General features: G+C 36.7%; 2 protein-coding genes across 13 annotated transcripts; one reads left to right on the forward strand and one right to left on the reverse strand.

Moving 5' to 3' along the window:
- Nucleotides 1-50,820: 50,820 nt before the first annotated feature.
- PAM (peptidylglycine alpha-amidating monooxygenase) lies at nucleotides 50,821-202,906 on the forward strand. Of its 11 annotated transcripts, none has more exons than XM_065874292.1 (25): nucleotides 50,972-51,060; nucleotides 52,016-52,136; nucleotides 88,542-88,599; nucleotides 100,469-100,556; nucleotides 112,278-112,363; nucleotides 113,865-113,948; nucleotides 137,535-137,583; nucleotides 138,934-139,001; nucleotides 140,076-140,156; nucleotides 140,431-140,507; nucleotides 140,826-140,929; nucleotides 147,098-147,282; nucleotides 148,355-148,420; nucleotides 160,686-161,006; nucleotides 168,962-169,091; nucleotides 179,608-179,724; nucleotides 181,428-181,500; nucleotides 182,563-182,773; nucleotides 183,207-183,407; nucleotides 185,383-185,498; nucleotides 190,202-190,301; nucleotides 192,379-192,432; nucleotides 198,268-198,471; nucleotides 201,367-201,423; nucleotides 202,077-202,252. In XM_065874292.1, exons 1-25 carry the CDS (start codon nucleotides 50,972-50,974, stop codon nucleotides 202,250-202,252), a joined length of 2,916 nt encoding a protein of 971 aa, XP_065730364.1. The 11 variants fall into 11 exon arrangements, with proteins under 11 accessions (XP_065730366.1, XP_065730364.1, XP_065730365.1 ...); XM_065874293.1 differs by having other exon boundaries at nucleotides 201,370-201,423; XM_065874294.1 differs by lacking the exon at nucleotides 201,367-201,423 and having other exon boundaries at nucleotides 50,821-51,060; nucleotides 202,077-202,906.
- Nucleotides 202,907-235,607: 32,701 nt separating this feature from the next.
- On the reverse strand, nucleotides 235,608-254,574 carry GIN1 (gypsy retrotransposon integrase 1). Of its 2 annotated transcripts, none has more exons than XM_065875281.1 (7): nucleotides 254,436-254,574; nucleotides 252,611-252,738; nucleotides 250,696-251,001; nucleotides 243,798-243,989; nucleotides 243,529-243,705; nucleotides 242,775-243,060; nucleotides 235,608-235,882 (listed from the first exon to the last, which is right to left on the reverse strand). In XM_065875281.1, exons 1-7 carry the CDS (start codon nucleotides 254,572-254,574, stop codon nucleotides 235,608-235,610), a joined length of 1,503 nt encoding a protein of 500 aa, XP_065731353.1. The 2 variants fall into 2 exon arrangements, with proteins under 2 accessions (XP_065731353.1, XP_065731352.1); XM_065875280.1 differs by having other exon boundaries at nucleotides 252,611-252,804.
- Nucleotides 254,575-272,004: the final 17,430 nt, after the last annotated feature.

Below are 272,004 nucleotides of genomic sequence, written 5' to 3' on the forward strand. Positions count from 1 at the left end.
CCTACCTAGGGAGACGAAAGACCTGTATGCAGAAAACTATAAGACACTGATGAAAGAAATTAAAGATGATACCAACTGATGGAGAGATATACCATGTTCTTGGATTGGAAGAATCAATATTGTGAAAATGACTATACTACCCAAAGCAATCTACAGGTTCAATGCAATCCCTATCAAATTACTAATGGCATTTTTTTTACAGAACTAGGACAAACAATCTTAAAATTTGTATGGAGACATAAAAGACCCTGAATAGCCAAAACAGTGTTGAAGGTAAAAAATGGAGCTGGAGGAATCAGGTTCCCTGACTTCAGACTATACTACAAAGCTACAGTAATGAAGACAATATGGTACTGGCAGAAAAACAGAAATATATATCAATGGAACAGGATAGAAAGCACAGAGATAAGTCCACGCACCTATGGTCAACTAGTCTATGACAAAGGAGGCAAGGATATACAATGGAGAGAAGACAGTCTCTTCAATAAATGGTGCTGGGAAACCTGGACAGCTACATGTAGAAGAATGAAATTAGAACACTCCCTAACAGCATACACAAAAATAAACTCTGTCACATTCTAAAGTTTTATCACCAAAGGAGGGAATTTTAAGAGTATCACAGGTTGTTATAGATGAGAATAAAATAACAATGTTTCTTTAGCAACACTTTAGTTGAAATAGAGTCACAAATTGCTGTAAAGTCTTACTAAACTTTAAGGAAGAAAAGTTACAAGATAATTTTTTAAAAAATATTTTTAAAGACAAAGTAGGGATTAGTGATATATTATACCCCACATTAAAAAAAATTAAATCAGAGTTTAAAATATTTTTTCTCCTTAATAGGTTTCATTTTAAGTATCTGACTTTCATGTGTGGGAAATAATTAGACATGAAAGACTGAGCAACTAGACGGTTCAGGCTTTCTTGCATCTGTGACTTGATTCCTGGAAGGAACATTGGAGCAGGTGTCAAACTACGGTCAGGGTGAGCAATTAAAATCAAGTAATCTTAGGGCATACTTGACTAAGAATTATAGTTTAGATCATTTCTTTCCTGTGGGCATTTTTTCCAAAAATGGGTATGAAGAAAGAAATGGAAAATGACCCAGAATGGAACTCTAAACTCTGGTGGTTCTGAGTTTAAGTTTACTATAAACCCTTACATCCCATGCTTATTAACTTTTAATAGACCTATTCTCATGTATATTTTATAAAGCAGAGTCTGACCTTGTGATAATCCAGCCACAGAAACGGATTAACTGTATCTCAAATAGACTCTTACCATGAAGAATATATCGGTTCTGCCCCCTTCTCTATTAAGGAGAAATACACTTAAACTTTCATTATTTTACCTTTTTTGTGTGTTTCTAGTTTACTAAGCATTATGTTAATTTTACTTAATACTTTTATTGTGGTGAGGAGCACTGGAAATGGAAACATTTAAAATGACATTTGATTAAAAACCCCACAAAACTAGCAGATGGCTTAGGGAAGCAGCACTAAGGATGCTACTTGATCCTTAATTCAAGACCATACCTGATGCTGTATCTGGAAGAAGAGCTATGCCAGGAACAATGCTGTTGAGTTAAAGACTATGTTATTCATAAATATTTAGGAAAATAAGAAGCAAGTGTTCATGAGCATAGTATATGAAACCAAATAGATATTCCATAGGAGGCGGGTTCTGCACACATCTCTAAATCTGTAGTATTTATTCATGTAACATTTTAATAAACCTATGGAAAACAGAATTTTATAATGAATCCAGTCAAAACTTTATAGCTCTGTTGCTTTATTTTATTCACCCTCTGTACAAATGGATGTTTTTATTTGTAATAGTCACTGAAATAAATAGTCATGTATTTATTTATTATTATTATTTTTTGCGGTACGCCGGCCTTTCACCGTTGCGGCCTCTCCCGTTGCGGAGCACAGGCTCCGGACGCACAGGACCAGCAGCCATGGCTTACGGGCCCAGCCACTCTGCGGCATGTGGGATCTTCCCAGACCGGGGCACGAACCCGTGTCCCCTGCATCGGCAGGCAGACTCTCAACCACTGCGCCACCAGGGAAGCCCAATAGTCATGTATTTAAACTCCCTCACACCAAATATAGAATCCCCAAGTTTTCGTCTTTAAATATTTTCCCAACACTTACAATATTAAAAAGCTTAGTATGATTAATTGGTACCATGTATAACTGTGATAGCTGGCATCTAGTTACTTTTCCTGTTATTCTTTTTATTCTTTTACTATAACAATTCTGTGAAAATTTTTATGCTTCCTATTTAATACATGCTAATTTTTTTTTTTTCCCAGTGAAGGAAAGAATGAGGGTTCAAAGCAATGTTAAATACAGGTGACAGTGTTTCCTAATTAGTTTTATGAGAGCAGAAATAAATCACTTAAAAATTCATGAGCTCTTTTCACCTTTTTTTTTTTTTTATGAAATGTAAACTTTCTGGAATAAGGATTCTCTCTAAACAAACATTTTTGTGTTATAACCCATGTAGTTAGCATATTGTTGCTAGATCTAAAAACCCATGTCCAGATGCCTAATTAGACTTCCAGAGACCCTGCAGGATGCTGAATGGTCAGGAAATAGGAAATCATCCACTACTGATATAGGTCCCAATTTGAGGACAGACCTGTGAGGGTATCTTAAGATGCAAGAGACTTGGCAGCTGGAGAGCAAGTGCCTTTTCTACCTGAGCATCGGTGCTCAGTGTCAGCCCTGTAGGCTCCCAGCCTGTAACATGTCAGCCTCTTGTGTAAGTTAACAGAAAGAGAAAGAATCTAATTTAAACCATTTTCAAGTATACGCATTAAATGGCTAATAGTTTTGTTTTCAAAATCAAACATTTCCTTACTGAACTCCTTAGAAGAAATTTTGGGTAGTGGATCTCCCTAGGTACCGTTGGTTTCGGATTCTCTAATAAAGTTATCTTTCCTTCAATATTGCAAGTTTTAGATGTACGCTTTGGGTGGGAAATTAAATATTATCCAAATCAAATATATTATTAATAGTTCAGGAGAACAGACTCAGAAGAGAATCAACAGCAGTCTTCATAAGAACCTGACCATTTACTGTTTGCCTGTGTATGAGATCACATGTCGAATACCAGATTTTAATGTCAGCATTCTGTGCTGGAAAGACCATTTAATGTTTATTTATGAGGCACTGGCCTGGAGTTCAAGCTCCAGGAGAACAGGCTGTGTGAACTTGGCCAAGTCATGGAACCTCTTTGAGTCTCAATTTCACCACAGGTGATAAGAGTACATATGAGAATAATACTACTTTCTAGCATTACAGTATTATGAGACATATATGAGATTGTTTATGCAAGTTATTTGTGCATCGTAAAACCTGGGTTTGAATTCTGACTCTACCACTTTCTGGCATTGAAGTTTTGCATAAATTACCTAATCCAATAAAGCCTTATTTTCCACAACTTAAAACAAGGATAAGTATACAATGTTTGCAAATTGATTGTTACAGAGTAAGCTCAAAAAATGTTAGTTGCTGTTATCACTATTATTTTTACTAAATCTCTGTGAATGTATTTATTATAATTTATATAATGACATAAAATTTTGTTTAAAGTTATTTAAAGTCTATCCCAATAGGTATGTATTTTTACTTGAAAACTTGGTACTGCACACTTTCCTGTAAATTAGAATAACTTTTAAGCTAAGTTTGTATGTAGAATGAGAAATTTTCTTCCTAAACAAATAATGTCCCTCTATAGGTATTGTTTTAGGTTTCTGATATAAGAGACTAAGAAGGAATAGATGTCCAGGATTCTCTCATTGTTTATAGTTTACCATAATTAATAATTAAATTGTTTTGTTAGTGGATTTGGTATAAAACAAGAGGAGCTTATATGATTCTATAAATGTAAGTTTTTATTATTTTTTTTAATTTTGAGAGGAAAAAAAACCTTTGAGGGCACTATGCCCTCTATGCTATATGCCCTCTCTAGAGAACATATTTGAGATGCACCAGCGATTGCCTACCACTTACAATCCATTTAAAGAGTCAACCTCAAGCCTTTTCCCTGAGGTAATGGGATTAGCATTCTGTTGGGACTGCAATCTTTAAGGATACAAATTTGTTTCTAAATGTTCTAGCTAGTAATCCTATGCTCCTTGACAGGTTTTACACTGTAACTGACACTCTTGGAATGGAAAACACAGACCTCAGACCTCTTTCCCTCTGCTGGATTAGGAAATTCAAGGACTTTAACAGAAAGTATTCTGTCTTGACATACTTAAAATTAGTTTCTCCTCATCTTTTTTCTTTGATGTTGGTATTGAAGGAATGTGATGAGTAACCTGAATTTAAGAAGACAGTGACATATAGATGCTTTTCTAAGCCAGTCATGAAAAATTTTCCTTTTAATGTCCCTAATTTTTACTACTTTTAAAAGAAAAGTATGCTAAGAAATATTTTCAGTTTAAGTATATCACTTGATAATTTAAAATGTTCTGAGGCAGTTTGGTTGGAATTCATAACAAAAGGAATAAAAGTCAAGAACCATTCTATTCTTCTCTTTTCTATCCTCTTTCAACAAGCCAGCTGTTAATACCTGGGATAATAATATAAGTATGTTGAGACATTATGATCCTTGGAAAATAAAAGAAGTTAAAATATTAGTAAACTTGTTTTATGACACATTCCTGATCATATTCTATAATTCTTTTTCCCTTTTATTTTAAATTATATCTTAATATGAATAATGAACATTTTAAATAAATATTATTACTTTTAGAAAATGTCTATAAATTTGAAATATCCCAAGTTTGTTTTCATGAAGCATACTTTTCTATAGCTAAGATTCCAGTGGAATATAAAATATAAATTACAGTATCTTTTGAAGGTCACTATGAATTTAATGTAAAAACCACTCAGACTACACTGAATAATTTAGATTTAAAAAACGAAGTTTATTGTGTAGTAAAACTTTACATCATACTAATTTTAATTTTTTCTTTTGAAACTGTTCTCAATTTTTTTCTAAAATGTTCTATTTATTTCCCTTACTTCTTGGATGTATTTTATTGACTCTACATTTACCTTGTCTTGATGGCATCTGGTCATGACTTTGAATATCGGTTGTGTCTGTGCTGTAGAAACCACGGAGTACAACCTGGGGAACACTGACTTCAGTATCAGCTGTGATTTACTACCTGCTCTCTGACTACCTAGTGTAAATTACTTAGCCTCTCTGAGCTTCGGTTTTCTCATCGTTAAATGGGGCTAGAGATACCTGTCTTAGCGTGGTGATGAGGGTTACATGAGATTGAATCGTGTCTAACAATGTCTGGCATATGGAAAGTGCTCAGTAAATTTTGTTCGCTAGTTCATGGTAAATGGAAACGGAAATGCAAATGGTTGGGTTTGGAGCTGAATACATGCTGACTTCAGCTGTGGCCTTGATTGTTGGTCATTTCTTTGTTTGCTTTTTATTTAAAAGAAAAAAAAAGTGAATGAAGCTATGTAATCTCCAATGTAGATACAGCCCTCAACCTAGGCTTAAAATATAAATATATGACTAAATCAACTGCATTTACAAATGAGGAGTTCATACCTCACAGAGTTATTTTAAAGACTCAATGATATATAACAGTTCAAAGACCTTAGCACATGCTAAGCACTCAGTAATGGTAAGTTATTAAGTAATGTGAAGATGAGATCCTTGTTATAGAGCTTGGGTACTCCAAATTTAGCTAAGAGTCATATGTACAAAACATTTTCCTGGTACTCCAATTTAGGCTGATGTTTCTGTATTTCATGAAAAAAAACCCAAAAAACTAATCTTTAAATGGTTATACTTAATATGTAAAGTAGCTAAATTTTGGACATATATTTCAGAATATATTCATATAAACAGCTGCCCCCTTTTGGATCTTTAATATGTAGTCTTTAAATTAAAGTGCCCAAAATTAGCAGATAGGGGTTTTTTGTTTTTAGAAAATTGTACTTGTGAGAAATAATTCTGAATAGACCTTATCTTTTATTCAAATGTATACAGACTGTTCATGTACGTATTACCTTTAGAAATCTCAGAACCTGGAAAGGATTGATTAGTCCCTCTTTCTGGGCTCTGGAATTATACTAGGTCAATATTAAACTAATCTAACAATATACATAAATTTCTTTCAATCTATTAGGTAAATATTTCTATCTGTAACCAGGGCTTAGATCTAGCTGGCATGCACTGGTGTGACTGTCATAGTTGTGTGGCTGGCATTCATTCTTTTTTTAAAAAAAATTTTAATTAATTAATGTATTTATTTTTGGCTGCACTGGGTCTTTGTTGCTGCGTGCGGGCTTTCTCTAGTTGTGGCGAGTGGAGGCTACTCTTTGTTGCGGTGTGTGGGCTTCTCATTGCAGTGGCTTGTCTTGTTGTGGAGCACGGGCTCTAGGCGCCCAAGCTTCAGTAGTTGTGGCTAGTGGGCTCAGTAGTTGTGGCTCACGGACTCTAGAACACAGGCTCAGTAGTTGTGGCACACAGGCTTAGTTGCTCCGCGGCATGTGGGATCTTCCTGGACCAGGGCTCGAACCCGTGTTCCCTGCATTGGCAGGCAGATTCTTAATCACTGCGCCACCAGGGAAGCCCAGAGTAATATAATCTTATATATTCTTTCTTTGTCTTTTACTACAGGAAGGTTGAAGTCATTAGAGTGAGATAGTTTTTAGCAATTGGCTAGACCTTTCTGTTGAAGAACTGCAGTATCTGCTGGCTTGTGGCTTAATTTGTCACTGTACTGAACCTCAGTACTTTATACAAGGTGTGGTACGTCAGCATCAGCACTGAAATGTGTTTTTGGGCCACCGTTATTATGCTTTATTGACTTTTTCTGGGTATTTTTAGATACAGACTCATAACTACTTGTCTCTTCTTCTCTGTTACTCCCCTATTACCTGAAATTCCTCTGAATTGAAGATACCCTAGAAAGTCCTGATCATTAAGCTTGAATGGTAGAGGTCTTTACAGGAGATTTGATAATACTAGAAATCAGATTCACATCATAAGGAGCATTTAAATCATCTTAGTTAACATTCTAACTGGTTATTTGACACCATCAAATACCTAGGTTGCCAAGAATGTGGCCCGTGTCTATTTCCCCTGTTATGTTGTCTGTATTACTGAATGGTATACTTCTTCTGTTAATTAAGAATATTACAGTACATGTCAAATTAAGCATTTTTGCTTTGAAAAAGATGTGGGTGTGTGGTTAAAGGAGTCTCACAGATTTAGTAGGAACAGTGCTTTTAACAGATGTTAGATCTCTGACTCTGGCTTTTTGGATATCTGAGCGTCTTAGGGTTGCACAGTAACTCAGAAGCCAACTCTCTTGATTTATAGTTCAGAATACAAAGTTCACAGCAGTTAACTTACTAGCCCAGGGATGGATAAGTTTCAACTTCCATGTCAGCTCTGGGATTTGGGCTGTTGGAAGACATAGGTTTGATATTCTTCAATTAGATCAAGGTCACATAACTAGTTTGAAGTAGAGTCTGGACTAGAACCCAGTTCTTTTGGCTTCTAATCTTGTTTTCATTTCTCCTAGTCATTTTATTATAAACCTCATGAAAACCTTTATTTTGAATACATTTTTATAACCTGTAATCCATCATGTAGGCATGAAAAGTTAAGATTCTGACATTTTTATTATATGCAAAGAAAGTGAAAATTATCTTGTTAAAAATATCATGCTTATTATTCAGTTTTGAAAATGCAGAAATAGGACTTACCTGGTGGCGCAGTGGTTGAGAGTCTTCCTGCTGATGCAGGGGACACGGGTTCGTGCCCCAGTCTGGGAAGATCCCACATGCCGCAGAGCAGCTGGGCCCGTGAGCCATGGCCGCTGAGCCTGCGCGTCCAGAGCCTGTGCTCCGCAACGGGAGAGGCCACAACAGTGAGAGGCCTGCATACCGCAAACAAAAATAAAAAAGGAAATGCAGAAATAATGTGAGAAAGAAAAATGTAGTTTCATATGCACATCTTTTTTAAGCATGACTCTTCATTACTAAGCTCTTTTTTACAAAGTGTGCCATCAGCTTTTTAAATGATTAAATGTTTGGGAAATTAGCTTGAATTATTTATAAGTACAGGCATACCTCAAAGATACTGCAGATTCAGTTCCAGACCACCACAGTAAAGTGAATATCGCAATCAATGAAGTCACACGAATTTTTTTGTTTCCTAGTGCATACAAAAGATATGTTTATACTTTACTGCAGTCTGTTAAGTGTGTAATAGCATTATGTCTAAAAAATGTACATAATTAAAAAATACTATATTGCTAAAATATGCTAACCATCATCTGATTCGTCAGTGAGTCGTAATATTTTTGCAATAGTAAGTTAAAGATCACTGATCATAGATCATCATAACAAATATAATAATTAATAATGAAAAAGTTTGAGATATTGCAAGAATTATTGAAATGTGGCACAGAGACATGAAGTAAGCAAATGCTGTTGGAAAAATGGTGCTGATAGACTTGCTGGATGCAGGGTTGCCACAGACTTTCAATTTGTAAAAAATTATTCTCTAATCACAATAAAACAAGGTATGCCTATAATTGCCCAAACATGCACATATATGTGTGGAGTAGAAATATATTTAATAACAGCTAAGAGTAATTGTTTGTATTGTGATGTAATGAATAATTCAACTGTATTTCATACCATTTTTAAGCCCTGTGGATGTAGTTTGTGTTATTTCCCTGGATAACATTGTTGGCACACAGTAAATATCTAACAATAATAACTCTTTTCCCATACAGTATTTACTTTAACTAGAAAAAACTGCTGTGCTCATGTTGTACAATTTTTAAAGTTTGTTAAGATGCTAAATGAATTTCTTGGCATTCTGTTATGGTATTATCATTTTTTAATTAGAACTCTCTCTCTCTCTCTCTCCCTGTCATACACACTTCACCTTCCTCCAGCCATTTGCCTTTCCTGTGACATGCTCTATGTTTTCATCTTATCACCTTAGTAACCAGAGGTACCAGAGTCCTACATTCCATTGAAACCCAGGCTTTAAAGATGGTCTCAGGCTGTTCCCTCTACTTCTTTTGTGGTTCTTTGTAGCTTGAAAAATTGGAAAATGATCAAATTTAGCCACGACCACAACTTTCCAAACTTTTCTGCGTCCTGGCATTTCAGTTCTACTTTGTGTCCATCACTGTGTTAATTATTTGGGGGATACACAGTAATTCCTTTCTAACAAGAATACTAAAATATTATTGGAGCTAGCATCCTGTCAATGCAGGCCCAACACTAACCCATGCTCACACCTAGGACAAGGCCAAGCTAGTCCAGTGTATTTTCAGGGGCTTGCATGTTCTCTTTTTTCCAAATATTATCCCCATTTTCTTTTATTCTTATATACTGCCCTTTATTCTGTAATTAGATACCAGCTTCCTTGCAAGAACTGGTTGCAGCAATAAGTCATGGGAAGCTCATTCACATGAAAGTGTATAAACTACACAGCTGGGCACATAACCAACTCTAGACAAACAGGAGACAGAACAGGTAAGGAACTAGGAACATAGGCTTTGAGTCAATCCTGAGATTAAGCCTTTTCTTTGAGACATTATGTCTCTGAACAAGTTAAAGTTACATAACTTCACTTAGACCACTGTTTCCTCATCTGTAAAATGAAAGTAATACTGTCTCATCAACTGTATTATTAGAAAGATTAAAAGAAAAGTCTATGAAAAAATTGAGCAACTTGCTTCGTTTTTAGTCAATACCTGAAAATGTCAATTAGTGTGACAACAAAATAGCAATCAATGCATTGGACTATAGAAGAAGGAGAGACGGTGAATAAAGGAGAAGCTGAGGACTCTAAAGGCAAATTTTGTAGGGATCATATCTTTTCCAGAAGTCCTGTTTACCTGCTATTGGTTGGGGGAATGTAGAGGCCCCACTCGTTATATCCTGCCAGTGCCTACAGCTTTGCTTCCCATTATTTATAAACATTTTAGCTTGTTTTTCTTTGATGATATTATAAATAGGGATTCATCCTTGTCAAATTAAGTATTTATTAATTGAGGATTTCTACCCTCAAGGAGCTCTTGTGTAGAAATAATATGGACATACAAGAAATAAAGTACAAAAGCTTGTTTTATAAAGATCATCTACAGGATATTGGGAGAGGGAATGAACGCATTCTCGGGATCAAACATCGTATGAATGACAGCTCTACTTTTCTGTTTTGATGTGGCCATTGCAATAAAATGGCATAAAAGTATGTTTGACACCAGGATTCAATAAGCTTAATCCTGAAACAGCTACTGTAAAAATCATAATTTTGCCAGATCTTGTTTGCAAGATTTTGATTTCCTAGAAGAAATTAGTTTTTTGTTTTAAGTATTTGATTCATTTGCCATCAGTACTTGAAAGGCAGCTAGAGGCTTGGCTTCTTCACATTCTGATGAGTGGAGCTCAGAACTACCAAGGTGGCATCCTACTCCTGTCCCCCAGAGACCCACGTTTTCTGGCAACAGATCCTACATTGAGCTATTTGTGATTGTCCAATAAGCTGTTATAATAGAATGGCCAAAATACAAACTTTATTTTTATGTGTTTATGTGTTTGTGGGACCAAAACGCAGAGGTACTGGTATCTCCTACTTGTTTTAGTGACAATTCTGATTCTATGTAGAGGAGAATCAAAGGCATATATAATTAATTTAATTATTGAATGTGTTCGACATTAAATGGTTCCCATTTTCGTTTTTGAAAATTTTAGTCAAAGATGGACTTGAAATATGTTCTTTCATTTTACATTGAGTATTTGGTTAAATGAAAGATTTTATGAATATGTTGGAACTCTTCTGAGTTTAATCAGTTTATTGATTCACTAGGCATGATTTGGTGTTTTTCCTTTGTGATGATTTTTAAAAAGAGAAAAATCTCATTTTCTTTCTGCATTATTTGTATAATATTTTCCCCTTCTTTTTGGAACATTTGGCTTGAACCTGAGTTTAATAAAGTTTGCTATAATATTGTAGTAGTTTACAGGTGGCTCACATATATTTATGATGTGAAAGTTGCGTATCTGTTAATTTAACAAATATTTACTGATGTCCTGCTATGTCCTGAGCTATCTATTGGAGGTATAATGGTGAACAAAATATACAAAAATCCCTGCTCGCATAGAGCTTATAGTCAGAGATTAAACACTGTTACTAAAATACTGTAATGAGTCTAAGTATTTTGGAGTAGTAAAGGGAGGTGGGGGAGGCTAGGAGCACAGGGAGGTTGCAATTTAAAATGTGGAGGTCGGTGAAGACCTCACAGAGAAGGTGACAATTGAACAGAGACTGAAGGTGATCAAGAGAGGAAACCATTTGGCAACAAGGAGCGAGAATATTCTAGGCAGAGGAAACAGCAAGTACGGAGACCCTGAAGTGGGAACGTGCTGTGTAAAGAACAGCAAGGGGCCAGTGTGGGGTAAGGACCTAAGAGGCTGGTTTTGTAGGGCCTTGCATGCCCGTGAAAGGACTCTCGCTTTTTTTACTCTGACCCAAATGAGAAGCTGCAGGAGGTGTTAGGCAGGGGAGTGACATGGACTACTTTAGCTTCAAAGGCTTCCTATGATTGCTGTGTATTGAGAACAGATTATAAGGTGGCAAGGGCAGAAGCAGGGAGATGAGTTAGGAGGCAATTACAATAACCCAGGCATGAGAAGATAGTATCTATCTACTTCCTGTGCATTTACTGCTGTGTGTATCGTATACAGACACTGGTGCAAGGGACCATTTGGGTTTATTTTTCAGTCTGTTTTTTTTCCCCTGTGGTTCAAATCTTCCATAGAAGGGAAAGAGAGAAATCAATGACTTCACTTTTTTTTTTTAGCCATTACTGGTAGTAATATGAATCTTGCATGTATATGGCATTTTACAGTTTTCAAGCCATTCTTATATGTATTGCCACATCTAGCCCTCACAATGGCCTGTTTAGTGGGTGACAGTTCCCAGGTTTATAAGACATGTCAGGGTCACACAGCTGGCCCCTTCTCTTCGGTGGTGTGCATATTGGCTTCAGTAAAAACATACAAACTAAGCAGTGACCAATAATCATCTCTTCCCGGAGAATGGGACTTGGGTACAGTTAAAGAAATTTACTCAGCTGCCAATTCACTAAAGAGTAATGAGCATTGTTGTGGTCTCTGTCTTTGGTGGTCGCTGGGTTGTCAAGCTAAAAAAGCTTGATTGTTATTGGAATTGAATCTGTAAATTGTTCAAAGGGGATTCTTTATAAACAAGAGCATTCCTAATTTTTTCCTTTTAATTTCATCTTATCTCTTTATAGGATTCACATATCTAAAGATGGAATAGAAAAAAAGTGTACCAAAACTGGAAGAATCCCCCAAATGTTGAGAGAATTATAATACCAAAAGATATTTAATTTTTGCTGATCAGTAACACTAGGTACAGTGTTTCCTTGTATATGTCAAAATATTTCAGCAAAGATGGTTTCCTTTTATGGAATTTAAATAATGAGGCTCGTGACATTTTACTTTTAACCTGCAAGATGCATTGAATACAATTAACATATTCAAGTTAAGTCAGGGAAAGTAGCATAAATAACTTCTGGGTGATTTAATTTAAATTTATAATATATTTTAAGTGTTTCAGAGAAGATGAGAGGTTGTAGAAATTCCTGTATATTATAGTAGTTGAGAAAGCAGAGTGTGTATTTTGTATTCAGAAATATATCATGTAACAGCTGTTGCAAAATTTGAATGAAAAAGAAAAACTGAATGGGCAAATACACGTTTGTAGTCAAAAGGAATAATATACATATATCACTTGAATTGTGCTCTTGAATTTCCATTTGTCTAAGAGATTGAATTTTTGAATATAACAGCAGTAAACGCAAAAAAGGCAGATTAATATAGTGATGTTTGTGAAAAAAATTTAAGTGCTCGGGATAGGAATTTAAACTTGTGGTTCACACAATAGTATTCCATTACTTTCTAACAGATATGATTATTGAACAGATTAATAGTTTATGTTGAAAAACCTACTTATTTGAATGAGCTCTCAATTATAATATTCCCCATTAAGGATGTATTTTTTTCACTTTTCAGTTGAAATAGCAATATATGTAAAATGCAATTGATGTTCTGGCTTTCAATCTGACAAACTTTTGCAATATGTAGAATATGTGGCAGGCCTGGTGGCTTCAGTGTTTTTTTTTGAAGTTTTTGGTAGGGAATGTTTTCTGGGGCAGCTGAAGGGATTGGTGCATGGGGAACATTTGAGACAGTGGTTTATTGTTATTATTCTCTTTTCCTGTCCATTTTTTATGTGGACCACTCTTTGTGTCCTCCTGTATCCTTTTCCTTTCTCTTTTCTTGCTGATTTAATTCCTCCAGTTTATTATCAAGTGCCTACTGTATGCCAGGCATTATTCTAGGGGCTAGAAATACACCTCCCTGCTCTCTGGAAACTTACTGTCTTGTGAGGAAGGTGAACAATGAACAACTTAAACAAGGGATAATGTTCCCTGTGAATAGGCCAAGGCAGGGAGTAGTGACAGAGCAGTGTGATACTGTACTGGGTGGGGAGGGAAGGCCACTCACCCCACAGGGAAGCTGAATCCTGAATGATAAGAAAGAGCAAGCTGTTTTTTCCTTCTTGTGCCCTTGTTGCCTTCACTCTAGCCCACAGACTCATAATAGCCTGGCTGCATTCACAGCTTTCCACGTACCTAGAGTTGAAGCCAATGGCACGCCATACCTCTTCTCCCTCTCCAGGGATATGCGGGAGATACAGATGGACTGTCCTTCCTTTATAGGCCTTCACTTTCTTACTCCCTGTAAGAATTCACTAATTATTATGTATTTTAGAAGGTTTTCCTCCTCTTCCACCAGGCCCTTGCTTCATCCCCCAGCACCACACAACATGTTGAATTTGCTTCTATAAATATTATAGGCCTTCTCACATTGCCTTGCAGTAATTTGTCTTCCATTCCTTTCCAAAATGCCATCCCCATTTGCCCCATTAAAAGCCAGGTAAGCATCATTTCTTTTCTTTTTTTTTTTTTAATTATTTCTTTCTTTATTTGGTTGCGCTGGGTCTTAGTTGTGGCAGTGGGCTCCTTAGCTGTGGCTTGAGGGCTCCTTAGTTGTGACCAAACTCTTAGTTGCAGCATGCATGTGAGATCTAGTTCCCTGACCAGGGATTAAACCCGGACCCCCTGCATTGGGAGCACGGGGTCTTAACCAATGTGTCACCAGGGAAGTCCCCAGGTAAGCATCATTTCTATTCATCTTTATTTTTCCAGAGGCTAACACAGTGTCTGAAACAAGTAACTTTCAGAAAGTATTGTATTTTTAAACCAAATTAATAAATTGTTTAATCTTATACTGCTTGCCCTTATGATAACTTCAACCCACATATATACTTCTCTCCTTTCTAATATCTAAGTGATTAAATGAAAACATAAAATGTAAGGGGTTAATTCAAGTAACTTAATGTATTCTTGTCAGTTAAGTAAAATGTAAACAGTACCTTAATAACTAGTTTACTCTCTTTTGCTATTTATATTTTTCTCAACTGAAGAGAGCAGGACACTGAACCACATTTAGAGTTTATCAGAAGAAACATTAGAGACACGTAGAAAACAGCATAATTATATATGCACTTTTAGACTGCAAAGTGAAATTAGACAAGTCGTTTGAAGGTCTGCGTGATTCATTATAATGCAATCAATTATGTGGCTTACCTTAAATTATAATGTAACGCTGAGAAAAATGCCATGACCTAAAGAAATATTTTATGTGGATGATGTCATCATGCATTTACAGGAATCAGTATAGATATTTATAACTTTTCATGGAAAAATTTTAAAACATTTTAAAGCAACATTTAAAAAGAAAATGCCATTTTGAATATTTAGTTGCCTTGTTTGCCCACTTCTAATATGGAAAGCAATTAATCACAGTGAGTTCATTCTTACAGTTTTAAAACAGTTTGCAGTCTTTTTTCATTAGTTAAAAAAAAGTACAGGAGTATCATCAGTTTACAGATTAGCAGTCATTGCCTTTAAGCAACATGGCATTTTCCCACTACTTCTGGTAAAGTCTTTTTATGTCTGTATGTGATTTCACCGTTTTTAGTCATACCAGTCTTAAAAGGCTGGCCATTATGTTCTTTGGACATGAATTACTCCCCCAAAGGGGGAAGAATAAACAACACAAATGCTTAAGTTTGTTTTTTTGTGAAAATAGCTACATTTAAAGACCATTTTTATATTGTTCTTTCTAAAATGTCAATTACTAGATACTAAAAAAGTTAAATTCAGCTGAATGTAATAGAGAAAAGAGAAAAATATATGAATATGATTTAATAATTTCCTAATTTCTGTTTTCTTCATATGTGGCAGAGAAACTTACTTAAATTCCTAAGATTTGGGTTGAATAATAATTCTTATTATTTAAAAGAGAAAAACATAGCATCATTGTAATTGTACTCCCAAGGTAAATGTCTGGTTTTCTTTTGCTTTTATTTTATTGTGACTTCAAAGGGAGTGGTTGTTTCATAATGAGTTTCTGTCCATGATCAGTAAATAATAAGAAGAAAATAGTAAGGAGAGGGCAGAATTGCAGCCTCTGCTTCCTATTCTAATCCATTAGTGATAACACATATATCATGAATGTCCTTAATTCTTGATTAAAAATCTTGATTAAGATGGAAGAGTTTCTGGTTTTTTACCTTTAAATATTCTTTAATATGGAAAGTTGACAGTGATGGATTGACTAGCATGTAATAAATACAGAATCAGAGGTCTGGAATAATCCTTGAAATATCACTTTTTATTGTGATATATATCATACATACAGACGCATAGAGCATAGACAGTTTAAAGAATAGCTACAAACTCCTATGGAACCACCACCCAGGTCAAGAAACAGAACATTGCTAGTATCCCCGAAGTCCTCTCCATGTGAAATTTCATTCACTTTCTATCAAGACTAGCTCCAGTTGTTTTTCAGTTTATACTCAAGGATTCCATGTAGAATCATTGTTTCCCCCCCCACACTTTCAGATATTTATTATTGGAAAGAGTTAAACTCCATAGAAAGCCTGAAGAGGCAAGAGGTATTTCCATTCCTGGTTCTTTTGAAATGCATTTAGTGGCTGAAAGTAAAAGTGGATCAGTTAGATAATTGTGTCAGTTGATGCATTTGGTGGATAAGCTGCAGAGAGCATCCTTCTTTCCATCTTTAAAATGCAGAGGCTTAACGTGAAAAGTTAAAGAGGTTTGAGTGGATGGGGTTGAGAAGAGAGTCTTGGATTGAGACCAATTATATCCATCTTTCATGATGATATCACAAATCCAGTAGAACTACAATCAGTAGTTGAAATAGCAGGGTAGAAGACAGCTACTAGAAGGCAATTTTCAATTAATAAGACATCAGACAAATGATGTAACAGTAATATAATCAGGTTTTTCAGAAGGAAAAAATGTCCACTGCCATTCTTGACTAGATACTAGATTTTTAAATATACAGCTCAGTTGCTCTGCCCATAAAACATGTTGCTTTTCTTCATTTTGACAGATACTACATTGTATTCAAACTTATTTCTTATTCCGCTTTCTTACATTGAGCCATTTGTTTGGTTTTCTTTTACTATATTTTGAATTATTACTCACTGAGCAGATACTTTATTACTGTAAAAGGAATTATAAACATCATCAAAATGGTGCTAGGGATGAAAGAGCAGATGGGTGCTGGGTTTTGCAGTTTTGTTTTTTTTTTTAATTATTCCCCTGGGAGAGCTGTTGGCAAAGTATACAATCGGTAATTAGATTATGGGAACAGAAAGAAAAAAGGAAGGAAAAAAAGTAAATTAGACACATGCAAGTCTATATATATTTTTCTAAAAAGAGAAAAAAAAACATTGCCTTTAAATATATGTATTTATTAAAATTATAGGGTAATAAGTACTTCTCCTGTAAGATTTAATATTATACCTCTTCTACTTCGTTCTTTGTTTTCATTCCCCTTGACCTCCTTGATCACTTCTGTGGCTCTGTTGCAGATCTGTTTAATAATCATTGCTACCAGGATAAAGCTGTCATCAGCCAGAGGTGACAATTCACAAAGAGAGATGTTTTGGCATTCCAAGACACAGAGGACATTAAATATGGTGTAAGACAAAACATGTCTTCTTTATTTTGACCTATAAAACATAGATGCTATTGTGAAAAATATCGCTTCACAAAAATATCTTCAGCCAGTAACTCTGGATGATATCCATCTTCAAGGTTTGCACTGTATTTTATTACTGTATTTTTTTTGCCTACTCCTCTTTACATTTTGAAAAGAAAACCAAGTGGATTCACTCTACTATATATCAATTTGAAACAACTTGTCTGGCTTCAGAGGCATCTCTGAGTGGAGTACTTCGTTTTCTTGTTAGGGTATATTCTTTAACATGTTAAAGGGTCATGGGTTTTGTCATCACTACCTGGGGCGAAGAACAAAAGCTAATCAATATACTTCCCTAGTTCTCTCCCTGGATGTCTTACAACCCCATCTGTTTGTTTCTTGTTTCTCCTTTACTTTTCCTGGGTGAGGTCTTCTGTAGTTAAATTCTCTCACATCTCATACACAATCCATTAGGATATCCTGTCTCTACCTTCAAAATATATCCAGGTTTCAACCACTTGTTATCTCACCCACCCTGATTGGACCACCGGGATTACAGCAGAAAACAACAATATCATATAATTTCCTTGTCTACGCAGGAAGGGTATAAACCCTTTCCCTTCCCTTCCCCCAGGTCCATTCTCAAGAAAGAAGCCAAAGTGATCTTTTTAAAATAGAAACCCAATCACGCCATTCTTCCCAGACTCTGCAGTGACTCTCCATTTGACTCAGGGAACAAACCAAAGTCCCTACAGTGAGTGACCTACAAGTATCTACAATCCATTCTCCATTACCTGCCCAATCTGCTCCCCCTTCCTGGTTCAACCGCATTCGCTTCCTTGTAGCTGCTTAGCTCCAGCTCTTTTACCTACCTGGAGATGTCTGCAGATACCCACTGTGCTCATTCCCTAACTACCTATGAGTCTTAGTCAAATGTCCCCCTTACAGGCTTGCAACTTACCCCACACCTCACCCAGCTGTCCATCTCTCCATTACTCTTCTTCCCTTTTTCTTTTTTCCATGATGATTATCACCTTTTAACATACTATGTTATTGACTTAGGTATGTTTATTGTCCATTTTCCTGCTGGAATATAAGCTTCATGAGGGCCAGGATCTTTATGTATTTTGCCAATGATATATTTTAAACCCCTATAAATTATTTATTGAACAAATGAATATTTATAAAATAAATGATTGGTGTACTCCCCACTTCTTATTACTTTTCTCCCTTCCAGAATCTCACAGCCACCCTTATCTGTAACTAGACAAATGAATCTACTTTCTTAGATGTAGCATCCTAAACCAAATACTAAAACTGAAACTTAAAAAGGAAGGTGAATCTCGAATATAAGTATCTTTTAACTATTTTAAGTGATCATAACAGCCTCGTTTCTGTCTGTCAGAAACATCCACAAACACTTCATCAACTCTTTTGTCTCCAAAAAGGAATTGCTAAAGGACAAGAGACATTTTTGATCTAGAGTTAATGTCCTTCTTGATTTTTGTGCAACTGTAATTAATACAGATTTCCTTTAATTTATAGATGGGAGTGAGGAATGAGAATCTCCAGAATAAATGCAGAATAGTATAAGAAAATTGATCATAATCCTCTTGTCTTAGTCCAGTTGGGCTGCTGTAACAGAATACCATTGATTGTATGGCTTATAAACAAATATGTGTTTCTCACAGTTCTGAAGGCAAGTAGTCCAAGATCAAGGTTCCAGTAGATTTGGTGAGAACCTACTTGTTGATTCATAGATGACCATCTTCACATTCATCCTCACATGGAGGAAGGAGTGAGGGAGCTCTCTAGTGCCTCCTTTATTAGAACACTAATCTCATTCATGAGGGCTCTGCTCTCAAGACCTAATTGTCTACCCGAGATCCCACCTCCAAATACCATCACATTGGGGATTAGGATTTAAACATATGAATTTTGGGGGGACATATACTTTCTGTCTATAGTACCTTTCTATTTCATAGATTTGGAAGTCAAACAGCAGGATTAAAGGATGAAAGTTTTTAGCAGAGAGTTTGGCATTAAATAACCACAAAAATATGGAAAAAATTGGTTTATGGCAGTATTTTTAAGGAAACAACTCTACATATTATGGCATAGTTGAGAAGTGTTATTATTTGGGTCGATATATTAGAAGATTTTATGTGAACTTGCATGATAACATTTGAAGACAGTAAGGATTCTAAATGAAAGAGTAAAGATCTCATAAATTAATGAAAAAATATAGAACAGAAAAGGTAGTGGACGTATATGTTGGTATTCATGGGGGTCTTGAACCAATCCCCCGTGGATTCTGGGGAATGACTGTATATTCTTTGTTTGTATTCAGAAGTGTTGATATTGATGGATAAAACAAAGTATAGAGAAAATAATTGTCTATTTTGCTGGAAATTTTTGACATAAAATGAAAATGTATTGACTTGGACATAGCGAATCTTTATAACAATGAAAACTTAAAAAGAAATTTCTGTATAAGAGTAGTTTAATACATTGGGTTCCACAGTCTTTGATCTTCCTGGGCAGCAGTAGTGCTATTTAATTTGGGATTGGGGTCAGCGGCGTATAACAAAATATGTGAAATATCTTGAATAAGATAGAACTTAATTGCTATCACAAATGAAAGAATTTTGGAGATAAGGTGGTATGGCTTTTCCTTATATTCATCAAGGACCCAGACTCCTTCTGGCTCAGCATCCTTTTATCTTTACAGTATAACCCCTGTCCTTTTGGTCCAGTACAGCTGTTGAGCCTCCAGTCAGCACATGCCCCTTTTAACCAGCAAAAGTGAAGAAGGGGCAGAAATGGGGCACACAACCAAACTTTGCCACATGGCTTTACCCATCTGCAGTTGAGGCTGGGCCGTGTTGTCCTTTAATTGAGCAGCATTATGACCAACTAAAAATTAGATTCTTGTGATGAAGGTGGTAGGGGGGAAGGGATATTATAAGGCTAGTGGTTTTCGTTACAGGAGCACATTTTCACTTATTAAACTAGTTTAATTGTTGGAAAGTTAGAAGAAACATATTCTTTACTTGATTTTACCTTGTCCCTTTCAGTATAGGAATAGTGTCTGTCATTGAGCTGTTTTTTTTTTTAAGACAATTTTGTCATTGTGAATAGTAAACAAACTAGGATAGAAATAAGAAATAACACACAATAAGCTTCATTAAAATTCAGTTATTTAGAGTGAAATTACCTAATTCTTTCGGGCAACTCATGCTAACAAATTGTACTCAGCATAATTACTGGGTTTATACGAACTCTTTTTCCCAGATTAAATGGTTTCAATTTGCACTTATTATGACAGTTGTCCTCTGCACTTGGAGTAATAACATACTGTTTATTTATATATTCTAGGGCCCAGAAGCAAGGCTTGCTTTTTCTACTCTTTCCATCTGCTCACCCTCAAACTCCTACAAACACACACACACACACACACAGTGTTGTTTCTCCATGTTGTAGCATAAGAATCATTATTTCCTCTTTTCTTTTTTTTAATCAGAACTAAGTACTTATCAGAACATGCACAGTCCATGGTTCTTCTGTCCTTTGAAGACTGTGTCAGTTTTGTTGTGTGTACGTAAAAACTTAAAGTGCTTTAAAGGTTAAAAGAGAATTTTAATGCTTAAAGTAAGTTTAGAGAATGTTCTCAACCATTTCTCTTAATCTGCTTTTCATAACTTTACTAAGGAGTGTAAATGAACAGTTGCAAAAATATAGAGCATGTCCTAAAAGTATTTATAAATTTGCTCATAATCAGAAACTCACTAGGACTGTTTTTTTGAACTTGAAAATATAGATTTATTAATTTGTCTTGAAAAATAAGCAGAAATAATAGTATCTAACAAAATATTGACAAATAAGACAAGGAGAACTTGAACTGTCAGATATCTAAAGTTAAAATCTGACAATAAAAATGATAGTTAAGTCAATGAAAAAGAATAAACATCTGGAAAATATGCTTAAATTTATATAGGTACATAGCATGTGTCAAGACTGTCTAGATAATATTTCATTCATTCATACCCCAAATTGGGTAATTATTTGTGAAAAATAAAACTTGACTCCTATTGCATGCAATACACAAAAATATATTCCTGATGGATTAAAAAATTACTGACAAAAATTAAGTCATGATTCAACTAACCTCAGGGTGGGGGAAGGACTTAAAAATGGGAGAAAAACACAGAGGGTAAAATATTGATCATTTAATTTCACAAAATACAACCTAAATTTATGTATATTCACATATATGTAAATGCATTGAAAGGGACTAAAGAACACATGTAAATTTGTTAAAAGAAGTTACTTTATTTAAGTAAATGGGATTGATGTGGAGTGTTGTGTGATGTGGTCTGCCACAATTTACTCCAAGTATTGCTATGTTATTTTAAGGCAACAACAACAATGTAATGATTTAATCATTATTTATTAAATCAAAACAATTACAAATGTGAGAAAAAGCAAACAATTAATGCACAGGCTTATTGAATGACTTTTATGAGTCAGACTCTGAGCCAGACATAATTTCTCCATTGGATATGCATAGTGATACTAGGTTTTAGGTGGTTCTAGTTTCTAGAACTGTGGTTTCTTATATTTGATATGTACAATTAGTGTGATGACTTGATTTTTTTCCCTTTGCAAAGTTACTGTTAAGTTAGGGTGCATCTCAAAATGAATGGTCCAAGCAAATGGGCATTCAAAAGCAATAAAATAAAAATAAAAACCTAAACCTCACACCTTATACAAAAATTAACTCAAAATGTATCACAGAGTTAAATGTAAGACATAAAACTCGAAAACTTAGCAAAAAATGAGAAAATCTTCAGAACTAGGCAAAAAGTTCTTAGACTTGACATTAAAATCTCAATCCATAAAAGGAAAAATTGATAAATTGGACCTCATCAAATCTAAAAACTTTGCTCCACGAAACTCCCTGTGAAGAAGATGTAAAGACATGCTACATACTGGAAGAAAATATCTGCAAACCACATTATCTGACGAGCTCTCAAATTCACAAAAGCTCACAAAATTGTGGTTAAAACAAGCAATCCAATTAGAGAATGGAAAAAAGACATGAATGGACATTTCACTGAAAAGATAGATGGCAAATAGGCACATGAAAAGATGCTCAACATCACTACCCACTTGGGAAATGCAAATTAAAAGCACAATGAGAAAATACTACATACCTATCACACTGGCTAAAATTAAAAATTAGTGATAACCTCAAATATTGGTAGGGATGTGGAGAACTGGATCACTCTTACATTGCTAGTGGGAATGTAAAGTGGTATAGTCACTTTGGGAAAGAGTAGGACATTTTCACAAAATTATCATGTGACCCTGTTATTACATTCTTGAGCATTTATCCCAGAGAAATAGAAATTTATGTTCACACAAAAACCTGTACATGCTTACTCATAGCAGCATTATTTGTAGAAGCCTAAAACTGGAAACAATGTAAATGTCCTGCGAAAGGTGAACAGTTATACAAACTGTAGTACATCTATACTATGAAATAAGACTCAGCAGTACAAAAGAATGAACTGTTGTTACATGAAACACCTTGGATGGATCCCAAGGGCATTATGCTAAGTGAAAAGCCAGTCTAGAAGATTACCCACTATAAGATCCTGCTTTTATAACATGCTTGAAATGACAAACTTATAAGAGAGGGAGAACATATTTCCTTGTTGTACTATTGTATTAGAGTTTTGCAAGATGTTACCATCAGGGGAAACTGGGTGAAGGGTATATAGGAACTCTGTATAAGTGAGTCTACAGTGATCTTAAAAAAAAAAAGGAACAATAGCGAACAAAAACCTAGTGGTTTTTTCTCAACTAAGTGAAAAGGGACAAAAGACTCAACAGTGTGTTTAGGTAACTTGCCCAGAGTCCCACAGCCTATGAGTAGCAGAGCTTAGATTTGAACTCAGATCTCTCTGACTTTCAGACTTGTCTGTATTTGCACAGCACTTGCCATCTTCCTAGAAAGTCCCACTCAAGGTAAATGGCAGTAATTTTTACATGCAGGCTTTGGAAGCCACTTCTCCAGACTAGCAAAGAAAATTGAGATCCGATCTTAGGTTCTAGTCAAACTCTTCTCAACTGTGTTTTCCAAAAATATCTAGCAGTGCCTCTCATCATCACAAGACCACCTGGAGATTTTGATAAAATGCAGATTCTAATTCAGTCTTAGATGGGGCCCGAGACTGCCTGTTTCTAATAAGCTCCCAGGTGATGCTAAAGCTGTGATCCGTGGACCACTCACTGAGCAGCAAGGATGAAAGGGACTTCTAACATAGCTGTTTGTAACTAAAAGAATACCTTACAACAAACAGCATTTCAGATGTGGTTAGGATCCTGCACTCCAACAGCAAATGGAATGAGAGAGAAAGGGATCCATTGTTGGAGTGTAGCTTAAGCCTGGCAATCTCATCCATAAGTGAAGACAGTTGACAGGCATTTTGAGTGGAAAGAGAAAAACTAGAGTCAAAGTATAAAAAGTTAAATTGGTGCTTTGCAGTCAGTTGCAATTATAACAGCTGTTTGTCGTGCATGCGATGTCTACTTTCTTCATTCATGTGTAAGAGAAATTACTGATAAGGTAGGAAGTTTATTGTGACCACAGCCTACACTGTCATCAGGCCTGACAGCTCCATTTCCATCCATTTAAGTATTTGGGGATTTGATTTGTCCTGTTATCTAAACTAATTAAGATCAGAACATTCACAGCTTCCATTTATTCAGGGGTATGCAGGTTTCCCTTTTGTATTTCTGAATAGAACAAAAACATTGTGCCAGAGAGGTTCAGATGCCCTTCTTTCAAAGTCATCCTTAAATTATTAATGCTTTTATCAGGCTTTATGAAAGGTGCCATGTTTCCTGAAGTAACTAAAGCTTGATATGGCTTTATATTATGATGGGAAATTAATAAATGAGTATGCGAACTGGGGAAATGAAGTGTGAAATTGTGTGGTATTTCACAGTGTGAGCTTCTTTTGTGATCTGTATTATATCATGTTCTGGGTCACATTTTCTGGTGGGTTTGCTCGTGGGTCAACAAGCCCTTAGGCTGTCATTGCTTCTTTAAAACATCAGGCATGAAAAGTGGAATGATGTACAACTCTGCCATTGGCCAAGCTGCAAAGCTCTCATTTCACAGGGTGTTGTGCTGACTTGCTTCTTAGGACCAAGTTGTTGCTGTTTTTGTTTTTTTCTTCCCTTAGAATAGTCTCTGATGGTGGAACTAATGACACACAAATCTCTCCTTGAGAAGCTCACTTTCTCACTGGCCTCCTGCCTCCAGTCTTGCCCCTGGCCTCCTGCCTCCAGTCTTGCCCCCAGCCTCCTGCATTCAGCCTCCACATCACAGCCAGAATGATCTCCTACAATACACCTCTGATCCCATCAGCTACAGGATAAAGGCTAAATACCTTGGCATGGATTACAGGTCCTTTGTGCATTGGCTCCTGCCTTTCTCTTCAGCCTCATTCCTGCCCCTCCCCCTTCCAGTGTTCCTGGCTGTATTGTAGTCCTTAGAACTCAACTTGCTTTCTCCTTCCTCAAGATTGACCTATAAGCTGTTTCCTCTAGTTGGGATGCTTTCTCTCCATTGGCCACCTGGTGAACACCTGATATTTAGCTCAGATGTCACTCCTTCCATGAAGCTGCCTGTCTTAGTCAAAGCTGTTTGGTTTCAGGGCATAGGAACCCACTCAAATTATCGCAAATAAAAACGTTTATATAAACGACAGAGCATTGGACATTCCCAAATAGGTCAGTAAATATAGCTAGGACTTTGGGGATAGAAGAGGACAGTCAGGAGCCAAGGTCGCTCATGTGGTGATGCTTGGTTTCTATCACTTCTCTCTGTGTCTGCTCCGTTCTTTTCATTTGCAAAGTGATGTTTTAGCTTCTCTACCCTTTTGTCATTTCAGCTTGTTCCTGGCTTTGCTTGGACTTACCCTATGTCAGTTTGGCTCTAATTCTATGTGAATTTCAACTCAGCTATCTTGTCATTTTCCCAATTTCAAACTCCTGGGGAGAGAGATTTGGATTGGCACCGTTAAGTCAAGTGGCCAATTAGCTATGGGTGGGGAGTGGGGTCCCACATTAACATGGGGCACATCTTTCAAGGGTGAAAGGTTGTGTTTGGTTTTGTTGCTCTGATTCCATCACTCAGAGGTAGACGATCCTTTTTCTCCCAAGTCCCACTTTACTGAGCTCCTAAACACAGTTTTACTTAACCTTCACTCAAAGGGTATAAGGTTCTCAGATTTTAGGGCACAGCATCTCACTTCATATTAGGAAACCCTTCTCCAAATTCTAGGGTTGTTTTCCCTCTCAGGGTTTCCTTGCCAAATAAGAAGAGCAAGTTCACTTTTTGGAATGGGCATGCTCTCACTGGGATTATTATAAAATCTTTTTTTTTCCTTTTTGGTTGGTGCAAGGTGCTCAATTCTTTGTTTATTTGGGGGAAACTTGCAATAAAATTTAAAAGCAAATTGGATTTTTTACCCCTTGTGCTATGAAAATTTATCTACTTGAGTGAGCTAAAGATAGTAAAATTACATTTAGGTTAATATCATTCAACTCTCTAAACTACTTCCTAAGACTATTCCAGTGAGAGTGCTTTAGATGATAAGGGGAAAAATTTTTCTAGGAAAACTTATTTAAGTGGAAATCCTAAAGAAACTCAAAGCTGAAATTGGTCAGAGAATTACAGAGCTCTTTTCTTTAAATACATACCACATCCTGTAAATTCTCTCGTGATGCCCTATTTTGAGAATTTATCTTAGAGAATACCGGTTCTGTAACAGGGAGAATAAGAATATGGTGAAGATTTTATTGATTAGTACCAATGAAAAATACTATTTTTGAGGGGCCTATTACAAATAGCCTGCATGATCCTCCTGACAGACCTCTTGCTTCATGCTGGGATTTGCAGAATATATAGAGGATTTCCTGCTGGATGTATCAAAAGAAAGCTATACCCGAAGAGAAGAAGAACTGGGTAAATGTTTTTGAATCATCATCTATCTTTCTCTCTCCACATAACCTTCTTTTTTTCTCCGTCTTTTGTTTCTTTTAGCCAGGAGCCATAGAACTTGATTTTTCTTTACTTTTCCCATCTATAAGAGGAGGGTATTGAGATCTGTTATGCTTGCTTCTTATGATTATTTTGGGGGATCACGTGAATGTACTTTATAAACTGTTGCGTTTTAGAAAGATGAGACACTTTTGGGGCCTCGTATGTACAATGAAGGGAACAAAGATGCCAAACACATGGGTCCTGCCCTAAAAGGGTTAACCCTTAGCTTGGGAGTCAGACAAATCCAGGCTTCTTTCTGGAACATTCTGAGTCAAAAGATTTGGAATAGGGCCTGCTACTATTTTAAGCACCCCCCCGCCCCAGGTTATTATTGGGCAAGTTTGGGAAATACTGACAAAAGATTTTACTCTCATTTTCTTCATTCATGAAGTGAAATGGGAGATAAAACAAAATGCCTAGCCAGTAGATCATGACAAGGTATGAATAAGGTACCCACATGGTGCTTGGAACTCGATGGGTAATTAATAAATGGTAGTTCTCCTTCCTTTCAATAAAATAAAGAAGAAATTGACCAGACCCCTAAGGGAAGTGCAAATAAAGTGTCCTGGTGATTCAGAGCAGTAGGAACAAGAGCTTTCGTTTGGGAAAGGGAGGAGAGGAGTCCCCTCTGCTGGCCTATCACTATGAGAAGTGGTGCATGTGGTGGGTTTAGTGGGCAGACTCTGGCATTTTATAGAACTTGGTCCTATAAAATGTGGTTTCAAATCCTGGCTTTTCTTTTAATAGCTAAGTAACCTGGGACATGTCAGTTAACCATATATGCATCAGTTTTCTCATTTCGATAATAAGGATAATAATAAAGCCTAAGTGATAGGATGTTGTCAGGCAATAAAGCAGTCATCCATCCACCCATCCATTCATTCAACAAATATTTCTGAGCACCTGCTCTCTGTTTGACATTGTTCTGGATGTTAGGGATATAGCAGTGAAAAAGGAAGAAGCAGAACATCACCACATGGTCCGTGCTCAAGAAATGAGAGCCATTATTATGCTGTAATAAAAAGTCTTCCAGTCCTGTTGTCTGATTTATATGTTATGACCATGGCAGAGATATACATTTCTAGAGCTTTAACTGTTTGCCTGGAGCCACAGAATCAAAATCATGGATCTTAGCTGGAAGGGACCCCAGGGCCCTTAGGAGATATCGTTGATGTTGCCCATTGTATATACATTTGGTAGCTGTTGATGCACAGTGAATGTGTGCCACTGTTTACTTTTCTAGAAATGGTGATTGACTGATGAGTGTCTGATCCAAGCACATGCTTTTATTAAATCCCTCTTGTAAGCCAGGGCTTATGTTTTGAAGTACTTGGTGGTGGTTAGACTTGTAGTCGTGGACCATGGAACATAACAAATTTAACAGGTCCACATTATGTGCATAGATATGTTTTGAAGGCAGGGCATTGATAATGAAGGTGAAGGTGAGGGGAGAAGTAAGGATATACCATCTTCATTATCATCAGGCAGGTAATTGAATTAGTCAATCGCAGTTGGCCAGCAACCAGTTAATTACTATCAAGACTAACATATAAGTAGATTATTGTACTGACCATTTTGTTCCTAGTCTATAGCTTATTTGTTTTGCCAAGGACCCTTTTTGTACAGATGGCACTGGCAATACGTCAAAGGATTTTGACAAAGTACCAGAAAGCCAGTTACTCTTGTTGAACTGTCGTGATCACAGAAATAGTCAAGAAAACCAGGCCTAGTAATAACTAGCAGCAGGAACCTTAAGATGGTAGGAAGAGAGAGGCCATTATTACATTTTAGAGGCATTTTTCTTGAGCACAAATGTGTGATGTCTTCACCAACTCCCAAAGCTGAGAATTAGCACTGTATACCTTTGTGAAAATTAGTGCTACTTGTGTAGTTCATTGATGGTGTAGATGCTACACTAAAGACATTTAGCACTTTTATGCATAATAATTCTTTTTGCTTCTATTTTCAGTCATTTAGTTTCAGAAACAGTTTTCTTCACCTTAAAATAGTTTTGGTTTTGAATAGAAATTTGAACACATTTTTATCAAATGAAAGTCATTAATGAACATATTATTTTCCAGAAAAAAAATTATTGGATTCAGAGTAGACATATATAAATTGGCTTCTAGTTAACAAGTCCTTTGTCAATTGTCTGCATCTTCTATGTTTATCAACTATCATAACTTATATTTGGATATACGTTGATTTATTTTTAATATTTTTAGATGGTTAGGTAATTATCCAAGTTTACCTTATTATCACTCAACTAATAGAAGAGTTTTCTGCCTTCTGGGAACAAACATATTGCATGGAAAATGAGCAAAGTTGTGCAAAACAAATAGTGGGTTTTTTTTGTAATTGTGCAAGGTGGGACACCCCTGACATTTCATGTTCCTTTTAGGCCGTATGAAGCTTCTGCTCTTGCCAAGGAGATGGTTGTAAAGGCCGTATGCATCCTTGAACATACTGTGGTCTGGACTAAGGAGGGGTCAGGGAGAACTGAAGTGCACTTACCGTGTGCTCAGGAGGCCTTCTCTTGTCATATTGCTCTGTTTCATTCGCACTAACATTGAAAGATTTTAGTGTTTCATTGTTGGAAGGGGATGGGTGTGGGGACAGAGGACTGTGACTGGAACACTGTCCGGCTATATCTTGTTTCCCTTATACATCAAAACCCCACCTGTGCCCTCATGGTAGCCTCTGAGCCTTTTATTCTCATCCTGATACCACATTTAGAAACAAGATACAGAATCCTAGATGAGTACAAATGAAATGGTTCTTCAGTACATACACCCTGTGTTGTAGACCAGTGTAGATGTGGTTGGCACAAGAAAATGAAGACCCAGGGAAGGAAGATCAAGGAGGGAGAGGTATCTGGGAATAGTAGTTATACTTTGGTCCCAAATGGCCTTGAGGAGATCCTTTTGGTTTGGGGATCTGGTCACTAGAATGGATCATTATACATCAAATTTAAGATGATGGTCAGACTTCTGCAAAACCTGGAATGCTCTGCCTGTTGCAGAGTGATCAAAACTCCTAGGCCATCCTTTTTTAAATTGATCTTCACCCAACCTGCAATAGAAAATACGTATTCCAGGGCCTTCACCAAAGTTACTGAATTGGAATCTAAATGTGTCCACTAAATGTGGACCCTGGAATCTGCATTTTAAGGTCTGGATGATTCTAGAATTTGAACAACATTGTGTTATGGGGTTGCAGGAATTAAACTCAGATTTCGGAAGACCCAAAGTGACCTAAATCCCGAAGACTTTCTGCTGGAAACAGCTTCCTGACTTTGCCTCTGACCTGACCCATCTAGACCTGAGCAGATAGGCTTCAGTAAGAACAATGACTTGGAGAGCAGAGTTTCTTAACCTGAAGAACTTTAAAATCATATGTTCCTTGTACCGTTCCCATCAGTTTTTGACTGAGTGGGTCTGGACTCAAGCATTGATATAAGATCTATAGTCAGAGGATTCTTGGGCTAAGCAAGCTTTTGATTTTGCTTACCTAGTCTAATTTTGCTTCAAAAACAGCCTCCAAGATATTCCTATCTCCTAGTTTGCTTTTTGACCTTTTAAAAGTGCTGGAGTAGCTCAGCGGGTGGACACAGACCAGATTTTGACACTGCAAGATTGATGCTAGAGTATATTGGTCTTTTTAGAGCAGTTTCTCTCCGTATGATTGATCCTCATGGGAGTAAGTTTTTAAAAGTAAAATATGCAGAGCTCTTTCATGGTTGTTGTCTTCCTTTGTCCTCCCAGAATCCCTTTGAGGTAAAGAGGACAAGAATAGGTTTTGTTGTTCTCCTTTAAATGCTTGTAATCAGAGTGAGTGGTGGAAAATTCTGTGTCAGAGCAAACTTGGACATGATACATAGACTTGAATTAGCTTGCTTCAAGAGCAAATTCAAGAATGTTTCTTGACCACTAGTGAATCCACAGTTATAGGATTCTCAGGTCTACTGCTATTACTAAACCTAAAGGGATTTGAAAAATCTATCTCTTTCTTCCTCTCAATTAAATTATAGTTTCATCAAAATACAGTCTAATTGTATTCTACGTAACAGGGGCTACTCTTCATTGCGGTGCATGGGCTTCTCATTGCGGTGGCTTCTCTGGTTGTGGAACACGGGCTCTAGGCACACGGGCTTCAATAGTTGTGGCGCACGGGCTTAGTTGCTCCAAGGCATGTGGGATCTTCCTGGACTAGGGATCGAACCCATGTCCCCTGCATTGGCAGGTGGATTCTTAACCACTGTGCCACCAGGGAAGTACCCCCCACTGCAATTCTGAACAAATGGTTAAAGCACACATATTTAAAATCCTTAAATATTCTTACAATTTCAATGGAATTAGATAAGCAAAAAAACTGAAAGTGTATGGAAATGTTTTGCCAAAGAGTAAGTGCTTTTTGTTTGTTTATGCCTCATTAATTGAAAGCATTGTTTTATTGTGAAAAATCCAGTTACACCTTTATACTTAGGTTGATGAAATTAAGTAGAAACTAGCCCTTTTCCATTGAAGGAGACAGTGTATATGCCAAGGTCAGGGAGCAGTGGAGGTTTAGTGATATTTTAGTTATGAAAACTGCCTTGAAATACCAACAACAAAAATAAGTGATGCTGCGTTTTACCACTGTCTTACTATTTAGAGTTAAATATTTAGTTATTTTCCTGAGAGAGAGGAGTATTGAATACATTATTTGAAACTTTTATTGATTGTTAAAGTGTTTATTCCTGCTTTCTGCTTTCTTTTGGCATATGACATAGAAAGAAAGAAAAGTGCCAAATTATGGATGTTTTGGTGCCTTTCAGTTGAATTTTAAAAATTCTACCTCATCTAGTACTATTTTTGTCCTATAACTACTGTTTGAGTCCTTAAACACAGTGTCATACCTAGAAATATTGAAGCTGAGTCATAAATTTCAGGTTGAATAGTCTGAAAATGGCTATCAGATAATGTAACTATAATAAAAAATGAAAAACTATCCATTGATTCCACAGTACAAACTTCAGAGAGTAAGAGTCAACATCATCTTATTCACTTGTACAGATGGACAGAGTCCAGAAGAGCAAGCAGTGATTCTGGTGTTTTGCGTATCCTGGGTGCTTGTCAGAACACGGGGTGGGAAAAGGACTCGTTGCAGGAGAGGTTTCTACCTTTCATGAAAGCAGCCTTGGTGAAAGTCTGTGAGGCACCAGTCCCTCACTGCTCCCAGTATAGATCCTCTGCCAACACACTGCCCTTAGTCGCCCCTTACCTGGAGTTCCTGCCGCAAGATCAAATTCAAATCTCAGCTGCTTCATGGAGCCTTTTGAAATCATCCTAACCCTCAGGGATCTTCCCTTCTCTCAACGAGTGTTGCTTATTATTTCTGACACACAGCATTCAGTGTATACTTCCCTGGTTATTAGTTTTCCCTTTAAATATGTTATTCATGGATGGTTCAGTGGTGTATTTCTTGTCTCTCATCCAGAAGGCCAACAAAATGCTTTTCTTAGAAAGACGTCAACGAAAGTCTTAGAAAGACTCCTTAGAAAGGAGTCATCGTAACACTGGACTGATAGGCAGGAGACATGTTACCCCTGGTTCTGCTCTGAATTTGGAGAAGGAACTTTGAGCAGAGCATTTAACCTACCTTTGTTTCTTTCCTCAGCTATTAAATGAGGAAATTGGACTAGATAATCTCCAGATAATCCACTTTAAAATTGTATTTCTGGGACTTCAGGTTCAATGTGGCAGATTGGGTACATGATTTTGTCTCTTGACCTCCTCTAAAAAGGATGTTAAAAGAATTTTAAAAGTTATAAACTTGCAAATATAAAGGAAAGATTCCACAGCGAATAAGAGATTAATATCTCTTTGGAAAGCGGAAAGTAGAGCACTGATAACAGACTTAGTACAGCAGGAGCTGTTTCATATAAGTGCCCTAGAGAGGAAAGACCCATGAGAATCAAGCTGTTTGGCTTCAAAAACCACATGAAAGCTTCAAGCCTTGGTGATACCAGTGCCATGCAAAGTAGGGATGCTGTGTGGCGCTAAAATCGGCGAATAATGTGGGAGTCTCCTCTGGCCCCCTCTCCCTGCCCTGCTCCCTGAACGTTAGCAGCATACTTCACCCTTTCAGAATATGGGTGACTCTTCTCTAGAGAATTGAAAACCCCCAGGTGGATGGGGGACTTAGGGAAATGTCTAACTTGAAAGAGAGAATTAAAAAAAAAAGAAAGAAAAAAAGGAACTCAGCTGGAACAAACAGTGTAGAAAGGAAGAGAAAATAGAAAAGGTTGAAACTAGAAAGTAGAAAAAGTTCTTTAAAATAACCCAGATTATTGAAGAAAAGAAATTATCAAAGAAATATTTAAGAATATTTATCAACATAGTAGTTCATAAGTCTTTAGATTAAAATGACCTAGCAAGTTGAATGAGCAGTGCCCAGGAGAATGAATGAGAAAAGACTTATATTAGGGAACATCAGTAAAAATTCAGAACAGAAAGCTAAAGAGAAATATTTTAAAGCTTCCAGACTGGGGAGGTATTGAGAGAGATTAGTAATAAAGTCTGAAAAATCAGAATGGTACCTGAATTCTCAACAACAGGATTATAAGAAAGAAGATAGAGGAGTAATACCTTTTAAATTCTTAGGAGTGATTTTCATCTTGTAAATCTATATTCAGCCAAACACAATGAAGGATGATGCTAAAATAAAGATATTCCACGCATGGTTCAGGAACCATGCTCTAGTTCCTGAACTCCATAAAAATAAAAAGGTATACAAGAAAGTTAACAATCATAAGACAGTTACTTGGTTCAGTGGGAAACAGTGTTTATATAGCTTTAACAATTTAAATATTAATTTTACTAAAAATTGTGGCGTGTCTTTTGGAATGCTGGTGGGATTGGAAGGGGGGCTGTAAGAGACTTAGTCCTCATCTTCGAAAGTAGGAAGCCAATAGATAATGAATAGATCTGTGAATTGGTCAATGAGAACATCAACACATTTGGAAAAATGAAGGTAAATACCAGAATAGTCTGCTAAAAGAGTGCCAAAGTGTTATATGTGATGAGTAGGACTTGTGGTAGTTGGGCAAAGACTGCTGTTTTCATTGTAGGATCTTAGTACTATTTGACTTTTAACTATGTGTACATACTACAGTACTTTGATTTAAAAATTCTTTTTAAAAAGTTTATTTTCTTTTTCTAAAACTTTATGTATATCCAAATTTGGTATGTATAGTTCTTCTTAAACTTTACTGTGAGACCCTGGAGAACTGTGTGATGTATTTCTTTGCATCCCTTGCTCCCATGCATTCGCTTAATATTTATTGAATATGTCATGTTGGAACAGGTAGGATGATGCTCCACTCTCACTGGATTTAAAGAAAAAGGAGCTTTTTTTTCTAAGTGGCGATGAATATGAGGCTTCCACAAACATAATGCCTTGGGTAGGTGTAGGCATGGGAGTGTATATTGAAATATACAACCTTTTTTCTCTGTAACTCGTATAAACTTCATAACCCTCCATCCCGCTGAGTAGCTGGGAAGTAATTGAATTTGCCCATTAGAGTTATCTAGTTCTTCTGCTTTAACATTGTCTTTTCATGTACATCTTTGGACAGTTTCTAAATTCAAGTCCCTGTGAGGGGGACTGTTCCTTCTTTTGCCTTCTGCCTTCCTCAGGGAGTGTTTGGATTCAGGCTGATGGAAGTAGTCTCTCTGAACATCACCAGTCACTGAGTAGAAGACACACGGGTAACATAGAAAGAAACAGGAAAACTGAGTGTGGTTAACTAGCAATGGCTTTTGAAACGTCAGCTTGGATTGACACAATTCACTTCTGTCCCCCTTTCATTGGTTAGAAGAAGTCACATGGCCATTGAGTGCACAGTACTCCTGTGCCACCCAGCTGCGGGCAACTGAGGTATGTCTCTGTTACAGCAGATACGGTGCCCTACACAAATCATACGCTTGGGAAATTTTGATAGGAAGAATAGAGAAAAAAATGTACGGGTAGAAAGAAAAGCAGGAGTAACCATTGACTACCATTAAGTCTCAGATTCAAATAAATTAATTTGTGGGGAAAATGTGAGGGGACAGGCAACTCAAAATATCGGGTTTCATTTGGGGGAAAGCAAAAAGCAGAATAATGTACTGATTGGATTGGTGTGGAGCAATAGGAATGTAGGATTGAGAGAAACTGAAACTGTATGTGTGGGGAGAATTCTGCTCAGTAATCAGATGCCCTCTCCAATTAGTTTAGGAAATACTGTTTTATGTGCATAAAAGTGTGATTGCTTCTTCTTAGACTTTTTCTATAATTTTATTAATGTTGACTTTCTCATTAGGAGAAAAATTCAGGTTTCAGAAGTGAGTAAAATGCTTAGGTTGTGTGCATATGTATTTTGATTATGTATTGGAACACATTGCATAATTAAACTAAAATATTTTAATGATATCTCATTTGCTGTATACCTTGGAGGAAAATTGTAACTCAATAAAGAATTTCCCCTCTAGTGTGTTGTGTTTTTACATAACAAAGGCTGCCTTAATGAACCTTTACCTCATTATAATGTAATACTGATAGTGATTTAAATATCAAAATGAAAGGGAAATTTTATCACAGTTTTATTCTTTTTGGCAAATTAATACTGCTTAATCCATTTATTTTTCTGATTTGAAAATTAGCATTTGGTTAAGATAAAACTTACTGATAAAAGATGTTGACCTCTTTGGTAGCAAGAAAATTTTTGATATTTTATAAAAAGAGAAGGAGATAATTACAAAGTTTCAGGAGCAAGAAATAAAGTAGGCCATCTTAAAATGTTAATTCAGCTAAATCGGAATGAAATGGTTAATAGTATTTTTTTAAATATCTTAAAACAAATCTGTGGCCTACTTAGAACAAAGACAGCATATGTTAGTGCTATATTATTATTTATGGAAGAAGTTTTACCTTATTTTTTTAACCTTAACTTAATTGATCAAATAATTTAAAGCATATTTTTCTATTATGTTTGAATAACTCCACTCATATTTAACAATATAATTCTTTCATCTCTGCCATTCAACTTATCTTTTCTTTAGTCATTGATGAAGAAATCATGAAATAGAATACAATTTCCACCATGCCAAAAGAGCAGTAATCAGTACAGTATTTTGCTAGATGTAAGCCAGGGTGACCAATCTAGAAGCTGCCTTCCCAGTTGGTATCCATCCCTGAATCAATGAAGCAGTCATCTGCCGGCCACTATGATAGTGGAAATCACCAGCCGGTCAAGCATGGGCCATTAATTTTGAATGCACTGATAGAGACATAAATTTCCCTGAAAATCATATTGAAAGATAAAATGGCCAGCTTCTTTTAAGGATATTCTGATATTCTGTTATAGGAACCACTGATTATTTTATAGTTTTATTTTGTTAAAGGAATTTTAAAAGGTTTGATGTTGACCTTGATGTATTTTTAAGTAACAATAAATAATCACTACTAAATCTACACCTTTTGTACTTTTATGAATAGTATATTTAAAGACTTAAGGTCCTATTTTTCTGTTTGGTTTCTATTTTTACCAAATCTTTAGGAATATGTCATTTCAAAAGAGGTAACAGTCTTTTGGTGGAATTACTGGACTGAAAGTACATTGTTTGCTTTATCACTAGAATTTTACACATTGCCATGAGTTACTTGTATAATGATCCAGGTTTTGGTATCTGCATGACTTCTTCACTGTTTGAGAGATTTAGTCTTATGATAATAGAAATTCATCATAATGGGAAGCAAAACTTTTAAAAAGTAAAATTAATGCATATATACTGACTTTAAAAATTCCATTTCAAAAACTAAAAAAAATGATTTTCAAAAGAATCATCTTCCAATAAGATAATTCACATAATTCCTCTATTTAGGAATAAATATTAAATTCAGTAGAATCAAGTAAAGAGTAGCAAAACTGATTACTCATTTAACAGTTAGTATTTGTGTAGTACTTAGTAGTCATAGAGCACATTTCATCTTTAAAATGCTTTAGCAACAATAAGGTACATTTCTTGTCAATACTCCTATAAAGACATAGGCAAGTATTACTAATAAGAATCCGTTTGTCTTATTTAAATCCCAAGCACCTAGTTGGGTCTACCATTTTATATTTGTTTGTTCTAAGAAAATGTCTAACTGCTTTTGGAATATGAATGTGTGTTATTTACCTCCACTGCTAATTTCTTTGGGCTGTTAGTTCTACAAATCTGCCTCTATATAGTTTCCTTAAGTCGTGCAACACAAACTTGAGCCATGACATAAAATACCTGTCAGTGCTGGTACCCAGTAAATATTTCGTAATAATCTTGACGTAACAGTGGTAATTCCCTTGAAACATAAATTGTTATTCCCGATTAGTGGCACATATTTCAAATGATATAGGTTAAGATTTTAGTTCTATTTTTGCTGAATGACAGAATTACTGTTTTTTTGTTTTTTATTGTATGTTTTTAACATCTTTATTGGAGCATAATTGCTTTATATTGTTTTGTTAGTTTCTGCTGTATAACAGAGTGAATCAGCTATACATATACGTATATCCCCATATCCCCTCCCTCTTGCATCTCCCTCCCACCGTCCCTATCCCACCCCTCTAGGTGGTCATAAAGCACCAAGCTGGTCTCCCTGTGCTATGCAGTTGCTTCCCACTAGCTATCAGTTTAATCTTTGGTTGTGTATATATGTCCATGCCACTCTCTCACTTTGTCCCAGCTTACCCTTCCTCCCAACCCCGTGTCCTCAATTCCATTCTTTATGGCTGCGTCTTTATTCCTGTCCTGCCCCTAGATTCTTCAGAAACATTTTTCTTTTTCTTTTCAGATTCCATATATATGTGTTAGCATACGGTATTTGTTTTTTTCTTTCTGACTTACTTCACTCTGTATGACAGACTCTAGGTCCATTCACCTCACTACAAATGACTCAATTTCATTCCTTTTTATGGTGGAGTAATATTTCATTGTATATATGTGCCACATCTTCTTTATCCATTCATCTGTCGATGGACATTTAGGTTGTTTCCATGACCTGGCTATTGTAAATAGTGCTGCAATGAACATTGTGGTACATTACTCTTTTTGAATTATGGTTTTCTCAGGGTATATGCCCAGTAGTGGGATTGCTGGGTCATGTGGTAGTTCTATTTTTAGCTTTTTAAGGAACCTCCAAACTGTTCTCCATAGTGGCTGTATCAATTTACATTCCCACCAACACTGCAAGAGGGTTCCCTTTTCTCCACACCCTCTCCAGCATTTATTGTTTGTAGACTTTTTGATGATGGCCATTCTGACCAGTGTGAGGTGATACCTCGTTGTAGTTCTGATTTGCATTTCTCTAATGATGAGTGATGTCGAGCATCCTTTCTTGTGTTTGTTGACAATCTGTATATATTCTTTGGAGAAATGTATATTTAGGTCTTCTGGCCATTTTTGGATTGGGTTGTTTGCTTTTTTGATATTGAGCTGCATGAGCTGCTTGTATATTTGGGAGATTAATCCTTTGTCAGTTGCTTCATTTGCAAATATTTTCTCCCATTCTGAGGGTTGTCTTTTCATCTTGTTTATAGTTTCCTTTGCTGTGCAAATGCTTTTCAGTTTCATTAGATCTCATCTGTTTATTTTTGTTTTTATTTCCCTTTCTCTAGGAGGTTGGTCAAAAAGGATCTTGCTGTGATTTATGTCATAGAGGGTTCTGCCTATGTTTTCTTCTAAGAGTTTGATTGTGTCTGGCCTTACTTTAGGTCTTTAATCCATTTTGAGTTTATTTGTGTGTATGGTGTTAGGGAGTGTTCTAATTTCATTCTTTTACATGGAGCTGTCCAGTTTTCCCAGCACCACTTATTGAAGAGACTGTCTTTTCTCCATTGTATATCCTTGCCTCCTTTGACATAGATTAGTTGACCATAGGTGGCGAGGGTTTATCTCTGGGCTTTCTGTCCTGTTCCGTTGATCTATATTTCCGTTTTTGTGCCAGTATCATACTGTCTTGATTACTGTAGCTTTGTAGCATAGTCTAAAGTCCGGGAGCCTGATTCTTCCAGCTCCATTTTGCTTTCTCAAGGTTGCTTTGGTTATTAGGGGTCTTTTGTGTTTCCATACAAATTGTGAATTTTTTTGTTCTAGTTCTGTGAAAAATGCCATTTGGTAGTTTGATAGGGATTGCGTTGAATCTGTAGATTGCTTTGGGTAGTATAGTCATTTTCACAATGTGGATTCTTCTAATCCAAGAACATGGTATATCTCTTCATCTGTTGGTATCATCTTTAATTTCTTTCATCAGTGTCTTATAGTTTTCTGCATACAGGTCTTTTGTCTCCTTAGGTAGGTTTGTTCCTAGGTATTTTATTCTTTTTATTGCGATGGTAAATGGGAGTGTTTCCTTAATTTCTCTTTCAGATTTTTCATCATTAGTGTATAGGAACGCAAGAGATTTCTGTGCATTAATTTTGTGTCCCACTACTCTACCAAATTCATTGATTATTTCTAGTAGTTTTCTGGTGGCATCTTTAGAATTCTCTACGTATAATATCATGTCATCTGCAAACAGTGACAGTTTTACTTCTTTTCCGATTTGGATTCCTTTTTTTTCTTTTTCTTCTTGATTGCTGTGGCTAAAAGTTCCAAAACTATGTTGAATAAGAGTGGTGAGAGTGGGCAACCTTGTCTTGTTCCTGATCTTAGTGGAAATGGTTTCAGTTTTTCACCATTGAGAATGATGTTGGCTGTGGGTTTGTCATATATAGTCTTTATTATGTTGAGGTAAGTTCCCTCTATGCCTACTTTCTGGAGGGATTTTATCATAAATGGGTGTTGAATTTTGTCAAAAGCTTTTTCTACATCTATTGAGGTTATCATATGGTTTTTATCCTTCAATTTGTTAATATGGTGTATCACATTGTTTGATTTGTGTATATTGAAGAATCCTTGCATTCCTTGGATAAACTCCACTTGATCATGGTGTATGATCCGTTTAATGTGCTGTTGGGTTCTGTTGCTAGTATTCTGTTGAGGATTTTCGCATCTATGTTCATCAGTGATATTGGCCTGTAGTTTTCTTTTTCTGTGACGTCTTTGTCTGGTTTTGGTATCGGGGTGATGGTGGCCTCATAGAATGAGTTTGGGAGTGTTCCTATCTCTGCTATATTTTGGAAGAGTTTGAGAAGGATGGGTGTTAGCTCTTCTCTAAATGTTGATAGAAGTCGCCTGTGAAGCCATCTATTCCTGGGCTTTTGTTTGTTGGAAGATTTTTAATCACAGTTTCAATTTCAGTGCTTGTGATTGGTCTGTTTATATTTTCTATTTCTTCCTGGTTCAGTCTTGGAAGGTTGTGCTTTTATAAGAATTTGTCCATTTTTTTCCAGGTTGTCCATTTTATTGACATATAGTTGCTTGTAGTAATCTCTCATTATCCTTTGTATCATGTATAGAATGACTATTTTTGCTCTTACTTTTAATGTTAGAAAGAGTGTTTAAGTTGGTGGGTTTCAATGCTTTTTTTCCCCCTAACTCTTCACTGATAATTGTTATTAAAAATTCAACTTTTTTTAATGATAAAACTCAAGGTTAGGTTATATAACTTCAGTAATGGAGATAGAAGGTGAGCAAGATCTACTGGGCATGCTTGGGCCTCACTTCCTTGGAGTGATGTGACGGGGACGGCATCCAGTGTGTTCTCTCACACCCAGAGGAGCATGGCCCTCATCTTTTTTTCAGCCCTTATTTCATTTCCATGGTGTAGTGCACATCACTGTGGGAAACCTTGTAAAGAAGATTAAAAACTGGGGAAGGGAAAGCCAGTCTGTAAGCACCTTGTTAAAATAAACCACTTCTTCCTAAGCTCAAGACAGCAAGAAACAGTTTAATAACTATGAAATAAATTCACCACCTGTTTGTGCAGCAGTATCAAAGACTTCTAGCAAACATAAGAATGCTTTGATCCTTTTCAGCTAGAAGAAAATTATGAAGCTGTGAATTGATAGTTCATGGGGAGTTTGGGGACACTGATCAAAGAAAACTGTTATTATTTTAGATGAGAAGTTAAAATATTTGAATATAAGCTACTCAGTACATCGTACTTCTTTCAGTGCTAAATTGCATATTTAAAAATTCAAATAGTCTTGTTATGATTAAGCTGTATTTTATTATAGCTTGTATACCCCAAAATAAAAAACATTAAAATGTTTTTAAGCAACTGTGTTTCTTTTGTTAATGGCTTTCAAATTATATAGTTGAGATGGATTGAGGGGGCAGTGTATAGTGTATATTTTATAGAAGCCCTCTAGGTTACTGTAAACTCAGTTGAACAGAATTATATAAATGAGAGAATGTTTTAACATTCTTTCACGATCTTTAGGAAAATTTCCCATAAGTTTTTCAATTATACAATAATATTATATGATTGTAGATTCCACTTTAAGTACTATAATTATACAGCTGAGAGGCTTAAAGACAAGGATACCAAAACTTTTATTATAGCAAGGGGTATGTTTATGGGCATTTTACTATAAGTATTTGAACATTTGAAATGGAAAACATAAGAATCACTTGAAAATTTGATTGTGCTATGGGAGAAAATGCTTCTATGTGAACAACACACGACACAAAAGATAAAGTTCAGTGTAATTTTGGAGTGAAAATCTAGACATTTCCTGTAGATTTTACTTATCAAGAAAGAGGATATTTATTTTGTAACTGCGTGTTCTGGATCTGAGCCACGTTCATGTGTAGTTAATAACTCCTGCCTCTGAAGTCATAGGGAGGCATTTAACAAAATATGTATTGAAATACTTCGGGAATAACTCTGCCTGAGGATGTGGAAGTATAAACAGGAAAAAAAATCCCTACAAAAGAGGACCTCTCATTAAAAAGTATGTTGATTAGTTGCAAGAAAGAAGGAAAGGCAGATCCCCGCCTTCTGACCACATCCATCCAAGCCCAGTGCCTGGCACTGAATATTTGGTCTTAAATATGGCACCCTACCATCCTTCATTCAATAACAACTTCCTCTTGAAAATAGCAGAAAATAATAATGCACAGACCCACAAAGGAAGCATTACAAAGGTAATGGAAAGATCTTTCAGTACTTAAGTCAGCCAGTGATTCATACTTTATTAAAAAAACAAACAGACTTTTGAAATTTAGTCAAGTCTGGGATATTAGTTTCAAACCAGTTCCTCAAAAACTTCACTGAAGAGGAAGAAGAGAGTTTATTAATTTTTGAATTGGCATATTATGGAGATAGCCTTTAAGTTCAGGCCCTCATCTCGAACTTACTCCGTAAGTTAGGACAGAAATCCCCACCTTGCTAAATGACTGCAGGACCAGGCTCATGGCCTGCGCCCCCAACTCAACAAGAATATTTAAAGGAGAAGGCAGCTATAGCTGCAGAAGTGTTTTGTGCTCTACTTATGAAACTGAATTCTTTGTCACGTTTATAAATTTAAAAAAAGATACTGGTAGGCAAATGAGTCCCATGCAAAGGAGCCGTTCTGCCTCTCTGACATCATCAGTAACGGTTAATGCTCTCCTGTGCAGTGCACAAGTCTCTTGAGAACTTCCAGTGCATCCTTAGTACAAAAGGACGTGTGCTGATTGGAACACAGGGATCTGTTTTATCTTACATTAAAGTATGCTAGCACTGAATTTAGATTCATGTGTTATGAAGTAACATTTGATTTAGTCAAACTTGAGAAACGTAATTAAGAATAATGTCTCTTGTTTTTTCCCCCACAGAAATATTTACAGGACTGAACAATTTGATGACTAATGGACATATTTAAAGGCCATCTGGTACGGATCATGGCAACCAAAAAAATAAATAAGTAAAATTTGTTACCGTTGGCAAGTTCTTATTGCAGTAGAATCATATGCTGAATGGTACCCCTGAGGTTGTTTAACCTTATATATTCTAATAGGTACCTAGCCAATTTTGACTTACAAGGGAAGAATACTTCAAATTGACTATCTGTTAGAAGAGATGAATCCCAAACAAACCCACGTGCAGAAAATGCCATTCAATTTCATGTGCCTTGCTAAAAGAGAGACTTAAAAAACAAAGAAAGGAAGAAAAGGAAAGGAAAGGAAAGAAGAGAAAAGGAAAGAAAAGAATTAGCAACTTAGTATATCTGAGTGTGGCAAACGCTATGCTATGTGTAGGGTGAAGTTTACCTTCTTACATAAAGAAAGGGTGCACCTCTGGGGTCACAACACAAATGACTTTAGGATGTAGCTAGTAATGTTAATGAGAAAAACTGGCCAGATGTAAAAAATGACAACAAAACAATTGGACAGACAAAACTGCACCTCCGTGTTGAGTGTCAGTTAAAACAAGTACCCTTGGCCTCAGGATCTGGGAATACATAGGGAGTAGAGGGGACTAATTGTTCCCATGTGGAGATATGGGTCCAGTGATGCCAGATTTTTTACAACTCTTCAAGAGACACTTTTTATGTGAAATCTTTTCATTTTGAAATGTTTACTCAGAATTCAAATTCAAGGGAAGAGTTAGGAAAAATTCTTGCAAGCCAAACAAAATCTACTTTGGGGACTAGATTTAGACCCTTGTCATAGATCTTCAATTTGTTCTTTCTGAGTTAGCTAAATGAGTTATGTTTGTAAGGTTGTAGAGGAAGTGTTAATGCTTCCTAATATAGGAATGAAAAAAGAGACTAGGTTACATTTATTGCTGAGCAGGTGAGGGCTTTAACTGTGACATCAGATTGCCTGCGTTTATATTTTGGCTGTGTTCCGTGGGCAAGTTACCAATACTCTGTGTGTCCAGTTTTCACTTCAGTAAAGTGGGAATGATAATGGTACAAATTTCATAGAGTTGCTGTAAGGATACAGATGAGCTAATCTATATATAGTGCTTGTTGGTACAGTGCCTGGCATATAGTAATTGCTCGATAACACTGGCTGTTGTTACTTCACAACAAAATGATATTCAGAGGATTTGCTTTTTGTTGAACTTGAAGAAAACATCCCCTAAGAATGTAGAGAGTTTGTTTTATGTTGAAGAATATGCATAGAGAGGATAGATTCTGGAGGCTGCAAGCCAGGATTTAAATCTCTACTGTTGTATAACCAGAGCAAGTTAATTAATTTTCCTAAGCTTTAGATCTGTTATCTATAAAATGGGAATAATAACTGGTACTTAAAAGTCATAAGAATTCAGTGAGATAATAATGCATAAGGTCAACATCTGGCTTATAAGTCAATAAATGTTACTTGCTGTTATGAATATTCTTTTCCCATTCTTTAGAAGTTCCATATTTGCGAGCACTTTATTCATTTATTTATTTATTTTTAATGTGGAATCTTTTCTAAATTTTATTTATTTTTTTGGTTGCGTTGGGTCTTTGTTGCTGCGCGTGGGCTTTCTCTAGTTGTGGCGAGCAGGGGCTACTCTTCATTGCAGTGTGTGGGCTTCTCATTGCCGTGGTTTCTCTTGTTGCAGAGCACAGGCTCTAGGTGCGTGGGCTTCAGTAGTTGCGGCACGTGGGATCAGTAGTTGTGGCGAGCAGGCTCTAGAGCGCAGGCTCAGTAGTTGTGGCGCACGGGCTTAGTTGCTCCTTGGCATGTGGGATCTTCCCGGACCAGGGCTCGAACCCGTGTCCCCTGCAGTGGCAGGCTGCGTCACCAGGGAATTCTCTATAGATTGATTTTTAAAAGTGCTTGCAGGGACTTCCCTGGTGGCACAATGGTTGAGAATCCGTTGAGAATCTCAACCATTGTGCCACCAGGGAAGTCCCTGCAAGCACTTTTAAAAATCAATCTATAGAGAATTCCCTGGTGACGCAGCCTGCCACTGCAGGGGACACGGGTTCGAGCCCTGGTCCGGGAAGATCCCACATGCCATGGAGCAACTAAGCCCGTGCGCCACAACTACTGAGCCTGTGCTCTAGAGCCCACGAGCCACAACTACTGAAGCCCTCATGCAGCAACGAACACCCGACACAGCCAAAAAAATAAATTTATAAAATAACCAAAAAAGTCCATTTATATCTCATTATATGTATTTAAAGGAATTATATCACCTAAAAAAATTGAAGTATAATTGATTTACAATGATTCAGGTGTAATTATATCATTTTATTTAAATTAAGCTTTATCTTAATGAACCATGTTACAACAGTGGTTTTCAACAAGGGCGATTTTTGATTTGACCTTCTAGAAGATATTTGGCAATGTATGGAGACATTTTTGGTTGTCACACTGCAGGGAGTGCAACTGGAATCTAGTGGGTAGAGTTCACAGATGCCACTAGACATCTTGTAAGGAACAAGACAGTCCTCTGCAACAGAGAATTGTTCAGCTCAAAATGTTGCTAGTGCTGAGTTTGAGGAACTCTGCATTACAGCTATAACTACCATAAAATTTAGTTTGTAAAGTTCTTGCCAAGGAAAAGAAGGAGAGTTAGTTATATTTCAAAACACAACCTAAACTCAGATAGAAATTAACACATAAATTGAAATCTGTGGAGTCACATTCAGTATTTTAAATATAAATATGTATGTGTATAAATATCCCTATTTTCTTCTGGCTACAAAAGTAATATAAGCTTGTGAAAGTTAAAAGACTGCAAAAGCATATAAATGGACAGTGAACATCACCCCCTCGGTTTTTTTTTTTTTCAACCTATTCCCATTGAAGACCATCGGAAATCTAATTGAGTTATATTACTTCAGAATTTTAAATACATGTGTATACTGTTCTATAATTTGATTTTTTAAAGTTAATGCCTTTCTTTTCTCTTCCTGAAAAATTCAGTCCTAGAGCTGTTATGTGGGGCAGAGTAAGGTAGGCGTTCAGGACGGGTGGCCTGGCATGGGATGTCATGGCCCAAGCAGGGTGAGGAGGGCATCCATGTGTGTAGGCAGCCCAGTGTAAGGTGTCCGCAAAGGCCAAGTGGAATGAAAAACACAAAAAGCAAGGCCTGGTGGAGGGTTTTGAGCCCAGATGAGAGGGCGCACAGAAAGCAAGGAAGTGCTCAAAGGATGATGGGACATGTCAAAAGGACACAAAAGCTAGCTTAAAGGAGTCACAACTGAGATAATTTGAGCATCAAAGTAAGTGAAGTAAATAAAATTAGTAACAGATTAAAACCCACTGAATAAAATAAGAAACTTTGCGACCATTATGATATAATAAATAAATGAATAAAATGAAAGTTTGATGAGAAATGTAATATTTATAAGTCAATGAATAACCTCTCCACCAAAAAATATTAATTAAAAAGGGGAAAATGGTAACTTTACTATGGAAAAGCCTGGAAGATGTCACCTTAATTATATGATCAAAGTTAACATCATCAGTAGTGGGACAAATCAAAATTACAAGCCACCTAATAGGATGCTGTGGTAGCCAGCTTCTCATCTCCTAGCATTCATGCCCTGGGGTAGTCTTCATCCATGCTGAGTTTGGCCAACTTGTGTAATGGATAGCATATTATAGAAGTGATGGTATGTGACTTCTGATGCTTAGTCCCCAAAAATATTGCTTACTTTGGGAGAAGCCAGCTGCCATGTTGTAAAGACACTCAAGCAGCCCTAGAGAGAGGGCCACATAGTGAGGAGATGTTGTTTTTGCCGACAGCCAGCACTAACTTGCCAGCCTTGTGAGTTAGCCATCTTGCAAGCAAATTCTCCAGCCCCAGTCAAGCCTTCAGATGACTGCAGCCGTTGCCAACATCTTGCTTGAAATCTCATGAGAGAATCACCCAGCTAAGCTACTTCTTTACCCGATACACAGAAACTGTGCAAGAGAATGTTTATTGTTTTCAACTATTAAGTTTTGGAGTAATTTGATATGCAGCTATGGGCAACTAATATAGATGCAGTGAAAAGAACACAGCGTCACTTCTGTGATATTCCTGGCAGAGATGCACAACCTGAATCTAGTCCTAATAAGCAGAAAACAAACACGAATTGAGAGGCGTTCTGCAAAATAACTGGCCTGCAATCTTCAATAGAGTCAAGGGCATAAAATTTAAAGACAGAAACTGTCCTGGAGTGAAGGAGACTAAGTAGAGACTTGACAACTTTACATGCAATTGTCCATTCTGAACTTGATTCTTGTGCCATAAGGGATACCATTGGTACAGCTGGCAAAGTTTGGAGACTGAGGATTAGATGATAGTAATGTGTCAATGTGAATATTTTTATTACCCACAGGATTCAGACAAAACTAAAGGCTTTTGTTCTGAATGCTCACATAGCAAGCCAAAGCGAAAGTTCAAACAAATATCATGTGGTTATATAGTAGATATACTTTAGGAATTACACACTAAAGGATTCAGGGGTGATGAGACATCAGGTCAGCAATTGGTTACTCTCAAATGGTTAAAGAAAAAAAAGTTTTTTGTACTGTACTTGCAGCATTTCTACAAGTTTGAGATTGTTTAAACATTTTTTAAAATTATGTAAAAAGAAAACAATGTGTCATGGAATATGGCCTCGCCTATAAAAATAGATCCACCTGTCCTTTTTTTTTTTTTTTTTGCGGTACGCGGGCCTCTCACTGTTGTGGCCTCTCCCGTTGCGGAGCACAGGCTCTGGAGGTGCAGGCTCAGCGGCCATGGCTCACGGGCCCAGCCGCTCCGCAGCATGTGGGATCTTCCCTGACCGGGACACGAACCTGTGTCCCCTGCATCGGCAGGTGGACTCTCAACCACTGTGCCACCAGGGAAGCCCCACCTGTCCTTTTTTAAGGGATGTATGGTACCACACCCCAAATTTTACCAATCTCTTATTGATGGCATTTAAATTGATTCCAGTTCCTTGCTATTATAAACATCCAGTTATCTGTTATTATAAACAATGTTAGTAAATATCCTCATAAACATGTTTGTGCCCTTGTTCTATTTTTGCCCAAGAATAAATTCCTAGAGTTGAATTTCTAAGTGAATGGATATGCATCCTTTAATCAGTTTAATCATAAGTCATTGTAGGAAGCCACATAAAATCTCCTTGAAAGAAAATGAAATCAATAATTTGGTCATTATTTTCATTTGTTTTTTTCCCCCACTAGAAAGTAATCTCTATGAGTGGAAACTTTATCTGCCTTGATTATCACCATTCCCAACATTAAGATAGTCCTAGGCATTCAGTAAATATTTGTTGCAGCAACAGTAATAGCAAATATTTATTATGTGTCTGGTGTTGTTCTAAGGGTATGAATTCATTTATTCCTTCTAACAGGCCTATGAGATAGGTGGTAGGATTATTTCCATTTTGCAGATGAGGAAGTTGAGGCAAAGAGAGGCTAAATACTTGCCCAGTTTCACAGGGCTAGTCAGCGGTGGAGCCAGGAGTCCAGGAAGTTTTCCTTCAGTTTACAAGCTGTCAGCCTCAGTGTTATAATGGTTCTTTCTTGTTGATAAATGAATCAGTAAGTGAATGGCCAATATATTTATTTGATTCTTTGATCAATTAAAAGTTTAAACTATCTTTTTGGGTTTTTTTCTTTTTTCAAATAAAAATGGAAAAGAATGGACTGCTCACTTTGTAAAAGCCAAATGAGTTTTATGGTCCTCTGTACTAGGCTCCTGGAATTAATATTTGTACAGGTATAAACTATACATCATTCTTACTAAGAATTTATTTATAATGTGTAAACAGAATATTTGCTTTGTATTACAAATAAAATAGTAAATCTGGGTCTGCAGCTTGAGTCTAGGAGGCAGAACCTTTATTACTCATTTTTCAAACATCCTCTGCTCCCCATTTGGGCTCCTGTGCCCTGCACTTGGAATACACACTCTCCGTCTCTCACAGCGGAAACCCAACCACACTCAGGCTCTTGCTCAGAACCACCTCTTCCAGTGAAGACTGCTTTACCTTTCTCTTTTTTCTTACCCTCCTCTTGAAGATTGAAATGATCTTTCCTTCCTCAAAATTCCCTGAGTCCCTTTTATAGTACTCTCACAGGAATAGTACATTCTAAACTTACCTTATATTGTGAGAAGATGAGGATCTCCCTTAATAGACTACATTCTCTTTTACTTTTATTCATTTTATAAAATTCCAACATATAATATTTTGTACAAAATATGAAATTAAGTATGTTTTTTGAATTATCTCAAGGAAATCTATGTTGAATTTTTTTATCCTAAACAAGAATACTAAGATTTGAATATTATATATACACACACATACATACACACACACATATATTCCACAATTATCAGTCATTGTAAAATAACAAATGAAATGATTAGACATGATTTTTTTCATATTATGATTTGTATTTTGTCTTTAGTTTACAAGGCATCAAGAACCAAAAAGCATAATTAGCTTTCATTTCTGTAAGACCTTTTGTTCTGTTCATGGCTGCAAGTAGCAACTTTGCTTTTACCCACAACTTCAGTTCCCTTTTCTTTTAGTGGGCGGTTCAGGGACATCAAAGGTAATAAAATCAATCAGAGGGATAAGTGGAATTTTTTTCAAAGACTAGTACTTAAGGATGTGTTCCTTTTAGAGAATTTTAATACTAAATTTGTTTTTAAGTGTTTGTGTAATAGCAAATCTCCCTGTCAACTAGAAGAAGGACTGTCCTTGAATCCTGTTCTGCATGAAATAATAAAATATAATCCCTTCTTCACATATATTTAAAGAAAAAGAAGAACTTCAGGGAATGTTAAGCCTTGTCATTTTACAGGATTAGATTTTGTTGTAAACAAAAGCAATAGCATAGCCTTCAGGCCAGTTGTTTCTCTTCCCCCATAAGTTCTTTCCTTTACCCACAGGATTCAGACAAAACTAAAGGCTTTTGTTCTGAAAGCTCACATAGCAAGCCAAAGAGAAAGTTCAAACAAATATCATCAGTCTTTTAAAAATGTCATTGCTTGTGTAAATTAACTGGTTCTTGGTTGCTGGTGAGCCTCAAGTACCCTTGGATAGGTTGGATATTCAATCATGTTTTATTTATATTTGGTGTAAGGTATGTTTCTTCTAGAAAGCAATGACCATGAACTCCTCTGACTTAAAGTTTAGGTCATCCTTTTTTGTTTGTTTTAGCTTAGTGTTTGTTTGATTTTTTGTTTGTTTTGTTTTGTTTAGATTAGCTACAGTATCTTGTGATTTCCAGAGGATGATTTAGAGGCTAACTTATTATTGTAGAGCACTTCTAATGATCTTACTGATTTTTGCTTCTAACTGTTATTCATCTAGCCAATGGATTTATTTGTGATTCACCAAATCATGTTTATAATTACTGATTAAAATAGAACTTTAAGACATCTTTTCCTTTGAATGTATTTTTATATTGTGAATGATACATTTTAAAATAATACCTTGCTAAAATGTACATACTTGATACATAGTCTGAAATATATTCAGAACAAGAGTAAAGTCTAAACACAAATATTTTAAAATTTAGCCTAGTTGAGTCCTCTTGACAAAATGTTGAGATGTTGCATTAGTTCCGTATGGCCTGTCATTTATATTAATGTAAAGGTTTTGATCATATCCTTTGTATATAAAATTCATGTGGGAGCCAGCTGAGATTCTCCTTACTGCTTCTAATTGTATTGCATTGTAAGTCTCCAAACCTTATTCAGGAAAGAATATCTTTTGGGAGGCATGCCTTATAAGTAAGGAATTATTACTTTGTATATTAGATGCAGGATTTTTTAGTAGGTGCTTACATTTCATATATTGTGTTAGCTATAGATTTTTGATTTGTTTTAAAGTAATTCTGAGAACTTCAGCAATTACTTCTGTGGTGATCATTCTTGGCAGAGGGTATCTTTCTTCTTGGATCTATAGCTCTGTGATGCATATATGTAAACATGCCTTTGTTCTCAAAGTCTTTTTCTTTCTGATTACTGTTGTATCCAAGTGCTTTGTCTGTGCCTTAGTTTCTTTTTTTCCTTTTCTTGTGCCTTAGCCTATCATTTTTGTGAGTATCTTTGTTTACATTCAGCAGAGGTATTAAGTGCATTTTTGATAATAGAAGGGAGTGACATAGGAAGTAAGGAGAAGAAATCCGGATGCCTGGGGTGGTTGTGAGGTAAAAGGGGGAAAGAAGTAGAAGAGAAAAGGAGAGAGTGGGTGTGAGGGAGGAGGAAAGAGGAAAAGGCAGAACAGGGGCTATGGGGGTTTTTGAAATCTTGGGGGCTGGTCTTGGGGGAGGGAGATCAACAGACCAGCATTTTCACCAGGCTTGGGCTCAAGCTTGTGAAACTACTAATGTATTGAAGAACCTCAGCTGGGATTTGCTGAGCACAAATGCTGTAACGTGTTAGTCATCCATTATCTGCTTCTATTTTTGCAGGTTCTGAATGATGACTGACGCGGGTTTGTGTGATATCCCTCACAGTCCCTGTCATCCCCGAGTGATAAGGAACACTCACGTCTAGCCCCAGCACCAGGGCAGAAAGCAGCTCTGAAGGGAGGAGAGCTTCCGCTTGCGGACCTGACAAAAGTACCGCCTTCCCACGGGGTTCTGCCTGCGGCTCTTGATCCAGACACCTCGCAGCTCTCGCAGGCAGATGGTGTGTGGCCGTCGCCGAACGCCCGCCGCTCCCCGGCCATGAAGTAGCGGCTGCTGGCGGCGCCGCTGCCCGACCGCCGGCCCCAGCCCAGCGCTGCGCTGCCGGGTCCTCCCGGCGGGGCCGGAGCGGCGTGGCCATGGCTGGCTTTCGTAGCCTGCTAGTTCTCCTCCTTGTTTTTCAAAGCAGCTGTTTGGGTTTCAGAAGCCCACTTTCTGTCTTTAAGAGGTGGGTGTTTGTTTTTGTTTTTAAAGAGGCGAAATGTTTGGATGGTTTCTGTGCATGCTCCTGAAAAATGTAATCACTTAGGAACCGGAGTGTTGGAGAAATATACATGGTTGATTAACTTTGCTGAAATCACTTGGAATTTTAGCACAATAACTTCTTGTAAAAGTCCCCCTTGCAGAAAAAGCCCACTGTTTTGTAGCCAAGCTGCACTGGCTTTCAAAACTCCACTTAGAAGTTGTGATTTCCAATACTAATCACTCCCTCTTGGGGACATATTTCAGAAACTACAATATAGTCGTTTAGACTTGAATGCCTTCTTGTTTATAACAGCCCGAAGAATAAAATATAAAGGTAGGTAACTGGTGGGGAGAAGCAGATCATGGACTGTAATAGCTCACGAGAAAACATTGAGCTGTATACACACTCCTCATAATTACTATGTTAAATATTTATGCACCTGTACATTTGTAATTCACATCACAGTCTTCCCCCCACCCCCATAAAACTCCACCTCATAGCAATATTACTGTTGGTTTTTTGTTGCTGACTAGTAATACTGGACATTCATAAAATAGTCACTTACTGGCTTGTAGTTAATATTTCTGCCATTAGAGGATTGACAGGCCTGTGATAATTATAATTTATTTATACTATACTTTCATTAACTAGAAACAAATGTATATTTGACAAATTTTTATTGAATTAAGTTTTAAATGTAGGCTGCTAGGTTGCTTTGATTATATTTTGCTCTCAAGTTGGGTATATATTGCTCTTGAACTATACAATGCAGTTCTGAGAATATTATAGAATGTTATGTGGTTATTACATCTTTTCATTGGGTCTAAATCAACAATCTTTAAAGTCATAGAATTCCTTTTTTTTTCCCTTTCTCACGTCCGGATGAGCATAAGATACCATTATGTTCAAGGATATTGAAATTGTCTTCTTTTTTCAGGTTTAAAGAAACTACCAGATCATTTTCTAATGAATGTCTTGGTACCACCAGACCAGTAATTCCTGTTGATTCATCAGATTTTGCATTGGATATTCGCATGCCTGGGGTTACTCCCAAACAGGTGAGAGGAATTCTTATTTCATTATTCACATGTTCTGTATACATTCTATAATTAAAGCAAAGAAACTGCATTTACAGCAGTAGTAACATGTTTGAAAAGTAGGCATTTGCTTTCAAGACTCCTCAAATAGGGCTAGAATAATTGAATATTATAAAGAGAAGTAAATTTTTTAAGGTAAGTCTTTCAGTTAAATTTCTTTCTAAAAAGTTTATCCGTATTATTTGTGTTTTGAAATGTAACCTTGAAAATTTGTTTTGAAATTCTCAGTGGAGTAATAGCCTTCGAAATGCAGCATGTAAGTGTATATTAAAATATGAAAAATTATTCTAATAAAGGGAAATGATATTGAGCAGCTGCATCTAAGAGATTAGGTTGTTTAAATACCCTTCTATCCCAGCCACAAGTTGAGAAATAAAAGCATGTGTTTACTGCCAAGAATTCGAAAAATAAAACATTCCACACTTATAAAAGTTAAAAAAAAAAACTGTTCATGCAGGTGGTTGATTGTGAGTTTTCTTTAGAGTGATTTGCTTGTCATGAGAGATATATTTTGAAGTAGTAGCAGAATTCATACCACCGTGACTTACACAGCATTTTGAGTAGAACTGGGTTGTTGCTAGGGCTTTCCCTATTTTAGGTATACAGGAGAAGCTCAAACCCACTGCTGTCATGTGAGCAAGGTGTTTCATTAAGCATAAAAAGGCCAGAATTAATTATGCTTTTCAGCCAGGCAGTGCAGAGATTTATGTGCGTCATTAAAAGATAGTCTTCCTCTTTTGAAGGGCTGCAGAGACAGGGGAAGACCTAGATGTTGTAGAGCTGCAGTGGCTGATGACTCATTGTTGCAGATAGCATTCTATTTTTCTTTTCTTTCTTCTATTTTAAAGTACTGAGAAAATAAAGGTATTCTAGGTATTGGGGAGAATACTTTTGAAATTGACATTTGGAAGCTCTAAGAAAATACACGTGGTCTTTTTGAAGGACTAAGGATTGACATGCATTTATTTGAATACAATACCCGTGTATGGTCTAAGTATCTATAAATAACTACTGTTGTCAAATTGGCCCTCACCTCCTCACCCCTGCCCATCCACAAATGACCAGGCAAATTACTTTTCTGTGTGTTTAGTTATTAGTGTCCTGGCCTTTAATTTTATAAGGTCTTTATTTAGTACTTAGTAAAAAGAGATATAATGAGATTGGGAATAGGAGAGAACAGTGATAGTTGCTCACTTATGAAATGTGATTCTTCTTTCTCTTCTCACTTTTAAAAGTGATTTTTCCGTATATTTGTTTAAAGTGGCGTTATATTACTTTTTAAAAATATTCATGGGACTTCCCTGGTGGTGCAGCGGACCTGGGCTTGATCCCTGGTCAGGGAACTAGATCCCACATGCATGCCGCAACTAAGAGTTTGCATGCCACAACTAGGGAGCCCGCCTGTTGCAACTAAGACCTGGCACAACCAAATAAATAAATATTTTTTAAAAATTCACTAATTAGTCTTTAAGCACTTTTCTCCTACAAGAATATCATTTTCTCAAATAATCTTTTGCTGTAGTTTGTTATTATTGTGTTTCTTCTTCTCATTATTTTACAGTAAAAACATTTAAATTATTTAATAATAATAGGTAACTGTGTTGGGGTGAACATTCTCAGAAAGAGTCCTAAAGGAATTGATTATAAAAGAATAAAAAGGAACTCTATTTTCGTAAAGTAAAATGTGTTAACTCACTTTTTTGTAATCTTATAATTAGAAAAATAACTCTGTGGAAAAAATAATGTATATTAACAAGTAAATTACAGCTTGTTATTTTGCACTAGTTGCGTTCAGCTTTGCCTCGTGCAGTGGACATTTGCTGGTTGCCTTCCCAGAATACAGTTCCTCGTTGCTGCTCCTCTGAAACCATGTGGTTCCTGGAGCTGTCTACCCAGGATCCAGAGGTGGAGTACATAGAGTAGGATTAGCAAATCACTGCATTCCACTTCTCCTTCCACAATGACTGGTTGAGAAGAAGGTGTGTGACCTAGACCAGTCCGATCAAATCTTTTGCTGGGAACGCATGTTTTTGTTGCATGTGAGCAAAGGGCATGTAGTCCTAGGGTCTGCTGAGTTCGTGAGAGGAGCCATGTCTAGAACAAAACTAATACCATAGACGGCAATGCAAAGACTGAAAGAACAGAAGTTCTTGCTGACATTGCTACTTAGGCAGTTTTCCTTTATGTTAGCCTTTCTTGTTTCAACCAGACTAAGTTGGGTTTTCTCTGACTTGTAACTGAAGCTGCCTAACTGGGTAAGAGATTCCCTTGTTCTTTCTGGTCAGCTCAGAACTGGTTGTTGAATGTTTCTTCCACTTTCCCTACCACTTTCTATTGACCACATGCCACGAGTATTTACTGACTTGATCAGGCTGACATATAGGTCATATACCTAATAAACCTTCATGAGAAGTGGTAATTATACTCCTGTTGAGTGTACCCAGGAAGAGATGGATACAGAAACCCCAGAAACCCTTTCCTCCTAAACTCTGTTCTTAGTGAGGAAGATCCAGAACTGTGATAGTGTGAATACTTTTGGTGGAGAAAGTATTCTTTTCTTAAAATGCAGATGAAACTAAGTTTAATACAGATCCTTAAGAGAAAAGGAGCTAAGAAGGCAAGGAAAGAAAGAAAGAACAACTATTAGAGGACAAAAATAAACGATGGAAGGGAATAAGAACAGTTGGCCAAAAAACATGGAGAAACTGATAAAGAACAACAACAAAAAAAAAAAAAAAAGGAAAAAGAAATCAAGAATAACTATAATATGAAGACCAGAACATTTAAAAAATCATATAAGAAAATATCATATAAGGAAAGCATAGAAACAAGGAAGGGCCTTGAGAAGTTAAAATGTATTTTTTTTGATGGCAGAAGATCAAGAAGAACAACAAAGGTTAAGGAAAGAAGGAACTGAGGACCCAGAACTTGAGTTGTTAATTGAGGCAGACCAAGTTGGTTAAAGAGATATATTCACTCAACAGATTTTTTTTTTCATAAAGTAAATCTTAAGTTTCGGCAATAACGAATGATGCATCAATGAATCTGATTTAAGTGTTTTCCTCGGGGAACTTGAGTTTGTTAGGTAGGCTTGGATAGCGAAACAAGCAGATGTAGAGTAGAGGTGGAAAGAACCTTAGCTATAATTCAGATAGTACAACTAATTTTGTTGATGGAATACAGATCTAGATTGGTGTCTTACCAAAGAATATCCAATCATGTCAGACCTCTGAGATGCAGTCCATTCAGCCATACCCTAGACTTCAAAGCAGCCTTTTTAAAAATTGCTCCCATTAAACCAGCTTCGGAGAGTCTAGGGAAAGTAGTTTATTATCTATTGCAATGTCAATTTTATATTCAAAGTGAGCTCACTCTTTGTCTTCTGACTTGAAATTTCAAAAAATAATTTCCATCCTCTTTAATAAATTTCTTGTTAATCAGTGTTTTTCAGGCTTTGGGAAGATTAGGGAGAAGAGTAAGCAGCTTTTAAGTAGCCTAGAATAGAGGTAAAGTTAGTAGAATCTGGTGTCTGATGGCACTGGCTTCAAATCCAGAGCCTTGAAGTGGTGATATTTTGAGACTTTTTCTTTTAACACTTTTTCTTCCTCATTTGATTTTCTTTCTAACCAAGGGCCCCTGTGCGTTTTTGCTGTCACCAGCTGTCATCTCAACAAACAAAATAATTTGATAAGCTGCCAGCTCATGGTCATTGTAAGGTGCTATCATCAATTTGATGTGTTAACTATCCCATGGGGGTTTGATTATAAAATAAAATAAATAAGACATAATTACAGTGAGTTGACATAAAGTGTATTGTCTCAATAGCAGCCAAATCTAGTGGGCTAGAATGTAGGTTTTGGAACCAGGCTGACAGCATTTTTGTCCCAGCTCTTGTAGTGTCAACTCAGGAATTTTCTTAACTAGCTGGTCCTGCTCCTTTATCTGTAGACAGAATACTAATAGTACGTACCGGGCTTACCTGGTGGCGCAGTGGTTGAGAGTCCGCCTGCCGATGCAGGGGACGCGGGTTCGTGCCCCGGTCCGGGAGGATCCCGCGTGCCGCGGAGCGACTGGGCCCGTGAGCCATGGCCGCTGAGCCTATGCGTCCGGAGCCTGTGCTCCGCAACGGGAGAGGCCACAGCGGTGAGAGGCCCGTGTACCGCAAAAAAATAAAAAATAAAAAATAATAGTACGTACCCAGGGTTCTTCTGAGGACTGAGCAAGGTAATACCAGTGGCATTGTTCAGTTGCCCTGTATGTGCTAAGTTCTTACAAAATATGAATTCATTGTTATTTTGTGTGTTGAGGGAAATGTGAAAGAGCCTTAAGATGAGAAGGAAATTGCCAGCTCTTTACTTCCAGTAATTACTTCATGGAGAAGGTAAGACATCATAATAAGGAGAGGAAAGGTGGCCAATGAAGAAAAATAGGAAGTATGAACTGGGGTAAAAGAAACCTGGGGAAAGTAAGCAAGGAAGTAAATCTTTCAGTGTGCTTATTCTTAAGTAATTTCCATTAAAAATAGCCCTTATGATCAGAGAATGAACACTGAGAATGGATGTATGTTCTTCTCAAAGTTCTTATATATCTTTTATGCCTAGAAAAGAAGTTATCAAAAGGAATTTCATAAGTATGAAACCTTAATTTTTTTCTATATTTATTTGAAATCAGCCTAGATTTCCTCACTTTGCTGAGAACTTTGTACCTTGACCTTATTAAAAAATTACTCTTATCTAGTTCAAACCCTTTCAAATCCTGTGTTTACATAGCATTTTATTTAATTGTTATTTGTGCCACATAGGTCCTCTGCAGTCTTGGTTTAAGGATTCACAAATGTAAACTAATTTGTAAAAAATATAATTTTACAAAAATTAAATATTTTCTCTTTAACCTAATAACTTGAAACCATGTAATAATTGAATTTCTTTCCATTAGGATGTGTTAGGCTGCCATTTTCTTCCCTTATTTTGGGAGTGATTTGAGAACTATGAAGGAATACACTGTTTCCTTTCTGAACCTCTTGCAAATTATGGTCTCATTCTTTATCTCTTGAAGAGTCACAGATCATGCTTTAAAATCAGAAAGTGGTCTTCCTCTGTGTTCCTAAGCACAAATATCTATCACCAGGAATGAAAGAAAATAGAACAATTCTGAGTTTAAAGATCAGACAACCCAGAGCAACAAGTTGAAAAACTTGAAATTAGAGCCTTATCACTTATTTTAAAATAATGGTGAAAGAATGTAGTTGTTGAAATAAAACCAGAATGAACAAAATACTCCCTACAAAATTTTCTCAAGAGCTTCCCTCGATGTTTCCCTTTGCTTTTTTCTCCCCAATGAAGAACCATTAGAAAATGTTTACTAATATATTTTAACTTTTTCATTTTCTAACAGAAGAAGGGAGAAAGTTCGCTTACCTCCACAAGGCATGTACAACCACATAATGAGAACCCAGCTTTCACAGTCTTTTCTTACTGCACTAGTTTAAGAAATCAGTTTTAAAACATCAAGCTATTATCATAACATCACTTATAAACCCCATTTCCTCAGGATATATGCTTATCAAAGAGGTAATACACAAGGTAAATGCAGAATTGCGGTGGTGCTTTCATTTTATGTTCAGAATGCTGATTAAACCTTTTCATGTAAAGTCACTTAGTTATACAGAAGTTTGCCTTATGGCTGATTTGGGGGATATTGTAACATGTTAAAAAAAAATATATATATATATATATATATATATTTTTTTAAGAATCAATTCTATTTATTTTTGGTTGCGTTGGGTCTTCGTTGCTGCACATGGGCTTTCTGTAGTTGTGGCAAGCGGGGGCTACTCTTTGCTGTGGTGTGTGGGCTTCTCACTGCGGTGGCCTCTTCTGTTGTGGAGCACGGGCTCCAGGCACGCGGGCCTCAGCAGTTGCGGCACGCAGGCTCAGCAGTTGTGGCTCACGGGCTCTATAGAGCACAAGCTCAGTAGTTGTGGCGCACGGGCTTAGTTGCTCTGCAGCATGTGGGATCTTCCCGGACCAAGGATCGAACCCTTGTCCCCTGCACTGGCAGGCAGACTCCCAGCCACTGTGCCACCAGGGAAGTCCCAAATCTATATATTTTTAATTCAATCATTATGGGGAAAAAAAAAGTGTCCCTAGTTAGTGTTTAAAATTCAGGACAAAATTAGAAAGGAGCCCAGAAAAGTGAGGCTTTACTGGAATAATTTTCAGTTCTTCGGGGTTTGTAATTTACTTGTCTCAGCTCTAGTTATTAGTATGTAATAATATTTGCATTTTAAAAAAATAAAAACTCTTTTTTCTTTTGGACACAAAAATTAAAGGAAGGGAGACACCCCACACTTCCATTTCTCCTCACAGGCCAGCTTGACTTTCCGCTTAAGCCTCATTGCACAAAAGGAGAAAATTAACCTCAGCCTTCTGGGCATCAGCCGTAGGTTATCTGTTATACTCATTGTAGAGAATGGATCCGAGCTCTTCCTAAAGCAGCTGGGTGATTGCTGGGAAATGCCAGGGGCTATCTGCACCTGACTCCAGAGCTTGAACTTGCAACCCCCATGGATTCCCTGACCACCTCTGTGTGATTAGCAATCAGTTCCTTCTTACCTTCTCTAGTCCTCTGGCCTGTCTGCCCCTACACCTCTTCTGATTCAATCTGTACACTTGAACAAACATGGCTAATGGGATTTGACTGTGAGAAACTGTCTGGAAAATATTAAGAATTGTGAGGCCAAGAGTGTGAAAGACAGAAGTGGTGGCTCCAGTAGCAAGTCCTGCACCAGTGCGTTTCTGTTGCAGGAAAAAATAGACTATGAGTGAAAACTGGTTCCATTAAGTCATTGTCTTAAAATGAACATGACTTATGGCTTTTAGTGTTTCTTTTTCCTCTGTTCTTATTTTTTTCTCCCTTTATGAAAAAATAGAAAGAGGATGGTGATCTTGTTATTGAAGAAGGGAAATCAAGAAATATCCAAATTCTGGAATAGTATTTGCTTTTTATTTAGGAAGACTTAGGCAAAGTGTATAAAATTCCAAGATTTGGAAAAAGAGCAACAAAGGAGATTAAAATGCTATACCCTTTCCCCTCCCCAAACTGAGGACGTAATATTATCTATTTTACCAATGGAGAAGCTAATAGCAAAGAGAATTTTGTGATTATTAGAAAGGACGGTTACCAGGCCCTTTTTTGTTTACTTAGCTGCGTCACATTAAATTGTTTTTTCCACTTTCTCTTTTGAATGTTCAGGATTGGTATCATTTAGGATGCTACATGTCAAATTCTTAAGTTGTATTTATTTGTATAATTCACCCCTTGTTTTAACAGCAAGGCTCAACTAGACAAATAAATAGAATACAAAAATGTTAAATGGATCTTGTAAATGGCAAATTAAAGTTTCATGTAGCTCATTGCTAATTGTTAAGTTTAAATTATGATGCTTCACCTTTATTTTTACTAAAACCTATTTAATGTCCACTTAGGGAACACATGGTTGAACTATTAACAATGTTTGCCACTGTGAGAATAATCTAAACATGTCATATATCTGAGTTCAGAGCTGCAAATATACATTGACCATTTTTTCTTTCTTTATTAAAAATGAGAAATAAAAAGGAGACTTTTATTTTCAATTAATGTTTGATATTTTTGAATTAACATGATACCTAAAGAGGATATTAGAAAAAGTAACTACAGTGTAAGAGACCCCCTTATGATCACCTGTTTTCTCAATAAGATTTAGAGTCCTTTTTGTTTTCTTTTTTTCTGGTAAATTTTTTAAAGGAGAAAACATTTATTCAGCGCTCATTATGTCACGCTACTGTACTAGGCACTTTACAAGCACTGGCTTATTAATTCTCATAAAAACTTTGTGTTCAAGGTACTATCATTCCAATTTTTTTATATGAGAAATTGAAACTAAGGGAGATTAAATAAGCTATAAATCCATAGCCAAATAGCCAGTAAATTGAAGAACAAGGATTTAAATACAGATTTATTTGAATCTGAGATGCATGCTTATTTCATAATTCTGTGCTGCCAATCTATTAATGGCTTATGTGTTTCCCAGAAAATGTTACTATTATAGACATTTTTTTTTATTACACATATATTGTAAAATAAAAGCTTCCTTTAGTTAAAAAGACAAAATATAAATTACTGGCTCCATCCTAAATTGTTCAATAACTTTTTTTTTTTTTTTTTTTTGCGGTACGCTGGCCTCTCACTGTTGTGGCCTCTCCCGTTGCGGAGCACAGGCTCCAGACACGCAGGTTCAGCGGCCATGGCTCACGGGCCCAGTCGCTCCGTGGCATGTGGGATCCTCCCGGACCGGGGCACGAACCCGTGTCCCCTGCATCGGCAGGCGGACTCCCAACCACTGCACCACCAGGGAAGCCCCCAAGAGTTCTCATTTGAAATATTGTATTTCATACTTCTCCATCTCGGTAAATGACAATTCCTGTGTTATAGTTTCTCTGGGCCAAATAGACTGGCGTCTTTCTTGGTTCTTCTTTCTCACACCCCATAAACGATATGCCAGAAAATCTTATTGGTTCTACCTTCCATATATATCCAGAATCCAGCCCTTTGTCACCACACCCATCTTTCCCACTCTGGCCCATGCACCATCATCTTTTCTGGATTATTACAATAGCTCTCCCAACTGATCCGCCTTGCACTCTTATATCCCTAGAGTCTGTGCTCTATACTGCAGCCACAGGGATCCTGTTAAAACAGAAATCAGATCACATCACCCTTCTACGAATACCCTTTAAGAACTTTTCGTACCCCTCACGTTTAAAACCAAAGACTTTATAGCGACCTCCAAAGTTCTTCATTTTTCCTGCAATCTTTTTCTACTCCTTTGTCTCTCATCCCTTATTCCTGTTATAAGTCATTATGGGGAAAAGACAAATCAGAACTCTAGTTCTGCAACTTGCTGGCTGCAAGATCTTAGGCAAGATATTTAACCCTTAATGAGCTTCAGTTTCCTCATCTGTAAAATGGGGATAATAATAGTTCTTACCTGATAGGATTGTAGTTAAGGGAGTTAATATGTGTAAAGCCCAATATCACTCAGGAAATAATTAGTTATTATTATTTTTGCCCTAAAGTACATTACAATGGATGAGTTAAGGCATGTTATCAAGTAACTAATGCAAGGCACCAAGGTATTATAAATACCTTAGAATAGTTGAAATAAAGAATTAGAAAGGATCAAGTTGAGCATGAAGAGGGTGATTGCAACAATACTTTGGTCAGGACCACAATCATAATTTTCTAAAGCACATTATACAAGCAGATTAGACTCTGCATTTCTCTCTTTCTTCATTAGGAAAATCTTTGTGGAGGCAGTAGGATTTGAAGAATGTAGTTCACGGATAGAGAGAGAGATTTGGAAACAAACATTTCGAATCCCTATAAAGGGGCTTCCCTGGTGGTCCAATGGTTAAGACTTTGCCTTCCAAAGCAGGGAGTGTGGGTTTGATCCGTGCTCGGGAGCTGAGATCCCACATGCCTCGCAGCCAAAAAAACAACATAAAATAGAAGCAATATAGAATCCCTATAAAGGGCACCATTCTAGAAATAGTGCTGTAAACAGATGACATAATCAGAACCTCAACTTTTATCATTTTGTCTTTAAAAGAATCTAGTAGGCACAGTTTACTAAGAGAACAGTTATATACCTTTAGGCACCAAAACCATCACTGTGAAACATGTAAAACAAAAATTTAGGGTGAAGTTGGTTATAATACAATTATAGACGGATATTTGGTATATCAAATAGACTCCAAAAAGGAAATGTGTAAAGAACTTGAATATTTCAGTCAACAGAATAATTTAATATTTTTAACATACAGTAAATGTAATTTAATATATATGTAGACATAAAATTTTACATTTTAGAAAGAGAATATACATTTTTGAATGTATATAAAATATTTTTAAAAAATCACTTGGCTAGACATTAAGAAACTTCAGTTTACTACAATAATTAGAGTTTTATAGCTCTTACCCTCTGATGATAATCCAATAAAACTAGAAATAGACTTTTAAGAGATGCCATGGAAAACTTTCTACTTAGAAATTAAGGACAATTCTTCTATACAACCCATGAAACAAGGAGAAAAATAAAAACTGAAATTATAAATTATCTAGAGAGTAACGGCAAGGCAAATACTTTATAACAAAACCCATGAGACCCAGCTAAAGCAGTACTCAGAGAAAAACTGATAGCCTTAAATTCTTTTATAATGAAAAAGTAGAATGAAAGTAAAATTATATAGATAATTCAACTTAAAAATGAGGAAGATAGGGCTTCCCTGGTGGCGCAGCGGTTGAGAGTCTGCCTGCCGATGCAGAGGACACAGGTTCGTGCCCCGGTCCGGGAAGATACCACATGCCGCAGAACGGCTGGGCCCGTGAGCCATGGCCGCTGAGCCTGCGCGTCCGGAGCCTGTGCTCCACAACGGGAGAGGCCACAACAGTGAGAGGCCCGCGTACCGCAAAAAAAAAAAAAAAAGAAAAAATGAGGAAGATAGCAATCAAATCAGTGAAAAGGAAGAATTAATAAAGATAAAAGCTGAAATTTATAAAATAGGTCAAATAATATAAACGAAATAAGAAATCATTTCTTTGAATATCCATTAAAATGGATAAGCTCATGGCAAGCCTAACTAAAGATTAAAAAGTGAAAAAATTATGCATTATCATTAGAAAGTGTAAAGAAAACATTTTAGATACTATTATGTGCACCTCTGTTGGTAAATTTTTTTAACAATAAATTTATTTATTTATTCATTTTTGGCTGCATTGGGTCTTTGTTGCTGTGTGCGGGCTTTCTCTAGTTGCAGTGAGCAGGGGCTACTCTTCGTTGCGGGGCACGGGCATCTCATTGCGGTGGCTTCTCTTGTTGTGCAGCCCGGGCTCTAGGTGTGCAGGCTTCAGTAGTTGTGGCTCATGGGCTTAGTTGCTATGCGGCATGTGGGATCTTCCCAGACCAGTGATCGAACCTGTGTCCCCTGCATTGGCAGGTGGATTCTTAACCACTGCGCCACCAGGGAGGTCCCATCTGTTGGTAACTTTAATAATCTTGAGGAAATAGTGATTTTCTAGAAAATAATTAGCTATCCAAATTGACCTAAAAAGGTCCTTAAAAAACTGAACAGGCCACTAACTATAGAAGAAACTAGAAAGGTAAAAGGATTACATACACACACACACACACACACACACACACACACACACACACACACACAAACTTTTAAAGATAAGAGTTGTTTAACTAAGAGTAGACTGAGAATGAGTAAAAAAACATATATGACAGAAAAAAGGCTAATATGCCAAATATAAAAAGAGGTCACACAGACTACTAGGAAGACAAGCAACCTAAAAGAAAAGCAAATGAAGGGGGCTTCCCTGGTGGCACAGTGGTTGAGAGTCCGCCTGCCGCTGCAGGGGACGCGAGTTTGTGCCCCAGTCCGGGAGGATCCCGCATGCCGTGGAGCGGCTGGGCCCGTGAGCCATGGCCGCTGAGCCTGCGCGTCCTGAGCGTGTGCTCTGTGACGGGAGAGGCCACAGCAGTGAGAGGCCTGCGTAACACACACACACAAAAAAATGCAAATGAAGGATATTAATGTTAAATTAATAGAATGTAAAAAAGTTCAACCCTGTTAATAATCATAAAAATTAAAACTAAAGAAAAAAGATATATTTTTTTAACCCATTAACATGGCAAAAAATATTAAAAAGAGCTATAATAGAGCTTTTAAGGATGAAAAGACATGGGCAGGCTCATACATTGTTGTTGGAGGATACATTGTCACAAGCTTTTTAATAAAGTTATCTGGAATTATCTTTTAAAGTAAAAATATTCATTTCTTTAAAATTATGGGAGATCATTCTATAAAATATTATGCAATGAGTGAAAAACTAAGATAGGTCTGTGTACCTTGCCTTAGAAGTATTGTTGTGTATTAAGTGAGAGAAGCAAACTGCAGTCATGTGCAGAGTGTGACCCCATCTTAATAAAAATAAATAATAACAAAATTTCTATATATGTGTGTCTGTTTGGATATACATTTTTGTACAAGCATGGAGGAAGTTGGAAAGAGGCACTTTAAGCTGTAAATGCTGGTTCCCTTGGAGAGGCAGCAATGAAGGAGGATGACAACAGACTTTTAGTATATATCCAAGTTGTTTTATCATTAAAAAAAATCATCTATTATTTTATAATTGTTAAAAATTAACAAAGAAAGAAACAATATCACTAACAAAAAGAATACCAACAAAGAGGATCTTCTACCTTCCTAATATAAACCCCTAATGTTCTAGAAATCTCTAGAGGGTTTTTCCACACAATGCCTCTAATTGATAAATTTTTAATTCCTATTCCTCTGCTTTGCAACAGTGCTATTAGGAGAGCCTGGTTAATGAAAGAATTTAGGAAATTTTGTACACATTTAGAAACAAATAAAGCCAGATTTATAGGGGGGTCATTCTTCTATTATAGTCGGTCTTGAAGGTGTTTGTGGAAGGCAACCATGCATATCCTTCCACACTGGCAACAAAAGTGATTCTCTTTGCACTTATTAGCCACCAGAAAAATCTTCTTTGTTTCACTTATTTCTGGATTTATGTAGTCTGAATTAATATTTCAATAACCCTATTTAAGAGGAGCATTTGGAGCCACTCCACATGAATGTTGCATTCTTTAAGCAAAAGTGCAGAACACACTCTTTCCAGGCACCGATTACCTTTCACAGATAATGTAATCTACTCAATCTTGTATAAAGGGACAAATCTGATGTACACACTAAAGGCATGGCTCTGTCTTAGCATGCAAAAGTCACCCCATCCAACAAACCTTAGAACATTTTTGAAGAGGAAAGTATATAAATATAGGGAGTACATTGCCGCTATACACCGTGTCATCCTCCCACCTCAGCTAATCCAGTATTAAATGAAAACATTTACCATGGCAACATCGATTTATAAAGGGCAAATGATGTTTCTGCGAGATTAGAATATTTCCTTTCATAGATCTCAGAGGTGCGCACAGTTAACACTTTAACACCCTTATTTAGTAATTTTATATAAGACTGAAAAAGCTAACGCTCTGTAATAGATTATTTTTAAATGTTTTAATTTGGAAATAGAATCCAAAACAGAACAACAAACTCTTAACAGAAGCGACATCAAATTAAATACAGGCAGAAAAATACCACTAAAATATTTCAGTCTTCACTATTTGTGGAAATAAAAAATTTTCATTTTGTGGTAAGCTGTACTGAACTATGGTTAAATCATTTGCTTCCAGCTGAGTGATCATTTTGCTGTGAAGATGCAGATTCTCTGTTTACTATTTCTACAATTGATGGTTTTAGTTATAATATTTAGCTTTCCTATTTTGGACATGTTAAAATGTTAACTTCATCTCCTTAATGTATTTTTCATAAACGCTAAGGTAGTATTCACAGATATTTTACTGTTGTGGTTTCATCTACTTGCCTCAGACTTTGTATTTATTTATTTATTTATCTATGGCTGCCTTGGGTCTATGTTGCTGCGCGGGGGCTTTCTCTAGTTGCGGAGAGCAGGGGCTACTCTTCTTGGCGGTGCACGGGCAGCTCATTGCAGTGGCTTCTCTTGTTGCAGAGCACAGGCTCTAGGCGCGCGGGCTTCAGTAGTTGTGGCACGTGGGCTCAGTAGTTCTGGCTCGTGGGCTCTAGAGCACAGGCTCAATAGTTGTGGTGCACAGCCTTAGTTGCTCCATGGCATGTGGGATATTTGCGGACCGGGGATCGAACCCGTGTCCCCTGCATTGGCAGGCAGATTCTTAACCACTGTGCCACCAGGGAAGACCCTTGCCTCAGACTTTGAGGGTAGACACAGTAGATGTAAGAAAGAAGATAGATTGGTAGTCTGGGTAAATGCAGGTATTAAAGAGGTGACTGTAGTGAGGTCAAACAAGTTTAGAAGTTAACAAATAGTCTCTGTATGGTTTTTCTGCGGTCCTAACTGCTCCATAATACAAAATGGAGAAAACTGTGCTCAAGGGTGAGGAAATTAAGTTCCTGCCCTGAATAGCTCAGAGTTGAGAGTAAAAAATTTATCTTGCTCGACGTGAATTCTTTGACTCTGCCAGAGGTATATACTGTTCAATCTTCTGCCTAGAGTTTATTTAATCAGCACAGTAAGCTTGGGTCTAGAAGCCCACAGCTCTTAGGCATAAGGAGACTTTAGTCCTTCAGTCAATTGTGGCAGGAGTCAGTTGAAATAAATAAGGTATTTCATACAGTTACTACCCACAATATTCCCTTTTCACTTTGGTTTGTGATGACCTGAAAACCTTCTACAATAGCCAAAGAGATTTGAAGTGCCACTGAAGCAAATAAAAGCCAAATCTAGCATTCTTTTAATGCTTCCAAGTCTGCTGCTATTGGAAGACTCCAAGTTTATTGTAAGACTGTATGTCATTTATTTCCCCACATTCCTTCTTTCCACAACATGTATTCCCCAAGATAAAAAAATGTCAGTTGTCCAAAAAAAGGCTGACAGATATATGAGTCCAAGATCATTTCTTTGCATTTTTAAAATAAAACCTCTAAAACCTATTTTTGGTGGCTAAGAACTTTATAGAGAATAGAGATTTGCAAACCTGTGAATCACTATGTTATGAAGGAGGACATTAAATTAAGAGTGATCTTAAAAAAAAAAAAGAATGATCTCGAATCTTTATTGTAGTCAGTTCAGAAACTCATTGACTGAGAATGAATTTTTACTTATAAGTATATTCAGACCTACTAGTGAAATCCAAAAATATTATTGCATATATATTAGTATTAGTACAGTTAATTCAGGGATATATAAAAATTTTATAGTAATTTTGCTCAAATATTGAAATATAAACAAGATTGAAATGATTTTTCCAACTCTTCATTTTCTAAATATCAGTCTGCCAGACCATTTTATAAAATGGTTTTAAACATAATAAAATGTTTTATAAAATAATCTTATGTCACCATTGTAACACCAGTGTACACCAATCACCATAACATACCTAACCTATTGTGTAATGCAGTGAATAAGATAGCCTTGTTAGCCAGCCATTATTTACAGTATTACTTTTGTGGGCCTGGGGTGAAGCCTGAATTCCATCTGAGTATTAATCATTACAGGAACAAATCTCCATTTCATGCCTCGTCATTTAAACATCATCTCCACTTCTGTCATTCTTGAGATATACTGTCAAGTTCCTTAAGAGGAAAGACTGGTCTGTTTTGTTCATTATTCTGTTCCCTGGGCCTAAAAACAGTGCTGTGTCCAACAAAGATTAATTGAATAAATTCTTTTTAGAAGGAACGGGTATTATCTTCATATCAAGAATACTTCTGGGACTTCCCTGGTGGTGCAGTGGTTAAGACCCACTCCTCCCAATGCAGGGAGCCTGGGTTTGATCCCTGGTCAGGAAACTAGATCCCACATGCCTGATGCAACTAAGAGTTTGCATGCCACAACTAAAGAGCCCACCTGCTGCAACTAAGACGCGGAGCAACTGAATAAATAAATATTTTTTTAAAAAATGAATGTTTCCTGCCCCTCGTCAATAGTCCCAAGCGTGCGCGTGCCCTCACACACACAGTGCACACATATACACCAGTGACTGTAGTATTTTTGTGTCTCCACATTGATCACAACTTAGGAGTCCCCTGCTGCCGTGCTCTTCATACAGAATAAATATTCTGAAGTTCAATGTTTTTATTTTAACTGCTACCTAACTTTTTCCTCTTGCATGATATTTTCATTTCTATTGGCATATTTAAGATATAATTTACGTAAAAATAAAAATTCACGAATTTTTAGTATACAATTTGATGAATGCTGGCAAATAATATGCAGTTGTGTAACTGCCACCAAGACATGATAAAGAACATTTCCATCACCCCAAAACGTTCCCTCGTGCCCCTTCGTTCTCCCTACTCCCATGCTTTTTCCCATCCCCGTCCCTTATCCCCTGGCAACTGCTGGTCTTTCCGTCACTAGTTTAGCCTTTTATAGATTTACATATAGATGTAATCACAACAGTATACAGTCTTTGGTGTCTGGCTTCTTTCACTTAACATGATGCTTTTGAAATTCATCCATGACATTGTGTTTATCAGTAGTTTGTTCATTTTTATTGCAAGTCTTAGCTGTGGGAGAGTCTGGACTCTAACTCAGGCAAGACTGGCTCCAGACCCTGTGCTTTGAAACCGTTATGTGATGCTGTTTTTCATTCCATATAATTTTCTTAATCGTCTCTGATAATGCTGTCCTCCAGCTCAGAAATCTTCAGCAACTCCTTATTCTGACCAAATACATTTCCTGGTCCATATTCTGGTTTCTAAATTCTCTGCCCTATGGTCCCCATCTATGCCACTTTACTTTTTATTCCCTGCATTGCTTTTTCCTGAATTCCCCATTTTCTACCACACTTAGCCTGTTTATTATTCCTACAGGTAGATACCTTTGAACCCCCTGATGTTATTCTTTCTGCTTATTATAATTTCTTTACCCTGCATCTTCACCTATTGAAATCATACCCCATTAAGTTACAGAATCTGTGTTCCTTTCCCCATGAACCTAACTGATTTCCTCAGAGCGATCTGATCTAGTGCCATAATAATTTACACCACTCTTATAAACCTATTGTATTGTCACTTACAGTGATTCATTCTCATGTTTTAAATCTCTCCTGTTAAAACGTCTCTGAAACCAGTGACTGCATCTTATTCATCTTTGTGCATATTTTTGTCAGTTTATGCTCATGCTGAGCAAACAAACATCATAATCTATATTTAAAAGAAGCCAGCTCATACCTGTCCTTCAGACAAGATATTGTTTTCACAATATTTTATCTCATGTCTTGCACATGGAAGGTACCCAGTGAATATTTGTTGATTAATAGATCTTCCTGGAGTCTATGCCTAGCTACTTCCTCTGCTCTTGGGGACATGTGGGAAAGCAAGTTGGGTGATGACCCATATGATATAATAAAGGTTGTCTGTCTAGTTAAGGCTATATTCCCAATTCCTCACCTAATAAATATTTGTTAAGAATTGGTTGTGTCCTTTGGTCAAGGCACAGAGCACACTGGCAAATATGGATTGATTAAATAGCTCATCTCCTTGCTTAAAATGGTTGGAACCACATTAGATTGTTTTACCTCCTTAATGGTCTGTATTCTAGGTATCTACAATCCTTTTTATTTCTTCCTTTGAGATGTCTTCCAGATTTGTGCCTTTTCCGCTCTGTCCCAGTGACTGGTTTTCTTCATTCCCTGTGCGGCCTCTTCTTCCTGTCCAGAGTCTTTGCCCTTTCCTGTCCTTGCTGTGCTTGCTCTTCCCTCCCTGTGTGCCCTGGGTAATGCCTTCCCAGCTTTCAAATGTCAACCTAAGCATCATTCTCTCAGAGAACCTATCCCTGACCATCTCGCATTCCCCCATCTTTCCTACTCCACTCCCCACTCCCACCTTTCAGAGAGCTGTCATAGCTCTCATAGCACCTCATGCCTCTTTTCCAGAATATCTTTCACAACTGCAATTTTACATTTGCTTATGTCATTACTCCATTCATACCTTTATTTCCTCATCAGACTGCAGACTGTGTGAGAGCAGGAAACACACCTGTCTTTGCTCACCATTGTGTCCTCCCTGTCTAGTCCAGGGTCAGCTAATAGTAGACTCAGTATACATTTGTGGGATAGATAGACTATGGGACATATGGCTGGGTAAATGTGTGGATTTCCACTGCTACTCTCCTGTTATAGACTTAACCCAATTTGATAGCAGCATCTTCTGGTTTGGTTCCACACTCCACTGCCTTCTCCCTCCCATTGTATCCTCATTGCTCATCCTCAGTTCCAGCAAAGCGTTCTTCCTAAAAGACTGCACTCATAGTTTCATGCACCACATCTCAGTCACTCACAGTGACCAACATCACATATAAACAGATCAAATCTAAATACCCCTCATTACCCAAGCTCTTTTATTATCTGGCTTAATTCAAATTTATCCAACTTCCTTTCTTAGAACTCCCTAAAATGTTACCTTTGTGCCTGTTTGTCCATTCAACTCCTTATCTCTCCTCCTACCACACTTACTCCCATTTCTGGGTTTTGTTCAGACTAATTTTTCAGCTCAGGTCTTCTTATTACCTTTGTTTGTCTGAAGTCTTCCCCTTTGTAGAGACTCAGCTTCTCTGTTCAGGGCCTCTCAGATGCTAAGAGAAGCCTCAGTCACTTCCTTTTGTTTTTGAGCTTCCACTTGATCATTTTTTTTAAATATTAAGAAGTGCCAAAGCAGGAAGATAAAAGCAGGTATGGATACTACATGCTGGTTGTCCTCCATTGGCCTCTCCCGATGTACTTTCCACTCCAGCCTACTCCAGGCTCCAGGAGACTGATCTTTATGGGTGCCCTTGCTCTCTAGCTTCTAGTTGACTTTAGTCATTGGGAGGAACTGGCAGAAGGCTGGAAAGCAGCAGAATGAGATCAGGTTATTTATTTCCTTTGTTTCTTCTCTGTTGAGCAGCAAGTTGACAGTGATTTGGGTTCTCTCCCTATGTCATAGCTCCTGTCATCTATGGCTGTAACAATCTCTGGGTTTGATAACTCTTTCTCTTCTTGATTCATATCTTTGAGTGGTAACAGCTTGCTACTTTATAAATCCCTAGGGTGTTTCAACATCCCTTACATGCTTCTCTTAACCTAGCCAACAGCTATGTCCTTGGTTCTTTGGTTAAATGCTCCTCAATTGCTGCCTTTGTTTGTTCCTTCTGTTTCCTAAGGGAATCTTGACATTTTAAATATTAAGCACAGCAAATTAATGCTTACGTTTTAGAAATGATGCAGTGCCATATATATTGTCATTCACAATAAAAGTACAGGATTTGTAAATTATTTTAAATCTGTGCATTACAAGTGGTGAAATCTGGACACAAGTTAGAAGGTGTAAGATGTGTCGTCTTTTTTCAGTCCTGTCTGTATTTCTCACTTTCTGCTTAAACTTGTTAGGAGAAAAGACGCTCTGAATATTAGGCCCAGCCAAGTGGCCCTCTTCCCCTGAATCCTGACTGGAACCAGGTCCTATCTGGAACCAGGTCATCCGTTTGGATCTCTCCCTTCTCTGAACTCCTATCACTCTCCCAGCCCTTAACGCAAAGCTTAACTCTTCACTGTTTCCTAGTGGTAGGCTTTGTTTCCGTTATTAGATTCTAAAGTTTCTGAAGGAAGAGGACTTTTCCTATCTAATCTTATGTCCCAGGAGCAAAATATATATAGAATCAATGTATGTTTGTTGTTCTGTTTGTTGGCTGTTACATTAATTGGTTGGTAGGTTGGTATCAAAGATTCTTGTGAACAAACTGTATTTTTTTAGTTTTAAACATTTTAATGGAAGACTTCTAATATACACAAAATTGAAGAGCTTGTATAATGAGCCCCCATGTACCCATCAATGATTATCAACATTCATGTTTTATCTATATTCCTCTACTTGATTCCTCCCCAACACACACACACTGAATTATTTTGAGGTGTCTACCAGACATCATTTCATAGTACTTTGTTATATATTTTCAAAAGGTAAGCACTTTATTTTTAAATATAACCACAATCACCATTATTACCATTATATCATCAACTATCTAGCAGTGTCAAATTTCTCTGATTGTTATATTTTAAAATGTTGGTTCATTTGCATCAGGATCCAGATGTAGTCCACATGGTAAATCTTACTGATATGTCTCTTTTAAGAATCTTGATCCCTAACACCATACACAAAAATAAACTCAAAATGAATTAGAGAACTAAATGTAAGACTGGACAATATAAAACTCTGAGAGGAAAACATCGGAAGAACACTCTTTGACATAAATCACAGCAAGATCTTTTTCGATCCACCTCCTAGAGTAATGGAAATAAAAACAAAAATAAACAAATGAGACCTAATGAAACTTAAAAGCTTTGCAAAGCAAAGGAAACTACAAACAAGATGAAAAGACAGCCCTCAGAATGGGAGAAAATATTTGCAAACAAATCAATGGACAAAGGATTAATCTCCAAAATATATAAACAGCTCATACAGCTCAATATTAAAGAAACAAACAACCCAGTCCAAAAATGGGCAGAAGACCTAAATAGACATTTCTTCAAAGAAGACATACAGATGGCCAAGAAGCACATGAAAAGCTGCTCAGCATCCCTAATTATTAGAGAAATGCAAATCAAAATTACAATGAGGTATCACCTCATACCAGTTAGAATGGGCATCATCAGAAAATCTACAAACAATAAATGGTGGAGAGGGTGTGGAGAAAAGGGAACCCTCTTGCACTGTTGGTGGGAATGTAAATTGATACAGCCACTATGGATAACAGTATGGAGGTTCCTTAAAAAACTAAAAATAGAATTACCATATCACCCAGCAATCCCACTCCTGGGCATATACTCAGAGAAAACCATAATTCAAAAAGACACATACACCCCAACATTCATTGCAGCTCTATTTACAATAGCCAGGTCATGGAAGCAACCTAAATGTCCATCGACAGACGAATGGATAAAGAAGATGTGGTACATATATACAATGGAATATTACTCAGCCATAAAAAGGAATGAAATTGAGTCATTTGTTGAGACATGGATGGATCTAGAGACTGTCATACAGAGTGAAGTAAGTCAGAAAGAGAAAAACAAATACCGTATATTAACGCATAAATGTGGAACTTAGAAAAATGTTACAGATGAACTGGTTTGCAGGGCAGAAATTGAGACACAGATGTAGGGAACAAACGTATGGACACCAAGGGGGGAAAGTGACGGGTGGTGGTGGTGTGATGAATTGGGAGATTAGGATTGACATATATACTCTAATATGTGTAAAATGGCTAACTAATAAGAACCTGCTGTATAAAAAAATAAATAAAATTCAAAAATACAAAAAAAAAAAAAACTTGAGATTCCCTTTGTCTCTGTTTTTTTCCTTTGTGATATTTGTCCTAAAGAGTTTTCTGCATTCTAGGATTTGCTGATTGCATCATTAGAATATCATTTAACATGTTGCTCTGACCTTTGTTTGCCTGTAGTGGAACATCTACAGGCTTGATCAGATTAGGTTAGGGTTTTTGGCAAGAATATTTCAAAGGTGATGTTATATAGTACGAACAGGAAACACCTATAGTGTGATTATCTTTCTTCTTATGATGTTAATCTTATTACGTTAGGAATTGTGAGATTGATTAATCCATTATAAAGTTTCCTATCAACTTTTCATCTATTGGTTTAAGCAGCCATGGATATTTATCATTGTCTAGTTTCATTAAAAGTTGTATATCATGGATATTCTAATTCTGTCATTCCTCCTGAATTTGTCAGTGGAAATATTTCTATAAAAAGAAGGATTCCCCCATAAACTATTTGATCACTCTTAAATTCAGTTTATATTGTTTGTACAGTTTATATTCTATAAACTGCTGGATATAAAAGGTTGAGTTTTCCTTTAACACCACCTAAGGGCCACTGACTATACAAACCTAATTATATAATGATGATCATTTAGGATTATTTAGTTTTATTGTACTTATCGTGCTGCATGTTTGTGTGTGTGTGTGTGTGTGTGTGTGTGTGTGTGTGAGTGTGTGTGTGAGTCTGAGAAAATTTAAGAAAATAAAGCTGATTTTAATTGTAAAGCATTGAATTTACTTTTTCATTTAGTGTTAGGAAGTTTCCAAGCTGACTTAAAGAAGGATACACTGAAGTGCTGTGTTTATGTTTATAATGTAAAATGAACTGATGACCAGTAAAAACATATTTGGAAAATGAACATTTGCAGTTTCTACAGCTATTTGGTTCATTATAATAATAGCTCCATTAACTTTATGACAAGTATTCACCCTTGGGAGTTTCGGTACAAAGAGAAGTCAACCTTTGTAGCATAATTCCTTTTCTTGAATTATTAATATTGTCTTTTAATGGAAGTTGGAAAATTACAGTGGGATAAATTTGGTTTGATAGCCTTTCAGAAAAGCATATATAAAATCCTTAAAGGAAAAAATGACTCAATGCTCTGGAGCTATTTTTGTAGGAATAGGTCTTTTATGAAAGGTTCTTAGTCATGTAGCATAACAAAATTCAATGAACTAATTCAACCAACATTCACTGCATACCCAGTGCTAATGCCGACTGGTCTTTGGGAATACAAACAAGAATAAGTCAGGGTTTCAGCCCTTAAAACATAGTCCAGTAGCAGGAGACAGACTAGCGAACAAGGAGCTTTGTTGTAATTGCCTAATGTTCAAACAGAGATGTTTATGAAGTGAAAAGGAAAAGCAAAGAACATTCCAAAGAATATTTTTATATTTGATCTTATAGTTCCTCTTAGAAGTTCAAGTCAAAGGATGCAAATCTGTTGTAATGTTTTCTTTGTGAGTTGGAAGTCTAAGGAAAATGAATAGGTAATGGAATTGCTGTGAGGGAGGTGGACAGAAGCAGAATGACTTCCCCCTTGATCGTTATATTTAAATATATGACTTCATCCTTAAACGTAAGTATCCTAGGCCTGTTATACCTGTTATTTTGAAGAAAAAAGTTTGGTTTTTAGAAGGCACAGTTGCCTTTATTTAATTTAGAATTGAATTGGCTTTCTATATCTTATTTCCCTCAAGATTGTCAGGCTTGCTGAACTGGGAATTGGCATTTTAGCCATTCTTGATCCCTATGTCTAAGTGTATTGTAGCATCTAATTAAGAGATGCAGCAGAAAATGTCTAACTGAAAATATAGAATTGACATAGTTATTTTATTAGAGAGGAAGACAAGGTTCCAAAAATTCTGAACACTGAAGATTAATACATGGAGATGGACCAAGTTGCCCAAAGATTATTGACCTCTGGTTAAATTTAGAATTATGAAGTTTTTATTTTTGCTTTCAAAAATGTGCTTGTCAGGACATACTGGTTGCCTACCCCACATACATCTCCTCCCTTTCTTTCTTGCTAACAGAACCCCACTTTTGATCCAGCATTGGCCTTCCCTTGCCCAGAAAATGTCCCTTGCTAGTGATTGGTTTAGAGATGGGCATGTGACACAGTTCTGGCCATTTATATGTGAAGGGAATTCTGTTGGAGGTGAAGCGCTTCTGGGAAAGTTTTGCTTTTGAAAAGGAACTTAAGGAAGAGACTCTCCCACTGCTGGCCTTCAGGAATTGCTTTGTGAGAATATGATACTGGAAGCTGCTGCAACCATCTTGTGATCATGAAGAAAGAATTCTACAGATAAAAGGCAATATATTGAATATGACAAGGCTGGAATATGGAAAGAACCTAGGTCCTCGATGATGTTGAATTTCTGGATGAAATAACCATTCTTGCATCTGTCCTACTTCTGGACTTCTCATTACGTGAAAGCCTCATCTCTGTTAGCTTAAGCCATTTTGAGTTGGTCTTCTGTAATTTGCAGATTTATTCTTAGTGATGATTAACATTTTCTTAGGCCTCCTGCATATGACTGAGATGGCATATATTTGATTTACTGTGGTCTTTGTGATATGTCCTGATGACTGTATGCTCAATCCACTCTAAGGAAAAAAGGGTTTCCTCCTAACTATGCATTTCCATATTGCTTTCTTAAAAATCTTTGTACCAATTTTAAGTGCCACCAGCAATAAAATAAAAAATTAATCATCTTTCAGATCGAAAATTCTGCTAATAGGTGCCAGGAGTACATAAAAATATTTGAGCTTTACAAGATTATTTGCATATTTTACATCTTTTCTTCTACAGGAAACCTATCAGTCAGTGGTATACTTTGCTAATGCCAGTTATCCATGCATAACAAAAAGTAAAAATACAAGTAATACATTAATTTATAAATTGTTCTTTGCTTACGTATGTAGCAGAGTCACAATTCACACACTATTCTTCAAGTATGCAAAGAAAATAGGACTTTAATTTTTAAAACCGATCTAACTTAACCTTCTTAAACCCCTGACCCTCTGGGTAGCAAGGGGAGAAAGCCTTAAAAGTATCTATTGAAGGAATCCCACTCTCTTTGGGTTCAAGACAATCAGCTCAGCTTTTGATTAAGCTGTTTCCCCACCTACTCCCTTTTTTATTCATCAGGATAATATCTGGGTGTACACAAAGGGGTGATCTATGAATGGCCTTGGACAGTGGAAGAGATCCCAAATGAATGGGGCCTATGGACTTTGTTCCCTTTATTGGTGTCAACTCTGGCACCTCATCTGTGACTATGAAATTAATTTCCCCTTGGCCAGAGACTTTCATTAATTTCCACCTCCTTCCTTTAAGGGTATTCCACTATGTCATGTTTTCTCCCTTTCTTAGCTAGCATTAGCCCTGCCTCCTTTCTTGGGGCCATGATAACAGAATGGCTGTTAGGGAACCAAGTGTGATTTATTTGGAAGAGGAGTGTGAATACAACAGTTTAATATTTTCAAAATATTAGTCTCCTTACAAATATGTAACGCCTGAAAGCCAGAAGCCTTGCCCAGAACTTGTAGCATTTATACAGTTATGCTAAAGTCTGTTGGATTGTTACTAAAAGTTGCTTATTTTAATATTGTAATATTTGCTCTTTTCTAACTATGTGAAAAGTATGTACTTTTATAGCACATCACCTCATTAGTTCTTAATACATTGTAAGAAATTAAATCAGTTTGTGCTAAAAGGGTACCTCAGGCATTCAGATTCTTGGGTTTGTGTTGACACCACTAGTCTATAGAACGCAAGTAGTTTCCTAGATTGGGAATCGGCAGGCCGTAACAGGTTCACTGCGTGGTGGCAGTATACTCTGTTGTAGCTTATATAATACCAGTATTTCTTCAAATACTTTTTCCTTATATTGTTTTATTTTGAATATTTGGAATTTTAGAAACTGACTTATTGGCCCATCTTTTTTCATCAGCCTTCTAAATCCGTGTTTTTTCTATTGGTGTTCTTCTCTCCTATTTCCCAAGTCACCCTGTGCTCTGTGACCGTCACTGAAGGAGCTGGTGGGGGAAGTCTGTGGTGACTCTGCTGTATACTGTTGCTGCAGGCATTCCTTTACTGGGAGGCAGTGTAGAGGTCAGCTCTAGAGGGGCTGTGAGTAACTCGGATAGTGAGTGTGGCTGGAGCTATGAGAAGGCTTGGGTCGTGAGGCCAGAGTCTCCACAGTCACAGTCCTTATAGGAGGAGTGGCAGGGAAGAACTGGGCTCCTTAAATAAATCAGGAATATTAGCACACAAGAAAGTCGATGCCTAGATGTTAGTGTTTACAATGCCATCCCCAGTAGAACAGTGTTAACATGTGGATTTTGATTAGTGACATTGTCAGCTGCTCCCTCCTTGAAACATTCTCTTCTTTAGGCTTCTATGATGTAACACTTTTGTGTTTTTTTTCCTGTAAACTCCCTGGCTGCTCTCTCTTTGGCTGACTACTTCACAACTCTGGGCTTTCTCTTTTCTGTTTTACTCTCTACTCTCACAAAGCAGCCTCTTCCATACCCACTGCCCAACTTTCATGTCACATGAATTTATATCTCTTGGCCAACCTTTCCTTCAAACTCTGTTTGACCCAGCTGCTCATTTGATATTTACATGTAGGTTTTTCAAAGGCTTCTTAAACTTAATATGTCCAATGACAAATTCATCATCTTCAAATCTGGTCCTCTTGTGTTTTATATCTCAATGAATTCTACCACAAATATATTCAGCTATGCAAACCAGGAATCTAGGAATCATCCTTGGCACTGCTGCCTTACCTTCTATTCAAATCCACTCCCAAGTCATGTCTATTTTATCTTTTAAATGTCTCCGGAATCTGTCCTCTTTTCTCCTTCTCTACCACCATCACTCATTTTCAAGCTACTATCATCACTTTTCTGAACAACTATGTGACTTTTTATTGGCCTTGTCTAATTAATTCTAGCCTTCATGTCAGTTTCCTACAAAAAGTTTTCATTGGCTTTCTGTTGTTCTCAAGAAAAACAAAATAAAACAACCAAAGTCCTTAACATGGACTATAAGTGAAGTCCTTCATTGTGTACCACATCTACTTTGCCAGTCTAATTTAAAACCTGTTCCCCCTTTCTGTATGTACTGGTCTTTTTCTCAATCACACCTAGCTCTTTCCAATTACAGGGCCTTTGAAAATGCTATTTCCTATGCCTAAAACAATTGCCAACTCCCTTCACTGAAGAACATTTCCTTTGAATTACTGGCTCTTGTGGTAACCTGTACTTCTACCATGTATCATTTAAAACAGAAAATATTTAATACTTATTTATGTGATTATTTGTTATGCTAGAAGCCTCTAACTCTGTGAGGACTGAGACCATGTGTACTTCTGCTCACAGTTTTATGAGTTTAGCACAGTGTCTGGTTCCTGGGAGTTGCTTAACATATATGTTTCTTGGATGCATGAGTAGATGGATGGAAGAATGGATTTCTACATAGGCATTAAAAGAGATTTAAAGGTAGGCAAGTATTAATGGGATAACTATGGCAAGATATATGACAACAGGCCCAGAAAGAACAGAAATTGTGTATACCACTTTGGTATCGGATGGTTCATTTTAAACTTTAAGAGAATAGAATACAACTCAATCAGTAAATGAGCTGACAGACCCATTCAAGTCTAAAGCTTCTCTTCCACAATGCTGTTTTGTCCCCAAATCAAATGTAGCCAGTTAGCAAGAAATATGATGTTTGGAGGTAGTGATTGTGGAGGCTTTTTTGTTCGACAGCACCTCCAGACAGGTTGGATAGAGTCAGTTTCCAATCATCTGTGCTAAAGGAGAGAAACATGGGTGGAGCAGTTAATGTTAGCAAAAGGTTCAGAAAATTGACTGCTTTCATATTAAGGGAAACTTATGAAAAGCATAAAGCACTGGCTTGAGCTTGGGGAAGATGAGTGGTGTAGGTCAACAGCAACCCCTGTTCAGAACGGTAGTTTCCCCTCACGTAACTCCCCCTCTAACCAGGAAGCCAAGGAAGAGCCTGCGATTGTCACCACCTATTGTGCATAGGCGATTAATTATAGACCATTATTAATATGCTCCTTTTTGTTTCCTCTTAAATGAAAGTGTGTGAGAGCTCTAAGTCAGATATTCCCTCGCCACAATATTTTTTCCTTCATCATTTGCTTGCACAGATTTGTAATTCCCAAAGAAAAGCTCTTGCCAGGAAAGTAGCTTTCATTTGAACTACTTGGCATTGAGAATCTTGTCATTATCAGCCCAGTGTGATTATAGTTTAAAAATGCAAATGGGATTCTGGGATGAATTAACTGAAGGATAAAATTCATATGAAAAAGTGATGCTGTATAAAACCCTAATTAGGTGGCATCTATAATACAGGTTTCAGTTCAGCCTTTCTTAAACTGTGAGTTTATTGCCAGCAAAAGAGGAAGGTACATGCAAAATTCAATGAATATTTATAGAGCTTTAAGTATGTGCCAGATATTGTTCTAAATGCTTAGGATGCTAGCAGACATTATTACAACAAGATAACTTTGTAGGTTGGGATAAACATCCGAAAAGTTGGTGAGGATGGAGTGTAGTTTAATGGTAAGGAACAGAGTAGAGCATTTTGGAAAACACTCTTTTTTAGTCGGTTGGGAATGTTTTAACATAAGACCTAATTATTCTGCCAGAGCCTAATAAATATAAATAGGCAACATATCTTTTATTTATATGGTAAGAGAAAGACAATAGGAAAAGGAAAATTAGAACAGACTACATCCAAAAGTGACAGTTTAAGGAATTTTATCTGTAATTAAGTGTCTTTAAATTCTGGTGTAAGAGAGGTAGATTTTTTTTTTTTTTTTTTTTTTTTTTTTTTGCGGTATGCGGGCCTCTCACTGTTGTGGCCTCTCTCGTTGCGGAGCACAGGCTCCGACGCGCAGGCTCAGCGGCCATGGCTCATGGGCCCAGCCGCTCCGCGGTATGTGGGACCTTCCCGGACCGGGGCACGAACCCGTGTCCCCTGCATCGGCAGGCGGACTCTCAACCACTGCGCCACCAGGGAAGCCCAAGAGGTAGATTTTTTAAACCTGAATTTTTCACTGCAAAAAATCGTGCATGCTTTGGTATAGTTTTCTTTTGCCCTAGCTTCCTTTTATTCTAGGAAAATGTTGAAAGTACAAACACCACTGAATGAGTATAAACTTACTATGCATGTATTAAAATTACTTTGGGAAACAGCAGTTTGATTCTATTATCTATCTGGATCAGTTAAAAGAAAACTTTGAAAAGTAATTTTCCAAATGCTTCCTTCCTCCAGTAACCAAAATTCTTGTCAAAGAGACCTGATCACTTTCTGTACTTTTTCTCTTGTTGGTCTAGCAGTATTACTGTCAGTCCCTGAGGTTTCCTCTACTTCTTTGCAGAATTCAAGTTATTTGAACCCTAAGTGGTACTGTGTGAAAATGTAGGGCTTGATGGATCCTTTGTGGTTTGTCTAGATCAGATTTAAACTGCATGGTCTGGGTTAGGAGAAAGGTTACTACCTACTTTTTGGGTAACCAGGGCACAAAGTCGGTATTGCCACCATGAGATGGTTGCCCTGCTTTGGCTATTTAACAAAGGATGACTGAGAAAAGTTACCAGAGACCTAATACACAGTATAATATTTCTATGGGTTATGGCTTATTTACAGAGAGCAACCAACTTGCAAATAGCCACAGATATAAGCAAAAGGGCCATATTCAGCTAAAACTGGGTTATGTTGTCTGTTCCTACATCTGTTTGTGTCACCACATTGTATAGTCTCCTTAAGAAAGGTAGTCCAGGGCTTCCCTGGTGGCGCAGTGGTTGAACGTCCACCTGCCAATGCAGGGGACACGGGTTCGTGCCCCGGTCTGGGAAGATCCCACATGCCGCGGAGCGGCTGGGCCCGTGAGCCATGGCCGCTGAGCCTGCGCGTCCAGAGCCTGTGCTCCACAACGGGAGAGGCCACAACAGTGAGAGACCCACGTGCCTCCAAAAAAAAACCAAAAAAACAAAAAAACGAAAGGTAGTCTGCAGGGACTCTTTAAGCCTAAACAATAAAAGGGCAGTGAGGATATTATCCAGCCAGGATCTAATCATAGTGCTCAATACTAGAATCTGAATGGTACCTCTGGTTTCCCAAAACAAAAACTACTGATTTTATGTGAACAGTTTTCATGTGTAATAGTAAATAGATGGTTTTGTCTGTCCCATATTAATTTAAATAAGGAATCAATTTTATTAACTACTTGTTCCATAGAATCCACTGCATCTCTGTCTCACAAATGACTAAATCAAAATAAAGAACACTTTTTTCTTAAATAACGTAAGCAAAATATTACTGAACACTATTGTCTACATGAGAACTCAGTTTAAAATGGGTGATAATAGAATATAATAGGAGTTCTTTAGTAATAAGTGAGTTTTTTTCATTTTTACCACACTATCTTCCTTTGTCAGGAAAATGTGCTTTTCTTGGATAGTTTCCAGTAAGCAGCAGTAAAGAGGCATCAGCAACATCATATCCCTCTTAATTCAGATTTGGCTGATGTGCTGTAAGAGATAGCAGGGAGAGACATGGCTATGTAGATTCACATTATTTCTCCCTTTTTGTACATCTGAGCCTATGTTAGCAGTTTGAATCTGCAGTATTTTACAGACAGTCGCCTGGCACCAAGCTCAGATACAGTGTTCTTCCCACACAGAGAAAAAGAAGATTCATGATGATGATATACGGAAAATTGTGAAAGGTTGCACTGGCAGTTTAGGTTGAATTATAGAAGCATCCTTTCTAGGACAGTGTGTTCAAATGAAGCACCTATTGTAATGGGCAATTAGGTGCTATATTTGTGTCTTCAGAATGTTAGAGAGTGTTAGAGAGAAATATTGATCTGAATTATGTGTACGTTTTCAAATTGCTCTACCTTGCAGAAACAAAATGATGACCAAATTAAATAGCTGTGGCTCTAGTCTGGTTCACTGCAGTTTGTCAACAAGCTGTCATGGAATGTTCTCATGTGCCCTTGAAAATTTAGAGGACTTGGACTAAAACTTCTTGTTAAATTTTATGCCTTTGATTCCTTTATTTATCCCATTAATCAAATAAACAATTAAAATTGTGTCTAAGAACTGACATTTTCTTTTCAAATATTAGAGAGATTTGAAAAACAACCTTTTAATAGCTATCTTTCTATAGTGGAAAGAGAACTGTTTTAGTGAACTGGGTTCAAATTCCATTTCATCAGTTTTGAGAATTTTTAAAAAAATCACAAGTTACTTACCTTCTTGAACTTCAGTTTTTCCATCTTTAAAGTAGTGTCTATAATACCTACCTGGTAATGTTACCATGATAAATAATTATGATGGGAAGGTTCTAGAGTGACGTTAGAATGCGCGGTAAATGTTCTCCCTTTTACAGGGTATCATATGCTAAGTACTGATCGTATGTTTAAATCACTTGAATATTTTTGGACTGTTGAATGATAGAGGTTGTAGGATCATATTTACCTAATCAGGATATTGTTAAATAGTGTTCTTGGTGTTCATCCTGAAGAAAAGAAAAGCACAGTCAGTTATTTATATCAGTGATGTAATGATTTTATTACTTTGAGAGATGTATTGTTCCAATTTTCTTAATGTTGTTGCCTCACAAGGGTTTGCTTTAAAAAAAAAAGTTTCTCATCAAAGAGTTGGTTGTAGTTAACTGTGTGATTACATGTTAGTATAGTCTTAAATTCTTAAACTGACTGCTGCTTACAGTATGGAATTAAAAGTACTGTCCATTCTTGGTGACCTGCTATAGAAATTAACCTGTACTGATAAAACAGTATTTTGTAATCATCTAAATAATCTTTTTTCTCCCCATGCTGTAATGAACTTATAATAGTTTGGCAAAGGCATTGTCTACTCCATTCTTGAACAAATGACATATCTTATTTTAAAAAAGTTATTCATTTATTTATGAAGAGTCTTAAATTTTATTTAAAGTATAGGACTTAGTCTCATAGTTAAAAAAACAGAGGTATTAATGCTGAAAGACTCACCAGAATCACAGTTTAACTGGATTAAAACTTAATGGTAAGAAAGTGACAAGAAAGATACGTAATTATTTCTAATCATCTGGAAGGCATAAACTTGACTTTTTTTTTTTAACATCTATTGGAGTATAATTGCTTTACAATGTTGTAGTAGTTTCTGCTGTACAACAAAGTGAATCAGCTCTATGTATACATATATCTCCTCCCTCTTGAGCTTTCCTCCCACCCTCCCTATCCCACTCCTCTAGGTCATCACAAAGCATCGAGTTGATCTCCCTGTGCTATGCAGCAGCTTCCCACTAGCTATCTGTTTTACGTTTGGTAGTGTATATGTCAATGCTACTCTCTCACTTCGTCCCAGCTTCTCCTTCCCCCTCTGTGTCCTCAAGTCCGTTCTCTATGTCTGCTTAGAGAAGTCTGCGTCTTTATTCCTGCCCAGCCACTAGGTTCATCAGTACTGTTTTTTTTAGATTCCATAAATGTGTGTTATCATATGGTATTTGTTTTTCTCTTTCTGACTTCACTCTGTATGACACACTCTAGGTACATCCATCTCATTACAGATAGCTCAATTTCGTTTCTCTTTATGGCTGAGTAATATTCCATTGTATATATGTGCCTCGTCTTCTTTATCCACTCATCTGTTGATGGACACATTGGTTGCTTCCATGTCCTGGCTATAGTAAATAGTGCTGCAATGAACATTGTGGTACATGACTCTTTTTGAATTATGGTTTTCTCAGGGTATATGCCCAGTAGTGGGATTGCTGGGTCATATGGTAGTTCTATTTTTAGTTTTTTAAAGAACCTCCATACTGTTCTCCATAGTGGCTGTATCAGTTTACATTCCCACCACAGTGCAAGAGGGTTCCCTTTTCTCCACACCCTCACCAGCATTTATTGTTTGTAGATGTTTTGATGATGGCCATTCTGACCGGTGTGAGGTGATACCTCATTGTGGATTTGATTTGCATTTCTCTAATGATTAATGATGTTGAGCATCTTTTCATGTGTTTGTTGGCAATCTGTATATCTTCTTTGGAGAAATGTCTATTTAAGTCTTCTGCCCATTTTTGGATGGGGTTGTTTGTTTTTTTGTTATTGAGCTGCATGAGCTGCTTATAAGTTTGGAGATTAATCCTTTGTCAGTTGCTTCGTTTGCAAGTATTTTCTCCCATTCTGAGGGTTGTCTTTTCATCTTGTTTATAGTTTCCTTTGCTGTGCAAAAGCTTTTCAGTTTCATTAGGTCCCATTTGTTTATTTTTTAAACCTGAAGATTTTTAATCCTAGTTCTGACACTAACTACTTGGCCTTAGGTGGATCAGTAACCTTTCTGTGAAAGTTTGCATTTCTATAAAACAGTTGCAGTGCCTGTTAGACCTACTCACAGCATAATTGTGAGAAGAAAATGAAGTAACACAAAAGTGTGCTTACTTCTACTCAGCCCGCCTAAGGGAGGCAGACCTTGGAGATTTGGCTTTTCCCATCGAACCATGTAAATGACCTTAGGAACATATCTTCTTTCCAAGGAACTTGAGCTTTCAACTTAATTCTAGAAATCAAACTATGGTACCAGAATACTTGAAAACAAAATCACTGATACCTTTTATAGTTGCAGAGAAAAAATAAATTACTTTTTGCTATTCTTTGTTCTATTGCACTGTGGTCTTCAGAGCTTTCAGCTGAAGGCTAATTATTGATCTGATACAGACTGCATTTTTTGATGTGCTCATTTTTTAAAAAGAAGAGTTTTACCTTCTTTTTTTCTAACAGAATTATTCTTTATCTTGAAAATGGGGCATAAGTAAAATCCTAAATCAGAGTATGATGGTGCATGGTAGACCACTGATGCAATGTCTAATATAGACTCTCCGAAAATAATTTTCAGATACTGTTTATTCTGTGGAGGATCTATGTCATCTCTTCCCTTTTTTTTTAAACTGGCTTTAACAGAATAGGACAGAAACATTTGAAATCTGAACACATTCTTATCATTAGAGAAGTTATAAGCCAAGAAATATAAATCTATAGAAGAAAGACATTCCCAAGTTGTTCTGCCATTTAAAATTATGCAGCTGATGATAAGAGCAAGAATTATAAAAAAAAAAAAGAATTATAATATGGTTCTGATCAATTCTGAGTATAAAAAGTAGTTTTCTTTATTCTGTGTATGTAACCATTATTGTGCTTAGGTTTTTTTTAATCAAAAGAACAAACTTGCTGAATTTGGCATACCTATTTATGCCCATAACTTCTCTATTCCAGAAATAACTTGAGGTGGCTTATAATAAAATCAAATATAAAATAAAACCCAAAAATTATAAGTACAAATTTAAAAGAACTTGTTTGGTTTGCATTTCATTGCAACCTTTGGCTCCTTTGGATCATTTCTTGTTTTAAATATATGCTTAGCTATTTTAAATTTACTTTTGCTTCATATTTGCTTCTAAGTCATTAATTGTTCATATTGCTTTGAGTGAACTGTGATGCATTAGGCAGACTGCCTGTGTTCAGATCCCAGCTCCTACACTTGTTAGTGTAGGTGGTCACTAGTTAAAGTGGGAAGGACAGATTTTTTTCAATAAAAACTATTGCAAATAAGGAAGGAGCTCCAGCATGAACTGAATTCAACTTTGCTGGAAAAAAAGCAGGAGACCTTATTTTAAAGGCTGAGCTATGCTAAGGGAAAAGCACTGAGGGGGATTGGAGGAGTTAGTCCATGTGACTAGGCCATCTGGGTTTGTTGATTGGCACTTATCCAGAGGAAAAACAAACCTTCTATCTTTATGACAGGAGGCAGTGATGTAAGTTAGAGCAGGACATCCATTGGCTGAGAACTATCTCCTTGATGTGAGAAGACAGTTCTGGATAGAAGATTTACAACTCAAAGAGGCAGAGAAAAGATTTACAATTGCCAGCTTTCTAAAGTAACTGCACTAAGATGGGTTCAGAAGCCTATCTGCTTATTACCAGGTTTTGGCCAGAATGAATAGTAAAACTGCTTAATCTTGGTTTGCCTCCGTTTCCTCATCTATAAAATGGGGATAATAATAGTACCTGTGTCATAGGAATGTGTTTTAAGGATTAAAGGAGTTAATACATGTAAAGCACTTAGAACAGTGCTTACACATAGTAAGCTCTGAACAAATGCTAATTTTTACTCTTACTGTCTTTAAAGGAGTTAATAATAGTATCTGTGGATACTGTTGGGTCTTTATTGGATTGTTTTTGTTATTAAATGTTACAATACGTATATAACATTGAGAACCATGGCTGGCTCATAATAAGAATTCAATAACTGTTGGCTAGAAGTAGTATTAGTAGCAGCAGCAGCTATAGTCTGCCACTAAATATCTTTCAGTCCCGAATTACTCATAGCTCAGGATGTTCAACTAGAAGGGAATCTTGAATTTCTTATTTCTATTAGAACAGAGTAGGTCTGTTTTATAACGTTAGTAATTCAGAGGTTGGAAAAATATTTATGAGCAATCTTGTACATGATGGTAAGATCTTTAAGCAGTATTTTGCCAATATATTTCCAAACCCAATATATTGGGTTTTGGATACAGAGGTCACATCTCCAGCATTTATGTGGCTTAACCTTCTTGCTGTGCAACCTTCAACATTTCCCAGCCTGTTTCCTCCTTATCAAAATGAGTGAATCTAAATAATTATAAAGCCTTTTAAGAAATGAAACGATTTGTTCCAGTAGAAGAAATGGTATATATAAAAGTAGTAATAAAGACTGAATCATATTTCTTTAATTTTTAAAATTTTAAGATACTTCTTTGATGTGTATTTGAATCTCCTTGCTTCCCAGCCAACACAGAAATGAAAAAAGAAGTACAAATTTCACAATTTTTGGTGCTGACCAGTAGGTTTAGAGAAACCCAGATTATCTCTATCCATGTTTGTGGAGTCTCTTGATTCCACCACTGTGCAGTAATAATCCATGAAGTATGAATTATTAAATGAGTTCAGTCTCTATTTGTATTGGGTGTATTATAAATCATAGCACATCTTCATTACACATGGATTTCCATTAAGGAAGTGGAATACATAGATCAACAGATGCCCATTCTCCTTAATTTGCAATATTTATCACTAAAAATTCTTGATGCTAGTGTATTTGATAGTAGAAAATGGCAATTTAGATAAGAGACTAATAACTGGAAAAGAAAGAATAATGAGTTAATGTTGATTTCTTCAATGCACTACATAAAAATTTTAAAGTAAGGGGAAACAGGGACTTCCCTGGGGGTCCAGTGGTTAAGACTTCGCTTTCCAGTGCAGGGGGTGTGGGTTCGGTCCATGGTCAGGGAGCTAAGTTCCTACATGCCTCAGGGCTCAGGGCCAGAAAACCAAAATATAAAACAGAAGCAATATTGTAACAAAATTCAATAAAGACTTTAAAAAAAAATGGTCCACGTAAAAAAAAATCTTTAAAAAATAATAAAGGGAGAACAACCAAATATAATATATTTCAAAACCAACTTTTATTCATTGTATCTTTTTTTAAATTAATTTATTTTTTTGGCTGCATTACGTCTTCATTGCTGCGCGCGGGCTTTCTCTAGTCGTGGCGAGCGGGGGCTACCCTTCATTGCAGTGCTCTGGCTTCTCATTGCAGTGCCTTATCTTGTTGTGGAGCACGGGCTCTAGGCACGCAGGCTTCAGTAGTTATGGCACACGGGCTCAGTAGTTGTGGCTCACTGCCTCTAGAGCACAGGGTCAGTAGTTGCGGCGCATGGGCTTAGTTGCTCCGTGCCATGTGAGATCTTCCCAGACCAGGGATAGAACCCATGTCCCCTGCATTGGCAGGCAGATTCTTAACCACTGCGCCACCAGGGAAGTCCCCATTGTATCTTTTTAATTAATATTTTGGGAAGTTGTAAAGTGATTCAAGAAATTAAATATTTAATTATGCAAATAGTAAAGATGGTCAAAACTAACTCCTACCATTTTAAAGTCAAATGCATTGAATTGTTTTACTTTATATAGAAGCATTTAAAATGTTGCCTTTTAACTGTGACAGTACTAGAAATATTACTCATGATAATTGGTTTTATAAATAGGATTTGACGTTGTTTAGGAAAGAATCATAGAAAAATGTTTTAGGGAACCTAAGTTCTAGGCTTAGCCCTTCCATTAACCTGGCACCCAGCATTTGGCAGACAACTTCACCTCACTGGACCAGTAGTTCTTTTTCAGTCATAGAGCCCATGCTTTTACAAGTTATTTCTTCTTTACTAGCAGCAGTTTAATTCATATTTTGTATCTTTCTTTCTTTAATAGTCTGATACGTACTTCTGCATGTCAGTGCATTTGCCAATGGATGAGGAAGCCTTCGTGAGTAAGTATTAATTGGATGGTGTGGAGGGGTGGGCAGTTGAAGGAAGGGCAGCTATTGGAAATCAGTGAAAGGTTCTCTTTGATGGTTATGAGCATATTAATCTTTTACTGTCAGTTTCTAAAAATGCATTTATAATGCCTAATGCAGAAACAAACCAGTGAGCCACTGAGAGACAAGATTACAAACTGTATCTGGAGAGACTTATGAGTAATAGTAGTTAAGGAGTTGCATGCAGATGTCGATGGCTCCCAATGCCATGTGGTCCCATTTGTAGAGTATTGGCTTTCTGTCTGTGGCTGGATGCTTAATTCCGCTCCACTCAACAGACTCTTTATATACCTGCTGGTTCATGCTATAAATCGACTGCACTCAGAATCAGCATTGGGGAATGTAAGATTTTACCTGTCAGACAAGTAGATGGATAGGAAGGAATGAAAATAGGAGTGAATGAGAGAAGGGAAGAAGGGAAAGAGAGAGGGAGGGAGGGAGGACAGAAGGAACCTCAGTCCTGTTGTCTATATTATAGAATAAGAGGGCTCTTAAATGACAGCTCCTTCCCCAGCTGAGACTTTAAATCAGATAGAAAATGTGACAGAGCACCATCTGTTTTCATCTAGATGGTTTTAATTTAAACATCCCTTATGACAGACATTTACTGTTTAGGGAAGACATGTGATTGGCAAATTATTCATGGATTTGCCCCCGTCCCTTGTTTTTCTACTTTGAGATGTTGATTTTGGAGAGAAAGTGATGGTAATGAGAGTTGTACTTTGTTCCCTTGAAACTAATTTTCAAGTGGACTGTCTGTAATGGCTATTATATGAATTGTAAAATGTGTACAGTAGCCTTGGAGCCATCTGAGGATGAACTTTCATGAGGTGTTCCCCACAGGAAAATACATTATAGATCTTCAAAGCCAGAACAATGTGCATCTATTTTTTTCACACACTTTGGTGGCAATCACAACAGAAAATACAACCTGTATCAACACTCTAAACAAAATTTGCTCCATAGTTAACTCCTAAAAATAAGTCAGACCTTGGGAATTTGAACATTGCCTGAGTGATGTTCCTTTGTGTAACAATTGAACATTACCAGGAAAAAAGTTAGGAAGTATGGTGCTTCCAGATCCTGAACTTTAACTTTAAAGTGAGAAAAATAATTTAAGTTCCTAATTGTCGTGCTTTGAGTAACACCAAAAGTGATTTAGGATATAAATTCATAATTAAAATATTAACAGTAAAGCTTTCCTCACTTTCATGTCCACATATTCGATAGCTTAGGAGAAAATAATGTTTACTAAAAAAAGGAACTGTACCTGAAGTTTTTCTTTACTAATTTTATATTTTCTTTGTCCAAGTTTAGGAGTAGACTTTCTCCCTCCTGTTTTTGAAGAGAAGGCCCCTCTACACACCTGTATAAATATGGTAGTCGTGTTTCAGAGCAGTATTACAGGTCTCACATTAATAGGTTACTGGCTTGTTTCTGGAGGTAGTGGTAGTAAATGATTTCAGAGCTGGTGACTCTAAGGCCTATAAATATATTCCTGGAATGTGTTATTGCTCTCCTAATATAAATGTGTTTACTTTCACATAACTTAAAATTGAAAGTACAAGTCAATATATTCAGTCAAGAAAAATATTCACAGGAAACACATAAAGGGCTATATTACAACCAGGTGTTAAACATTTGTCCATTTTTCTTAGGCAACTCTCATCTAAGATTAAACTGTTTCCAGTTCTAATGTCCTTAAAGGATCTTATAAGAATAATTATAACTATTTTCAGTATTTCTTCTTTACTTTATTGCTGGGAGGATTGCATGAATACTAAACATTTTGTCACCTGTTCAAAGCATGATTATTTCATTTTCAGTGTTAGTCCTTTAATATACAACCCCCAGGAGATTTGTGGTTACCGTTGTTTACATAATTCAGCAACCACAGAAGTTTAGGTGTAGGTAAAATAGAACTGGAAAATTGAAAACCAAAGAGACGTACCAACAATGATTTATATAAGGGAATAAGTAAGGAAAAATTTGCATGTATAATCTCATTAATTCTTAGGACAGCACTGTAGGTTGTCCTATTTCATATAGAGAAACAGAGACAGGAACATCTGTGTCTGTGATTTAATCAGGTGCTAGGACAATAGTTTGTCCTATTATAGGCATGCTTGTTCCTATAATCAGCCCACCACCAGCCATCGTTTACTGAGGACTTGCCAGACACTAAGATACAGAAAACTAAGCGTATTTAAGCCATTTTAGAGAAAAAGAAACAGAAGGTCAGAGAGGTTAAGAAGCTTTTACTATATATGTGCTCCCTACATGTATGCCATTTAAATCATAACAGATTTAGGTGTGGGGATAGTGATACAGGGGATAAAGGGAAGAAGTTATCAAATGGATAGAAGGAGCTGAAATACAGCAATCGCACATCTCTGTCTTCCTCACATTAAAAACAATTATTCTTTCATTCCCTTACCTTCATTCCCTACTGGGAACACTCTGGTCAGTTCTGCCAAAAAGTAAAATAAACCTCAAACCATCTTATGAAATAAAACCCAATACACATGAAGATTTAAACATTTGCAGAAGGCAAAGGGCTTGGGTATACAGGTTATATGTTGGGAGGGTGATTATACATAGCTTATCCCAATTCCCAAAGTGAACGTTTTAGTTGTGGGGTAACCAAGGCTTTTCCATGAATGAAATTTTGGCTTTTTTTGTGTGTTGTCTGATAAGGGTGCCTTATCATAAGATTAAATATGGTTAGAAATGAAGACTTGTAAACACCTATAAAACTTTGTTCATTTTTTTTCTTAAGACACTTATCATTTTGCACCTTCTGTTTTCATTATCTGTGCCCTTAAAATTTTTGAATGCCAGCAGGATATGTGCCACAGGATATGGTAGGGACTCAGTAATTGCTTGCTTATACATGAGTGGACCCTAAAAAAGTGTTTTGTTTGGCCATTTTATAAGGCAACATATTGAATAGTAGACAATTTACTCTTTTGTCTTAAATTATACTCATTTGAATATAACGGAATAATTGTTTTCTAAGAAAGGCACTTGTTCATAAATTCAGCAAACTTAAAAAAAATTTTAATAGATCTTTATTGGAGTATAATTGCTTCACAGTACTGTGTTAGTTTCTGTTGTACAACAGAGTGAATTAGCCATATGTATACATATATCCCCATATCCCCTCCCTCTTGTGTCTCCCTCCCACCCTCCCTATCCCACCCCTCTAGGTGGTCACAAAGCACCGAGCTGATCTCCCTGTGCTATACAGCTGCTTCCCACTAGCTGTTTCACATTTGGTGGTGTATATATCTCAATGCTACTCTTACTTCGCCCCAGCTTCCCCCCTGCCCCGTGCCCTCAAGTCCATTCTCTACATCTACGTCTTTATTCCTGCCCTGCCACTAAGTTCATCAGTACCATTTTTTTCTTTTCTTTTCTTTTTCTTAGATTCCATATATATGTGTTAACATACGGTATTTGTTTTTCTCTTTCTGACTTACTTCACTCTATATGACAGACTCTAGGTCCATCCACCTCACTACAAATAACTCAATTTTGTTTCTTTTTATGGCTGAGTAATATTCCACTGTATATGTGTGCCACATCTTCTTTATCCATTCATCTGTCGATGGACATTTAGGTTGCTTCCATAGCCTGGCTATTGTAAATAGTTTAGCAAACTTCTAAAATTCTGCCATGTGCCAGTTATTGGGCTAGGCAGTGGAGATGTAGTATGATACAAATTCAAGGAAATCACAGCCTGGCAGAATTCTAGAAGACAAGAATACAAATGTTACAACATATAAAAAGGACTTTCTTCTTTTGCTTTTCAAATTTCTGAAGAAAATTACAAAAGGCAGACTGCTTATTAGGACTAAAACAAACTCTCTTGATGGTGGTAAAAGCCAAAATTGCCTTTGAGTAATTTATAATTTTTACACTTGTGTGACTAATTATGTAACTCATTTAAATAAACATATTTCTTAATTTTGAGAAGATACCATCACAATTATCATGGAATTTCATGTGCATATGTCTGTAATATATACATATAAGCCTGTCCAACATGTTTGATGTGTTTATATGTTAGCATTGAATTATTAAATATGAATTAAAGTAGGTGTTTGAGAAAATACTATAACGAAGATAAGTATAATTTTCATCTTCTGAACAAAATTATAGCTTTCCCTAGAGCACTGCTTTTGTTTGTTCTTTTAATAAAGAACCACAGAACTGGAATGGGTGAGGGTATGATAAAATCTGCATTTGACCACTGAACTGTGTTGCTGTCTGAAAGGTGTTTTATAGACACTCAGAAGAATTGGCTCTGACAGAAGCCCACTCAGCCAAGAAATTTGACTGTCATCTTCATCCACTTGCTTTCCCTGACGTGGATGACCAGTAAATAAATGTGTCTTTTCCTTAGTGAATGATGGCAGGTCCCTATCTATCAAATTGCACTATACAAATCAGATAGAAGCATTGAATTTAGAAATAGATGAAAATTAATCTAATGATTCATTGCTTTTCATTTTCTTGGGCTTCTCTGTTGAATGTGAAACAATTCCTACTGCAGAATTGTACAGTTAGACTTGAATATTTCCAAATGTGACCTGTCTTAAACAAAGCACATGTTAAGGTGATGTTGGGATACTTCAGAAACTACAGAAGCAATCTAATTTTGATCATGCTTATGGGTCAGCTACATAGTATGACTGTAAAGACCAAGATCTGGCAGGGTTCAGTGCTCATTTATCCACATTTTATGGCTTTGACAGCAGTAAATAGAAGGGGGTGTATGTGTGAGTCCCCATCCCAATGCAATCATTCTGTCACCTTTCTGCTTCCAATTAATTGACTACATATACTTCTCTTTTCACCTAGGATTTTCTCCAACATGAATAATTTAGTCTCTGACTTCCACATGACCGTTGGGTACCTCCCAGCAGCCATACTCAGAGGCTATTCTAGTTTTTTAGTGAAAGCTACTTGGAGAGAGCTGAATAGCACTGTACTGGAGGTCTCTGATGAGTGGCTAAAACTTCATTTGCTTGGTCATAATCAAGAAGGAGAATCTGTTGCTATACACTCTGTCTCAGCATATTTCTTAAATGTCCTCTATCCTTTGGTCATCCAAATACCCACATTTCCAACATGACAGCCCCCCCAAGCCCCCAGAGTTTTGTCAGGTAATAAAACAGAGAGGAGGGGTAGGAGCCATTTCATTATATTTCATTGAAGCTGAGACTTAGGAATATCTTCAATTCAGTGCATCTAGAGGTCACCCAAAAGTAACTGACACGTTGACAAAGCTGTTTTAATGCAGTAATGTCAAAATGCCACTCCTCCTCACTCCCCAGAAAATGGCCAATTCCAAAAGCCCAGGGTTGCATCAGGTTTGATGTGTAAAACGTCCTTCAGTGTCTGGGGGTTCTTGGCATTTTGACAGTCATTCTGAAGTATCCATTTCAGCTATTTCAGTGGGGACAATTTCAGTGGCCAACTCTAAAAAGACCAGTGTGAACTGTTTTAGTCAGAGAAAATTTCATGAGAGAGATGGCAGTGTTTGATCTGGGTCTGGGAAGACGGTCTATTTGGATCTGCAGAAGGAGGAGAATATTCCAGCTGCCAACCATATGAGCACAGAAGGAGCGTACTGGGCACACGCGTGAGCCTCGCCACTTGCTGGCTGCATGGCCATGGGCGGTTGTTACTGAGGCTCATCTGTTTGAGGGGGAAAGGACCAGACTCATAGGGTTGTTGTGAGCAGTAAATGAGCCATACACAGGGTAAGCCCTCAGTAAACGTTAGTGGTTATGGTTACTAGGTGAGAAGGGCAGCCAGTGAGAGCACAGAGTGTATGTTGGAGGTTGTCTTGTTGGAAATGTAGCAGGATCGGAGACTGCTGCGATATTCTGGAAAGGCAAGAGGGGAATGTGGATTTGATTCTGTGGGAAATTAATAGGGGGATATTACAGAGATGACATTACAAAAAATAGGGCTTAATGAAGCTTATGCTATTTTATCTTGCATAGTCTGGCTGGTAAAGTCTATTTATTGACCGTTTAGTTGGTTCTGACATATACCAGAAAGTTCCTTTTTAAAAGGTATTTCATCTAGAAGTTTAATTCTTTTTGTGCTGAAATTCCTTTATTCAGCGGTAAGGATTACTTCACTTGAAATTTGCGTTCAATTTATAGACTTGCTTGCGTGTCTTATTTCTTGGTTAATTTGGCAACAGCGGCTTAAAGTCCTCATAAACCACGTTAAGGATTCTTTCTGAATGGTATATCATTGTCCAAGCTAGCGAGAGCTAACGACAACTTTTCTCTTAAACTTTCTGATTAAAAATGTTCAAGCAAAAAAAAAAAAAAAAAAATGTTCAAGCAGAGGTCTTTATTTTAGTGTAGAATTGCTTTATGGTTTGCAGAAAGCCGGCAGAAGGTAATATAATATGCCATTGCTGTGGGTTTTCAAAATGCAGCCAAATGGACTATGCTCCTGTGAGCTTTACATCTGTCTGAACTTTTCTCGCCCAACTGCAAGATTATGAACATTAAGGTTGATCATAGCCTACACTTCAATTGCAATTTAGAGCATTATCTTCAGTTCCTATGAATGGTTTCTGAAGTATAATCTTTATTTTTTGGAAATAAAGAAATGTTTATGGGAGTGATATTAAGATTGGGGAACTGATAATTTTTTTTAAATTATGACAACTCTTTTACATTATTGTTTCTTGAACCTTACACCTCTCTATTTTCTCAATATTGAAAATGGCTTGAAAGCACTGGGATTATTAGAAGACGGACTCTATCACAGACATGAACATATTCACCAGGGGTTCCATTTGTATGCTTGCTTCAGACCTCAGCCCTAAAACAATTTTAGGTGATACAGCTAAAACTGCCTGACGTAATATAGAGTTCCAATGATCTCTTTTAATAAAACAATTCTAAAGGATCAACTAATCTTTGCCTTCAGAAACATTTATAAATTCGTTTTAAAAGAAACCTTGTCTTTACTGTTTACTTTGTACATTTAAAAGAGCTATACAACCCAAGTTAATTAAGATGAGTAAACTCTGCATATGCTCACGTAGTAGAATATATTCAGCCACTGCCACTGAAAATGTTGACTGTTGTCAGGATCACCTCTGATTCACCTTTGAAATTTTGCAAAGAGACACTTGCCTGGAACAACTTTTGGAGATTCAAATAAGATATTGATGGGGGAAGGGGCAGGACTGATCTAGGATCGACCCTGAGCACTTGTATTTTTAACAAACTCCATAGGATAATTCTAATGCACAGCACTAGCTGACAAAAAATGTTTAATAACATGTAAAAATATCCACAGTATATGAAATAAGCTGTTTACTGTGTGTAATATGATTCCACTAAGGGGAAAAAAGAAATAAAGTTAACAGTTTTCTCTGATGATACATATAGGTAATAATTCAGGAATGCCTACGTTTTGGAGATTCAAACTTGCATTTGCAAGTCAGTTCTTTTTTATTCGATAGGTTAATTGTCCATGGTCTGTAGTATTTCTTTACTGCCTTCCTTTGGCTAAAAAGGGTGTTCCTCCCATTTCCAGTGGTATTTTGGGGTTGGTTATATGTGGACATAGATACCTCCTAAATCGCATGTTCCTCCACTTGGCTATGTGAGTTCTTTGAAATATTTCCACGTCCTAGGTCTGGCAGATACATCAAAATTTGACATGCAGACCTGGATATCCACTTGGAAGGGAAAAATGGAGAGAAAGCCAAGTGCTAAATGAAATTCTCTCCTAGGTCACATTTTTAGAAAATGTTATGGCCCTGATTGTAGTCTGATGTTAGCTAAAAGAGGCCATAAATCCTGAACAAGCTCATGCAGTTAGAACAAATTTTGCTTACAACTCCAGAAAATAGACCCAGTTATCTCTCTGCTCAATATGTCACCCACACATGTACTTTCAAGTCTTTCATTTCAGATGAAATTATTCTTTGAGAAATCCTCCAACCTATGCACTTGCAGTATTATCACATTTCCTTTAATTAATGTGCTTGAGTCTCTATTTCTGGAGTCTTAGTCCTTCGAAAGTATTTGGTTCCCAGGACTCACTCGCACTTAACTTGCCTATAAAATTTTCCCTGGTCTTATCCATTAGGCCGTCTGAACTGCTAACACCCATTGAGGCTGAAGAACCATTTCCACTTAAGCAACTGTCATCTTATTATTGAGTTAGAGGAGTCAGTGGCACTTTTAATCTTATCGGATATAATACCCCCTTGCATTCTCGCAAGGCAGTGGTCTTTGCCTGTTTGTCACCATCCCAAGGCTGCCTTTGTTTATTCTGCCTGTCAGAATCGCACACTTAAATGCAGTTGTTTTCACTATTATCCTCTAGCTCCCTTCCCCTTGGATCCTTTATTTCTTTTGGTGTATGATGAGAGAAAAAGAAAGAAGGGGGAATTTAAGATGTGATTTTTGAATATTTTTCCATATTATATTTTGTGTAGTGTTGAAATCTCTAGCATAGTTATCTGTGTATCCTGTGCTCAGTGGACATTATTCTTATTCCCTAGGGGTGGGGTCTTATTTTGCAAAGCCAGGAATAATAAGTAGGAGTGGTACAAACCCAGGAAATGGACCTGTCAGCCTAATCTTTTCCCAGTTGACCTCTGCCCAGTACTGGCAGCAGGCCCTTCAATGAAATTGTCCAAGTCCTGCTTTATCTTTGCTCTATTTTATGGCATCTACTGTTTGGTTTAGATTTATATTTTGATATGACATTTATTTTGCTGGATGTGTTTTTCATTTCAATTTGCAATGAATTTTACTTCCAGATACAATTATATGAATAGTTTATTATACTCTTTCTTTAGGAGATGAAAAAGATGGTTAGTTGTTTGTTTTCACTCTATACCAATAATTTACTTGGCATTTAAATTAGATCTTGAGTTTCTGCAGGAATGTATGAGTCAGTGAGAATAAGTTTTTATGAAAGGGAACTTTGAGGGATTTTCTTTTTTTTTTTTTCTTTTTGCGGTACACAGGCCTCTCACCGCTGTGGCCTCTCCCGTTGCGGACCACAGACTCCAGATGCACAGGCCTAGCGGCCATGGCTCACAGCCCCAGCCGCTCCACGGCATGTGGGATCTTCCCAGACTGGGGCACGAAGCCGTGTCCCCTGCATCGGCAGGCGGACTCTCAACCACTGTGCCACCAGGGAAGCCCCTGAGGAATTTTCTTTTACTATCCCTTAAAGATATTGATTTCTTTCTCACTATAGAAACTAAAATTAAACACATGTCTACTAAGAGTTCACTGTGGAACAAATAAGTGCTTCTTAAAATAGTATGTCAGAAGAAGGAAAAAAAAATCAGAAAATGGCTAGAGAAGTTATACTTTGAATAATGTTTGCCCTGTACAAAGGACAATGAGAAGATCCTCTTGCATAAGCAGGAGCCCAAGCAAAACTTTTGGCTTTGATTCCTAGTGAAAAGCCACAGAGACTGTATGTTGTTGTCTTCATGTTCTATTCTTCTCCCAGTAGGTCTCTTCTCTGTCCTTACCTGAATCTTTTGCTTAATATTTGACTTTATACATTTAATGGTAGCCCATTCTTCTTTCAAAAAGGTTTTTGCTTTATTTCACAACAGTACACACACTGCATTAATATTAAAAAAAAAAAACCCCAAAACACTGTTAGGGTCTACTACACAGACCCTGACAGCTCAGGACTTTCCCTAAAACTGTCCTGAGCCTTAGCTATGGTTCCTACTATCACCTTTGGTGCTTTTGTTTACCCTCATGGCTTCAGGGTTCAATTTTTGAGTGATTCCCAAATATGTAATATGGGAATGTAAATATGTATGATCTCTTCCTTGAATAAGAATTATGGAATTCCAATCTTCTGCTGGATCATTACACCTGGATTTTTAGCTGACACCTCGAACTCACATTGTTTTTTCATCCAGCAGTTTAATTCTTGATAAAATGCATGTAGCCATGTTGGTTTATTACCAAAACTCCCAGAATGATTCAATCATGGGAAATCTATTAATATAATCCACCCATAATCAAAAAATCTAAGGGGGATGGAAACCCTATGATCATCTACATAGGTTCTGAAAAAGCAGAGGAGTCAGCCTCTCATTTGACAGCCCCTCATAGACTGGCTGGCATAGGGATATATATTTTTTTTTAAAAAAAAGACTGGGAGGTAGATTTAATCAGGCCAAAAAGTTATAGACATGCATAGAATGATAGAAGCCATTTGATAAAAATGAATATAAGATAGCAAATTGCATCACATACCAAAATAAATGTAAAGTGAGTAAAAGACAAAGGCTAGTTGTTCCCACCTCAGGGCCTTTTCAGTTTGCTTCCTTAGAGGAATGATCCCCTGGGAGGATTCTGGAAGGGGGGAAAGAAATCCCGCACTCAACTTGAGAGTGAGCCTATGGAGGTAGAATCCTTCTTCCATTTCTTTTGTAACAAACTTAGGCTTGGTAATGATATGATTTTCTATGATTTGGGAACTATTGTAATTTCTAATTGTTTCTTTCCTTCCAAAGTGTCTTCTTCACTTTCCTAGGCTTACTATATTCTTTGGTAATAGAAAACAAAGCCTCAAGTTATATCAAGTCCATTTTCCAGCTAACCTCTGTTGGTTTTTTAAATAGCAGTACGAAAATCTCAGGATGTGATTTTTAGGCTTTAATTCTTATTTTCAGTGCAGTAAATGAAAGGCTTTTTATTTTCCATGAAAGTTGGGAGTCAAGATGGCTCACAGTAGGCACCTTGTGTTTTCTGATCAACCATACTATGCAAGTCATGGTGCTATAGTTCGATGTAGAACATCTTTTATTTTATAAATACATATGTCTCAGATACACATTTCAGCAATAAAAGGTGTTTTATTAATTTTATCAAATAGACAAAAAGAGCCAGAAGATGCAGTTTTGCACACACCCAAGACTTAAGATCATTTTAGACTATTTAACATTTTTATGTGTAAAGGTGACTTGAAAACTGCCCAGTAGGGCAGCATTTTGAATGTGGACAAAAGGGGATGAGCCACACCCAAACCAGGAAAGAAAGCTCATGCTCGGTATTGATCATACTAAATAATATAACTTACCCCTGATTTTTCTTTGTTCTACCTCTGAACTGACTTTTGTTTATTTTAATGTCTTTCAACCACTATTATTAGGACAAAAAGAGAAATGACAATGTGTAAGTTTCAGTATCCCTTTAACAAGTGCACAGTACTCATCCAGGACATTTTTCTTCTTGTGTATTTTTGTAAAGATACATTTTCCACCTTTTCTTTTCTAGTAACTTGTTTCTCCATATCACAATCCAGTGGCAACTGTTATTTTAAGATGATAATAAATTTGTGTTCTGAATCCTTTTGCTTATGTTTTGACCACTCACTGTGGCTTCTGTTTCAGTGCAATGTTGTGCAGTATTGTATGGTGCTCAGAACTCTACCAAATTCTGGAAGGAAATATATTGTGAATATGTAGCCTGGAGCTTTCATTTTATACCCACACAATGCTCTCATCACTTTAAAAGGGGGCTTTCATTAATGTGTGTGTAGTTTCAGCCTATTATTTTCTCTTTTGTTATATAATAGTTTATTATCCTACTAAATTAAATTATCAAATCCTGTTCATCTTAAGGAATAAGATAATTTATACAACCAGAGCATTCTGTCATAAGAGCATCAAAATATCTTTGTTATACAGCTACTTGAAATGTTGAATGCTGGGGTCTCTTGTGACACTTGTGCACAGAAGTATAACTTGTATTGACGATCATGTATCATTTTCTCTTAACAGTTGACTTCAAACCCCATGCCAGCATGGATACTGTCCATCATATGCTACTTTTTGGATGCAATATGCCAGCGTCCACTGAAAATTACTGGTAAGGGATGGGTTCATAGTACATAGATGGGTGAGAAAATGTGTTTTTTATAAGTACAAAGTGCATCTCTGCAGGTATTTTACAACTGGTTAGTAAATAGGCAGAACATTTCTTTTTTAGAAAACAATATTGTTCTTTTGCATCACATGGTTGTCGTGGTTTGATTATCACAGTTATTTAGTCTGCTGTGGAACACAGCCATCAGTCTTTGTCACTGACTTTATAAATATATGTCTGTTGTCATAGATAATGTGTCAAGGTTGAGACAGCTTGTGAAGAAAGATTGAAATTGAGATAATGGATACTCTGATGTTTATTTCTTTAAGTTCATGATTCAACCCGAAGAGCACCATAGATCTGTTCACTGAGTACTCTTTTATCCCAGACATCGTGCTAGGTGATCTGTATACCCCATTTAAAATGAAAACTAAAATTTAGCCTAACGTCTTTGCAAAGTTGGTATTATTGTCCCCACTTTACAGGCAAGGAGTCTGAAACTCAAAGATTCAGTGATTTGCTCAAGGTAACATGGCTGGTTGGTGTCACACCAGGATTGAACCCTGGTTTGTTAGATTCCAAATCTAAAGTTATTTCTCTTTTACCACAGTGCCTCCCATTTATTCAAGTAACTGTTGCAGTTTTAGAATTTAATCACTGCAGTGAATCTTAATATCATGTCTTGAACAATCAATAAACATCTGTTAAATGCCTATTATATGCTAGAACTGCAGCAGGTGCTGTGGGATGTTCTAGGATAAATAATTTTCTACCCCCAGAAGCTTACAGCATAATTATGGCTTGAGATCTTCCCTTTCATTTTATTCTTTGGTAGTTCATGAAGATCAGTGATCTTTGAAAATAGCTGTGTGTTTTAAGCCTCATATTTTGCACCTATAGGCAGAATCACTGTTACATATTTAACAATCCAGAATGACTGGTGTGTCCTGCTTTGCATTGGAAAGGGGTCTGTTCTGTGGTCCTGCCCCTGCATGATCATGTAGACTGATAGACCTTTCTCTGTGCATCCTAATATTCATCAGGCTGACTCGAGGCATGAAGCGACTGCTTTCTAGTCATTTTTATAATAAACAATTGTAATATGTATTTGGAAGTGTTAAAAGCACGGGGCAATTAGTGGAAATCTCCATGGACCAAGTACCATCAAAGCATTTGTTAATAGGCTTAAGTTATTTGATGAAAGGGGCGTATCACATGGGAACCCAGCTCACATGACTGGGTTTATATAAAAATGGAGTCAGCAAATCACAGTTAATACCCGTTGATATCAACATTCCTGTTTTTGCTCTTCAGTAAATTTTTGTAAATAAAATCCTGACATTAAAAGATTATTCTGTGACAGCCTTTTCTGAATCTGATTCAGCAAATCACACATTTTGGTCTTTATGTTTTAAAAATATGTCTTGTGAAATTACCAATATTTACCTTTGAACTAGAATTAGTGAAAATGGCTAGAGGGAACCTGCTTTAGCAGATTCTCTTGGTTCAAGAGAATGAATGAAAAAATAAAATATCACTTAAATGTTATTATGGCCCTAATTGTTAAGAAAAATTACGTACAATGAACTAAGTGTAGTTCACCGTTCTCATGTTAAGGGAATATCAGAGCAAACACATTATGTTGCCTCCTTTAAAATACTAATATTCTTAAATATACTATTTTGAAATTAAGTTTGTAAAATATATTTCCAAAAGACTTCCAGGTTGGGGAAAGAGAGAATTCAAAGAAAAATGTGAGAGTGAAAACAGCAGTTTTGAGTAAAGTAATTGCTGCACGTATTTTTTTTGCTAAAATTATTACTTGAAAGACAGCATTATAGAGTGAACGTGTAGCTAACTGTCTAGATTCCATGGGTAAATTATTTATCTCTTGTGGGCTGGTCTTGATTTTTTCATTTTAGCAAGGGACTAACACTAGATCATTTAGAGGACTCCTCTGTGCTCTAAAATTCCATAATTCTATGAATATAAATTGTATACAAATGCTGAGTCAGATTGGAAAGACATCTTTGTTAGGAGTTGGAGACATAAGTGAGTTGCATTTGTTAACTCACCTCAAGCAGACAGGCCACTGTGTTTTGCCATTGAGTTGCATCACTGAATAATTAGAATTCTTAATGACATTATACCCATGTCATTTTATTTATTTTTTTAAATTATTTTCTTTATTTTTTTTCTGGCTGCATCAGGTCTTAGTTGTGATGTGTGGGATCTTTGTTGAGGCATGCAGGGTCTTTCGTTGCGGTGCGGGCTCTTCATTGTGGCGTGCTGGCTTCTCTGTAGTTGTGGCACGTGGATTTTCTCTCTCTAGTTGTGACGTGTGGGTTCCAGGGTGCGTGGGCTCCATAGTTTGCAGCACACGGGCTCTCTCGTTGAGGGGTGAGAGCTCAGTAGTTGTGGCGCATGGACTTATTTGCCCTGCGGCATGTGGGATCTTAGTTCCCCGACCGGGGATCAAAACCACGTCCCCTGCATCGGAAGGCAGATTCTCTACCGCTGGACCATCAGGGAAGTCCCTATACCCATGTCATTTTAAATGAATTTTTAAAATCTGCCTTGCAGCACATATTCCCTGTTAATCTATAGAGTAGTTATAATCGACTTTATAACCGTACACCAAGGACAATAATTGATGCTTTTAACCAGCTCAAAGTGTTCATCTAACATTTAAAAGTAGGATCTTTTCACTACATATATAGAATCTGTTCAATATGCAAACTAGTAAATGTACATTACCTAAAAACTGTTCTAGTGACCTGGCTTTAACAATCCAGCCTTATTCTCCATTTAAAAATGGGATGGGCTTTTTATCCCCCAATATTTGGCAAAATCCATGCTTCTTTAAAGCATTACAGCTCACAGCATATTTCACGGGCTGAACTTTTCAGTTGCTTCACAGAAACATCCTCTACTCCCTACCCCCGATGCCACTCAGGCTCAGCCCTGGAGACAGTCAGCAGATGTTTTCCGACTGCTTAACCTCTTATCCTCCCATCTGAATTATAACACTAATAACAAAAATCTATCAGTGTCAAAAGCCTTGCATTATTCTTCTACATTGAGTCATGGACTTTATCACACTCATTTTATAGATGCAAATCTATTCTTCAGTTGCTCCATGATATAGACAGTACTTAAATGAACATTCCCAAACTTTCACATATATTTTTGGTTATGATACCAGTAGTGGCTTTTGATGTGTAAGAATATCAAGAACTCATTCACACCCTAAGGAATTCATTTTGAGAATACAAAGCTGTTTTACTGAAAGAAGATAAAGCAAAGAGGATATTTTAACACCATGATGAGATTAAAAATTCACATTTTAAGGCAAGACAAGAAAAATTTAAACATAAATTTTTTCTCTGCCCTTTGGCCTCCTCCCTCCCCTCTAGTGTGCATTGTTCATCTGCATTACGCATTAACCAGACCTCCCCCATGGCAGAAATATCCGGTCAATCATAAAGATCAAGTTTTCTTCTTCTGGCAGCAGCCGTGCACTTCTTTAGAAGATGACGTTCCTTTCTCAATCCTGTCAGGGCTCACAATGACCCACCACTCACCTTGTACGTGCAGACATCTTTGGTAAACTTTATGAGCAGTGACAATTATCATTTTCCTTAATGGTAGAGATTGGTGCAGAACTGACTGGTCAGACAATCTGGGAGATCCTGGGCTACACCGAATGTAAGTCCTTAGCTTAAATACTCACCTATGACCTTACTCATGTCACTAACAGTATCATTTGTATTCCGCCTATTTTACAAGATAATTGTTTCTTACGCTACCAAATATGTGACTGAGCCTCAGATAAAATTAATGATGATTAGGCAACTTGAAACCATTGACCAAATATATAGTCCTATAAGATCAATGATTGTAATAGTGTAACTCCAGATACGGGGAAAAGCAGCAAGAGGAAACCATATCCTGGACCATAACAGCTTAGTAAGACAGATGGTCCAGAGGCTTTTGGCTACTGATAACAGGACCCAGTCCAGTAATAGCACATTGAGTGGCCTATCAACAAAATATTTGCCTGGTCTGGGAACGAGCATCCCTAGCAACAAGGGACAAATTGGTCACGAAACGCCTCCCAAACTTTGGTCGAAATTAAGACTGAAAGAGAAGGAATTGTAAGATAGAGAATGTTGCCCACCATCCAGTTCTACAAGAGTCAAGCCATTAGCCACTGCAGTTGCGGACCTAAAGTACACCCTGATAGGAGTTCAGGGTGAAGGTCACGATGAAGCACTTTGTGCTCTGGGAAAACTGGCAAAACTGGCCCTCTGATAGACATTTTCAGGAGAAAATTTTATGAACTAAGTTTCTTGCATCTTCCATAGTTAGAAAAGCATTAAAACGATGAACTCAGATGTCTGTTCCTTGTGACTAGCAGCAACCTTCTACTGAGATGTGTGCTTGATCGCACATCCTCCCTGCACCAAAATCACACATATACTGACCTTTTCCAAACAGTTTTCAGAGCTCTCTGAGAGACTGTCTCCCAGCTTATAAACCTCAGTTTGGCTCAAATAAAAGTTTCCATTTCTTTCTTAGATTCACTATTGATTAATTTATTTTGTTGACAACCAAAGCGTCAAGCTCAGATTAGCTCTCTTTTCCGTTTGTTAGCTAGGATTTCCCCGTTTTCACTTTAGTTTTCTGTTTTCATTGCCAGCAAGTTGGCAAATAGGTGTGTGTCTGTAATAAAGTAAACATTTTTCCCCCTGAAATTATGAAGTTATAATTCATCCCCTGTCTTCAGGCAGCACTTTTAATATGACGGCAAAGAGCTATTCTAATGACGTTTTACTATTGTGCTGCCCTCCTTTGCTCTTTGTGATTGCCTCTTTCTACTGTTCATTAAAATATATTTACAGTTACATTAAGTTCACATGAAAATAGTAGACAGAGCATGAAGCAGTTTTCATTCTTTAGTCATTTTAATTTTAAAGTTATTTTTTCTCCACGTATTCCATCCAGTCTTTTGTGTCTCGTTCCAAATTAGCAGCTCACACTGGTAATGTGTCTAGTTAATTATATGCATGTGCATTTAAATTGCATACATTGATGTGAACCTTTTAATATACTGTGGGGTGGTCCCTTTCTAGTTAGAGTGGGCCTGGTGCTCAATTCTAAATTAACAGACCTCTCGAGGATGCAAATAAGGACCAGCTGATGGAAAAGCGGCAGCTCTGCTGGCCCATGTCAGGAAGGCAGCAGTACCTGTCAGATTAAGTCTCATCCCTTCTTTCCCAGACTTTTAAAGGAGGAGACAATTACTGCATCCAGGCACCAAGGGAAAGTAATAGCACCAGGATTGGAGCAAGCATAGCAATAGCACGATTTGTTGGACTCCATTTGTGCTTGCAGACTTAAGTCAAGGTGTAGCAGTTCTAAGTTCCCCAGATTTGTTGGCTGAATGTGAGCCATAACTGAGCAGATGCTCTTTGTGGCTTTTTGGAGTCAGTAGGGAAATGAGGTGCTGAAAACTAGGTAATTTAGATATTAAAAATTTATTCCTGCTCTCCATGAAAATATGGTAAATTTTAGGAGACCTTGGAAATTGAAATATCCATTTATCTATTCAATGAATACCTTTCTTTATTCTTACTGTAACAGTCATTTTTTAAAAATAATGAGTGGTTAGCTATTCAGAGTTTCAAGCTTTGAAAATCATAGTTTTGTTTATATACATTGTTTTGGCATTTGGAGTAATTCTGGAGCACCTTCTCTTTGTGATGTGAGGTTGTATAGTCTTATGCACTTTCTATTCTGCTGAGCATAGGACTTAGGGCTTAAGGCAACTTATGACTGCAAGCCCCAAGATTGTGTGTTCACAATATTGGGTGATTAAAGTGAATGGGCTTCTTCTGTATTACGTCTTGCACTTTGACAAAATCTATGCAGAGCTAAAATTATTGTTTTCAGTCTTATTAATTAATATTTGATTTGGAAACTATTTCTAATGATGCTTATGACCAGCTACTGTTTACAAATCTAAGGGGGCGTCTACAGGTTGTTGAATCTTTTTTGAAAAGAAGAATCCCAGCTGGTTAGATGAAGCTGTTTCCAGCTGTTCTAACTTGCAATCATTCTCAAGCTAAAGCAGTAGTGCTTTACCATCCTATAAAGCTTTAGCTAAGATCCCTTTCAACTGCTTCTAGTTATTAACCACCTGCTGTGTCTTTTTAAATGCCACTGTCTTCACAGGGATACAGATGCTGCTGATGAGGGGAAAGAGAAAAGTAGCTAAAACATATAAATATGTATAAATATAAATATATAAATATATATATATATATATAGAGAGAGAGAGAGTCCTGTATGTGAGACACCCTGCTTGGTTACTTATTTAAATGACCTTTTTTTTTAGGGTGATATCACTTTCCAGAAAAGTCTACAGCTTTGTTGCCTCCCTTATGATGATAATGATTCTTTGGTTGAGAATGGTATTTGCATACACTGCCTTTATGCACCCTCTCCACATCCTAGCTACCTGTCATCCATACACTATACAGCAAGATTCACAGCATGTCTTCTGCAATCCCCTCTGTTTCTTCTGCCATGATGAAACTTCTAAAGTTTAACATACATAAATTCCTTGTCAGTATAAATAAAAATAACACAGTCTCCAAAATCTGTGCTACCCCTTGTTCTAAGCACTATAAAATGTGTCTTTGAGTGTAGCAGCAAAGTTTAGACATGAATTACTGCTAGGCTAAAATTAATTGCATCCTTTTCCTTTTTCTCTTTTAATATTGTAATAGAGTCATATTATTATACTGCATATCTGAATGGTATAAAGAATATTCATTAAAATAGAGTTGGCATCTTGCTCTAACTTCTGGTCACCAATGATCATATTCCTCGTCTAAGTTTTAGGTGCCTGTAATAGAGGTGTTGATAGGAGTTCCTTAGCAACTGACCAATTCTTAGTGGACTAGTGTCAACTTTAATAAAATAGAATGGCATGGTTGTAACCGTTTTGAGAGTTTAAACAGAAACCAGCATTACATAATTTTGAACATTATTATTTTCTCACAAGACGAGTATTTATGTTAAATAGGATGGCAGTGTTATAGCACAGTGCCATAACATTTAATATAGAGCCAGAACTTTGAAATCAGAGCATCTTGGGATCAAATCTCAGTTCTACTACTTGATAGTTGTAATAAACATTGGTCAAATTATTTAATCTGTATTGGTCTGTTTCCTCATCTCTAAAATGGGGCTACTAATCCCGCCTGATTTGACCATCACAAAGAGTAAGTGAGGGGATGTCAATAATACGGATGGTGCAGTGCCTGGCACATAGAAGTACTTAATAAATGGTAACTATTCTCTTTATTCATTTCTTAATAAGATATATATTAACCATCCACTACGTACCAAGGGCATTCTTAGGCACTGAGAATTTGGTGTGAACAAAACAGATATACCTTCTGCTCTTGTGGACTTTAGAGCCTCTCTGATCTGTTGGTGGAGAGGGGTAGGGTGGGGAGTGAGGATGATGCCTAGATATTGTGGTGCTATTTTTTCAGGCTGGCGCCTTTTAATCACCTCTCCTATTTAGTTTTCCCATTAAGTATCCTTCTAATTACTATGTTAATGCATACACATTGCATTGAAATTCACATAGGATTTGTCTGAATTGGGAAATGTGTTTTGTGGGTTTATAGAGCAGTTAATGAAATTTGAATACCTGACTCACACTGGATGTAATTTTGAAAAGTAAGGACATTCCACATATGCCATTGATTTTTATGTGTGTTTCTTAAAGAAACTTTCTGACTTTGGATTAATTTTCCTGTGATTCTGTTAGATGCTTAATGCATTAAAATTGTAATTGAAGACTGTACAGACTTAACTTTAGGGCATGACAATTTTATTAAAACAAGTTTTTTCAGACCAAAGAAGAAATGACTTATCAGTTCTGATTTTCTCTGAGTAACGTTGGGTTTTAACTAACCTTTCACAGATAGAACCAGAGGAGTACTTTAACAGTCAATCATGCGCTATTTGGATAATTCAAAATGACAGGCTAGCACTTTTCAGAGCTTGGCATAGTCTGGAAATATTCATGCCATCTGAATGGTTTCCCCATAGATTAGAAGTGAAAAGGTTCTATAGCAAAGGTTCAAGAATCCAGAGTAGTTTTATTTTCAAATGTTAATTCTCATCATTTTTACTATGAATACTAAGAAACCACTAGGGAGCTATGTGAATCTTTTCACAATTAATTGGCTTAATCTAGACAAGCCTTTAGGAGTAGCTGTTAGAATTATAAGAATAAGAAACCTGGTCGATGAGGCCTGAAATTACAAGAGCCGTTGATCAAGGGTTGCTTTGCTTCCTAGCCTTAATACTCTTCTTCTCAATAAGAATAATAAAAATTCTCACTATTTTTACAAGACACTGTTTGGAAAGCCAACATATGCAATACTGCCTTTATTCTGTTGGTCATTTTATGTGGAGAAAATGTGACACTGTTTCCATTTAAAATGGGAAATGGAAATTTGAAAATGAAAAGATGCGGCGAGTTTATCCAAATGTTCTTTGCCACTCCTTTATGTTATCCATTGTAGGACTCATTTCTCTTGACCTCTTGTTTTTCCTCTTCACTTAGTCCTGTCACTCATTAAGTTTTCAATATCCCAGGGCCCTCCAGTGAGTCATTGTTTACTCAGCCTTGAGTTTTATACAATTTTTTTAAAATTATAAAACAGGATTTTAAAATCAAATCAAAGTTTGCTTTTGGAGCTCTTCTTTTACCAGACCTGTTGAGAGCATGAAACATTGTCTCTTCACAAATAAGAACATATTTTATCTAAAATTTGATTTTAGAATTGCATACTCGAATTGCAGCTTAGTTCAGATATGAGAGTAATCATCAAAGCTGATCTTCATATAATACCATGAAGTCTCTGCCTGTAAGTCAGTCTCATGAATAGAGATATAAGGGAGTGTGGCAGCCAGAGCTTTGAATCATGGCTTGGCTGTGTGACCTTTTGAAAGTTACTTAAAGTCTCTGAGCTTATTCAGCTGTAAAGTATAACCTACTTGCAATGACTTGTGAGAGTGAGCATGAGCCGATTTGTACAGAATTCCAGGCAAATGATAATTCAAATTTATTGTCATTTAATATTTTTTAAATGTTATACTTGACAGTACAATAAAACTGTACTGCCAATTCAATTATTTAAGTGTTTGTATATAAAAAGTTAAAAATTTAGAAGTTAACTTCCCCAAACATTTTTTGAATATTTACTAAATGCCAGGCAGGGCTGCAGGTGCTGGGAGTACAGGGTGAAAGGTATGACCCAAACCTCAAAGTCTACACAGTCTGGTTGGAGAGGAGATAAGCAAGGTGATACTTAGGATGCGTGCTATGGTTAAAGAATGCAAGTTGGGTGGGACGGGCATCAGAGAAAGCTTCCCTGAGGAGGAATACTTGAAGTGAATCTTGAATGAGAAGGTGAGAACAAGGTTGTCAGGCAGAGAGATGGAGAAAGGGTTTTCCAGAAAGAGAACAGTGGAGAAGAGAGAGGTTAGAAACTGGCAGCAACTTGGCGTGACTGAAAAGGGTTTTTTTTTTTCTGGGGATATAACAGGGGCCCAGATCATAAAACCTCATGTGTTATACTACAATGTTTAGATTTTATTTTGGTGTTATTTTTGGAAAACATTTGAAAGAATTTGTGCCAGCAAATGACATAGTCAAATATGTAGCTTAGAAAATTTTACTAAACCAGTTTTCTCTGTTACGTTTCATTCTGGTTCTTTCTAGTCATACACTGAATTGACTTCCATATCAGAGGAAGCAATTATCTTGTTTAACCTAAGACTGTCATCACATTGCTGTTAAGCACTTGTATATTTATGATCTTTGTTGAAAGCTATGAAAATTGCCATCAAGATCTTTAAATTTTAGTAGCTCACAGCAGTGAGATACCAAGTTCATCACATTTGGCAATCTCGTTTCTTAAACTATTATAGCATGAGGCCAAGGAGGGAAATTCTGCTTTTGTGTACTGTCCAATACCCCAAGCTTTTTAGCACACTTGGCACAAGGATGTCACAGACATTTGTTCCAGCGCATGCGTCTCACATGCTGATGATCCTGCATTATAAGTATATCGTTTTTGACAGTGAACAGTAAGAAACCACTGGTTGATGTGCTTTACATTGCACATTACCCAATTTCTTTCTACAGCCTGATTTAGAGAAGCTAGAGCATTTGCTAAATATAACCTTATAGGGACCTCCTGGTTCCTGGCCCTTTATTCAGATGAATAACTGTTGTCTGCACTTATTGCCTATCCTTTCCCACCATTTCTGGCTGTAACCAGGAAGCATGTTAGGAGTCCCTGCCTCTGACATGGCCTGGATGTTCTCCAGGTTTCTAGGCTCAGTTTCTCCAGGTTTCTAGGCTCAGTTTCTAACCTGTTTAGGAAGCTGCCACGGTCTGCCTTCACTTCCCTTCCAGGCCATGGGCAATGCACTTTTTCTCCTGTGTGAGCCAACCTCCCGGCCAAGAAGCTGTTTTTGTCCTTGTCCTTGACAGTCCTCAGACCTTTCAGATCTGCCTAAACTCCTGACTCTGACCTTGCTTGGTGCCAGTTTCTCAAAACACAAATATATAAAAGCGACATGAAAATGTCACCCAACAGTGTTTTGAACAAGTCAAATTATATAACAGAACCAACTAAGAGATGTAGTGTAATGGGGAAAAAATGTGTGGTTTGGAGTCAGACAGCTTACCATTTGTGAAATTGGATCTACCATATAGATACCAACGTGCTAGTTACTGTGCTGGGTGCCTTACACGTATTACCACCACCACTTCCCATCAGAGAGGTTTCCACACAGAAATTGGGCCTTTGAGGGCTGATGTACATGTCCAAGATACACAGCTATTAAGGGGAGGTTGTGGGATTCAACTCCAGATATGTCTTTCTGCCTGTGCTCCTTTGAGCATATAACACTGCCTCTCAACAGTGAGTCTTTAGATAAAGTGAATGTTTTGTTAAATAATGCAGAACCCTGGTATAGTGCTTTGAGGTTTATGAAGTGCTTTCATTTCTATATCATCTACTTTATAGAACAACTCTTTGAAGTAAGTATGACTATCCCTGTTTTACAAGAGAGAAAACAGGCTCTGTAAGTTTAAGTGACTTGAAACAATTTATAAATGGCATAACCCGTATTCATAAACTTTAAAAAAGCCACAAGAACCCTGTGAGTGGGATATACTTGCATTGTTCACCCTACTAAGGGTAGGCACTATAAATGCCACCGATCCCCAAATGGGAAATGAGTATGATGTTTCTTTTAATCCACTTCCAAATTTCCACTGCATTGGCTTTGGTTTACACACCCTTTGTGTAATGCTTACTTTTCTACCTGATTACATTCCAAGGATGGTGAATTAAACTGTATATCTACCTCACAGGATTGTTTCACATCAGGCAACTAACAAACAAATCTCCCTTCATAGGTGCTTTTTCACATATAAAATTGTTCTTCGCTCCAGTGTCCCTTACGGTCTTAAAGTTGATATGACTATAATGATGGTATATTGATGTACTTTTCTTTACCTTGTTTTCAAAAACCTCTCCCTCCCCACTCCTCCCATGGGAAGAGATTTATGCATTTTACTAATTGAATCTTCACTTATAGCTACTTTCTTTTCTTCAGGTTTTGTGACGAAGGAACCTGTACAGATAAAGCCAATATTCTATATGCCTGGGCAAGAAATGCTCCCCCAACCAGACTCCCCAAAGGTATACCTGAGGCCTCTTGGATAGCCTTATATTAAACTGCTTAGTTTTTGATTCCAACGTACTTTTTATTATATGTTCTTTCCAACAGCTCTTGACCATGTTCTATGTTGCAATTTCACGCTAAAAAGTACCCTTATTGCCTGCTTTATATTGAAAAGGTTTCATTGAGGTTGTTCTTCTTTCTCTGCCTCTCTTTGATAAGTAATTGGCTCACACAACAGTTTAGATAGAATTAGAAAATAACGAGTATACCTCAAGCCACCTTTGGCCTGAGGCACATTGGTTCTTGACAGCAGGAGCATTTCACGAGCCAAGAGAGCTAGGAATTAAATAAATTGCCATTTCAGCAAACAGATTTTTAATAGTCCTGGAACCTGGGTATTTAATGTGATGCCAGACCTCAGCTGGCTTTCTGAATTCACCTCTAAACCGTTCATAGCTTCCAACGTGTGAGTGAATTAACGGACTCTCCTTTATTACCTGGATCTTTCTTAGTATCAAAGTGAACGTATAGTTCTGAAACAGAATAAGACTGCTGTGGTTTAGGGATGGAGGGATGGCATCTTGTGATGCCTCCCTAACTCATGCCTGCACTAAAATTTTTAATATTTTTAATCTTTTTATACAGTTTTAAAGGTTGCTTTCTCTTTATAGTTATTACAAAATATTGACTATATTCCATGCATTGTGCAATACATTCTTGAGCCTCTCTTTCACCCAGTAGTTTGATTTCTGTTTTGCTTTACTTCAAATGAGTGTCAGAATCCTCTCTAGAGTTTACCAGGCAGCCACTATCAAACAAGTTTGGAAACTAATAGGGAGGTTTGTCATAGATTTGTTGATGTTTTTAAGATCCATTGCTAGAGAAGATTAAAAAAATTTTTTTTCTCTGTCTATAAATATTTTCTCTGTAGTTTTTTTTCAGCTTACTAGCAAACTCTACTAACAGTAAGACTCTTAGGCACCCTTCAGATTCCAAAACTTTATTGACATTGTAATCTAGTAGGTAATTGGTTTCTTCAATGATATTTTTGCAGATACCTGATTTTGTATGGGAAGAAAAACAATTTCCTGAGATGGTCCTAAGAAGTCTGTTTCCTATATTCAATCAGAAAATAAAAATGAGTATGAGTATATACAAAACAAAATGAAAGAATGGGTTTATGTATGTCTGTTATGTAATCAACAGGGACAGAATTTTGTTTTGTTTTGTTCTGTTTCTTGAAAAATGAATGAATTGTCCTCTTAAAGTATAAGTGATCACTCTGGTTCTGAAGTGGAGACTACGAATATAATTCTATCAGAGCTTAGAGAAGGAATGATAGGTTATATCAGAGATTTTCATTGAATGCCTAGTTTATTTCCATTTTCATATAACATAATTTCATATATTATGTGCTATTTTCTTTCCCTTTGGATTTCATAGATCAGCAACCTTTGATTAGCTCTATTTAACTTCCATTTCTAAAATATTAATTTATCTTCTTTTGAATATCTTCAGGTGTTGGATTCAGAGTTGGAGGAGAGACTGGAAGCAAATACTTTGTACTACAAGTACACTATGGGGATATTAGTGCTTTTAGAGGTACGTTTTGAAATGTTGGAACTAAGCTGAACTTCAATACTATATTGTTTAAAATATATATACTGTTTTCTATATAATAAAATGAAGAATTGACTACACCCTCTGCCCACTAGTAAACAGCTGCTTTTGTCTCTTGGAATTTGAGACTACTGAAGAAATGACTTTTATTTTGAAAGTTATAATCTCTTATGCACATATTCTCTTATGCATCCTACTGTGCTTTCTCTTATGCTGACTTCAGGGTTCTCTTCCTTTCCAATGTATTATCTTATCCACCGTCTCCTATTAGATTCCTTCTTAGCAACATTGTCAGAAAGAATAGGGACTAGTACTTTATTTATATTACTAGAAGCAAGCCACTGGAGAGTCAGCATGTTTTGTAACACAAAACATGTTTAATCGATAATATATCTGATTGTAGTACTAATTATAAGTTTTCATTATATAAATTTATTCTTTTTTAAAAAATTTTTAAAAGTTCTCAAATGCTCAGGTTCATGTCAGTGGTTTATCTGTAATCCACACTTGCCACTTCATCTGTCGCCCACTGCACCGATGCACGGACCCCACCCACTCCATAGAGGCTGCTGAACACTGCCCTAGACACTTGCTGGTCTACCCATATTACCATGCACTTTGTTTAAGTGCTCCTTTTCTTATCATAGAATCATTAACGTGAGGAAGGGGCCCTGTTCCCAAGGCAACCAAGACTGGGCTTATTATTCCTTCTGCTGCATTTAGTCAAACTCCAACTGCATTCCAGGTTCACACTTTGGTGTTCACAGGAGTGTAAATATTAAGCAGTCTTCTTCTTGGCTTGTCAGCCTTTCTACTTTGTCTTGCTGACCTCTACATGTTTTCTTGAGTTCTCTAACACTATTTTTCTACAAACTCACCTAATACATTTTGCTCTCTAGATGCATTAGCTTTCTATCCAGCAACTAAGTTTAGAAGTACACATCCATCTCTGCCTATGAAATATCCTCTGGGGCCTTTGCTGAGAGCACCCTATGCTGAAAGTTTCCATAGGTTCTCAGCATTCAGGACTGGGACAATAAATGCAGTCTTCCTCTGGAAAAGGCTGTTAGAAAGAATAAATTTATGTCAACTATACTCCAATAAAATTTTTTTTAAAAGAATAAATTTATATAATGAAAAATTATAATTAGTACTACAATCAGATATATTATCGATTAAACAAGCTCCTGTGGACCAGCTCATGAACCTAACTTCCAAGTAAAACCTGTTTTGTATAAAAAATATGCTTTGAGTTATGTATAAATGGCTTTCCATTTTTGGAACAGGACCTAAAATCTTAAGTTGTTAATTGTAGTGCTGAGCCAAGGTTTTGTTGAAAACAGAGGAATAAATAATATTCATGTTTGAGAAACAAAGACACAATTTATCTGCTCCAAAAATTTACCATGTTGGTATCAGGGGAACAGGCAGATTCTAAGACTGCTGACTTCCAAAGCATTGACAAGATTATTATTTTTCCAAAGAAGTGAGGAAGGCTTTCCCCAATTACCACAACTAAAGTAGTTGGTAGTGTCCATACATACAGGACCCCACCCCTACTCTCCATCCTTCTATAGAACCCTAGACTTGACTTTACAGCCTAATTCCTCTGAGCTTTGTAGTGCCTCCTAACAGATACCATACTGATACCCCAGGGGAAATGGATGATACATATAATATGCTAGTTTTTAAAACATATTACTGTAATAATTTAATTTAAATTAACTTCTTACTGATGAGGAATTAATTTTATTTTATAATTTATGTCTAATATGGGGTAATTAAAAAGTATTGATATTTAATATATAAATATATAGTTATTTACTATAAGAGACTGATTAGAAACTTTCATACTAGTTTTTCATTTTTCACTTTTTTGAGAACCATTTTTCTAAAAGAAGGTGCATATGAGGTAGGACCTATAATTCATAGATCTTATGATAATGTAATAAAAATGTAAACAAAAAAATTTCACCCGTATAATTCTTTCAGTAGCATTAGATACTATCTTGTGCCTTAAACTATACATGGCTTAGAATAGTAAGTAAACGCACGGGAAAATATCGGATCTCACTAAAACAACGAGAGAGCATTTTGCGTTTACTTAATTGGGTGTGAGTGGAGATTGAATTATAAAACCCAGGACTGCCAGGGCTTAGATGAATATGCTACAGTTCGGGGAGCTTTGTGAATTAGTGCAGTGTTTTAGAAAGCAACTTTATCATATTATATACATTTTATATAAAACATTAAAATCTTGCTCTAGGCTTTCATCCTAAACTAAAGGAAGGGTTTTGTTGGATTTTTTGGTTTGTTTGTTTTCTAATGAGCTACCTACCCACAGTTATTTATATACCATTAACTAGTAATATGAAAACCTGGAAAGTTAACAAACGTCCCTTAATAGGGGACTAATTAAATAAATGGTATAACAACAAAAATAGCAAATCATAAAATTTTATACAGACAACATAAAACCGTATGTATGCTTGTATGTTTCCAAGGATTATAAGGAACAAGGAATAAAAGGAAACAGTCAGTAAGCATGAGAGACAGGATCATGTGATTTTTTTTTTTCCTTTACAATGTTATAACATTCTCTTCATGTTTTTAAATTCCACAAATATAAGCACTATGTTAGATACCTGCCAGTACCTGCCAGTTTATGCGCTGCATTCCCACTCATACCCTCCTGACAAAAAAGAGTTAAAGTAAATCTCTATGTGCCTGATTAACTATAAGAAGTGACTTATACTTTTAAAAGGTTCTATACTGTGATCACATACTTATCTCCAGATGAACCTAGAAGTGGAATTATAACATATCTTTTAATGATTAAAAATGCAGTATAGATATGTTATATATGTATTGTATATATATAATAATCATCTTAGTGTCAGTGAAGATTTGAACTTCACGGTATTAGAACTATTGATGATATTTTTATGAATATAAATTATAAATCAGAAGCACATTAACACTCTGAGGAAATCACTGCACTCTATAGAAAAGTGGGAAAATGTTTGGCTTAAGGGTATGAGCATTTTTCCACATAGGGGAGGTTTTAGAGAGTTGAGAAGCCTAGGACTTCTCTTTAATAAAGCATCAACAGTGAAGTTAAAATATCTTCTCAAATTTGTTGGCATGTGATAAAGTATCAGAGAGAACATAACCTGAAGCCAGCTGGTTATATCTTGGGCTGGGAGGCCTAGTAGTAGGAAAAGATAGGTCTGTGGGATACAAAACAAAAATATTTGTTTTGTTTTGGTTGTTGTTTGTTTTGGAAATTGAGCAGAATGTGAAACTGTAAAGTGTCATTTAAAAGGAGCCAACTTTATTAAATGCCATGTCAATCATAATGTCAGACCTGGGCTAGTGCTGGGTATACTGATCTTGCCCAGAGGAGTATAGTACATTCTAGCAGGAGAGACAAGCGCAGGAACAGTGCGTCTATAGGCAGTAATAGAAACACATCCCAGATATGGAGGCCGTGGAGAGGTGGAGCGGAACAGGTCTGCCTGGAAGGGCAGTGGGACGTTGTCTGGGAAAGGCTTCTTAGAAGATGGAACCATTGCAAAGATTTGAATGGTGATCAGGAGACTGCAGATAAGTGGGAGCAGGGGTAAGACGTGTTCCCGACGAAGTAGAAGTATGTGCATGGCCATGGGGGAGTGAAAAGCCTCATGTCCGCAAGGAACTCTTGGTGATTTGGCCTTGCTGGAGAGTGAAATGCAAAGGGGTAAGTGGCAAGAAAGGAGAAGAGAGCTGGCACCCAGAGTGCTTATCAGCAGTAACCTGGTCAGATTTTCACTTCAGTCCTAGGCTTGAGTGCATGGGAAAGCTACCAGCCTTATGAAGAAAGATTAGGGTGTTAGGAGGCCAGGGCGAGCCTGGAAGGCGCTCTGGAAGGCCAGAATGAGTTCTTTTTTATATTTTTATTTTTTATTTTTTTGTGGTATGCGGGCCTCTCACTGTTGTGGCCTCTCCCGTTGCGGAGCACAGGCTCCGGACGCACAGGCTCAGCGGCCATGGCTCACGGGCCCAGTCGCTCTGCGGCATGTGGGATCCTCCCGGACCAGGGCACGAACCCGTGTCCCCTGCATCAGCAGGCCGACTCTCAACCACTGCGCCACCAGGGAAGCCCTGAGTTCTTTTTTAAATGTAAGCTTTATAACATTTTATAAATTAATATTCTGTGGAAAACAGAATATAACCCAATTAGAAATGTGTGTCCAGTATAAGCATAGTATTTGGTTACATGATTAAACTCTAAGACCAGATGGCCTGACAATGGCACTTGCTAATTTTGTTATCCTCACCAAGTTTCCAAACTTCTTTGACCTCCTCATCTATAAAATGGGATCATAATGGTTCCTATAAAGTTATCTGGTAAACACTCGATGTTAACTACTATCGTTATAGTTCCCGTAAAAGGCTTTAAAGTGATATAAATTCCCCTAAATGCAACCTTTTGCCATAGTTGCCCATAATATAAAGAATATGTTGGTTACTTTTCAAGGGTGTCAAAATTTCTTGTTATGTTTAGAAACAGAACTGTATTTATGTCTGTCATGTTGCCAGTGTACTTTTCCTAGTTATGCTCTGTTTCCTGTTCTCCACAGACTTTTTCATTATTCATAGTTCAGTTATACAGAGATAAACTGTAAGACCAAGTTCCTGCCCTTAAGGAAATTAGAATAGCAGCAACTAGAGATTTAGAGATTCCTCCTGGTCCTTTTTCTTTGTTTCTTTCTTTCTTTCATTGCCACATTTTTTCTATAGAGTTTTATTCCATAGAGAAAATTCTGCTGAGATTGTTGCAGAAATTTGCCACTTTTCTTCTAGATGTTTTGGCCCAGGGGAATCAAGAAAAGTGGCCTCTTCTTTACAGAGTTTCCGTAAGACTAGTAAGTTAGCTTACTAGTCTCCAACAATAACTCATTTCTCAAATTAGAAAACTCTTGCACTCACCACCTGAAGTTTGGAGCTGATATCTTAAAAAGGAGGCAAGAATTTCTTCCCAAGTGCATAATCTCTGTCTTTGAGTTGGAAAAATTTCCATGCTATAAACTATAAGCTCTTGGTGCATATAAGAAAACTAACAGGTATTATCAAGGATACAGATCACACACACACACGCATGCACACACACACACACACACACACACACACACTCACACACACATCCAGAGCTTGCTTCTACTCCTTCATCGCAGCCCTCAAAGTACACCTACAGTTAAGCATGTTCCTGGGAGTACAGCTGAACAATTCATTTTCCTTAGAGTGAATGTTTAATACTTATATTCTAAATGAGATGAATGAAACCGAGGGATCCTGTTTTTGACTCTCCATTATGTAAGGGTGAGCTCTAAGAAGTTTCTTCTCCAAATTTCTGGGGTTATATTAGTAAAATCAGATCACAAAATTCCAGTTAGAACCCTTAAAGAACAAATCATTTTCAGTAGCCAAGTTTTCCAGAAAGCTAAGGTTTTAATGCTCTAAGTACTATAGCCTTAAAACATTTTGGACAGAAATCTTTCCCAAATATATAATGCGTCTCATGAAATTAAAATAGGTGCAGATGTTAAATACCTAATGCTGTGCCCAACACAGAGCAGACTGGCAATAAATGTTAGTTGTCTTCCTTATCCCTTTCTCCCTTTCCTTCATAATTTTGGGATATCATTCTGGATATCAGCTACTGCACAATTATTTCCCTCCAAATTTTAGGAGTAGATAGAGTTTTTTCATCTTACTGGGCTTGTTGCCTTCTTCTATCTGCTTCTCTCTATTTTATGTAACTTCTTCTGTTGTCAAGCTACCACTTCAACTCATTTTAATTCAAACAGTGCAGCGCATGGAGGCAAAGATGAGTAAGAACAAAAGTTTGCCTTCATCCTATGGGGGCAATTGAAAATAAAACAGTAACTGTAATTACATGAGCCAGTATGGTCTGTGCAATAAGAGAGGGGGTTGAGAAGCAAACAAGACCACACTTAGTTTAGAAAAAGATTTCATGTTGCCAGATTGATTTCCTACAGGCCTCCTTCTGCCTTGTACTACATTGATGATATGGAATCTAGGCAGCTAAATTTTGTATAATTGTTTATAAATTTAGGGTAAACAGACTCTGAACTGAAACCCTTAGAGGGAACTTTTTGAATAAAATCATGGGAACCCAAGTGCCTGGACTTGGTAACCTTCAGATTTGATTTCTTCTTGTCCTCCTGTGTTGTTCCATTCTGGCTATGATCCGTTTTGGTGTGGCTTCTGAATAGCTTAGTTCCAGACAGGTGGGTGTTACTAGACATAGGTCATGCATTCGTGAAATGCGTGCTCCATACTTGTACACGTACACACACAGGGGCTCCTTCCTCGCCACCACTGAAGGAGTAGTAGGGTGAGCATGAGGGAAGGGGAGACAGTGGCAGGCAGAAGGGAAAACAGAGGACTCTGGAGGAATTCTAGTCCCACTATGACTCCTGCTGCATGTCTGCCTCTTAAAAGACTCTGCCGGGAAGCTACGGAAAAAGCTTTGAAATTGTGGGCCGGGGAAGAATCCCTTGCTAATGCATTTTTGAACAAGGTGGAGCATAGATCAGTGGCAGGGCAGCTACACTTCAAATTATTTCATTCCAGTATAAAGCAGACTGCTCTGACTTCAGTGTAATCATTAGAGGTGCTCTTGACTCCCTGATACCTGATTGCAGAGACAGTGGGAAACTGGTGGAATATTGCTCCCTGTTGCTGCCTGTGTTGTCTTTTCTAAATCTGTTGAAGTAGCTTCCTCCTGCATGCTTTCCAGGGAGATATATACCAAGCCTGCTTTTACTCTCTCCTCTGCAAAGTGAGGGATGCTATGGATCGGGGTATTTAAACCCAGGTATTTTCAGGTGTTCTGGATTACTTTCCATGTTTAAGAATCTCCTTTGAAATTCCAAATGTGGAGGGTGTTATTAATGATTCCCCTCCCCCAGGGAGATGCCTGAAAGCCATTGAGTCTCTACACTAGAGGAGACAGAGATGGCACCTTTCTAGCATTCAGCCTGGCCTTCTCTGAATAAGACCCTGACATGCACACATTCCAGCAAGCCTAATCCCTTCCGGCATATAGAAGGTTAGTTCTTAACATGGTATTTTGTTCCAGGGAACACATAATGTTTCCAAGTTCAACTCCAGGGACAGCCCTTTGGTCCCAGGAAGGGTGCACTTGACCTCAGTTTCCCTTTTCTCTCCCAAGGCTGGGATACCTGTGCCATGCAGCAAGTCTCCTTTCTTCCTTCCCCACCTCCCACTTTCTATTTGTCTAATATTCCTTGATGTAGGGGCACAGACTTTTATTCACATGCTTTGGGACAGATGCAATTTGGAGTTACGAACTTGAAACCTTTCTGAAAGGTTTTCAAGTACATAAATCATATATTACATTATATCACCTCTGGGCATCTGAGACACTATCCATAATCAAATATGCTAATATTCCTTTAGCAAAACGTTCAAATGGTCACACTACAAGGGATAAAGACAGACGTAAGTAGCATCACATCATTCAGATCGGATTTTGCTGCCAAACGCTGTGAAAAAAAACTTTAGGCTTCCAAAGCTTTTCAGGTTTCAGAATTGCAAATAGTTCTAGTATGGGAACAAAGAAACCTGTTCCTTAATACTTGAGTTAATTGGTTAAAATACTAACAAGGATTGGAGGACTCTGGATATATCTGAATATTTTCCCATTAAAATAATCTATCCCAAACTTTATTTTTCAGTTTTTGGAAAATACAAAAAGCCATTAAAAAGAAAAGTACAAAAGTTACTCACAATACCTAACTATTTAAAAATCTATAATATGAGGTGACAGTTACATATGATCTGTGAATATACTAAAATACCATTGAATTGTACACTTTAAAGGGGTGAATTGTAACGAATGTAAATTATATCTCAGTAAAGCTATTGAAGAAAAGGTATATGGATTCAAAAGAAAAAAAATCTATAATATACCTTCTTCAATCCCATCTTCCTTCTACCCCAACCCCGACCCCCAGGTAACTGAATTTATATCTGCCAGGTTTTCATATGCTTATCCCAGCATTTCTATATTATACTCACAGAAAGCACAGATATGTATGTATATCTGCACTTCTTTTTTGGACAAAATTCAGATCACACTCTCCACAGATCTGCATCTGCTGTTGTTTTTAATTTAACAACGTACTCTGGGATTTCTAAGGCAGCACATGGAAAGCTCTTTCATTATTTATAATGACTGCCTAGTATTCTGTTGTGTGGATATATTATAATTTATATATCCTGTTCCTCATTAAAGACATTTAAGTTCTGAGTTTTTTGCTATTACAAGCAATACTGCAGTGAACTTTAACGTTAGAAATGTTTTAGGTAACCATGTATTGCTACTGCAGGGTAGATTTCTAGAAATGGGATTTGGGGGTTATGGAGTGTTGAAACCTTAACGGATTCCACCAAATTACCTGATGCAACAGTTTTTCCAATTTACAATCCATAGTGAATGAGCAAACCTCATATCCTTACCTGCACTAGATGTTTTCACAGTTAAAACATTTTGCCCAGTGTTTACTTAAACCAAGGAACTCCTCTTACTGTTTCATTAAAAGGATTAGAATTAGCTGGAAGTTCTTAATAGAATTACCTCTATAGTACGTAGTCCATGTCCAGTCAAAATCTGATCTGTGGACTACTTGTGCCAGAATCTTCTTGGAGTGCTTTTTAAAATGAAAATTACTGGTTCCAACCAGACCTACTGAATCAAATGCACAAGAAGTAGAGGTTAGGCAGTGGTGTACTAGAGCTGATTCATATTGACCCGTAAGAGCCAATTGCTAATTTTCAGATAGTTAGTGAGCTGATTGTTAAGTGTAGCCCTGATTAAAAATAAAGGCAATAAATACTCAAAGGTCATCCTTCCCTATTTTACTACACTTTACTACTATCTTTGCTCTGGAGGGTATTTATGTCTATTGTATCTGTATCGTGGAAATACTATAAAATAGTGTGTCTTTCCAACCCAGTGTTCAGTAATGTCACATTGGTAGCTTGAAATTAACTGTAGTGGGAAAATTTACACCATCGAAATTGAAAAATGCTACAAATCAGTGCTTCATAAATTATTTTGTTGGTTGTTTAGATTTAAGAAAACAATGAAAAAAATATTAGTAATGCTGATTACTGTGAATAGCCAAAAATTTTGAAGAAATATTTTTTTCAGTATTCAAAAACTACTATCCAGTACTGCAAAGATTTTGCTCACTTTGTTGACGAGCAAGTGCAGTTCCAACATATATCTTTGTTTTTCAATAAACAAGGATATCAACAAACATTCTTGTCCAAACGACTCACTCGTCAGTTATAACCATAGGTTGGCTAGAGAAAAATTAAGGAAAAATTAAGGACATAGCTCTTTCCACTTCTAGGGGGCATTCATTTAGATATGGTGGTGGTGAGCCAACTTTGGCTTTGCAGAAGAGGGCAATATCCTAGGGGAGAAAGCAAAAATACAGACGGATCCCTAGAAGATCATCAAGCCCCACCTCACTGGACTCCTATAAGATTGGACTTTAATGTGAATCAGAAGTAAACTTTCTATCTGGTTTTAAAAAAATCAAAAAACAAAAACAAAATTAAGGAAATAATTCTGTGAAATTCAACTGGTTATATGGAATTTATGATAAAGAATATTATTTATTTTATTATTGTTTGTAAATTGTGTCCTACACATATTTTATATTAGTAAAACTATAATAAATGTATATTTACACACGCATGCATATTTTTTCAGAGAGCTTGTGTGTTACCAGCACATCACTGAGCCCAGCATTCTGAAATTTTAACAAGCTCCCCAGTTGATTTTTATGCAAACTAAAGTTTGACAACTGAGGAGCAAAGTTTCCTAGAGGATGGAAGTTACTTCTACATTTTTTTTTTCCTGTACTACAGGTGTATCAGGGAAATCTCCTGGGGCTTGGGACATGAGCAGAATAATTTGCATTTATCAAAATAAGTATAATTAAATCCCAATCCTCCTAAGAAAAGGGGTGCTTTGAAAGAAGAAAATGCCTTTACTGTCTGGTTATTCTAGCCCATTTTTATTTCACTTAGAAATTTGAAGGAGAGTTTATATTTATTCTTAAGTTTTTCACAAAATTTGGTGTTTGGATTTAAAATGCTATTTTACTATTATGGTGGAAGACACAACGCATGTATGACTTTCTTGGACACACTCCTCTTCATATATAGGGATGCAAATCTTCCTTCTTGACACTTAATCTAGATAAACCTTTTTGAGCAATGAACAAAAATAAGTTATATTCTTCCATTTTTTTACATTTTTGATTTTTAAGTGGAATATATGGGGTGACAGGGACTAGAAAATGAAAGGCAGAGACCATGAGACCAACTCGGAGAGAGATATGGTTGGCAAGAAGGTAACATTCAACCTGCATGAAATTCCACAGCCTCTTAGGCCTTTTCAGATAAAGGGAAGAGATTGCAACATGGCTGAAAAGGCATTATTGAAAACAAAACCATGACTTTGATTTCCTTTTCTTCTGAAAATAGTAAAAACCGTACATCTTATGTGTTATATACTAATTCATTTTTAAAGCACTTGTTTTTAACACAGAGACTGAGTCTTTGGAGTGATAGAAGGAGAGCAGTGTGACTGGAAGGGACCATCTAGCCCTGCCCCTCTATTTTAGAGAAATGGAAATCGATACTCAGAAAGGTTAAGTGACTTGCCAGAGGTGGTATAGCTACTAGTCCAATGGTATTAAAAGCTAAAAGAATTTAATTTGTGTTGAATTTCTAATGTGTAGTTTATCAAAGTTCATGTCCTAACTATATAAAACAAATAATGGAGTCAGTCCTTCTAAAAATCCTTTGAACCACTAGGAAGGAAGAGGAATGAAATTATCCTTGCACAATAGAATAAATATGACTAAAGATTGGAGTTGCTTACCTCATCTCATTTATGCCTTTTCATTCTGATGTATGAAGGAATCCACTTCCCTTATGTAGGGATATTTCTACACCAGGTTACTTGATAATCCCACTGATTTCAGAAGAATTATAATAGGATGTTCTTCATGTTCTTCTCTAACCTTAATTATACACAAGCAGCTTGTTGTGAGTCATGGGAATGATTTTAGGACTATTCAGTGCCTCTCAAATGATCCAAAAGAAGGCTATTATCCTGAAATATTTTTTGGCTTTTGCCAGTGTAAGCTCCCTGATTCTCTAGCTTCCTGCATTTCAATTTTGTTAATCATCTTCAGTTTGGAAGACTAATGGTCCTTATTCATCTCATTCATTCCATGGGACACCTGTTTATTTTAATACCTAAATATGGTCATTAAGTATCAGGAATTGCATTTTCATTCATTTGGTTATGAAAAGATATGTAAAGCACTGCAGTATTATTGCTTTTTAAAGAATATATTCAGAATGTTCTTTTTTCCTTAAAATGTATTTTTTAGAGCAATGTAGCATTGAACAATATAATGTTTAGCTTAAGTGATGTCTTTTAGGGAAAAAAAGTTTCCCTAATACTATTTAGTTTCTCACATTTCGCTTTTATTTTCTAGTTGTTTTTGAGACAACCTTATACTTTACCTTCATTTACCCCTTTGCAGCTCATGATTTTTTAATCACCCATAATTATTAACTCTTTTTTTGAAACTGGTCAGGGTACATAATCATTAACTAATTACTTTCATTTAAATTAATAGCGGATAATATTTTATTTTTTAACCAAAAGAAATTAAGAGGAAAAATAAAGTTACTTGCTCATGGGTTCACATCAAAATTAGGAGATCCAAGGCATTTTTTCACACACTCCACAAATACTCAGGCTGGTTTCCACACCCTGTCCCTCACTAATCCCCTCATTGCTTTGGCATGTTTACGTTTGTTTACTGTGTTCTAGGAAGTACGGTAAAAGACGGAAGTCATTAGAAAGGCTAGGATTTGTACGTTCTATTTCCTATTTTCTATTAATTCTTTTTTTATGTTAGTTGACTGTCTTACGTGTAAAATGAGAGAGATACCCTAACTAAATATGTGACCAAAAAGACATTTGATGAAAACCATTCAAATATGACATCTCATGACATTTATAAAATAACTGTTAGAAAAATAAAATCCAACCTTCCTTAGGCCTGGAAGAGACCCTTCTAACCTCCCTCTTTCTGCCAACAAAACATTGCTCTCCTCTTCATCCCATTTGGAAACCCTTTGTCCTGCTCCCTGTTTCTTCTCATTCTATATTAATTCTTCTTTTCTCCATCTTTGAAAATTTTCCAGAGACTGTCTTCTTGTACGGATATCTCCCCTACCCAACACTTTTCTAGCTCCAATTCTTTGCAAGTATTCCTTACCCTTGTTTCCCCAACTTAAGTGTAATGTATCTATCACCTATAATAACAGAAAGGAGAATAAAATCTGAGCAGTAACTGCAAACCCTTCTAAACAAACCCTTTATCTTACATTATGAAGATTTGCTTAAGGTCTCAGGGAATTTTGAGAGATAATTTGGGTCACTGAGCAGTTTCAGCGTTTTCCGTACTACTTCTCAACTCACACGTGCTTTATGAAGATTAACTTTATTAATCCTCATACCAATTACAACGTAAACGTATTGAATGACTGAAAATTAATGCCAAGCCAAATATATGAGCTATAATATTCAAAGTATATTTCCTAATTAATACCGAGGACTACATGCATGCATAATTATATGTAAATTAGCTACTTCGAATTTATTTTTTCATTGAAGAACCAAAATCAGTACACGATATAGTATTTTAAGCTGATGAAGATAATTGGGTTGAAAATACAGCCACTGATTTTAGGTTGAGCTTCAAAAAGCATATATTCCAATTAAATTACCGCTTTTGCAGACTATAAACTTCCTGTTTGCAAAACAAAACAGGATGTTATTGCCACTAGGTTACCCTCTCTTTGCTTATCATTCATGAGCACTTAGAGGTTTAAGTTAAATAAAAGATGAAGAATACACTGTTGCACAAAGTAGTTGAGAATTCCAAAGGGGGTGAAAGGTAAACCTTTTATGTATATAAAAAATATCCTCCAGACAATTCAAAAATTCATAATGGAGCATTTTATATGAGAAATATGATTTTTAGCTTTATATTTCAAATTGAATTTAAAACTTTCTTTGATTAAAACTCTTAAAGTTCCTTTTCATTCCATTACTTATTCTCCTGGTACCTTTACTGTGGCTCCTAGACTTTTGCAGTTACCTTCTGCCCTCAGTAGGGAGAACAGACAATAATTGGGAGAATGCAAAAGAAAATTTAGACTTTCAATTAACAAATGAATATATATTAAAAACTGAGATGCAGAAGGAAAAAGTGGTTGATAGGACTTTTCACTGAGAGAAAGGGGAAATAATAAAATAACTCTTAGTAATCAGATATAATATTTTAAAAATTGCTGACCAAAGCCCATGAAGCTAGTGGACAAGCTAGTTAAAGGTGCCAGAAGACAGCACCTTCGGAAAGGCAAATAAATGTTCAAATATGCTGTGTACACAAAATAAAGATTTAAAACTTAATGCCTCAGGAAGGGGCCACAAGTGGAGGGTTTTTGCTTCTTGATTTGGGTGCTGGTTAAAGGAGTGTGTTCGTTTTTTTAAATTCCTGAGGCTGTAACTTCTGATTTGTGCAATTTTCTGTATATTATATAGTTCAACGAAAAGTTCAAAAAACAATCATTAATTTAAAAACTCTATTAATGCATATATGTGGAACCTAGAAAAATGGTACAGATGAACCGGTTTGCAGGGCAGAAATTGAGACACAGATGTAGAGAACAAATGTATGGACACCAAGCGGGGAAAGTGGCGGGGAGGTGGGGGTGGGGGTGTGATGAATTGGGAGATTGGGATTGACATGTATACGCTGATGTGTATAAAATTGATGACTAATAAGAACCTGCTGTATAAAATAAAATAAAATTGAAAAATTTTTAAAAAAAGAAGTAATCACCATGTCAAGTGTTTAATACCTTTCACTTCCACCTTGAAAAGCATGGATATTAAAGTGCTAATATAATTTAAAAAAAAAAACCTCTGTGCCACGTTTTTAAAAATTCTGTATTTACCTAGAATTCATGGGTTTTTGTCTTTTAATTTTACTTTCTTGGAAGTATGATTCTGGAGCAGGCTCATAATTCTGAGAGAAGAAATAGTATAAATCATAAGCTTCACTATGGATTTTTTTCTTTGCATTCATAAAAGATGGAAAGAGGAAAGTGCTCTGACATTAGTACCACTGCAACATTCTCCACACACAGAGCGATTATAAAAGCTCGTTGGTGAGCCTGCCTGCCTGCCTTCCATTTGATCTCTTTTGGGAACAGCACAGGCCATCATTTGTGAAAGTCGTCTTCTTGCAGGATGGATAAAATGCATTTTCTCTTCCTTGCCACAGGACAAATGGAAGCTAGTAATTTCTAGTCCCACAGCAGTGAGTACAAAATCAAAAAGAGGCTAACTCACTGCAGTGACAGCTTCAAAAGGAATTCTTTTTTGAAGTTTTTTTTTTTTGGTAGTGCTGGTTTATTTAGCACCAAGGCTTGTCTGCTAAGCCAGCTTTCAGCAGCCCCCAGGAAAACCTCTGTGCAGTTTGTGTCATGTATTAACAGTGCACCTATTTCAGTTATATTTGCTAGGCAGATACACGTTTGCCGTGACAGCTTAAGGTGTTAGTGCTTTTTGAGTGGAGACTATTTTATATCAATGTATCTGTAACTGGAGAGTCCTGATACGAAAATATGTTTTCAGTGATTTCTCTAGGAGAAATTTGGTGACTGAGAATTTGTTTTGAGGAAACTCTAACAAAACACTTTAATATATGCATTTCTGGTTAATTTGGAGAATCATCTTTTTACTGAGTATTATTAAGTGACTCTAGGACCTGCATTTATAATCCAGTGGTACCAAAAAACAATAAAGGAGCTGTGTCTTACCTTCATTAAAACCAGGGTTTCATTCAGTGTGCCTGTACCCAGAATGAACGCGAGACCCTTATCTGCTATTCCCTCTGCGGTTTCCTATTTGCCTCTTGTGCTTGTGTCCATCTCTCTGCTGCTGCAGGGTTTCAAATGTACAGAAATAACCTTTTCTTATATAACAACACAGTCCAACTATATAGAAATAACATTTTTAAAAATCAACATGGCCCAACTGACAAAACTGACAACAATTGCTCCAGTGCCAAGAAAACTGGCTGTGTCCGATCTATTAAGAGACCTCACTCTCCACTCTCCTATGGGATTTTCCAAGTAATTTTGACTCTATGAAATTTTTCCTGACTATAGAAATGAATCCCCAAGTAATCTCCTATTCTTCGTCACCTTGGGAGCCATGATTTAATCTCAGCAAAGTCCCATCAATTGATCTGTCCCATCAATTTAATGTTATTAATTGAGAACAAAGAACCATAAGGTAAAGATCAAACCAGCTTAACAGTCAAATAGTTATTACAAAATCTGTGTACATATATTATTGAAAAAATATTGGTGTGTATTATACCCTTGATTCATTCTTGTCTGTTAATTCAAGATAGGCAGAAAGTCAAGAAGATGGTCTTTAAATTATGTCAGAACACTCTGAGAGGGTGGAAAGGTATGATACAGTTTACTGTTTGCTCACAAATTTCCTAAAATACATTTTTATTATTAAAGATGTTACTTCTTTGTTTTTCATAATACTTGGCAATGGTTCCAGGCATGCTTTTTCAGTACTTCCATAAGGAAAGGGTCCATCATCTAAAACTGTGGGTGAGATAGTAGATAATGGGTGTGCTTTATCCTTTATCTTTATCTTCTGAGGAGAGTGCAGTGAATTAAAATCCACTCTACAACTGTCTTTCTGAAGGACTTTTCCAGTTAGTGGGATGTAGTGTATAACAACACATTGGTTCCCTCAGGATTGATGATTAACCTGTTTTTTTTAATTGAAGCAGGAAACAACCTGGACAAGATGAGCTCATGAAGTGTATCTCTTGAGGGAAAGATTAGGAGAGATCAACAGACTTCTAAGGACCTAAGATGTAATAGGTTATTATCATGCATTATTCTACATACTTACTTTACTACTTAGCTATGAATCTAGGCAGGAACTAAAAGCTATTATTAGAAAAGCAAGCTAAATAGTATGGAATGGATAACCTCATATCCCATGCATTCACCTCCCATTAAGAGAAATGTACTTCCTACTTAAGTGGATATCCTTAAGTACCACTGGTTACTTATCAATTCTTGCTTAATTCCTTTATTTTAACTTCAGGACATTTCATAGATAAAATGCTTTGGAAGTCTCTAAGAAATAGAACTCTTTTTTTTACGTAAATAATGTTTACTAAATACTAACATTCGAGAATTAGTTTTGATACCCAGGTGTGTCATCAGTGAGCTGAATTGCTTTGGCCAACACCCAGTCTCGGTAGCCTCTTTTCCCCTGTCTATAAAGTGCAAGATTTGAACTCCTTCATCTCCAGGGTCCCTTCCAATTCTGAAATTCTATGAGTCTATATATTTGATAAAATACCTTGCTGTGGTTATACATCTCTGCCTAAGCAGAGGAGAGCAATTTCTCGAAAAAGAGAAACTGAGACCCTAGTGGAGCGAGCGGTCATCCAGTTTTCATCTTACTCAAGATTAGATTTGGGTTGAGTGCTATTTTCAAGTTTCATCCAGTGTCTGTAAATACTTGTTTCTTTCATCATCAGACTACTCTTCGGAAGTCTTACCACTCAACCAACAGTATTGCAGTACCCTCCTATGCCATGATATGCTTCTAAGGCATTATTAGACTTGATTTTACATTTCTTTTTAAAAATGATTCTCTTAATGTTTTCACTGTTAATATCTTTACCATTACAAAAGCTTCTAGTACATACATATGACATTATACTGGACGGTAATGACATAAAATGAAATATACCTCCCAGTGTCATCTGATACCTATCTGGTGAATGGAGTTTCATCATCATATCTTGAAATCAATCAGGCTAAAAGTATTTCTCACTGAAAGAGAACAGCAATCATGAAAGATCCCTTTAACAGTGGGTTCAATCCTCTGTAAACACAGAACATTAATAGCTAAAAGTCAAGTATTCACCAGTATACCTTGGAGAGAGAGTGCACCTATAGCCCAGTACAGTGAAAGAACAATCTGTTTTTGAAGCAGAAGACTAAAATAAAGATACCTGGAAAGAAGAGCTGTCAGAATTTTTGCATAATGATAGCTGTACAGGATAAATGAATAAACATAGATTAAAAAAACAATTTCAGTATCAATATAAAAATTGCCTCACTCTTTTTTCTACAAACACAGAATCCTGTTGAACTAACTTCTTCTGGCCCAGAACTCAGAAAGAAGCAGGTTGTCTTGAGTCTGGTCAAGGGGACCTTTATTGCTAAAAGTCATGGAAGGCCTTTGAAACAATGTATTATCAACTTCTTTGAGATCCTACTGTCCCTAATCCAAGAATTTCATTTTAGCCAGACCGTGATGTTTATGTCTTACTACAATTTCACTATATCACTGATGACTCTCTTCTGTATCTCCCTAGGTCATACCTTTCTGAATCAGCATTTCTATTTACATTTTGAAAATATCTATTTTGTGCAATATCTTTAACATACCATTTCAATTCTAATTCCTTTTTTAACTGTCTCCTTACTCATTTAATATTCCCATGTTTTCCCCCTTTTTTCTATTCCTGTTGATAAGTTGGAAAAATTTGATGTGCTTTAGTTTCTTCAGTTAAAGAAATTCCTGACCTATAACTATGAAAATATATTTCTTAAAAGTAAAATATTCATGTGCTGAAATTTTTTGGAATCTACCAATAAGAAGAAGAAGAACTAATATTTATTGGATTTTTTCTATGCTCCAAATAGAGTGCTACATTCTTTACATATTATAGATTGTCTCATTTATAGACTGGAGTTTCTTAGTGGTATCAATATTGATCACGAGTACTAATCTACCAAGTATTAAATAGATAACTTTCTAGATCCTGCTCGTTTTAAACAAAGGAACTCATTGAGCACCTAGTTGAAACTGGTCATGATCTTGTAAAGCAGTATGGTCAAATAACTGTGTGTGATGAAAATGTAAAAATTAATTCCAAACTTTCCACCCAACAAATCTTACATATTGTATGTTGTAAATGTACAATATTTATGCTGAAATATAAATCAGGGAATAGTCCTCATTTCCTGTTCTGCCTTTCATTAGGACAAATTCAATCCTGTGATTTCAGGCCATTTTAGTTATTTCACTCATTGCTGTCCGATCTTTATTTAAGCTGTGGGATTCCACTTCTCTGGTTCTTCGGCTCTGCATTAATTTTCCCATCTATTTCCTCTCCTCTCTTTTGTTTACTTTTATTCTAGTCACAGAATTAGTCTTTTTGACTAGCTTTTTCAGCCAGCATATGATTTTGATACTCTGAGTTCATTTTCTCTATGTTTCTTAACTATCTCAGTTCTGATTTCGTTTTTCATCTTATGTGGTAAAATATTAGCAGAAGCACTGATGTGTTTCTTTATGGTAATAAACCTTTAAAGTCTCATCCATTTTAAGAGACAGATTTCATTTATAGCCTAGTGAATTGAAATGAATTAATTCTTATGAGGCTTCATATCTTGTGGCTGAAGCACTGTGTTACAATAGAAGGGCAAGCAAGTCAGAGCACACTGGGAAATCATCAGTAAAATATGCAAAACTAGCTGAAGTTTCTGAGTTCACCAGAAGGAAGATCAGTGTGGAGGTTATGGAAATAATAATGCATCACTGTGGTAAAGATCATGTTGGAGTTAAAGGGTCATAATCTTCACACCAAACACTTGGCTGAAATATGCTTCTCTCCAAAGCTGCCACTTGCTATAGGAATAGCTGTGGTCCGAGAGCCCTCCAGACTTCGAGACAGCCTTGTTTGAGGGAGTTCAAGTTGCTCCTGCTGGGACTTCTCACTGTGTATATATACAAACACATGGGCTCTTTAGGTCAAACTGTAGAAAGTCGAACTAGAAGAAATCACAATGATTTACAATAATAAAATTTGATTTTGAAATAATGACTCTATGAAATAGCAATTGACTGAAATGATGTCTAAAATGTATATGAATATGCTTTATAAGTATTTTCTTTACTTTGTGATAACTGCTAGAATTTTTCTCAACTAAAGTATCATTGTTAAAATGTTTATCCATGGGCTTCCCTGGTGGCACAGTGGTTGAGAGTCCACCTGCCAATGCAGGGGACGTGGGTTCGCGCCCCAATCCAGGAAGATCCCACATGCTGCGGAGTGGCTGGGCCCGTGAGCCATGGCCACTGAGCCTGTGCGTCCAGAGCCTGTGCTCCGCAATGGGAGAGGCCACAACAGTGAGAGGCCTGCGTACCACAAAAAAAAAAAAAAATGTTTATCCATTACTAAGTAACAGAATTTCCTCAGGTCACACAGTTAGTAGTGTAATTCTATTACCCCATGGATAAATAATGATGATTATCTAAAGTGTAAAGCATAGTATCTACACACTCATACACACAGGCACACATACACACAGCAGTTTTTAGAATGCCTCATTTTTTGCTGACTCAGTGGATCAGATTGACAAGATAAATTTGATGTAAACAACTCTATTTAGGGTGGCTCTTAAGTGTATTTCTTCACTAATTTTCCTTCTGTATATTTTGATTTCTGGAGTTTTTTGTAAAACAGGTAAGATTTTCACTTTGGATCTGTGTATATTCACCAGCCCTCTACCCATATAAGATTTACATTCTCTAAGACAAAACTTAGAGTCTCTAAAATTCAGTTTTCCCCAAAGTCATTATGTTATAATACATTAAGTCAGAAGTTCAGTATATTTTTCTCCAGAATGTGTTGAACATCTCATATTACTACTTGAGTTTTTAGCTGATTTGTTATTATTGTGTGATACCCTTGACTTTCTTACAGAATATGGCATGTAGTTGATAAACATGTGGGATCAAAAGAAAACCTGGTACTTTGTCTTTGCACTGGAGTGGTGAGACTGTGGCTCACTTTTTAATCTCTACAGGGAAGCAAACAGACAACAATTATATAGAAATTATTTAATTGGCTATTTGCTATTATTTAATTTAGAGAAAACTTTGATGTGTGCTTAGAAAATGTCTTCAAATTAAAATTTGTTTTTGACTTATTTTCATGCTTTTCTTTGACTAAAAATCTACTCAATTTAGACAGTTCTAATGAAGAACATTAACAGGAAGATGCCTTGTTACTGGCAATAGCTGGCATGTTACTATTAGTAACACTCCTGCTACTCTTAATTTGGTGACACATTTCAGCTTTAATAATAAACTTATTTAATAGTTCCTGAAATGTGTTAACTTATTTATTTTTCCCATTTACTTTTTTCTTAAGTCATGGTAAATAAAATCAGCCAAGTTGGATATCAAAATGTGATGAACTTGATTCTTTCAACACAAGGATATAATGTAAAACCAAGAGACAGTTCTCATTGTACATAGAACTTTTTGCTTGGATGGACATGGTAGGGAGAAAACAAGCTCTCACTTGATATTGTTAATTAAAATAAAAAATTACAAAATCTGACATTAAGTAATTAGTGAGTAATCTGTAAGTGCTAGGTAATGTGCTAGGTGGACACCTTATATGATCCTGTCCTGCATTGCTTAAAATCTTCCAGTGGCTTCTTTGCAGACAGAAAATAAAACCCAGGCTCTTAACACACTCTGCATGGCCCGGACAGTCTCCAGCCTCTTAACCACCATATCCTTCCTGGGCCACAGTAAATAAAAAAGCTACCCAGTGTCATATTATCCTGTTGAGTTCACTGTGTGACATTATCATGTTTATGTATTTGGTGTTTTGTTTTTCCCTGTCCCACCCACCCTATTTCCCTATCTCCTCCACTTCCGTTAGAGCATAAGCACCATGAGAGCAGGAATTTTGAACGTACTGTTTTTCACTGAATCCCCATTGTGTAGAACAGCGCCTGAGTATAGCAATTTATCAGTGAATATTAACTGAATGAATGGATGAGTACCATTTCTCAAAATAGCCTTAGAAGATAGATATGACATTGTTTATATACAGGAGAAATGTTTTCTGAAAACAACCAAGCTAATTAGGTGAGTCTGGAGTTTAGAATTCGTTTGGTATGAATTAATGGTATACTTTCCACTATTCTCATTTTATTTTATTTAATTTATTTTTGGCTGCATTGGGTCTTCGTTGCTGCGCACGGGCTTTCTCTAGTTGTGGCAAGTGGGGGCTACTCTTCGTTGTGGTGTGCGGGCTTCTCCTTGGAGGTGGCTTCTCGTTGCGGAGCACGGGCTCTATGCGTGCAGGCTTCAATAGTTGTGGCGCACGGGCTTCAGTAGTTGTGGCTTGCGGGCTCTAAAGTGCAGGCTCAGTAGTTGTGGCACACAGGCTTAGTTGCTCCATGGCATGTGAGATCTTCCCGGACCAGGGCTCGAACCCTAGTTCCCTGCATTGACAGGCGGATTCTTATCCACTGCGCCACCAGGGAAGTCCTATCCACTCTTCTCTTTTGATCAGTGGAGATATTTAGGTAATTCTGGGTAAATTCTATGGCTAATCATTTTGCAAGTAGTACAGACTAGGCATATTTACTAAATCTCAATCAGTACATTTAGGAAAACTTGGTTCTCAAAAAATAAAAATTTTTTTAATTAATTTAAAAAATACTGTTATCCTTTCTATATTTAAAAGCATAGGCAAAAATTAAGATAAACCTGTAATTTATTCTTTTTGCTATTATTTTCTCCTCATCTATTTAAAACTCAATTGAAATTTAAAAAAAAAGAACAGTGAAATTATTATGAAAATAAAATCTCACTGAAATTGATTTAGGAGATTGGATAAAGTCCCTTTGTAAAATGACAAAAATAAATCCAACTGATTAAATATAAAATATTTATCATTGAATTTATTTCTGTGTTGTTTTTAAGATCAAGCTTAATACTATACAGAGACATTTCCTTTGTGTTTTATTACCAAAGTATTAAACATGATTTGTTATATTTTCTTTCTAAACTTTATCTATGGTAAATAAAAATGCATATTTTGTTAGTTACCTGTTATTATGTATTTTTATGTGAAGCTACGTTTGCTTTTCTCATGAGAATTACAGATGAAACGAAAAAATTTTCTTGAATTATTGCATGTGCTGTTATTAGTATACTTCACTTTTTAAATAATTAATTCATTTACTTATTTATTTTTGGCTGTGTTGGGTCTTCGTTGCTGCATGCAGGCTTTCTCTAGTTGTGGCGAGCAGAGCTACTCTTCGTTGCAGTGCGTGGGCTTCTCATTGCAGTAGCTTCTCTTGTTGAGGAGCATGGGCTCTAGGCAAGCAAGCTTCAGTAGTTGTGGCTCATGGGCTCTAGAGCACAGGCTCAGTAGTTGTGGCACACCAGCTTAGTTGCTCCGTGGCATGTGGGATCTTCCCGGACCAGGGCTCGAACCCGTGTCCTCTGCATTGGCAGGCAGATTCTTAACAACTGCGCCACCAAGGAAGTCCAGTATATTTCACCTCTTAATTTCTCATATAAGTCTATCAATTTTGCACACACATACACAATAGTTACATTAAAATCAACTCTTAAAGTTGAGATACAGAGTTTTATAATTGCTAGAATAAAATGTGAAATAGAAAGGATTTAACATATACAGAAATGGAAGGAATGAGTAAGTCTGAGTTACTCTTCATGGTCTCTGTGGTTAGAGATCAGCAACTTCAAAAGATCAGAATTTGGATGAGTAATTAAAATTTTTACCTTCTTTCTATTTGGAGAAGACGAAGAAAGAAGAGAGAAGATTTGTAAGAGGTCTCTGAAGTGTCCTTGGCAAAGATGCAGATACTTAGCAGCTCTCAACTGATGTTAGGGTGTAAAAAGAATGCACATCAGGTTCCTGTTTAGAAGGTCGGAATGAACAAGGCGTAGAAACCAAATAAGATGATCCCTATACATCAATTTGAGACATTACAGACTCTAAAAAATGGTTATATCTTGAAAGCCCAAATTATGGACTACTTCAGTTTTTGAAAAGTAGAAAAGCTAGTTGTTTGGAGCCCCATGGAACAAACCATTCAGTTTACAAACTTTTCTGGATGTTTCAACAATACAGATAATGCATAGAGAGAAGCCACAGCTTTCTTCTGTGAGCTTATGACTAGTATTTAGTGTATCTGCAGGAAAGCAGATAACTAGTCAGTTTGATGAGTCAAGAAAAAAAGCTACAGACTGCTTGAAATGATAGGTTTGTTGTTGCTCTGGGATACATTGGAAATAAATGGATTTTATGAATATGAAAGTACTCTGTAAACTATAAAACACCATACAAATGAAGTATGTAGGGTTTTTTATGTAGTATTGGGTTGTGATTAGTTAACGTTTTTAGTTTGAAATCCATTTTTCACATTTTTATATTTAAGATGTGTATTTTGTGTGTGTGTTTTCAGATAATCACAAAGACTGCTCTGGTGTTTCCTTACACCTTACACGCCTGCCGTAAGTACTACTGTTATCCTAGCTGAGTGACAACTTTAAGACCTTCAAGAGCTTAAAAGTGGGAAATCCACTGTGCTAGTTACCTATTGCTGTATAACAAATTATTCTAAACGTAGTGGCTTAAAACAACGAATATTGTCTCCTTTTCCTGTGGCTCAGGAATTTGGGCACAGCTTAGCTAGGTGCTAGGGCTGGCAGTCTCGCACAAAGGCTGCAGTCAAAGTCTCGGCCACGGTTTCAGCCATCTGGAGACTTGACCGAGGAGGATTCGCTTCCAAGATCTCTCATGTGGCTATTGACGGGATTCAATTCCTTGCTGGCTGTGGGCTGGAGGACTCCCTCCTTTCCTCCCCGTGTAGGCTCTAAACAGGGCAGCTCACAGCATGGCAGCTGGTGTCCATCACAGCTAGCAAGGGAGAAAGCAAGAGGGTGAGCAGGATGGAAGCCAGAGAGTCATTTTGTATCCTCATTTCAGAAGTTACTGAATATAATATATAAGCCTGATAGGTGAAGAAAATAGTTAACAACAAATCTTCATACTCTGAACCCAGCGGAGAAAAAAAAGAAGTCATTTTTGCTATATTCTGTTTGTTAGAAATAACAAAGTACTGGGTCTGGTTACTAGGTCCAGCCCACATCAAGGGAAGAAGATTGGACAAGGGCACGAATGTCAGAGCTGTGGGTCTTTGGGAGCTGTATAGATCAGGGTTCTCCAGAGAAACTGAACTAACAGAATGTATGAGAGAGAGAGAATGAAAGAGAAAGAGAAATTGAGATTTACTTTAAGGAATAGACCCACACAATTGTCCGATCTGGCAAGTCTGAAATATTCAAGGCAGGCTGGCAGGTGGGAAATCCTGGCAGGAATCAATATTGCAATCTTGGGTCCAAAGACAGTCTGGAGGCAGAATTTCTTCCTCTTCCCGGGACCTCAGTCTTTTCCCTTAAGAGACCCACCCACGTTGTGGACCATAATCTGCTTTACCCAAAGTCAGTGTTTTAAATATCAACTACTTCTTAAAAAATACCTTCACAGCAACATCTGAATTAGTGCTTGACCAAACAACTGGGCACTGCAGCCTAGCCAACTTGACATATACAATTAACCATCACAGGAGCTACTAAGAGACTGCCTTCCACATTTACTGTGCCACAAAAATGTGTATTATTTGCCCAAGAAAGTAGAGTTTTCTCCAGAAAAAAATATATATTCTACCTCTTTTACCATATTATTTTAATTTTCACATGAATCATATTTTACAGACCAATGTATTGAAGTATACCTTATTTTTCCAAGGCAATAGTTTTGACTTTGCAAATAGTTGAGATAAATATTACTGTTTTCTTCAGACAGCCTTTAATTGCTGGCATGTACCTTATGATGTCTGTTGACACTGTTATACCAGCAGGAGAGAAAGGTGAGTAATGATCTTTCAGAATTACCGTTACCTCATTACCTAATCTTTAAGAATGGATTTACAGTATATTTTTCAAAACACTTGAAATGACCAATATTTTTGAGTCCCTGAAAAATACACCAGTTCTTTATTATCCTTGGAGTTAAAATAGGTTTTTGTATTATTCCAAGCCAGTAGTTTATTATTTTCCAGTTTTTATGCTAAGAATTGAGGCCCATGGGTAAGTAGAGGGTTATACAAATTAAAGAATAATTCTTGAGTATTTTACAAATCAATCATCCATTCTTCTGATGCCAGAAACAAATTTCATATCATACTGTGGCATAAACTACTGCAGAGAATATCAGATTCAGAATCAAAAGCCAGCAAATCCAGGTGCAACTCAAGTCTTTGAACACAGATTTACTGGGCTTATTTCTCCATTTGTAAAATGGGGATAATAATAGCTGATTTCTCCTAAACTTACAAAAAGCTATTGGAATAAATATAATATTATTCATCAGTATATCTTATCCTTTGGTGAAAGTGTCATATTAAATATTGTTTGTTTGTTCTTACTGGGAATCTTTTAAAGTTAATGACAAGTATGATCTCATTACTTTTCATTGGCTTATTTTAAAAGACGTTTATTGAATAGCTACTATGTGTTAGTCTGCAAGGAAGGAGAAGTATATGAAATGTTTCCTTCTCAACAGGAACTGTCAATCTTGTTGTCTTAGGTATCTGTAATCAATTTTTCAAAAATCCTTCTGTTCTAAAAATAAAAACAAATGTTTAAGCTTTTTCAACTGTGTAAATTTCGTGATAAAGATATCAAATTAAGCCTATGTTTTCACTGTTGATTTGGCCTAGTCATTTTGTTTATGAGTGAAATAAAATATGAAGGTAAGGGGTTCTTAACTCATCTTAGTAAAGTAGCTGGCACATAATAAGTGCTTAATATCTGCTGAGTGTATGTTTACTCAAAACCCCCATGCTTAGCTACTTGTGAATACTCTATACATACTTTTAGTCAAGAATAATGTTATTTTCCAGTTGAATAGTGACTTTTTTCTGTGTTTTCATTTCTAACAGTGGTGAATTCTGATATTTCATGCCATTATAAAAAGTATCCAATGCATGTCTTTGCCTACAGAGTTCACACTCACCATTTAGGTAAGAACTTTAAACTACATATTAGATGATATACCACTGTCCTTGCTAATGCTATAAATGTAAAATGTAAATTATATTTGACCTTAAATCTGTTTCAGTGAAAGAGATTTTGTGCAATACCTTAAAATTCTGCATGTTTTTTGATCATATTGTTTTCATGAAAATGCCTAGCATTTGGAGTTCTGAAAATATTCATATTTTATTTTGAAATAAGAAAAATAATGCCTTTTATTTTTCTAATACCTTATATAATTATAATTTGTGTTCATTACAGGTAAGGTAGTAAGTGGATACAGAGTAAGAAATGGACAGTGGACACTGATTGGACACCAAAGCCCCCAGCTGCCACAGGTGTGTAGAATCTAGTACAATTTTGAGAGAAAAAAATATTAATCAGATAGTAATTTTAAAAACCCTCATAGAGCCCTTGTGAGTTTCTCTAGGATCTAAACATCTCTAAATCTACCTTTACTGTATATCTAAGTTGTGTATAACCTCTTTTCCAACTTGATGGTTTCCTTATCAGTTCTCTTAATATTTCTAAGCAGGGTGGTGAAGTGTGTGTTCATCCTCTCTACCCAGGGTGCCCCAAGCCTCACGTTATTAAGGCATGTGGTTCTGGGTTTTATTGAGAATTTTAATGAATCATTGTATTTGTCTTCTTTGCAGGCTTTCTACCCTGTAGAACACCCAGTAGATGTTAGTTTCGGTGACATACTGGCTGCAAGATGTGTATTCACTGGTGAAGGAAGGACAGAAGCCACACACATTGGGTATGATTTCACAAATTCCACTATTTAAAATGATTTTCATTAGGACAAGGCATGAGTATAGGTGACAGTTATCTTTGTGAATGAATGGCAGGCACATTTTTCTCTATTATGAACAATTACAACAAACTATAGCATTTTATGATTTTAGAACTGATTGATTTAGATAAACTCCAGAACATGTGCTTACTTTTTCATGCTTCCTTTCTTCCTGCTTATTCAAGACCTTCAGGATCACACCTCTACATATTATAGTTGCCACAAGAGTGTGTATTACTTCCTGTACATCTTAATAAAGAAAAATATAATGATTATAATTTTTTTTTCTCAAGTGTCCTTTTGCCCTGTGTTCAACTTTAGGTGATTATATAGGTTTTGCATGTAGTGGTGGCCCTTAATTATTCAGAACCATTGATTTTTTTCTACCTGTTAAAACTTTTGTGTATTCATTGTTTTCCAGATAAGAAACCAAATGAGAATAATACTATGCAGTACCTTTTCCATAAGAGAATGTTGAATTTTAAAATAATTTTCAAAATACTGAGCTGCTTTGAAATAAGTATACTTTATAACACCAAGTAAATTTTTCAAAACACTATGAATTGTTTCAAAAAAGGTTTGCCTAAATTAAAAATGAAAGATAAAGTCTCTTATCATTTCTTTCTGTTAGAAAAGAACCAAGGAGCCTCCTTTCCATATTAAACTAGGTTATAAAATATTTATGATGCCACCTAGAAGATGGAGCTTTAAACCATTTATCTTTTGATCAAAGAGAAGTTACAGAGAATAGGCATCTGAAAATATGCATTAGATGCACAGAAGATGATTCTTACGATGAAAACACTAGCTATTGGTTGTCAGGGGAAACAGAAAAGGTACTGATGCAGGTAAAAGAAAAAAAAAGCATTTGAGATGGTGGAATAGGACTTTTTTATGTCAGTCTAAAAGGGTTTTGTATTAATAAGCATCACTTTTAAGGCTAAAGATAAAACATATAGAAAAAAGTCATCAAGTTATATTAAATAAGAAGTTTTTAACAGCTTTGCTTTTGGATGACTCTGATAAATTTGGGAAGGAGACTTGAGTAAAGCAATAAAATTATTGAGTTACATAAAATGGTAACAAAAGGACTGACAAAGTAGACATAATTAGATTTGAAAAGTCTAATAATTCACTTATTAACAATCTTTAAATACATGAAGTGTAGAGCGTCTGGAACTTAACTTAAACGCCATTGGTTATTTTATTAACCTTTGAAATAGATAAACAAAGGATTAAAAAAAACCCTTTCAACACATTCTTTGTACTAGCTTACAAGTTTAAGTGTGGAATAAGTAGAATAGTTTTGCTTAGAGGTTCCTGTACAGTTTTGGAGGGCTTGTAACTTTGGCCAGATTCTATCCTTTGAGTATCCTCTGTGAGGCAGTTATCAGCCATAGAAATTAATGACTTGTTATAGTACCAGGATGAGAGGCCAAAGTGATCTCTAGGGGCCTCTTTCGGTTTCATGAGTCCAGAATAATTGTAGTTTTTTTTTAAAATGTGCATTTTGCTTTAAAATAATACCCTAAAATGACTATACCAATCTATCTTTTTGTAACTCTCATGTGGACTAAAGAAAATGCCACTTTGTAAATGAAATAGAAAGAAATTACAGGAAATTAACTTATTGGGTGAATCCATATTCTGAATATTTAATTTAAACTAAGGAAGCAGAAAATTTTGAATAAACTTAAATATGAATTAAATCCTCATAATAATGCAAAGCATTCTTATAGCACTTAATATGCTTTTTAGTAATAACAATAATGCATCTGTTTTGTAAAGTAAAAGGTACCACCTCCATAGGGTACTATAGAATCACAATTGAGAATGTAACCAGTATAAAGAGAAAACTAGTATTTTTATGATGTCTTTTAAATTAAATGATACTCTGTAAATCTCCTCTCTCTCTTCTCTGTTCCCATCTAACCCCCAACCCACATACACAAACATGTACTCCCACTGGCACAGGTTTGAGCCCTGAGCATGAAGCTGACTTAAATACAAGTCCCACTTACCCAAAGGTCATATGGAGCCAGCAGATGCCCCCTTCAAGCACTGGAAGAAAAATGGGCTTCAAATTTTTTACCTTCTTGTTCTGCAGCCACCTGGAAACTAGGTTTTAATGGAAAATTGTACCATCAGTGGCCTACTAGGAAGATTTTCACTTGAGTGATTCTTCTACCCAATCCTAGCTTAACTCTGTATTAAGCTAGAAATTTTAGGACTGGAGAAAACTTAGCTTAAGTAGAGCAGTCATAGTTAACTAACTAATGAAAAGCCCTTAAAAAACTAGGGACAGATTTTTCCATACGAGGGATTCATCTCAAAATATAACCATTAAAAAACAGGTGAATTTAAGACAAATTATGTTAATAAATTTACTTAATGGTAACATTTTAAATCCAGATATATTATGTTTCTTTTTAAATAGTAAATATGAATAATATATCTTAGGCAAAGTTGCACTAATGTATATATTGACAATATAGTACTAATTAACCTACCAAGAAGCAATATTTTCTACCTGACTGCATTACATATTTTATATTAAATATGATGCTCCTCTAAATTCATTTCAGATGTTTAGTCAAGTTTAAACAACAAACAAAGAATTTAATTGAGTCAGCCAAATAAGCTAATTAAGTCAGCTAATTTGCCTAAAAGTGTATATGCTAAAATTTTAAATTAATTCTTGAGAATTGGTAGATAATATTTACCAGTTTGGTCAGTTTGTTGGTGATATTTTTCATTTGGGACCAGTTATTTCATATACATATGAGCAGGTCTAATATATATTTGTAGTTACCAAGCACAACAGTTTAATCGGCATTTAAAGTGTATTATATGCAAATAAAGTTATATGATCAATAGCCTCTTAATGTACGAGTTTTAAAGTACCATGAAACCTCTTAAGAAACAATTCCGGGCTTCCCTGGTGGCGCAGTTGTTGGGAGTCCGCCTGCCGGTGCAGGGGACGCGGGTTCGTGCCCCGGTCCGGGAAGATCCCACATGCTGTGGAGCGGCTGGGCCCGTGAGCCATGGCCGCTGGGCCTGTGCGTCCGGAGCCTGTGCTCCGCAATGGGAGAGGCCACAACAGTGAGAGGCCCACATACTGCAAAAAAAAAAAAAAAAAAAAAAAAAGAAACAATTCCAAGCTTTGTAAAATAACTTCTTTAAAGTTTTCATATTTCTTTCCAAAATTAGTCTTTCGCTGTCATTGGTTATTTTCAAGTCTAGCACCTGTTCATATTTCTTTCCAAAATTAGTCTTTTATTGTCATTGGTTATTTTCAAGTGTAGCATCTGTTGAGTGTAAGGGGCAGGGGCTAGGGATGAGGGAATCACCAGAGTGGAGTATCACTGTCTGAAACATAGTCATGGTGTTCCATAATATTTGGGTTTTTATAAATGATACATTTCACAATATTTGATACTTTCTTAAATGTCAATTACATATCTTTATAATATGAAATGATATATTTTTATAAAAACCCTGACAGATAGATAGATAAAAGAAAGATAGATAAACAGATAGACCTCAATATTTTTCAGAAATGCTGTAAATTGAGTTTGTAATATTGACCTGACTCAGCAGTATGGTGTATTAGGGGTAACAGGTTATGCTGTAATACGTTATAAACATCTGTTAAGATAGTTTCTTCTTCCTCATTCAACATGTATTTATTGAGCATGTACTATTTTCAGGCTCACCAGACTTTGTCAGATTTAAAGCTATCCTATATAAAAGAAGTAGTTCTCACTTAAGCACCTTATTATGCATGAAGAGGAAAGAAATACACCACTGTAATTTGGGGATATAGGTGATGCCAGCCGTCATCATTTAGGGAATCACATTGGCATTAGGGAGTGTTGAAAGGACCATTCAGCAGAGCTAGCGCAGAAGTCTGAACACAGTGTCCCTCCATACTTTCTCATGTTAACAAGCATTAGATTGACAGAGTTGCATTGCATATGTTGTTCTCTATGGAGAAGAAGGGTAGATGTATCACAGTTCTCCCTTAGGAACATAGAAAGCAGTTTGGTTTAAAGTCAGATATTTTTTGGGTGAAAGAAAGATGAATGTGGAATAAAACAGGCACACTGTGTTGCTGATGCTAACAATGATTTGAATCCTACCATGTTTAGGATATGATAGTTTCTGTGTCAGATAGGAACTCAGAGTTACTTTGACTACAAGTTCAATTATAGATGGAAAGGAATAAAGTGTGACTCTTTTCTTTTTCTTCAGCTGTTTAATGAAATTTTCTTTGTGATTGCGAAGATTCTTAAATTGTTTAATCAGCTCAATATTGTATCATAGAGTTAATACCTTAAATGAGCTATATTAGTGAGCCGATTAGGCTGTTTCACAAAATCACATGTGTTTAGAGATGAACATGGGCATGACATTCCCAAACAAAAAATATGGAAGGATCTATCCATTGGTTAATTGCAGGTTTCATTTATTACCATACAAATTTATTCAGTTTTTTTCCTTTCATTAATTTGGGAAGGTTTCATTTTGCTTTCCCTCTCTGCACAATGATTCAAGGTTTTCTAAGCCAGGGCCACATCTTAAATTACTTTTCCCTCATTTCACTCTCTTGATCTATACCTTTTTCCTCATTTTGAATGAGGGGAGAGTGGATAATATGGTGGGAGCTCTGGCTTATTACTTTGGCAACCAGCCATTCCTTTTATAGCACATAATTTTCTGACCAACTCCAAAGCTGCTAAAATGTAATTCTTAGCAATGGCATTTTGACACATGAAGATGTGTGTAGTGAACAGGTGTTTGCTTGGGTTTGCACTTCACTCTTTGCTTTTATTTCATGGGAAAGGCAATTACACTGGCAGGTATCAGATTCAGAGAGTGAGAAGACAAATTATTTTCAAAAGCACAAACGGAGCTTCCCATAACAGGGGCTCATTCCTGTGGTCTCTCGGGCTCTACATTTTCAGAGCTTAGAGGAACCACATCCCTGTTTGGAAAAGATTTTTCTTTTTTTTCCTTCCCTTGCTGATGTCATTACTGTTGCTATGGAGAGGAAATAAGTGCCGCATGACATTGCTGGAAAAATCAACACTGATGTATTTCTGTATGGCAAATAATCCATTTCAGAGCTTGTTTTTTTATTAGTAGAGGCTTGCTAAAAATTGTCAGAACTAACACCAAAAAGGAAATGTTGCTTTGCCCAAACCACGCTGGTATATAAAAGGTGGTTTATGTGAAGGTGTACCTAGTAACCCATGTGAATTGAGGAAGAAGAAAACATGTTCTATAAACTATTAGGCATGATTTATATTATTCGGAACTTTTTCTTGGAAATGACCACCCCACTGTTTTAAAATCGGTCTTTAACGTTGAGTTATTCAGTTGTACGGCACTACCCCATTCAGGTCTGAGCCCTTAGAAGACATTAGGCCTGGTTTCATTTTGTATCATTCCTCAGGCGTTCTTTTCTTCCCTGCTATAGAAGTCAAGGTGCCAAGTCAGATACCAGAGATAACGTTTGTGATGTCTTAGTATCAACATATGATTCTTGATTCATCTCACCCTGAGGAACAGGCAGTTACCAAAACCAAGATCCCTGACTCTAAGGGTTAAATGGAAAAAGCCACTTTCATATAAACTTGTAATTAATATATGGTGTTTCTGTTGAACTGTTCTGAATTTTGTTATTAAGTAAATAATTAAGATTTTCCATAAGAAAAATACTTTACTCAATCTATGAGTTTTAACAAATAGAAGAAGGACTAAAGAATAAAAGGATTTAGAAGAGGAAAGAAAGCATCTCATTGCAACTGAAATGCCATTACCGTCAGTAGTATTTGGTGATGTCCATGGAGTGACTGCAAAAGAATACTCCATTATTAAGTGGAAATATGCCTTTGACAGTGTGCTTTTGATGTTGAAAACTGTGATGGGTTTTAATGAAAGCTATAAAATAAATGTACAATATTTCCATCTTTGAATCCATTGTTGGAAGATTTACCGGTTGCATTTTTCTTGCATTAAGAATGTGTTTTATGTGAATGACTGATTTGTCATGTCTGTGGGTTTTTTTGTTTGTTTGGTTGGGGTTTTTTTGGGTTTTTTTTTTTTGTTTTTTTGTTTTGCCTGCAGTGGCACATCTAGTGATGAAATGTGCAACTTATACATTATGTATTACATGGAAGCCAAGCATGCAGTTTCTTTCATGACCTGTACACAGAATATCGCTCCGGATTTGTTCAGAACCATACCACCAGAGGCCAACATTCCAATTCCTGTGAAGTCTGATATGGTTATGATGCATGGACATCACAAAGGTAAAATTGGTGTTTAATTTAAATCAACGTATGATTTTGTATTTTATATTTTCTTATGTCTCACTTGACTATATGATTAATGTTTAAAATCATCCTCCTTCTGTCAAACAGTCTCATATGTACACATAATCTGATTCCCTCTTTTCCCTCTTTATCCTCTATCTCCCCTCCTGACATTCCCCCATCAAAACAGTTAAAGTGAAAACTCTCAACTAGTGATGAAACAGATTAATTTGAGACCAATTCCATACATGTAGATCTTTCTTCATTTAATTTGTGTTTCTAGTTTCCTCGTTTCATTCTTCCCATAACCAGTAATGAATGATTCAGTTTATGAATTTATACACCATGTTCTACAGAGTGCTACAGTTTGCCAATGAAAATGGTTATCATCTCCGACCATACCCTAAATTATCTGTTGAATGAGTCTTCAAGCAAAGAACAGTCCTTGATTTATGAGGCATTACTAGCCTTAGTCTTTTTGGTCTCATTCTCTAAATTGTTCTTTAATTTACTGTTCCTCTGCAAAATGGTCATATTGATTGTCACTTCTTTAGTTTAAAATTGCAAAACCCACATACTGTTTTATTGGAGGAAGTATGCTGAGACTTTACTGAGTATTACAAGTTCAGTCTTAATGCCAGAACTTCTTATTTCTTTCTATAGGAAATTTTATAAAAGAAATTAACATAGCAATCAAGTCATTTATAAAAATCGTAATATATTTATAAAATGTACCTTAAAATGTTCTGAAAATACCCTAAAAATATTACTAGATTCAACTTTTAAAAAATACAAGCAGTTTTATTAATGCATCTTTAAAATTCTGCATCATTTATATATTACTGAAAGGGTAGCTGATCCGGTTATTAAGTCAGAGTCTGGTACTTTGTAGTTATGCTAGTTTTTTGTGAATTAGAGCATTTCTACCATATCAATTCATAATACTACTGTTTTTATGAAATACAAGACCCTGAAAATATTTTTATGTTGATAGCATATTTCCAATAAACTATTTAAAGTATGTAATACATACTGCAAATTTATGCTCAGCTCTTTTGATCCTTTACAGAAACAGTGAATAAAGATAAGACTTCTATACTACAGCAGCCAAAACGAGAAGAAGTGTTAGAACAGGGTATGTATGCTAACTTCTGTAACTAGGCCTATAAAAGTATTCCTTATCCAAATAGGCAACCAAATTTTAAAGTTATTGAGGTATTTTAGGTCTTTCTTTATCAGCCTAATACCCTACATATTGCTGATTTTATATAATACATAATTCATGAGAAAATGGTCAAATGTTGCACTTTGGCTTTGAAAATAAAAGTATTAATGTAATTTAGTCCCACTAGATTTTTCTGTCTTTGTTTTACCTTATTTAATGTTGTAACTTTTATATATAGTGCAAGTAAGTGCAGATATAATCATTAGAAACAATCAGTGGGATGCTTTTGAAACCTTATGACCTTTAACATTTAAATTCTTGTATGTTTTGTATGGTGTGTTCATAACTATATCTGAGGTTCAAGAAAAAAGAAATTAAGAATTAAACATATCTTGCCTCTCTTTTAAGTCATTCTTCTCTGCCTTCAGTTAAGGTAGGCGGGATTATCATCTCATGCATTTGTAGTTTTGTGTTAAGTTGCCATCTGATGAGTTAGGAAAGCTTCATTCTTCCTCTGTTCTATTTATTTAAAGTGGTAATATTTGATGTTGTAGGTCATATACTGTATGTGCTGGCACTGAAAATTTATTCTCCTGAATCTTGCTTTCTTGCCAGTTAAATTGGAACATAGTACTTTGTGTTAGGTGTTGAAGTATGTTATCAAGTCGTTTTTGGCCTAGATGTAATATATTTAAAAGCATTAGTTTAATGTTAATGCAAACATGCTTCTATTGACAACATAAAGTGTATAGGAAATAGATAGGATTTTTCTATTAGCAACTTACAGAAATTTGTGACTCTTTGGGTATTGTAAACCACTGTAGGAATTATTCAAAATGTGTTCTGTTAAGTCTAGGTCAAAGATAGTACTCTTGCACTAATAGTATTTGCAAAATTAAAAACTCAGACTTTTTAAAGGAAAAAAATGCATTCTGAAAGGAGAATAGGGTAAACTGTAATATAAAAGTTTTGAAATTATATAGAATATGTTCCATAACATCTCATTCTAACAAAGTGGCCTAAAAATAAACTTAGCTTGAAGTTGTTTCTATTTTTGTATTAAGTCAAAAAAAGGGAGATGATTTTATAGTGAATAATTTATGCTAAGTGGTTCCTACTGAACTATTGAGTATGAATTAAAATAGCTAAATTTGTCAATCCTGTGTATATAATTTGTAAGGAAGTCAATAATTGTAGCCTAAATATAGTAGCTTTAAGTGTTTACTATAACTGTCCAGAAATTTAATCAGACTTAAAATGAATTATTTTGACATTGCACACACTGTTTGAACTGTATGTCTTTGGAATAATTGGAGTCATCTTAGAACACATTTCCAAATACCAACATATGTGGTACAGTGTGGAATGAGATCACCATTTAGTAGGTGCAGCTTGTAAAATTTTTCTGTGGAAACTGAGGCTGGACTTTTTTCCTTTTGAAGTTACATGAGTTGATCAAGAAAGACATTGAAACCCCTGAAAGATTAGAAACACTGAGGTTTTATTAGCAGAGGAACCTTAAATATTAGATTTAATCTGTTCTTTTCAAACCATAGGATTTTAGATGGTGTCATGTATGCCTAAAAACCAAATCCTTTAATACACTTTCATATACTGCCATTCATTTACCCTTTTATGTTTGATAGCATATACATATAGTATTAAGAAGCTTAAATATACCCTTATATGTTTATTGATATATTGGGCTATATACCCAGTATAGTCTTAATGGTTTCAGAGAAGAATTCTGTGGATACATAAATTATTTTCCTGTAGTTACCATTTTATTCTACTTATGAATAAAAATGCTGTAAAGTGATTTAACTTGGGAAGAAAAAAACAGTAGTCTGACTCAGTTTTCATACTGCAGAAAATAGGCTGTGGCATTCATATGTTGAAATTGGTAGGTCTATCAGAATGTCACCTCCTAGATTATGTGAAGACAAATACCTCACCAAAAGCTATTTCAATGGCCATTGTAGCCTCTCTATTATTCCATTAGTCTTTGGGGATCACCAGCCTGGAATTTAAAGAGAAATATAGAAATATTCCAAATGCATATTTGTACACATAGTTTATTTGACTTGCTAGTTAGATCAATCTATCTCCTTGCAATACACAGGGCAAATCTACTCATTACTGAGAGAGTATCCCATTCTTCTCAGAGATGTTTGTTTGCACAAAATGTCTATTTGTATTCATTCCCTGGGGTGTTAAATTGACCAAGTAGATGATAGGAGGGCTCTAATTATTCAAATAAATTACACCATGTAGGCTGATTTTTAAAGAAATCCCTCAGACTTAACCCTTTGCCTTATTTTGGTATTCTGGCAAAAACAAGTTATGTTCAAGTACTCCTCCTGGTTGTATTGACTCTTTCAATATTTTAAATATCCGATACATAAAAGCCCTGAATTATTTCAGTTGTGCTAGCCATAAACTAACAGACAACATCTATGTTGGTTACACAGGATATAAAACTCCCATTGGAAATAGAACAGTTGAGGGGCAGGGAAGAAAAGACCCAAAACATAAGAGGACATGTAACCAAAGGCAAGTCACCCATCAGTGACTAAATAATAGAGAAAGTTCTACCTGGATAATACAAACAATATTGTTTTTTTTTGCTTCCTGTCTTAATACATTGGCAAAGCAGATAGGAAGATAAAGGTCATGATATGTCATAAATGCTGTGTTGGAAAGAAGGGATGACCTTTACTGAGGTAGTAAAGAAAAAAAGAGAGAGAGAGAAAGACTCATATGCCATAGGCTGCAAAAAAGAAATGTAGCAGTGCCACAAATGGACGGGAAGTAGTAGGTACCTCCAACATGGAGAGAAAAAAAAAAACCAAAGCAAACTAATAATCTATTTAACACAGGTTTATCTAATACTCTATTTCCGCAGGAGAAGTATGTGTTTTATTTCTTTTGAAATTCTTATCACTAAAATTGCTAGCTATTAATTTTCACCAGAATATTAACCTTGACCAGAAGTTAACTAGTTTGAAAGAGCCATCTGAGTTTTGTGTGAATCCATGTAGAATTGCCCACCCTGTGCTTACTCACAAGCGCACTAACCTGCTGCAGCATCCTCGTCTGCCTTTGCTGCCTCTTGAACAAAATTTGGCCGAAGGCAAATGTATCTCAGACTCTATCTCAAAAAGTATAATTATGGAGACACCAGAGGAACCTCATTATATGGACATCTTTACCTATCAGGTTGTCCTGGATCATGCAACAGTGGAAAACACTTTTTTTTAATAAATTTATTTAATTTATTTATTTTTGGCTACATTAGGTCTTTGTTGCTGCGTGCGGGCTTTCTCTAGTTGTGGCGAAGGGGGGCTACTCTTCGTTGCGGTGCGCGGGCTTCTCATTGCAGTGGCTTCTCTTGTTGCAGAGCATGGACTCTAGGTGCATGGGCTTCAGTAGTTGTGGCTCGCGGGCTCAGTAGTTGTGGCTTATGGGTTCTAGAGTGCAGGCTCTGTAGTTGTGGCTTGCAGGCTCAGTAGTTGTGGTGCACGGGCTTAGTTGCCCCATGACGTGTGGGATCTTCCCAGACCAGGGCTCGAGCCCATGTCCCCTGCATTGGCAGGCGGATTCTTAACCACTGTGCCACCAGGGAAGCCCAACAGTGGAAAACATTTTAATGAGGCTTTAATTAAATCTGCAGAGATTTTTTTAAAATAATGCTTATTAGAATTTTTTAATCATATTCATTATAGAATATATGGAAGTTATAGAAAAGTATTAAGAAGTAAACAAAAATCATCCATAATCCCCAGAAATATGGGTGTATATGTATACCCTGTGTGAAATATATATTTTACATATATATGTATATTATTTTTAAAATATTTAGATCATAATATATACACATTTTTGTATCTTCTTTTTAAAATACCATATCTTGAATATTTCCTCCAACTATAAAAATTATTGGCGTGCAGGATTTTTAATGACTGCATAATATGTGTATATTCCTGCCCATAGTGCTTTGAAAATAGCCTATTTGTCTACAGGTGAGCTTAGGTGAATGAGTTGATTATGCCTGCTTCTATGCAGAAAAGCACTAATGGCTATTCAAAACAAATGGAAATGTCACCAAGCTTTGAAAACGTTATAAGTAAAGAACTCCCTGTGTATGTAATAAGTACAATAAGCTAAACAATAAAACCCAACTAGACAGTGATTCTGGGTGGAGGAAATGAATCCTAGGAGACTATACAGAATGAGAAAGATGTGGAGATTTTTCACACACAAATGTATCCTTTACTTATATGTTCTGGTTGGCACTTTTAGGAAACTAAGGCATGTTTTTTTTCTCTTTATTTCTTATGCATTATGATTTTTTTATATATGTTCACTATACTAAAGGTACAACCTGAACGTTCTATCAACATTGTTTAGGCAAGGAATGTGGGCTGAAACTAAAAGGCATGCCAGCTTCAAGCACGAATCTATACAACTACATTTAGGAGTTCTGAATTTGGGTGTTTCTCTCCTTTAAAATTCAGAGTATAGATCTACTGTTGAAGCTTACGTCAGTTGTATTGGGAAGATTTTATGTCTTAAAAAAACTCAAGGCAGGGACTTCCCTTGTGGCCAGTGGTTGGGAATCTGCCTGCCAGAGCAGGGGACATGGGTTTGAGCCCTGGTCCTGGAGGATCCCACATGCCACGGAGCAGCTAAGCCCGAGCGCCACAACTACTGAGCCTGCACTCTAGAGCCTGCAAGCCGCAACTGCTGAAGCCCACACGCCTGGAGCCGGTGCTCCACAACGGGAGAGGCCACCGCAGTGAGAGGCCCGCGCACCACGGCGAACAGTAGCCCCCGCTTGCCGCAACTGGAAAGGGCCCGCGTGCAGCAACGAGAACCCAACACAACCAAAAATAAATTAATTGATTAATTTTTTAACAAAAAAAACCTCAAGGCAGAATTGAAAGTCAAATCTGCAATACCAGTAAGTCCTTGTTATTGTACGTTATTCTCTGGACAGCATTTCTTTTGCTGCAGATAGGACCTTTAGCATGTTTTATTCAGTTTGCTCCAAACTCTTCTCACTGTAGTCTTCATGCCCTCATATAATCAGTCTTTATACTCAAAGGTCAGCATGAGCTACTATATTCCCAAAGCAGGAGGAATATAACAAAAATACAATTTGTAGAGGGAAAACACTCCATGGCCCCAGATAGTTAAAGGTCTTCAGACACCTTCTGTGAAACAATAATTTCACAATGGTTTTATGCTAACAAAAATGAATTACCATTGGCATGTTTTATCAAATAAGCAGAATCAAGGGAACAACGTTGCAACTTAACACAACAGTAGTCTACTGTAAAAGCTTATTAAAGTAACAGTTGATAAACCATTTATGAGAAGAGCGAAACACAGGCTGGGCTTAGTAGTTAAAATTTATATTCCTTTGTTGTTCAAAATAGGACACTCCCTTCATCCCCTAATAAATTCCAAATGATTTTAGTAGCATCTTCTTAGCTTATTCCAAGCATTCTCAATACCACTTTGCTGTTTTAAAGAAGATACAAGTCTTGTTTGTATTTCCATTCAGTTATGATTTATGAGCAGCTCACAAGTCTTTATTTATTGAACTCATCTATCGAACACAACTCTAAATATCCCCCAAGGCTCTGGAAAGCTGAGTGGATGTTCTTTTGAATTGGTTTCCTAATAACAGAATAGGCAGATATGAATGATCATTTATCGCATGGTTGGCCTTTCTGATATAGATCAGTGTGTATGGCAGTTGCAAAAGTCATCATCTCCTAACTTCTCCTTTTTCACATTTGTCTCATTTTCTTAAAAAAAGAAAAGAGTTAAAAGGCCCATTTCTGATTGTTTCACAATCAGATGAGTCCTATAGGAGGAAAAAGTAATAAAGTATGATCCTTAAGCCGGTCATCATGATCATGTGTTTTATTTCCCCAAGGCTAGTAGGATAAATGTTGTGGGTTAGTAATAAGTAAACAGTCGGTAAGCCAAATCAACTTTAACCAGAAGGCGAAGTGTCAGCTATGACTGACTCATAAATTAAAATACGAAAATCTAAAAAGAAATGCTTTTATCTTTTCATTGGTCGTATCCCCCTTATTAATCAGTTGTTGTTGCATGATTGTGATCTCATTAGCTTGGTTACTTGGCGTATTTTGTCAGTGGTTAAACTGCTAATGAATATCCTATTTACTCTCCATGTACCATAGAAATCACAGAGCAATAAGCAGTAACAAAAGCTGTTTGTTTTAGGTAATGAAGTACTAGTGATTTGTGTGGGAAATGGTTTATATTCTGAAAGATTACCAAGAGGCTCTTGATCACTTTAAACATAAAAATGCCTGCCACAATTAAGATTTTACGCTGTCTAAAAGTAGGGGTACTTATTTTTTAATCCAATAATCTTAAAGCATTTTATTCAAAGAAAAAAGCATGGGGCACTTTTTCAAGGTATGTTTCCATCTTGTTTAGTTTGATCTTACCATATTCCTGAAAGTAAACCAGAGAAACTTCCATGCTGGTGGGAGGGAATACTGAGTGATCCCAACTAAATAGAAAAATGTACATTGAGCCATGAAATAGCTAACAAGCACACAGCTAACAAACTTGGAGTTTAGTTGGTAGTGTTTTAGACTCTCTTGTGTTAGGCTGTGTTCCTTTTCCTGACACATTAGCTGCTACTTCACTAGTGTTTCCCAAATACCAAACCCACTTGGCCAAATAACTTAAAGACCTAGAGCGTTTCTGCATTTCTTAAGATAAGAATCAAAGTTTGAAGTGAGGAAAAGAAAGAAATGGAACTCACTGCAGCCTAAAATCATCAAGGAAAAATTTTTATCTTTACTAATGCAGAAGCCATTTATAACACAGTATTCATTCCAGAATCATATATTGAGTATCTGCTATAATAGGAACAGCACTAATCACTGGAAATATGACAATATATAAGAAATGAGAGGGGGTTATTTTTATGTAAAATCACATTTATACCTTGCCATTTGTCCCTTCTCAGATAATTTTAATGTATGAAAAAAGTTTTTTTAGACCATCTTAGAGAATTTTATCATACATGTAAGGTATATTGCCAGTGGTAAGTGAAAACTATTAAAGAGAATAGAAAATAGAAAACTTTTCTACTTTTTCAAGCCTAAAAGAAACCAGTCATTATTCTTTAGGCCAGTTTTTTGCATATACATTGTATATGTATGTATTGATTAATTTATTAGAGTCTTATAATAAAAAGAAGACAAGCCAGGATAGGACAAAAAAAAGAAAGTTGTTCAGTTAAATCATAAGCCTGGCACCTGAGCTCAGTAGACTGTTACTTTAAAAAGAAAAAAAAATTAATATACTAAGATTGACAGGTCTGAGGTGAATTCATAGGAAAGAGATACAGCCAGTACAGAGGAGATAAGGGAAGCTGGATCCAGTATAGTGATACTTAGAAGGTGGATCCCTCGGTCAGGCTGTCTCCTTCAAATCCAAGTGCAACATGCTACCAGCTGTGCGCCTTAGTACTGTGCCATTAGATTCCTCATCTAAAATGAGAACAGTAAGTATTCCACGGAAGTTAAATGTGTTCTGTCGTATAAAGCACTCAGTAAAGTGACTTGGTCATGCTGAGCTCTCAAAAAGTACTAGCTGCTATTACTATTTATTGTCATTTGTAGTTTATAAAGTACTTCTTTATATGTTATCTCTGTCGAGAATAAGTAGGGTAATTATACCTCCCAGTTTTTCCAGGATTGTACCAGTTTATGCCTAGTATAAATATTAACAACACCCCTTTCCTTTCTCAAATGTGTCCCAGTTTGGTAATTAAATTATATGGTCTGCTTAGCAGCAGGACCAAGAATAGAATTAGAGAATACTACCCCGAAACACATAGGTTAACTGAGCTGAGGAAAAGGGGTCATAACTGGGAAGTATCTAGGGGACGCAGGTTACCCTCAATCACAAGTCAGTTGCACAAAGGTCGAGCAGCTTTAATACCATTCCAGACAGACTTTTCCATCGAAGGCAGGGGTGAGGGTCTGTTCTGAAGACGAAGGGGTAGTCTTTCAGCACGACAATTATGGGGTGATAAGAATCTCAGGTGAGTACTGGTGGGAGGGAGGGAAAAGGTGATGTTGACAAATCGGCATCTATGAATCAAATGACTTTGTGATTCACTGGTGAGAGAAAAATGAATCTAGTTTTCTGGATTGATGGTCCCAAAACATGGTTTCATCGCTGAGAGAGATACTATAAAAAAAAATAAAGTATGGGGAGAAGATTAAGAGCCCAGGTTTAGACACGTTGAGTTCAAAATCCCACTGAAATAGACATTCAATCCAAGTGGAAATTTCCAGCTGGCAGTTTTATATACCACTAGGTTCTAGGACATCTCCAGATTTTGGAGTCACTTGTCTGAGTGTAGCAGCTTAAGCTTTGTGAGTGGCTGAGATCACTTAGTAGGAAGAAGCCTTAGCCAGGCCCAATAAAAGTATGCCAGGGATAGACCTCAGAAAACAGGAACATTCCATATGTTGGGCAGAATAAGAGGAAGCCAAGATGACAGGTGAAGATCTGGAAAGAACAATATTGTAAGGAGAGAGGTTCTGAAGGAACTATAAAAGTGCTACATGCCACCAGTAGGTCAGGATGAAGAGTCTATTGGCTTTGGCCACTAGGAGCTCTTGAGCAACTCATGCAGAAGCCATACAGGAGTGAAGTAGGGAGTGGAAGCAAATGCCTTCAATTTAGGAAGAAAGAGGATATGAGGAAGGATGAAGCAGCACATAACCCTGCACTGTCCAGTATGGTAGATACTAACCGCATGTGGCTATTTAACTTTGAATACAAATGAATTAAAAGTAAGTAAACTTAAAAGTTAAGTTTCTCAGTCTTACTGGCCACATTACAAATACTCAATAGTCCCATGTGTCTAGGAGCTATCATATTGGCAGCACAGGTATAGACTATTTCCATTATCATAGAAAGCTCTTGTAGATGGTGCTGGAACTTGTTAAAGCAAGAGGGAAAATGAAAAAGCTTGAAAGACATACTGTGTCAGAGGAGGGTCTCTTCTCACCTCCATGATAAGCCCAAAGTGAGTGTGTTTATAGCCTGAGTCAAATCTTTGGCAGAGTAATTGTATTAGAAAAGGAAAGAAAAAGGAGATGGGAAAGGCTTTAGAAGGCTCAGGGAGGGCTGGCATCCAGACACTGGGGTAGGGATAGTTCTTTCTTCAAAAATAGACTGATAAAAAAAAAAGAGAGAGAGAGAAAGTGCAGAAGTGCAGGTACAACCTTCTTTGGCAAAATCAGGAAGCAAATCACAAAGGTGGATGTAATGACTTGTTGAGAAAATAAAGGGCTATAAACTTAAAGGTGGCTTTTTTCCATTATGAAAATCCCAATACTTCAATACAAAACAGAAACTGATTTTTTTTAATTTTAGGTAAACAATAGATTGAATCAGATGCATGTTGCAACTAGAGTTTATATCTTTGTCGTTAGTAATTATAATAGCTATAATTTAGTGATATCTACTTTATGAAATACACTGGACTGGGCATTTTACATTAACTATCTTCTTTAAATCCACAAAACAATTTTTAAGGGTAGTAGTCATTATCTATTTTAAAAGGTTAAGTAACTTGCTTAAAGGCAGAGAATAGCTATTAAGTGTCAGGGGTTGGATCCGAACACTAGTGTGAAATGCAGACCAGACATTGGGTAATAACAATACAAGGAAAGAGCAGAGTGCTGTAGGTGCACATAGCAGCAATTGTCAAGGCAGCCTTCTTGGATGTGAGTGACGCCTAAGTAGCATCTGAAGGTTGAGGAACTAGTTGATTACTAGGGAGAGAATGTTCCAGGAAGAAGAAACAACATCTTCTTAGAGTTGACATTCAAGGAAGTAAAAGTCCAATATGGCTATAATATAAACTGAAAAGAAAAAGAGAATATTGAGAAATGAAACTGGGGTAGAGACCACCCAACTTCCTCTGTTTATATTCTATTCCATCCATTGTACTCAAGGTTAGGTAGATTTCCTCAATCAGGATCTTAATATGACTAAGAAAGACGGTTAACGTTTTGGGATTTCATATATTCCATACACCAGAAGAGAAAAAAAAAGAAACCTTTCTGGTTTGTGTATAAGAATGTAAGAGATAGCCATCTAGTGGGCTCCTGCATGTAACCTCTAGAAGTGAGATGCTGCTCTGAAGCTATGTTCTCACAAGGCCAGTGCATTTGTGTGAAGCCAAGCCTCTTACGTTGCTAAATTTTTGTTTTCCTAACCCAGTGATCATTGTAAATGATCATTTCAAAGGAACCGAGTACTCTGTATTTGGTATTTTATCACAGCTTTTAGATTTTTACTGACAAACCTCAATAACTATGCATAGTTCTAAGCCTGTGTTCTTCCATCAACATTAGCCTAATGTCATGGATTCAAGTTTTAAAATTGTGTTCTTTTTCTGTTCCTGAAGTCATCTTGTTTTCATCTTCTATATAAAATGTTTCATTGCACAACAGCATATTAAGCTATTTATATTTAGTGTGTGGGGTAGGAGAATTACATAGTAATGGGTTAATTTCTCTTCTGTAAGGCAGAATGCCACTGTGGCCTACCAGAATTGGTTGCATTGTAATTTGCTTTGTTCATTTTACTGATATTGGCCCTAATACTTGGTAATTATTTTCTGATTGAAGATCTCACCTAGGATAAGCTGCTTTCATGGGCAAGAATTGAAAACCTACTTTGAATCATTAAACCAAGATTATTTATAAACATGACAGGATCTCAGCATCATTTTGGAAAGACTTCATATCCCCTTGCACCAATATTTTAATAACATATTCTTTAGTGGAATGTATCCTGGCTAAACCAGTTATTATTTTTATTTCCTAATGGTCATAAAAAAGGTTTTATAAATGTTATCTGATCATGCTATAAATGTAATTAAAACTTAAGCAAAAGGACTCCACAATCATAAGTTTCATTAGCAGCACTTAGTATAGAGTGAGAAAAGGAAGAACTGTGGGTTTCCTTTGGGTTTGGTTTAGAATAGCAGAATTATGACTCCATAGAGAATATACATGTTTCCCATTCACACAGTTGATGTGAATGGATTTGAAGCCATAGATGTAATTGATGAGGATTAAAATGCTTCATGAGCCTTCCATAGTCATATTTTGTATCTGTTGTAATATTTTATAAATAGTTTGTTTTCATGGAATTATATTATCATGTCCAAGTTTACTTCTTAGTACAGGAAGACATGAAATACATTTCAGTGATGTATCATTCCAATGATACTAGTTTGTTAAAATCTCTTTTGCTTGAAACTGTTTTAAAAATATTCTTTTCTCACAAAATTATTTTTCTGGAATTTATTTGTTTCTTATTTAAAATAAACAACTGGAGCTACTTACAGTAACACAGTTAACAAAATAATAAAACTGGTTTTCCAGTTGCCAAGTGGATGTTAGATTTTTTTGTGTTTTATAGCACCTGCTCAAAAATATACATTTAATTTTTTTTTTTTTTTTTTTTTTGCTGTACGCGGGCCTTTCACTGTTGTGGCCTCTCCCGTTGCGGAGCACAGGCTCCGGACGCGCAGGCTCAGCGGCCCTGGCTCCCGGGCCCAGCTGCTCCGCGGCATGTGGGATCTTCCCGGACCGGGGCACAAACCCGCGTCCCCTGCACTGGCAGGTGGACTCTCAACCACTGCGCCACCAGGGAAGCCCTACGTTTACTTTTTTGTGGATTATACTTTAATAGGCTTTTAGAAGACAACTTCAAAGGGTTTGCCTGTGAAGATAACTGTTTTCTGTTGTAGCTGTTGATAATATTTTATTTTAGAAAGCTGATGAACTCTGACTTGCAAATCAATCCAAACTAACCTTGTGAAAACCATTTATTAAAACATGCCCTGCAGTCACATACGCATTATTTTGTTTCTACTCTTATGCTAATAGAGGTTATTTAGTGTCGTTGGCTCCTGAGATAACAGAAGGAAATGGGTAGTTTGTAAAATGAAATGTGAAGCATATTATTTTTTCATTGTTCTGGAAAATCATCTTTTTCTCCCCATGCTTGAACATCTGAGAGCAACCTTCCCTCTCACTTATTATGAGGAATCAGGAGGTGATATTATTTAAGGCACAAAATTTTGTAAATTTTGCAATCTTATCAACTCTCCACCCCTTATCTCTTCTCTTTTTTTTCACAGGTGATTTCTATTCACTACTTTCCAAGCTGCTAGGAGAAAGGGAAGATGTTGTTCATGTTCATAAATATAATCCTACAGAAAAGGCAGAATCAGAGTCAGACCTGGTAGCTGAGATTGCAAACGTAGTCCAAAAGAAGGATCTTGGTCAGTCTGATGCCAGAGAGAGTGCAGAACACGAGAGGGACAATGCTCTTCTTGTCAGAGACAGAATTCACAAATTCCACAGACTAGCATCTACTTTGAGGCCAGCAGAGAGCAGAGTTTTGTCATTACAGCAGCCGCTACCCGGTGAAGGCACCTGGGAACCAGAACACACAGGAGGTGCGTTTAGGGCTTCTTTTAAAGAATAAAATGTGAAATGCTACAATCCACATAAGCAAAATCTGAAGGGAATAAAAATAAATGGGTGAGAAAGCTCATCAATGAAAAGGATTTATCATTAGAAAAAACATGACTCAGATTTGGGTTGTCAGATATCACCTTTGTTTGAGGAGTTTTTCTTTTTGTTTTGGTCCAGTACTATCAATACGTAAATTCAATTTCTGTTCAGTTGATGAGCCAGAATTACTAAGACCCAAAAGCTTTGGATCATATTGGGGAGGGTGGCATATGAAATTCAGGGTAACAGATTCTTACAAAATCAACATTCTCCATTTAGTTCAATGGGAATACACTGAAAATTCAAACCTGATATGTAAAGTCCCGGTGTATGAAATGCTTATACACTACCTTCCTTTAAGGTAATTGAAGTCCTCTCAGAGGAATCTTACACTTCCAACATTCTCATCCAATTGACTTGTAAAATGTAACCATTTTTATGACCTTGATTTCTTAAGTTCCATTATCAATTACTATCTTAATTGGAAAGTTGAGTAGTTATATCTGAAGGGACCTCCAGCAAGTCAGTAACTATCAGATTTATCTTTACTTCTAACCAGGATTGGCTTCTGTAATTAGAGGACAATACATTATTCCCTTCAGGTTTCTGTACCAGCAAGCTATGGATGCCTCATCTTTGTCTTTAATTGTGTTGTGGCTTCTGTGATATTGATTGTGTTTCATGTTACTTGCTAATGTGGAAAGCCAGATAATACAGCATGTGGAGATAATCCCCAAAAAAGTAACGGATATGCATGCATGGCAGCTGTCCATGCGTGGGCTGGAATGGCACAGGCTGCCAGCTTGATGTTTTCAAATACAGCTTTGCAGGAAGCCATAAATTATTCAACACCCAACTGATTTTTATTTATAATTGAAAAAAATTAGGATGCAGTGCCTTTTGCTAACACAGGAGTTTCAAGCATTGTCCATTAGGACTGGCCTACTAGTCTCTATGAGATGTTAAATGGAACCCAGATTTTTACCTCTTCCTATTTAAACAGGGTCAGCCCTGCTCTAACTCCTTCTAAATTTACCTAATAAAACTGTGTTTCTCAAGAGGTGGTCCCTGGACCCTCTTGCATCAGAATCACCTAGGGTGATTATGAAAAATCTAGACTCCTGAATCCTACTGAAGACCAACTGAATTGACATCTCTGAGTATGATGTCTAGAAATCTGCAGTTTATCATGCCCCTATCCGTTTCATAGAAAGACTGGAGTGTCTGTCTGAACGTCTATATTAAGGACAGCAAATTGTAACCCGAACAACACAAATATAAAAGGGAAAGGGGCCTCTTTGGTGAGAATACAATTCTATTCAAGCATGAAGTGTTAGAGTTGCATCCTGCTTTATTCCATGACTTGTCTTTTTTTTTATTGAAGTATTTATTTTTTATTGAAGTAACATTGGTTTATAACATTATATGTGTTTCATATGTACAACAGTATATTTTTATTTCTGTATACCCTACAGTGTGCTCACCACCAAAAATTTAGTTTCTAGTTATCTATGACTTGCCTTTATTACTCTTTGATGTGAAATAATATCATGGTCATTTATAGGCATCATAAATGTCAATGTAAAAATCACAGTTTGACTTAAGGAATTGTATTCCTAAAACCTACTTAGTTTTTCTAAGAAAGAAATGCTTAAAATACTCAAAATACACTTACTGGCCAAATCTCCTTATACCTTCCAAGGTAGTCAGAATGGCAGTGACCAGGAAAAAAGTGTTTCTCCAGGATCTGGTTCAGAAAGTTTCCTTTCATTTTAAGTATGTGGGTGAATGTCACTGAAATAAATAAAGCAATGAGTTACAGAAACAGAGCACAAATTCTAGTTACAGGAAGAAGATGTGCATATTTCCTTTCTGAAATGACTTATTTTAGTGTTACTTCACTGCTCTGATTCAAGATTTTTTTAAAATTAAATGCAAAATAACAAAACTCATATTTAGGTAAGCTATTTCTAAAAGTCTTTTCAATTTTCTTTCACTGTTTACCATAACACTATCTAATATCTAACTTTAATTAAAGAAAAGCACTTAATAAGTGCTATATGTTAACAATAATTATGGTTATAATTGTTACCATTAATGTCAAGTTGGACTAAGATTTCAAAAATTTAAACACCAAAGTAGTTGGTGTTTTATTATTTATTAATTATTTTAATTATTTATTAAATATTAATTATTTTAGCTTAAGTAGCATCCATGAGAGAATTTTCTTGCAATGTGTAGGAAAGCTGCAAAAATTGGCATTCTGAGTTGATAAATTGAGAAAATGACTTGGCAGTGTTCTACCATAATGGGAGTTTGTGGCTCTTCAAATCGCTGATCACTTACATTGATCTGCCTTGATGTTTTCCTGTAATATATGATGTACAGTGTGAAAATATGCAACCTGGTAAATTGAGAGGCAAATGCACTCCTTTTTACACTTAACAGTTTGGTTTCTACCATTAGTTTGACATCTATATTGAGACAGCATTAACAGAGTAGAAAGGAAATCATAGTCTTTATTCTAGTTGCCTTCTGGAAACTAGATTCATTGAAAAATAAATTTAAAACTGCAGACAGCTATTCTCTTGCTGTCAGATCTGATTGGACTACTATTTGCTAGCATATGGAAGCCTGATTCAACATTTGTTACACACCCTTGGACATCAGAAAATACATCTGCATTTGTGTGATACTTCCCATCAGCTAAGAGAATGCACAGAATCCTTAAATATTGTTATGATACATTTACATTTTACTTAATTTCTATGGACAACATTTTCTTGACTCAGAGTCCATTACTTTTAACATATTTCAGTCATATGCTGACCCCTAGGTTCAAGTCTTATAGAATTCCCAGGGTAAAATAAAGCATTCAGTAGGCTGAATTTTCATCTTTGGAAGAGAGGAGAATAGTGAAAACAAACCCACACATAGCCCTTACTATGAGCCAGGCTAAGTGTTTTAGATGCATTAACTCATTTAATTATCATAATAACCCTATTTATAAACCCATTTATAGAGGAAGAAACTGAGGCATAGAAAGGTCATGCCATGGATCCAAAGTGCCACAGCTCAATAAACCAACATTCAAAGCCAGGCAGGTTTGCTCCAAGTCTTGGTTTTTAATCACTTTATTACTCTGCCTCTCACAATAAAATAAAATAATAGATAGATAAGATAGATACGCTGTTTTTTTCCAATGATCCCATCATCTTATCTACAACTGTAATAACTCTAGGTGTAGATTGCCTTTGGTCATACTTTCTCAATCAATATCCAAACAATTTGACTAAGGTGAGGATTCGCAGTTAAATTTTTAAAAGAAAAGGAACTCTGCTAATACTTCTGAGCCCCTAGTTATGTCTTAATTCTCTTCCTCACTTCACTCCCACTAAATAAGACCTTATAATTATTCCTGTTTTCTTTCTCACTTGAGTATAAATATTTCTCCTATAGTTTCAGTTAATTATAGTTATTGTTGGCACTTCTGATGAATAACAATCCCTGACCAAAATAAGGCATCTTTTCCTCACTAAATGAGAATTTGCAAGTATAGAAAGAGCAACCACTTTATTTTGTTCTTGTTGTTGAAATCTTCTACTGATTTCACTGGGGTCTTTTCCTTAAGATTAAATATGAAGAGCCTTGTTATGGTGAAGTTAAGTCATAGTCCTAGGTTTGAAATTATGTTTTTTCTCAACTTTGTCTGTTAGTCCTTATGTACACAGATAAATGAATATGCCCTGTTAAATGTTATTAATAATTTCATATGAAAGCAGCATTGATTACTAACATTAATCTTTCCTGGAAAGGTGTAATTCATTAATCCTCTTAGTGATTTATTGATACAATTTTAATAGTAATGTTTAATTTTTTTTTGAAAGTAGTAACTTTTTTTCTAAATATATGGTAGAATATGAGGCTGCACAATTACCTTTATTTATAATGAATACAAAGATTCTTCTGAAATAATCCTATCGTTTGACATGTGAATTTAGAGCAGCTGACACTTGGAGTTGGCTTGCCCAAGGTCACATGTAAGAAATTTGTATTTAATTTTCAAATTAAAACTGTAAATCTACAACATTAGTCATACACTGAATTACTTCTTCGATAAAAACTAAGAGGAATCTGAACTCAAATTTTTAACTTTTCCATGATTGAAAATGTTAAGTTTAAGTTAGAACCCAAATATATTTTGTCATACAATTTTTAATAAGGATTTGAAATATTTGTAATTGAGGATTAGGAAATAATCACCCTTGCTATTGATGACTGAAGTCTTGCCCAAGCCTGTATTTCCTTTTTTATGAATAGAGAAAATGACCTGGGATGAGCCAGTCCTGTTCTAGCATTCTGTGATTCTCTTATAAAGATGGGCAGGGATTGGGAAAACATCAGTATTTATTCCATATCCATACAGCACTAGTCCTCAATGACTGCTTTGTTCTTGATCATTTAATCTTAAAGAGAACAGCCTTTAACTGCCTAATAATGAAAAAGATGACACTGGAAGCAAAAACATCAATTAACTGAGGTAGTGTTCACAGAAGAGGACGTGAACTCAGTTTTCCTTTAACTATTTTAGAATTTGTAATTAACACAGAGACCTAGGTTTTGAGGTCCTGAAAGTTTTGAGGTCTTGGCTGGGTAATCTTAATAAATGTACAATGATATTTTTAAATGAAATTCAAAATAATTTAATATAATTTCTCTGAATGTTCTTTGCATTGTTCTTTGCATTGACAAAAAGAGCAAAGTTTCTTACAGTGTTAACCCTCTTATATATTTCCTCACATATCACCTTTGCTGTTTTGAAAATTTACCAAAAGTATATAAATATGTTCTAGATATTTACACTGCTTTTTCTTCTTGAAAATTCCCAACCAAAAGGGATTCTTATAAGTGACAAAATAGGTAAACAACCCATTAGGCAGTGCTTTTTGAGTGCTTACCAATCTAAGATCAATGATAATTAGGGTTATTCACAGCCAGATTAAGGTTCTTTATACAGTATTTCCAATATTTTATGAAATCCCCATTTGAAGCCAGAATAGTGTATTTACTGATATTTGGGACATTGCATATTTCTATCAGAATTAATATCTCTGCATTGCATATTTCTATCAGAATTAATATCTCTGAATCTTCATGAGCACCTCGCTTCCAGTACCTGTTGGTGGACCACTGAATAGAAAAGTTCCAGGAAACCTGACATTTGTTTATTGTCTTTAATGAAAATAATTAGCCAATTAGCTTTTTTTTTTAGTCTCTTCACGGTAGCTTCAGCACAATACTAGGGGTAAAAAGAGGTAGTACAAGTGAACTAAAAGATTATAAGGGTGTTTAAATGCTAGTTGACAACATAAGCAAGTAGAGACTGGAGCATAGAGTTCAATTTAGTGCATTTTTTTTGGCCATTACAGTGGGCCAGGCCCTGTGCAAGACTTAGTGACAAAACAGTGAATAAGACATGATCCTTGCCCTCACAAAATTCCATCTAGTTGTAGTGGTGCTGGGCGCTGAGAAGCTGATGAAAGCGACTAAATATCTGTATTGTTATGAGGTTCAAGTCTCCCTTGGAGCCCATCCAGAATCTTCAGGAGCTGCTGAATAAGTACAGAATGACCACCGAAAAGACAAGCTGTAACTGAGATGAGAATGAATGAAGTACAACCTGAGATTCAAGCAACTTAAAAATAATTTGAAACATTTTCTTTGGGGAATCCATCCATATGTCTCTAATTATAATACTTATATCCTGCTTCCTGAGTTCACTTTCAGAAACACAGTTTTTTTCATGTCACCCCATGATTGAAAACCTTCAGTGGTTCCTAGTCGCCTATAGTCACAATTTGCATCCTTTTCTCCTATTATGATAGATAATAAGCATGATAGATGATGAATGCTATTCATCCTAGCAGCCCCATTTACATCCACTGTTGTGCAAATTTAGGCACGCCAGTTATTACTCTGCCCCCCTTCTCCCCAACTCAGGAAGACATAGCAAAACACACATGAGTGAGAATGACATTCTCGCGTGCTCTAACATACTTCAGAAGTAAATTATTCCCAAGCGTTGTGCTTTACTGCTATTAATAAAGTACTTGCAGCATACCTCAAAATTAATCACAGTATAGATCAAGACACCACAGCTCAAAACTACATTCATTAATTCATTGTTAAATCCATACCTTCATGTGCTCTACAAATGTATATTTTCCAGTCTAAACTAGATCTTGGGGTCTGTTAGTCCTGCCTGTCACTGTCATACCCACTCCTGACATACACAGATATCCTTAAAGACATACAAATTACGTAAAGATCTTGAAACACACTCTGCAATTATAATCATCCTCACTTTCCATCTTTCTGACTGAAATATTCTCTGCCTACTTCTATATTCAATAAACTTTAAGTGAGAACACCTACCCTCTCCCAGCCAAGCCTCAGGAAGGATTATGGGCCCTTTCCTGCACTGTACTGTGTCATAAATATTTGCTTTCTGTTTTTTGTTTGTTTGTTTTTTGGTTATTTTTTGGGTTTTTTTTTTTTTTTTCATTTTATCCTATGAGTCCCTCTAGAACCAAAACCATGCTTTATTTCTTTGTGTCCCCAGAATCTAACATAACACCTTACATAGACAATACACTTAGGGAATATTTGTTGAATATGCTTCAGCAAAGGTTGTAGACACAACTGTTCCAGGCATCCTATTGATTGTGCTGTGTTATTAATTTTTGTTTTAAAAAATTAAATGAGCAAAGGTAAGAATATCTTGAGTGGAAAGTTACTGTTTCCTGTTGTATAGTTGAGAGAATTATCTTAAAGTGTCTACTCTCACACCAGCATCCTCTCAGGCTTTCAGAAGCTGACTGTACAAGCCCTGTGTTTCCCTTTCTTCCTCCAGTCTTTAATGTTTATCTTTGAGGATTTCACTGCATGTTGCCACATCCTCCAGAGTATGGGAAGGAGAAAGGAGACTCAAACTGCTGCTTTTTTACTTCTCAGCATCTCTGTTGAAGCGTTTCAGAGGGAAAGAAATATTGACACTGATACAAAGGATTTCACAGCATCTTCATAACTTTACATCCTCAGTTAATATAACTACTCTGTACATGGTACCTCTTTATTCATGAGCATTTTTATAAAAGGGGTTAACAATTGAACTTAGGTATTCTCTAAGTATAAGTGTATTCTGATCAGAAGTGAGAGTGATTGTAAATCACTCAGTCATAGAGTTCCTGTTATTTTTTCCTTTCTCGTGTTAGGAAACAGTGAAATATAAGCAGTGAAAGAATATCTCTCCATTCCCATTGTTATAGGAACACTAAAGTTAGGTGAAATGAGATTGGTATTTTACATAGTTCCTTGTACAAGGTATTATCAATGATGGTTTATTATAAGGTCTAATGTATTCTGAACATCCACAATTTACACAGAAGTTAGATGAGAAAGACAGACACACACAAACACACAGAAACGGGCTTATTGCCTAAGAATACTATTTATTTACAACATTTAAAAGCTTTGTATTAAAATGATGCCATCCATGTTGCCATATTTTTCAAAGATACTAATTTAAAGTAAGAATCTTGTTAAGAAGACTGTCTCAAATTTGCCCCTTAATGGCTTAAGGATAAACTGGTTTTACGAGGCATCTTATCAACAGGAAAAGAGCATATCCCCAAACAAGTTCACAGTCACTTACTTTATTCATAGCTCAGGAGGCTCCTTGGCATGTGCATGTGGTATATTTTATGTAGAGCATGGCTTGATTTTTTTTCTTTGCATCTAGTGACATTACTGCATGAACTTCTTATGATCATTGTGAATCTTCATGAGGTTATACTAGCTTTCTTTTTTACACTAAATGTATGGATTTATCTTTTAGATTTCCATGTAGAAGAGGCACTGGATTGGCCTGGAGTATACTTGTTACCAGGCCAGGTTTCTGGGATGGCTCTGGACCCTACGAATAATCTGGTGATTTTCCACAGAGGTAACCATGTCTGGGATGGAAAGTAAGTAATAATTTTTCCTTGAAGGAGTAAATGAAGATAAAAATAGCATGCATTGCTTTTCATTAAACTAAGAATAATGGTGAGAGAACTATCAAGGTTTTCTTTGAACTTGATTTTTGTGAGCAAAACATATTTGTTCTTTTAGTATATGACTGTGACACATAGAAAAGAGAAAGTCTTGTGCATTTGAAAACAGTTAAGGTAGTTTCACAAACTAGTTTATGGAAAGAAGGCAATAACAGTCTGTGATTCTGCCTACTTAGCATTTTGCTCTCTCCCCCTTGAAGCTACCTTCACATTCCTAAGGAAAGTAACATTAAAGGCAGTTAAGACAGTACATGGCTGAGGCATTTCAAGACTTCAGAAAAAGTGCATCATGATCAGTGATCAACGAAGAAAGTTACTAGTTGACTACAATAAAGCACTTCATTATTTTCATGTACTGGGTACAGAACCATAGTAAGGCCATTGGACTCTCCCTTTCCATCAGACTGCTCCCTGGCATGATAACAGTGCCTTCTGGAGACTGTAGTTAGAGCAGCTTGGCCACCATATTATAGAAACAGTCAGTACCTTGGCCTTCACATTTCCATACAGATAATTTTATTACTCAAATTTGCATTTTTCATGAGCACCAAAAACTTAAAGAGTAACAAGACTTAAGAATAACACTAAGACTAATATCCCGCTTTTCGCTCTGGGTTTCTCTTTCCAACCTTTTATTCTATCTTCCACTATCATCTTATAGGGAGTTTTGGTAAAAAAGTCTAACATTCATTGAGTGTTTACTGTGCTCCTGTGACTGTTCTGTTTACATAAATTACCTCACAACATTTAGGCACTGTTATTATCATCATCATTCACGTTTTACAGGTGAAGAAACCAAGAGGAAGTAAGTGTTCTGCCCCAGACCTCACAGTTAGCCTGGCAGAGTCAGGCTTCAGTTCCTTTCCATCTGACTCCAGAGTTGGCCCACTTACCCAGTTTGTTAAACTTACTGCCTTTTAGAGGATTATGAGCACATTTACATGATTGTATTTTTAAAAGCTTATTCCAGAATTTAGCAGGTTATCTTAATTCTCCTGAGTAATGAGTATCCATTTATTCATGTGTTTTATCACAAATCTACATATGAAGGTAAATTTTTTAATATCTTATGAATTAAGTGTAATGAATCTCTCCTTTCAAGTGTACAACTGTAGGGTTTCATTTGGAAAATTGAGGATCCACATACACATTGTTTTCTTCATTGTTCAATTGTTTTCTTCCTCCATTTTCAGAGATACTGATTAAACTTAGGCTAAGCCTGCTCTGTCACATACACATGTATGTAGTTTTCTTGGTGTAGTTGAAGATGGAATTCAATTAGCATTTCAAAATAGATTGATAGCTTTGTTACTGTTTAATTGTCCTTTCCAGTTGTCACACTCAAAAATGGAATCTGAGGAAGAGATCAATTCAGAGTTCAAAGCCATCGAACTCAGCATCCCTATTTATACATCTCTGTTACATCATCTTAGTCATTATTGAACATCTAATGATATTTTCACAAGCGCTTTCAAAAGCAAACTATTACTATTCATTGTAGCATATTCTTCATTTTAATGAATATTGCTACATTTTCCGCATGGATTTCTAGCCACATTTTACCAGACGAGAAAATTACAGCATCATTTTCTCCCATTGATACTGTGTCAGCTGGCTAAAGCTAAATCGGACAAAGTCCAATTTTCCATTTTAATGTGATATTCATTCCAAGTAAACAGCAGAGGCTGGAATAGTTTAATAGAAAAAAACAAAAAGGGATCTGTAAAGGCCAGCTTGGGGTAGATGACACAAGGCTGTGAAACAAGAGCCACATAAGAACATTTTCTGGGACATATATGGCCATCCTAGCTGAAGACCTGCTTTTTCCTGGCCTCTTGCTTTCATCTAGATAACCAGTATCATGTGTAAATAGATTCCAGTTCCATTGCCAAAGCCCCAGTGTGTTTACCCTGATAAATGGCACTGACAAAGGGCCAAAAATGCAAGACTTTTTCAGGGCAGTCATGCTGATTTAACTCATTAAATCTGTTTCTTCTTTCTTCTTCTTCTTCTTTATCTTTCAGGTGTAAGAATATTTGTTATCTCTCTTTCCTTCTGCCTCTCTTGTATTTCCTGTTGGCCTCTAGCAGCCTTTGCAATCCATGGTTGTGAGGAAGTTCTCTTCTGGCACTCGGATCTCTGCTTTTAACACTGTCTGCTTTAATATTCACAAAGGGAATAAGAAGTGGATTACTCTGTTAGTTATTTTGTAGGAAAATAGATTCGGATGTGTGGGCCCTGCTCGTGGAATGGTCATACATGACCATCCTTCCTACATGTATAAGTTGCATTATATAGAATAGACAACGTACATAATTTTTCTTTTTCCTCATTGACTATCCAAGGATTATACAAAGAAAAAGACAGCACTTTCCAGAATAATTTATTATGTGTTAGTGAGAGACAATGGAAATTAAAAATGGGGTGGAAATTGCATTCTTGTTGCTACCACTGTTTGGATAGAAAGATGAGAAATCCTGTATTAATTTTCCTCAGAATCTTTCCCATCCTGATATTTCTCATGTTCACAAAATTATAAGTTCCATAAGGCTAGAGCTTGTTCTAAATCAAATCTTAGTAGTCTATATCCCCTAATTTTTTGTAGTTGATCATTCTTTAAGTATCAGACAGTACTTGGAGTTAATAATAATCCCTAATTAATACTCAGTACTCAAAGCTCTTTTGATATCATCACAAAAACTGCCTTTATAAGTAGTATTACTCTTCATTTCTACCTGATAGCCTTGATCAACTCTTACTTTTCTACTTAATCATGCTAAATAAGCATAGCAACAAAATAATAATAGTAGTAATAATAATAATGATGATGATAAAACACTTACCCTCCTGAAAGATGACTGTCAACTCCCTTTCTCAATTTGATTTCCATTTTCTTACCTGTCAATATGGCTTCTTCTAGCTAAAATAGGAAATGCCTATTACCAGCAGGGTGTAATGAAACTTTAAAGAGCCTCTTGTCTGCCCTGGTGCTCGGGCAGCATGGCAGCTAGAGCTCTTTAAATGCCTCCCAGCAGGAGCTGGGTAGCTCCTGCCTCAGTAACAGCTGTTCCTCGGTCTCTGTCAAAATCACCACCATTGTCAGAGGCTTGCTTCTTGGCCTTTCTTTTATTTATCTCAGCTGTGGCTGAGGTTCTACTGTGCAGGCCTCACATCACATACCCTCTTAAGTAAATCATGGGTTTTATCCCTAATTTTTAGGTGCTAAAAGATGTTTCCATTATACCACTTGTCATTTCTTCACATGCAGTTGGAAGGGATTTTGGAAGTTTTATCACTTGGAATTCTTTCTGTAACCAATAAGGGAGAAAACCCAACACAAACTAGCTTAGGAAAAGAAATTTATTAGTTTGTATAAATAAAAACTTTAAGGGTATGGTAGCTCAAACGACACCACCAGCACCTATTTAACACATTTTCTCCTGGTTGGCTCCATTCTTAGACCCTGATTGATCTTCCTCCCCACTTGCAGCTTCAGAATTATAGAAGAGGTAGTCTATTTCCCTGATGTAGGTCAACAGGAGATCCTTAAATGGAGACTTTCAGTGTTCTAAAACACTCTCAGTGTTCTACCTGACTTTAGGTCATATTTCTTGCATCCTAAACCAGTCACTGTGGGCAGAGGAATGAAATACACTCTTTTTTTTTTTTTGCGGTACGCAGGCCTCTCACTGTTGTGGTCTCTCCCGTTGCGGAGCACAGGCTCCGGATGCGCAGGCTCAGCGGCCATGGCTCACGGGCCCAGCCGCTCCGCGGCACATGGGATCTTCCCGGATGGGGGCACGAACCCGTGTCCCCTGCATCGGCAGGCGGACTCTCAACCACTGCGCCACCAGGGAAGACCTGAAATCTACTGTTTGGCTTAGCCTAACTTTTTGTTCTATCCTTGGAATGTGAGAGTAGAGTTGACATTATCAAAAGCAAGTGGACTGAGAGTGAGGCTCAGAATGTTGGGTCAACTAAAGAAAAACTGAGGTTTCATTAGCACAAAATGGGGCAGTAGACCCTGGGCACCCAAAATAGCAAATGTCCACCAGAGAGCTCATCTCCAGCTTCCTGCTGGGACATCTGTAAACAAAATCTTCCATAGTCATCTGGAGCTTGAACTCTCAGTGCCAACAAATGCCCTAGATATGAGACATACTTTCCAGTTATGGGACTCATCTAGATGTCATAAAGTTCTTCATTATGTTAAACTCACATCTGTGTCCCGTAACTTCACCTTCATGACAGCCAAATGCAAAGTGAATTTACTCCCATTTATTCATGTCAAATATTTGCATATTTAAAGAAAGTCTTATCTTCTCCAGACTAAATATCCCCCAGGCCCTCAGCCAGTCTTCATACTGACATGATACTTTCATCTGAAGGTGCTCTGGTTTCTCAGTCCTTTAAAGTGTTTGGTTGAGAAGTGGCCACAATCTCATGTGTTAGCTGATCAGCAATGCAACTACTTTCCTTGATGTGTATTCTGGATATCTATTAGTGTAAAAGGGTTCTGTTCACTTTTCTTCAGCAGTCATATCTTGTGTTGCCTTGTTACTCTGTGTTGAATTTGTAATCTACTAGAATCTCCAAATGTATTTCATGAAATTGTGCTGAAGTTTTTACTGGAAATTTATACTTATGCAGTGCTTTAAAAACACTGAATTCAGGATTTTATTCCAATTACATTTCACTCATTAGGTTTAGCATTGCTTCAATTTACAGATATTATTTTATTCTTAATTAACCAGAGAATGAGCTGTCCCTTCCAGCCTACTATTAGGTCTGTTTGATGAGCTTGCTTTTCACATCTTTATACATGTTGTTTATAAAATTGAATAGTTGAATGATTGGTTTAGCAAGTTTTGTCCTTAGAGGTGTGGTCTTCTGGGAATCTTCTCCCATTTGCCCTCCAAAAATTTGTTCACAAACCACCTCTTCATCAATGTTTTATGGAACCTTGTGAGGTTCTATTGTTTCAGAAATCTATCTGCTTTCTAACTTTCATAAAAATCAGTTCAAGATTTGCCTCCCTAGTTTTCTGGAGTCTCTGTTAAGATATATCTGCTTGAGGTCCTGCTTCTGTATCTGCAAATTCTTTCATACCTTAAGAATTAATTGGGCCTGGAAAATTGAACTCAAAATGACTGAGTGGTACCTTAGTATCTTCACATCTGAGAGAAAATTGTAAGGAGTTCTACAAAAAGAATGTTTCCATAGTCTACCCTTTTCTCTCATATTGCCATTTCCAGTTTTACTCAAGCCATTTTCTTCCAGTTTTATGCCACTTTCTCTGATTCTTCTTGGCTATGTGACTATTCTTCCTATCTCTTCTACATCTACAAATTAAATTTAATAACTGGAGGGGAGATTCTCCAGTCCAGTGAGGTCAATCCTAGTAAGAGAAAACCACATGTTTTTGAAGACAGGAGACCTGGGTTTGAATCTTGGTTACCACCTCCTACCTTTGAGACCTGTATCAAGACATTTGAACTCCCTGACTCTGTTCCCTAGTCCAAAAAAATGAAGACTTTAAAAAGTGCCTCACTCTGTTGAGTAACAAAAAGCACTTTGTTAAGTGACTCATTCCCAGTGGCCTTATTGATGGAACAGAGCCCAGTGCTGTGATACCTAGTTCTTTGTTCTTTTCATCCCTATTTGAGATGTCTCTAGTGGTAGGTCCATCAGGACACTAAATAGTCACACTGGTTTCTTTTCCTACCTTTTTTCTTCCTCATAGGAATTTCTCAATGTGTATATATTCAGAAGTAAGTGTTTTTAACATAGTATTAAATTATATTCCATTTAAAGTCTTTGGTTTTATTATGGTATGTCTTTGCTTTCCTAATGTTGAGGGTACATTTCCACTTATTTTCTCACTTGAAAACCTATGGTCCTTTCTCCAGCCTCTTAATTTATATAATTACAACATTATATTTTACTTCTCTCTTCAGTTGCTATTATTTATTTTGCATTTCCTTAATTTTGATTGATGGCACAGAAGTTTATTTTCTCCCTATTCTAGTTCCTTTGTGTGAGAATATTGCAAAGCATTTCTTTTCAGCCTTATCTAAACTGTTTGATTAGCTGCTAATGTGCAAAGTCATTAATGGGGGATTCAAATTGCTAAAATAAAGAACTGATGAATTCCAGCCCACAGGCCGCAGTTCAGTCTTTTCCGCTGAGTGCTTTTTCAGAGAAGCAAACAGAAATCAGCAGTGCTCCAGGCACCATGTGAAATGTTCAGGTTATTATTATATCCTGTAAAAAGTTAAATGTGGTTGAAATAAAGACCTCTCTGCAGCATATAATGCAGGGTAGCTGCTTTAGAACACTAAATAAGCAGTTTGCTATAGCAACAGTGTATCCAGCTCTATAATCTGACATCTGTTTGTGAACTGTTAGAGTGTTACTTTTCTTTGAATTAGAAGAGAGTTTATAAATTACTTTATTTGGCAGATTTAATGTGAGAGAGTATGTGTGTGTGTGTGTGTGTGTGTGTGTGTGTGTGTGTGTGATTTTCCCATTTCAGAAAAACATCAATTCCTTTTATTACTTGCCCTGTGTAACTGCCAGGGCCCAGCTGTTAGTTGCATGAGGCTCCTGTGATCCCAAGTGAAAGGATTAGGGCTCATCAACCAATCCACTGAGGGACTGAATGTCCCTCGATGCTGCCAGTTTAAACATATAGACATCTGGTAAATGGTATCACAAAAGATTTTCAGTGAAACGGTTGGGCCTATTGTGGTTAATTCCTTAAAGCTATGATCTTTCTCAGAATTCTAGAATGTTATTATTTGTTATTTATGTTACTGAAGTAAATTAGTATATTCAAATGATGCTAATATCAGTAAATTCAAGAACTTGCCTAATCACTGAGATCCTTAGTGGATACGGGGAAGTGTAGTAATACTATGACTAATAATCATAGAGCCAAATACCATAGGAAAAGTGGGTAATTTGTGATAATAAAAAAAAAAACACTAAAAAACAAACCATATTATTAGTTGTTACATTGTAATGAGATACTAAGAAAAAAATCTTGATAAGTTGAGAGATCTGATATTTTCTGTGTATCCAAATTTTTATTATCAAAATCTGATTTATTTACTCTGTAGCTTATTTACTTTGTTACTTATTTTTCTTTTGGCTCTTTCATTTGCTATTTCACAATTTATTATAACATCACCAAAAAATGGTTAATAAAATAAAAGAGTATGATCCTCAAATTAGTTAATTTGGCTATTTTTCCCACCATTAGAAATCTGACGTTTCTAGATTGTGAGTATAGATGCCCACACACAATTTAGGTTTGTGACAGCAAAATATCAACTACTTGATACATTTTTTTCTGTATTCATGAGCAGTGCAGAACAGTACCATTGATAAAGGATGTTTTCACTTACCTACGCATCAGCTACAACATTTCATTCGATCTGACTAGCATTGGGACTGTGAGTCGGGGTTTATTTATGTTTCTTCCTTGACATAGCTTGTTTTCTTGGAAGCCAAGCTCAATATCGCAGGTTCTTGACTTTGAGCTTATATGGCTGCCAGAGAGTAATTTAAACTAGAGTTTGCATTTTTAAATATTTAAGTGTCTGGAGAAATAAGCTGAAGCTATAAAAAACATGATTTAAATTAGAGGAGGTCAACATATGCTCCTGAACGTGGGGGTGGGGAGATCTACTTTCTCTCCATCGTAAGTTGTAGGAATATTATTTTCTAAGATAGTAGGACCAGAGATTTAAGACTGATGGTGAATATTTAAGTGAATGACAAGACAGACCAAAGAATTGCTGTTGCTGCAACCTATTGCTTGGGGAAATCATGAACAAGTAAATATGTCAGGCTTCCTGTATGGTTTGTCATTTTGCAGATAAGAGATATGGAATTAGGTATGCTGAGGTCTGATAGGCTCCAGTTTTATCAAGATATGCAATAGGCAATTGGACTGCCACTGTTATTAGCTGTCAATAGTGTGTCAGAACACTGTCTGCATGTCAAGTGGATAGCACTTGGTAAGAATTATGAGGACTTGGTAACTTTCCATATTACTAACTCCTAGGTGGGGGTGGGGTGGAGAAGTAATGTACTAGTATATTCCATGCCCAAGTAAATAAACTGCAAGAATAAATGAAAATTTTAGGAAATACAAAATGGAAAGGGAAATCTAAGTATAATCAGTGGATTTTATCAATATCAATATCCTGGTTATGATATTGTACTGTATGTAGTTGTGCAAAATGCTACCATGTAGGAAACTAGGTAAAGTGTACACAGAATCTCTCTGTATTATTTTTTCTTGCAACTGCATGTAAATCTACAGTTATCTCAAATTTTCTTTAAAAAAAAAGGGAAGACAAATTTTAACTCCTTAAAGTCAGAGAAAACATAATTTTCACATTATTTAAATTACCATTATGCCACTACAAATCTTGAAATGTTTCTGAATAATGAGAAATATGACTTAGGCCTTAAAAGAAATGATAAATGAAGAGACTTTATCCTATTACATATGAATATAAAACTGTAGCATACTATGAGTCTTAGACATACTGAACTTAAGTTATCCAGTATCATAGACAAGTTGTTAAAAATATAGATCATTGATGGTTGAATCCAGTACCTTTGTTTTCTAGGAGAATTGGTATGATGTTTTTAGTACAGAAAGTCACATTGAAAATACAGTTTCAGATATAGGATAAACTCTGGTGTTTCATAGTACTGAGAAAGAGTTACTTCACATTTGCTTTTTACCAGTGTCTCCTGATTTAATAATACCTTGTATATTCTTACATTGGTTCGAACTAATAAAATTTTATATTTCAATTTAATAGTGATCTCATGACTGTCTTATAAAATCTGCTCTGTTAGTGATGTTACTTCCATTTTGTTAACTTATGTATTTTTTTCTAGGTACTGGTGTGTGGTTTTAACTACACGTAATAGCGTATGTAAGCAATATTACTTAAGTTTTAGGTCGAGAAAGCTGAATCAATATTTTTTATTCAATTGAATGCATCATTAATAAGAACTGCTTCAGGGACTTATTAGTATCTTTCAGGAAAAATATACCCAAAAGACTATGACAGTCAAGAATCTCAAATAATTGTGATGTATATTTTTAATGGCAAGAAAATGTAATTTTGAAATGTTTGTTCTCCTACTGGGACTTTGCATAAGTAATACTAACCAACTAATCAGTAGAGGTATGACAGATTTGAGCAGTCTGCCGCCTTCCAAATTTGCAAATGTCTCTCCATAAATATTTAATATTATTCAGATTCTTTTGCTTATACAGTTGAACTACAAAATATTAATAGTTTTTTTCACAGACTTGTCTGATTCTATAAGGGAAATTCTATTTTACAGAAATATTCATCTGGCAAAATATATATATTATATATTTTTATGCCCCCCAACACCCACACACATATGGCTTAACTATGTGCTGATCAATTCTTTGCTTTTGAAAATACAAGTTGGTCTCTTGGCGCTTTGTATATTTTCCTCTTTCACATAAGCTTACATTAGAAGAGCTTATCTTTGTTATTTATCCCAAATAATTTCCAAAACAGGTATATAAATAAGTACAATGTCTGTGATAACTGTCAACTTAAAGAAAGATACTACTAACAATTTAGATAGAAATATAAATGAAAAATATATATAAACATACATGTTCATAATATTTTATAATAACCTGGAAGGTACAGAGTTAAAAAAGCAGAAATTGTCATATTCATTTTAGTGTTTACATTAATTATTATATAGATGTCCATTTTGTACTTACAGAAAAATTGTTATATGGAAAAAGTTTTATGTCTCTAAACACATTTTTGTTTCAAGAATCAATTATGGTTTATATTTTTGAAATATTTTGAACATTCCATTCTACATCCTAATAATATGTATTTGCATGTTGTACCTAGAGCAAGTAAAATAGCAAACATAGTTTTGATCACTATCCTTCCTGCTATCATTTACACTTTGCTTATCATTGCACAAAAAGTTGTTATGCCTTCTTTTGTAGTTTGAAAGAAAATAACTATTGAATTAAAACATTTTGAAGAGCCTTTGAAAAAAATTAGTTTCTTTAAGAGTTCTAGGTAGTGTTTCTCAAAGTCTCATGTGAATATGACTCACCTGGGGATCTTGTGAAAGTGCCGATTCATATTTGGTACGTCTGAAACCTTGCATCCCCAGGCACTGCCCATGCTGCTGCTCCACTGACCATTCACTAGTTCTTCAGGCTAATGGTATATCTGAAGTGAGAAGGGCAAAGAGTGAAGTCAGGCACATCTGAGCCCTTTTCTTGATTCTCTATTTAAAATCTCAAGTGAATGGTCTGCCTTTCTCAAGTTCACTGATGTTTCTGATTGGTTTATTTTCCATTCTAATGCTTTTTTTTTTTTTTTTTTAGCTCTTTTGACAGTAAGTTTATTTACCAGCAAAGAGGTCTCGGGCCAATTGAAGAAGACACTATTCTTGTCATAGATCCAAATAATGCCGCAGTACTCCAGTCCAGTGGAAAAAATCTGTGAGTTAAATTACTTGACTATCTTTCATTTTCTAAAGAGGTGGTTCTAAACCCTGACTGAATATTAGAATCACCTGGGACGCTTCCAAAAATTAGATTGAGATTTAGTCTGGGAGCGGGCCCAGGTATCAAAATAGTAGTTTGAAAGCTCCCCAGGTGATTCTAGTAGGTAGTCAAGCTTCAGAGAGAATTGATACACATGCTAATGAAGTGACTTGCTACTCAGCTAGATCTGAAGGATAAAAAATAAAAATTCTTGAGCAGAAAAGTTACATAACCAAATTCACCAACCAATCACCATTAAGAAAAAAGCCTTCTCTCTTCCCATCTCAAAGTGAAGACTAAACAAATATCACTTTCAGCTTTCCATAGCGTGCATAGGTAATTTGACTTTTGAAAGCTGCTCATTATTTGGTCTTATTCCTAGATGGCATTTGGCAGCCAAAAAAAGTTGGCTGATATTCATGGTCATTGAAAGAAAGGGACACCTGCTTACAGAGTGTCCACAACAGCTATAACCTGGCAGCGTTAGGAGCTATATACCCTACTCCATCTGCTTAGGCACAGGGAAAGCCAGCTTCTTTGAAAGGCGGGGAGCCATCCACTTTGAATGCAGCTGCTTATGGAGATGGTAATAATTAGCTTTTTATAGGATTCTAAGATGGTGAGTCAGGGGCCAACTTCTAATATACCAGTCCCACCACTCATTGTGTCTGAACCTGTCTCTTCAGTGCTCTACGCATTAATCAGAAGCATCTCATTCCAGAAAGGAATTAAAGAGGAAGGCAGAGCAACTGCTGCTAAATCAGCTTGGCCAACAGTGGGGTTTCTATGTTGAAAGCAAATCATAACTCTCACATTCAGTCACCAAAAGAGAGATCTAGTTCAGTTTATTAGTCAAGATCAGGGTGTTACATTCTTGGCTCATGAAAAAAAAAATCGATGATTACAACACCTTGCAAAGGCTAGAAGCTGACAAACGTAGCTTGTGGATTGTCAGGTTTGACCACAATCACATTAAGACATTGTCCATGTGTTTTTAACTCTGTCCAAGTTCCTTAAGCCTGTGAGTCTCTGTCCACGTTGCAGTTCTCTTATCCAGGTCGTTCCAATTGATTTATTAAACAGATTAACCTTCTCTAATGATTATCCAGCACACCACTTCTCTTTGCTCAGATGATCACAGCCCATGTCTGCTGGAAGTTGTTTTCTTTGGGTTTTACTGTCTTTAGTAGGTACTCTTAAAGCTTTTCAGTCATATATTTAATATTTTATATTAGTACAGCATTATATTACCTTGCAGCATATTTAAGCAGCATATTCAAACCATATAAATCCATTTATAATTCTCTAGACAATTTGTTTTATACACATTTCTTTATGATCGTAGAACTTGTTTTCAAATTGATGTTATTTGTGTTATTTAATATACCATACTTTATAATATTTGTAATTGATACGTAGGCTTCGTGTATAGATTTTTAGATGGTTAAATACCGCTTAAGATTTTTCACAAGGAGGTCTCTATTAAAATGGGTATTTTCATTTAACAATTCACTTTCATCTTTTCTTTAGTAATACAGGTATACATTTATCAGTTTTTAAATTTATATTGCCTTTACAAATTAATTAGCAAAAAAATGTCCTCTCATGTATGCTTTGGGAGTAATTATATAATTAAGACAATCATCTTTATTTTGCAGGTTTTACTTGCCACATGGCTTAAGTATAGATAAAGATGGAAATTATTGGGTCACAGATGTGGCTCTTCATCAGGTAATCTTCCATTTGGCAGTTATTCAAATAGAAGTTAATGAAGTTATGCTTTCAAAATGCTCCGGAGTTGTCTGGGTCTTTTTTTATTTTATTTTATTTATTTTTTTACACAACAGGTTCTTATTAGTTATCTGTTTTATACATATTAGTGTATATATGTCAATCCCAATCTCCCAGTTCATTCGACCACCACCACCCCCTGGGTCTTTCTTTGTGACCCAGAAAGTTTATAGCAAAAGAATGGAACAGCCATGTCTGAAATGGTGCTTTTAGAACTCAATGCTAGGAAAAACTTACATGTAAATGATCAAGTCACCCTTCTCTGTGTGGCTGGCAGGAATCTTAGGGCCAGATGTGAAGCTTCACTCTACCAACTGTTTGGGCTCTCCCAACCTCCTTAGCTTTCCATATCTGCTTTTCTTTCCTCTGTCCCCAGGTCTTAGTTCTTTTTTTCAATCACTTTATGTGTTTTATGTATTTTTCTTAAGCTACCTTAATCTTCTATAAATTGAGCCAAAGTCTCTAGTATATACGTTTATATGTAAAACAGCAAATATTTGTTCTTTTTAAAGGAAGTTATATTTCCATTAGGGTATATATCATAATGTCTTTCCCTTAAAAGATAAGCTCATGTTTAATACCTGTTTAATGAGTAGATGGGAAAGAAGTAGGAAAAGAAACTAGAGCTCAGAAGCCATAGCTAGTCTTCAAACATCATCTCAGTAAACATTTATTGCTCTTGTATTGTCTGGAGAGCGTTCTACTATTAGCTAAGGAAAGACAAAAAAGAAGTGTGGGGATGGGTGGAACAGGACATCCATACTAGTCTCCATTCACCACTAATGACCTGGATGACCTTGGGCAAGTCACTTAATCTCTATAAGCCTCATTTTTCATATGAAGGAATCAGACCAGATGATTTCTGGAGTCCCATCCAGTTCTGAAAAGTACCTGCTTTTAAATAAGTCTCTGAAAGCTTACACTCTGATTGCCTTAGTCAGGTGGGTGTGTGTCAATTATAACCATGCAAAGTGGGTAAGGCTTTTGTTCTTTTTTTAAAAGGTGTTCAAACTGAATGCAAACAATAAAGAAGCCCCTCTGTTAATCCTGGGAAAGAGCATGCAACCAGGCAGTGACCAGAATCACTTCTGTCAACCTACTGATGTGGCTGTGGATCCAGACACAGGAACCATCTATGTATCAGATGGTTACTGCAACAGTCGGATCGTGCAGTTTTCACCAAGTGGGAAGTTCATCACACAGTGGGGAGAAGGTACTCAGTAAGACTCTTGATCTCTCATTATAATTATTGGCCAACATCATTAGGAACAAGAGATTGGCCACCCCTCACATTCTTTAGGATGTAATTGTCCCCTGGAGTGAGGAAAACAGGGCCTCCTTATGCATCCAGTTGGCTGTTCTCTCACACACACACACACACACACACACACACACACACGCACACACATGAGTCTTATAAGAGGAAAAAGAATGCTTCTACCCAAAAACTTTAAAGTTTGTCCAAATAGGGAGAAAATCTGTAATGTGTTTGTGGGTAAGAGATACTAAGTGCTTTAACTTCTTTTTCCCCTGGTTCCAGATACTTAGTGGTTTACTATCATGAATTATGAAAATTATAAAACTTCAGAGTCAGACTTTGGGTGATTTTACAAATTGTAAATCTGAGGTTTTTCTTTGTTCTGTAGAGTCTACTGAGAGCAATCCTAAACCAGGCCAGTTCAGTGTTCCTCATAGTTTGGCCCTAGTGCCTCATTTGGGCCAATTATGTGTGGCAGACAGGGAAAACGGTCGGATCCAGTGTTTTAAAACTGACACCAAAGAATTTGTGCGAGAGATTAAGCATGCTTCATTTGGAAGAAATGTATTTGCTATTTCATATATACCAGGTATTTCATCTTTATTTTTTGTGTTTTTTCATACTACACTCTATTCTTAAAAAGTGTTTGTCTTATCTTAATACGCTCTTATTGTAATTTTTTTATTAAGGGATTGAAGATGACTTATATATCAGATCTTAAAATTTTTAAAACTGTTAGTGCATTGTAAATCATTTTCAACTCAAGTGCCACTGTTCTTTATACGGAAATAATGAAGAACCCAAAAGATTTAGCAACTGTTTGTGATGGATTAAAAAATGGTTCCCAAACGTTGATTTTTATTTTTCCTTAACTATGGTCATTTGCTTTAGTTATTAAATGATTAATATTATGTCTTCACACATCATCAACAGATGGTATATGTTGATAAAACCAGTATTCAAAATACTTCTGCTTCACATTTTTTTAAAGAGTGTCAGCCAATTTTTTTAAGATAAATAGGTGGCGTAAGTGAGGCTTATGTGTAAATGTCAGGAGAAATGATCAATGAAATCTGGAATTTTTTTCTCATTTTCAAAATAGATTTCTTGACTTAAAGAAACTCAGAAAAATAATCCAAACTTACAAAATAAGGTACATTTAATTCATATTAAAAATTAAGTTAGCAAAAGATTTCTTTATATCATGAATACTGAGCAACTGAAAATATATTTCTAGAATTTATATACAATTTTTGCAATATATTTAGTAAATATATCTATACCTATATTAAAGTTGCATTAACCACATGGTTATCACTATAATATTTATATTTCTTATGCTATTAAAGTTGTGTATGGCTACTGTCTTCTGAGGCAGCCCCCAATTTATTTAGGACATGGAATAAAGGGACTCAAGTGACTGAAATAGGAACAAGTTAGGCTTCACTAAGGAATAAGTAATAAAAGAAAGTAATAAAGGACTCAATAATGTCAATGAAAGATAAATCTCATGTTGGTTTTCACCTCATATTTAAAGAATAAATTTGGCAAGACCATTTACTTAACAAAGAGGGTGATCCAGTTCATAATGAAAAAAAAAATAAATCAAATATGAGGAGAAAAACATCAGGAGAAAAGATGAGAGGAAATCTGGTTAAAAAGAGAATCTCAGCAAAAGACAAAGTGTATTATAATTGGAATTCTCTCTACAACGTTACACAATAGTAAATGATGTTGATAGTGTTGATTTTTTTTCTTAATATGATGTGCTAAAGACCCCTATCCTGAAATCCTTAAAGAAAGATGAAAAACCCTTCAACACTGGTTTAGTACTGTGTATATTTTAGTGTTTTAATTCTTTAAAACATAATATTCAATCATCTGAAGTATTTATTTAACCAAAACATCACAGTTTCCATTATTTTGGATAAACACTACTATACTAAGAAATATAATTTTACTTCAAAGAGTATTCATGGAATTAATATTAAAAAGATGGTCTAATTTTTTTAATTAGGAAAAAATGTCTTTGATAATCTGAAATATGCATCTCACATTTTCAAGTGTTAGTTGTTTAAAATCGGACCATTCTTCTGTCTACAGTGTAACTTCACTTTCTTTGCATATGTTTCTCTGATTCTACTTGTAGCTATAGTAGATATTACATATTTTTTAAAAGATCTGATACCCCAAAATGATTGCCTTAAATAACCTGACTCTTCCCATCCCTATTTAGAATACCTGTGATGTCTATGTATCTATTCCTCTACCTATGTCATCTCCTCCATATCTATGTATTCCTGATTTCTACTGGTTTCCTAAGTGGAACAAGCTTTGCAGTTCCTGGTTTTTCTATTACAAGGAAGTTAGTCTCCTAACCTGTTTGCCCCTTATCTTATTACTCAGAAAGAGACATCTGCTAAGTATTTTGTTTTCTACTTTTGTTGCCAATTGGAGGAACCAGGTTGACCCTACATTTCTTGTTTGTGTGATGTACACACATGTATTGAAAAGCCCATCTTATCCATATTTTAAAGGAAGGTTGACTGGATATGTTGTCACAGGTTTGCTCTTTGCGGTGAATGGGAAGCCTTACTTTGAGGACCAAGAACCTGTACAAGGATTTGTGATGAACTTTTCCAATGGGGAAATTATAGACGTCTTCAAGCCAGTGCGCAAGGTATTCACATACATTAACTATGTATCAGTTTTCATGAGAATAAAACTAAAATATGAATCTTGGAATTCAATTTATACTTGAATAAGTTTTTAAAAACTTAAAGGACATGTGATTACTTTCTTAGCGAGGTTAATGGGAGTGCTGTATACTATGTTTTATTTAGAATAAATGTCCTTATCTATTCTTCAATGAATTTCTTCAGATGCAAATTAACACTGTATGTAATTCTAAGGTTCTTAGTTGATTTGCACACAAGAGCAGGTTTAAATTCACTGTAGTTAGATTATCTAAAATGTAAGTCTTTTCCTGGTTTCATCCAAGTAAAGAACACAATATGTTAAACTATAATTTTATAGTTCTCTTAGATTCAACAGAAATCATGTTTGCTTTTTTTTATGCTATGACTACACTGAGCAACAAGACTTGAAAATAGCACTTCTTAGAATGTATTCAAGTTCTAGAGATTTGGTTTAGGTAAAAGACTAAAGTCTAGTTTTGACCTCACAATGGTATACCACTGTTTGTTCTAACAGTGCTTTTTACAAACACAGTGACTGTGGTGCGGTGTGCCCATAGCCCTCTGTCTCCTCAGTTTGCTTTCTTTGCAAAATGATTGCCAAAATGATCAGAATGCTCATATACACTGCCTGAATGTGCTTGTGGTACATAGATTTTAGCTAAAATGCTGCAAATAAGAGTTATTTGTCAAAATTTGTAAAGATTTATCAGTTTTGATGGATCAAAATGCAGCTGTCGTAAGCCACTGGATAAACCATATTTCCATACTCAAATTCCTATAGTATTCTCTAAGACACCAAATTTGCTAGCTTAAGAAAAAACACTTTACAATGCCAATGTTAGAACACTGACAGCCAGTCTGGGATTTATTAAAATTCATTCTAGAGCTATTAATTAAGTACCTACTCTGTGTCAGGCATTATGCTAGATACTAAGGATACGATGGTAAACAGAACAGGACACAGCCTTTCCCTCAGTTGAAGTTTAACAAAGCTTACAGGATCCAAGTTGAACCAAACTGAATCTGAAGTAAATATTCCTGTACAAATTTCTTTTTTTTTTTTTTTTTTGGAGTTTCTATTGATACATAACAAACAGGACTTTTCATAGAAGTATTTCACCTGTAAAGCAATAAGCAATCAAATATCCAATCATAATAGCCCTTCAGAAAGAAATTCATTACATTGATAATAGGTATTTTACCTCAGTAGTGTTTCAGATCCTGACTGATTATCTGATCTTCATTATTTCACTGCTTTGAGCTTCTTCATATCTATTGATAAAGAAAGTGAGATACTTCCTTTCAGGTCTTCAGTTTGCATTAACAGTGTTTGCTTGATTGTTCTTTTAATAATAATGAACTATGCCAATCAGGATATTAACTTTTAATTCAAATATGCATCTAGAAATCAACACTAAGTGCTAAGCTAGAGGCTAGATTCTAAATGAGCCGTACTCTCGTAAAAATGAGAGCAGCCCTGAATGAAAATTTCAGACAGCCTTGTGCCTAAACATCAGTATTCATCAGACATTCAGCAATGAATAAGTCACAATATATGGGTCAATACAGCAAACTTGAAAAGAGAGTCTAACTCCAAGATGAAATTTGCTTTTCCTTTCAATAAACAAGACTTGATATTACACCAAAACATAGAAATGTGTTCTGTGTTGACTCAGTAAACTGAAACCGGTTTATGAATGTCTCAGAATTTTCACTTAATTAGATTATCATCACAAAGCTTAAGTTTGGGTGAAGGGAATAATATGGTGTATTGACTCCTATGTAAGAAGTGATTTTTCCTGCAAGTCAAAAGTCAAGTTTTACATAATGCGTCTATACCGCTGTTTGTGCCTGCCCACTACTTATCTCCTCATATACTTCAGTTCTCCCTCTTCTATTACATTCTTTAGGAATGTTTATGTCTGAATGTATGATCTCCATCTTTATCTCTATGTAGGGAAGCTGAGACAGTAGGACAATAAAGAAGATGATTCTATCAAATGGTGTCAAAAAGTTCTGAGGGCAAAAGATACATAATTGCCCCCCACATTCTTGCTTCCATAATCATAGCAAAGACTATGGTCCGTGTCATCGGCTTTCATACACCCTTCAGGCAGGCGTTTTTTTGTCTTCTTTCTTCTGCACAGATGCTCATGTGGAAAAGGAAAGGAATAATCCCCACTACTCCATACCAAAAAATAAATAAATAAGAAAGATAGAAAGAAGGGAATAGTAACCCCAGATTCGTGTTATTTCTCCAACCTTAACAATGGAGATTAAAATCACAGTATTTGACAGTGTTTGAGCCTAAGGTTCACACAAGTGAAATTACATATCCAAAGCTACACAGTAAGTAGCACACCTGGATCTTAAACTCAGGTCTTTTTGACTCGAAAATGTGTTTAATATTGAGGCCACGGGATATATTAAACCATAACATAACTTGGTACAACTTCTTAGAGAATGATTTTGCTTAATATGAAGTAAGTTTAAACATTATTTTGTGTTAATGCAAACATAGGATATGGAGAACACAAATTCCTTATGAATTTTTAAGACAGAATATAAGATTTTGAGGGTAAATTGCCCTGGGCTATGTCACCAGATGCCCAGGAAGTTGCTATCATTCTTTTCTCTGATCACTTTTATTTTGTTAGGGAGAAGTACCTCAAGAGAAGGTTTCAAAGCCTAGAGTAGATCTTTAAATCTGTCCAACTCTGAAGTCTTAAAACCTAACACTAAATCTTACAGCATAATTTTGTTTCAGATGACACAGAGCAGTAGAATAATTCATTTAAAAGATTATAGTTGAGTGCCTGTGATTGCAGTAGGAATAGAGGTCCCAAAGTCCCATCACTAAGCTTGCCCCTCAGCCGCTCCTGTGGCCCCAAAATATTTTCAGCTGAACCCCTGTCTCCCTGGATCAGTTTGAGAACCACAGATAGAGGTTGATTGTTATTCTAGCCTTGAACTGATGACAAAGTTCTTACCAATGAATAGTTCAAACATTACCCCCTCACCTTTGTTTCTCCACCTATTATATTTTTCCCATCAGAAAATATGAAGTACTTTACAACCACATCTTTTGCAAAGCAGGTTCTTAAAACATATTTTGGCATAGAGGAAGAACTCCCTGTGATATGCAATTCTGTTGCCACCTATTAGCTGAACCCAAAATAAAGATGAACATTTAACGACTGGCTTGGGAGATTTCAGCAAGGCAGTGTTTTGATTTCTGGCTGTCTGTCCTTCTCCTGCACATTTGTCAAGCTCATTTGATAGTTTGAAGGAATGAGCCTCCTCAGCATGGCTGTCTCATTTTTCTTTTCAATGTGACAAATTGTTGCTGATTTTCAAAGCACAGTAGTTTCTCCAGAGCATGTATTCTGCCCCTCCTACAGCGGGCTAAGAAGAGCAGTTTGCCTCATTAGCACCCTTTGTACTCAGCAAACCAAAGTGGATAGATGCTATCTGGTAAGCCCGTAAGTCAGGATAATGTTCCTATTCATACTCACTGATCATATTTTTGAGAATGGTACACTCAAGCAGGCCTCCTGGCCTTAAAGATGAAAAAAATCATCCACATCCTGCCAACTAGCCAAGACGTGGCACCCTTGAAATCTTCAGTAGACAGATGGAAATGGAAGCAGCACATTTTAAGGCTGCTCTTCAAGAAATTAACTCGGTGACCCCAATAAATTCACATAAAGGGCTCCCCTGTGTCCTCATGATTGAGATAGCATGATTTGATATGGAAATGTGTCATGAAGAAAGACATATTAAAACACCAGTGTATCTGAAGTAAGTACAAAAACCAGGAAATACTGAAGGACACACTCAGTTTGTTTCCTTTGCTGACCAAAAATATTGTCAACACTGGGCTTCAGAGTAGGAAACCCGACCTTACTGCTTATCGCCTAGTATGCATTTCAGAAATAATCTGAATGTCCTGAATCTTTGAAATGATTCCTCTTATCAGTAATATAAAAGTACTTTTTAAGGAAGCTTATGATAGCTTGATGAGAATAATAACAAGAATTAAGACCTGGTCCTTTTTAGTTGTACAAATTAAAACAGGCAAATTTGACAATGACTAAAGGTAGAAGAAATATGAAGGCAAAAAAATTATTATTATTTATAAATATAAATAATTAGGTAAATAATGAACACCAACTAATCAAGAGTGTAAAAAAATAATCTGCTTGTAAATGTTCACTTCTTTTTTGCGGTACGCGGGCCTGTCACTGCTGTGGCCTCTCTCGTTACGGAGCACAGGCTCCGGATGCACAGGCTCAGTGGCCATGGTTCACGGGGCCCAGCCGCTCTGTGGCATGTGGGATCTTCCCGGACCGGGGCACGAACCCGTGTCCCCTGCATCAGCAGGCGGACTCTCAAACACTGCGCCACCAGGGAAGCCCTGTTCACTTCTTAAAAGACTTGAAAGTCAGTGATGAGGCTGCCTCAGTGTTTCCCAGCACACAGAATTATGTCTGGCAGAGGCAGTGCCCAGTGCATGAAGGGATGACTCTTTCTGGCCTAGAGTTGCTTTGATGGGAATCATTGTTTCTCTGGTTTGAGTAACATGCTTATGGTTTTCTTGTGCGCTGTACTGTGTTTGTCTGCCTTTTCATGAAGAACTCAAGTACAGGCTCACCACCGCACTATGTGCTTCTTGTTTTGGCAGCACTTTGACATGCCTCATGACATCACTGCGTCCGAAGACGGGACCGTGTATGTTGGAGATGCTCACACCAATACCGTGTGGAAGTTCACCTCAACTGAAAGTATGACTTTTACAGCATTGTTGTCCACATTTTCCCTCAGTTTTATTGCTTAAAAACATGTCAAAAAATTTGCATGTCCGTCTCTTTTTATTGCTAGGAGTAGAGTACGGAATCAAGGTATGACTGGCAGTTGTTAAAAGACCTGTTGGTAGTCATTTCAGGGATTAACTTTTTTAAAAGCGGAAAGAAACTTTTTTTTTTTTTTCTGCTGGCAGTTATCCCCTTATTTCCACAGATATTCCACAGGAAATTCTTGATGCCTGAAGTAATGTCTGTTACATTGAAAGCCAGTGTTAATTCCAACTTAGTTCCAGAAGGAGGAGATGACTCTGGCAAAGCAGAGGGCCTGACTGAGGCATCCCTTCCCACATGGCTCTTCAGCTCTCAGTAGCTGCTGAGCATCTTGGAAGACCAGCATCTGAGTCAGACACGTATCATCCCAAACAGGAAGCCCTCTGCATTTTCCCTTTAGACTTCAGCTTGTTCAAAATACTGAACTATGTTTTCATGTAACTCCAAAAGTGTGTCTGGGGACAGAAGAGTTTCTCTATCAGGATCAGGCCAGATAGTTTGGAGACTTCTAATTGCACTTTGAGCACTATTTCTAATTCTTGAAAAGTATACTAACATAGCCACCGATACCATACTAAAAACTTAAGTTTTCTAAATTGAACAGTACCAGATGCTTAGTAAGCCACAAACCTCAATGTCCAGAGATGCTTTTAAAATATGGCAGGGTCCAAACAGTAGGAGAAGATGAGGTTAAGGAAAAGAATTGTGGATAATAAATTTGAGGTATCAGGACCTACAACAGCAGTTTTAAATAGAGAAATAATAAAGACTTGTGGACTTGATGAAGATAAGAAATACTACTTATAATAAGGAAAAATGCAAATTACAACAAGGAAAAAATACAAGGTATAACAAAGAAAAGTAAAATCATGAGTCCAAAAACTTTAATCATATACTGTACAGGTCTTGGAGCCCAAGTTAATTTGGTAACTGTTGTCTTCAGAATTGTCCTTTGAGTAATTTTTGCTGTTTTGTAATAAGGACCCAGTTAGGGCTGAGTGTCCAGAGGTGCCCATGGACTATTCCCCTCCAGCAGTAGCTGCACATTCCCCTGCAAGTGTGCCTCTCCTACCACCTGCCTCCTCAAAGAAGAACCAGAAGGTGTAGGCAGACAGGAAAGCAAAGAGAGATGGATAATTCCCAATTGCATGACTGAACCCAGGCTTTTCAGAATAAAAGATCGATAAATACCTTTCAAGATGGGAAAAACTTCAGAAATCTAACTAGTATCTTCATTTTACAGATAGGAATATGATACTTGAACTCATTAAGATTCCCGCCTAAGGCTCATTATTCCACCCTAGCTGTTGGTACTAAACAGAGATGCATATCCAAGTCACCTGGAGAAGGTTTTCAAAGCACACGTGGCCAGACCCCATTCAAGATCTATAGAAAGAAGAAGAGTTATAATATGGGTATTTTGGAAAGACTTCCCAAGTTGTTTTGAAATATCCCCTGATTGAGAATCACTACAATATAGCATTCAGCTATGAAAGAGAAAAAGCCTTCTGCACAGTCCAGAATGCAACCAAATAATAAATCTGGGAAAAACAGTACCTTGGGAACAATAGGACTGCCATAGAAGACGAAACAAGTGTCTTGTGTATTTATTTATGTTGTAGTATTTAACTAGTCAAATCAATCTGTCAACTAGAAGACTGATAAACATGGCAGAACTAGTAGTCAGTCTAAGATGTCCACATGAAAACAGAACTACTTGATATTTCAGACATAATACAGAATTGTAAACTCCACATGGAAAATCTCATTTTAGATACGAAGACCTTGGAAATATTATTTCAGCTTTCCCTAGGAGGATTTTATCCAGGATTCATGGACCTGGCACCTCATTAGTGACTTGTATCAAACTCTTTTCTAATATACTAATGTATTTGATGAATTAAAGAAATATTATCTACTGAGAACAATTAATATCAAAATTAAGTTTTCAAACATTCTTTTTGGGGATTCTGATTTTCTCTCTCCTTGCTGTACTGTGTTACAGAAATGGAACATCGATCAGTTAAAAAGGCTGGCATTGAGGTCCAGGAGATCAAAGGTTGGTCAGATTCCTCTTGTGACTATGAAACCCAAGTCTATTTGTGTTGAATTCTTTTATGGCTCTTGATTGCACTTAAATATTATCAGGCTAAAAATATAATATAATCTGGTAAATTATCGATAACTTCTACTGTGTACTTGAGGCTTTAAACCTACATGCTGCCACTGCTTTTTCTGATAAAATGGAATAGTAATAATGAGCTCAAACTCACTGATTTCAAGTGATGAAAAGTGATTGGGGATGTAAGAAATCTACAACAAGTGGGTCAGAGGCATTCAGAGAGGAAAAAAGTCAGTCAGTCACTTTTGGAAGTTTTAACCTCAGGCAAGTAGAAAAATAACATCCAGCATGCTGGGAAAGGCCTTCCTTAATGGGCTCTAATCTTTAGAGTGAAAAATATCTTTGGAGAGTTAATAATATAGGGGCCTGAAAACATAAGCTGCTCCCTAAGCTCCAATCTTAGTACCATTCAGCCCCCAACATTTACTGAGGGCCATCTATGTGTAAGGCACTATAGCAATGGAACTGCCTGACTTCAAGAGACTTATAGCCTGTAAGGACTCTGTGTGTGTGTGTATATACATACATGCATATTCATATATAGAAATAAGTACTATATCATTGGTGTGTATTGTAAGACATGGGGGGATGGAATTTAGCTACTGGCAAAACTACTGGGTTCATTTGGAATCCCAGTCAAATTATTTTCTCCCTTTCTTAGGATCAGTTTATATTGATACATTTTCTACTATTTTCAGGGATTTGACATTGTCGTGTAGTTAAGAACTCACTAGAGGTGTTCCTAATGTTTAAGTAGCAAAGTGATTCAATTCTTAGTTGCTTTACAAATGATTCTCCCAGATATTAAGACTTAAGCCTAGGCTTACTTGTTTTCCTTTTTCATGAAAGCAGGTGGAAAAGAGAGGAAAAGAAGCCAGAACCAAGAGGCAATTTAGGGATTTTATATAGGCAGATAAGAAAATATAGCCGGCTCAAGGTTGAAAGGGGTAAGATAATATTATAAAATAAATAAATAGCAACTGTTTAGCATTTGTAGAGATTCTACCCAGGTGACACTACTGAGTGACATTCATACTACACATATTGAAGAAGTTCCTGATCTGCTATTTTTCTGTTATTGTTATGTAAAGAGTTATCGATAAGTTCTATTCGCCCTGGAATAAAGACGTTGGAAAAGATACCGTTATTAATAAGAGCTGTCATTTATGGAGCACAAAAATGGACTATGCAGAGAATTAAGGTTAATCCTTACACCAGTCATGTGTTAATCGCTATTATCCCCATTTTACATATGTGAGAAAATTGAGGGTCAGAATTACTACTAAGATATTAAATGGCAGAGCCAGAATTTAAACCAGTCTGGCACCAAAGCTATGCTCTTAACCACTATTACTGTACTGCTGAGGAGAGATCAATACCACCAATTCATTCACCATAAATTCTTCCAGGAACTACAGGTTGCGGATGGTTGCAGTTTACTCTGAAATCTCTGGGATTTCGAAGTGGCCTCAGACCGTTTCTATTTAAATAGATCCCACCAAAACTCTGAGACTATACTGGTTGACCTGCTGTGAACAGCCCAGCCACACTGATCTCACCCACTGGCCACATCCTCTCTCCTGCACACCACTGAGTCTGTTGGGTGGAGAAACCTCTCAGCAGCTCAAATAGTCAATTTAATTGAAATGCCTTGTCATGACAGTTCCATTTTAATAGTTAGGAATACCCAAGCCCAAATGAACTTGTTCTAGTCCTCTTTGAATCCATATGACTCTCATTAAACTTTTTTATAAAAGATTATTTTCTTATTACAAAAAGGAATATAAATCATTCTGGATCTCCAAGAGTTTGTCTTTTATCAAAATCTGGAAGCTTAATTTAAACCACCTCTTACAAAGAGAGGGAGAAACACCATCCCAGATTTAACAGCCCTGTAGATACATGGTAATTGTAAATTTTGAAATTCGAGCAACCTTTGATGACACTCATCCCCACTGTGAAAGGTTACACAACCGATCAGTAATAGAGTTTCAGAACCAGTGTTGTGTTCTCAGGGAGTTTCAGGGATAAGAGAATTTGTGATGATAGAAACTTAGGAAAGGGATTGAAACTTTCGAATAAAGTTACTAGGGATAGGGACTTCCCTGGTGGTGCAGTGGACAGGGCTACGCGTTCCCAATGCAGGGGGCCCGGGTTCGATCCCTGGTCAGGGAACTGGATCCCACATGCATTCCGCAACTAAGACCCGGCACAAACAGATAAATAAATAAATAAAAATTAAAAAAAAAAAAGTTACTAGGGATAAAATAGATATGCCAATGTCCCACCAAAAGCATAGCCCTTCACCCCTTCCCCACCCCCACTGTACAAGATGATGATGGCAAATCAGACTTAAGAAAATAAAAATAAATTCTCTGTTTTTAGCAGTTAGCATCTTAGACCTTATGGAGAGCAACACATTGTAGGGGAAGCACATTGCATTTAACAAACAAACCAAAAAATGAGTACAGGAATACTCGTTTTATTGCAGTTTGTAGATACGCACTTTGTGTTTTTTACAAATGGAAGTTTTATGGCAGCCCTGCATTGAGCAAGTCTGTCGGCGCCGTTTTCCAGCAGCATTTGCTCACTTCATGTCTCTGTGTCACATTTTGGAAATTCCTGAAATATTTCAAACTTTTTCAATATTATTTGTTATGGTGATCTGCGATCGCCATCTTTGATGTTACTACTATGAACTCGCTGAAGGCTCAGATAATGGTTAGCATTTTTAGCAAGAAACTATTTTTTAATTAAAGTGTATACATTGTTTTTTTAAGACAATGCTGTTGCACCCTTAATAGACTACAGTATAGTGTAAAGATAACTTTTATATGCACTGGCGAACAAAAACATTTATGTGACTCGCTTAATTGCAATATTTGCTTTATTGAGTTGGTCCAGAACTGAACCCGCAATAGCTCCAAAGTATGCCTGTAATCTCATTGGTGCTATATGTACTTTTCATGTCTTCTAACATGCTACTTGCCAGTATGCCGTCTACAACCTTCAGCCTTCAGTTCCATCTGTGATGGACTGGGTCATAATTGCTATGTTGCTGTATTAAGAATGTCCTTTCCTGTCCCGGTTACTCCAGGTGGTCTCTGGGCTTCTCCCCTTCTGTCAAGGGGGGAGAGACATGCACGTTCTTGTGTGTGTGAGCTCACACAGGAGTGCACCTAGCCTCCCTTTCTAAATGCATTGCTTTAAAGAAGAAGGAAAAAACTTCCTATACATCAGCTTTCAAAATTCTTTTTATTTCCAGGTATCTCTAGAGATTCCAAGAAAGCTTGTTTGAAGACATATTTTGTTGCAGATTGAATACATCTGGCCTCTTATATAGGAGAATGTCACATGGGGTACCCCCACCTTCCAGAAGCCCCAGGTCCTGGCTAATCTTAGAGCTTCTCCATTCCATCTTCATCAGGGATGCTCTAAATTACTGGGGGTTTTAATTAAAGAATTTAGGATAAAGAGTAAAAGTGACAGAATTTAGATTGTTCTTTACGCTTTGAATGGAATTCTTAGTCTCTTAAGTGATAATGATTTTTTAGGCTTTTTACTCCACTTATAACGGCTTCTAAGAAGAGCAACAATTTTTTCTTTTATATTGGGAAATTAAAATTTTTTATCCTCTTTCTTTAAAATGTAGAGCATCGTTTAAAATCTAAACATACTTCAGCTGGTTCCAAAAGTTAGAAAGTTCAACTATTTTTAGTAGATGGCACTCAGCGTACAGAAGGGATGTGGAAATAAGAATTTCTAAAGTGCAGTGCAGTGTGCGTATCTTAGCAAGTTCATTACCTCATTCTCAGCACACTTACTGTGAATGGTAAAATGATTCTGTTAGTCTGTCACCTACTTCATAGTTCTTCTTTCCTTTTATTGGAGCCTGATCCTAGCTCTGCCTTATCGATGAAACTAGATATGAACTGGTACAGCCAATGTCTTAGGTATAGGTAAACCACTGAATGACAGGTAGGAAGTGCTATGTAATTACTCTGATTATAGTCACTTTCAAATAGAAATAAACCCTTCTTCCAAGGCAACAAGTTCTTGACTACCAATCTATATCTTTGGCCTATATTTTTTAATCCTATCATCTCTTTATTGTTATTTTTTGCTTAAATATAGAACAGGCTTAAATATAGAACAATTTGTATACCTTTTCTACGACAGTGAAGAAAAAGACAAAACAGCTAGTGGTCAGGAAGAGTAAGAATGACATTCATATTCCTCTTGGAAACTGAGACTTAGAAAGATTAAATTTGAACCATTTAGATCTATGAACCAATCCCCTTCCTTCTTTCCCACTGAAGTTTCAAGATCCACTTCAGTGGATAAAGGAAGGGAAATAATGGTCTCCCCTTAATCACAGTACAGGGAAGGAAATGAAGACTGTGAGGCCATCTGTAAAATGGTGGTAATAATAGTGCCCACTCATAGGCTTGGTGTGATGATTAAATGAGAACAATTCCTGAAACAGAGTACGTGCTTGATAGATTTAACTGAGACTGGGAAGGAGGCTGGCTCAGAACATTGAGGCAAAAACCTGGGACCTCCCAATTGTGTGTATCATAAATTGTGTTTACAATGCCTTAAGCAATTTAAGAAATGCTTCCTTGGAGAAGTGTCCAGCAAGCTACTAAGCTGTGTCCATACATATTAAATATTAACCAAAGATTTTCCTGATCACGTTAAACCACTTATCCCTGCCATTTTGTCAAAATTTCCATGGGGCCATATGATGCACTCTGTATCATAGGGCAGAGGGCACACCAAGAAGTTGAAGTTCAGAAACCTTGTGAGCCTTTTGGCAAACATGGTTGTGACTTCCAGCCTTCACACGCAGGGTTCTTGTACAAACACATATATGTGCTTCTTGGGGGCAAGAATGCCTCAAGGTTCAACCTCATTTTCAAGTCAGTAGTTATTAAGATTCCTGCAGCTGCTTATATGGTTTTATTGTATCAATTTCCCAAGCAGTACTTTAGGCCTGGTATCTACCCAGTATCTGCCAGTATCACAGAATAGTTGTGTAAGTTATTTTCATCAACAACAAATGGACATACAGTGCATCTGTGTGCACTTACAACTTGCTGGGAATGGTAGAAAAGAACCTGGAAAGGACACAGTTCCTTTTTCCATTTCTTAATTCTAGAATTAATATGTGCAACTATGCATGTGTGGTACTAATAATTCATTGAACATGAAAGAGGTTCATAAACTGAAGACACAAGGAAACAAATACTTACTAAGCACCTTTTTTATGATAAACATTTATCCTCAATAATTTCATGAAGGAGGTTGTTATCATCATTACAGTTATACAGAGGAGGTTTCCAAGGCCCAGATCACTTAAGTAACTTGCCCAAAGTTACACACGCTGACTATGTAAGAGAACTGGGATTTGAGCCCAGATTCATCTGACTCCACCGTGCATGCCAGTTCTGTCCCCTACACCATGCTGCCTGTCCATTTTAACTTTGAAAAAATGCAAGAGTAGGATATATCTTTTGTGGAATTATAGTTAAAGAGGGAACAAAGAGCAGAACCAAAGAAACCCAATTTAGAGGTGAAAAATCATTCACTGGGAATTTGCTAGTCACAATTGCCAGCTTGGTAGATGCAGATATTGAAATATGAACCCCACATGCATTGAGCTCAACAAGTTCTTCATGAGCAGCTGTTAATTTGACTGGGTAGGGGCGGGTGGGAGGGTTTTGGAGTCTTTGAGTTAGTTGAATATTGTAAACTCTTCTTTCCCTGAAGAATCCGAGGCAGTTGTTGAAACCAAAATGGAGAACAAACCCGCCTCCTCAGAATTGCAGAAGATGCAGGAGAAACAGAAACTGATCAAAGAGCCAGGCTCGGGAGTGCCCGTGATTCTCATTACAACCCTCCTGGTTATTCCGGTGGTTGTCCTGCTGGCCATTGCCTTATTTATTCGGTGGAAAAAATCAAGGGCCTTTGGAGGCAAGTAAAATGAGCCCCTTGAACTTGGAACCTGACCTTCGAAAGAATGTTTGGCCTGATTATCCTCAAAGTTTGGTTGTGATGTTTTTCAGTGTTGTTGTTTTTTTTCTTGTGTTCTCTACCTTTTTCAACATTGTCTATGTTCCAAATATTGTCTATAGTTAGTATCACAGTGGAAAATATATCTGGAGCTTCAAAATTTGGATAGTTAGATTAAAGTATAACCTTTATTATTACCTTTTAGCGTTGGCTTAAACCCATTTAATGTCTCCATATGAAACTGCGTAGATAAGTAGAGTCAGTACAAATTAGCTGAAGGGTCAGGAAGGAGGAGATCCCTTCTGTTAGAAACAGGCCCAGTCCTCAAAATGCCTGGGTCAGTTTTTTAGAAGTAGTATTTTTCCCTAGTCCTGGCTCTAGCTCCTAGCTACATGACCTTGGGCAAGTTACTTAATCTCTCTAAGCCACTTCATCTATAAAGTGGGGATAAAATACTCACAAGGTTGTGTAACGATTAAATGAAATAATGTACATAAAGCATTTATCACAGTACCTGGCACTTAGTAAGTGCTCAATTAATACCACCAATAATTATTAGGAATAATCATTGGTAATAAAGTAATAAATGTCATAAGAAGTCATAAAAGATACTTGTCTTAAACCTCAGCTCTCTCAGGAAACCAACTATTTCTATAAGAAACCATTTGATAGTTTTTAAATAGTCATAATTTAGGCCATCAGCCTTCCCTAACCAAACAAGGGAGGGTCCAATACTGGTGTCAGTATTTTATCAAATCATTATCATATTATAGGACCCTTTCAAGGTATCCACATAAATAAACAAATAATCCGACTTGTGATCCTCACCTGTCAGGAACAGACCCTTAGCTGGGTCCCCAGGTCCTAAGGCAGGAGGTTACAGCTATGCTTGGGAAGGCGTCCATGGACCAGGGTGGAAGGAAGCATTTGATCAAGAAACAGTGCATCTGATCGTATTTCAGGCCAAGGCAACCATGGCAGGGATTCAGTGCCCATGGCAAAGCCCTGACACAGAAACAAAACCAGAGGATTTAATTTAATAATTTGTGAAAGGGAATTTTTCTAGGACTTTCTTTGGCTTTTCATCTGCAATCAGTAAAGCTCTGCAAAAATACAGCTAACTCTTCCCAAAAGGGACTGCTATGGAGCCCTTGTTATGGGTATGGGTATGTGTTACGCAGAGGCAAAGATAAGTAAATGTAGTCATTATCTTCATGGAGTTAGATGGAAACTTCAAAAGAGCAAGAATCTTGTATGTTTACTTGTTTACTGATATATCCCCAGCACAAATAACAGTTCCTGGCACTAGGGGTTTGATAATTAGTCATTGGGAAAATGACTGAATAAATAAATGGAGCTCAGAGAATAGATGACACATAAAAAAGAAATGACACATAAAGGTATTAAGAGAGGGTGGTAAGTGCAGTGATAAATACACAGAGTATCAGGAACACATGGGGCCTGGGGGCAGGTAGCAGGAATGTTGGTAATCAACCCACACTGGAGGAGGAGTGGCCGGGGAGTCGAGAAGGTTTGGTGTCTCCTGTTTGCTGTGAGCACGCGTGGGTGGCACTGTTACCAGGATACTGAGTTTACAGGCGTGTGTTGGGAAGACAGGGACCCAGGTCGAACCATATGAAACTGCCATTGTTCAATCATGTTTTATTTAGAAAACTACAGTTTTATACGGTTCAGTCTAATACATTTAATTCTAAAAGTAGATCAGCCTCTCACCTTTTTTCAACATTTGTTCCTGATAGATCTTATCCAGTCTCTGAGGGATTTTAATAACCCTCATGAAAGGCCTTCCACTTATTCAGCACACCCTTACAGCATGTCAGCTCCACATCAGACACTGTCCTAGGCACAGGGGATGCAAAACTGACTAGGGACTGTCCCTCATCCTTATGGAAATTACAGTCTAATTTGTTGGCTTTCTAACGGTCTCATCAGATTTTTCTTCCCTTCTTGCCTATTTCTCTCCCCACCAACTCCTGCCTTTGCTCTGTCCTCTGCCTGTGAGCTTTCTCCACGATGCTGCCGCCTCTCCTGGTTAGAGACTTTGAGCCTTTTTTCCCTGACCATAGCCCTTAAGGGAGTGTTGGAAGCAGGGCAAAGAGTGCAGGGAGGTACGCAGCACACAGAGAAATAAGTCCATGAGGAGTTCTGCCTCCAACTAAGGAAAGAAAGTCAATTCTTCATGGAGATGGGCTGGAATTTGGGGAGCCCAAATTTTGGAATTGGGGTCACCTTGTATGGCTGAAAGTACTCAGGGTTTCAGGTTTTTTGCCTTCCGTCTTACATTAAAAGGTAATGGTGTACATGGATCCAAAGCTTTCTCAAGCAGGACATGTACTGTTCTTAATAGAAAGACAAAAACCTCAGACCAATATTCCTAAAACTGTAATAAGCTTCCAATTTTTTACACATTACTGGTAACTGAATTTTGTCCTAATAAAGGTAACTAATATTTACTGAGCATTTACTGTGTGTGTACCAGGCACTGTTCTAAGCACGTCACATGCAGTATCCCATCTAAACCTTACAGAAAGGTAGAGATTGTCATTGATCTCTCTTTTCTCAGAAGAGAAAACTGAGACTCAGAGAAGTAATTTATTGAGATTGCACAGCCTGTAAGAGACACAGGCAGGAGTCAAACCCAGCTCTGGCCTTTGTATACATCACAATAATATATTGCCTTTATTTTCCCTTAGAATTCTAAGAATACATACAGACAAGAGCCAGGCCTTGTTATTAATCATTCATGAATTAATTCCTTATTTTGTGTTGAAAGTTGAGCCCATGGATTGAGGAAGGTGTCTGGGACTCATTTTGAAATATGCCATCTTTTTCTAGCAGATTCTGAACATAAACTTGAGGGAAGTTCGGGAAGAGTTCTGGGAAGACTTAGAGGTATGCCTGTGACCTTTTAGAATCCTTCACGTGTGATTCAAAGTCAACAAGTGCATGTCTTTTAAAACGCAGGGAGATATTTTTTATTTTCTCTCTGGAAATTAAACTCCTTGTGTGCAGCACTGCATCCCCAGAATGCAAACCATGAACCGACCGAAGTGTGTGGCTCTGGTGCAGGTTCTCCAACTTCATTTTCCCAGCTTGCTCTTCTGTATTATCGGATTCTCTTCCCCTGCCTTTGTATCTGGCTTCATCTGTCTTCACTATATTTTCTATCACTTCTGTCAGCGTGTCAGTGCATGTCTTGGTGAAGATGACCTTTTCGTAAAGTCATTGAAATGAAGAGCTGCTCAAGGGGATGCCCATTCCAGAGAGCCTGGAACAGGCAGGAGGTGAAAGAAAAGTGAATCTGAAATAATCCTGCAGAAACACATAATCCTGGGGAGCTTTGGGTTTTTTCCTTATTTATTTTAATGAATCTGTGGAATCGCATCTTTCTGACTCTGTAGGATAAGTATCTCTCTATGTCACTTCCCCGCCCCCCCCCCCCGCTAATATCTACCCTTTCCCATCTCCATAAGAATTTACAAGGAAACTGAGAATCATTTGTGCAAATGTTACCTCAATCCTCTGTCATTGTTCGATTTCCGCAGGAAAGGGAAGTGGAGGCTTAAACCTCGGAAACTTCTTCGCAAGCCGGAAAGGCTATAGCCGAAAAGGCTTTGACCGCCTTAGCACGGAGGGAAGTGACCAGGAGAAAGATGATGACGGAAGTGAGTCAGAAGAGGAGTATTCAGCACCTCTGCCTATACCCGCACCTTCCTCCTGAAAACGGGGCTTTGATTTAGGTTGATGAAATTTGCCAAGAATGCCAGATTCCTTTCCCTTTAGCACGTTTAGCGTTTTGTGTATTTAATTGTAAACTGTACTAGTCTGTGTGGGACTGTACACATTTTATTTACTTCGTTTTGATTTAGTTGGCTTCTGGTTCTAGTTGAGGAGTTTCCTAAAAGTTCATAACAGTGCCATTGTCTTTATATGAACGTAGAATAAACAGTTCTCTTCTTCCATCACACTAGTAATTTAATGATGGAAGGTTTGCTCATCTGCATTTTTGAGACTTTTCTGTAGTTCGTAAATAACCCCATTCTCTGCTTGAACACAGTATTTTCCCAATAGCACCTCCATTGCCAGTGTCTTTCTTTGGTGCCTTTCCTGTTCAGCATTCTCAGCCTGTGGCAGTAAAGAGAAACTTTGTGCTACATGACAACAAAGCTGCTAAATCTCCTTCTATTTTTTTAAAATCACTAACATTATATTGCAATGAGGGAAAGAAAAAAAAGTCTCTATTTAAATTCTTTTTTTTAAATTTTCTTCCTCAGTTGGTGTGTTTCGGGGATGTCTTATTTTTAGATGGTTACACTGTTAGATCACTATTTTCAGAATCTGAATGTAATTTGTGTAATAAAGTGTTTTCAGAGCATTAGCTGTCAGAGTGTATTTTGCAATTTTTGCATATTTGCAGGGTTTGTATACAACTTTTGTAATAATTACACAAACCACAGATATAGTGAAACCTATTCAATGTCTTCAACCAAAAGAAATGTATTAAAATTAAGATGGTATTTTATTATGTAGCTGATATAAATTAAAAACCAGCCTAAGAGTTTACATACATGTGTAAAACCAGGCTTTCTTTTAAAATTCAAAGAGGTGTTTTGCCTGTATATCAATCAGAAGGTAAATACTTTAATAAAAGGTGATCATAGCTAAGAGGAAACCTGTGTCTCAAATTACATACACAAATTAATCCATCAGTGTAGGTTACTACTAATGGTTTTCTTTTTAAAGAATAATTTTACTCCAAATACCCATGTATTCGTAGGAATATTCATCTCTTAACAGTGACTACAAATTACTTTTAAAACACCTTTTTCATAATCAATGCAATTTAGTAAGAACCTGATAACTTTTCTTTTTATAATAATCAGACTCTAGAACCCTTTCTTCAAAATGCCTGCTTGCGATTCAGGTATCTTAGTAGTGGCATGTTATAGATTTAACTGACTAATCACGAAAGCAATATAGAGTACTTTGCAAAAAAATTAAATTGTCTTCCAGCTAAGTTATTTAAAATACCTAACTTAACCTAGATGTTTTTTCCCTCATAATTTACACCAAATTGATCTAATTGAAAGATTTTTTTTCCTTCTCAAATGAAGAACACACTTTTCCTCCCTCTGACCACTCCTTTATGCCCCTTTCACCACGTTAGTGGTAAACATGTAAATGTAGAATCACAACAGCACTATTCTGGTGTATGTGTGCCTGTTCACTATATCTTACATGTTTGTATTTCAGCATCAGAATGTGTTATGTTATAGGCTGACTTGGATGTTCAACTTTTCTTACGTTGGGGAAATTAGTTGACTTACACTAAAGCCATCTTCTGTGGTACTGTATTAGATCATCAGCTCTATCTTTAAAGTTATGTATGCCTAATTTTGTTCCTAAACAGTTTTACAGTGGCTCATGGATGCAAAAAAAAAAAAAAAAAAACTAGATCAAAATGATAAATTATAAGGAGGTGGTAAAGAAAAAGGGAAAACAAAGATAACAATTATTCTTGTATAAATTTTCCCATTTTTATCTTTCTTGTTCATGGGGAGAATTTGGCTCTAAACTTTCGAGCAGCTCATTAAGTAAAACTTGACTAGTTACATGATTCATGAACCAGTTAAACATTTAGAATTCCTAATAATAAGATCAGAAAAATTTGCTTCCAAGTATCTTCTGAAAGATAGCACCATGTTGTATTAATTAAAATCTTCAACAATATATATAGAATAGACAAATACATTTGCAGATCTGTTCTTACATATGTCCCTTAATATAGCACATGGCATTATATGCCTAATATAAGCAAATGGCCTTATAAAAAAGAAAATTCAGAAAAAGAAAGTCTGCATTACCATCCTGTCCTAGAACACCATCCTTATTCTACTAACCTGGCTTAAATAAAGATGGCGGACTGGAAATGAATGAAATGCACTGACTTCAGGCAATCTCTTCAGTGATTTTTGTTCTTAGCTGAACTTCATTTATTGAGTTAGATTTTGCACTGCCTGGGAAGTACCTAAAGGAATGGATCCCTTCGCAGTAGAATCACTGGGGAATTTAAGAAAAAAATGATTGGACACTACCTCCAGAAATTCTGATTTGATTGGCTTACCATAGGATATTGCTATAGGTCATATTTTTTAATTTCTCCAGGTAATTCTAATGTGCAGCCAGAGTTGAAAACCACTGTCTTTGAGAATGGCTGTTTTACTTTGCCAGTTTCTACAAGTGGATAGCTATATTTTCACATAAATTATAGTTTACAGATGTTTGGAGAGAGAATATGGGGTCTGAGTTGTTTTGATATGACCATTAGTATCAAGATCTGAATGCCTTCATTGTTAAATGCTTTAAATTGGATAATTAAAATAGGCATAATTGACTTATTAATAAGGCAAAGGGAAAGAGCTGTGCTTGATTTTTTTTTTTTACAATAAATTATCCAGAGAATATTATTTGGGGGAGTTAAAAAAAATAGCTTTGTCGTTCACTGAGTTGGCCCTGAATTATCATATGCATAAAATCTTTTGTTCTAAGCTTTCTTCTTAGTTTATTAAATCAGCATATCCTTTTTCAAAGTTCCCATGCATCTTTAAAGTCTCACTCAGATGTTATATAAATTAAATATTTAAGTAGCTGAATGACAAGAGAAGCCACAGACGTGGTATTTGAGCTTATTCCCGTGACTGTCATCACCTAGTAGCTCAAAGTTGATGTAAGTCAAAGTTGATGTAGCCTATAGCAGTACTTCTCAGACTTCAATGAATGTAAGAACCAACTGGGGTACTTATTTGAAGAGGACTGACTCTTGGTCCCATTCCCAGAGTTTCTGGTTCACTACATTGGATGGGGCCTAGAGAGCTGCATTTTTTTGTTTGTTTTGTTTTTGTTTTGCGGTACGTGGGCCTCTCACTGTTGTGGCCTCTCCCATTGCGGAGCGCAGGCTCCGGACGCGCAGGCTCAGCGGCCATGGCTCACGGGCCCAGCCGCTCCGCGGCATGTGGGATCTTCCCGGACCGGGACACGAACTCGTGTCCCCTGCATTGGCAGGCGGACTCTCAACCACTGTGCCACCAGTGGAAACCCGAGAGCTGCATTTTTTAAAAACATCCTTGGTGATTTGGATCCAGGTGTTCCATGGACTGTCTCCAAGAAATACAGTTCTCCAGAGAGTAGCTGAGCCTTAAAACAAATTATTAGGTACACAAAAACATTTTCTCAAATATGTGGTCTCTGTAGAGTGATGGTTTGGCCCAGAAGTGATCCACCCCAATTCCTCAAACTTCGATCACAGAAAACGTAGATGCAAATTACCTTCAGGGCCAGAACTTACCTACCAGCAGCTTCTTCCTATAGTTCCCTAACACCGATTATCCCACCATGGGAAGTAACTTAGATGCATACAGAGAAAGGCTACTAGGGGCCTCCCTATAACCTCCTTTAAAAAAAGCATCAAAGACAAAAGATAAAATACAAGTGATATCATGTCTTCAGTAGGTCACCATGCTAGACTTTGTGTTTTTGTTTTTTTGTGGGTGTTTTTTTTTGTTTGCTTCTTGTTGTTTCTTTTTGTGGCAGTGAAAGTGCCAAGTGACAAGAATCAACCAAACCCATTTGGTGTGTTTTTCCAGCATCATGATTTAATTAAGGGAGCATATTCATTGTAGAGAATATATTGATGATTGTAAATGTGACTCCTCATTACGGCCTTAAAATTTTTGAAATACCAAAGCACAAAGATGTCAATTATATATCCAAACTACAGGTACAAAAGAAGTGCATGTATTTTCCATGCTCCAAAATTGAGTACACACTGTATTGTCGTAGGGAAGGGGTTTACCAATGAAGACCTGACAATAAAGTACTCAAGATTCATATACCAAAGTAAAATATAAAATAGGAGTTTATAAAAACAAGTTTGACAATAGCAGAGAGTACCCTTTTCATTTCTGAGCAAAAATGCATTTCGTTATACATACTCTCTCCTAAAATAAATAAACCAGTCAATTGAGAATGCTCTGTTTTTTCCTCTATTATACTACAACATTCTCCACGTCTTTTGAAAAAAAGATATTGTGCGGGAACTGTTGGACAAGCATGCATGTGGATGGAACAGCACAATTGCACTGGTTCTTACAGCTCACTTCTAGATAAGGAGAAAATGTTATTTATTAGCATGGCCCAGTCTTAGCCAATGTTCAGTTTGGAAAGACACTAGGTTAAGCGCAGAATGATCTGAAATTTCAAGTTCTATAATTGATGATTTTATATGCCATTGTATTAGGCTTTTAAAAAAAATTTTTATTGGAGTATCGTTCATCTACAATGTTGTGTTAGTTTCTACTGCACAGCAAGGTGAATTGGCCACACATACCCATATATACTCTTTACATTCCCCTCCCATACAGGTCATTCTAGAGTGTTGAGAAGAGCTCCCCGAGCTACACAGCAGGTCCCTATTAGTTATCTACCCTTACATATAGTAGTATGTATACATGTCATTCCCAATCTCCCAACGCATCCTCCCCCCTGTGCTCCCCACCCAACCTCCGGCAACCACAAGTTTACCCTCCACATCTGTGACCCTACCTCTGCTCTGCAAACAAGTTCTAGTCAGACTTCTTCAGTCATTAATTACAGCTCAATTCAAATAGGCTGGAACATATACACACCACTATACATAAAATAGACAACTAACAAGGACCTACACTGAACTATAATCAATATTTTATAGTAACCTATATATATATATCACTTTGCTGTACACCTGAAACTAACACAACATTGTAAATCAACTATACTTCAATTAAAAAAAAACTAAAAAAATAGGCTGAAGAACAACTTTTATTTGTTAAGAATTAATAATATACTATATAATAATGAAAATAATAATCAGGAACTAATAATGTATCAAGAAAAAGGATTATTACTGATACACATAACTGAAAAGCCCAAGCGTGGCTAGATTCCAAGACTCAGATGATGCTATCAGGATTCTGCCTCCTTCCATCCCTCAGTTTGGCTCCCCTCCCTCTAGGATTCACTTTCATGCAGACTTTCCACATGTGGTAATAAAAGTGGCATTCAGCAGCTCTAAGTTTAAATCCTACCAGCAGTAACTCTGAGACAAAAAGCTTCTCTTTCTAAAGGGTTCCAATACGTTGACTAATTGGCCTGATCCGGTTCATGCACCAACCTCAGAACCAGTCTCTCTGGGCAGGGAAAGTGTGATGCATCAAACCTGGGCAGGGTCATGTCCCACAGTAACCACACTGCCGATTTATAAAGGATTCACTTCCCCCAAGAAAATTTCAGATACTGTTGCCAGTTGAATAGGGTAGATTCTGGGAAGAAAAAAATAGCAGATATTCATTACTATTACCATAAGACCATAACCAATTAACCATATTTTCAGATAAAGGGGATTACTGAAATAGCTATGTGTGTGATGGTTAAACTATAACATTAAAAAGGGAAATTGAGTGATTGAGTCTACACCAATGTATTCGTGAAGGTAGTCTCAAACGCCCACAGGCAATACTGAATATAAGAACAAATGCTCAATACTTCCGGGAAGATGGCGGAAGAGTAAGACGCGGAGATCACCTTCCTCCCCACAGATACGCCAGAAATACATCTACACGTGGAACAATTCCTACAGAACATCTACTGAACGCTGGCAAAAGACCTCAGACCTTCCAAAAGGCAAGAAACCCCCCACGTACCTGGGTAGGGAAAAAGAAAAAAGAATAAACAGAGATAAAAGGATAGGGACGGGACCTGCACCAGTGGGAGGGAGCTGTGAAGAAGGAAAGGTTTCCAAACACTAGGAAGTCGCTTCGCGGGTGGAGACTGCGGGTGGCGGAGGGGGAAGCTTCGGAGCCGCGGAGGAGACCACAGCAACAGGGGTGTGGAGGGCAAAGTGGAGAGATTCCCGCACAGAGGATCAGGGCCGACCGGCACTCACCAGCCCGGAGGCTTGTCGGCTTCCCCGCCGGGGCGGGCGGGGCTGGGAGCTGAGGCTCGGGCTTCAGTCGGAGCGCAGGGAGAGGACTGGGGTTGGCGGCGAGAACACAGCCTGCAGGGGGTTAGTGCGCCACGGCTGGCCGGGAGGGAGTCTGGGGAAAAGTCTGGACCTGCCGAAAAAGGCAAGAGACTTTTTCTTCCCTCTTTGTTTCCTGGTGCTCGAGGAGAGGGGATTAAGAGCGCTGCTTAAAGGAGCTCCAGAGACGGGCGCAAGCCGCGACTAAAAGCGCGGACCCCAGAGACAGGCATGAGACGCTAAGACTGCTGCTGCCGCTACCAAGAAGCCTGTGTGCGAGCACAGGTCACTATCCACAACCCCCTTCCGGGGAGCCTGTGCAGCCCGCCACTGCCAGGGTCCCGGGATCCAGGAACAACTCCCACCAGAGAACGCACGGCGCGCCTCAGGCTGGTGCAACGTCACGCTGGCCTTTGCCGCCGCAGGCTCGCCCCGCACTCCGTACCCCTCCCTCCCCTCGGCCTGAGTGAGCCAGAGCCCCCGAATCAGCGGCTCCTTTAACCCCGTCCTGTCTGAGAGAAGAACAGACGCCCTCCTGTGACCTACACACAGAGGCAGGGCCAAATCCAAAGCTGAGCTTCTGGGAGCTGTGAGAACAAAGAAGAGAATGGGAAATCTCTCCCAGCAGCCTCAGAAGCAGTGGATTAAAGCTCCACAATCAACTTGATGTGCCCTGCATCTGTGGAATACATGAATAGACAACGAATCATCCCAAATTAAGGAGCCGTGTGGATGAAAGGCTCTTGGTGCTTCAGCCAGGAGTTAGTGCTGTGCCTTTGAGGTGGGAGAGCCAACTTCAGGACACTGGTCCACAAGAGACCTCCCAGCTCCACATAATATCAAATGGCGAAAATCTCCCAGAGATCTCCATCTCAACACCAGCAACCAGCTTCACTCAAAGACCAGCAAACTACAGTGCTGGACATCCTATGCGAAACAACTAGCAAGACAGGAACACAACCCCACCCATTAGCAGAGAGGCTTCCTAAAATCATAATAAGGCCACAGAAACCCCAAAACACACCACCAGACGTGGACCTGCCCACCAGAAAGACAAGATCCAGCCTCATCCACCAGAACACAGGCACTAGTCTCCTCCACCAGGAAGCCTACACAACCCACTGAACCAACCTTAGCCACTGGGGACAGACACCAAAAACAACGGGAACTACAAACCTGCAGCGTGCAAAAAGGAGACCCCAAACACAGTAAGATAAGCAAAATGAGAAGACAGAAAAACACACAGCAGATGAAGGAGCAAGATAAAAACCCACCAGACCTAACAAATGAAGAGGAAATAGACTTTAAAATAAAGACTATTAGAAGAGACAAGGACAATACATAATGATCAAGGGATTGATCCAAGAAGAAGATATAACAATTGTAAATATTTATGCACCCAACATAGGAGCACCTCAATACATAAGGCAAATACTAACAGCCATAAAAGGGGAAATCGACAGTAACACATTCATAGTAGGGGACTTTAACACCCCACTTTCACCAATAGAGAGATCATCCAAAATGAAAATAAATAAGGAAACACAAGCTTTAAATGATACATTAAACAAGATGGGCTTAATTGATATTTATAGGACATTCCATCCAAAAACAACAGAATACACATTTTTCTTTAGTGCTCATGGAAACAAATGGTACATGACTCTTTTTGAATTATGGTTTTCTCAGGGTATATGCCCAGTAGTGGGATTGCTGGGACGTATGGTAGTTCTATTTGCAGTTTTTTAAGGAACGTCCATAATATTCTCCATAGTGGCTGTATCAATTTACATTCCCACCAACAGTTCAAGAGGGTTCCCTTTTCTCCACACCCTCTCCAGCATTTGTTGTTTGTAGATTTCTGATGATGCCCATTCTAACTGGTGTGAGGTGATACCTCATTGTAGTTTTGATTTGCATTTCTCTAATAATTAGTGATGTTGAGCAAATTTTCATGTGCTTCTTGGCCATCTGTATGTCTTCTTTAGAAAGATGTCTAGGTCTTCTGACCATTTTTGGATTGGGTTGTTTGTTTTTTTAATATTGAGCTGCATGAGCTGCTTATAAATTTTGGAGATTAATCCTTTGTCTGTTGATTCCTTTGCAAATATTTTCTCCCATTCTGAGGGTTGTCTTTTCATCTTCTTTATAGTTTCCTTTGCTGTGCAAAAGCTTTTAAGTTTCATTTGGTCCCATTTGTTTATTTTTGTTTTTATTTCCATTACTCTAGGAGGTGGATCAAAAAAGATCTTGCTGTGATTTATGTCAGAGTGTTCTTCCTGTGTTTTCCTCTGAGATTTATAGTGTCTGGTCTCACATTTAGGCCTTTAATCCATTTTGAGTTTATTTTTGTGTATAGTGTTAGAGAGTGTTCTAATTTCATTCTTTTATATGTAGCTGTCCAGTTTTCCCAGCACCAGTTATTGAAGAGACTGTCTTTCCTCCATTGTATATCCATGCCACCGTTATCATAGATTAGTTGACCATAGGTACATGGGTTTACCTCTGGGCTTTCTATCCTGTTCCATTGATCTATGTTTCTGTTTTTGTGCCAGTACCATATTGTCTTGATTACTGTAGCTTTGTAGTATAGTCTGAAGTCAGGGGGTCTGATTCCTCCACCTCCATATTTTTCCCTCAAGATTGCTTTGGCTATTGGGGGACTTTTTTGTCTCCATACAGATTTTAAGATTTTTTGTTCTAGTTTTGTAAAATATGCCATTGGTAATTTGATAGGGATTGCATTGAACCTGTAGATTTCTTTGGGTAGTATAGTCATCTTCACAGTGTTGATTCCTCCAATCCAAGAACATGGTATATCTCTCCATCTGTTTGTATCATCTTTAATTTCTTTCATCAGTGTCTTATAATTTTCTTCATACAGGTCTTTTGTCTCCTTAGGTAGCTTTATTCCTAGACATTTTATTCTTTTTGTTGCAATGGTGAACCGGAGTGTTTCCTTAATTTCCCTTTCTGATATTTCATTGTTAGCATATAGGAATGCAAGGGATTTCTGTGCATAAATTTTGTGTCCTGAAACTTTACCAGATTCATTGATTAGCTCTAGTAGTTTTCTGGTGGCATCTTTAGGATTCTGTATGCATAGTATCATGTCATCTGCAAACAGTGACAGCTTTACTTCTTCTTTTCCAATTTGTATTCCTTTTATTTCTTTTTCTTCTCTGATTGCTGTGGCTAAAACTTACAAAACTATGTTGAATAAGAGTGGTGAGAGTGGGCAACCTTGTCTTGTTCCTGATCTTAGTGGAAATGCTTTCAGTTTTCACCATTGAGGATGATGTTGGCTGTGGGTTTGTCATATATGGCCTTTATTATGTTGAGGAAATTTGCCTCCATGCCTACTTTCTGCAGGGTTTTTATCATAAATGGTGTTGAATTTTGTCAAAAGCTTTTTCTGCATCTATTAATGATGATCATGTGGTTTTTCTTCAATTTGTTAATGTGGTATATCACATTGGTTGATTTGCATATATTGAAGAATCCTTGTATTCCTGGGATAAATCCCACTTTATCATGGTGTATGATCCTTTCATTGTGTTGTGGGATTCTGTTTGCTAGTAGTGTGTTGAGGATTTTTGCATCTCTATTCTTCAGTGATATTCATGTGTAATTTTTTTTTATAATAATCTCTGTCTGGTTTGGTATCAAGGTGATGGTGGCCTCATAGAATGAGATTGGGAGTGCTCCTTCCTCTGCAAATTTTTGGAAGAGTTTGAGAAGGATGGATGTTAGCTCTTCTCTAAATATTTGCTAGAATTCACCTGTGAAGTCATCTGGTCCTGGACTTTTGTTTGTTGGAAGATTTTTAATCACAGTGTCAATTTCAGTACTTGTGATTGGTCTGTTCATATTTTCTATTTCTTCCTGGTTCAGTCTTGGAAGGTTATACCTTTCTAAGAATTTGTCCTTTCTTCCAGGTTGTCCATTTTATTGGCATAGAGTTGCTTGTAGTAGTCTCTTAGTATGCTTTGTATTTCTGTGGTGTCTGTGGTAACTTCTGCTTTTTCATTTCCAATTTTATTGATTTGAGTCCTCTCCCTCTTTTTCTTGATGAGTCTGGCTAAAGGTTTATCAATTTTGTTTATCTTCTCAAAGAAGCAGCTTTTAGTTTTATTAATCTTTGCTATTGTTTTCTTTGTTTCTATTTCATTTATTTCTACTCTGATCTTTATGAGTTCTTTCTTTCTAGTAACTTTGGGTTTTGTTTGTTGTCCTCTTTCTAATTCCTTTAGGTGTAAGGGTAGATTGGTTATTTGAGATTTTTCTTATTTCTTGAGGTAGGATTATATTGCTATAAGCTTCCTTCTTAGAACTGCTTTTGCTGCATCCCATAGGTTTTGGATCGTCGTGTTTTCATTGTCATTTTTCTCTCCGTATTCTTTTGAAATCTTCTTTGATTTCTTTAGTGATCTCTTGGTTATTTAGTAACATACTGTTTAACATCCATGTGTTTGTGTTTTTTACATTTTTTTCCCTGTAATTGATTTCTAATCTTATAGCTTTGTGGTCGGAAAAGATGCTTGATATGATATCAATTTTCTTAAATTTACAAAGGCTCGATTTGTAACCCAAGATGTGATCTATCCTGGAGAATGTTCCATGTGCACTTGAGAAGAAAGTGTAATCTGCTGTTTTTGGATGGAATGTCCTACAAATATCAGTTAAATCTATCTGGTCTATTGTGCCATTTAAAGCTTTTGTTTCCTTATTAATTTTCTGTCTGGATGGTCTGTCCATTGGTGTAAGTGAGGTGTTAAAGTCCCCCACTATTATTATGTTACTGTCAATTTCCTCTATTATAACTGTTAGCATTTGCCTTATGTATTGAGGTGCTCCTATGTTGGGTGCATATATATTTATAATTGTTATATCTTCTTCTTGGACTGATCCCTTGATCATAATGTAGTGTCCTTCCTTGTCTCTTGTAACATTCTTTATTTTAAAGTCTATTTTATCTGATATGAGTATTGCTATTCCACTTTCTTTTGATTTCCATTTGCATGACATGTCTTTCTCCATCCCTTCACTTTCAGTCTGTATGTATCCCTAGGTCTGAAGTGGGTCTCTTGTAGACAGCATATAGATGGGTCTTGTTTCTGTATCCATTCAGCGAGCTTGTGTCTTTTGGTTGGAGTATTTAATCCATTCACGTTTTTTCTTTCTTTTTTGCGGTACGCGGGCCTCTCACCGCCGTGGCCTCTCCCGTTGCAGAGCACAGACTCCGGATGCGCAGGCCCAGCGACCATGGCCCATGGGCCCCGCCGCTCCGTGGCACGTGGGACCCTCCCAGACTGGGGCACAAACCCGTGTCCCCTGCATTGGCAGGCGGACCCCCAACCACTGCACCACCAGGGAAGCCCTGCAATAGCTTTTTAATCAAACACCCTAGAGCCTTTCTAAAAATCAAGTATTGTATGGTTTTCTCAATATATTGTTGATACTTTTTCAATAAGAATGTAATTCCAGAGTAACAACAAGAATCTAAAAAAAGTTCCAGAAAACAAAACTTCCAGGTGACAGCTGAAAATATGTTCTGAAAACAAAGGCTGCAAAACATTGCATTGGTCCCACATTTCCTGGGCTGAAAAGAGTCTGAATTACATACCAAAGTTTAGAAAATGTTTTTAGTGAAGTTTTCACATTTGTATGTGTAAGTAGTTAAACTCTTTATCATGTTACTTTTCTTAAAATACCTAGTATATCCCTTTTATTATTTAGATAGATAAAAATAAATATGTGCATTACAAGTAAATAAATTGATGCTAGATCAATAGAGGATTGATTGATAGACTGACAGTCATTAGCAGGAAGGGGTGAAAGAGAGACAGAAGGAAAGAGCAACGAAAGAGACATCCACATTTATAGATTTCTCAAGATTGCTTCAGGGTGGTTGTTACCAGTGCAGTGAATGGCTGACATCTGGTGGTAAAACTTAGTAAAAATTTTGCATGGATTTTTGCACTCATGAAAGAGGTGCTATTCAGTGAATGACGGCTCTGTCTTCAAGAAGAATAATTTAAAATGCTGCTAGTCATCTAGTTTTTATGGTTACATCCTGCTGTACAATCAGGCCACTCAAGATGGCTGTTCTCTTGCTCTTTGTACATCCCCTGCTCCACCAGTGCCTGCTTCGCTTACACGGCTCCACCTGCTAGTTTATTAAAGGGAAACATCTGCCCTGGTGATGGACATTAACCTGAGGGGCTGTGAGGGTCATGCCCCTCTGCCAGTTTCCCTGGTAACTGATGAGCCAACCTGACATCAATTCCCCTATAATTGGTAGCCTCCTTCTTCCCAAGTAGCATAGATTGCTGCCATATGCTGCTTGCCCCCAGCCGTCCACAGTAGGCGTGTTGCTGCAGAACTTTTGGTTTCAGACAAGTTAGAGTCCCCTGTCCAATAATCACTGATGTTTCTGTCACTGGCTCTGGGCTCTTACTTTGGTCTTGTGGCTGGGCAACTACAAAGGCTTGCAGGCCTGCGGGGTGCAGTGCAACAACTAATGAGCCAGCCAGGAGGCCGGGGAAACTCCCGTGAGCACCAAGCTGTCGAGAAATAAGGACGGAGAATGGAAGGCTGCAGGGGTAATTCAGAAGTGGCCGTCCACTAGCATCTGGGGCCCTGTGACAGCTGTCTACCATGAGAGATGTCTTTCTCTTCCATTATATTGGTGACATCCTGTTAACCTCGGAGCCTTGCACTCATCTGACTGCAGTGGGATAGCTGGTGAGTACAGATAAAATGCAAGAACCTGGATACCCCCAACCCATTACCCTTAAACAATTACAGACACAGGCTTTAGTAATATTAACTCAGATATAGGCTTGTGTATTTGACGTGACCAGTTTTCCCGAAGGGTTTGGTTGGGGCCTGTTCTGAGAGCAAAATAATAAAAAGAGCACTCTTGGGTTTCTGATCCCACCTATGGAAGGGGACAGAGCAATCATATAGTGTGAAGGAACAACAGCTATATGCAGTCTACAATGCATCATAAACAGGTGGGAGACATTACAAAACGCTTACCCGAGTCCTGGAGCAAGGCAAAACAACACTGTTCCGGGTCTAGAACAGCTATGTGTGAAATAGGGGACCCAAATGGACATCAATAGTGACCAAAGAGCCCATTTCACAGGCCATGAAGTTCAGGAATGAGCTGATAAAAAAGCCATACACTGGCATTTCCACCTGCCTTAGAACCCCACTGCTGCTAGATAATCAAAAGGATGAATGGACTTAAATTAAGAGTGAGCCAGAAATCTGATCTCTCAATGTGTGGACCAGGAGGCTAACTCAAGCCGTATGAGCTATAACTGAACATCCAGGAGCAATCATCCCAGTGCCTAGGCCGTGTTAACCCAGAGGCAACTAGTCAACACCAGCCAAGTTCAGCTGTTGACCACCAGACCGTTGCCAACTATCAGTCGGGACAATAGCTCACTTCTGCCCTTGCCACGGGAGCTACCCGCAGGGGAACACATTATAAAATGGCTCTGGGGACTTCCCTGGTGGCACAGTGGTTGGGAGTCCGCCTGCCGATGCAGGGGACACGGGTTCGTGCCGCGGAGCCGTTGGGTCCGTGAGCCATGGCCGCTGAGCCTGCGCGTCTGGAGCCTGTGCTCCACAACAGGAGAGGCCACAACGGTGAGAGGCCCGCGTACCGCAACAACAACAACAAAAAAAATGGTTCTGGGACCGGCAGGTGAGTCCCCGGTGGTTTGGATTTGCTGCCCTGTGGGGAAGAGGATTAGAAAGAGATTTACCGATTTCACCGGTGTTCTACCAGCCTCGCCTAAGACTGCTAAAGTAATTAATCCAGGCCCTCTACTGGAGAAAGGCACCATTTATTACACTGCCTGTCCAGGATTCAGCTTGGGCTGTGGGCTCCGAGGGTGAACAGGCGGGACGGTTCTGCAGGTCAGGACAAAAACGACACACGGGGTGGTATTATCTCAGAATGTGGTCACTGCTGGTTTTTTTACTTAATGGTCATGATCTTCCCTGCATTGTGCCTGTTAAACATCTTCCATTTCATCCCTAGTCTGAGTGGAGGGAATTTCTTCTGACTGGGTGACAACAGTGGCCTCACTGTGAAATGAATCTGATTGTGGAGTCTACAACGAGACGTTGGTGTCGTCCTCTGAACTTCTGTGAAAAATTGACGCAGTTAGCACTGGCTCTTGAACTCTTGATACTCTTTAGCTGCTATTACCTGTATTGCATTTGTGGTATTTGGTTGCAGTGCACCTCTACATAACTGACTCCAGGGGTAGCGAGGAAGAGGGTTGGACCAAGATTGTAAGGGTCATGCAGGGTCTGTATGGGTGGAGTATACAGTCAGGTCATTCTAGACAGCTGTGCCCTTGCTCTTTGTACATCCCTTGCTCCGCCAGTCCCTACACACTTGAACGTGCTTGTCCCCTGCTCAAGCTGGTGATTGTTCTAATCCTTAGGCCAGGTGGCTCCACCTGCTAGTTTATTAAAGAGAAACATCTGCCCTTGTGATACTTGTTAACCTGAGGGGTCTGTGAGGACATGCCCCTAGCTGCCGGTTTCTCTGGTAACTGATGAGCCGAACTGATATCAATTCCCTGTATAAATGGTAGCCTCTTTCTCCCACAAGCAGTCTGCCTTGTTCTGCCTGCTGTATACCGTGGGGAGGTCACTCCAGGACCTTTTTGCTTCAGACGAGTAAGATCTCCCATCCAATAAACCATTGATGTTGCTGTCACTGTCGCTGTCTCTGAGCTCTTACTTCAGTCTCGAGGCTGTGCAACTACAAGGCTTGCAAGCCTGCAGGGTGCAGTGTTTTTTTTTTTTAGCTTTTTTTTTTTTTTTTTTGCGGTACGCGGACCTCTCACTGTTGTGGCCTCTCCCGTTGCGGAGCACAGTCTCCGGACGCGCAGGCTCAGTGGCCATGGCTCACGGGCCCAGCCGCTCCGCGGCATGTGGGATCCTCCCGGACCGGGGCACGAACCTGTGTCCCCTGCATCGGCAGGCGGACTCTCAACCACTGCGCCACCAGGGAAGCCCCAGGTGCAGTTTAATACATGCCAAGCAGGTATCTGAAAATATCTGAAACGTCAGGTGTCACATAGATACTGACAGTATCCATGCCTGCTCTTCTCTAACTGCTGTTTTCTAACCAGAAAACAGAAAATTGTGAAAGTGCTTAGCTATTTTTTTACATGAACACTTGAGGCAAAAATAAACATACATACATAATGCCATTCAGAAATTACTGAATGCTTATCTATTGCCATTTTAAAAAATAAAAGTGACACCACTGCCCTCGCCGAGGCCTGGACCCACCCGGACCATAAGTTTGATCTTAGACACACAGAGCAAACCTTTGTGCACTGCTAAGATGCGGGAGGCTTGGAGCAAGGAAAGCTCTCTGAGGCCCAAGAGGGCCTTGCAGGTCTAGAGAAAGATTACAAAGAGATGAGCATGGATTCCGGGGAAGCAGAAGAGGAAAAAGAGGAGTAATAATAAACAGGGGAGTGCAGCTAGCAGGCATCCCTCTCTTCTGCTCTTTACTGCCACCCCTCAGACAGCTGGTTTCAAGTTGTTTACAGTTAGAGTTTCTCTATTACATGACTAAAATCACAGCTCTGAATGCTAAAAGCCTTTGACTTTTCACCTTAAATGAGTGAATTGTATGGTATGTAAACTATCTCAACAAAGCTCTTAAAAAAGAAAAAAAACTGTCCAATAACCTTCAAGCCAGATAAATCACTGTCCATCTCCAAGGCCTGAAAACTCCCAGTCACAGCTGGGCCAAGTGGAAATGCATTCTTGGCTTCCACAAACTGTGTCATGGCTCCTTTGAATACTGAATTATTCCAACTCTTTCCAGGGGCCTAGTTAATTACCTAGTTAATTACCTAACCTACACTGGTGAAAACATCTGTGGATGGTCTGCTTAGGCCAGTTCTATACCTTTCCCCAAGGTGTCCTGCAACATTGCCTTCCTTGCTTAGGGAGAGGCTCACAGACATGGGGTGATTTTTGCTTGGAAGTCTGTGTCATCCCACAGCAGAATCTCCCTGCCAGGTGGTGTCCTTTTGCCATGGATTAAACCTTGCCCCCAGCCCCTGCATCCCACCATCAGGCAGATCTACTCCTTACTTTAGCTTTCTCAGCTCAGGGAGACTCAGTCTGTGAGATTGGAAACCTAAAGCCCAAGAGGCCTCTTAGTGGGGAGAGATGTGAAGCTAACTATGGAAAGAGCTAACGAGGTGTGTGGGGAGAACAGAAAATATTCTTCTTTCTGCTGCTGTGCTGCCTTCACTGCCCACTCTGTCTTCCCTAGTGGTACATGACCTTCCAGTCATTGATCACAATTCGAATGAAACCCTTTTACCACTGGAGCCAAACACACTGTCTTCCTCTGAGTGAACAGAAATGTCTTATTGCTTCAGCAAAGCCCTGTATCCCAGTGACCTTGATAATTTAGGTATCTTAGTAAAATTATGTACAATGCTAAGACTTTTAGAATCTATAATTCACTGACAGGAATTACAAGGAAGATTAGAATTAAGGGTGAATAACTTCAAGTTTGAGAAGATATTCCAAAGAATCTGATCTTTATTCTGGGGAAAAAATTTATCTCTCCAGTTTTCAAATGCAAATTGAGTTGGAAATAGAAAAATGATATAAGAACAATTTCAGAAATTCTATGTAAATTACATTGGATTGCAAATTCCTTAGGAAAGACAAAGTACTATGTGATGGCAAAATAATAAGTTACTGCAGAGGCTAATGTTCTGCCTCATTCAGTTTCCACTGGCGGATGAGAATGAGATTCTTGAGAACTTACCTGCTTTATTTGTAGTCTCTTAAATGTGATGTTAACATCAGCTATATCCATCAAAAGGGGGAAGGGAGTTGAATGCTCTGCTGCCATCATTCATAAAGCTAGGAACCTTGCTTAAGCATCTGTTTGCTCTGCCAGGTAGTATAAATAATGCCATCAAGTATGTGTAATCAATCACCAGATGCTTGGATCGCTACCTCGGCAATAATTAACGGGAAGTGTGGTGGCTTGACAGCAAGTCCAGTTCTCTGCAGCAAAGAGAATGTCTTGGTCTCCCAAAAGGATGCATATTAAAGTTTTATTTTGGAGAGTTCTGAAATGTGCATGAACGAATGCTGAATTCCTATCTCTTGAACTTCAGGCTCTTATATCCAAATGTCTACCCAACATATCCATCTGCATGTTTACCTCAAATGCAACATGTTCAAAACTGAAGTTCTTTCTTCTTTCCCAAACCCACCTCTTCAAACTCTTCCTCATCTCATTTAGTGGCAACTCCATCCTTCTGGTTATGCAAACCTAAAAAGTTTAGAGTCATCACAGACTCCTGTCTTCCTCTAGATACCTACATTCAATATAAGCAAATTCCATGTAAACTAGCTTTAAAATATAACAGATACTAAGCATTTCTCGCTACACCCCACTGCTACCAGTGCTATGTCATCTCTCACCTGAATTATTGGAACATCCTCCTAACCTTTCTCAGTCCTCCATCGCCCTTTCTCAGTCCATTTTCATTCCAGCTTCCAAAGCGATTATCTAAAAACACATCAGATCGTGTCACTTTTCTCAAATACTTTCAGTGAGTTACCATATTACTCACACTAAAAACAGATTCCATACAATGACCTACAAGGCCTGAAACAACTTATTCTACCCCTTTGCCTCTCTGATCTTTAGTTATACAGTATTCCCTCTTACTCTAAGTCTCCTGGGCCCCTTGCTGTTCCTCAAAACACCAAACACAAACACCTCAGCACCTTTGCACTTGCTGTTTCTTCTCCTCTGGAATGCTTTCCCCCCAGATATGCACATGCCTCCTTTTCTCACTTTCTTCAAATCTTTGCCCATGTCTCACCTTCTTTAAGTTGATTTTTCTGCTCCCTTTTGTGTTCTTGACTTCCTCCGTGCTTTTTTATGTACCTGTAATTTATTGATTTTCATTGCTATTAAGTATTCCATTGTATGAATAAACCACAATCCACTTATCCATTCTGTTGATAGATATCTATGTTGTTTCCAATGTTTTGCTATTACAAAAATTCCTCCTTGAACATGGCTCCTGGTGCAAAATTGCTGGATTATAGGCTTGTGAATCTTCAACTTTGCTATATAATACTAAATTGTTTTTTCAAAAATGGTTGTATCAATTTATACACTCACCAATAATGTATAATTGTATTGTCTGTTCTCATCCTTGTCAATATTTTAAATTATCCCCAATCTGGTAGGTTTTAAATCATTTTTAATAATGGTTTTAATTTGCATTTTTTTCTGGCTATTAATGAGATTGAACATCTTATAATGTGTTTATTGGTTGTATCTGGATTTCAACAGTGAACAAATGACAAGTTAGCATAATCAAAGGGACTAAGTACAAAGATGTGCATGGGATGTAGGCAAAACCCAGACTGTTACCAATAGACCTAACTCCACACCTAGATCCAAAAGGACCAGAGGAAGAAGAGGTTACTGGAAACCCAGAAGAGCAGAGTACTGTAAAGCAGGGGCCTTTTCTTGAAAGTAACAGCCAGAATGAGGACGCGGACAAGAAGAACAAATATCTCAACCTCATTTTCCTCCTTCCTTCTGATCTTTTGCCAGGAATCCCCATTGGCCAAATCCACCTGGAACTCTGCTGAGGCCAGGATCCTGGGCGGAGCACAAGGTGAAGAACAGTGGGAAGTTGGTATATAGGAGCAAACAAAAGATACTTGTAGGACCCGTTCTCTTTCTCTTCTATGAAATACCAATTCAAGACTATTGCCCATTTTTATATTGGGGTATCTTTTTCATATTTACTTATATTAGTTCTTTAGGTAGATAATTATTTCTATTGCAAACAAGATTAGTTTTCTTTCTAATTCTTATAACTTTTCCTTTTCTTGCTGGCTATAGCCTCCAATACAATAGTAGTAATCTTGTCTTGTTCATGATCTTAAAGAGAATCCTCTTAATATATGCTTCATTCAGTATAAATGCTTACTATAGTTGTTTTCTTAATAAAATACACTTTATCAGGATAAGGAAATGCCCTTCTGAGTTTGCCAAGAATTTTTTTAAATTTCACATGGATGTTAACATTCAGCAAATACTTCTTCTGCATCTACTAGATCAAGAGTCTACAAACCACTACCCCACAGGCCAAATCCAGTCCACAATTTTTTGGGGGGAAATAAAATTTTACTGGAAAACAGACACACCCACTTGTTTAGTGTGAATATATGGCTGCTTACACTACAATGGCAGAATTGTGTAGTTCCAACAGAATGTTTGGTTTGCAAAGCTGAAAAATATTTACTATCTAGCTAAGCTCTTTACAGAAAATGTTTGCCACCTAACTAGATGATTATGTGACTTTTCTTTTTTACATCTGATCATGTGGTTTTGCCTGTTCTTCTCAAATCACATGCCAACATCCATTCTCTGCCCTTTTCTGCTCTGTTTCCTAGGAGGCTGATCTTAACAGCTTGCATCCCCAAGCTCCCTGACACTGACTTCCTATGGGGGCTAACAAATGAGAGGCTCTAGCAGGAGATGGGAGGGTTGTACCCTGCTATGGTCACAGTTTTAACAATGATGGTTACTGTTCTAACTTGTATTGTTCTGGCAGAGGTTGCTTTCCTCTATGACTACCACCACTGATGGTTCAACTCTTTTCCATGAATTCGTCTCTCAGTGGACATTTTCACTCTTTGCCCCTTCAAGCCTAGTGGTTTCTGGCTATTGCTAGTTACTAAATGTCCCACCATCCCTTGTGGGTTCCATTAATCTTTAAATAGTTCCTTAAATTCTCCTCAGTTAAAATGTTTTGTGTGTTTCATCTCTTTTTTGCCAGATCTCTTAGAAATGCAGTCATTAATTAAACCAAACTTGCATTTTGGGGATCCACTCAATTTGGTCATAATGCATATTTTTATAGGTCACTGGATTTGGTTTGCTAATTTATTTTTAGGTCTTTGTGTTCATGGGAGAATGACCTGTTATTTTCCTTTCTCATTCTGTCCTTTGCAGATTTTGGTATCAAGATTATGCTACCCTCATGACAAAGATTTAAGGAGCAGTCCTTCTGCTTCTACACCATGAATAATTGGTGTAAGATTAAAATTATGTACTCCTTAAATTTTGTTATAAATGTTTGGTAAAATCATATGGCTTATTATTTCTTCTTGAACCACTTTTGCAGGTTAAATTTTTCTATAATTTATCAGTTTTATTAAGGTTTCAAAATTATTAGAATAAAGTTATAATATCATTTATCTTTTAAATATCTGCATTATATGTGGTTCTGACCCTTTTTATATCACAATATTGTTTATAAATTCTCTAAGATTATTTTCTTAATTAGAACTTGCTAGATTTGTCTCAATTTATTAGTGTTTTCAGAAAAGCAATTTTGGCTCAGTTCATCCTGTCATAGGCTAATTTTCTATTCCATTAATTTCTATTATGTTCATGATTTCAAACCTATTTTCTTTAGGCTTATTCACTTGTTCTTTTTATACCACATTAAGTTGGATGCTTAGCTCATTACTTTATAGCCTTTATTTTTTTCCAGTATAATCATGTAGGTCATAAATTTTCATCTAAGCACAATTTGAGCTACATCCCACAAACTTTTAAAAACAGCTTTATTAAGATATAATTCACATACCATACAATTCACCAATTTAAAGTGAATAACTCAGTAGTTTTTGGTATATTACATTATTAATTTTTCTAAATTGTGGTAAAATATATATAACATAAATGTTGCCATTGTAACCATTTTAAGTGTACAGTTCAGTGACATTAATTACATTCACAACGTTGTGCAACCATTACTACAATTCCCAAAATGTCTTCATTACTTCAAACAGAAACCTTGTAGCCATTAATCATCAACTCCCCATTTCCCCTCCCCTATTCCCTGGTAAAACACTGATCTATTTTCTATCTCTATGAATTTGCCTATTCTAGATATTTCATGTAGGTGGAATCATACAATATTTTTTCATTTTTTGTCTGACATATTTCACTTAGCATAATGTCTTCAAGGGTCAATCATGTAGCATTATTCAGATGGCCGAATAATATTCCACTGCATGTATATACCACATTTTATTTATTCATTCATCTGTTGATAGACACTTAGGATGTTTCTACCTTTTGGCTATTGAATAATGCTACAATAAACATTGGCATACAATTATCTGTTCCAGTCCCTGTTTTCAATTCCTTTGGGTATATACCTACAAGTGGAATTGCTGGGTCATATGGTAATACTATGTTTAGCTTTTTGAGGAACAAACAGTTTCCCATAGTGGCTGAACCATTTTACATTCCTATCAGCAATATACAAGGTTTCCAGTTTCTCCACATTCTCATCAACACTTCTTATTTTCCTTTTTTCTTTCCCCCAACTATCACAGCCATTCTAGTAAGTGTGAAGTGGTATCTCATTTGTATATCTTCTTTAGAGAAATGTATAATCAAGTCTTTTGCCCATTTTTAAATTGGGTTCTTATCTTTTTGTGTGTTGAGTTATAAGAGTTTTTATATATTCTTGATTTTATGACTTTTCACATTACATAAAAAGAAATCATTACCCTTTTAACTGATAACATTAACTACCTCAGGTAGAATTAGTGATTATTAAACATAGTTTGTGATCAGTGTGGCTTAACAGGGGATTGACTGTAAGTCCTATTCTCAAAGTCTAGGCAGATTTGCCACTGACTTGTTTCTAGCTATGACCAAGTAACATAAACCACCACTATGATTATTTTATCACTGTTTATTTACCACATAAAATTGTTAACTGAATAATACATGCATATGTTTGTAAGGATGAAATTCTAAATGGAAAGAGCAAAAACCCAGAATAAAACACTCTCCAGAAATCCAGAGACTGTAGATTATATATTACAATGCAGTAGGAAAACATATTGGAGGAAGAGAACTATTCCATTTAGTATTTTTTTCTTCACCTCTATTTCAAAATAACACACAGGAAGGAAGGAAGTCAGATTCCCTTTCCTTTCATTTCTCTTCTGTTCGCCACTTCATTTCCTGGGACCTCTTCTCAGAACTAACAGAGGCTTCATTGGGATGTGGCGGGAGAGGAGGGAGTGAAGTGGTCATTGGCTATCTGGTCTCCTCCAGCTACCCACCAGGCCAAGGAAATGGCTTTCCTCACTATGAGCTCTTCACAAGGACCTTCAACGTGTGGACAGTGAGGCGGTCAGATAAGGGAAGTCCGCTGGACCCAATGCTCCTTAACTTCTAAACAAGTTTTGGGTGAGTACACAAAGGAAGTAGTTTTTTTTTTGTTTGTTTTTGGTTTTTTTTGTGGTACGCGGGCCTTTCACTGTTGTGGCCTCTCCCGTTGTGGAGCACAGGCTCCGGACGTGCAGGCTCAGCGGCCATGGCTCACAGGCCCAGCCGCTCTGCAGCATGTGGGATCTTCCCGGACAGGGGCATGAACCCGTGTCCCCTGCATCGGCAGGCGGACTCTCAACCACTGTGCCACCAGGGAAGCCCAGGAACTAGTATTAATGGGGGATGAGGAAGTAAGAAAGGGGAGAGAGGAGGAAATTGAGGGATTAGAGGAAGCAGGAGAACCATTTGATCTGGTCCTCATGTTCAGGGCAATCTACCAATTTAGATACTTTCTAATTTGATGACATTGAATTGATCCTTGCCTGTTTAATATCAATTGTAACATTGCACAAAGCTGGCATTTCCCTGTCAATAACAGATGCATTTATGGAAACCAAAAGTTTGGAAAAAATTTGCTTTTTAAATGCTTATTTTGTTTTTAATTACTAATCATAATGGTTAGAAACTCCAGCTGGAAATGGCCCAGTCCTTTTTAGACCTCTGAACAAAAACACTGTTAGAACTTTCTATACAGTCAAAAAATAAGTGGAAGAGGCTTAAGGTCGGGATCCCAACAAGATGTCTGTGCAAAAGGCTGTCAATGAGATTTTAAGATTGGATGTAAGTAATGTATTCGTTAAGAACTACTGGTCACTATTCTATTGGAATGCAAGCTCTAGGAGGGCAGAGATATTTGTTTCTCATTGATATATCCTCAGTGCCAAAACAGTACATGGACATCGTAGACATTTAATACATAACTTTTTTGAGTGTATGAATGAATCCCATAACTAAATATCTAGTAAGTTTTATTTTGTAAATCTTAGTGAGTTACTTCTTTTTTAAAGATGGTGATATAAGAAAAAATTTACACTTGGAATGTTAATTATGATATTTAAAAATAACTTTTCAAATGAGGAAATTGTTCAAAAAATTTTTTCCTTTATTATAGCTTAGCATTTCCATTTCTTTCTATATCATTGTTTTAAGTGTTCATAAAAATACCACAAGGTGGCATATAAAACCTCATAAAGACACTGGAATTTTTTTGGTCAAAATTTTACTATATACTTATAGAAAACCTCCCTTAAATCCAGGCAAGAGGGACCTCACTCTCGACCCTTTGCTTGAGGGCTAGGCTCTGTCCCCCTTGAGCATATGTTCCTCCCTGTAGGATGAAAAGATCACAGGGCTCAGGGATGTGCCCCTCCCCTCCTGGAGAACCTCTTCAAAGGCCTGCCTCCTAGAGGGGTGGACAGAGAGGTGGAGAGCACATCCCAAAGGCTTGGGCTGGTCAAAGGAACTTGAATGGGGGAGAGGGGCAGCAATGGAGGGGGGAGAGTTGTTCTTGGGAGAGGATGGAGTTGAGACAAAGAACTCTCTATGACCAGCTCTCCCTGCTTTGCCACTCATTAGTGTGAAGCTTGAAGAGTCCAAGAATTCTAGGAACCTTAAGGCATATTTGCCAAGGTAGGAATAGTTTATTAGCTCAATTTATAACTTCTAAATATTTAGGTATATGGTATATTGAAATCCATTTTCACTCTCGACAGGGCCCTGCAAACATTAGAGACAAGACTATGTATATAATTTATTTGTTTACATAACATCTGTATTTGGAATCTCTACGTTAGAATCCTGAGATTTCAGTAATAAAATCAGCATTTTATTTGAATAGCTTATATTCGCTATCAGGAAATAAAAATAACTTTCATCATAAGTGGCCTTTAATAGAATTTGCAAACAAAGACGAGTATGGCAGTTACTGCAGTTATATTCTAGTTTTCTTCCTTCAAGGAATATAGTAGGACTATATTAGGTGTGGCTATGTGGCTAGTTCTTTTTTTAAAACTTTGGTTTAGACTCTTTTTATAACAATTTTATTGAGATATAATTCTCATAAAATTCACCCTTTTAAAGAATACAGTTCAGTGCATCTTAGTATTTTTTCAGTTATGCATCCAGCACCATTAACTTTGGAACATTGTTATCACTACAAAAAGAAACCTGTACCCATTAGCAGTATGTGACTAGGTCTGACCCTTGTTATGTGAGTAGGAAGGATGTGCATAATTACACACCAAGTCTTTTCACAGTTAGTGCTCAGTTCACCATATTCTCCCCTTGCCATGGTCACTGGTGTATTCCAGTACTCAGGTTCCTTCAGCCTGCATCTTGGAGTGAGGATGAAAATGGATGCTTAATGAACCAAGAGGGTGGCTAAGAAATAACACTCTGTTGTTTTAAGCCACTAAGATTTTGGGGTGGTTTGTAGACACAACATGGTGTAACCCAACATGACCAGTGCACACAGGATAAAGGTCTGTTTGATGAGAAAGTATTTAGAGGAGATAGAATTCTAAAAAAAAAAGAAATGCTTAGGAGTTGTAATTCTAAAATGATTCATTACTAATTACCCTGTTACAATGGAAAAAGACTTTGAGTCAGATGATCACTGAAGAAAAGTCACTTTATTTGAGCCAAGAAAAGGGCACTTGACCACTTATATTTACCAGAGAGAGTTCAGTACGACTCCATCATGAACTTTGTTCTGCTAATAGGAGCAGGATAGGTATCACTGTTTGAGACAACTATGTTTTCTTAAGGTGTTTTGGTTTTTTTTGTTGTTTTTTTTTTTTATACAGCAGGTTCTTATTAGTGTTCTATTTTATACACATCAGTGTATACATGTCAATCCCAATCACCCAATTCAGCACACCACCAACCCCAACCCCTCATGGCTTTCCCCCCTTGGTGTCCATACGTTTGTTCTATCTGTGTCGCAATTTCTGCCCTGAAAAACGGTTCATCTGTACCATTTTTCTAGGTTCCAAATGCATGCGTTAATATATGATATTTGTTTTGCTCTTTCTGACTTACTTCACTCTGTATGACAGTCTCTAGATCCATCCACATCTCAACAAATGACCCAATTTCGTTCCTTTTTATGGCTGAGTAATATTCCATTGTATATACGTACCACAACTTATTTATCCATTCGTCTGTCAATGGGCATTTAGGTTGCTTCCATGACCTGGTTATTATAAATAGTGTTGCAATGAACATTGGGGTGCATGTGTCTTTTTGAATTGTGGTTTTCTCTGGGTATATGCCCAGTAGTGAGATTGCTGGATCATACGGTAATATACTATTTTCAGTTTTTTAAGGAACCTCCATACTGTTCTCCATGGTGGCTGTATCAATTTACATTCCCACCAACAGTGCAAGAGGATTCCCTTTTCTCCACACCCTCTCCAGCATTTGTTGTTTGTAGATTTTCTGATGATGCCCATTCTAACTGGTGTGAGGTGATACCTCATTGTAGTTTTGATTTGCATTTCTCTAATAATTAGTGATGTTGAGCAAATTTTCATGTGCTTCTTGGCCATCTGTATGTCTTCTTTAGAAAGATGTCTATTTAGGTCTTCTGACCATTTTTGGATTGGGTTGTTTGTTTTTTTAATATCGAGCTACATGAGCTGTTTTTATAGTTTGGAGATTAATCCTTTGTCCGTTGATTCCTTTGCAAATATTTTCTCCCATTCTGAGGGTTGTCTTTTCATCTTGTTTATGGTTTCCTTGCTGTGCAAAAGCTTTTAAGTTTCATTAGGTTCCATTTGTTTATTTTTGTTTTTTTTTTTCCATTACTCTAGGAGGTGGATCAAAAAAGATCTTGCTGTGATTTATGTCAAAGAGTGTTCTTTCTATGTTTTCCTCTAAGAGTTTTATAGTGTCTGGTCTTACATTTAGGTCTCAAATCCATTTTGAGTTTATTTTTGTGTATGGTGTTAGGGAGTGTTCTAATTTCTTTCTTTTATATGTAGCTGTCCAGTTTTCCCAGCACCACTTACTGAAGACACTGTCTTTTCTCCATTGTATATCCTTGCCTCCTCTGTCATAGATTAGTTGACCATAGGTGCATGGGTTTACCTCTGGGCTTTCTATCTTGTTCCATTGATCTATGTTTCTGTTTTTGTGCCAGTACCATATTGTCTTGATTACTGTAGCTTTGTAGTATAGTCTGAAGTCAGGGGGTCTGATTCCTCTACCTCCATATTTTTCCCTCAAGATTGCTTTGGCTATTGGGGGTCTTTTTTGTCTCCATACAAATTTTAAGATTTTTGGTTCTAGTTCTGTAAAAAATGCCATTGATAATTTGATAGGGATTGCATTGAATCTGTAGATTTCTTTGGGTAGTATAGTCATTTTCACAATATTGATACTTCCAATCCAAGAACATGGTATATCTCTCCAACTGTTTGTATCATCTTTAATTTCTTTCATCAGTGTCTTATAGTTTTCTGCATACGGGTCTTTTGTCTCCCTAGGTAGGTTTATTCCTAGGTATTTTATTCTTTTTGTTGCAATGGTAAATGGGAGTGTTTCCTTAATTTCTCTTTCAGATACTTCATCATTAGTGTATAGGAATGCAAGAGATTTCTGTGCATTAATTTTCTATCCTGCAACTTTACCCAATTCATTGATTAGCTCTGGTTTCCTGGTGGCATCTTTAGGATTCTCTATGTATAGTATCATATCATCCGCAAACAGTGACAGTTTTACTTCTTCTTTTCCAATTTGTATTCCTTTTATTTCTTTTTCTTCTCTGATTGCCGAGGCTAGGACTTCCAAAACTATGTTGAATAATAGCAGTAAGAGTGGACATCCTTGTCTTGTTCCTGATCTTCGAGGAAATGCTTTTAGATTTTCACCATTGAGAATGATGTTTGCTGTGGGTTTGTCGTATATGGACTTTATTATGTTGAGCTAGGTTCCCTCTATGCCCACTTTCTGGAGAGTTTTTATCATAGATGGGTGTTGAATTTTGTCAAAAGCTTTTTCTGCATCTATTGAGATGATCATATGGTTTTTATTCTTCAATTTGTTAATATGGTGTATCACATTGATTCATTTGCATATATTGAAGAATCCTTGCATCCCTGGGATAAATCCCACTTGATCGTGGTGTATGCTCCTTTTAATGTGTTGTTGGATTCTGTTTGCTAGTAATTTGTTGAGGATTTTTGCATCTATATTCATCAGTGATATTGATCTGTAATTTTCTTGTTTTGTAGTATCTTTGTCTGGTTTTGGTATTAGGGTGTTGGTGGCCTCATAGAATGAGTTTGGGAGTGCTCCTTCCTCTACAATTTTTGGGAAGAGTTTGAGAAGGATGGGTGTTAGCTCTTCTCTAAATGCTTGATAGAATTCACCTGTGAAGCCACCTGGTCCCGGACTTTTGTTTGTTGGAAGATTTTTAATCACAGTGTCAATTTCATTTCTTGTGATTGGTCTGTTCATATTTTCTATTTCTTCCTGGTTCAGTCTTGGAAGGTTATACCTTTCTAAGAATTTGTCCATTTCTTCCAGGTTGTCCACTTTATTGTCATAGAGTTGCTTGTAGTAGTCTCGTAGGATGCTTTGTATTTCTGTGGTATTGTAACTTCTCCTTTTTCATTTCTAATTTTATTGATTTGAGTCCTCTCCCTCTTTTTATTGATGAGTCTGGCTAATGGTTTATCAATTTTGTTTATCTTCTCAAAGAACCAGCTTTTAGTTTTATTGATCTTTGCTATTGTTTTCTTTGTTTCTATTTCATTTATTTCTGCTCTGATCTTTATGATTTCTTTCCTTCTGCTAACTTTGGGTTTTGTTTGTTCTTCTTTCTCTAGTTCTTAGGTGTAGGGTTAGCTTGTTTACTAGAGATTTTTCTTGTTTCTTGAGGTAGGCTTGTATAGCTATAAACTTCCCTCTTAGAACTGCTTTTGCTGCATCCCATACGTTTTAGATTGTCGTGTTTTCATTGTCATTTGTCTCTAGGTATTTTCTGATTTCCTCTTTGATTTCTTCAGTGATCTCTTGGTTATTTAGTAACGTAGTGTTTAGCTTCCATGTGTTTGTGTTTTTTACTGTTTTTCCCCTGTAATTCATTTCTAATCTTATAGCATTGTGGTCAGAAAAGATGCTTGATATGATTTCAGTTTTCTTAAGTTTACTGAGGCTTGATTTGTGACCCAAGAAGTCATCTATCCTGGAGAATGTTCTGTGTGCACTTGAGAAGAAAGTGTAGTCTGCTGTTTTTGGATGGAATGTCCTATAAGTATCAATTAAATCTATCTGGTCTATTGTGTCAATTAAAGCTTCTGTTTCCTTATTATTTTCATTTTGGATGATCTGTCCATTGGTGTAAGTGAGGTGTTTAAATCCCCCACTGTTATTGTGTTACTGTCCATTTCCTCTTTTACAGCTGTTTGCAGTTGCCTTATGTATTGAGGTGCTCCTATGTTAGGTGCATATATATTTATAATTGTTATATCTTCTTCTTGGATTGATCCCTTGATCATTATGTAGTGTCCTTCCTTGTCTCTTGTAACATTCTTTATTTTAAAGTCTACTTTATCTGATATGAGTATTGCTACTCCAGCTTTCTTTTGATTTCCATTTGCATGGAATATCTTTTTCCATCCCCTCACTTTTCAGTCTGTATGTGTCCCTAGGTCTGAAGTGGGTCTCTTGTAGCATATAGATGGGTCTTGTTTTTGTATCCATTCAGCCTGTGTCTTTTGGTTGGGGCATTTAATCCATTCACGTTTAAGGTAATTATCGATATGTATGTTCCTATGACCATTTTCTTAATTGTTTTGGGTTTGTTTTTGTAGATCCTTTTCTTCTCTTATGTTTCCCACTTAGAGAAATTCCTTTGTTGTAAAGCTGGTTTGGTGGTGCTGAATTCTCTTAGCTTTTGCTTGTCTGTAAAGCTTTTGATTTCTCCATCGAATCTGAATGAGATCCTTGCCGGGTAGAGTAATCTTGGTTGTAGGTTCTTCCCTTTCATCACTTTCAGTATATCATGCCACTCCCTTCTGGCTTGTAGAGTTTCTGCTGAGAAATCAGCTGTTAACCTTATGGGAGTTGCCTTGTGTGTTATTTGTTGCTTTTCCCTTGCTGCTTTCAATAATTTTTCTTTGTCTTTAATTTTTGCCAATTTAATTACTATGTGTCTCGGTGTGTTTCTTCTTGGGTTTATCCTGTATGGGTCTCACTGCGCTTCCTGGACTTGGGTGGCTGTTTCCTTTCCCATGTTAGGGAAATTTTTGACTATAATCTCTTCAAATATTTTCTCAAGTCCTCTCTCTCTTCTCCTTCTGGGACCACTATAATGTGAATGTTGTTGCATTTAATGTTGTCCCAGAGGTCTCTTAGGCTGTCTTCATTTCTTTTCATTCTTTTTTCTTTATTCTGTTCCGCAGCAGTGAATTCCACCGTTCTGTCTTCCAGGTCACTTATCCGTTCTTCTGCCTCAGTTATTCTGCTATTGATTTTTTCTAGTGTAGTTTTCATTTCAGTTATTGTATTGTTCATCTCTGTTTGTTTGTTCTTTACTTCTTCTTTGTTAAACATTTCTTGCATCTTCTCTATCTTTGCCTCCATTCTTTTTCTGAGGTCCTGGATCATCTTCACTATCATTATTCTGAATTCTTTTTCAGGAAGGTTGCCTATCTCCACTTCATATAGTTGTTTTTCTGGGGTTTTATCTTGTTCCTTCATCTGGTACATAACCCTCTGCCTTTTCATCTTGTCTATCTGTGAATGTGGTTTTTGTTCCAGAGGCTTCAGGACTGTAGTTCTTTTTGCTTCTGCTGTCTGTCCTCTGGTGGATGAGGCTGTCTAAGAGGCTTGTGCAGGTTTCCTGATTGGAGGGACTGGTGGTGGGTAGAGCTGGCTGTTGCTCTGGTGGGCAGAGCTCAGTAAAACTTTAATCCACTTGACTGCTGATGGGTGGGGCTGGGTTCCCTCCCTGTTGGTTGTTTGGCCTGAGGCAACCCAACACTGGAGCCTACCTGGGCTCTTTGGTGGGGCTAATGGCAGACTCTGGGAGAGCTCACGCCAAGAGTACTTCCCAGAACTTCTGCTGCCAGTGTCCTTGTCCCCACGGTGAGCCACAGCCACTGCCTGCCTCTGCAGGAGACCCTCCAACAGTAGCAGGTAGTTCTGGTTCAGTCTCCCCTGGGGCCACTGCTCCTTCCCCTGGGTCCCGATGCGCACACTACTTTGTGTGTGCCCTCTAAGGTGGAGTCTCTGTTTCCCCCTGTCCTGTCAAAGTCCTGCAATCAAATCCCACTAGCCTTCAAAGTCCGATTTTCTAGGAATTCTTCCTCCCGTTGCTGGACCCCCAGGTTGGGAAGCCTGATGTAGGGCTCAGAGCCTTCACTCTAGTGGGTGGACTTCTGTGGTAGAAGTGTTCTCCAGTCTGTGAGTCACCCACCCAGCAGTTATGGGATTTGATTTTGCTGTGATTGCGCCCCTCCTACTGTCTCATTGTGGCTTCTCCTTTGTCTCTGGATGTGGGGTATCTTTTTCTTGAGTTCCAGTGTCTTCCTATGACTGTCCAGCAGCTAGCTGTGATTCTGGTGTTCTCACAAGAGGGAGTGAAAGCACGTTCTTCTACTCTGCCATCTTGGTTCAGCTTCTGTTTTCTAAAGGTTTGTTTCTGGAATTCTACTTGGAATTCATTTGGTCTGTGGTATAAGATGGAGTCCTTGATTTCTTTCCTCCAATCACTTTTACTTTAGCCTATATTAAACATAATTTAACCTTTCTTAAATGAGTAACTGTAATACCTCACCTCAGGTTTCCATTTTCAATATCACTGTTCAGTATGGTTGATGCAAAAAATATGAGATATTCTGTAGATCTTGAGATATGCTCCATTTATTACTAATGCTACTAGAATAGTTCAGGTTCCTATTATTCATCATCACTTCAAAGTCATAACAACTAATCCTCCATGCTTTGCTTCTCTCCTCCTCTAATCAGTTCTTTACTAGTTGCCAGATTAAGCTTCCTAAATCATAGTCCTGATGACCCTTCCCTATACAAAGACCTTCAATGGGTCTCAGAAAATAAAAAATAATTTAACTATGTATTTATATTACTTTGCTAGGGCTGCTGTAACAAAGTGCCACAAACCTGGTGACTTAAACAAAAGATACTGTCTCACAGTTCTGGAGGCTACAAAGCTGAAATGAAGGTGTTGACAGAGCTGCTTCCTTCTCTGGGCTCTGAGGAAGAGTCTATTCCATGCCTCTCCTTTAGTTTCTGGTGGTTTTCTGGTAATCTCTGGCATTCCTTGGCTTGTGGATGAATCACTCCGGTCTCTGCCTTCATCTTCACATGGCATTCTCCGACTCTATGACCAAATTTCCCCCTCTTGTAAGGGTATCTGTCATACTGGATTAGGCCCCACTCTACTTCAACATGACCTCATCTTAACTAATCAATATCTGCAATAACCTTTTTTCCAAATAAGGTCACATTCTAAGGTACTAGGATTTAGAACTTCAACATGTGAATTTGGAGGGAGGGGGACACAATTCAACCCCTAACAAACAGTATTCAAAGCCCTCCACAAGGTTTCCTACTTCCCCTTCAGCTTTATCTCCCCATACCTTACCATTTCACCTTACACTGGAGGCAATGTAGACAACAAAAAGCCCTGCCTTTCTGTAAATCATTACAATACTTTCTGTCTCTGTGCATTTGTTTTCCTCTAATTTTTTGGACCCTCTCACCAAATCCTATTCATTCTTCAGGGTCTAGCTCAAAAGATCTTCTTCCATTAATAGCCTAAGTTTCCTATCCAGAAATAAACTCTTTCTTTTCTTCCTCCCTAAATATATTATTTGCACTTTTCTTATGGAACTTAGCACATAAATTGTAACTACTGTTGTGCATGGCTTATATGATCTATATTCCCTACTGGACTGTATGTCTCTCTTGGGGACAAGGCACATACAGCATTTATTTTTCCCACAGTATTCTTCAAAGTGCTTTATAACAAATATTTGTTGAGCAAAGTTATAACTATCATAGAAATTATAGTTTAAAATCTTTGATATCAGTTATTTTATAATTATTATTTACTTTTTTAAGGCTGCAGAAAAAATCTTATTAATGGATGCTTCTGACTTTAATATATACTATGGAAATGCACAAATGTTTTCAAACCAATATATAGTTTCAGATCCTAATCCTGAGCCTGTCTAACAAGGTGAACTTACCAATACACTGTAGGAGCCCATTAAACAACTCTAAATTTTTTCCTACAATATTGTTTTTAGAAGTTCCAATAACACAGAAAAAGGATTCATTTATCACATTTAATAAATATTTATTAATGCAATTCTAGGTAGTTCAAACATTTTTTAAAAGGGGGGAATATTAAAAAAAAATTAAAACTGAAAACATGGTACCAATATCAAACAAAGTTTTGAGAGTTTTGAGCTAGAATTTAGTTTACTTCCTAAGAAGCAAGCATGCTTTGCCTGTTCTCTTTTTAGAAGAAAAAATGACATCTATGTAATATACCTCCTTTGCCTTTATACATATATATATATATATATATATATATATATATATATATATATATGCACTGACATTCAAATGAGGCACAACTTTAGATAAATAAATAGTTATAAAATAAATCTTCAGGATTTATAAGAGTTTGTCAAGATACTTTTTCTAAGTAACCTTTTTGAGTGGAAAAGATAAGATTCAAGGAGATATACTTTCTAAACAAGCACTTTAAATGAATTTTGGTGTTCACTAACTTAAGTACTCAAGGACTTGGTTTGAAGAGTCCAAGAGACTAAAAGTCTGCTTTTCAAGAGTACTATGATCTTCTATCAAGGGAGAGATTTTGGCATTTCTATATTCTATCAGTTCACGATCCTTGCTTGATGTCAGTAATTCACTGTCGACTACTCCAATAGTTGCATCTTCTACCAGAATATTTGCTTGGTATGCTCCAACTGAAATTTCAGGCATTCCAATGTAGTCATGATCTGCCACTACTGAACCTTGTAAGAGACAAAGACTGTCTGAAAGAAGAAACATGTTTACCTTTTAGAATTATAATTAAATCACTTTAAAATTAAATAATGTTAAATGAGGAACAAAATTCCAAGTAATACAAATTAACTATCAAGATTAATTTCTGGTGGGTTCTCGTATCTACTAAATAAATATGTCAAAGAATGAATAAAATGACATATGAATTTGACAGTGCATACATACAGAATTCAGGAAAGATCAAGGATTTTAAAAGAGCCAAACTTTTTTTTTCCAATTAAAAAAAAAAAGGAATAATATAAAGGATTTTTTTTTTTACAGGATTTAAAAAAAATTTCATTGGGGTATAGTTGATTTACAATGTTGTGTTAGTTTCAGGTGTACAGCAAAGTGAATCTGTTATACATACACATATATCCACTCTTTTTTGGATTCTTTTCCCATTTGGCCATTACAGAGTATTCTCTTGACCTGTGTTTGGTAGGTGTGGGTGGAGAGGGTGGTAGGTGTGGGTGGAGGGGGTGGTAGGTGTGGGTGAGGGGCTGAGAATCATGGTATAGATTAAAAACAAAAGTTATAAAACTATATTTTTGATGTTGATGATATTCTTAATATACTTCTGCAAAGCATTTCTGGGTGAACTAACGGAGTCTCGAAAGATGTTTTAACAAATGGAACTGTTAAATCCTTACATTTACAAATTTAGATAATTCTCTGGTCTTTATAGAATCCATATTAGGGCAATAATATTAAATTGTCACAATATGAAATGATAAACTAAAATGAAGATTAAGTTCCTAGAATCAGGCTTATATAATAGGAATGTGAAAGTAGGCAGGCTACAACGAATTAGATTAAAAAGCTTAGCTTACTTAAGCCTAATTTAATATTAAAATGCTCATGACCTTTTAAGGTGTAGCTAAATCCATACTAAAATGAGACAAGGAATCTTCCCTGTCAGCATTTCATTCTATTTTGAGCAAATTTATCATCACTATCAGGAAAAAAATGCTTAAAATGAAAAACACATGGCAAAGTAGCATTATCTTTATAAATAAAGGTTAATTATATAAAAGAATTTCTCCCTACATAATATTTTAATTCATTACAACAAAGAACTATTCCACCGCTGCTGATTAACTTCCTGGACCCCTGCCTTCTCTTTCTGGATTTTCTCCCAAAACATTAACAGATTCTCTTAAAGATTTTAATACCTTAAAGAATCCTCAAATTTTAAGTTCAATAAATAGCAAAAGGAACATTAATTATCCATTTAGTAGAGATCAATGAAAGTTTCTCAGAGCAGATAAATTTGTTAATATATCCCAGAACATGATTCCACCCTACCCATCCTCATACTAATATGTGAAAAGCTAACTGAATCTATTCCAACCCTATAAGTTACACATTTATGAACTTTAAATTTACAAACATCAAAAGGTCAAACAGGACTTCCCTCGTGGCGCAGTGGTTAAGAATCCGCCTGCCAATGCAGGGGACATGGGTTCAAGCCCTGGTCTGGGAACATCCCACATGCCGCAGAGCAACTAAGCCCATGTGCCAAAACTACTGAGCCTGCACTCTAGAGCCTGTGAGCCACAACTACGCGCGCCTAGAGCCCATGCTCCACAACTAGAAAAGCCACCGCAATGAGAAGCCCGCGCACTGCAACAGCGTAGCCCCCGCTCGCTGCAACTAAAAGAAAGCCCTCACACAGCAACAAAGACCCAACGCAGCCAAAATAAATAAATAAACAAATAAATAAACTTAAAAAAAGAATATTAAAAAAAAAAATCAAAGCTATGCTCTCTCCCAACAGATAGCATAAGTAGACTTGGGCTTGTATGGACATTTAGTTTTGCCCATTTACTTCTTCATTAGGCAAAGTGTAGTTGGTATTTTAGTTTTGAGAGGCTTTCTAAGTTTACCCCCACCAATTCTTATTAATGCAAAAGTAGTAATTAGATTGAAAATGTTGTTAAGAAGATATACATACTTATGATGGAAATAAAAGTATGGGTCATTGAAGGTGATAAGAAAATGATTTTTGTATGTTAGTAGGGGATGTATTGCTGAACAAGAGAACAAGTCTGAAAGATACAAAAATCATGCAAGCCATGAGAAGTGCTATGCCCAAGAGTAGCAGGAAAGAAGAAAAAATGATCAGTGAAATTGAAACACTTTTAGAATGTGTTGCTAGAGCGTCAACATCAAAGTCTGCTATTAGCTTGTTAATACTAGAGAAAGGTTGTAATTTAAAAGAGAACTTAAAAAGGTTAGATATGGTAAAAATGTTGCTGATGAAATTTTTCTAATAAGCCATGAAGAATTTCATAAGTTCAGGGTACACTGATGCAATGTATTAGTGACAGCAGCTACAATATAGCATTTAAAGTATTTCCAAATTGGATCTTTGCAGAGATCTTTGATGAAGGAAGTTTTGTCTCAAACATTTTTTTGCATACAGAAAGCAGGTCTATTGTAGTAAAATATGTCCAGTAAACATGTATCAACAGGGAAACTATGGATAGATGTAAAGCTCTTAGAAGTTATCACTTTGATTTCCTGCAAATGCATTCAAAGACCTTGAGCGTAAGCACCTCCTAATTACAGTAGACTTAGAAACAAATGGACTTTACCAACCTCACCTGTTTGTAAGAGGACAGCTTCTATATGAAAGTAACCAATATATATCTGAATATAAATACACACACACACATTTTCTTTTAAATAAACTTTAAAGTAACTTAGTGTGATAAAACTGTAGAGAATAAAGATTATACTCAGCAAATTCTACACAAATCACTCTATATGCAATTGAAAACTACTCTGGAGATTTCAAGCCTTCTTTGTGTAGGAAAAAACAAAATTCTCATTCATTCATAAAGGTCAAATATGTTTCAATTCCTACTATGTTCTAAATCTAGTGGACCCAAGAGAAATGCTCTTTAACTTTGAAAAAGATTACCAAAGACTTACCAGAAAGAGATCTTTGAGGCCTTACATACATGTTGAAATAATCTATCTTAGATAGATAATAAATAATGCTATCTTAGATATATTGGGTAACTATAAAATATATTATTAAAATTTTTTTCACCTACTTTTTAAACATGGTTACTAGAAAATTTTAAATTATATATTACATAGTTTTTGCATTACATATCCATTGGACAGTACTGATCTAGAACAGTTCTGAGTTAGGGATATAGAAAAGAACAAGATAAGTTTTTGCACCCAAGATAAAAAGACAGAGAAATAAACAAACAAAACCATATTACAGGACTTTTCTACTCAGTCACATTACACGATAGAATTTAATTATTTTAATTTTCTCATTCTATTTATTTAGTTACTATTATGACATGTTTGATGAAAGCATTATTTCAGTTTTGACTGGACTGAATACTTAAGTCTTTAGTTTCTTAGAAGCAGAGGTATTTTCAAGACATTTCAGGAAGGTGTTATCAGCAGTTTTGACACACTTTTTCTTATTTAGTTTTAAGGAGAAAAAAAATGAGATTAAGAGTATTAAAATTTCCCTAGGGAGAAAAATAAGTTAAAACCAAAGCCTCAGGAAGTCTGAGTGATTGGATTAATCTATTTTTTCAAATAGAAAGAAAAGTACAAGGTTTCAGAATAAGTCATTTTCTTATTGTGAAGTGAGGTGTCTTGACTAATCCTATACATGGCCTGATATCCTAAAACTATTACAAATGTATTGCTATACTAGTACATGTTTTCTTATGATAAAATAACAAATAACTACAATTTGATACATACCACATAATTGTCATAACAGATAACCAATACTAACACAGAGAACTGAATGACTTTTAATTTTGAGATTACATAATTAGAGGCCAAAGGGAGGTGCTTTGCTAAAACTACAGTTGGCTCTCCATATCCCAGGGTTCGCATCCATGGATGTGCAGGTGGGGTAGGGGATAAAGGTTGGGGGTACTGTACTATGCCATTTTATGTAAGGGACCTGAGCATGAGTGGATTTTGGTATCCACAGGGCTCCTGGAACTGATCCCCTGTGGATACCAACTGATGACTGTGTATTAATATAAAGTCAAGCTCATGGGCTTGATACTAATATAGGGACTAAGCTTTATTTTGTTTTGCGAATGTAGACCATAATTGTGGTAGGCACAATAATGGACCCCTAAAGATAGCCATGTACTAATTCATGAAACTTGTGATTATGTTACCTTACATGGCAAAGGAGAATTAGGGTAGTGATAGAATTATGGTTGCTACCCAACCAACCTTGAAACAGGGAGATTATCCTGGATTATGAGGATGGGCCCAAGGATAAGAGTCCTTAAATGTGGAAGGGGAAGGAAGAATAGGAGGATGGAGTGATGTAATGTGAGAAGAACTCTACCCCCACTGGTGGCTTTTAAGATAGAGGAAGAGGACCACAGCCAAGCAATGGGAACAGCCTCTAGAAGGTGGAAAATGCACAGAAACACCATCTTCTTGAGCCTCCAGAAAGGAACACAGCCCTGCCAATGCCTCAATTTTAGCCCAGTGAGACCTACATTGGATTTCTAAGTATAGAACTGTAAGATAATAAACTTGTGTTGTTCTAAGCCACTAAATTTGTGGTAAATTGTCATGGCAGCAATAGGAAACTTATAAAAGAATAAAAACCATTTCACAAATTGTGAAGGGCAATCATACCAAAGCCTTTAGGGGCGGCAGACGCAAACTGATCACAATAATTCCCACTCAAAACAAAACTACTCAAAATCTATGTCAGATAGAATAATGGGTCAATAACATTTTTCCTTTCAAAGGGAAACATTACGATTATGAAGAGACACTATGGTATGTCAAAAAATTTCTTGTTAAAATACTTAGTCTTGAAAAGGTGCCTGGCACTGAACTAGACAAAAAGGCAAATAGGCCTACTTAAAATAGCAATGTCAACCTAGTACTGAATGTGCTCCCTCAACATTATGTTCTAGATAAGAATGGATAAGTTCGCAACGGAAGCATATCTGCTTTGTACAGTGAACTTAAATACAGCTATGAAATCTCAATGCTGGTAAGAGAAACAATGCAGACAAATTCATAGTTCTTTTGGCTCTACCTTGTTCAAATTTATGTCAAAAGAATGGGATGACTATTCAAAGACATTCTGTTTGGTTTAAATTCAGTTCAAAGACTCTTTAAAATCAGCTTTTGAGGTGAAGATTTTCAGGAAAATATGTGATAGAAATCACATTTATTTTGAATTTTCTACAAATAGGAGAAACAGACAAAAACGGACCAAAGAGTAAATAAGAACCAGACTCTAGGATAGCTAGATTAGTACTTCCTTTGATTAATAAGAAAAAACAACTTTACCCATTAATCTCAGGTTCCTTATATGTATACACTAGTTAATACTGCAATTTCCTTTGTATTACTGGAAGAATAATCTGCAGAGAATTCAAGCATGAGGCAATAATTGTACTGCCTCTGTTTAGAAATTGTTCTATTCAATTGGATTCCGAAATATTCAGCAGTAGCAAAATGTTAGGTCTCCTTAAGAAATTCTTCGGCAAGAGCAAATTGCAAAATGTTGAAACAGATCCTGATGCAGCAACATTTTAAGCAGAAATTTGTATTAATTAAGGAAGGTTAACATATTAGAAGGAAGCAAGTCCTGAACAACAAAGATTAAGGGGAAAATCAAAAGATGAAGAAAGGACAACATGCACCTGTATAATCTTTTGTTCCTACTTAACTTGCAGAAGGGAGAAATCATAAAGGGCAGCTTAGAACTAAGAGGAGGCACAAGGAATAAAAGTGCTTATGTTCTAACAATGAGAATGAAGGTACTGTGAGCTTTCTGAATTGGAACAGTCCAAGCTAAGTTTACTACTAGAGCAAATGGTTCTGCCATAAGCAGAAAGGAAGGTACTCAGAGCTTCTAACAAGAGAGTTGTGACCCAGATCAGAAACAGAGTTGAGCTATTACAAAGCAGCCCCAAGGGCTTCATATCCTAAGAAAGAGGGTTATCTATTATCATAATTTTTGTAATTATTATTTACTTAAGCCTGTTAAATACCTCAGTTGTTTATATTGTTTAAAATTGTACTAAATTGTATCTTCCTTAACTGCTACTCAGATTCAAATAATATTGATGCTTTATCTTTCTTTATAGAATAAACAAAATTAACTAGCTAAGGTACCAATTCACTCCAAGTTATCCACTCCAAAGAAACTCTAAGGAGCACATAAAAGAGGACATAAAGTGGGACTTAATCTGAAAGCCATGTCATTTAGCTCCACTCTATGAAAGAAAGGGTTTGAGAAGATCAGGATATCTTGACTATTCATAATCACATTTTGAGGCAAGTATTACCTTGTCCAGTGTGCTATTTACCTCTTCTTATAATGGCACTTTATAGCATTCTGAGTATCTCCCACTCTCACCCTCCCCTGCATCCACCATGACTGTGACTAAGATGCAACATTAAAAATTAATCACATTTTAAAATGTCCCCTAATATTTATCTCACAACAGAATTCTAGACAGTATGTTTGTTTTTGGCATTATTTACCTTATTTACTATCATTTCATGCTAAAAGTGACAAAATATTCTGAAAGTGAAAATAATGAAGATATAATTCTTCCTTCTGTGAAACACGTTCAGTGTCTCCCACATGAACTGTGGGAAAGTGTGTGAAAAGTACACTAGAAATCAAGATAAAATCTCTTACAAACCTGACAGTTCCAGAAGACACATGCTTATAAAAAAGACTACCTGGGCTCCAATACTGTACAAAATTTTATAAAAATGAGAAGGGAAAAGAAAAACTAACCAAAGGAGGGTGTGGGGCGGGGGAGATTTCTTATATTTTTAACTTCTCTCTTCATTCAAAGAAAGTAAAAATGTAGAGAAGTGACAGATATTTACCTTGTTCACTGGATTCTCTTACATAGGGCTTGAGGTGGGACATTTTGATGGGTCTTTTAAGTCTTGTCCCAGTGTTGTCTCTCAGAACAGCACATCCATTTTCTGTAATATAGTCTATGACACAAGGACCAACCCATTCAGATTGGAAACGACCATCCTTCCACCAGTTTTTCCTTTGTCTTAAAACTTCATGACCCACTTTTAGTTGAAATGGATTTAATTGCTTTGGTTTCTTTTTAACAATGATTTTGCTTTTATTTAGTTCATCAAAACTGTTGTTCTCCATCTGCAAGTGTAAAAACAAAAAAAAGAGCAAAGGGATGAAAGAGCTAGAGTTTCTTGAAGGTATATACAGATAATATTATAATAAAAAGATTACTTATTGAGATGCTACTGAAAGCTAGGCAAGAATCCCACTTAATTTTTTAAAACAATATTTCAAAGTCAGTATTATTACCTCAACTTTATAAAGAAAATAAAGTAATATGAGATAAAGTAATATGCCCAAGTTAAACAACTAGAAAGCAAAACCAGGGATTTGAATTCAGCTCTACCTTGATTCCAAAACAGTTTTCCTAGTAATGTCTCTCAGAATTTCATAGCTAATAAACATACTGTTTAATCAAAACATGCAGAATTCAATGGAAAAAATTTGGTTTTAGGGTATATCATAGGTATGTGAGTGTATGCTGAAATTAAAAAAAAAAATCACTTTATAGATTTTTATAGAGTTTTTTCTATTAGATAGAATCACCTGGCCTGCTGAAGTTGTCTTATTCTCCATTATTTTATCAGCTTCTTTAATTGCACCTAGAATTCTGGCAAACATACTTGTATTATTACCATCCACTTCACGAAGAGTATCTGAAGTCTCAGGCATGTAAAGATTTCTATTAAACATCTGAAAATACGGTGTATTTTTAGTAGGTTCCTATTAAGAAAAATAAACAATTTGTAATAAAACATTTATGTAGCCAAGAAATAGTCATAATTCACAAGTATAGATTATAAAAAGGTACCTACCGAGTGAGTAACATTGAAGGCAAACGAAACAGCTGCTAGGTGATCATCCCAGTTGTTTGGGTAGTCAGCACAGTGTTTGGAAAGAAATGTTTTGATTGTGCTAGGTGTACTTACAGTTGGATTAATAGTTTGGGAGGCATGAGAAATTACAATTTGCTTTGTACCAAACAATTCACACAGTTCTACATTGATCTGAAAAATATATAAAAAACAAAGCTGATTTTAAAATCTGTATTTTATTTTTCCCTGGATTGAAAGGTTGCAAAAGAATTTGAATCTTGCCTTTTCCTTGACCATAGCCAGTCTTTATGAAAACATACATATTTTGTTTAAAAGAGTAACTACCATTTATTGAGTCCTTACTATGTGCTGATGCTTTACATTACAGTCATTATACATGACAAAAACCTTATGAGATATTAACCCCATTTTAAAGATAAGAAGCTGAAGCTCTGGGAGGTTAAGTGCCTTGCCAGACACACATACAGCAAGGAAATGGAAGAACAGAATTTAACACTAACTCTGAGTTCAGATAACATTTTAATTCAGTAGACAGTTTCTCAAACACAGTTAACATAATCCACTTGACAGCTACATGACCTTGGCCAAATCACCAAACCTCTGTGTACTCAGTTTCTTCATCTGTAAAATGAGGAAAATCCTACCCACGACTCTCCTGAGGATTAAATGAATAAATGTTTATAAGGCACTTAAAACAGTGCTTGGCAAGTAGTAAGCACTTTATAACTCTTAATGTTACTATTATTTTTGTTGTTATATTTATTATGGGCAGGGCCTAATAAGTCAAAATGAGTTTAGAAAACTTCTAAGAATAAGGCTGTTAACTTATTTTTCCTACCTTATTTACACCTCAAACTATTTTTTCTTATTATTTTTAGTTGGGGTAGTCAGATAGTATTGATATAGTAGTGGGGTAGTGATATAGTTCTGGCCAAAAAGATTTAAGTGAAAGTTGTTGGGCAGACTCAGCTAGTTCTAGCTTTTTTTGCCCATTAACCTCCCCCTTCTTTCTGCCAGAAATGTAGATTTGTGGCATGCCATATTGTAAGCATAAGATTGAGAGTCACATCTCAAAGATGGTGGAACAGAATGCTAGAAGCATGGGTTCCCAATGACATTCAGAGTTACCCTTCCAACACTGGAGAGCCTGGCTTTCTTTTCCCTAAGTATAAAATAAACTCCTATTGGAGTTTATATATTGGAGGGAAGAGAAGGGTTCTCTGTTACTCACAGTGGAATACAATTCCCACCTAATATATATACTAATTAAGGCCGTCTTTTTTTTTTTTAACATCTTTATTGGAGTATAATTGCTTTACAATAGTGTGGTAGTTTCTGCTTTATCACAAAGTGAATCAGCTATACATATACATATATCCCCATATCTCCTCCCTCTTGCGTCTCCCTCTCACCCTCCCTATCCCACCCCTCTAGGTGGTCACAAAGCCCAGAGTGACCACCTCCCTGTGCTATGTGGCTGCTTCCCACTAGCTATCTATTTCACATTTGGTAGTATATATTAGTCTGTGCCACTCTCTCACTTCGTCCCAGCTTACCCTTCCCCCTCCCCGTGACCTCAAGTCCATTTTCTACATCTGTGTCATTATTCCTGTCCTTTCCCTAGGTTCTTCATAACCATTTTATTTTTTTTTAGATTCCATATATATGTGTTAGCATACGGTATGTTTTTCTTTCTGACTTCACTCTGTATGAGAGACTCTAGGTCCATCCACCTCACTACAAATAACTCAATTTTGTTTCTTTTTATGGCTGAGTAATATTCCATTGTATATATGTTAGGCCACCTCCTTTTAAATCAAAAGTAATCTAAAAGAAATCCCAGAAAATAGGTATTATTTGGGTCAGCCTCAATCTGAGGTCATAATTAATGGTTTTAAAATGACTGACTTTTGGAAAAGGCTTCAACTTGAAGAGGTTGCCTAGAACTGATCCAGTGAATCCATTTGTGAGATGCTACCTAGATATCCTTACCCCAAGAGCCTTTTTTTCTCCCCATCAAACCAGACATTCCATTAGTGGTCACAATTTTAGTTTTCCATAAGACATATTTTTAAAATTAAAGAAATAATTTTTCCTTTACAAATGTTAATTCTCTTTTCTTCACAGGTTTATAAAAAGGTCTTTGTGTATTTTATTGAAACAATTTAGCAAATACTCAAATGCTCTAAGCTGGGCTTCCCTGGTGGCGCAGTGGTTGAGAGTCCGACTGCCGATGTAGGGGACGCGGGTTTGTGCCCCGGTGCGGGAGGATCCCACATGCTGTGGAGCGGCTGGGCCCGTGAGCCATGGCCGCTGAGCCTGCGCGTCCGGAGCCTGTGCTCCGCAGCGGGAGAGGCCGCAGCAGTGAGAGGCCCGCGTACCGCCAAAAAAAAAAAAAAAAAATTGCTCTAAGCTATGTTAGAAACATCTGTACTTTCATCAACTTTATAATAAACCTCCCACATTGTGTATAATGTTCTAAATCTTATTTCAATACTTTAGCAGTGTTTCCTATGTCAGTATATGCTGACAAAAAAACCCATTTTATTTTGTCACAATTATGCCTGCTGTATAATATTTAAGCCATTTAAATCACAGCAAAAAGAACAAATTTTCTTAATCACATGGGATTTTTAGTTTTTTTGTTAAACCTCATAAAAGAGGCTTATAAACATTTATTGTTACTTTTGGTAAAATTTTCAAAGTCTTGGATTATCATATGACTATTTTTTTACTTTTAAAATTAATTTTTATTGGAGTATGGTTGCTTTACAATGTTGTGTTAGCCTCCACTGCACAACAAAATGAATCAGCCATACACATACAGATATCCCCTCTCTATTGGACTTCCCTCCCATATAGGTTATCACAGTGCATTAGGTAGAGTTCTCTGTGCTACACAGTATGTTCCCATCAGTTGTCTATTTTATACATAGTACCAATAATGTATATATCATATGACTTTAAACATGACTGGAAAGACTGCTGGTGATTCATAATGGTTTCATATTGTCATTACCTAGTATCTTGAAGTACTATATGCATTTAGGATGAGGCTTTTCATTAATAAAGGTGAAAGTAAGACAATATTTCAAATAGATTTCTTGATAATTTTGAATTTTGGTGGCCAATTTCCTATCAGATCCGATTAGTCCACATTTATTTTTATATCATTAATGTATCTGTGAAAGAGCTAGTACTAGAAGTTACTTGTGTCAGCTCTATCATTTTCCTGTGGTTGAAAGGTGATTGAATTATTATTCGTATGATCTTGTTTCACTGCAAGAAAATTAAGCCACCTAGTTATTCTATGAAGGGTAGTTTGGCAAAAACTGGACAATATCCATAAATTTAATTACTGCTGCTAAAGCAAAAGAATGAGTGAGGGAACCACTATGGACTCCCACATGTTGCAGATTCTCACTTTTCTCCCAAGATACCTTCCTGTACCAGGTGCGACACACAATCATCTGCTTTGTTGATTCAGGATGCTATTATGAATCTCTATATATTATTAGTAAAAGCTTCATTTCTTTCTTATTAGATAAAAATTATAAACAAAAGTTCTAATATTGTCATCCTACAAACTAGATTGTCTTGCACACCCCATTTTGCAGACCACTGCTATGTCAGTCAAGGTAGGCAATATTATACTGCAGTTACAAAACACATTCAAGGCTCAGTGGTTTAACTCAAAAATTTTACTACTTGCTCAGACAAGGTCAGCTGTAGGTCAGGGTGTCTCTCCGAAGCACCTAGGTGCCTCAGAAATCCTGGATGAGAGAAAATCCACTACCCTTTAGGGTAATATCTGAAATATGCAATTAATTCTCCAGAGACAGAATAAGACTGGGAGAAGGAAGAATTGAGGATGAAGTTTTCAATACCTCAGGCTGAAAGGGGCACACATTCATCCATTCAACTTCTTTGCCCAGATGTGTTACTTGGGTTTGCCCACCTGAAAGAGGCTAGGACAGTCGTCTATGTTTGGAAGGCTAGGAGAACTAGTTATTGCCAAGCACTAGTAATTTATATCACAAAACAACAGATGATTATGTATATTTTAATCACTAATAGTTATAAAAACAACATAATGATAACATAAACTGAAAAGTTAAAGGAAAAAACCTATAATCTCATTACTCTTAAAAACTCCATGGTTAACCATATAAATTTTTATTTTAGTTTCTTTACATCTATTTTTTACATAGTTATCTGTGTAAAATATGTATACATAATATATGTAATAAAGTCTTTTACCCAGAGTTTTAACTGAACATGTTTTAATCAGTGTCCATGTTATTTCCTTTTCTTTGTAAACATTTTTAATGACTACAAAATATTTCATCATGTGGCTTGACATTTTTCTGAAACACTTTCTTTATTTGGATATTTAGGTCATTTCCTGTTTCTCATTAATATACATAGCATTGTGGTAAATAATATCATAAAAGAGCTATTTTTCTATACTTTGGATAATCGCCTTAGAATTCTTAGAAATAGGATCGTTCACCAAGGTGTATATATATATATATATATATATATATATATATATATATATATATACACACACACACACATGGCTCTTACTGGACCTTTGGCAGACTGCTTTACAAGAGTTAGTTTCAAGTTGCTATACTACCTGTAATGTAAGGCTATATTATTTTATCTGTAGTCTATTTGGTATTTTTGGTATTACTACTATTTTTCTTGATTTAGATAAACAAAAAATGGTCTTAATTTGCATTACTCATTACTATTAGGTTTGAACATTTTTCCATATTTATTATTTCTATTCCCTCTTGTGAATTACGTTTCTGCCATTGACTAAATTTTTTAATTTGTTTGAATCTTTTATAATAAAGGCATTAGCCCTTTCCTTCATGAATGTGCTTTATTTTTGTTGGTCTATTTCTTGGCCTGTATGTTTTGGTGATTTTACCACATATAAATTTCTAATTTTTAAACAGCCAAAGTTGGTGATTTTTTCCATTGAAATTTATGCCACTATTCCCTAAGCTTGGAAAGTTAACTCAGTCTCTAGAGATTGAAAAAAAAAAAGTCAATTGTATTTTTTTGTTTCAATTAAAAAAACCAAAATTTTTAATTTACCTGAAAACAATTTTGGTATGCAGTAATTCTAAAATCATATTATAGAAATAACTAGAAATAATTAGAAAATTGTTATCTATGCTGTTAATTAAGTTATATTTATTAAATAATCCTTCCCTAACTCCACTCATTTATGATACCAGCTCTATCATTTTAAACATGGTTATTAAACTCTGTGCCAAAGGGCCTCCTTAATATCTGTTGGACACCTTGAAAACTACTAGCTTAATGTAGTTTATGGTTTCAACATTAGATCAGACTACATTCCTTTTGATGATGTTGTATCTTTACAGAACTGTTTTTTGACAGGTGCTATGATAAAAAGCAATAACTGTTAAAAATCAATGCAAAACAGGAAATGAGGATGGCAGTGTCCAAACTGATTCCAAAGTTTGAAAAGCTTAGCAGTGGTAAACAGGTATATACATCCCATTAGTAACTAACTGTGGTTATTTAAGAATGAAATGAAAATGAAATGAAATGAAATGAAAATATTATTTCTTTCAATTTATGACTACTATTTTTTTAAATGGCTAAGTGGTTAGGATATAAATACTAAGTTGTTTGGACCTGTGCAGAAAAAAAGTTAACATAGCAGAACTAAGGCTGCTATCCTGTGAAAGTCCTGCTTACAAAGTTGGCCCTTGGCTGGTGTCTAGGACCTTGGATTTTGTGTGGGTTTCCACCATTCCCTAACTGATTAAGGGTGGCTCACAGTGCCTAAACTGTTTATACAATCAAGGTGGCTTATGCTGAACACCTTCTTTCTTTTGAGAATCTATAATTTTTGGTGCTTATGTGATCAGCTCCCAGTAAAAATCCTAGGCACTGAGTCTCTAGTGAGCCTCCTTGGTAGACAACAATTTACATGGGTTGCTACAACTCTGCAGGGAGAACTGAGCATGTCCTGTGTGATTACAGTGGGAGAGGATGTCTTAGAAGCTTGTTCCTAGTTTCCCCTGGACCTATCCCCATGAGCCTTTTGTCTGCTGATTTTGCTTTGTATCCTTTAGTTATAATAAATCTTAGCCATAGTATGACCATCTGCTGAGTCCTCCTAGTGAATTATAAAACCTGGAGATAACCTTAGGGACCCTGTGGCACAAGCTCTAACTATCTGATAAGTATCATTTTAGGTATTTCTTTTGGACTGAGATATCAAAGGTGCCGTGAACCTAGACAGTCTGGTTATTTTCTTACACCAGTACCCTGTCAATTATAAAAATTTAATAATATGCCTTAAGTATAGTAGTTATATTCCTTTTTTAGAATTTTTGTATGTATTCCTGTCCGCTTATTCTTTCAGGTTAACTTTAATCCGGATAAAGGCCAGGGCAAGGGAAAATGCTCCCTCCTTTTTAATGCTGATTAGAAATACATTAACATATAAATTAATTTTGATTTGGGAAAAATTGGTATCTTTCAATATTGAATATTCTCATTCACGAGCATGACTGTATTTCTCCATTTAGTCAATTCTCCCTCTACGTATCAATCACAGAATTTTTAAGCTAGAAGCAAAAAAAGACTCTTTGGTCCAACCTCCTCATTTTAGTTTGAAGAAAACGAAAGACAGGTTTACAATTACTTAGTGGCACAGTAACTATTAAAATCCTTAATTTCCAGTCCAACTACCTTTGTACTATACAATATTAAACCTCTATATCTGTAGGAATTTATCTAAACTTATTAAGTACCATATAAGTTGCGCTGCTCACTGAAAAGTGAGTAAAATATGCTCCTAGATCTAAGTAGTTTGTCTTACCTGATGAATGAACTCATCTCTTTGGTCCATTATTATTTTCTGAGGAGGTCCATATAAGAAAAATATATTGATAATAGCTTTAGAAATTTCTGATGCTGAAACATCACAAAGAGGCAAAATCACAACCCATTTTGTGAACAAATCTGTCATGATTATAGCATATACATGACTTCTGCTGCTTGTATGAAAAGGGCCCATCAGATCAACAGTAACTATACTCCATGGATTCTCCACTTTGAGAAGGTGCTGTTTAGGTGCTAGAATAACCGTATTTTTTGCCACTTGGCAATGCTGACAAGCATATACCTATAAAACAGGCATACAATAAAGAAAAGGTATACAAATGTTAATATATTCAATATAATAAAAGCAGTCTTATAAATCTGAACTTTGAAATGGTTGACAGGTACTTTGTGTTTTGAAGGAGAAACTTTTGGACTATTCTCATAATAAAATAAAACCTATTCAGAATATAAGCAAATATTACTTGCTACTACTATTCAATGACTGCCTTAAGGGTTTTTATTCACATGGAACATAATTCTGGTTTACAATCAATAAATATTTATTAAATTAATAGATCTTAAAACATGTTTTGCTATAATTTTAAATCAATATGTGAGTATATAATTTCTATAAGCAAAAAATTTTTTTCTTTTAAAGTTATCACTCTACTAAATTCATTCATTCATGTATGCAATAATATTCATTAAAATATAACTTTATTCAAACAATATTTATAGATGCCAGAAATTCCGCTAGGTCCTGGAAAAAGAGAATGAACAAAAACAAAGCCCATGCTGTCATGGAGCTTTCATTTGTGTGAGATGAGATCAATTGATCAACATATGGATGGTGCTGTTCAACATATTTCTGGAATTACACTTCGGAAACTACTTTCAAACCAAGTCCTGAACAAAATTTTTAAACCAATCTTTTTGCATTATAGTTACTTTTGATCAAAATTTTTATTTTCTAGCTTTTCTAACTTAAACTAATTCTCATCACAAATAACCTTATTTCCCAAAATCATTTTTCAAATGATAAAGATGTGACAAAGATTTCATTGAATGTCTGTAAAGGAATGTGTGGCAGGTTCTAAAGGCAAATACAAAAACTGAGGTCTTTGGAATACCTGCACAGACTCACAAATGATACTTAGTTAAATTAAATGTTGGGTTAATTCTTTATGCCTGAAATGACAGTCTTTTTAATGCACTATTACGATTATTAAAGGGTTCTCACATACATACTAAGGAATTTCTATCATTTGCTATATGGAGCACACTAGAAAGAGTAGGGATCAATTGACCTAGCAGCAAGAATCCCAGAACTCCTAGGTGAATTTTCTATTAGAAGAAGTTGAGGTCCTAATGGGTTATAAAGTTACAAAACTCAGACTAATTTCATTATCTTCACAACTTGATTTTGCAATTAGTTGGTTTGGTGTTTCTGCCATATTTGACATTTTCTATGTCAAGACAATATAGGGACAAAAGAGGAGACACACATGGGGCCTGACTTATAATGAACATATTCTCCTCTCAAGAAAAGATTGTATGACTGCCATCAAAGAGGTAATGATTAATTTTTGGTCAAAGAAATTTCAGCCCCATTTAAATTCTGCCTACACAAGATAGTTCAATGATGAAAATCTGGTTCTAGATAATCTATCTAAACAGAGTATTTTCAAATATTTAAATAATGCTTTGTTCTAGTTCAAATTATATTTTAGTGCTTTTAAAGAAGATTTTTGAAGGGAAATAAAACTCCCTTTAAATGTTTTGCAGAAAAACTACCCAGACAAAAAGTACTTAATGAGAAGTGATATCTAGAGTTAATCTGGAGCAAACACGAATTTTGGATATATACTACAAAGACATTATTCAAAATATTCTAAATACATAAGCCATACCCACTGTTTGACATCATTGGTCACAGAAGTCCAATAGTAGCTGGATTCCACTAGAGTAAGCGTTCTGGATATGCCATGATGGGCTCCAGTGTCATTTTCATGGCATTCTCTTAGAACTTTCTTTTTTTCTTCTTCTGAAACAATTACCAAACGATTTTGTTTTCTGTCTTTTCCGACATAAAACAGCTTTTTTTCTGAAATAAAAAAATACCAAAAAGATATAACTGAAATTTTTAGATATCTATATAGTTTTAAGATAATCATAGCCTTATCTTCAAACCATGAGGTTGTTTTTGTTAAATCCTTTTCCCTCTAATATAGAATATTTGTGATGATACTACCATACAATCTGAAAGGTCCTCAGCTGTTACACTTACTAATAGATATGTAGAACTAGTTGCTATAGTTTTGTAGCTATCAACACAAGTAGGGCTAGCTTGTTCACCAAAGCACATGATAAATATGGGAGTATAAAATTATCTTTCTATGGGAGTAATCAACCTAGAAAAATACTTGCAGCAGGCACCTCCTAAAAAAGGCAGGAATTAGCAAATAAATTATGTACAGATAAGCAACTTCTGGAATAGAATTTTCCAAAATAGCATTTCATCATAGCTGTATTTTTGTAAGCAACTACCTCTCTTAAGTTTTTCAGGATTTGGGTAGGAAATAGGGTTCATAAAGCCAAGAAAGTTGGCAAACCTTAATCCTCAGGGCAGTTGTTTTCCTTTGGAGACACCTGGAAAGAGTCTACGGCTGGGAAGTAATCAGGGCAGGAAGAGAATAGCCAATTCTCCAGTGTGGATGAGTAGCTATTCAAACTCCAAAATACACCAGTAAGCTATTAGTGTGCTTAATTAAGCACATGCTGAGTGGAACATTCCTTACTTGAATTAGAAAGTAAGCAACATAAGGGCAGGAGTTATCTATCTTATTCATCAACATGTTCCCAAGGCCTAAAATGTGACTGGCACACAGTAGGAACTCAGTAAACATTTGTTGCATAAATGATTAAATAAATGAATGAATGAATCCTCTTTAGTCTAAGATGTAACAGGTATGCCTGTTCTTAAGCTTAAGGGAGTTACTGGAAGGGGTGTACACAGGGAAAAATAAGCAGGTATTTATTTATTATCTTAGAATTTTCTTGACCTGCTTTGAGAAAAGCCTGATTCTGTACCTACAGGCAAAATTCCCATTAATAGTACCAACATTCATTTAGTCATCTGGTGATTGTATGTCTTTGCTTATCTCATCCCAAACTTCTCTTCCCCTTTGGAGGAGGAGGAGAAAGAGGGGAAAATTATCATAATCTTTCAAGATAAATATTCTACTGTCTTTCAAATATTTAATTCATTCAGGGGGATTAGGAGTTCAAAAATAAATATGATCCTGAGACTATTTAATGGCACCGAGAGGGAGGAACCACAGAAATAAGTAGAGTAAATAAGTTAACTTTGTCAACATTTTCATATTAGGCATCAAATAAGTTCTTCATTGAGAGTGACACGAGTGCTTACAAGTGTACAAGGGCAGGAATCACCTGAGGACAAAAGCAGGTGACATTAATTTAGGTAAGTGTTTTGTTTTGTTCATGGTATCATTTTCTGTCTATGATTTAAAATGCCCTTTTCACGCTTACTGGCCTTCAGTTAGCTTCAATGTGATTTTTATTTTGCTTTTGATTGAATGGCATTATCAATTTAAATGGTAATTGTTAAGCAACGACCAATTACTACAGAAATTCTCAGGATTCCACAAGGAATTACATATGGAGAAACATCTATATAAACTCTATACTAAAAATTGGGGGCATTAATTTTACCTTTGAAGGCAAATTTTTTTGCTGCTCTTCTTATGCCACTCCTCTCACTAGGCAGTGTAGTTGGATGATATTCACCAATTCGTTTATAATATGCAATCTGTTTCAGATGAAGGTCACCATTTTTTCCACTACGAACCATCATGAACCTAGGTAAAAGGTATTTAAAGATATAATTTAAATGATAAACTAATTCAGTTGCTATTTCAGCTTAGCCTTCTGTCATATTTCTGCTTACATGTGAACTGAACATTCCCGGAATATTATCTGTGTCAGAGATAATTGTAGTACAGAAAAGTGTGTGATGTAGATGAACTAAAATATTCAAATGCTATTTTTGAGACACAACATGACACATTATCTCGTCTCTTTCCATGTGAAAAGAAATACTGAAAAATTTCCACATACTGGGAAAAAAGGAAATGACAAGCACACTTCAAAAGTTTTGCTTAAAGTCTCTATTACCATCAACTGAAATGTTACTTACATAGGATAGTTCTGTTATGTGACATTTAAACAAATGACAGCTTATAAGAGGGAAAATGTAATTTTATATTACTTCTAAATATATTCATGGTCATTGCAAAATGCAAAAAATTCTCAAATCATTTATGAGAAAGATACATTTTAGAAATGTTCAAATGATAAATGGCAAAGAAGATATTTAGCTATGCTAGATCTCATACACTCTTCTGAACTACATGTAAGCTAATTTTTCTTGAACAGAAATGACTTTTGTTCTGTGTGTACTTTCCCTATGTTATAAAGAAAAATCTGGCTGGATTGGCCAAAACAAAACTTCTCTATTTTAGACCTAAGCCATATATATGGAAAACCATTACTATATTCAAAAAAAAAAAAAAAAACCTTTCCCTCATATTTTCAGTCAAACGAACTATTCTGTGCTGGTTATTCTGTTTGCCACCATCCCCGCTGATCCAGATACATGTTTGGCCTTTCTCTCCCTGCTGCTGTACCCTGAAAGACTGACCCTTGCAGACTGCATTTATAGTTTTCTGGTTGGACTTGTCCAATGGGAGGTACGAGCAGGCAAATCAGATGGCAGAAGAAAGAGGTCAGGATATTTACTTCCCAGCTCCTTCCTTGGTTTAAGCTGCAACCCTCTACAATCATAGCTCCTGACAGGAAGCCCATCTTCTGTGTCTCTAGTTCTCACTGGAAGTCTGTAACAACATTTCTTCTTGCTGCTTCAGCCCTAGAGGTGGTTGCTATTTTCTGCTGTTGCTAGTCTCCAGGTGCCATGTTGGTTTCTTTGACCCTTTCCATCATATGTTTATAAACAGGAACTTCATTAAATTTTCTTTAAAATCCTAGCAGAGTATATCTTCTGTTTCCTGCTAGAACTATAATTGATACAGATGCTAAAAATTCTGAATTTCCAAAAACAATATAGATGTTTACTGACCACTAGAAGATGCAGGGATAAGTCTACAAGAAAATATTACTGCAGAGAGAATGTTAGAACAAAGCAGAATAAACCATGCTTATAAACTATGGCTTAAAAAGCTTATTAAGTCTCTTTCCCAATGATACAGCACTTTGCACATTTAATAACCATCTTTCCGATCTTTTCATAACTTTGGGATATCAGTACATTTCTAACATCCCTTAACCTTAGGTTAACATAAAGTGTAAGCCATTTTAAAAGCAAAGGTTCTGCAAAGCTAATTCTCTCCTATCATAACCTAAAAAACAGGTCAATTATCTCTATAAAACAATTAGCTTATTCTAAGTTTAATTCACTTTCCATTAATACATAAATTTTTTTCATTTTATAATAAATGGTTGTACCCCCAAATCAAACAAATGTACCTTATCACAGTTTCTAAAACATCTCAAAAATGAATGGATCAGATTTTAAGACCATCTATGAAACTACAGTAAATAAGACAGTGAAGTATTGGCATAAGCCAATACTTATGGATAGACAAACAGGTCACTGAAATAGAATAGGGAGTCCAGAATTAAATCCACATGTATGCAGTCAATTAACTTACAACAAAGGCATCAGTACAGTGTGGGAAGAGATGGTCTTTTCGATAAATGATGCTGAAGCAATTGGATATCTGTATCAGAAAAAAAAATTAATATTGACCACCTACCTACATCATGAACAAAAGTAATTCCAGACAAATCATAACCTAAAAGTGAAAGGTAAACTATAAAACTTCTGGAAGAAAACACAGAAGAAGATCTTCAAAACCTTGGGATAAGCAAAGATTTCTTACACAGGACACAAAAAGCACTATTCATAAAAGAAAAATATTATAACACGTTGGATTTCATTAAAATCAAAACCTGTTCATCAAAAGACCATTAAGAAGGGAAAGGGTAATCCACAGATTGGGAGAAGATATCTTTAATGTATATATATCTCACGAAAGACTCATACCCAGCGTATATAATTAACTACTACAAAATCAAGAAGAAAAGGATAAAACTCAATACAAAAAAATGGGGAGGGGCTTCCCTGGTGGCGCAGTGGTTAGAGTCCGCCTGCCGATGCAGGGGACACGGGTTCGTGTCCCATCTGGGAAGATCCCATGTGCCATGGGCTAGGCCCGTGAGCCATGGCCGCTGAGCCTGCACGTCTGGAGCCTGTGCTCCGCAAGGGAGAGGCCACAACAGTGAGAGGCCGGCGTACCGAAAAAAAAAAAAGGGGGGGGGGGGGAATCTTACATGACATTTCAAAGAAGTGAATAGCCAAATGGTTAACAAGCAAGTGAAAATGTGCTCAACATCATTACCCCTAGGGCAATGCAAATTAAAGCCAAAATGATTTACAACTACACACTATTAAAAAGGCTAAATTTAAAAACAGAGACAACACCAGGGGTTGTGAGGACAGGTAACCGAAACTCTCATACACTGTGGAAGTGTAAAATGGTACAGCCACCTTGGAAAACGGACAGTTTCTTCTAAAGCTAAGCATGTTTACCCTAAGGACTTGGCAATTCTATTTTTAAGTTTATATCCTAGTGAAATGAGTATATGAGTATCAGAAGACATGTATAAAAATTTTCATAGATGTTTTATAGTCATAATACCCCTAACCGGAAACAGTAAAGGCATCAAGAGGTTTTACCCTGTGTATACTCAGTCCTTGCCCTATAGACACTTCTGTTGTTTTCCAGTTCCGTGTTGCTCTAAATCTCAGTGCTTTTCAAACTGTGAAATCTGTGACAAAAGACCCCTTGATGCCTTTATTTTCATGTCATCCTATCTACAGCCTTTCCTCTGCCAAAAGATTCTGTGGCAAACTTACACCCTTCATCAATTTTCAATTTACGAAGACTTGTGTGGTTTTAAGAATGGAATATAGACTGTCAGTCTACCTATCCATTTGCCTGCCTGTCATTCTAGCTCTGTATTATTAATAATTCTCCTTAATTCTTAAAAAATCAACCAAAAAACAGGCAAAAATCATTTTTCTCTGTCTCATTTTCATCTCTAGGATACACTGACGCAAGCTCTTCCAAGTCCAAGAGATAGAAGGACCCGTCCTTTCTTAGTTTACATTAAATCATTATGGTCTATATTCTGTAAAATTTATAATATATTATAAATGACCCCAAATTCTTGTTTTCCCTTAATGGCTTTTGGGACCACCAATGTTCTAAATCACCTAAAAGAAAACGTTAAGACATCCCAGCCTAGCCACTGGGAGCATGGTACCTGTAGGAGGATGAAATTTATTTTAAAAAGGTAAAATCCTTTGTTACCTCCATTTCAGAGACCAGTAAAGGTTGCAAAATTTCCTGAAGGACATTAAAAAGAAAAGGGGAGAAGCCTTTTCAGGCCTCTAAAAAGCCCACAGGAGCAAAAGACCACACTCTCACACCTCAAAGTAAGTACAGGTCCTAAAACACAGAGGTTTATCCCAGGGGATACAAGGATTCTTCAATGTACGCAAATCAATCAATGTGATACACCATAGTAAAACACAGAGGGATGTGGGTAATTGCAACTGGTAGAAAAAAATTGGCCATTGGAAAACATGAATGTCTGCATAAAGCACAGTGATGTCTATATCTTGCCCTTATACTTAAAAACCTCTCTCTTCTAAGTTCCCACCATACCCCTCCCATTTCCCTTCTCCTGGGTATCTTAGTCCATATGGGCTGCTATGGTAATTTATTATAGACTAGGTGGCTTAATAATAACAAACATTTGTTTCTGATAATTCTAGAGGCTGGGAAGTTCAAGAACAATCTGGTGGATTCAGTGTCTGGTAACAGCTTGCTTCCTGGTTCATAAATGGCATCTTTCCTATGTCCTCACATGGTAGAAGGGGTTCAGGAGCTCTCTGAGCTCTCTCTTATAAAGACACTTAACCCATTCTTGAGAGTTCTACCCTCAGGATCTAATCATCTACCAAAGATGCCACCTACTAATACCATCACATTAGGGGTTAGAATTTCAACACATGAATTTTGGGGGGACACAAACATTGTCTATAGCATTGAGGTAACTATAGTTACTTACTAATGGCATGCCTGCACCTCTGGTAAGTGTACAATTTCTCAAACCTTGGAATTAGATTAGACATTGCCACCCTCATTTCTTCTTCCGTACTGATTTTCGTACAGTATCTGCATTATTACCACAGCAAACATCCAAAAACCAGTCTTGCAAAGATATAAAAAAAAGGAATGTAGTGTGACCTAATGTTGAAACTGTGAACTAGTGGTCCACAAGGGATATGATAAATGTTGAATACACCTGTGTTTCCTTTGAAAGTTTACAGTGTTTCATGGCACGCTGTGAATTCACTATGATGCCCTAGGAAGCCTTGGCACACAGCTTGACAATTCAGAGTTAAGGCATTTAACAAGTGAATACAAATTGGATTTATTAAGTTAAATTTTTGGATGTTAAAAGGTTGTAGACTGATAACACTGTTATTTATAAATTATAGGTCGCTCAGAGGTACAGACTAAAAGTTTTCGACACTCCTTTAACTGGAATCAAAAAAACCTGGCAGGGCTTCCCTGGTGGTGCAGTGGTTGAGAGTCCGCCTGCCAATGCAGGGGACACGGGTTCGAGACCTGGTCTGGGAAGATCCCACATGCCTCGGAGCAACTGGGCCCGTGAGCCACAACTACTGAGCCTGCGCATCTGGAGCCTCTGCTCTGCAACAGGAGAAGCCGCGACAGTGAGAGGCCCGTGCACTGCGATGAAGAGTGGCCCCCGCTCGCCGCAACTAGAGAAAGCCCTCGCACAGAAATGAAGACCCAACGCAGCCAAATAAATAAATAAATAAATTTAAAAAAAAAAAAAAAAAAAAAAAACCTGGCAGATGACAATGCTAATACTAAGTTCTCTAAGTGTATAACAAAAAGCACCTATCAGGTCAATTCCATATATCTCTTTTCTAAGCACTTCCTAAATAAAGAAAAAAGGCAAGAGGTAATTTCACAGAAGAAAAAGGTTTCTTATTTCATTTTCTCTTTGTAAAATTAATTTTTACACTTCTTAAAACATACACATCATTCTTGATGATGTGTACTTCTAACTTCCAAAAAGTTCAGGAAATAAGGCTTTCTAATTTTTAAGACCAATCATTATTAACAGGAGAGTTAATTTCATTATTTCTATTCTTTTGCATCTTTCACACAATTATAATACAGCAAAGGATATTAAAATACATTTAATCTTCAAGAAGTAGGGAAAGATGAACAGATTTTTGAAAACTTAAATATACCACATCACACACTGAAAAATTAAATCTTGACTAAAGAACACATTAATATAGCACCAAAAGGAAGCCCAGTGACTGTGATTCAATATCCCATTTTCCAGATAAGAAAAAAGACTTCAAGTGGTTAATTCAGATTGAAATTGACTGGTAAATTATAATACTCAACAATGGAAGTAAATTATTCCTTTCTGAAACAGCATTTAAAAATTCCCCTATAGGCTTCTGCCTAGAATGCAGAAAGCTGGAAAAAAAAAGTCACTCCTACCCTAACAATGAGAAAAGAACTGGATAAGTTCACTAAGATGTCAATTCTCCACAAACTGATCTATAGAATCAATGCAATGCAATCAGAAACCCAACAGACTCTTTTGTAGGAACTGACAAGCTGATTCTAAAATTGATATGGAAAACCAAAGGACTCAGAATAGCTAAAACAAGTTTGAAAAACAAGAATATAGTTGAAAAATTTTACATTACCTGGTTTCAAGACTTACTTTAATGTTATAGTAATCAAAACTGTGTGGTACTGGCAAAATGACAGCCATCGATCTACAGAACATAATAGAGTGTCCAGAAATATAGCCACACAGAAATGGTGTTTACTGATTTTTGACATAGGTGCCAAGGTAATTCAATAGAGAAAGAACAATATTTATAACAAATGATGCTGGAGCAACTAACTAAACATCCATATGAAAAAACATGAATCTCAACTCATACCTTGCACCATATGAAGAAATTAAAATTATTCACGATGGTCACAGACCTAAATGTAACACCTAAAGTTACAGAACTTCTAGAAGACAACAAAAAAGAAAATTTTTGTGAGCTTAGGTTAGGCAATGACTCTCAGATAACAAACAGAAAGAACCCCATATAAGAAAAAATTAAAACTTCTGTTTTAAGAAAATAGAGAAATCACAGCCCGGAGAAAGTATTTGCAGTACACGTATATAATGAAAAACCTGGGTCCAGAATTTATAAAGAATTCTCAAAGCTCAATAATAAGAAAACAAACAATCCAATTTTTAAAATGGTCAAAAGGTGTGAACAAACACTTCATCAAAGAAGATATGGTTAGCAAATAAAAACATGGAAAGATGTTCAACACCATTAGACAATAAAAACACAAATTAAAACCACAATGAGATACCACTACAAATCCACCAAAATGGCAAAAAACAACAAAAACAAACAAAACCTGGCAATACTAAGTACTACCAAGCATGAAAAGCACTGCTGGTAAGAATAAAAAATGGTGTAAACATGTTGGAAAACAGTTTTAACCCAAGAGAAATGAAAGTATATGTTCACACAAAAATCTGTATGTGAATGTTTCTAGAAGCTTTATTCATAACAGCCAAAACCTGAATACAATCCAGAAGTTCATCAACAGGTGAATGGATACACAAACTGTGGTAGATCCACACAGTGGAATACCACTCAGCAAAAAGGAACTACAAATACATTTAACAATAGAGAGGAATCTCAAAATCATTGTGTTAAGTGAAAGCAGACACAAAAGGCTACATACATACTATATGCCAGTCTTTTTATGACATCTGGAAAAGCCAAAACTATAAAGAGAGGAAACAATTTTTTGAACTGATTTTTGAAAAATAACTACAAAAGCAGATTTTAAAAATAATAGCAAACATTTATATAGCACTTTACTGTGATGATCCTCACAACATGCTATGGAGCGCGTACTAGTTTTACATCTGTTTTAGAGATAAGAAAATGGAGGTTCAGAGAGATCATCCACTTTACTCAAGGCAACACAGTTAGTGAATGCATCCACTGACTTAAATTTAAACCTTGGTCTCTGTTGCTTCAAATTCTGTGGTCCGTCCCCTGACACACACTAATTTAATTATTTGTCATCCTCAGCTTTCATAATACTTGGTTCAGGCCTCTGCTAGAAAAGTTATAAAGTGATTTTTGTAATAAATAATTTAGGTTATAAATGAGGAATGAGAAGGTCTTGTTAGTTTTTAATGTTTCACATAGTATTCAGGACACAGTGGACATTCAACTATTTGTAAATGAGTAAGAATTACTTGCATTTCCTGACAGGAGAGGTAGCATTGAATTTAAAAAGGGCACACGTTCCAAAGGTGACTATTATTTCACTTCAGAAAACATTACTTGCATGTTTTGATATATGGTACTACAAGTAGGGCTTGTCTAAGAAGGTACGGCTTTTAGGAGTCAGAATTTCTAGCATGTGACAGTTACCTGTCTCAGTATCCATGTTTGACAAAGGAAATAATACTTACCTTTCCTTTTTCACAATTATGAAGATCAATGAGATAATTATGAATTTGAAAAGTCCTTTGCAAATGGTAAAGCAATATATAATTATTGTTAAAATGTTTTAAGTATTATTATCATCCATATAAAACTGTTCAAAGTAGCAGAGAACTTTCTTGTCTCAAAATCTTTATCTTCAAGGAAAAAAAGATTTTAAAATCCCGTTCCTTTCATTAATGGAACAAGATTAATGTTTATTTATGTTTTACTGCTAAACACGAAACCCAGAAGAATCAAGAGTTGTATACTTTATAATGAGTTTATAGTCTAATTTGGTTCACAAGTTTGTGGTTCTGGCACTAAAGACAGATGACAAGGAGAAATAGAAAACGAATAAGAAAGAAAAATCAGTTCACAAAAAGTATAGTCCTCTAAGTGGAAGGTTAAACGTTTCCTGCTAATGTTTGCTATTTATATATAGGTATAACTTAAAGAACTAATAGTTTTTTCCTTTTCAAAAGAACTATTTGGTCCCTAGAAACCATCCAATGGAATAGTTAATATGAGCAAATGGCTTTAGGCTATAATACTCAGAACAAAGATAAATATCTTCCTATTCTCAAATATTATTAAACAAAGGTATCATTTACAAGGGTGAATTAAGTGGTTTGAGTTATAAACACGAAGATTACATTACACATTTTTTGGATATGCTCATATTTTCAAGAATTCTTAAAAAAATAATTACTCATGTATTAAAATATGTAGGGATGAGAAAAGGCAGTACAGGTGTCTTATTACAAATCCTAATTGAGGAACTGTCAGGATCAAATTTGGTTGAGCTTTTTACACTATGTCCCTGGTACAACATTAGATGAAATCAATGAATACTTATTGTAGGTGTAAATACTTATTACTTGATTCCTTTAATAATTTTATCTTGTGTGTGCAATAAAGGCAGTTGGGTACCACTTTAAATAAAATTAGGATTTAACTGTGTTTCACCAAGGGCAAAACCCAATTTAAGCTTCTAAAGGTTATAACACGCATATGTCCCAACTTTAAAACTTAAAATCTGTAATATTTCGATAAACATATTTACTTGGGATCATTAATTTTACTTCTGAATTATTCTATTATAATCTCTGAAAAATTGGAAGTGCACAATTTTATGTAACGAAAACGACTGGGAAATCTAATTACACAATACACTTCCCTATAATCTGCTTCACTTCAACGTGCAAATTCATTTAACAAAAACGCCTTCATCTCCATATGCATAAACATGAAGCCACGTGTGATAAATGAATTTAAACTTTAAAAATTATTTCTCTACTTTGGTTCAGAAACACTCATTTAAAGAACATCCACAGAGATAGTAATTTTCCTTTAAAACAACAGGGCAAGATTCTCCCTTAAACTCGCATTTCTCCCCACCACAGGAGATTTTAATCTGGGGCAAAAGATTAAATGACAACTATGATAAAGTAAGGAGGCGAATTCTTTACTGTCAGCCAAAGGCAGCACTCAACTTCTGAATTTGCTACTCTGAGGGAGCATTTCCAGAGTCTGGGTTACTCGTTAACTAATTCTTAAGGGCAAGGTCCAGCTAAATTTAGCGTAGGCAAGAAAACGACCAATAAGTAAAACTCGGTCACACGCAGAAGGCACCTCCCTAGGCCCGACAACGGAACACGTCCCTTTTCTGCTCAGCTGTCGCGGGCATCGCAACGCCCAAGCAAGGCCCTCCCGCTCCAAGGGCGCCTGCGCAATCTCCACAAAGTCAATTAAACCCTTCTTTAAACTAGTTGACGCGAATGGTTTTGAAATTACTGTCAGCTCACGCCTCATTTTAAAAAATCATCAAGTGTGAACACACCAAAACGACCACTCACCGAAGTGGTCCTAAACGCAAGCGTCAAGATTTAAGCTTCCTCTCGCGATTTATGTGGTGCTGCCGGAAGCGGAACTACCCGTGTGGTTAAGAGAGGAGTGTTTACGGGGTCCTCGGAGCTTCGGTCAGAAAAGGTTAGGGCGGATCGTTTGGTTCTTGCCGGAAATCGTTCCGCCCGGTGAGGTTTCGCTGTGAGACCCGAGGCGGGAGAGGAAGAGGCGTGACCAGGGTTCGGCGAGGTGTAGTGTTGCCTAGAGTAACTCTCTGTGGCCTTCCAGCTGCTATTGAAGAGAGAAGACCCAGGTTCAAGCTAACAGCTGGAGTGTCTTTGATGAACACCTCAGTTCTGTCCCGGGGATTAAAGGGGAAACCGAGGCCTGAATGGGCGTGGTCATTTCCTGCAGTTCGCGTGACGACCGCAGCCGTGGCAGGTGCGGGCCCAGTGACCGAAGGAATCAAGATGCGGAACCTGGTCCCCCGAGGTTTGCGGCAGCTGCTGGGCAGTTGTTTTGTCTCCTGCTGCGCTCTGGGGGAGCCTAGACACGCGCTCCTCCTAGGGGCATGTGCCAGAGAGGCAGCGTGGGTGTGGAGGACTGACAGTACAGCCTTGAGGGTCTTTCCGTGTCTTATTTTCTCTTTCTCCTCCATTACTTCCCTTTTCCATTTCTTGGGTTTGAGATACCGGAGGTTTCATCTTAGCTCGAAGGGAACTGCCGAGGTTCTGGCTGGTACGCCAGGCTGCGGTCTCGTTCCACCGAAGTAGGCAGTCTCGAGTTTGGGGACTGCTGTGGGTAGAGATGGCTATTTTCATTTTCATTCCTCAGTCTTTGTCCTTCTGCTCCTCGGCTTCTCCACTCCACTACAAGAGACCAAAAGCCCCTTCCGTTGCAGCTTTCCAGAGTAGGGAAGGAGGCTGCAGGTCACTGCCGCCCCTAATCGGTTGGAGTGTTGCATCCTCGCGCGCTTCGAGGGGGAAGGGGCGAGGGTGGTGACCACTGGATCTCATCTACTAGGACTTCCTGGGAGTTTGCGACCTTTGGAGTCCCGTGGATGATACTTACCTTGGCTTTAGCGTATTGAAAAGCTTAGTTGTGGAAGTAGGAAGCCTCCTTGCTGACTTAGGCACCTAGCATCCTTGCTCTGCAGTGGGATAGGGTTTTGCTTTGCTACTGAAAATTCTTCATGAAAAATAAAGGTTTTGTTTCAAGCAAATAAAAAAAAATAATGATAGCTGCCATTCACTGAGTTCTTATGTGTGCCAAGTGCTTTACATAGTTTCTCATATACTTCTCTCAACAATTCCATGAGGTGTATTGTATTAGATTATTATTCTCATTTTACAGAGGTAGGAACTGAGCCTTATCTCTAAGCCTCACTTAACTTGCTCTAGTAAATTTTTGCTACTGGTAAACGTTTGAACAAACCTGTACTAGAAAGCAGGTTTTTCATACTTCAAAATCTGTATACTTAACTATTACATTACCATTGTCCTACCGTTGTGCTTCATTGCTTCCACCTTCTTCACTAACATTTTCAGTAGCTGAAAGTATTCATTAGAAAAATATTTGGTATGCCTATTTAGGTGTCTGAAGGCAGACAGATGTGACGTCTGTCTTCATGGAGCTTCAGTATTGATGCAGAATTTCATAGTTCAGAAACCAAAATACTTAAACTTGCATGGGTTTGTTTAAAGCAGGTGATTAAACTGGTGGGCAGAAGGTGCAGGTTGTGCAATCAAAGCTTGCTGTTTAAGTTTTAAACTCACGACTTGCAGGGTAGTTGTGAGGGTATTAAACTTAACAATTGGTGGAACACTTATTCATCACCCAAATAAGTGCTATGCACCAATTAAGTACTGGGAATATATAGATGACATCCTCGTTCTCTAAAAGCTCCCATGCAACTACATATGAATAGTATTGTGGAACTATTAATGTTCTTATGTGGAAATGATACTGTGGTTTTGTAAGAGCATATCCTTATTTTTAGGAGATGCATAGTAAAGTATTTAGAGATGACGCATATTGATGTCTACAACTTACTTTCAAATGGTAGAGCAATTGTTGAGTCCAGTGGTGGGTATATGCGTGTTTACAGTGTACTGTTCTTTCAATTTCTGTGAATATTTGAAATTTTTCACAATAAAAAGTTGGGGAGGAAAACCGTAACTGTAGTGGAAACATATTTGTAAAGATAGATCCAAAATGCTGTGGAACATAGAGGATGGAAGAGGGTGCTGATGTGTATTTGGGGGTTAGCAAAGGCGTGACTTCCAGACTTTTTAGTTTAGTAGTTTAACAAGCCCTCCAGGTGATTTGAGTGCATTCTAGAGTTTGAGAACCAGTGCTTTGAGTGTGGGTACTTTAATAGCATGATACTAATTTCAGATTTAGAAATCAGCCTTCATAGGTATTTGTCTTTTGCACAAATTTAAACAGATTACCAAACCTGGCTACACTTTGATTTGTTAAAATATAGATTATCTGGTTAAGAAATGCTGCTGTAGAAAATTTGTGGGAAGTCTATTAACTTGAGTTTTTACAGATGTCCCAGATAATTCTGATGTAGCCAGTTTATTATGGGACTACTGCTATACAAAGAATCTTAAAAATAAGAAAGGCTCAACTTTGATACTTGAATAATGTAATATCTTTAAGGCCAGTTGTATGTTTTGGAATTCATGATGGAGGATGTAGGTTGGTCGAAATGCTAAATAATGTGGAAATGCATAAGGTATATTTGGTTTGTCAGGGGTTCAGGTGAAATAGCAATTCATTAGAATATCCTGGATTTCCTATCATGCCCATAAAATTTCATCTTGTACTACAGTATACATATCACTTGGGTAGGGGAAACAAAAAATACATTTATTTCATACTTTTAGTTTTATAAGTATTTATTTAATATGTGTAATACTGTGGTAAGGACTGTGGAGTCCTGATTTTGCCCTTAAGTGATCATGATGGCCTTTGGTTTAAACAGACCTGGATTTGATTTCTTTTTACAGGTCTTATTGGGTGTGTGGTTACAGTCAAATTTCTTGAACTTTATGAGCTTCAAGTCCTCATTTATAATCAAATGATGGACATTTATCTATGTACTGGAAGCATTTGTAAAACGAGGAAAATATCTCTAATCCCAGGATTGCTAAGAATAATTGTTAAATCACAAAGTCATAACTGCTTCCCAACTTTTTTCATATTAGAGTATTCATAGAAAGTGATAGTATTTGTACGGTGTTTCCAGGAGAAACTGAAGAGAGTGGTGTTGGAGGCAACTGGCCAGGGGGTTCCAGCTGCCACACTTGGCATACTTAAAGTATTCATTCATGGTGAGGCAATGTGTTGGGAGGCTCTGGGTTAACAAATTAAGTACATACCAGGTAGCAATGGTGAATAAATGTTCATTCTCTTGAAGCTTATCGTGTTTTGAAGGGATGTACACAACCAAAACAGCTAAATAATGCCAAGGTTAGAGGTGACCAAAGGGCAAAATGAATGATTCAGAGAAGAAATCTTGGAAAGTGTTAAGGAAAGGTTTGTGAGGGAATATTTTTTGGGTACTTGCGATGTGCCAAGGTCAAGAAGACAAAGACTCTGCTTCATCAGCTTTGTCTCCTTTTTTATCAGGTCATCAGATCTCCTGTAATAATAGCATGCTCCCCTAACAATGGCAAACACAGGTTTTGATTGCCATGTACTTCCATTGTTCTACACTCCCCCTCCTTTTTTTGAGTTGTACAGGGGTTCTCAAACTTGGGTGCACATTAGAATCTGAGAAGCCTTAAAAACACCTGGGCCTTTCTCCCAAATATTTTGATAAAATTGGTATGGAGTATTGCCTGAGCGGTGGGATATAAGAACTTTCTAAATATAATTTAATCTGTAAAACAACTTGAAAGATAGGTACAATTTACTGAGGCTCTTAGAGGTTAATTAACTTGCTCAATGTCACACAGCTATTGGAGTTAAGATTTAACACCAAGTGTTTTTGGCTCCAGAATCCATACTATTAACCACTAGCCTGTTCTATTTCTGGTATTTGTAAGTATCATTCATATATCAGAAGAGAAAACAAAAAATAAAGCCTTTGCCTACCCTTATAACAAAGCCCTTCAAAAGAATTGTCAATATAGCTTGTCTCTACTTCTTCTTCTCCCGTTCTCTTAAAAGCAATCCAATCACATTTAATAAAATTGAAAATTCTTACCGTGGCTTCTCAGTCCTCTGTATGTATCTTAGCTACTTCTCCGACTTTATTTTCTACCATTTTTCCTTTACTTGCTTGCTCTGCTCCAGCTGCAATGTTCTCCTTACTTTTCCTTGATCATGTGAAATCTGCCAAATATTTATGTTTTAGGGCCTTTAGAGTTTGTTTCTTGTCTGGAATGCTCTTGTCATATAACCCCATGGCTGGTTTCCTCATTAATTCAGATTTCTACTCAAATGTCACCATATTAGGGAGGTCTTCCTAACATATATTTATTTGTTGATTTGTCTATCGTCTCTCTCCAAATGAGTGAATGAGACATGGTTTCAGACCTAAACCCATAATCAGATGGGGAACATACATATATGTATTTGAAGACATATATGTATTTGAAGCAGCATTGAAGACTGAAACAGAATTTGACTAAGTGAAGGGAAGGGGACAGATCAGTCATTCATTTATACTCTTGGAAAAAAATGTGCAGGATACACATTTTTTCCCAAAAGCTGATTTCTACTTATACATAATGCACAGATAAAGTAGCTCAAAAATTTGGGAAAATATAGAGTAAAGGGACTAGTAGGAAATACAACCCAATAATTCCACAACTAAGAACTACAACCAGTAGTTCTGCCACTGGGTCATGGTATTATTAACTGACTTATAAATTTTCATTTTTATGCATTCTAGACTTTTCACGATGAACACTCTAAAATTACAGTTTTTGAAAATTAATTTTCAGCTCTGTAGAACAGGATTATTATCACTCATTAAAGCACCTAAATTAGAAGAAAGTACAATTTTAAAATCATGCCATAAAGTGTACACATACACATACTTACATGCATATATATATAAGTAAACATATATCTTTATATGCACTGAAATACATCTCCCACTGTTGCCGTTCTGAAAAGTGAGACATTATTGCATATTTCTATTGTAGTTTTGTTGGTGTGCTTATCACACTAAAACAGAAAATGTTAATTTACTTGGCTGTCTTCTTTCTAGACCTTAAAGCTGCTTAAGAAAAAGGTTCATGTTTACTTTGACTTTATATTGCTAGCACCTAATACTGTGCCTTCTGTAATAGGTTAAAAGTTATTTGTGATTTAGGTCAACAAATAATGAGCAATATTCATTTTGTTAGATTTTATATTATGTTAGTAGGGAGCTTGGTTTATAGAGTGCCTATAGAAACTAAGGTTTATTGAGTGTTTAGTATATGCCAAACATTTACTTACTCTTCACAGAGTTACAGGGTACTATGATACCCCCTTTTTTATAGATGAAGAAATTTAGAGAAACTAGCATAAGTTGCTTGTTATGTAATGACAGATTTAAATAGGTATATCTGACTCTAAAACACATGCCCTTTCTGGTACTAAATATTCAATATTAGGGCTGGTTTTAGGTGGATGGGAGGGGTTAAAAACTAAAAAGAAACCAAAGAAGTTTGCCTTTTGATACAAAACAGAAGAACTGAGATCAGCTTATTCACTACCATCAAGTTTTACAACAATTGGAAACTTTATTTTTTTTTTCAGCAAACATGTATGAAACAGTGCAAGGGAAATAGGAATAAAAAGCACTGATACATAAAATGAATTATTTCTGCTTTTATTCTTTAATGACAAAGTTTTAAATTTCATAACAATGTAGTTGCCTGGCTAGGTAAACTAGTTTTTGTTTTTTTTAAAAAATATAAATTTATTTATTTATTTACTTTTGGCTGTGTTGGGGCTTCGTTGCTGTGTACAAGCTTTGCTTAGTTGTGGTGAGTGGGGGCTACTCTTCGTTGTGGTGCGCGGGCTTCTCATTGTCGTGGCTTCTTGTTGTGGAGCACGGGCTCTAGGCGCGCAGGCTTCAGTAGTTGTGGCACGTGGGCTCAGTAGCTGTGGCTTGCGGGCTCTAGATCGCAGGCTCAGTAGTTGTAGTGCACAGGCTTAGTTGCTCTGCGGCATGTGGGATCTTCCCAGGCCAGGGCTCGAACCCATGTCCCTTGCATTGGCAGGCAGATTCTTAACCACTGCGCCACCAGGGAAGCCCAAGGTAAACTAGTTTTAATGTTTCATAGGGAGCCACCAATTAAACTGGAATTAGATCTTTAGGGATAGGACTTTTGGCATTATGCTTTGCAGTTCTAGCTAGCTTATCATTCAGCTCCTAAGAATATTTAATCAAGTAATTTCTTGTATTACCAGTAATCTAATAAAGTATTTGATATGTAGTTTCATCTTGGTAGGTGATTAGTTTTAATATGACCAAGGAACCAAGTACATGTAAACAGCTTTGCTAAGGAATATTCTGAGGTTATATCACTGTTGTGTGATAGTTCTTAAACTGATGTTCATGGGCATCTGTTTTTGTGGAAAAGTTTGGATGTCTGTCAATCACATAAAATTGCTTGCAGAATTTAGTGTACATGTGTATTTTTTCTGAGAAGATCCATAGATTTTAGTAGATTTGCCACAGGTTTTTTTTTTTAGGCTTTATTTTTTATTTTTTTTTAATTGAGGTATACTTGACATATAATATGTAAGTTACAGGTGTACAGTACAGTGATACACAATTTTTAAAGGTTATACTCCATTTATGGTTATTATAAAATATTGCAAAAGCGTTTGTGAGTCTAAAACTTTGAGCTGCTGTTATAATGAAATCCTGTTTTCATTCTAATCTTGTTCTGTTGATTTATATGTGAGACCAAAATGAAGAATGGTTATGTACCCCCAAAAAACCTGTTTGCAAATTGAACTTTTACAAATTGAAGCCTTTTTAAAAATTGATTTAATGTAATTTCAGATTGGTGTATAGTTGTTAATTATTTTTAAGTCCACATTATATTTTATCCTCTTCCATTCTATTCAGATATTACTGAGCTATGTGCAGAGGGATTTAGTTTTTTTTTTTTTTTTTTTGCTTGTGGTACGCGGGCCTCTCACTGATGTGGCCTCTCCTGTTGTGGAGCACAGGCTCCGGACGCGCAGACGCAGGCTCAGCGGCCATGGCTCACGGGCCCAGCCGCTCCGCGGCATGTGGGATCTTCCCGGACCGGGGCACGAGCCCGTGTCCCCTGCATCGGCAGGCGGACTCTCAACCACTGCGCCACCGGGGAAGCCCGAGGGATTTAGCTTTTAGTGTAATTTTGTTATAATTTGAATAATTTTCTCCTAATTCCTTAGATATTTTTAGACTTGAATTTAGTGTACTCTTTTTTGTTATTTTGTATCAGTTTGTCAAATTGCCAAGATATGTATTATTGAGGATGAGAGTCTAAATTTCTTAAGTTTATGGAAAAATGTCTTTTCATTTGAAGGTATATATCAAGTTATTGATAATGATTTTACAAGTGTCATTTAAAGTTATTTTTACATGAGTGATTTTGAAGTACAGTCTCCAAAATTAATTTTTTAATTGCATTTTAGGTAAAAAGATTGCCATATCAACTCACTGAAGCAATAGGTCACTGTCTTGTCTTTTAAACTGCATCA

Source organism: Phocoena phocoena, chromosome 3 (genome assembly GCF_963924675.1).
Source record: "Phocoena phocoena chromosome 3, mPhoPho1.1, whole genome shotgun sequence".
NCBI classification, from domain to species: domain Eukaryota; kingdom Metazoa; phylum Chordata; class Mammalia; order Artiodactyla; family Phocoenidae; genus Phocoena; species Phocoena phocoena.

Bases quoted from the DNA above. Each gene is read 5' to 3' on its own strand.
- PAM (XM_065874292.1), top strand. From the start codon at position 50,972: ATGGCTGGCTTTCGTAGCCTGCTAGTTCTCCTCCTTGTTTTTCAAAGC. The intron at 88,600-100,468 runs GTAAGTATTAAT...TTCTCTTAACAG, and splicing joins GGATGAGGAAGCCTTCGTGA to TTGACTTCAAACCCCATGCC. The intron at 112,364-113,864 runs GTATACCTGAGG...GAATATCTTCAG, and splicing joins CCCAACCAGACTCCCCAAAG to GTGTTGGATTCAGAGTTGGA.
- GIN1 (XM_065875280.1), bottom strand. From the start codon at position 254,574: ATGGTTCGTAGTGGAAAAAATGGTGACCTTCATCTGAAACAGATTGCA. The intron at 243,706-243,797 runs GTAGGTACCTTT...TTTTCTTAATAG, and splicing joins CCTTCAATGTTACTCACTCG to GAACCTACTAAAAATACACC. The intron at 235,883-242,774 runs GTAAATATCTGT...TTCTTCTTTCAG, and splicing joins AAGAGAATCCAGTGAACAAG to ACAGTCTTTGTCTCTTACAA.